Source organism: Macrosteles quadrilineatus, unplaced genomic scaffold, assembly GCF_028750875.1.
Source record: "Macrosteles quadrilineatus isolate MER2022 unplaced genomic scaffold, UCM_ALF_1.0 Scaffold_1__1_contigs__length_201487025, whole genome shotgun sequence".
Classification (NCBI taxonomy): Eukaryota; Metazoa; Arthropoda; class Insecta; order Hemiptera; family Cicadellidae; genus Macrosteles; species Macrosteles quadrilineatus.
Window position 1 is genome coordinate 117,738,908 of NW_026542594.1, and position 288,358 is coordinate 118,027,265.

A 288,358-nucleotide genomic window follows, 5' to 3' on the forward strand; every position below is an offset into this window, starting at 1 on the left:
TCCTATGACTTTATCCAGCACGTCACATGTACTAAGAACATAGCAATTTCAGTTTGTTTTATTGACCTCTTTCTATTGATGTACCATTTATTCAGACGACCTATCCACTGGGATGGGTTTATCACCTTTAAACACTTTACAGTAAAAAACATGAAAGTAAAGCATTTGGTTAAAAACTCCTTTACATCTTTTATCTTAGAGATAATTGTACTACGGTCAAGCCTAACAGCATGATGGACGAATATGTTTTATGAGCAAATTGCTAGACTTGTTTAGTGTAGTAAAACAGAAATGACACAAACACTGTTAATATGAGACTCACGAGATAGTGAAAATACACCCAACTGAATACAAACAATTAAACACAGCTTATTATAATATTAATCTTGCATATATTTATAAAAGACAAATGCCACTCACTCACTGATTACTATATCTCAAAAACTACAATCCATAGGAATTGGAATGAAGGTTTCAATTAAGCTCTAGGTTTGCAATAAGAATAGTTTTAAAGAAATTCTACCAGGGCTCTGCCCTAGTGGTCTTTAAAATTCCCATATATTACTACCCTTATGGAAAAAAAAATATTTGTTTGAATTTGAACTGATGAATATTCTTAATGTACAATTTTAATTAAGAGAACAGCTGGTTCGCTGGTTGTATTTAATTAGTTAAAATTATAATATTTACATAATTTATTTTGTTTGAAATATTATAGTCTTACTGCATAACACCATGGATAAAACACACTCCTTAAGTATACTAATATAATATAAATACACTAACACTCTTATCCTTATAGATGAAGCAAATTTTATTGTTAGTTATGTCCGGTGCACTGTAGGGGTCGTGTTTTGTTTAGAGTTTGTTTCTAATTCTTCCAGTCATTTAAAACCTTCTTTAACTAAATAAATGGATCTAATCATAATTAACAAGTTGCTTCTTAGTTTTAAAAACAAACGGTAAGTAACATATTATGAAATTGAACCTAAAATAAAAGAAACAAATTTCGTCGACACTAGCGAACAGTATTATCGGACAAGAACTAGACACGAAAAACGAGCTTCAAAATTTACAATACGAATAGGATGAAAAGTCTACTTGTGTGGATTAGTCTATGATAACCCTTTCTGTAATGGTTCAGTTATTTTATTTTATTTAAAAAATAAAGACAAGTACTCTATTTCTTGTGGTTTTTAAGATATGCGTTCCTCTGCAACTAAATTACGGTATACTATTTAATGTGTTCAGAATATCAATGTCAAAAGAATAATTATTTGTTATCTAATTTTGTCTATTATTAATACTCTTTAATACTCGTGTAACATTATTGTGTAACGTAACCTTTATAAAGTAATACCTTAATGGTTTTGTAACATTTGACACACAATTGAAATGTATCACCACTATTTACGTATGTTGTGGTTAAGGTAAGTGAAGGAAGATATCGTAACATAATGGATGTAGGTAAAATGTGCTATATACAAAAGGAAGTAGCCTATGAAAGGCATCAATGACCCTCGTTTGTCCAAACTAAGCTAACAAACCACCACTTCTGTATGCAATTTTACGTCATTGGCTCAACGTTATATTTTTGGAAAAATATTTGTACCACATAATAAAAACATGCATTGTGATTATGCCATCAACGATATGCCCTAGTGGCCATCTAATAAAATGATTTGGGAATCTAATAGTCGTTTTGTCAAATATGTTTTTAATAATTGACAGGAGACTTGCCATAAATCTAAACCTGTTTATGTTTTACAAATTTCCATCTCATGTAAACTTCCCCATTTGCCAAGCAAAGTCAGTAAGTAAACTGGGCTTGGTGGTCCCTTGGGGAACATTGTGACTTGGTGCTAAATTAATAACTTTGCACTCAGGCTATTCGACTAAAACTTTCAGTTACCCCTACTTTTCATGATTCTTTAACTTTTAAATACATTCATAAAAAAAATTGTACATGGTTGAAATAGCGATAAACTTCAAGTTTTGACAATTAAAATTAGTTATTTAAAGAAAACCCTTAGATAAACCCACTTACCCAATTTCATTAAATCCGACCTCTGGTGTAATCTGTAGCTCTGTAAACATCCTGACACTTATTCAGACATACATAGAAACATCACTTCGAAAACCACTTTTTATTATTAGTGACTTAATCGATCATTATTTTAATTTTTATAGTTTTCCTGTCGTAACGAATTAAGAGAAAAGATATTTTAAAAGGAAGAAAAGTAATAGAACAGTGTGTCGAAAATGTATTGCATTAAAGGTGTCTTCTCGACGAATTGCTGTTTTTCAATGACAGGCACTTTCTATTATTGACTAAGAATACAAATGGCTGACAATGTGTTTTACTTGGAATTAATAGAAATGTATAATAGGCAAAATTCATAATTTGCGTTATAGGGATTGTATATAAGTTACACTGAGTAACTAATGTGTCATTTTCAGCACTTTCTGACCTAATTACTATGTAGAATGACCCACAAAAATAAGACATTAATCATTAGGTCTACAAGCAGTTTTTACTTTTTCCCGTTATATGCCTACGTAGCAGCCTATATGGAGAATGTACAGTTTTCATAAAAACTTTCAAGTTTGAGTTTTGGGCGGAGATATTTCTGGTCCTTCTTAATCCAAAAAAGTGTTTTTCGAGGTCATGTCCCTGTGTATAACTGAATAAGTGTCAGAGTTAAAGATTACACCAGGGGTTGGGTTTATTTAAATTATGTTTGTAGGTTTATCTAGGGCTTTTTTATCAATGGTGATTTCCTTTAAAACCTCATAAAAAAACAAAAAAAGTAGATTTAAAAAACTATACGGACTATTTTGATTAAACAAGTAGTATGTCAGAGGTTAAGTGGTAGAGAGGACTTACAAGTCCTAACTTCACCTCTTAAATAAAGAAATTTTTCATTTTTTTTTTCATTTCATTTCATTTCGTTGCATTTTGTTTCATTTCATTTTTATTTCATAATGTCATTTTTCTGTAAACCCTTAACAAAATTGTACGTACAGCCCCTAATGCCGTAAACATTTTAGTCCAAAAGTTATTGCAATTTTTGTGTTTTTCACCTTGAAATATCAAAGCTCCTCCCAACCCTTACCTTATAAGTGTTGTTGACAAGCTAATGGGAGAAATTATGTTCCATTTTGTTAATTCCGTTTATCTTCAATGGTTGAACGATCGATTATTTAACTAAAGATAGTTAAATGTAAATATTCTAAAGTAATTAAAACTATGAAACCATTATCTTTTTATGTTTGTGACATATAACGTATCCGTTAATTAATTAGAGCATTGTACCGCAACAGCCTTTGGCAACAGATATTTTTAAGGTTTTTGTAAAATATCAAAAAGGTGCTTAATAAATTGTATCAAGTTGAGTAGTAAGTAATAATATTAGTTTTCACATGAAGCAAACATAATCGGTTATATTGTTTTGCTTCTTAAATTAACTAAACATTGTGCACTCGTTAACTATTTTTTGGAATATTTTTTTATCGCAACTTAAATATTTCTGTTTACATTGATAGGTAATCTAAAATTACCTTTTATTTAAGTGATGCGTAAATTGATTGAGTCGAAAACAGTTCAACATTTAAGTACAACATGTAGTAAATACAGTATGTATCTATTTTTCTTTTTAAGAGAATATGACTAGAATAGTTAATATAATTTGAAAAATAATGTTTCTATACTTATCTCAACCAGGATATCGTTAGACATTTATTATTATAATTTTTATTAGGTTTGAAAAATTTTTTATCAGCTGAGATTACATAAATGTATGGATTTGTATATCAGCGTTTTACTTGGAAGGGGTTTTTGAATTGAAAACAATAATAACATTTAAACAAATCTTCAAAAAAATATATAAAAATATTTACAACCGTTTTAATAAGTTTGTCGTCTTGGTAAGGAAATACTTATGTTTATTCGTATAATAAGGCTTTAGAAACAAATAAAATACATGTTCAACAATCATGTTACGCATTCATAGATATACCACATTTCAAAAATAGTTTATAAAGTTAGAAATAAAATAAATATGTTTGAAATTGTACTTTAACGGCTACAAGTAATTGGACGAGATATGCAATTTTGTAATAACTGTTGAATGTTTAACATCGTCTACCCTGAGTGACTGTCTAACACTAAATTAACGAAACAAACTTTGATCCTCTGCCGTGTCAAGAACACATCTCAGCCTCGAGTCTTCTATAACTTTTCGTGTTATGGACGTTAATCTCGAGATTTTACCGGTTTAATATCTAGTTATGTAATTAGTAAAGATTGTCTTTGCCAAATTAAAAGTTACTAGTTTTGTATGAGTAGGTATAAAAATGTGATGTTATAATTACACGTAGGCTAATACAAATCCTTGATAACAAATTGATTACATACGTATAATTAATAAATTATAAAAAAATATCCTCTTCTATAGGTATATACGATCAATTATTATTTTCATTACAAATGTATAAATATGTCCGAAGATGAATGTTTTTGGATCCACAACAGGAGGGGAATAATAGCGCTGATTAAAGTGTGTCATAATAGTTGTTAACAAAGTAGGCATAGTAAAATAGTAACATAGTAACATACTATGGTATAATATTACGTACATTTGTGTAATATACAGCATAATACAGCGGTTAGCGATATAAATGTTTCTGTAAATTAGTTTCTGGGTTATCAGGAACATCCCTTTTTTCATACAATTTTTCACATACGTCCAGTAATCTTACCGATGTACTGTATATTTAATTTACAATTAAACAATATAAACATAATGCCAAACGCGTTAAAAATCACCGACGGTTTTTTGTTTCTATTTAAATTCGAATAGGTTACAGGTTACACTTATGTCAAACTATAACAAATTTAAGTTGTTTCATCATAATAATCGCGTACATTTATTTATTTATTGTAAACATAATTTATAAGTGTTTTGTTTTTACTCGGGGCAAAATCAACAGCTTACTTTACCGTGGTAGCAATTTCCGTATACAGTGGCCGTGTCACAAGGGATCGTACTATTAGTCTGGCGTCATGCGAGTGTGCATGATGTCATGAGCAGGACAGTTCCCGAACACGAACATGCCATTCATGTGAACGTTGTAAAAACTGCCTTGCTTCCGTACATCACGAATACTGAGTGATACGTCTCCAATGCAAATGAACAGAACAAACAATGAAAGTATGAGAAGTACAGCTTATGTAAACATGTTTGCATGCATCAACATCTTAATTAGAACGAGTATTAGTTAGTTATTAGGTAAATTATATAGGTAAAAAAAATACTTAAAAGAGTTTAAATGAAGAATTGTGGGTTTAACGGTTTAACGTAGGACGTTAAAAAAACGTATAACCTAAACCAGTAATAATTAATTTTTATGGCGTTAAATAATAGAGTAGAACATTTTAACTATCAGAAAAGACATTCATGTAAAGAGATGTTATTTATATTACCTAGTGCAGTGTAATATTCATTTTAATTAGCTTAGGCTATTACCAAAATTAAATGATTAACGGTGACAAAATACGCATGTTAAATATCACAATGAACAGTAATAACAAATGTTTCCCTGTGTTTGAAGCCCTGAAGAGAACGCGGTAAGTCCTCAGATTATCCTCCTGAAATACAATTTGTGTAATTGTTTGAAGTGCTAAGGTCATTAATTAACTTTCTCGTTCCGTTGTTTTAAGAATTCATTACATCAAGTTAAATTACAATTATTTCAACATTTCTTGCTAGCGCTCTGCATTGTTATAAATAACGGAGCACATTTAACCAGTTCCTATAATTCTCTTAAATTATATTGAAATTAATATTATTCACAAAAAAATATGTTTTGTTTACAAATATAAATTCAGTCTGAAACTAAATAACTAAAAGATATCGCTTAGAGAGCAATAAGGTTGGGTCACAGTTAAAGAAGATAAAACTAAGGTTGTTAAAATAAAAAAAAAAAAACAGAAAATTTGCCCATCCCAATCTAATTACAATTTTTTTTCCTCCAAGCCTTATAAGAATTATTACTTCTCAACCAGTTTCAAGAAAACATTAAACATACTGGATATATTTTAAAATATACATAATAGATATTTGGCTCTTAATCAATATTTATGAAGTACAATGTATAGTTTGAGGTAAAGGTAACCATGAAGTTGACGTGGAAACATTAATTAACATTTTACTTAATTATTTTGACTCTATTGAGCAAAAATATGTTAGAAAAAAAATTATTTTTTTTAGAAGAATGAATAGATTTGTATTCACACGAGATATAAAGGTTTTAACAGCAAGGTTGAAAGGGGTGGTAACACCCGACTGAATATTTCATGGATTGGGGAGGACAACTAAATCATGTACAACTCGCCAGGCCAAGTTTACCAAATACGGACAGTACTCATGTCAAAGTTATGAACGCGGTCAAAACACAGGTTTTTACGAATAGCATTCAGTTATTTCAACACAATCTTTGGTAATTTACAAAAAAACTACTACTCTTATAACTAGCTCAAAAACTTTTCAATGTTCATGTTTACTCGTCTAAATATGCAGTTAAAAATATATTATTAATTCTAATCACTTGTAGAAGTACAATCTTAATAAGAACAAAACCTGCGTCATTTTCTTGAAGAACTCTTTTTAAGATCAATGCTGCGCAGTTATTATTTTGTAAATATCTATTGTTCTAAAGCATAACAAACATTTTTTGTTTGTGATATGTTGCAACATTTTTTCAAAAATATGTGTTACTTCCTCGTTGAAAAGAGATGTCAAGCATCTCATAACGTGCATTGAATGTGAATTTTGGGATCATCAGGAACTTGTAAGGTGGATTTATTATAATCCGGCTGATTTGGCACACAAGTCAAATTCTTTATACAATCCCCGCCCTTGTAATAAGACGTTATATGTTACTATAGCCAATTTGTTATTTTTAAATTTACAAAGCTCTTTTAAATCTAATCTGTATATTTACAACTAAATCAATAAGGAACTTATCTTTATTAGTATAATGAAAACCTAATGTTGCAAACACAAACCGCCTTAGTTTGGTAGCGCATGCCTAGCATATCAATCGATATTCTGTAAAATATATACAAATATGGTACAACGTAAAATATTTAATTAAACTTGGTATGATCGTGGTAAAAAGCGTCATATATTTTTTTAGTTTATCTTTTACACGCTATAAATATGATATGGGTTTAATGATTTATTACTTTTTTTATATTTTGTTGACAGTAATTTGGAAATGGCCGGATTTGTATAGTTACAGTTACCTTGGTAAATGCATTAGTTTGAGCCGAAATGCTGAGTCCAACTTCTGGATGTTAGCATTATTAAGCCAATTTCGTCCAAGTTAGATGGGGCTGGCGGCAAGCCGGAGCCTGAACATTAATAACAGGAAACCCATCGGCAACACGTCACCTCTGTTATTATGACTTTGTTACAAAGTTTAAGCAAATTAGTTTTTTTTTTTTTTTTATATCCATGGATTAACAAAAATAACTTATAAATCAAAACTTTCCAATGGAAATATCATAGTGTAAGCTACATATTCAGGCTGTCTACGTGACATGTTTATTAATTATTTATATACGGGTAATGTTTTAATCGAATAACTCGTATTGTCGTCTGCGTTAGTAAAGTGCTTATGGATATCAATGTCAATAAGAGTACGTTTTATAGTATAGCCTATGCTCATATGCGGATATATCTATTTGGCTTTATTGCCAATTAAATTATCTTTTGTTGAACCCGTTTTAAGTTGAATAAAAGTTGTCCTCTACAATTAGGTTATCACTATACATGTATTATATTAATTAATATATCGTTGAAATATACGCTTCAAATACGCAGTCCAAATGGTTGTGTTTTATTATATCTGACTCATTATCTAATAAAAATTCATAACATGTCGAATATTATTTGACACACTAGAATAATTATTTAAGTTAGGCAAAAACTAGGCTATGTTGTTTATCCTTTTTGTCTTTAATAAATATTTAATTTTGTAGCTTATTATAGTGTTAATTAGAATATTATTAGATTACTATATCAACTGCTTAAGGAATACATTTTGTGCTTAGCACTCACACCCGTCTGAAACCTTTGTTATAAAAAGATAACTGTTACATTTGGTGGATTGGGCTCTTAAAATGTCAAAGTCTTTGTAGCCCATTATTCCATCAGTTAAGCACTGTATTTTTAATAGCAAATTTATTAAAACCTATACTATCCTACCTTACCTTATATCCTCTTAGTACGAAATCACTTTTAAGTATAGTATGTGCTTTCTTTTGGTACTATTTAAGATTAATTCCGTAAGAATAGTTTTAAAGAAATTCTACCAGGGCTCTGCCCTAGTGGTCTTTAAAATTCCCATATAATACTACCCTTATGGAAAAAAATATTTGTTTGAATTTGAACTGATGAATATTCTTAATGTACAATTTTAATTAAGAGAACAGCTGGTTCGCTGGTTGTATTTAATTAGTTAAAATGATAATATTTACATAATTTATTTTGTTTGAAATATTATAGTCTTACTGCATAACACCATGGATAAAACACACTCCTTAAGTATACTAATATAATATAAATACACTAACACTCTTATCCTTATAGATGAAGCAAATTTTATTGTTAGTTATGTCCGGTGCACTGTAGGGGTCGTGTTTTGTTTAGAGTTTGTTTCTAATTCTTCCAGTCATTTAAAACCTTCTTTAACTAAATAAATGGATCTAATCATAATTAACAAGTTGCTTCTTAGTTTTAAAAACAAACGGTAAGTAACATATTATGAAATTAAACCTAAAATAAAAGAAACAAATTTCGTCGACACTAGCGAACAGTATTATCGGACAAGAACTAGACACGAAAAACGAGCTTTAAAATTTACAATAGGAATAGGATGAGAAGTCTACTTGTGTGGATTAGTCTATGATAACACTTTCTGTAATGGTTCAATTATTTTTTTTATTTTAAATATAAAGACAAGTACTCTATTTCTTGTGGTTTTTAAGATATGCGTTCCTCTGCAACTAAATTACGGTATACTATTTAATGTGTTCAGAATATCAATGTCAAAAGAATAATTATTTGTTATCTAATTTCGTCTATTATTAATACTCTTTAATACTCGTGTAACATTATTGTGTAACTTAACCTTTATAAAGTAATACCTTAATGGTTTTGTAATATTTGACAAACAATTGAAATGTATCACCACTATTAATATTTATGTAACGTTAAGGTAAGTGAAGGAAGATATAGTAACATAATGGATGTAGGTAAAATGTGTTTTATACAAAAGAAAGTAGCCTATGAAAGACATCAATGACCCTCGTTTGTCCAAACTAAGCTAACAAACCACCACTTCTGTATGCTATTTTACGTCATTGGCTCAACGTTATATTTTGGGAACAATATTTGAAACACATAAAAAACATGCATTGTGAATCTGCCATCATTGATATGCTGTAGTGGCCATCTAATAAAATGATTAGGGAATCTAATAATCGTTTTGTGAAATATTTTTTTATTAATTGACAGGAGACTTGCCGTAAATCAAAACATGTTTATATTTTACAAATTTCCATCTCATGTAAACTTTCCCATTTGCCAAGCAAAGTCAGTAAGTAAACTGGGCTCGGTGGTCCCTTGGGGAACATTGTGACTTGGTGCTAAATTAATAACTTTGCACTCAGGCTATTCGACTAAAACTTTCAGTTACCCCTACTTTTCATGATTCTTTAACTTTTAAATACAATCATAAAAAAAAATTACATGGTTGAAATAGCGATAAACTTAAAGTTTTGACAATTAAAATTAGTTATTTAAAGAAAACCCTTTGATAAACCCACTTACCTAATTTCATTAAATCCGACCTCTGGTGTAATCTGTAGCTCTGTAAACATCCTGACACTTATTCAGACATACATAGAGACATCACTTCGAAAACCACTTTTTATTAATAGTGACTTAATCGATAATTTTTATTTTAATTTTTATAGTTTTCTTGTTGTAATGAATTAAGAGAAAAGATATTTTAAAAGGAAAAAAAGTTATAGAATAGTGTGTCGAAAATGTATTGCTTTAAAGGTGTCTTCTCGACGAATTGCTGTTTTTCAATGACAGGCACTTTCTATTATTGACTAAGAATACGAATGGCTGACAATGTGTTTTACCTGGAATTGATATAAATGTATAATAGGCAACATTCAAAATTTGCATTATAGGGATTGTATATAAATTACACTTAGTAACTAATGTGTTATTTTCAACACTTTCTGACTTAATTACTATGTAGAACGGCCCAAAAAATAAGACATTAATCATTAAGTCTAAAAGCAGTTTTTACTTTTCCCCGTTATATGCCTACGTAACAGCCTATATGGAGAATGTACAGTTTTCATAAAAGTTTTCGAGTTTGAGTTTTGGGTGGAGATATTTCTGGTCCTCCTTAATCCAAAAAGTGTTTTTCGAGGTCATGCCCCTGTGTATAACTGAATAAGTGTCAGGATATTTACAGAGTTAAAGATTACACCAGGGGTTGGGTTTATTTAATTTATGTATGTAGGTTTATCTAGGGCTTTTTTATTAATGGTGATTTCCCTTAAAACCTCATAAAAACGAAAATTAGATTTAAAAAACTACACGGACTATTTTGATTAAACAAGTAGTATGTCAGAGGTGAAGTGGTAGAGAGGACTTACAAGTCCTAACTTCGCCTCTTAAATAAAGACATTTTTTATTTATTTATTTTTTCATTTCATTTCATTTCGTTGCATTTCGTTTCATTTAATTTTCATTTCATTATGTCATTTTCCTGTAAACCCTTAACAAAATTGTAGGTACAGCCCCTAATGCCGTAAACATTTTACTCGAAAAGTTATTGCAATTTTTGTGTTTTTCACCTTGAAATATCAAAGCTGCTCCCAACCCTTACCTTATAAGTGGTGTTGACAAGCTAATGGGAGAAAGTATGTTCCATTTTGTTAATTCCGTTTATCTTCAATGGTTGAACGATTGTTTATTTAACTAAAGATAGTTAAATGTAAATATTCTAAAGTGATTAAAACTATGAAACCATTATCAGTGGCTTTTTATGTTTATGACATATAACGTATCCGTTAATTAATTAGAGAATTGTACCGGAACAGCCTTTGGCAACAGATATTTCAGGTTTTTGAAAAACATCAAAAATGTGCTTCATAAATTGTATCAAGTTGAGTAATAATATTAGTCTTCGCATAAAGCAAACATAATCGGTTATATTGTTTTGCTTCTTAAATTAACTAAACATTGTGCACTCGTTAACTACTTTTTGGAATATTATTTTATCGCAACTTAAATATTTCTGTTTACATTGATAGGTAATCTAAAATTACCTTTGACGTAAATTGATTGAGTCGAAAACAGTTCAACATTTAAGTACAATATGTAGTAAATACAGTATATATCTATTTTTCTTTTTAAGAGAATATGACTAGAATAGTTAGTATAATTTGAAAACTAATGTTTCTATACTTTGATACTTATCTCAACCAGGATATCGTTAGACATTTATTATTATAATTTTTTTTAGGTTTGAACATTTTTTTCAGCTGAGATTACATAAATGTATGGATTTGTATATGAGAGTTTTACATCAAAGGGGTTTTTGAATTGAAAACAATAATAACATTAAAACAAATCTTTACAAAATATATATAAATATTTACAATCGTTTTAAAAAGTTTGTCTTCTTGGTCAGGAAATGCTTCTGTTTTTTCGTATAATAGGCTTTAGAAACAAAGAAAATACATGTTCAACAATCATGCTACACATTCATAGATATAAAACATTTCAAAAATAGTTTATAAAATTAGAAATATAATAAATAAGTTTGAAATTGTACTTTAACGGCTACAAGTAATTGGACGAGATATGCAATTTTGTAATAACCGTTGAATGTTTAACATCGTCTACCCTGAGTGACTGTCTAACACTAAATTAACGAAACAAACTTTGATCCTCTCCGTGTCAAGAACACATCTCAGCCTCGAGTCTTCTATAACTTTTCGTGTTATGGACGTAAATCTAGAGATTTTACCGGTTTAATATCTAGTAATGTAATTAGTACAGATTGTCGTTGCCAAATTAAAAGTTACTAGTTTTGTATGAGTAGGTATAAAAATGTGTTGTTATAACTACACGTAGGCTAATACAAATCCATGATAACAAATTGATTAAATAGGTATAATTGATAAATGATACAAAAATATCTTCTACTATAGGTATATACGATCAATTCTTATTTTTATTACAGAATGTATAAATATGTCCGAAGATGAATTTTTTTTGGATCCAAATCTGGAGGGGAATAATAGCACTAATTAAAGAGATAGTAGTTGTTAACAAAGTAGGCATTGTAAAATAGTAACATAATAACATACTATGGTATAATAATACGTACATTTGTGTAATATACAGCATAATACAGCGTTTAGTGGTACAGTATAAATGTTTCTGTAAATTAGTTTCTAGGTTATCAGGAACATCCCTTTTTTCATAACATTTTTCACACACGTCCAGTAATATTACCAATGTACTGTATAGTTGATTTACAAATTAACAATATAAACATAACTCCAAACACGTTTAAATTCACCGAAGGTTTTTTGTTAGGGTACTATTATTTAAATTCGATTAGGTTACACTTATGTCAAACTATAACAAATTTAAATCGCATACATTTTTTTTTATTTACTGTAAACATAATTTATAAGTGTTATGTTTTTCACTCGAGGCAAAATCAACAGCTTACTTTACCGTGGTAGCAATTTCCGTATACAGTGGCCGTGTCACAAGGGATCGTACTATTAGTCTGGCGTCATGCGAGTGTGCATGATGTCATGAGCAGGACAGTTCCCGGACACGAACATGCCATTCATGTGAACGTTGTAAAAACTGCCTTGCTTCCGTACATCACGAATACTGAGTGAAACATCTCCATGCAAATGAACAGAACAAACAATGAAAGTATGAGAAGTACAGCTTATGTAAACAGTTAGAGATGTTTGCATGCATCTACATCTTAATTAGAACGAGTATTAGTTATTAGGTAAATTATATAAGTCAAAAAAATACTTAAAAGAGTTTAAATGAAGAATTGTGGATTTAACGTTTTCACGTAGGACGTAAAAAAAAACGTATAACCTAAACCAGTAATAATTACTTTTAACTATCAGAAAACACTTTCATGTAAAGAGATATATGTTATTTATATTACCTAGTGCAGTGTAATATTCATTTTAATTGGCTTAGGCTATTACCAAAATTAAATGTTTAATGGTGACAAAATCCGCATGTTAAATATCACAATGAACAGTAATAACAAATGTTTCCCTGTGTTTGAAGCCCTGAAGAGAACGCGGTAAGTCCTCAGATTATCCTCCTGAAATACAATTTGTGTAATTGTTTGAAGTGCTAAGGTCATTAATTAACTTTCTCGTTCCGTTGTTTTAAGAATTCATTACATCAAGTTAAATTACAATTATTTTAACATTTCTCGCTAGCGCTCTGCATTGTTATAAATAACGGAGCACATTTGACCAGTTCCTATAATCCTCTTAAATTATATTCAAATTAATATTATTCACCAAAAAATATGTTTTGTTTACTGTTTTGTTTATTTAGCCTGAAACTAAATAACTAAACGATATCGCTTAGAGAGCAATAAGGTTGGGTCATGGTTAAGGAAGATAAAACTAATGTTGTAAAAATAAAAAATAAACAGAAAATTGGCCCACCCCAATCCAAAAACTAAACTTATTCCTCCAAACCTTGTAAGAATTATTACTTCTCAACCACTTTCAACAAAACATAAAACACACTGAATATATTTTAATATATGCATAATAGATATTTGCCTCTTAATCAATATTTATGAAGTACAATGTATAGTTTGAGGTAAAAGTAGCCACGAAGTTGACGTGGAACCATTAATTAACATTTTACTTAATTATTTTGACTCTATTGAGCAAAAATATGTTAGGAAAGAAATATGTTTTTAGAAGAATGAATAGATTTGTATTCACACGAGATATAAAGGTTTTAACAGCAAGGTTGAAAGGGGTGGTAACACCCGACTGAATATTTCATGGATTGGGGAGGACAACTAAATCATGTACAACTCGCCAGGCCAAGTTTACCAAATACGGACAGTACTCATGTCAAAGTTATGAACGCGGTCAAAACACAGTTTTTTTATGAATAGCATTCAGTTATTTCAACACCATCTTTGGTAATTTACCAAAAAACTACTACTCTTATAACTAGCTCAATAACTTTTAAATATTGATGTTTACTCGTCTAAATATGCAGTTACAAATATATTATTCATTCTAATCACTTGTAGAAGTACAGTCTAAAGAAGAACAAAAAACATGACGTAATTTTCTTGAAGAAATGTTTTTTAAGATCAATGCTGCGCAGTTATTATTTTGTAAATATCTATTGTTCTAAAGCATAACAAACATTTTTGTTTGTGATATGTTTAACATTTTGTCAAACATATGTGTTACTTCCTCGTTGAAAAGAGATGTCAAGCATCTCATAACGTGCATTGAATGTGAATGTTGGGATCAGCAGGAACTTGTAAGGTGTTGAGTTTATTATAATCCGGCTGATTTGGCACACAAGTCAAATTCTTTATACAAACCCCGCCCTTGTAATAAGACGTTACTCCAGCCACTTTGTTATTTTTAAATTTACAAAGCTCTTTTAAATCTAATCTGTATTTACAACTAATTCAATAAGGAACTTATTTTTATTAGTATAATTAACACCTCATGTTGCAAACACAAACCGCCATAGCTTGGTAGCGCATGCCTAGCATGTCAATCGATATTCTGTAAAATATATACAAATATGGTACAACGTGAAATTTTAATTAAACTTGGTATGATCGTGGTAAGAAGCGTCATCTCTTTTTTTAGTTTATCTTTTACACGCTATAAATATGATATGGTAACAACCATATCTGTTGTAAACATAATGGAAAAATAATGCCACTTTACCTGAAACTACAAATAACTACAAGATATACTATCAGGATATACATAGTATTACTGCGATTGATGTTTCAGGTTTTTAGCATTAATGATTTAATACTTTTTTTTATATTTTGTTGACAGTAATTTGGAAATGGCCGGATTTGTATAGTTACAGTTACCTTGGTAAATGCATTAGTTTGAGCCGAAATGCTGAGTCCAACTTCTGGATGTTAGCATTATTAAGCCAATTTCGTCCAAGTTAGATGGGGCTGGCGGCAAGCCGGAGCCTGAACATTAATAACAGGAAACCCATCGGCAACACGTCACCTCTGTTATTATGACTTTGTTGCAAAGTTTAAGCAAATCAGTTTTTTAATAAATATCTATGGCTTAAAAAAACGGATTAATCAAAACTTCCAAATGAAAATATTATAGTGTAAGTTACATATTCAGGCTGTCTATGTGACATGTTTATTAATTATTAAGTTACAGGCCATTTTTCAATCAAATAACTAGAATTTTCGTCGGCGTTAGTAAATCGCACTGTCAATAAAATTACATTTTATATTATAGCCTTTGCTCATATGTAGATACATCTGTTTGGATTTATTGTCAATTGAATTAGCTTTTGTGAAACCCGTTTTAAGTCGAAGCAAAGTTTCCCTCTACAATTAGGTTAGCACTATAAATGTATCGATGAAATGTACGCTTCAAATACGCAGTTCAAATAGGTCCGTGAAGTTGGCGTACCCATATTAGCGTATCCACTTTTGATCATACCAATCGTTAGTTCATCGTTAGTTCTTGATAGTTCCCAAAGTTTGTCGTTAGTTCTCAAAAAATAAAAAAGTTATAGCCGATAATAAGTGGGTACGCTAACTTCACACTTCCGGGTTCTAGCGCACGCCGTTTCCTGATGAGAAATGTTTAAATCTATATATCAATCGTTAGTTCTTCGTTAGTTCTCGATAGTTCTCCAATATTAACGTTAGTTCTCAAAAAATAAAAAAGTTACGAGGCATACAAAGTGGGTACGCCAACTTCACAATTATAGAATTTCCAGCGGGCACACTTTTTTGAATAAAAATGCTTACATCTATATACCAATCGTTAGTTCTTCGTTAGTTCTCGATAGTTCTCCAATATTAACGTTAGTTCTCAAAAAATAAAAAAGTTACGAGGCATACAAAGTGGGTACGCCAACTTCACAATTATAGAATTTCCAGCGGGCACACTTTTTTGAATAAAAATGCTTACATCTATATACCAATCGTTAGTTCTTCGTTAGTTCTCTATAGTTCTCCAATATTAACGTTAGTTCTCAAAAAATAAAAAAGTTACGAGGCATACAAAGTGGGTACGCCAACTTCACAATTATAGAATTTCCAGCGGACACACTTTTTTGAATAAAAATGCTTACATCTATATACCAATCGTTAGTTCTTCGTTAGTTCTCGATTGTTCTCCAATATTAACGTTAGTTCTCAAAAAATAAAAAAGTTACGAGGCATACAAAGTGGGTACGCCAACTTCACAATTATAGAATTTCCAGCGGGCACACTTTTTTGAATAAAAATGCTTACATCTATATACCAATCGTTAGTTCTTCGTTAGTTCTCGATAGTTCTCCAATATTAACGTTAGTTCTCAAAAAATAAAAAAGTTACGAGGCATACAAAGTGGGTACGCTAACTTCACAATTATAGAATTTCCAGCGGACACACTTTTTTGAATAAAAATGCTTATATCTATATACCAATCGTTAGCTCTTCGTTAGTTCTCGATAGTTCTCCAATATTAACGTTCGTTCTAAAAAAATAAAAAAGTTACGAGGCATACAAAGTGGGTACGCAAACTTTACAATCATACAATTTCCAGCGGGCACAGTTTTCTGACTATAAATGCTTATATCTATATCTACATGTGTCTACACACATGTGTTGTTTTCCCACCAACTGTTCGTTTCGAGAATGGCAAAAATATTCCTTCACTTTGATGTGTGCAAAAATACCGGCAATGAACGGAAAACACGAGCACGAGCATTTGCTGTCATACTACTCGCGATTCGGCGAGTTGCTGTTCTGTACTTTGCGTGGGTACAGTCTGGAGCCGGCTAAAGGCATGGAACTTGAATAAAATCCCTTTTTTTCAAATCATTAAACTAAATTTCAATTAATATTTTATTATAACTAATTTATCATAAGATAACAATATTTATTCTCGGTATATATTAATAACCTAACACTTTTAATTTTGAACGTATTTTGAAACTGTTTAAGAACGATGCTGTGAATGTTTGAAAGAATAGTTGAGGGTACGTTTTTGAGAAAAATCGAGAACTAACGAAGAACTAACGATTGGTATATAGATATAAGCATTTATAGTCAGAAAACTGTGTCCGCTGGAAATTGTATGATTGTAAAGTTTGCGTACCCACTTTGTATGACTCGTAACTTTTTTTTTATTTTTGAGAACTAACGTAAATATTGAAAAACTATCGAGAACTAACAAAGAACTAACGATTGGTATATAGATATAAGCATTTTTATTCAAAAAACTGTGCCCGTTGGAAATTGTATAATTGTGAAGTTAGCGTACACTTTGTATGCCTCGTAACTTTTTTATTTTTTGAGAACTAACGTTAATATTGGAGAACTATCGAGAACTAACGAAGAACTAACGATTGGTATATAGATGTTAGCATTTTTATTCAAAAAAGTGTGCCCGCTGGAAATTCTATAATTGTGAAGTTGGCGTACCCACTTTGTATGCCTCGTAACTTTTTTATTTTTTGAGAACTAACGTTAATATTGGAGAACTATTGAGAACTAACGAAGAACTAACGATTGGTATATAGATATAAGCATTTTTATTCAAAAAAGTGTGCCCGCTGGAAATTCTATAATTGTGAAGTTGGCGTACCCACCTTGTATGCCTCGTAACTTTTTTATTTTTTGAGAACTAACGTTAATATTGGAGAACTATCGAGAACTAACGAAGAACTAACGATTGGTATATAGATGTTAGCATTTTTATTCAAAAAAGTGTGCCCGCTGGAAATTCTATAATTGTGAAGTTGGCGTACCCACTTTGTATGCCTCGTAACTTTTTTATTTTTTGAGAACTAACGTTAATATTGGAGAACTATCGAGAACTAACGAAGAACTAACGATTGGTATATAGATATAAGCATTTTTATTCAAAAAAGTGTGCCCGCTGGAAATTCTATAATTGTGAAGTTGGCGTACCCACTTTGTATGCCTCGTAACTTTTTTATTTTTTGAGAACTAACGTTAATATTGGAGAACTATCGAGAACTAACGAAGAACTAACGATTGGTATATAGATATAAGCATTTTTATTCAAAAAAGTGTGCCCGCTGGAAATTCTATAATTGTGAAGTTGGCGTACCCACTTTGTATGCCTCGTAACTTTTTTATTTTTTGAGAACTAACGTTAATATTGGAGAACTATCGAGAACTAACGAAGAACTAACGATTGATATATAGATGTAAACATTTCTCATCAGGAAACGGCGTGCGCTAGAACCCGGAAGTGTGAAGTTAGCGTACCCACTTATAATTGGCTATAACTTTTTTATTTTTTGAGAACTAACGACAAAACTTGGGAACTATCGAGAACTAACGATGAACTAACGATTGGAATGATCAAAAGTGGATACGCTAATATGGGTACGCCAACTTCACGGACCTATGGTTGTTTTTTTATTATATCTGACTCATTATCTATTAAAAATGCATAACACGTCCAATATTATTTGACACACTAGAATAATTATTCAGATTAAGCAAAAATTAGACTATGTTGTTTATCCTTTTTGTCTTTAATAAATATTTAATTCTGTAGCTTATTACAATGTTAATTAGAATATTATTAGATTACTATATCAACTGCTTAAGGAATACATTTTATGCTTAGCACTCACACCCGTCTGCAACCTTTGTAATAAAAAGATAACTAATACAAAATTTTTGGATTGGGCTCTTAAAATGCCAAAGTCTTGTAGCCCATTATTCCATCAGTTAAGCACTGTATTTTTAATCGCAAATTTATTAAAATCTATACTATCCTACCTTATAGAACCTTACCTTATATCCTCTTAGTAAGAAATAGTTTTTAAGTATAGTATGTGCTTCCTTTTGGTAATTTTTATGATTAATTCCGTCATCTTACAAAATTATCTCCGACTCTCAGTAACAAAATATATGAAAAATGTCTTGTCACCATATCCCAAAGAATATTATGATTACCAATGCATATTATACAGAATATTATTTAAGAGGTTAAGGGGGTTCTAGTTACTCTAGCCTATGGTCTCGGAATATTGATCATGTGTAGCAACAGCTCAATCTACATAAAACTTACCCTAGATGCATAACCCAGGTAAGATTATACCACCTTTATCGGATTTTTTTAAATTAAAAAAGTGACTATTAGGATAACAATCTTATATACATATTATGTAATTCCACAAGGAAATCCATTATGTATTATGTATTGTGTGAAGGCCTTCTGAGACATGAGTAAGACTAGCAAAGAACACGGATGTAAATGACCCAGTGTCTGGAGTCCTTAAATCTAAATTAAGGAAAACAAATCAATGAAAATATCAAACAGTTGTCACCACTTTTGGGTCGTAACAACATTTTAAAGTACGGTTTAGCATCTTAAATAGCTCTACTCAAACTTTAAAATTATTAGGATTAAATTACCATAGTCTCGATGGCTAATTGCAACGTAAACATTGACAATGTTGAATAATTATTCAAATAAGTTTGATTTAAAGCGGTAGTGAATTATAATTTACAAAATCTAAATCAAAGATATTCCGTTTAAAAGCAAACAATATGACACACTTGTTTTTATATCCAATTATCCACAGCCCAATTATGGATGTTACTTTAAAGTAGCCTTTATCTAGCCTTTAAAGTAGCCTTTTAAGTAGCCTTTAGCTGTTAGGGGTTCAATACAACAAGTTATTTCATAAAGAAAAAAGTAGCTTATGCAGAATGTCAGATCTACTAATGTATACAATAAAATAGAACCTTAAAAGTTATATTATAGGTTTAAAATGAACCAATTTAAAACCTTAAAACCACACTGATAGTATTGGTAAATCAAACTCTATTATGACAAACATATTGCACAGTCTACAATCAAGAATTAATACTAACGTGTTCGTATCCAGTGATTTAAATGAAACAAAACATCTATGAAAGAATATTTATTATTTATTATACTTTCAATTACGATATTCAGTCAAAAGTCTTTAAGAGGAAATGGCACTTAAATATAAAGTAAAACAATGTGAAATATCAAACAAGTTGTATTTTTGTAACAAACAGTCTGCAGTCCCAATTAAGACAATTGTAGTTAACAGATAAAGAGAAAACACTTTGAACCACACAGATATCGAATTGTGAGGAAATATGGAGAGCGATTCACTAGATCTTCGCGAGTATTGGTCTTTGGATACACGATTCAAAATATTTATATCTAATTATAATAGAAATTTTACAAATATTATTTTATTTTACAACTGTACGAAACTTATCCATCAACATTGTGTGTTCTATTTAAATAGCTTATCAATAGTATTACTTAGTTACAAAACTGTATACGATTACTTTAAATATATACAGAGTTTTCTACATAATGCTTCTTACAAGTTATCTATATGTACAATAATAACAAAGTCATGTTGAAGTAAATAACTGCATAACAGGTGTTACAACGGTCTAAAATAATTTAACTTTTCACCTGTGTTGACGTAAATGGCAAAGTTTAATACAATTTAATTAGTTAAAATAGTATAATTAATAAAAAAATGACAATAAAATGCATATAATCTTTGCTTGATTATGATTTTCCTTCCGCATCACATTGTAGGAGGGTTTTTTTAAAAAGGGAATGTTATAATAAGTATAGTATGTTATAATGATAGTATCAACTATCGAATGGATTTTGAAAACATAGACAGACTAAATTTCTGTTCAAAGAAATCTTATAAATTATAAACTTGTAGCCCTGACATTAAAACTATTTGTAGATCAAACACTTTCGAGCGTGTAAAGTGTTTTTATATATTTTTTTTATGTATAGCATCCTTAGGACCTTTGGGTCCTTAGGGCCTAGAAATTAAAACATTACATGATTGCATATGTAATATGTGTGCACATTCAAAAAGTACCTATACTAAATTAATATATTTTGCATTGACTGCCTCGAGACTAGCCTTGTTCAATATTCTGCTTATTCAGAATGCATAAATTGAAATTATTTAATTAAACAGGGTATGCTATTCAAACAAATATCGCAATATGAGTTTTTGTTTCGTATCATGTATTCATTTTCACACAACTGAGTCATGAAAAGATGTATGCCCTCGTTAATGTTGCCACAAGAATAGCTCTGTGAGATTATGTCAATCATGTACTTTCATACTTCTTATTACCTTCATGTGAAGTTATTCACTGAAGAATATGAATGAAGATTGATATTTTATCAATCAATGTATAAATATAAATACTTGTCATTTAATGTAGTTTAATATTTGTGATCTTTGGTTCATTGGTTTCAAAATACAATTTATACACCCAAACGTCAGCTTGTAAATCAACCCACTACAATATTTTATAATAACATATTTTATAACATATTTTCCGTTCTCCTCTGAGTTATGACAATAGTGATGAGAGTCTCAGTAATTACTAAGTTTATTTTCAATACCGATATGATTTTCAGGTACAATTTAATATATGTTTTGTTCAGAGCAAAACTACAATAATTATTCAAACTTAACTTTAGGTTTGATCTATTTCAGGTATGTAATACGATATGCAGCATTTCAAAAGATATGACTATGGTAGGCCTATGAAAATTTAAAAGATATGAATTATTTAGTTATAAAAAAAATATATATTCACAGGTCATTTAAATAAATAGTATTAGGATAAAAACATTTCAATAGTACCCTATTTGAACAATTTACAAATATGTACACATAATTAAATTTCCTAGATTCTAGTGATAGAGTAGTAACTTTAGGTTAATGCGTGTCACTTTCTTTCAATTATTACTTCCAAATTTATCACTCGTATTTATAAAACAAAGTATCAAAATCAGAAAGGCATTGCACGCTTTATTTCGTTTTAAAAGATGCAATTTTATATGTATTTTTCTTTGACAAACTTAACCGAATTGGTATTTGTTAATTGGAATTCATAATCTCGTCGGGTTGTATTAAATGCAAATAATCTTCAACTACATTAGGAATAATAAAGATAACATTACAGTAATCAACGTATATACCCTTAAAAAAAAGTAAATATTTTACTTTTCCTAATTGGTAATAGTAGTATTTTGTTATTAACAAGAACAATGACCATATCAACATTCACGCCCAATCAATTAACTAGCTTTGTTTCATTGTTTGATGGGTTTTGTTACTTGACTTGAATTAAAAATAAACTATCATCTATGGCTTTGCATGGATGATGAGTAGTTTGATTAAAAACATTGAGTATAGAGCTTTTAAAATTTAGTTGCACGCAAACATTCTGAATTTAATACTTTGCTCGATATTAGTTAACAATATAAAATAATATTTAAGCAGCCAAAACAAGCTATACACAGCTCTCTTGCTGGCTTCCCATGAGAGGAGTCCTCACGGTCACAATTTCACGGTGCGTGGCAGGAGACACCAACGAATGAGGGAGGTTGGCACGACGGTTGTGATCAATCTCAGCATATATCGTAGGATCTCTCCCTCGGTCCACGAGACTGGTAGGTCTACTGAGACAGAGCTCTGCATATGTCACGTCATCACTAGGCTGTAACAGACGTATAGTGGAGGTGTATTAGTCATATAAAACATAAATACATGAGTTACTATAGTTAATAATAATAATCGATAGCTATTCTTTATACATTCAGTTATTTTCAATAAAATTTACTCAAGTCTTAAAATATAGTTGACTTTCAAACAATCAGATTTGAGCTTATTACTCTTAAGGTATTAAACAAATAACTATCGCTCTACGACGAATTGATATACACAACTATTTACAATGGTGCCTTTTGAAAAGTATTCTTAGAAATTAATTAACAGTGAAACGTGTAAAGCGTGGTGGAAATTCGCCTGCCCTAGGGATACAAAATTATGTTATAACTAATGTACGTTCGGTTAAAGCTCGGTGGCCAGTGAACTAAACTTTAGGTGGTTGGTTACAAACTATGCTAAACCACCCACCATAGACGAATACCCTTCGGTGTAGACGGGATTGATGGCAACAATAAACTTTCCTTTACCTGCCGCTGGGTTACCACATGCTAAATTTGTCTTCAGAAACTTTGAATGTTTAACTTAGATTTCAAACAGTATCGTTTGAAACACTAGTAGTGTCTTATAGTACAATTAAGTTTAAACGTTGATATTATTAAAAATAAATTAAAGTATAATATTATTTTACTGTAGTTCTATTAATATTTTTAATGTGTATTCAGTTATTGGAATTACTAAAAAAGTCATCAAATACAGTAATGCAAATTAAGTAACATTAATAAAGTCTAAATATACTTAATAAAATATTATGCAAATTGTAACGTAAATTTTGTTACGTAATAACTCTTTTTGGACAAGAGTTATATTAACATACAAAAAGAATTAGGTGAAATACTATTTAAAAGAAATATTTGCAGAAACGAAAAAGATAGCTCACCCGCTGAGATAAGTAGTTATTCTTATAATTATCGTAGAGGTCGCCATTCCTGGAGATGACGTTGTTGCGAGGTGTATTGTCGTCGTACAGCGGCGCTGTTGGCGGCGTGGGTGTGGTGACGTCACCAGCAGCTGGTGTCCCGACGTTCGACACGAGCTGGTAGTCTGAACCTGCAACATATAAACACTGAACCTTTCTATCCCTAAACTTAACCGATGATCAATCCAATGATCCTTAAGTTTAGAATCTAAGTATATCAAACAGACACTCGTTTTTTTTTGTTTTTTTTTACTTTACGTTGACATTTTGTTTGTTGAAATCATAAACTTCCAGTAGAAAAGCCTGTCCAACATACCGTATGGATATGACCGGAGTTTAATTCTAACCACCCGGTTAGTTACCTTTAGTTATAGTATCTATTCCAATTTCCAACAATAATATGTGTTCACAAGTAGCGAAATATTGTGAGTATAAATAATTGAATTCTGCTCATTTTAAAATAGCTACCAATCCTTAGAAACGATACATTTTTAATTGTTAATATTATTCAGTTTTAAAACAAAATGTAAATATTTTCTAAGTGGAGTTGATCGAATAAGTAAATATTTAACACAGAAGTAGTAAATTTAAGCATGAATATCTTTATGATGGAACCCATAAATTTCGATCAACTAAACACCGAAGAAGACATAAACAGTATAATATCACTAAGCCAGTGCCCACCTTTATTGCACGGTATGAGGTCAGGGTTCTTGTCGTCCATGTCGTAGAGGTCTTGCACGTCGGAGCGAAGAGGCAGCGTGGCTTTGTCCTTGATGGCAAGCACCTGAGGTCTCTGTGCCGCGCCCCCGCCAGTCCTCAGTCGTATCGCCCCCAGGACGATCACGAGGCACACCAGCAGCACTGTCGTTGCCAAGAGACCCACCCCTACCAGTGGCATCACGTCAAGCCCCACGGGTGGACCTGCATCATACTCACCGTAAACATATACCATAACTGGCACATACATTTTATATCTATCCACAATTGCCTGTGAATTGACTTATGACAAACAATCTTAACATAAAAACAATTAAGAATGCTCTATACTTAAGTATTGTAAGGTAAAAAGGAGCTTTAATATCGTTTAAAGTTTTCAACCGAGCTGTTTTCGGGTAAAGAACTACTCAATTGAAGTATTAATCAAATATGGTAAGTTGTGTTTTAAGGTTTTTGTGCGTTTATAAAGCAATATTGAACATATAACACATTTAAACAGTTTTACATGGTTTTTTTCTGTATTTATTGCATCACTTCAAACCAATGTTAGCTGATTTAACATTACAATTTTAATGTAACACCTTGAGATTATTTATCAAATAATTTAATTTGTATCAGCAATATATGATTGTTATTTTTATCACTGTGTCGTCTAAGCCAGTACTGTATAATGACTCGAAGCTACCAACAAAGGAGGTGCACTAAACCACTTAGTCTGCACCACACACAGGCGGGGACGTGATGACGCGCTAATAGGACTCTGCCATTATCTGTCTAGCAGGGAGGGGCTCTGTTATTACTATAATAATACCCCCAAAATGTCTCGTTAAAACACTTAGCTCACAAAATAAGTATCAGCCAACAAGTAATTTAATAAACTCTTGCCCTAAGTGTTAGTTGTTAAAAGTAAGTACTGTTTTCGGTTATTCATTAATTAACCATCTATAATTTCTCTGTATATAAGTATTTATCATTATTTGTCGTAACTAAATTAAAAATATGTTTGGAAATGAAAAATACACATTAAATATTTGAATAATGCTTTCATCATCAAGAAAAATTTAAATTAATGTCTTTGCAAAACTCAAATGGAATTCATCACTCCACATACTAAAAGCTTAATTTTGGATTTACATAAGTATTATGCACATATTAGAAAAACGTTAACCATTCCTTAAGATATCGAATTAATATAATATTGTAACATTAGTATGTGACTGTAGAATAGAAAGAACTTAGATAAAAAAAAATCGCCTAACATTCATATTAATGGGCCTTATCTCCAACTGGGTTTGGCTAAGAATCTTACGACAACCCCAACTTGATCCACACATAAAATATTCACAACTTTTTGATACAGTAGGCTACATCAACTGCATACCTGTTTGTTTCTCGGCCGCCTTGAGTGTGAACCCCTCAACGATGAGCGCGTCACTCTTGCCCTTGGCGTTACTGGAGTACAACAACATTCGCATGACTCTGCCTGGGCCCAGACCGTCCACAAGGAAGCTTGGCCTGAGTGAGGTCTTGTTGGCTACTAGCCTCTCTGTGACCACGTCTCGCACCTCTAGGTGGAACTTCTGCTGCTGGCCACCATCGAACCCCTCTAGACACTCTACTTCCAGCGACTCCGACGTCTGGTTGGTCACCGTACAGTTCAGTGGTGGATCAGGGTGTCCTGCAATATAGATGATGATATACACTTTGTAAGTGAACAAAACTTCTGGAATATGTTTCCTGTTGTAACTGGTTTATAAGGATCACGCCTACCTATTGTTTGTGTCAAATGCACGCATTTATTTGCCTTTGTAAGCATTTAAGTGACAGTATACACCTACGACAGTATTAATTTCATACCTACAAGTGTTTTTGCGTGAACTTTTATATTATCTTTTCTCCAAATTCTTTTATTAATACACCCCAATAAATAGATTCAGGAATCTGCTGAGAGTTTAAAATAACAATCAACATCAGTCATCTTATGATTAATTTGTTAATAAATAAAGGTAATAAGTTAATAGTATGTTTACATACCAGCGGCGATTATGTGAAACACACACGGCTCTAACTGAGCTCCCGCCGCGTTCTTGGCCCAACACATGACAGTGCCAAAGTCGAGCTCGTTCTGTGGTATGTAGGTAAGAGTCGACATCCTGAGCAGGAGTGCGGAGGTGTATCTCTCAGGGGCGACCTCCTGGGTCATCGCGCTGTTGTTGAACTTCCACACGAACTCTTCAGGCTGAGGATACGAGTCGACCTCGCACAGCACGTTGGCACGCTCCTCCTTGGCCACCCCGTACACACGCTTCTGGTCTGGCTTACACATCGGTGCATCTACACAGTAGAGAGTTTGATTAATTACATGAAATGGTAATTGATATTTTGATGTAGTGCAAACAGAGTGCAAATATATTTGGCAATAGGCTAAAACGCCATATTTTAACCAAAAAATATTGAAACTACATTGAACTTAGGAAAAGAAAAAAAATAGACGTGCAAGAGAAAAGTGAATTCCTTTTCACAATGGTTTCAAACTCTCGGAATTAATGTTTTTAAAATGTTTCTCAACTTAATATCCTCTTTGGATTCATAACCATTTTGCACGTTTTGATTAATGCATGTCATACAACGGTATAAATGACTTGGTCACCAACAAATCTGATTGAGAACGACAATACTATTTTCAAAATTACCTAGAATGTATTATAAAGTAATCAATGATCCAATTATACTAAAGGATAACGTTACATTTACCATCTGAGCGTGGTAAGTATTTATTGTGTGTCTCTGTTTAAAGTTTTAGAGGCCAATGAGCTATACAATAATATTGTAAAGTTCACAACTTGTTAAACCATTCCATTGATATGCATAACACGTTTATTTCCAGACTGTCACAATAAACAGTTTATTAGAATGATAATGAGTGGATAGAATCTACGTACACATGACTTTGAGTTGCACCATGTTACTCTCGCCGTCACCCTCCACGTTAGAAGCTGTGCAAGTGTAGTTCCCTGCTTGGTTCCTCTTGACCGACTGCAGGGCCAGGTCCTGATTGCTGACTATGACACCAAGCTTCTGGTTGTGCTGCACAACTTGGTTCTAAAACACATTCATGAAAACATATTACACATATAAAAACATATTCATGATGTACAGTATTATAAAAATTGTGTACAAAATAAAATATCCCCCCCTTACTTCAATATTTCTAAGTTTTTTAGTTATTACTATTATAATTATCTACAAAATCCTGTTGAGGATTAAGTTATTTCAGGTTGTGTTGGCGTGGATTACGAAAGTACTATAAGATGACATAACACTATAATATTGCCAACAGAAACATCCGGGAACTCCATAAAAAGCTATGGTTACACAAATATACTTTTTTATGCAATTATTAGTCAGTGTTGTTATTATCAATCGGGAAGCAAGCTAGTCTAGCGTGAGACTTCAGACCCTGAGGTATCGGGTTCAAATCCTGAGAAATCACCAATGGATTTTATCCAAATGATAATTTCAGAACCCTTAGGTAGGTTAGGTAGGTAGGCATGAAGTAATGTGACATAAATCCTGGGATAGATCCTAGCGACCTAGAACAAAAAAGTGTGTGTGTGTTAATGGCAGATGTTTACAAAGTTACTAAGGTTATACAAGTCGGGTGGACATTCTAGTAGACAAATTGTCCACCCGACTTGTATAACCTTAGTAACTTTGTAAACATCTGCCATTAAAAATAGTAAATATCAAATGGAAAATTGTATTTATTTATATTACTTTATTTACGCTAACAACGATATCCTGATATTTTATAGCATTGATGTAAAAACGCAACAGCTAATGGATATAATATTTTATGTATAATATGTGTGGAATTATAAGTAAACTACACGGTATTTAAACCAAAGTTGTCACAATGTTAGGTAAAAACTTACGTTATGTCTCCAAACGACTTTATATGCTGCTGGGTTTGCGTGGATCTTGCATTCAAAGTAAACATCATCACCTTCTTCAATGTCATTTGGATTCATCTTTGACCCAAGCTCCAGTTGAAGTACTGGAATGACTGTAAATTTAAAACAGTTTAGTTGGAAGGAAAACAGTACCAGTTTTTACAATATATAAGCTAGAGATTCATAATAATAATAGGTTAAATACCTTGTAAAAAGTATAATTTTTCAATGTTACGTGTAAATATGAATGTTTCGTGTGTCAGTGTATGTGTATACTCGTATATGTACTTCAACGGTGACCAATGCTATAAACAGTAATTAACAAGACAGAAAATTTGACAATGGGGCTGTTGGCCCCGAAACTATTGTCATTTTAAAAGACGACTTGGATTGAGGACGTATACAAGGTATTTAACCTATTATTATTATTATTATTCAATCCAGGAGGCAAACATGGATAAACTAGAGATTCAGTTAACCTGGTACATGATTAGCCAGTTCAGGATTTGTTTCAAGCACTAACGTTAATTTAGTATAGGCATGTAACTAATCACGTGTATATTTACTCATATGAGCTAAATAAAACTCAATTATGTTTGAGAAATAGGAAAAAAGAGTTTTGTTGTTCTGTTAATAGGAGGCATTCGTAACTGATGTCCATAGTTATGTGTTAAAGCCATGAAACATAAATGGTAGTATGCAATATATAAGGTATATACTTTGCATGAGATGTATAACCAGGAAAGTATAAAGTGTTAATTTTATCTCAACCCTTGCCAGATTAAACTCCTTTGAAGTAATGTGTATTTTTTATTATTCCATTGCCTAATATAATAAATCAGTGTACTGTGTTTGTGACTCACAGTATATGTTGAGTTTCCAGGAGTCCTCCTCAGCACCTGCCTTGACATGTTGATTGTCAGCTCTGCAGGTCAGAGTCTTCTCATGGTCCAGCAACGTTGGTTTGAACATCAATGTGGATATTGTCACGTTTCCGTCAGTCGATACCTGAGCGCAATTTCATTAAATGTTTGTAGACAAAAGTATACTAATAAGATAGTGATCATGTTTTCAGCATTAAACATAAAATATATATATATATATATATATATATATATATATATATATATATATATATATATATATATATATATGGAGAGAGAGAAATGCACTTTATAAATAACAATACCCGTTAGATTACTACGAAGGTTTAGCTTACTATAAGGTAAGTATCACAGGCGTGATTCGCAATGACAAACTAAAGATATTTATTTTCCTTATTTTTATTTTATATGTTCCTGTGCTTTTACGACAGTGAGAAAGGAAGATCAACATTTACAATCCTACTAGTTTAGGGTACCCTTGTTAGTTGAATGAACGAAGTGAATTCTCATACTGGTGTGAAATGCATCTTTATGTTGATCGAAATCTCGAGAATGACTAAAGTTATAAACTTGATGTGTTGCACAAAGATTCTATACCACTTTATCTTGCGACCATTAGTTGTTCAAAAATATTTGTTCCGTAATTATTATAAAATCTTAAAAAAACATTTTTAATTTTGTCCCATAAGATTAACATTATGAGCTACCTTCTTCTTCTTTTTATTTGTTTACATTTTACGACCTACAATTTTGTCGTTTACTTGAGACAAAGAGAACGACTATTCTTTCATCCATAGAGTAACAGTCATGCCGTATTCATATTATAACTCTACAATTTCTAGGATAATAATGTATTTACGAAAATACTGGCAGGAGTTAACAAATTATCTACTAAAATGTATCGCAATTGATTGAAAAATAAATATTTACATGTTTATTCTACAGGCTACGTTTCTTCAGTAGGCTGTGCTATATAATAAGTACGACGCGACGGTAAACGATGCCGTGGGTGAAAGTCTACTATATTGTTGCCTAACTTGCTAAAAGCTGTTTTATCTATGCTAAAAGTTAAGTGTTATCTTTGACTAATTAATATTATATTAGATAAGATTTTACTATCTAATAATCAATGGTTTTAGTTATTTTCGTTCTGGTTGTTCTAAATTAAATTTCATTAAGGCCTCGCGTCGGTGACTTTATCTATTCAGTCAGTCATTCAAATGTTGCCCCAAAATATTTATATAAGTTACTGTACTTTCATATTACTATATAATGATATAACATAAGTACTAAGATTTTTTTTATCAAATAAGGTTTTTTTCATTTAATATATCTTTTTTCATCGGTCGTCTGCAGTTCACTCTCTAACTAAGACAGAATCAGAAATGAAATGCTGCCTTAAGTTAAGTTTAGTCATAGAACATACTCCTCAAGGTTTGTTTAGTGCATTCTGCTATTGATGATAAGACGGCAACCTAAGTAGGTTTTAAAAGTTTGTGAATAAAATCCTATCCATTTAAATTACGTAGGTAAGTAATGCAATTAAACTGCATTTTAGATTCAACTCAAACCTCATCCATTAAGTTAAGGTTAACCTAGAAACAAGTAGACTCAGTTTGATGAAGAGCGGATGAAACCATATGAAACTCAGCCAATGGACAAAAGAATAGGCAATAGGAAGGAGCTTTCCCGAATTTGGTCTGAATAAGTGGCAAATTTTAGTGAGTTTAATATTGTACTCTCAGTCGACTATGTGCCAACTGAGCTTATGGACCCTTCATCAAGTATTGAACACTAAATACTGTAGGTCAATCAGTGGGGACCTACTGCTTCAAAGAGCTAGCCCACTTATAATAATGCTGCTAAGGGCCCATAACAAAAGGACTACGCTTAGATAACCAAGAAGAAGTGAAGACATACGGTACGAGCAGACATAACATTGGGCTCACAGGTCTTTATCGATTGTACCAAGACCAAGGCAGTGGAAGAATGGTGAGACAGACAATCAGAATGCTGAGGTAGATAATCTTAACTTCAAAGTATAGCCTAAACAGTATAAACTTTTGAAGGAAGGCGGTGAAGCGAGGAAGTGCTGTGTCATGTTTAAAGTTGTTTTGTGTAAAGTGTGTCTGTTGACAATAATTGCCTAGACGGCCGTGTTGCCTAGCCTAGGTATGACCTGTCAAGTGTTTTGTTAAAATCTGTGTCTAATGATGTCACAGTACTATGCTTATTTGTTCATACAACAATCTATGTTTAAGTTAATGTGTTTTTCACCGTCAAAGAATGTAGGCCTACGGTAGAAAGTTTAAACTAAGAAAGGTAGGCCTTAATATAACCCTAACTTACCTAAATAGACCTAAAAAAGTAGTACCCTATAACTTTCTTTTAGCTACTAGATCTGTGTCCTTATAGTAAACTAGGTCCACTTAGATTAAGTTACCCATCTTCAGGGGAACAGTTTCGCAGAGAACCTAGCCTACGATAATTTACCAGATGAAATATTTTTGTTTAACTTAATATACCCTATATGCGATAACTTATCGTAATCGGTTCACTTTTAGGCGATACAGCTTACCGTACCTATTTATCATGTAGGCCAAGGCCTATTTCAATATTGAACAATTTATGCCTAAGATCTTTTTTTAAGGAGACTCTTTACACTGTATAGCTTACTTTTTAGTTTATAATAGGCCTAATAACAAAGGTAACATTTCTAAAAATCAACATGAATGTTTTGTGTATGATTTGTTAAAAAGATAAATTTTTAAATACATAAGTTAGCCTACGGTAAGTTAACTTTGATCTTTTTCATGAGTTTATAAAAATGTAGGCTAACTATCTTACCTACTGGGTAAGTTACAGTTCCGCAGAGAACCAACAATAACTTACTTCTTTTATCAGATGAATAACTACTTAACGGTTTGAATTTAACTTAACTTAATATCGTAGGCCTAGGCCTATTGAATTTAAGCTCATCATACATTTACCATGTGATATAAATAAAAAAATAACGTTTAAAAAATCCCACTCCCCAGAGCCATAGGTAAGACCTACCGAGGTAACCAAACATTAAAGAAGCATTTTATTGTTTTATCCTTGGTTGTTTAATGTTTTGTTATTAGGTAGGCCTAGGCCTATTTGTTTTGTTTCTTTTGGGTACACTTCCATATCTGTTGGCACAAACAACCGAATGAGTAATATCGATCGATATATCGAATTAAACAATCGAATAATCAATATTACTCATTCGGTTGTTTGTGCCAAAGATATGAAGGTACCCTTTTTTTTAATAGGCCTAACTTATAATTTATTTTTGGTCAATTGTAAGTTATTCCTAGACAGTAGTCTAATTTCTTAAATATGAACAAAAACCGTACCAACCATAAATCAATTTGATGTTTAGCGACATACATTGGAAAAAAAGAATTGTTTGTAATCGAAAAATTGAATCGGATAAATATTGATATCCATTGTTAAGATTAAATGTATTTAACTTACTCATCCGATAAAATATTTGGCAATTATTTAGTATGTCTACATTGAGAAATTGTGTAATTTTTAGATGTTTACTTACAGTATTTTTCACGCTGATTCCAAAAATGCAATTCGTTTTTGTCGGAAAGATTCCTAAATGTATGTAAAACGAAGGCTAAAATTACGAATCTAAGGTTCATTTCGCGGTTCGGATGGTAATATGGCGTGGTCTGGACGGGTCCGAATGTGGGCTGAGGACTGTATGAGCAAAGCAAACAGCTGTTTATACTTAACTCAATGCGGAATTAAATCAATTTGTTTTGAAACTAAATAATCAGCTCTTAGTTAGGCATGTGGGGAAGGTAGGTTGGGTTTTATGCGAATTTGTGACTGTATTAGCCTAAGTGTTTTAGGTTCGATTAGGAAGGTAAAGTTTAGGTTATAATGAACCGGCTCATTAATTTATGCTACCTGCAGACTGTCTTTGCACAATTAAAATAGTGGTTGAAACACAATTAAATAAAAATATAAAAAATGCTTGCAAATAAAACAAATTGAAATATTTATCTTGTTATTTTTACCTTAAATTCAATTTCCATAGGTAGGCCTACAGTACTTTATTTGTTTCTATATACAGGCTTCTATTCTTCTGGTAAAATGGTCCTACAGGTTAAAATACTTAAATAATAACATTGTTATGCATTTTAAATAGTAACATTGTTTTGCATCATTCCCTTAAGAAGGAGTTCCAGATTACTTATAAAGAAAATGATTTTTATAAAATAAAAGAGAATAGCCTAAGATGTTTTAACATTAAAACCTAATGAACGATGCATGAAAAAATCAATAAAAATTAAAAAGTGAAAAAATTGTTAGTAAAAGTTTTGAATATGCCCGACCGGGATTTGAACCAGGGACTCTAGCGTTGAACTCCGATCACTTAGCGACTACACCACGACCACTTCTAATCACGTATTGTAACGAAAGCCATTACCAATACGAGAATCTAGGTCTCGTAATTAAGATAACATTTCCCAAAAATTGTCTTGCTCGGTAGAACTTTTACCAAACGAAATTCGACTGACTACAACAGTTCCTACAGATTTAATAATTTATTGATCTCATAGGCCTATCTATCAATGAAGTGAAAAATTGGAATATTTTAAAGAAAATGTCAAGAGGGGTTCACCAGTTAATTAATAATTAAAAAGGTAAGCCATAGATAAGTTTGGCCTACACCCAATGTTATCGTAGGCTAACTTAAGTACTTTTACTTTTTTTAATGGTCCTTTACTTATGCTAAAACAAATAGTTTGCAACCATATGACACAAAAACAACATTGATTGTGAAAGGCCTACAATAAACAACACTCTACAAACTAAACAAATCAAAACATTTTTTTTTACTCATGCGTTAATTTATTTAAAGTTTTTTTCATTTTTTCTGTCAATGGTTACTATCTTTTTTAGGCTTGGATTTTATAAGAATAAAGTGTGGATAACATAAAATGTTAGTTTGTCTCTTAAAACACAAATTTTACCAATTTCATATTCCATATCTGGTCAGATCTGGATGCCAGATACGACGATCAGATCTGGATGCCAGATACGATCAGATCTGTGATGCCAGATCTGAACTAATTCCATATCTGGTTAGATATGGGTGCCAGATCTGGAATATGTCCAGATATGTCATCCCAGATCTGGCCAGATATAGAATCCAGATCTGGGACCAGTCCACTTTTCCATAAGGGTTACTAACACCATTTTATGGCATCAAACTATTGAATATTATTAATAAGAATTCCGAATTAACCACAGTACTCAAATTGTCATTCGCGATAGACCTAGGGTACTCTTGCATTACTTGCTCTAGCTTTTATAATTAACATTATTTATTCAATTTATGATAGGGCCAGGGGCCATCACATAAAGTTTAAAATCTTGTAAATTTTATGTTTTTTTAAATTGGTATGGTTGATATAGGGGATAGAGTCTTACTGTTATTCAGTGCTCGATTTGGGGGGAATGCAGTGGAACGGAGTTCCGGTACCTCTCTTTCAGAAAGATAAAAATATTTGCATAAATAGGTAACTACATAAATTGATATTTCATTTGACTTCAGTTAAAAAAGGTAGCCTTAAAAAAGAATTGACAGAATGATAAACGGTTTGCTGAATATAAGAAAGAATGGTATAAATATTAATAATTCTCTCAATGCACCGTAACAACGTGGTTACAACGAGGTTTTTACCAAAAAGTTTGCCGAAATCTTTAAAATTTGAATTCAGGGGATTTTGCGGGTAATCAAGACTTGATTCCGGCTAATTCCGGGGATTACCACCGGATTTTGCGGGTAAAATGAGCAAGTTGTGTTGGCAACGCTGGTCATCACTGCCACTGTCGCCACACAAACTTGCGGCGGGCCGCAGAGGCATTGGAGTCTAAACCTTCGCTAAATCATCACGATGCTGTCCCCTGGCACTGCGGAGTGGGGGAAGCACAATTTTGGAGAAGAGAGTTCTATTGGCTGAGGGAACAACCATTACCGAAACGATACGATTTGGAGCCATCGGCCTCCATGGACTAATGGATAACGTGCCGGGCTGAGAAACTGAAGATACTAGGTTGAAAACCTCTCGGTGGCCATTACTTTTTGTCTAAGATTTTTGCACTATCAGCAAGTTTGGTTAGGTTATGACAGTTTAATTTGATAGTTAAAACATAGATAACATTAAAATTCAATTTGAGCTATTATAGTTTTAGAACTATTTTTTTCCTATCATTCTATTTTTATTTTTATTTTTTTTATTTTATTCTATTTTTTTTTCCTTCGTTAGCTTTTTCATTATTAGCAAGTTTGGTTAGTTTGGTTACGTTAGGACTGTTTAATTTTATAATTAATAAATTATAAAATTGAATTTGAGGCATTTATAATTGCATTTTATGAACAGAACTATTTTTTTCGATTAGTAAACCTACATTCGATTTTTATTTTATTTCTTTTTTATATATAATCAGCAAGTTTGGTTGGTTAGGTTAGTTTATGACAGTTTGATTTTATAAATATTCATTTTTTAAATTATTGAAAAACTGCAGCATAGGTTATGCATGTAAAACAACGCAGGCTTGTTTGGACGCCGTCTAGAGGGGAGGTGGGGGGAGAATCATTTCCCCCCACTCCGCAGCACCAGGGGACAACATCGCGATGATACAGCGAAGGTTTAGACTCCAGTCGCAGAGACAGGGTTAAGGGGAACCAAAGATTAAAGACAGATTATATGGTAGCCTACATGGAATTGTCTTCGTTCATTCTTATACGCGACATCGGAGCGTACTCCTAGTAATATAATTTGTATGAGTAATATTTAATTGCTTTGTACCATAACCAAAGGTATTTACCGTTTCAGTGTAATCATCAAGGTGTTTGTTGTCCTTCCACCAGCTGATTTTGGCGGGAGGTCGTGATCCTATGGCCTGACAAACGATCTCAACCTTCCTTTCAGCAGACAGAGGCACGTAGCTCGTCAGTATCTGCGCGCTCAGTGGTTTGACTGGAACAGATCACAAGAGTGAAAACCCCATTACGTGACTTTGAATTTATTATATTACTTTAACCATTAAGCTATCAAATATTGAATGAACACTTTTGTTAAAGGATATTAACAACTGACATAGGTGGGTGGATACTCACAATGCATCTCTACGCGGACGGCAGCAGACACAGGGGTAGTGACGTTGTTGTTGCTTGCTGTGCAGGTGTAGGTGGCGTGGAGATCACTGCGGTCCAAACGTCGCACCAACAACCTACTCTCCCTCACACTGAGGTCGCGTGAACTGTTGGTCTCTCGGGCCTCCAGCAGTGTGGGTCCTCGCCACCACTTAACTACCGGCGGCGGTTGGCCTGAGGAGCGTGATACAAACGTTATGTACAACGATTATTAATAAATATTGTTGTCATTAAGAACAATCTGAATTATTTACATATTAAATAGTTTGCCAAACAATTTACATTCTACATAATACAACATGGAATAATCGTTATTTAACTTAATTAAGTGCACCCTTTAAAAAGTGTATTTTTTATTTTTTTAATAGCAACAACATGTAAAATTATGATTAAGAAGTTTCCGAAAATATGTAACTAACCTCCTTTTACAATACAACGTAGATTCATTTCAGACCCTTCTTCGTACGGGCCTGCAAGCTCCTGAATTTCCTTCCCTCTGTCATCAATTATGTAAGGCTTCTCTGGAGGAACTGCAACACATAAAAGTGGTAAAATATTATAAGAGTAATGAATTAGGTTGGATAAAACTGTATAAATTGCAAAAAAAAAAACAGCAAATTTGTTATTTTCCTTAACATTCATGTCATAGGTTCAAATGCATGATAATTTAAAACATGCATTTATTTAAATATATATTATAGTATGATCTTTTTAAAACACAAGCGCATTTTTAATACTTATTCCCATCATAATTAAAAATAGATTATAGATGGTGCAACGGTTTTTAGTTATCCGTCTCTCTGTGTGTATGTTATTAAAAAAAATTAACAACGGAATATAGTTTAGATATACACCTAAATATTTTCATTATTATTGATTTGGTTGGAGATGTGGAGCTCACATAGGTTTTATTGTTTCAAAAGGCGGATATTTAATAAATAAAAAAAAATATCAACGTCTGCAGGTATCAATAAAAGTAAAAAACATGATAACACTTTGTAACGTTCCTTTGGATAACGCGGTCGGATTATAAGTCACTATAATTTGATTAATTGATAGTTTTGATGTGATCATATATTATGACTGCATCATTAGTTATATGGAATTCCAATGGTGGGCTTATGAAATTAGTACAAACAACTGTGCAATTGTTATATTGAAATTTCCGGAAACAGCTGAATAATTGTGCAAAAGCTAATTTTATTAACATACGATGTAATTAAAATAAGGATAAGAATTGATTTGTAGTAGCACACTGACCTGTGACGATAAGTTTGACCTTGTAGTTCCTGGTCGGAGACTTCCTGAAGTCTACTCTGCAGCGGTAGTCCGCCTCGTCTGTCAGCTCTACTGTGTCGATCACCAGACCAGCAGGCTCGGACATGGTCCTGAAGTAGGCCCGACCACCCAGTGTGTCTCTGTCGTGCCAGTGGTTGTCTTTCAGGTCCTTCTTGCGGAGGTCATAACTGCAACAAAGTGCCTTACTTCCTCTGAGACTAACTGTTATATCCGTAAAATACACTGTTAACATCTGACTGTCAAGTGGGTATATGGACCTCAATAAAGTTGTACTGTATTTCCATGTATCTAGAATAAAAGATACGTTTTAATTTCGGATTAAACTAGTTGCGTAGTAGCATAATTAAAACATACTTTCCGGCGATTCAAAATATTATCCCTAAAAATAAATATTGGAACCAAACTTTGAAGCAAGATGTGATACGTGTGCTAGGAAACGATTTAGTATGCGTTCATGAGTCTGGACACAACGTTAAAGAGTAAATCCTTTGGGATGGCCGAACATTGGAAGTAAATTCTAAAGCTTCGAGGCTTGTGAATAATTACAACAGTATGTCCCAGCGCTAGCCTTACTGTCCTCTAACTTTGTAACTGACATAAACTTGTGGACCATGTGGATTCCTTTCCTTTGAAACTTCTTACAAAGAGTTAATTTAAATGTCAAATTGCATTTCTTTTATGTTAAATGTATTAACCGTAGTAAAGAATTTGTATTTTTGAGTCACTACTTCATACATACATTACACACAGGTATCTATTTACAATTTGCAGTTTTTGAAAGTACCTGTATATCGGCCGCATATCACTCTTGTACCAGACGACCAGAAGGACGCTGTCGTTGGCCACGGGAGCTGTCATGTCACAGGGAAGAACTGCTGATCCCTTCACTACCGCCTGTACTACCTGCGGCGGTCCTGCAAACATCATGAATTGATATAACAAGTGGTTAAGACATCAATTGTATGGTTCTTACTTGACAAAGCATTGTTTCAAATCATCTCAAATAGTCCTGGAGTTATTTTCCTACTGCTGAATGCAGATTTTTGAAAAAAAAAATACATATTAGCCTACCTTAGAACAGTATTGAATATATATTCAACTTGATATCGTAAGGTATTACTTATCATATAGTGATACTATTCTACGGAAATGTTTACGTTTAGGCTTCCATGTGTGTAAAAAATAGGCGGGTACATATAGATCGCCACGAAAAAATATAAACCCTAACTAAGATGTCAATTAATTTAGTAAAAAACCAAACTAAGGGAGAGAATATATTTGTTTACACGCACGTATACATTTATTTGCATATTTACTGCACTACTTGTAAAGAGAGTAAATGACACTTCTCATTAAACTGTCTCAATTTAGATTACGTCATATCCATTAAACCAACCCTAGTATAAACATAACAAATTGATGTTGGATTAAACTTCAAAAATAGATACAATAATATTCATGAATGATTTAGACATTTTTATTATCAATACAAGCTAATAAATCCGTTTTGCAAGTGTTAGGATATAGCCAGAAATATTTAAAATCCAGTCTCTCTTAACATTAAATGAGAGAGTGAGCAGATATTGAATTATTCCGATCAAGAGTAACGAGAAGTAGTAATTTCCAGAGCGAGCAATATACTAATGAACGGGAAATATCAATCTGATGGAACGGCTGTTAATTCATGAAATATGCCTTCTATCGGAGTGACTGATACTGTTTTGCTTAAAATATTCGATTTTCCTGAGATAACACGGTCAGAACTAGACTGTAATTGCTGTATTACGTTGCACGACAGTGAAACTAGTTTAATGCCCATAGTTTGAAATAAAAGGTGAATTTGCAGGCTTAAAAACAAAAGCTTTGCAAAAGGGTAACCTAGTATACCTAAATGGAGATGACAAGTAAAACATCTATAAGAACATCATTAGTTGTAATTAAAGTCAAACCCGAGATATAAATAAAACTACTTGAATGGAAAATCATTATAAAACAAGCTAGGATTCAAATTTCGCAAGTGGAGGTGGATAAATTAAGCAATGCATAATTTCAGTTATTTCTATTAGTTTTATGTGACTGATTTGTTAATATTTTAGCGATAAGATAAGGTTATTCATTTAAATAAAGAAACAATCAACAACAACAAAATCATGATTTGTTTATTACCCACTTACAAGCATATTTTCTGTTAACGGTGTTTGTTTTTAAGAAATAACAAATTACTCCAAGGTATACTAAGTTATTCGAAGACAAATGCATTGGCATCCCGTACTCGTAATATGATTAGTGTGATCAAAATCTTGTTATGATTGAAAAAGTAAATCAATAGACTATCAGTATTTTTAGACTTATGCTAATTAATAATTTAAAATGAAGACGTTAAATCAATTGCTATACAATCAATATAATCTTTAAGTGCCACACAACATAGAGGTATACAATTAACATTAAACTGTAGTACAAAGTATAATTAATGAATGAACAATATTATGGAGACCCTTTTAACTATCACAGTCGTAAATGGGTAATATAATATTTTACAATATGGCAGTGATATTTTATGATAATAATAAGTAGTTATGGTATCCCTACATTTGTTATTTAAAGAAAATTACAATTTATCAGATGTGTTATGTGAATTGAAATATGAAGTGGGATGCAAAAACGTGAAAATATATGATGCTAACGAGGACGTAGGATTAATAACACTGAAGATTTATTGTGATGAAAGTCCCCAGAGGCTCCAGAGCTGCCGAAGTTGATTACTTTATACTACAGAGATGATTTACACTCTCCGAGATAGTTCCTTAGACGAGTTTACTCTCGAAACGTGTTATACTAAATCCAAAGTGGTACATACACGGAAAGGGAACTTTTGAATATATATATATATAGCTTAATGGTTGTTATGTTTTTGTTTTGCATTAAATAAATTACCTGGACGTTTTGGGGTAATAACATATATTGAAATGTTGTGATATTTTTACGACGCTGAGTACATTCATTGCACTTACGAACCAGGTAATAGCTGAATATAAATATGTATACATTAAGTTGACAAATGTTTCTTACTATGCAGTTTTAATTAACATAGTAAACTGCAAAAAAAATATATATAAATCAATCGTAAAATCATTATAATCGAGCCTTTCGTACCACATATGATTGACATTTTTTAAGAAACAATTCAATACAAAATGTTGGTTTGAATTTAAATATTTTTTTCGTCTTGAAAACGCTCGTAATATTCAGACACTTATTAATTACAAACATATCCCATAGCTCTTAGCGATATTAAATCATGATTGATATTTTATCAAGAAACAACACACATGTTAAAACCTATTTCCTGCATTACCAGATCAAACTCTACAGTAATTGCTTTAAAATTCGACCATGCTATGAGGTCAAATCTGGATTCAAATGCCATTTATTAAACATTGGGTCATAAATAATGATGCTTTCTGACAAAATATCGACGTTACATAGTTACAAGAACAGGATAACTTACATATAATGGCAATGGCGGTAAAATATTAAAATATGAATTATAAAACACCACATTAAAGATATGAAATGTGTAAAAACAAGTATTCAACGAGGGAACAACATTATATCCGTCCGGTTCTGCATAAAAGGGTAATTTACAGAGGTGTGATACTTTTTCAAAACATACGTTTTATAACTCGGTCATCTCTTTTAATTCTAAGATCTCGCTAATGCCCGTTTATTCAGATCATGAATAAACTATTCTTTAGTAATTTTAAACAAAATAAAAAAATACTCTTTACTTTAATGAGGTTGGCGGCTCATTTTAGCCCTGCATTTGCCCGTCCACATTGACCTGAGGTCTGTTCTTCATCGTATCATCCAGCTAAGCAAGAGGTGAGCAGGTACAGTAGAAGGGTGTAATGTACCGATAGCAAGTAGTATCAGGTACGAGGATCTGAACCCTCGACGTCGCTGCTGACTTACCTCCTACTTACTTATGGTATAAGTAAATGTCTCACCTATTTACCCTATAAATAGCAATTCTAATCTTTTAAAGTTAATGTCTTTTAATGTGTCTAAGATTTAGACCCTATAACAATTAGTGTGTTGAGCTTAATGATTATTATTAACTTTTCAACTTTATTAACATGCAGCCCATCAACATAAGACTTACTTAATGATGATTACGTTCGTTATTACAATTTAAGCAACAAACAAAAATATGGATTTCAGTACCAATTATTTCCACAAACCAACCGTTTTTGGTAAATAATCTAGGTTTTAGTCCGAAGTACACTTTAAAAAGAATACAAACGAAACGTAAATATGCTGCCAAAAACATGTGCTTGCCGAGTAAATAAGGGCTTGTGTCCCGTAGCTGAGGGCTATACTGGGACGCGATCAATACAAACTGCCCTTACACTAGCCTTGCTGGCATCTTTAAAAAGTTGAACAGTGCATTTTAGTTCATTTCTTTTTTAAATAACATGATTATATTCCAATATAGTCACATAATGTAATGCCACGTAAAATATTAACTGAATATCAGAAAAAAAATTTTAATAGCATATATTAAATCACAAAACATTATTTCAGTGTCACTTAAGAGAAAACCATATAAATTATTACTTAAACATTTTATGGCAATGCATGTCCCTTATCAGTATTCTCAGTTTTATACCTGAGATATATGCATATATAAATGTATATTAAAAATATACATAATACGTGCAGGTGAACTTAAGAAAAATGGCTAAACTGTGAGTGTGATGTAAAATTACTTTTCAAATTTAGTTAATACGAATTATACAGCAAAAACCTTAGCAGTAAAAAATAACGAAATTTGTCATCATTCAGTTTCAAAAGAAACTTCATGATTACAAGTAAAGTAAACAACACCACTAATGAGATATCTTGGTCTCACATTATTTATTCTGCCCCAAAATAATTTATAACACTGTTTAACATGTTCGTAATAGTATTTTAATACTACATAAATAAATCAAAATACAATTATTTTGTACAGTATGCAGTATAGAGCTAATTCATACTTTTAAGGAACATTTAATTTCCACATGCATGTTCAACAGTAAATAAGTCGTTATAACAAAAATAAATTATATTTAACCACGAGTTGAGCTTAGAGGGTAATTAATTATGCTAAATGTCGAGTGTAGTGAAACACATTCACCTAACTTTGTCGTTTTATTATGTGTTACGTTTAGTGTCTAGTTTAACGTTTTACACTCAATAAAATACACGTTTGAATCGTTAAATCCATATAATTTAATTCGTTAACTATCTATCGGTAAGTTGTACATAAATAAGTTGATTGCAGAGCAAATACCTTACAATATTAACGAGAAGCAAGTCAACCCAGTGTTACATAGTTAACATTCCGACAATGACTGCTGAACCAAGTCAGCAAGTTTCTGTTAAGTTAACAGAATTAGCCTCGAGTCGCGTACGAGCCAAGAGTGTATGAATATTCAGGTCCAGACGTGTTCAGCGTACAGATTTAAATATTTCTTATTCGCGAACCCAACCTAGGCAATATTTAGACATTCCAATCTGATTGATTGTCGATACAGATTTTTGAATTTCTGTTACTGGAATCTTTGTCAATATATAATAAATATAAAGTTAATATAGTACAGAGAATATTAATTAAAAAATTAAAGTTTACTGTAAGATGTATCATCAACATTTATTTTGTCATCCTTTTGCTATTTAAGTTTCGAAAAACAAATTTACTCAATATATATTTAAAAAATTAAACCATCAATTAATTAGTGTTACATTGTGAATTCATACTCATAATCACTATTCTTAAAACGTTTTAATGTATTTTTTTATTCATTTTCTGACAGTTTGTATTTAGTCAGAAAAAACAAAACATATTGATTGTTCATTTAGAAGCAATAAAACAACGCTATAGTTTCAGCACATGTGGTATGTGCTGGTAGAAATTACACAGAGCCAATAAATTGAAAACCTCTTAAATCGATTTTAAAAGTTTTACTCAAGAAAGATGATTTAAATTTACAAATTCACAACTATATCATAGTTTTCAACATATGAAGATTAGTTTTACAAGCACCATCCAGCACGAGCAAAATGTTCCCTCGAATCACGGAGCCTGTGACTGCAACGTTTCATTTACCTTATTTTAAATCCACATTATATTGATTAAAAGGAATGCATGGAAGGATTCCACATTATATTGACTATAAGGGATGCATAGAAGGATCTTAACACATTGTAATTCTCTAAAATACATCAAACTGTTGTCCAATTATAAAGGTATTCTATTATCCTTCTAAGTTGAAAAATTTGATCCCACCGTGAGAAATGATACTTATGTTTTGCGTAGTCTCCAAGTTTGTTCATAAGGTTTTGAATTATGTTCGATGAAGCTAAATCACGTATCTGACAGTAGCTTCAATCTCCAGATTTTACAGTTTCTTTGGCTTGTATAAAAAATCTACAAAGTATTACCATTACAAGTATTTGTCATGGTCAATATTTGCCTGTAAATTAGATATAATAATATTTAAATTTGTATATACTTGTAGATTAGCTGGTTTGTTACGATAAAACATTTAGGAAAGGTTAGCATTATCTTCGCTGTAGGAAGCAAGCGTACGTGTTGCGTTTTCAATCTTGCTGATTCACACGTTGTAAATTACCTGAATCTCTACACGATCCTTGCATGAGGTTGGGCTTTATGTAGCGGGTTTGATCATAATCAACAATTTGTTAACCATTAGCTAAAACACCGTAAGTAAAAACACAATTCGTATGCCTAATCAAGATTAACTCAATAAGCTATCAAAGATTTTATATTGCCTATTTCTATGTATACTGTTAATTCATTGAATAATATGAAAATTCAAGAAAGATTATTGACAAAACAACCAAAAATACTTTACACATTTATTGAGGAATTACCCTATTATTGATGAATCAATGCAACATTTTCGTGTGGTCCAATAATTGTAATGAACCTCACTCCATTAAAGGATCAAATATACTAATTAATTTATGCATGAACTCTACAACAGGCAATGAATATGGCCTAGCAGAGGAATAATTAAATATTTAAAGACATCATTGAAGTAAAGTTTTAGTCAAATAGAAACGGAGAGAGATTATTAATTTAGCTCCAAGACACAATGCGTCCCCGGGGATTCTTAGAGCTTGATACACTAACAGGGTTTGCCTTGAAAATGCTACATAATGCATAGTTCATTTACATTATAAGCGTACACATTATCTCAGTTATAAAGTAGCATATTGAAAACACAAAAAAGTTGTGTTAACTATATTTTAGGTACATTTTTAGTTTATACATATTTACCTCCAGGATTGATCAATTTGCATAAAATAAGGCTACTAACCTGACGTCATTCAATCCTATATTTTTTGTGACTTTACCCCGAAACTTATAGTCATCACGACAAGTATATGATTGATTGAGAACAGTTGATTGAGGCTATTTTTTAGTAACCAAAATTTATGTTCATTGTTAAGTTTTAATTTTACTCACATTTTACAAATCGGGTTCTGTGTAGGTACCGTAGTAAGATAATGACAAGACTTTATCTATGCCGATACATAGCCTGTACTACAGTCTTCAGCTAAATTACAAGTTGTATATGTTGTAGTGATTTGGTCTTATTTTATAAATAATCTTCGAAATAATTTTGATACCTTTGTGGGGCTAAAACGATGACAAGAAACACAAAGCAACATCGTAAAAAATGCAGTCGTTCTTACAAAATGTATTATAATACCCTTAAGAGTGGGCAGTAGCAGTCGGCCATATTGGATTGATGCCCCATAAGAACAATGTAATCTTTTGAACCATATAGCGCCGTTATTTTTTAACATAGAACTACGTTTGATGTGTCATTGGAAAGAGAATACTATTCTACAGGGGGTTTGCTTTTTATTTTTTTGATTAAAGAAATATTAAAATAATTATAGCAAAAATACGCTTGTTTAAGTTTACAAATTTGTGGAGGATTTTCTAAAGGAATATTTGAAATTCGAAAAAGCAAACCCCCTACAAAATTTAATTATCTATCGAATAAAGTTTGTTTCAAGAAGATCCTACGTAAACTGTGCCCGTGATATGGTTTAAGAAAATGCATGTTTTTGCTGCCCATCGCGGCGGTAATTCGGCGTAGTAGTCTGGCAGTTCTCCGTGAGATAGCAGCACGCTCGCGCATTTGGCGGGAGTTCAAATCAGGTTATTATGGTTCTACATTCATCATGCGCTGCTAATTTTATAGCTTTTTTTTATTTAATGTGGAACAAATATTGTTACGAAATTATTGTTATGATTATTGTTGTCATGGTTATAGTTATTGAAAGAAAGGAAATGAACTGGGGACAGTAAGAAATGGTGTGGTGTTGAATACATTTTAAATTTGAATACAAGTATAAAATATGTTGTAAATTTATCAAATACTATTTCTTAGTTATATACTGATATAAGTACAAAACCAACATGTGTACAATCAATATAAATGATATGCCAGAGCCTTCCTGTCCCACGCAATGATTGGAAACGAGATACAGTTTAGTAGAAATATCAAATCTTTTAATACAATATATACATTTAAGGCATTAAATTATATTCGTTTCATGTGATAACGGGCAAATTTCATAATTTAACTAATATTTACAGATGTATTTTTGAACGAATTAGTCTGCTGGTATAAAAAAAAAATTGTTCTGTTTATAAAATAAAATTTTAAATGCCTAAAATTCAATTACATAATTTATAATTATAAAATCAAACTGTCATAACCTATCCAAACTATAAACTATAACGATAATGAAGAAATCGAATCAAAAAGTTTGTGCCTCCGGAGGTTTCGAACCGGTAACCTTTTGAACGTTTCTCCGGTGCGCTAACCACTACACCACCGAGACAATATGTTATTAGTAGGAAAGGAAATCTCCTAAACCTCTAGGTCGATCACAGCATAGATAGCTACCCCCTCCCACCTTGGCCGACGTCTCGGCCGTACACACTGTAACCACGAGACACATTGCACTCGCCCCACCCCTACACCTTGTATTTCTTATTTTCGCAAGTCACGTGATAATGTTGAAAAAACGCGCCAATTCCATCCCAGACATTATTGTGAACTGTGAGGTTAGGCTAGCAACCTATTTGGTCTGCTGTGTCCACAAGTCCAGTGACGTTTAAAGTTCCCTAGTAATAATTCGTATGGAAATTTGTTACCTCTAAAGGCCCGGCGCATATTGAGACGCAGTCGGAGCAGCGCAGCGTAGTGCCGCGCAGGGCAGTGTTTTGTAAACCACATGTTCGCTGGGAAACGCGCATATTATGGCGCAGCGCAGGCGCAGGGCAGGGCAGTGCAGTCCCGCACGTGGACTGCACGCACTTGTGGTCGAGTCACAAGTGTCTGTGCCGCATTGCTCACCTGCGCTGGGTTTACGCTTTACTAGTGTTTTGTGACGGATCTAGAGGATAATTAATAGAAATTATGCATTTTTATCCAGTTTTTACGTTACCAGTCATAAATACGTAAGTGTATAAATAGTAATTACAAGAATGAAATCTGGGAGAAAATACGAAAAACACTAAACATTGCACATTTTTCGCCCTTTCTTTCTTGTTCTCTTGTGAAGAAGTAACAATAAATCTAGATCAGCACCTGAATCTGACTCAAAACTCAAATCCTAATATTTAACAACATACAACAATACACAATAAACTGTATCACTCCTATACGAGAACTGCACGACACTGCTTCCCAATTTGCGATGTCAACTGTGCAACACAGACTTTTTGCCCAATTCCGCCCTGTGCTGTGCTGCACTGCCAGTATCGTGCCACACAGCTCAATACAATATGCGCCTGGGCTTTGTAGACAATTCCACGCTATCATCTGATCCTACTGACTGTTTGGGCAACTGTGATATTACCGGTCGTAGAATAGTTGACATTTGTTATTTAGTTGATCAATTTGTCCAACTAAACATGCGCCTCAATTCGGCTGTTCCCTCAGAAACCTGAAATTAGTTAGTGAAATAAAAAGAGGGCTTAGGAGTGGGTTTGTGTTTGATTGCAACATGTGCCACATCAAACAGACAATATGGAATGAGCCTGAACCTCGGGGAAATGCAATGTCAATGGACATAAACAGTGCAGCAGTAGCCGGTTCTATTACCAATGGTGGAGGATTTGTCGCCTTAGAACGGCTGCTGTCTGCAATGAATGTTCGTGCCATGAACCGGAAAACGTATGACAAATATGAAGAACTAATTTCGAAAGGTTGGGAGGAAGCTTGCCATTTGGACACCAAAAGGTCTAAAAACTGTAAAAATTGATCGGGACGATGACTTTTGGGAAGTAAGCATGAAAGAAAAACTTGAAACCTTTTATATGAAATGTTTACTTCCCGAACTTGTAAACTCACCTCACAATATTCATTTAGGCTAGGCCTATTCTATAAATGTTTAAAGTTAATAAGTTAACAAAGTTAAATAAAAATAACTAATAAGTTTAAAAAAAATACATACGAATTACAAAAGGTGTTTTATTGAAACAAATGAACAAACATGCAATGAAATTTAAAAGGCTTAACGTTATAATGAAAGGACTGACAATGGAGTGTGGGGGTTGAAATTAAAATGAAATAGAAGATAAGTTTTATAAGAAATTTTAAGTATTATAAGAAATGTTTATGTCCCTAGTAGCAGAAAAACGAGAAAAAAATGTTTTAATATTAATTTTAAACTTATATTAAAACTGTTATTAAAATGAGTATAGTTGACAACCGGCAAAATTTTTAATATTTCAAAAATTGTTTTACAACTATATTGCAACAGTTTTACAACAATTTAAAAACTGTTTTGACAACAATTTTAAAATTGACTTTGCAACAAGTTGAAAATTGTTTTCACATAGGACCAGCCATCCCATGGGCATATCCTAAACACGAAATGATAAAGATTTTGTGTGAAATGCATAAATATATCAGTTGAGCATTTTGATTAAATAGTTCATAAAAACAAATTTTGAGTAGAATCAAAATTATCTTCCCCAGCGGGTCTTGAACCCGGGACCTCCAGACTGTGAGTTCCTTACCTTAGCACTGAACTATCTGTGGTTGTTGAAAATTATATGTTTTCAATCGGTCAAAGAGGAGCGGACAGTTGTAATAGTTGCAATAAATACTTTTGATACTATGATTATGTTTAGGCCTCAAGTTGTTGAATTGATTTTCTGGGAGTTGAGGAGGATACCGGTATTTGAATGTAGATGAATTAATTGCTAATGTTATTATAATTATTAAGATTAATTCATCTTCCCCCTTTAAATTGTTCAACTACAAAAAATTTGCTCAAATAACTGAAAAAAAATATTTGCATTATTATTATATGTTAAGCAGGTGTTCCATCACTGTATCTTGTATCACAACTATCACAATTAACGTCATCGGTAACTTATCACAAAAATCTGTAACTTATGCATTAAACAGATTGCAAATAGCTTCATTTTGTGATGTTCTACAAGCCTAGTGTAAGTGTTTCACAAATTGTATGTTTGTCAAGTGTTGTTTTGGTTAGGCCTATGCCATCCACCATGATTGTAAAGTTGAACAGTATTTACGTTGGTAAGTTATTTAGAAAACTTGATCTTCAACTAAGCCTTCTTTCACACCAGCGCGGTGCGGGACCGTCCCGCACCGGACGAGGCTGTTTAGACTATTGAATCAAATGGGAGCATTCACACCAGTGCGGGTTCACCCGGACAGACCTAAACCTCCGTCCGGGTTAAAAAATCACCCGCACGAACCTAAACTTCCAATGCGGGACGATACCGCATGAAAAGTTTTTAGATCATGGGCTCTTATGTACGCTTTCACACTAGCGCGGGACGGGCTGGTTTCGCCCGCACATAAATCAGTAGTTTTAACAGTCTGCGTCTATTAATGATTGAGTGTGGTTAGTTTTCAAGCACTCAAAAGCAAGTGTTAAATTTAATAGGGAAGTTTGTTGTTTTTGGGATGGAGGTTGAAATTTATATGGAGCTGATTAGTTTGGTCAACCTTTATATTTTAGTTTAGTTCAAAGACCAGTGTGTAGGACGCTCCAATGCAGCAAACCATCTTTCATTTGCATGAATAAATTATTACAAACCATTTTATTAAACATGCCTGATTTATTTCCTACAAAAACATTTGGTTTAAAGCGCATTTACATTTTCTTCTAAATATATGGAAAGTAATGAAGTGCTGTGTTTTAGCTAAAACCGCCTACAAATAAGCGCATAAAAATACACCTATCAAAATTTGAACTACCAAATTACTTTATTTATTTCAATTAAATGTATCAAAAAATCACAAAGTTTCAGCCTGGAAACGCCCGGATCCGGGTAGCTAGTGTGAAAGGGCCTTGCGGGTCGTCCCGCATCGACGCTGGTGTGAAAGAATGTTTCCAACATGTGTTGGATCCGATTTACCATTCATTAATGTAATTACTTAACTTGTTTCATTTTTGAGTAATCTCAGAATTGATAATGTTACACCATGTATATATAACAGATCAATTTAATTAAATATTATTCACCCTGTTTTTGCTTATTTTTCATGAGCATTGTTGTAAACTTTCTCGTTTAGGAGCTGCATGATACAAAAAGTAGACCGGAAGTCATTTTTTCATAGGCTGTATCTCCTAAACTAGTGGGTTTATGGAATAAATATCACGAATAAACAAGTTTTTAAATTGCATGTTCTATCCGAAAACATGATAAACTATAGGGTTTTAATAAGTAATTTCAATTATTGCTTTAGACAATTTTGTATGATCCTTTGTTCCACTTCAAAACTTTTGTTTCAAAACTGATTATTTTCCCATAGCATTCTCTATGATATAAAATTGTAACAGGCTAAATAACCACCCTAGATAAACCCACTAACAACGAAGAGCAGTGAGCAAAATCGAGTGTTCTAAGTAAATAAGCGATGGAAGTGACTTTAGTGCACTCCGTCACTCCGAGCAGGAGCAGGGTGGAATCGCCGTCGAATCCAATGACACAGTTCGTTCATCACCAGTGCTAATGCGGCTGCGGCGTTGCCTTACATTGCTTAGCGCCTGGCGAGGGTTCGGCAACACCGCGCCCGCGCCGTGAGTCACTTATCGATCGATACATGCCTGTGACGTCGAGGAGACTGCCACGCACGTAGTTCAACAAATGTCCGCTCCACTCCACGCGCGCTAGTGTGCCAATTTCGGCCATTTCGGGATTTTGTTTTACTGGGACCCACTCTTAATTAGTAGAACCTAATCACATAATTGGGGGGCCTGCACCTCGTTCCCCCTTTTCACTTAGTCTTCGTAAATCATGGTGTGGTGAGGTGGTAGTTTAGCGCCATTACGTTGGTTCCCGCCGTGCCGCGACGTCGTGACAGACAGCTGTAGCCATGTGGCTGTGCTGTTACTATGTAGCTGCGGAGTCACCTGCGGCCAGGTAGCATTATCATACATTACCGCTCCCCCTGACGTCACCCGTAGCTTCTTGTTATTACTGGGCTCGCCGCAGCGCTGTAGGACACGACAACGTCTGTGTTTATTGTTATGAACATCGTTTATTGTGTTGCGTTTAATGTTGATTAAAACCATAGGCCAAGACCAAGATAGTAGAGACAGCAGAGGAAACATCTCAAATGATGTTTAATTGAAAACACACATACAACATAAAATAATCTACCTGATATACCGTAAACATATGGAATAGTACATAATTATACACTAATTACAAACATCATTAAATTGTAGACTAAAGCTATGATTTTACACGTTGTTAAAATGCTATATATATTGCAGAATACAACCATTTTTCAAATAACGACACTTAAACTCTATCTTTAACACGATGAAACAGAACATACTATGTGTAGCTGTAATTGACGCTTGCATTTTATAACGAGAAATTATTATCGGTCTTATTAGTTTAAATGAATACGGATTCTTTTCCAAACGCATAGCTATGCTATATATTGTGATATGTTGCTTTTATATTGCAATACTTTGGGGGTAACAAAATTTACCAGGGATGATTTATTCAGATGCAGGGCTTTTATCGTTTAAAAGGTTTAATACCTCAGGGAAGCTGATATAGAGAAGCAATTCAGGGGTGTAATTCCTTTAATTAATCCACTTATGGCTACCCTCGCCACCGTAAGTTTATTACCCACCAGATAAACAACTTTAAAACTCTTTCAACCGTCCTAAATGTAAATTTAGTTTTCCCTTCGACCTTTTCAAAAGTAATTATTTCGTATAAACACAGTATAGAAAGGTGCACTGCAATTTACTGTTGATCAATAACATTATAGATTATTATAGATGATTTAAAAATTAATAAGGTTGAAGACATGTTATACCTTTTTAGAAATATTTTCATGTAAACATTATGATAGTGCAATCCCGATGTATTTTTCTTATCTCCAATACTGTATAATTTTGAGAAAATTCTTCTTACACGATTACGGAAATGAGTTACATGTTTCTAGAGTGACTGACACTTATCAACTATATTAAGATATTTAAAATTTATATTAATTGCACTTGTAGTACAGACCTTTCATAACGTGTTTCATAGTGATACCAGATAGCTTGGCCACAATTTTCCCTTTTCAGTATTATAAGCGTCATATTTCTGGAAGTTAATATTGCAAAGACAATGTAAATGATATTTAAACAGTTAAATGATTTACTAGTATGCTTTATTCATATAATACCCCCGCAGCAGAAAACCTGCAGACGTAGCGAATTCCCGTTCACCCAATTTGTTTTCAATTATCCTAAATCTATTTAAATAACCTTTTAATGAGTACCTAGGTATGCTGTTTCAGGAAGGGTAATAATGTGTGGTTTTCAGTAAAATATATAAGTTTGCCAAGTCTATCAAGATATATCAATAAACAAGCAAACCACAATAGTTTACTTATCCTACGTAAGAATTACATGAGAAAGTTAAATGTTTAACCTTTTAGAATTTTCTCGGAACAAATTACCGTACAAAAATACTCTATTATATGAAATTGTTAGATTTTTTACCTCATTAAAATGGTTTAGAGAGAAATCGGGTCAAGTTATTTTATGAACACATAGGAGTATTTACCCCTTTACATGGATGGTATTTGTATATGGTGGTATATGGTATATGATGTGGTTTTATGTATGGCCTCTAGGGACATCAAAACAAAAAAGGAAATTTGTCCTGGGTTCAGGGGTTAACATTAGACCTACGTTATACCTTATTCCATTCGTGGGACATTCGCTAAAATATGTAATTGAATACACACGAGTATCTTAACGACTATCTCTAATTACTAAAATGTTTAAGAGTGTTTTTACGAGCGGTGTCAAGATTCATCCAATGTCACCGCTGCTGGAAGGATTTAACTAATTACTGGAGAAAACCCGTCAGCAATGTGGTCGTGAGTATTCTAATTGGTTTGTTAAAAACACTTTTTGCAGATCTCAGATTTCCTTTATTTTCCGTATCGATGGGTCAAAAATCATACAAAAGTGTAAAAAAATTACCGCGAATTGACCACGATATTCTTTCATATTAATTTTTACAGAGACAAAAATTTAATTTACTTGGTATATTCCTTTGCATGTACAACTGCACATTGTGTATGTATACGTATAATATTTTTTTTATGTAATAAAAACCAGACATTATACAGGCTTACTAAAATACGAAACTCAATGTTTACGTTCAAACTAATAATATCTTTAATTTTGATCAGGCTGAGAACATATTTTGAATTGGATTCAAAACAATTGACACGAATATCATGAATAATAACTATCTAACTAATTTATCATCTTTTTCCTTGTTCGTCTTTAGAAGTTTTGTTATTATTTAATATTTTCTGATGTCAATAATGGCTGCTTTCCATCTTAAGGCAATGTTTACTGGCACTGCGTAATGATTTGCCTTGGAAAAGGTAAGATATATAAAGGAAACTTTGCCGCCAGGTTTAAGTCGCAGGCATTGCAACTACGTAAGTAGGCGGCGGCAAACTTGGTCGGGAACGTTGGAATTCTAAACATTCTTGTCAAGTGGAATCTTGGACAAGTTTAATGTTGTGAAGTTTCGCAGTCTACCTATAAATACCAAACCTTAGTTAATAATCACTTGTTTAATTAGTCCATGAATAAATAAGCTGCTTTAGGATTTATTATTTTGTTACTGTTGTTAAAATAATCTATACTGCAACTGGAACCTGTAGACCTATATTTATAAGTTAGACCTTTACCTAAGATAGTTTGAGTTCTTAAATCGTAGCCATGAAGACCTATACATTCTCTCTAAACCTATTATATCCATGAGGAATAATAGGTTTCAATTAGCACCTTTAAATCCAATTGCATTGAAAAATTGCGGAATAAGAATCTAGTCTCGTGTCCATACGGTGCATTTTCCTGAGGCGGAATCTGGATTGGTATGATACGCACTCAATAATACACCATTACGTATCCTCCCACCTCGTTTGAACGACTAACTGCACCTCAGTGCCGCACGGTAGGAAACCCCGCAGGGCAATCACGGTGTTCCTTCCTTACCAGGAGAAAATATATTATTCCCTTGTTGGCTTATACATGAGGAACACAGTCGTAAGGACATAGTTAAACATTAGTCGCACAATTATTTACAGCGTAGTCAGTGGCATAGTATGCACTGTTTAGGTTACTAAACTCAGCTATCGTGTATAAAAGCAGTGTCTTGTCTATTTTGGAATTCCATATAGTTACAAAAATTTTCCCCGGTCAGCTTAGTTGTCTAATGTTTCATAAATTTGTATGTAAGGTATAACACAAGTTGTATTAAGTAAGACAGATTCCAACAAAACAAATTATGATAAGTGTTCCTGAATTTTTTTGTTTTTTATTAGAGTCTTGGGTAATATATATAGGGTAATATATATATATATATATATATTTATTTATTTATTTATGAACATGAGTAAACAAACCAAAAATATAAAATAAAATTGAGATGGATGGTAGATGCGATGATCTGCAGGTGGGTGTTTAGACGAGAGAGGGTGAAGGGGTGTGGAGTGTAACTCGAGAGGCGCACGATGAGCGGGTAACGACCTGCTTTATTTCTAATTGCCTACTTTAAACTGGCCCATTTACAACTTTAATTGTTGAAGCCATTACTAAAACTGAGCTTTGCTTGAAAGTTCGTACGTAAAAACATTTCCCTATAGGGTCAATGGAATATAGGTTTATATGAATGGTGAAATTTACTTAAAGCATAACTTTTGTGTTTGCATTATACTAAAAGTAGGGTTCAAAAGCTTAAAAATTAAACTATCAAAGATTTGTGTGAGCATTTAAAGCACGGTATAACTGGTTTTTGGTTTACATGTGATAATAAGAATGTAGCCTTCTTATCTAATTATAAAGAACCGAACACTCTAACAGCCTTCACATTTTGCGTACACATGCGCATTAGTCTTCGTTTAGACGTGTATGGATGGATTAAAATTAGTCTAAAGGGTGTCAATTACATGAATGATTTTGAAGGATGATGGCTATTATTTTAAATCAATACTGAGCAAATATTAACGATTAAAATCCACCAATTGATTCGGTACTTATCACGAACTAAACACGTGGGGCCTATATTACATCAATTTTTAGTTATGATATTGAAACAACATTATTGTACGAAGTAAAACCACTATATAACACTATTATTGCTATAACTTTGCTTGAATACATTTATTGAAATATTGACATTTTGAATTTAAATTTGAAACCTATTTGAACAGTTAATATAAACGTATTTATGTTTTTTAATCAACAAGGGGTACCTTCGATTTAAATTCCAATCTACTATTAAAAAGGGTACAATGTCGTTTGTAGTTTAAAGCTTTAATTAGGTAGGATAAGTTTTAAAAACATAGGTATAAGTAAAAGTCAACAACGTTTATTTTACTTATATACGTTAAAATTATTTTAAAAATTGTTTCTTCATAATGATTATATAATCATCCACCTTTAAGTACAACCCGTTATACACCAAGGAATACTCCTTATAAATTCACGCCGTCTGAGCAAGAGGACGACAAAAATGATGAAATATTCAAAGACTCTGTTCTTCTTTGCTTCCACCCTTGCCTTCGGGGGTTTTCAACGACTTGTAAAATTTTAAACTTTATTACTTGGACTAATGTATCTGATAATAAGATCTGTTTAAAGAAATGAAAAAGCAAAATCAATTTTTAGCTGTGTTAACATTTAAACATTTCATTAAAAAACAAAATTGAATAAAAATGTCCTCGTTTTAATAAGCATAATTAATATTGTTATTTATACTTAAGTGGTTTATACATGTTTTTTTAGATACAAATGAACGGTTGTGTTAAGATATATATTTTGATTCCCATGAAACATTTATTCTATTTACAATTTCAACCAAATCAAGTTTAAAATCACACATTTGGTTATACAGTAAATTTAAACTATAATTAATCTAACTATGAGGCAAACGAATATTTTTTTGTTAGATATTTTGAGATCCTATTGATTATCTTCGACAAATTATGTACATTAATGCAGATGGTACAACTAAAACGCTAATTCATTTAATTTCCAAGGCCTAGTATGTATTTATGTTTTAAGGTGTAGCTAAACAATTAGTCCATAAGTAATACAATAATGTGGTCTTAAATCTGGCGTAGACCTATCTTAACTAAGGTCCACCCTTCCGATAAAACATATTGTAATAACATTACATTGTCAAATTTTACAAAACGATTGCCTCAAACAATACATAACACAAATACAACACTTAACAAAGTTTAAAGTTTACATATTAGAACATATAAATACGAAAAAAGATTTTTTCAGTTTTTAGTGTCCAGTTCAAGTCTTTTCCTCTATGTGTTTTGGCTTGAAGAGTTTATACGTTTTGTTGTTTATTTTTGTCTTTTATTAACTTAGTGGAAGCTCCATCATATCCCAAATTTTACAATTGTTTCAACCTATACCAAGTATTTACTAGAAGAGAAAAGGTAAAGCTAGATGAGTAAAGGGATGCAATCGCTGATGTCACTCAACCTTTAATGACTGTAATCATTCCTCGTTTAAAGGACGAGCTTAAACAAAGGACTGAATAATATCGCCTGTAATGATTTCCATCAATCCCAGAGAACTTTAAACGCTTTTCACTTTCAAAAGATAAAAGCCTAATATTTTTACTTTGGTTTATCAACCAAGTAGAAAACAATCTGTAGATTTTTATGAAATCATTTAAATTAAAATCTTGATAATACATTAAATACATTATGAACCGTATAGATTACTTTCTTTAAATGTTAAATATGTTCAGTAAACGATAAATGTGATAAGATTTATTTAATGTATGAAATTACAAGAAGTAGTTAGTAATTTAAGCTGTTAAAAACAGTATCGAGGTTTACTCATACATGATGACAATTAAGTCTTAGGACGACTTTATAACTTTAATACGAAAAGAGATATCACAACCAAATTTGGCATATCATTAATGGTAATAGTAAACTACTGTTCTGTTTATATGGTGATCAGATGTAACCTATGGGGGACGGCCCTTAAGGAGTAAGTTTAAAATCTTAAAGGTAAGCATGGGTTGATATGTACTTCAAATTAAAGGTCTTATAGGTTACATCCGATCTTCATGTACACAACAAAGTAGTTGACTATTACCAGTAATGATATGCCAAATTTGGTTGTGATATCTCTTTTCGTTTTAAAGTTATAAAGTTGTCCTAAGACTTAATTGTCACCCTGTATGTCTTCTCCAGCGTTAGCATTTAAATTGGAAATAGGATTTAAGTAAATGAAATGCACTTCTTAAGGAAACAGGGAAAGTCTACATTATAGTAACTGACAGTAAGTCATATCGATAGCTGCATATTTTCCAGAACTTTTATGAGCTGTTATTATAACATTTTGCGATTACCAAATCAGTTTTTTCCACGTGATTGAATACTTTTGTTCGCAAGTAACTGATGTATTATGCAGAAACAAACTTAACTATTAGCACTTGACCCTTATTACAAATAAAAAGACTGACAGTGTTTCATTTCAGGGAACACGAAATAATTTATCATACGGCGTATATGTGTCATTCACAACAACATAGTAGGTTTATTACTAAAAAAGTCGAAACTGTTTTATTAGCTACGAAGATATACTTTTATTAGTAAGAAAATATAAAAAGTATATAAAAAACCATTATCTCGAAATAAAAAATATACAGATAGTGTTTTACTTCAACTAAAAACCCATGTTTATGTTTACCACCACAAATTATATTAATAAAATCATTGTAAAAGCATATGATAAAATTTATATTTAAGTTTTTTTTTATATACAAAAAACTACAAGGATTTTAGAATGCGATGAACTTATGCATATATTATATTTATTATACAACGAATCTTTACCGTAATATGCTGAATATCTATAAACTCGTTTCTAAAATTTTTCTCCTATTTAAAACAAAACCAGGCACTATAATCAATGTAAAACACATGGAGTATAGAATGACAAGTGAAGTTATAAATAGATCACGAGGTAGTTTTAAAGAAGAATTCCAAGTTTTTGTAGACGAGCTCGAGGCGTTTCAATTATTACTGGCCTGAAGCTTACAAAATGGCAGATATCAATCTAATCCAGAAAGAAGAAAAGGAGATGTAACTGTTTCTCGCTAACATTTTAACACTCTCCATTTAATATAAATCCTTTGCGCATAGTTTATCTCTGACACTGCACTTAGTTTTAACAGCTTCTTATTCATATTACAAACGTTTTATAATATGAATTATGGCAAGTAAAGCGTTAAAAGAGAGCATTTTTTACAACATTTATGAACACGTATTTTTATTTAATTGAAAAAGTAGTTTTAGTTAATAAGCACTAACACAAGATAAAAACACATTTTATAAACACATTTTGATAGATTTTGAGTTCATGTAAACCATTGGATTTGTTGATTTTTTTAAGACTGCTTTAACCATGGTTCTTATAATATAAAAAGTTGACCACATGATAGTTGGTACCACCATGGAATGTGACATCTTGATCCTAATTTGATCTTGCTTAGACGACTCCAAACAAGATCGATTATTGACAAAGATGCTATATCCTTATATTTTCGAAACAGCGACACTCGGATTAGACAGAGAGTTCTGCAGCCATTACGTAGCCCAGACTTTTTAAACATTATACTAATTATGAATTTGAAACTTTGAGAACAAGGGAACAAGCTAAAGTAAGGTGCATAGTCAACAAAGGGAGTGAAGTTAGCAGCGTTCCAAGATACTGTCGTGGTAATTTACATAGAGAAAATAAACTGACCTTAATTGTATGTTTACCGCATTCAGCTTTGTTTCACCACCAGTCCCAAGGCTGGGTAAGTACGGAATGAGCAACTATTGTGTCATTAATATTAATGGCTTAGAGTTTGAAAGCGTAGTGTCTCATCTCACTTTGATTCATTAATAAGATGATTACAAAACATATAATTATGGTGTTTCCTATTCTACAATCAAGTATTTGCAGAATAAAATAGTTTTACACAATAAAAAATATATGTTTATATCCAAACTTGTCATTTTTTTATTGGGAATTATTAGTTATAACATAGAAACATGGTTGTAAGCTCTTTTAATGATTCGTATTTTTTACCAAGAATGATAATTACACAACTTAGTTGTGAGAAACGGTACTTTTTTGCTATAGACATTCTTTAGAAAAAAAAATTCTTATAATTACTGAAAGGTAATATTTTGTGTTTCATAAAAAAACAGTGCCGTTATATAAAAACCACACTTAAAGTACAATATTTCACTCGTATGCCCACTGTAATCAATCTAATTTGTTTTGTGTTATTTTAGACATGTAATTAACAAAGGCATCACAAAGAACTACCTTTACTGTATGCACAAAACTCTGGATTGAAGTTTTCAAAATGGTTATTTCAAGAGTTCTAAATATCGAAAACATTAAAAACTTATGTCATTAGCAAATATTATTAAATATTAATTTTTATATTCATATGGCATACCACGTAGGTACACAAATAGCATATATTTTGTTCAAGTATTTCCTGCACGTGTGAATACTGGAAAGATGATACAAACGTATTGTGGTTTGGAATCGTATAATCTAAGATGTATGACACATAAGCAAACCAATCCGTGATCTTTGTCTAAAGTGAGTCCAATTGATGGTCCTCCGTTGTTAAATTACATGATAGTAGCAACACATTTAATTGCTAAGCAGAGAATGTGTGGTGTTGATATGCAAATATGCTTTGGCCAAAATATGCCCACAAAGTATTCCATTAGCTTTTGTTGATAAACATCGATTACATTCTAAAAATAAGAGATCCAGTTTTATAAAATATATTATTTGCTATATTACTCGTTTATATGATCGCAAAAATGTACTTTATAATAGTTCACTGGAAAGTCTTAAAATTGCAAATGCAGGATATCTTTAAGCAAAGTACAAATACTAACAGCCTTCTCTATAGTGAGTTTTAAAACGTGTAACGATTCTTCTCCTCTTAGTCGTCAAGAAAAGAAACACGTTTAAATATTCAGAACTAGCATTACCTTAACCATTTCTGCCCTGTGCTCTAAAGCCTAAACAACTCACGTTATTTCTCCTGTTGTAAATGTGGGTTTCTTCTTGAAAACTGAATTATTTACATTTTCAATGTAAGACGATAATATTAATTGAATGTCGGAAATCGTATTTTACATTTAAACTGAACAGTTGAAAAAAGGTAAATACATGGAGGCAAAACTGCTTTAAGTATTTTTATTTTACAAAATCTTGTCACTTGTAGTAAAAATCTATGTATACATTATTGTATTTTGTAAAAACTTTATTATAAACAAGTTTGATTAAGGATACTTCCGTCAATTATTCTTATGCTGAGAAAAGGTGTAATTGTATAAGTCTGATTAACATTTCTTTACAGTTCTAAGTATTTAAGATGGTGCAGCTTTTTTATATTGATGCTACGAAAATGTTTTACCTTCTATTTTTTACTACGATAGATGGCTAACCTAAGGTTGTAAAAATTGAATTTGAAAGCAAATTCAAATGAATAATTTACTGTAGAAAAGTAGTTTAGATTTCGATTATTATTTAGGGCATGCTTTCTTTGTTAAAAGGTGAGAAAAAATTAAAATTTATTTTCAAGTTTTTTCATTGGTGTAGGGATTTAATATAATTTATGAATTCGTGATTTTCATTGGATTGAAATAATGGCGCGTAATTGTTCCAAACGAGCCAAATAAACCCCTCAGTGCCTCAAAGTAATTACTTTGCGAAACAAATATCGTTCGTTACTGTTTAATGGAATGTCTAGGTAAATATTTAACGCGAATGAGCTGAAAGCTTCCTCATTTTGTACAAAATATATTAGCGTTATTTAATTGTGATTACGAGCCATGGTTTGAGTGGATGAAATATAATGTGTTGGGTATTAATTATCATGAATAAAAACCATTATGTTTTCGACAAAATGCTCAATAATTGATTATAACAAATTCGTAGTCCTCTAGTCTCTAGCCCAGAATCACGTTTTACATTACTTTAGGCTGGGCTTTACAAGACAGGGCACGGATATGGATGAGTACAAAATAATCAGTTTTTTATTATGCTATAAAGGTAACATTTTGCTCTTATAATGTTATAATTCATATAATGTATTATGTAAAATATGTTATAATTTATATTGAGTATTATTTACTTGTTATAATCCTACAAATACTTTTGAATGACACTATAAATTTAATTTAATAAAATATTTTATATCAAAATACAGACATGTAGTAAAACAGTTGTTTTTCTGTCATCATTATACAAATTCGAAAAACACAATATAAAAATTGTGTAGTAGCCGTTTATGAAAGGCCTGCTTCATCATAGCTAACGACCATCAATAGATTCATAGCCAGGCGTGGTAGAGCATATTAATTCCAATTGATTAGAAAAATGGAGTACACAATCCAGGACTACTTAACGGATTACGTATTTTGAGAACACATATATCCATGTTATACTACAGTAGTAGTGATATTACAGTACTTATCTCACATTATGTTTGAGTAAACGAGTGTTTAGCATCCGATTTTATGTTATCTATGTATTAAAACAAATATAGCAATCAATCAAATTTTAGCGAAGGGAGAAATGTGTGTCAATAGAAAAAAACAATATCGTACAATGCATTTATTTTCTATACTTATTCAGATTCATATTTAACAATTGATTTTGGGTACATTTTACCATAGTTTTAAATGTTTGGTATATTTTCAAAATTATTCAGTCTATAATCTCTAATCATCGAGAAAATATGTTTGTCTTATATATTTTCACGCTATTTAATGCTCATAAATTATCAAACTTAAATGTTTTATATTTATGTAATTGGTCAAATGAAAAATTACTTGATCTAAAAATGTGTTTTAAAAGATCTGATAAACAATAATTAATTGGTATTATAAGTACTTGTACTCGTATTTTACACTACAAGGAAGACTAGTTTCTCGTATTACATAATAAAGTTGTCAAATAAAACTTGAATACACAAATGTATTTATGCTAAAGTTGGAAACAACAATTAGGCTACACGTAGATGCTGATTTATCATAGCCTACCGTCCCGCGCACATCAGTCACTGGAATTGATGATTCGCGGAAAATTGCTTCCTTTACTCTGATTAATGATATTTTCTCGTGTGTTGGCTTAACAATTTGCTAAAGGGAAATACTGTCTATTTGGAACTTCTGAGACTTTCCAAAAGCCATATTGGCATAGTGTTTAAGCCTCAATTTTTATTTTCGGTTGGAACTAAGAAGAATAAAAATAACCATGCGCAAAACCATGTGGCACTGAATAGAGTATAAATGATTAAATAGTGTATTTCGATTATGAACTACATATTGATAAAATTTTATTTTACTATGAATATACAGATATGTAATTCAATATGTTCTGAAGACACAGTTATAACAATAGTTTATTTATCCGTAAGTACGAGATGCTTTGTAACATAGAAAATCTCAGACAAATGAAGTGTTTATGCGTATATTTTACCATAATGGTGCACTTTTGGTTCCTCCAAAAACTGCCACATTTACTGACATAAAGTACTAATAATTAGTACTTTATGTCAGTAAATGTGGCAGTTTTTGGAGGAAACTCTCTACACATCCTCTAATAATTGTCTGTTATGAATATTGCATCGTTAAGAGCTTATTATTTTACAGCTGAATTACGTAATAATATGTTTTCAGAAAATTTAAAACTTTAGGCGAAGTAGAATCATTAGCTTCACTTTAAATGACGTATTCCGTTATAGATTTCTGAGAGACAAAAGAGAAATGTTGAGTTTACCAGAGCGATAAAAGGATGATGAACGATCTCCAAGTTTGTGTTATTTGATGCTCGCTCTGTCACCTACATGCAAACACGTATCCAACATGCATTTTCAATTTTTTGAATACCTATACAATAGTCCTCATGCAGGTTTATTAAATTTATTCCGTACATTACATTTTAAAGTTTCCGTTGAACATTTAAGGAATTTGGTATCCTCGAAAATGAGCGGTTCAACTATAAAATTAATAATTCGTAAAAATACACAGATAAATTTATTTATATACTAGCCAATAACACCTACCACGCTTAACCGTTAACGTAATGGAAATAGTTCTCATCTGCTACATTGTGCTAAGTGACGTAGTTTAATATGAACCACCTCATTAACTTTCAGGTATTTATCAAAAATGTAATTATGGTAGGAACCAGGTACTTTGTTGAACAGATGTGGAAAGTTCGATTTTGGTTTAGAGGGTTAAGTGTTGCACATACTTGCCAAGATTCCACATGAACAAGTTTAATGTCTGCGAACTTGTGCTGTTACCTTGAAGTTGCCTTGTGACATAGTTTAGCTCACTAATAATTAACGTTTTAGACCTCATGCTAAATACCAAGCCAACAGCATTCTATATAGCAAGGAAACCAAAGTATGTTATTACTCTATATTAGGGCTGTCGACTTTAAAGGTCTTTATTTACTATACACCCATTCACAGCATTAAGTTAAACAGCATATTTAGAAAAAAAAATTGGGGACCTCTTTAAAAAACCTTTCTAAGCAATAGTCACAATTAAGAAATATAATTCAAATTAAGTAGTTTTACACTAGAATATAACGTTTGACCATAAATCAAAGAGAATATATGAATTGTAAAAGAGCCGTGAGCGATCCAAACTCTATATTCTGCCGATTCAATCTTAAATGATAAATCGTTTCCTCACCCACAAAAATTGCATGGGCTTTTACATTGAAAAGACTTATTTTATTAGTAAAAGTAAACGCCATAACAAGCTCACATTTTAAGCTATTTACTTTTTTAAAGTGGTCTGTGATACAACTAGTTTATGATTTTTTAATGATTAATTTATTTTAGATTATGAATTTTTATTTTCTCATCTAAAAATTCATAAATATAGCTTAATTTTATTGGATCTAAAATATTTATAGAATATACTTGTCTTTAATAAATGAAATTTAGTAATTAAATGTTAAAGGGAAATCCATATTAACTTTACATACAATATTGAGGTGTTTTGTAAAGAGTTTCAACAATTTCTTTACTATCTTTATGTCAGTCATCATACCTGTTAATATTTGGGGTAATCTATTTTAACATCTTTTTGTACCTTAGTTCATTAGCATGAATAAAGCTTTTCAAGCATATTACATTGTATGAAATTATCTTGCTTGCTTATAAAAAAACAACATTATTTACATTCAAACACAACCGTATTTGCTGCTTCATAATATAATATGTTGCTTATGCTTTCGCGTGAATGGCTAGGAATACCTTGGAATTATATCTCAGTGTCGTGTCCTTGAGCAGCCAATTGAAATATTTGATACGTCCTATGCATTTACACAGCCCCAATGACTAACTACATGTATGGGCTCATTTCCGTTTGGAAGAGCCCTCTAGACTTTTATACAGACATTATTCCGTTGATTGTTGAACTTATATAACTGAAAAAGTACCTAATCCAATTCCGAAATGGGTTTAATAGTAAAATACAAGACTATCATTATTGCACTTTAATTTAAAAATTCTAAAAAAAAACAATTTCGGTTTTGATGGACATTACCATCACAGCCATAGGAGACCTGCAGACTAAGCAAATGTTAATTTACCTGATTAAATGTTTACTAGAAGATTACCATGAATAAGTCAAAACTATTCCTCATTAATTAAAAATATTATTTATCGTGAACTTAGTTTTTGGATACGGAGAAGGAAATAGGTGTATTTTTATGTTATTAACATCCTAAACAATTAGCATTTTGTCAATAATAATAACTAGTATATAAATTTGCAAATTAGATCAAGGTTTAACCATAGACATGCATATTCAAAATTTCGTGTTTTTACCCATAGTAAATTTGATTTTAATTAGATGTATATAGTTCTCATAAATTTGTTATTAACTTTAAGTCTTAAGTATTAACATCTCGTCCTTTTAATCCAATATCGCTGGTTCGCAATATTATATGTATAGAGAATATCTAAATAATTCATGGTCATGTAAATAATTTTATAAAGATCCACAACTACCAACCCAAAGATAATCGAGTAAGATGAATTTAAGTAAATTTATAAATGACGGAGCACAATAGTAGTTTACACAATATTGTTGCCACAGTAAAGTATCGGCATGTTAATTATTTTATCATTTATTTATATTATTTCTTTCAGAGACTTCTTAAATGTATATGCGTTTTAACAAAAAGTGAATTCGACATCACTACACACACACATCCACACACTCACGCCCTCAAAGTAAACATTATATACTACGGTGTGCTGTAATTGAAGGAACAGTCTTCGGAAGTGGTTATGTAACGAGTGTTGTCAAGTGCCCCGACATACCCTTTTGTGTGTCTACTCGCCTAATGGAACCATTAGTATCATGTGTCCTTATACAGCACGCATGTTCCATACTAACACAACGTATGACACGGTGTCACAGGTGCATTTGTGTGTCCGCTCACCTAATAGAACTGGTAATATGTGTCCTTATACGGTACACATAGCCTATACTAACACAACGTACTCAGTCCGTATGGTACTCTGTGTAACAGGTTCATTTGTGTGTCTGTTCGCCTTATGAAACAATTGGTAATAGGCCTATGTGTCATTATACAGTACACATAGTCCATTTTAACACATTGTAGTCAGTCCGTATGGTACTCTGTGTAACAGGTCCATTTGTGTGTCTGTTCGCCTGATGAAACAATTGGTAATAGGCCTATGTGTCATTATACAGTACACATAGTCCATTCTAACACATTGTAGTCAGTCCGTATGGTACTCTGTGTAACAGGTCCATTTGTGTGTCTGTTCGCCTGATGAAACAATTGGTAATAGGCCTATGTGTCATTATACAGTACACATAGTCCATTCTAACACATTGTAGTCAGTCCGTATGGTACTCTGTGTAACAGGTCCATTTGTGTGTCTGTTCGCCTGATGAAACAATTGGTAATAGGCCTATGTGTCATTATACAGTACACATAGTCCATTCTAACACATTGTAGTCAGTCCGTATGGTACTCTGTGTAACAGGTCCATTTATGTGTCTGCTCACCCAATGGAAAAACTAGTAATATGTTTCCTAATACGGTAGGCTACGCATAGTCCATACCAACACAACGTACTCAGTCCGTATGGTACACTGTGTGATAGGTGCCTTTGTGTTTATGCTCACCTAATGGGAACGTTAGTATAATGTATCCATATACAGTACACATACTCCATACGGCAGAGAAGTAGAGCCCAGAGGATTTATTCAATGGTATACTTAAGTCGTGTCTAGCACCAGCTGGTGTCTAGAGCAAATTCTATTCGTCGTTCCCTCCTGCTCTTTTCCCCCTTACCATCACGTGCTAAAGTGTGATCACTAGAGGAAGACCCTGTGCACTAAACTGCTGTACGACAATTTATTTGGCCATCGCCGTTCGGGATCGGCGTTTGTTACATGTAAAATTCTGACCCAACATACCAGAGCTAAAACCGTACGGTTGTCCCATAAGCGTGAATCCTCTGTTTCTTACTACTCTTCTCTGTGTCCATACTAAAACATCATACTCAGTCTGTTTGGTACATTGGGTCACAGGTTCCTTTATATGTATACCTAAATATAACAAATTCATGGCCTATACTTATTTGTACATATTGCACCCAGATACATGTTATTAGTTTGTATGACGTATATATAACTGTTACGTCACATGAATTTGAATTTTCTTCACAAAATATTTGGTGTATTGTCACTTGATTAAACAAATTTAAACCTTGTCTTCATTAAAATCCAACGTACCGTACTTCATGCTGTTAATACGCAGCACCTTATGTTATATGTTCATTTTCTCTTTTACGCATAAAATGCAACATTTCGTGCGAAGTCTTTTCATCTAACACACAATATATAAAACATACAACATAAATCTCATTGTAAACAATGTAGTGCACGTATAAATGAGAATGAAATTGCTAAACGTAAATTCAAGATTGTGTTATGATATAGAACGGCGTCTCACCTAAAGTGAACCAATAGCTAACTTTTTTAATTATGATATACAGAGTTAACTTCTTATGGGGCACTCCCTTTTAACGAATTTCCCATATAGAGAATAAGCTATTACCGTAGTACTCATTGTAAGACCTGGACCCGGGACCGATTTACTTTTTTTTTGAGGTCCCCAGAGGCCAAAAACGCCCTCCGATCAAATTCCTATAGTTATATATGCGTACAATACATACATATACATATATATATATATATATATATATATATATATATATATATATATATATATATATATGTCTGTTAGCATGATAACTCGAGAAAAAATGATCCGTTTTAATGACATTTGGTGGAAATGTGTAATCCTACATTTATTCGAACGATTTCAATAACCAGCATGATCTGACTATGGGAACAGTGGTTTATGGGGGGGGTTTTATGGAGTAAAAATTGGGTTTTCCAATTTTTACTCTAAAAACAAAACATTTAACGATTCCTTTCCAGACCATTTTGTAGAACTTAAAAACTAAACAATTTTGTAAATTGAAGCGTTATTGTATGCATAACAGTTACGGAGATTATAAAAAAAACGTTACATTTAAAATTCCCATGTTATTCTTATGAAGAATAGATGTTGTAGTTTGCTTGTTTATGGATATATTTTAATACAATTTGGCAATTTTGTTTATTTCATACTAAGCAATCAACACTTCAATAAAAACACACTACAATACCATCCCTATAGCAGAAAACCTAGGTACTCATTAAAATTAATATTTTTAAAATAGGAAATACATCTGACAATTTTCAGGGAATATTTTATTACAAATCCAGTCAGGTAGATGGAAATTTGCTTAGTCTGCAGTACCAAATAAACTGACTACACTTTGTAAATTCAGTTATTTCAAAATACAATGTCTTACATGTAACTTATTTTTAAGAACATGAAAAAGTATAATTAAAAAAGTACATATTGTAAACAAATCTTGCAATCATGAATTATTGTAAAAAATCATAAAAAAAACACAAAACTCTTACTTATTTAAATTTGCCTATTTTAGTGAATATTTTCAAAAGCCTATATTTATAATGATCTTTTTGATCTTACAAAATATACTTCAATCCTTTCTTTCTTCTATTTCTATCCTTATATTGCTGAACCCATTTTACATTTACTATGTCGTTTGTCTTTTGTGTTTTAAATATCGTAATATATTAGGTGATACTCATACATATAGTATATAGTCATATATAAGGTAATACTCTTTTTTAATAATAATGACTGGAGTAATTTGCTGATTTTTGCCGTACATGTATCATATCTTCATATCTTTTTGTATCATACTGTACTTACTACTGTACTCATACATCGAGTTTCCCATATTATAGTTTTATAAGATGTGTAGTGCTAAAAATAAACAAAACCCTTTTCTTTTAACATACTGAACTGAAATAGCTTACAATTTCGCTCTCCTTAACTACATATTTTGTATACACTGCCAAACCTCTTCCTTATTTAGACTCACCAATATGAACCGTGTAGATAGGATCATATGTGTACAGGGATGTAGTATATACATCGCCCAGAGGTCTATAATTGTATTAATGTAACTCAACCTGCTTTGACAATATAATGGGGCTTGACATGCTTCTACTCTAAACTAATAACAGAACTTTATTGCTTTATAAAGCTTGTAAATTACTAGTAATAACATTACCATTGTCCACTTGTTTAAATAAAGTTGTGTGATTAAAGCTGCATATTTCCTACACGTAAAATGGTAAACATAATTAAAAAGAAAACACGAACACCATATCTAGGCTTTTTATTTTGGTGATATGCATTTCCAATTAAACATATTCATTAAGCATTTGAATATGTTAAACCATTGCGATGTTTTATGGTAAATAGTTAATTATTGCTTTGGTTAAATTCCTAAACGGTTGGGGTGAGATGGGGAATATATAATTGTTATAGTAAAATATAGTTTTTTTTTTAATATTTATAATGAAACAGGTAAAAGATAGGCTATGTTTGCATATGGCATATCTAATTCATCTTATAATAAAACATCCGGTTAAGATTTGTTTCTTTTGTATTTTCCATCTTCTCGTCTAACAAATAAATTTATTAGTCTCTTTATTTTTTAATTTAAAATACTGACTAGGGACGATTTCTTTCATACACATACTATATATTTACCAACGAGAACCTTCTTAGAAATATCATCGTCTACACCGTAACTAACAAATCATGATTGGTGTGACCTCTGAAAAACTAGTCTAAGCCTGGAATAAGAAATTACTTACATGTTACCTCATAACGTATACAGGGATGATAAAATCAAAAAACATCATGCAAGAGTTTCAGAAAATCTTATTTTATTGTTTGAAAATGTGGAGGTGTTTCTTGCAATAAAAAAAATATCCTATTATAAAATTATTGTATCATTCAATTCACTTTTTTTAAGGCAAGGTGCGTTGTAATAAGTAAAATGGAATTATCTAAGTATCAGTTTAGCTATCGTTATAAGCGCGTATTTAAAACCATAAAGTAGTTTTTTTTTTGTTTGTTTAGTCATCCCAATTTTTTTCCGCTAAGGCTTAAATCAACCTACAATTACCAAATGTCTTGGAATAAGCTCGCATTAAAAATAGCATAGAGACTGAGTAATGCTATATATACACTTAAAAATTTATCACTAGATAATTAATTTATGTTTTGGGCTTAACAATCCCCTTTAAAAAGTATAGATTTGAATCTTTCTACATGTTGGTAATGGTAGTTAGGGTCTTTATTAAGCTTCCTTTATTATTTCCCCAAAAGTACATCATTGTTTCACAACGGATAGAAAATGAAGGTTGAAAACGTAAAACCTTTTGTTGGTCTTACAATATTTGTATTTACACGCCTATCTGCAGAAGAAAAATAAACAATTATTCAACTAGTAAGATAGTGTTGCAATGAATAAAAAAAACAAGTTTTTCAGTTTCCCCTCTTTTTGGGAACATTTCTTGAAAATTATATTTCATAAATGTTAGTTTCTAGCATCACTACTAGCATTATAGCATTAGATAATTGGCTTATAGCATTAATACTAGCATGTCAAAGTAATAATCCTTTGTGAAAATAGTACAAATAACTAATTATTTATTTTCAATACTGCCTGAGTGACCAAGAAACAAAAGAAATAGCTTTAAAAGTAATGCATTAGCAGTTCTTTCTCTCAACTGACAGTTATACATTGACAGGCTCTTTCAATTATTGACGCTGGGATACAAATGGCTGACGTTGCGCCTTCTCTGGAATTGAGTGGTAAATATGCCAACGTCGCTTTACACATTATCTTTAAAGATAATACTGTTTCTTTTAAGTAAAATCAATTACAAAAAAAAATACTTGATAAGGAATAATAAAACTAATTAACACTGTATTACTGATAATGATAAATTCCAATCCTTTAACATTTTGATTAGTTATACAAAGATATTTCATATTCGTTCTAGCAAATGTGGTAAAAGCTGAAAAATTTGGCACATTGCTTTTTTAATTGTCGAATGAATGTAAAATATTTCAATATATAATAAATCATCAATTTTTTTTATAAAACCTTCATGGGCAGTGATGAGTCTAATCTTAAATATACATTGTAATTCAAACTAAGATACTTAACGTATTTTATTTTTTTATTTTTTACCTGATTTAGAAGAAAAAAATACAAACTATATAAAAGGTTTCTTTGGATCAGAGAGAAATCGTATCTTATGAAGGAGCTCAATAAAGCACGAAGCGCGAGAAATATCTCGCTTTATCTCTAATTGGCTACTTAAAACGGCCCATTTGCAACTTTAATTAGGCTCCATTATTATTCAAGTTACAAATAGTGTAAAGAGAGAGGTACGACGTAGAATTTACCTTTTATAGTGAGTTTAAATAGGTATGATTTTTGCGTAACTTTCATGACGAAAATAATAGTAAAAATTTATATTTTATATAAAAAAGGAATTTAGCATATCAAAGTTGAGTTGTTGGAAGTACTATTCAACTTTGATTTTTAGTATTGTAAATTAATTTGAAATTAATTCAAGTTAAAAACATTGACGCTTACTTGGGTGTGAAAATTTTATCAAAATATAAATAAACAGTTAAATTTAGAATGGAGTAAGATGAATATGGTAGCTTTATTACCGAACGAAAAAAAATTGTTTTTTTACCCGAATCTTAAATAAAATCTTAAACATTTCATTACCCGAAAAAAATACAAATGGCCAATGACCTGCTTGTTTTAAGTGATCAGTTAAGCCAGTTTTAACCATCAAATTCTACTTACTTTTCCAAGAATAGAACATGTGACCATTTGATTGCAGGACGAGCACTATAAACACTCAAATATTAAGTTATGAGTTTATGTTGTTTTTATTTTTATTTTTACGCTGATGAGATTTTTTTTTTGAAAGGGAACCGTCCAAACCCTGGTCTTGTCCCTATTTCTGATGTAGACATGTTTTTTTTATAAAGTATCTGAAAACCCGGAAACCTAGAACGTGGAATTTCAATTGGAATTGGCCAGCGACCTTCAGATTTGAAGGCACCACGGCCTCAAGGCCACACAGACAGTTTTATGTTTCACGACTACTGCGTTGATTAAATGATATTGGTGGATTGTCAAATCTTGTAATTACATGGGCATCGCCCGAAGACCAAGGTTTGACAATCTGCCGTGTCCGTGTGGAAGCCTGTCATCTAGGTATTGGTGGAGTTACCTCGTAGGGATATTAATTAAATAATCATTTGATAAAACATTATTGTGACATAGTTGGTAAGTATCTTAGTTTGAAAACTCTGACACTACTTATTAATTTTAATAGTTATCGGAAATCCTCCTGGAGTTTTTTTTTTTTTTTTTTTCTAAGTGAAGGGTATAAATAACAATAAGAAAAACCTGAAGTAATGTTTTACAGGAAAATCATAAAATTCTATCGTAGCATACATTATAATTAAAAATATTAATTAAACCTTACTACTCGTGAACAAAATAAACTCTTGGTAAATATATATTATTTACTTTGAATGCAATGCATTGATAACTTTAATTAAATAGATGACTAGAATGGGAATAATGCGGAAGTGTGTCACTTTAAGCTCTTAGACATAAAAAAGTGTGAAAAAGATTTAAGTATGAATACATTTTTGCTCTTTTCAGAACAAATAGGAGATCCGTCGGACTGATAAGTTCCACTTTATAGGACCACTTCCATTATCACTGCGAACATTTCTGGGGCAGTAACGAGACGTTTTATCTTAAATTACAAGCTTTATCCCCTGAAATACCCTCTGCGATTGCAACGGATTAAATTCACATTAGCTTTACATTTTCCGTTCTCTGTCAATATTCTTCATGTTTTCATTATTCTATGAACTATTGTAAAATTCAACGGTAACATTACCACCAATTTTATTCTTATAAATGTAAATTGTAGAATGACATCGTTCAAACCTCTGAAAAATAATATTTTGCGTTATGTTAATAAATACGAATACACAATTAAATAGCATCTACTAGCAGAGTACCCGTCCTTCGTACGGGGCTGGCATATAAGTGTAAAATACTTATTGCAGTTATACTCCAACTTAGCGTTTGCAATGGGGGAGAATACAGTTTGATAAAATTTGCTTCTTTAAATTTTTCATGCAATTAAAAACATGAACTTAACTGTAAACAATCCTACTTTGATAGTTCTCCATTGCCTATCACAGTTTTTTGTTGCTGCTTGGTTCAAATTAGGTGATTTCATAAACGCAAAAAATAATAGTGTTGAACCCTGTTGGTAAATCTTATAACTTTTTAATACTTTTGCATATCATAGAACCAACTTTTTAGTTGAAACAGCTGACTATTCCTAATTCTTTAATTCCCTTTAAATATGAATACTCATAAAGTTAAAATGGGAAACTAAAGAGCCACTGGGGCGGAGCCCCAAAGGACTTTTGAGATAAGAATATGCCTATATGTTAATCGGGAATATGAGCTATCATCATGCTAAACAAACTTTCACATTTATAATATTAGTAAGATCTGTGTTATGAACTTAATTGGGTTATTGAAAATTATAATGTATTTCGGTATATTTTCCTACAGATTACTAAAATTCTTCTTAGCTCTCTTAAAAGCTCAATCCTATTTAGCGTGAGTCCTTGAGGCTTATTAGTGTATAAAAAGACAGTTTTAAATCCTTATAGGAGAAAATACAATTATGAAGTCAATTTACAAAAACAATACCTTTCGATGATAACTGTATTCGCCTAAAATCCCAATTAATTGAAGTGCACACGGTATAATTAGTGTCGTGTAGTGAAAGCAGGGGTTGGTTGAAGTAAAGATACATATACTATATAGATAGAGTTTGTATATAAGGAAAATGTCAATGTGTGATAATATTTTTATTAATTTTGTACATAAAGTAAATAAGTATTTATATACGTGTGGCATTTTACATGTATAAAGGACCACTTTGAACACTATGTTAGAAGTGCTGATATGGCGATCGGTGATTGTTTATTATTGAGCTTATTTTACACAGACATAGAAGTCATAGAAAGAACGCACCCTGGTGGAAAACGCTATATACAACTGAAAGTGTGATAAACAGGGTCAGGCAAGTGCAATCCTTCATTTGTTAGCATCCATCCCTTTTGTCTTATTTATAGTCACGGCAAAGGCAAATTTATTGGAAATTCCTAGTCAGTTTAAAAAGATCAGAAGTGGTGCGGTCAATACGTGTTATAAAGACATTTTGATTGGTGTCAAACAATTATAATGTAGTTTCCCAAGTGATCTGCGTACAACTAACCTTTTACTATTAATTAAGCCCTGCATGTTTCTTATTAACGTTATTTTAGCATTCTTGTTTAGTAGTATGAGCTTATGCGATGACAAACTTGAAAGGCTGAATGATTACACAATTCGTATGGATAAAACCTAGAGTCTTCTCTTTGTCGAAAACTGAATAAGTTGACAAAAAGATTAAAAACCATACTACACATTTTGTAAATATTGCTTTTTTAGAGTAATTATTTTGGCCTGTGAGTAGTTTTAGTCTGTTTATTAATTTTAAATATACATGCAGACAAAATATGTTTTTTGGTGTACGTTAATATTCTTGTAATTCAAAAAACAAAAGTGTTAACAATGTTCTAGCGTTACACAATGATTATTTTATCATCACCAAGAGGAACCTTTCCAAAACAATCGTTATGGGGTCACAAGCTCTTACCGATTTGTTGGTAGAATAGATGGTTATATGACTTCAGTCCATAGTATTGCATAAGTAAAACAAGAAGGAAGGTTGAGGCGACTGTAACGCTTATGTGAATCTAACATGAGGGCGAGGACAACTTATAAATTTATACTTCCCACCCGTGCAGGTACTTCACTACTTCACGCCGAGCTTGCCAAACAGACGGTACACGCAATTCTAAATATACTAACTTTTAAACTAATAAAGATATACATTTTCACATCACCTCCTTCCTTTTATATCTTTTAAAACAAATGAGCAGCACTTTTGAAAGATTTGTATGCAAAGATGTTTTGAATTCTATGGGCCATTTACTCGTGCATCGAAATGTGTGGTAAGCAATGTGCGGTAAACAAAAATTGAAAACAAAAAACTCAACCAATAAACTGCCATAGCAAAAAAAACCATACTAAAGAAATAATTTGTCTAAGTATATTTTTTTCCAACATAATTCCATAAACAAGATAATATTTATTTTCCATTGAAAACATTGAATTAGACAAGTATTTTGGGTTGCCACTACGATCAAAAGTAAATAGTATAGGATGAACAAAATACATTTGTAAAACTTGATTATAATGTAAACAAGCAAACAACAACTTTTTTTATTTTTCTTCTTAGGGCTATAAAAATCGCCGAAACATATATAGCAAGTTTCTAAACACGTCAGTAAATTGTTCGAACCTCAAAAAATAAAGAATTTTACTGGTATTTCTCATATAACGGGAATACTTTAAATGTTGAAAGAAATGAAAGGTACGTCCAAATTGCATTGATAAAACTTATATGAAAGCATTTTTCTAGTAACTACAGTTAGGTCACAATTATCTGTGCAATACAGTAATTTATTGCACAGCCAGCGAACAACGGAAGATGCATTACAGCTTAGGCATTAACTCATGCAGAGCACTACGACATTCATACTCTGCACTGCATCATTTAATATTTTACTTTCCGCCTACAATTTAATTACTTAATAAAATATTAGTAAAATCTTACAAATAGCCATGTGTATTGTGTATTCCTTGGCCACGTAGCTAACCTGAAACAAAAAAAAATAAAATTATAATTCTCAAAGAGGAAGATAATTGAAGCTGTTATTTGTCCTTTTCTATGTATTATAACAACTACATGATAGGTTATGTCTAAGTTACAATTATATGAAATACATTATTTAGAGGATTCAAACATTTTACCACGCTAAAGTTTGGAAGTCGAAAGATAAGCTAAAAAGGTATTGAGTGATATAATATATCACTCATTATTGTAAAAGTTTATTGCAGTGAAAAACAAATAGATAGTGGTCCGCTGCTAAGGGAAGTATGCTTTTGGAAAACGTATCTACGCAAAGATCCTTTCCTAACAATGGTTTGGCAAATAAGTTAAGCAACAAAAAAAAACAGTTTATTCTTCTATCATCGAAAGGTTTGGCAAAACCTGTAATATACTACTAATTGTACAATTACATGTTAAATACATCATATCCGTTTTACGTTATATACTTCTGGTGAAATTAAGATTAAACAAATTGAAAGACTGATTAGTTTGACAGATAAGTGCCGACCTACTGAAAATAACCATTGTTTATCCTTAAGCTTAACCAAAATATGTTTCAATAACATGTGCAACGCAGTGGTTTATACGTAAAAATGTCATGAATATTATTTTGACAGCCACGATACTCAAATAATCAGACTTATTTTTGTATAAATTTCTGGTAAATGTAACGCCTGGCAAACCTGCCTTGGATACTCGTTCATTCCAGAGGATTAGGAAATAAATCCTGCGGGGAAGATTAAAACCGAAGCCACTGAAATGAAGCACATGACACATCCCATTGCTAAACCAGTATCTCTATTGCTAAATTACTTCTCACTAACCTTCTTTTGATTAAAAACCGAATGAAGTGAACTATATAAACAACAATGTTTACCTTATACAACTTTATATGAGACCGAATAAATTTAATGAGTTATAATATCATCAAATCAAAAATTGCAAGTCTATATTTTATATTCATTAAATGTAAATTTATAAGCTTAATTACATAATTATTCTGCTATGATTACAATATGTAGACTTTTAATTTTTATATATTTGAAAACGTTTGAGTATAAAAAAAAAACTAATGAATAAATAATCAAATATTTTTATAAGGCACATATAAATGAATGGAGAATATATTTTTAGTGCAAGTTCAATACATTTTATACTACTGAGTTTTCGTGCTTTAAATAGGTCCGGGTTGACTGAACCATTGAATTATAGGTTAAGAACATTTACTCACTTTCCATAAACAAACTTTGTTTGAGTTTTAGTCATCTTTCTTGAACTTATGTCATCAAAATTCAGGATTGTTATTTATTATTAAAAATATATATTTACCATAGTTATATTATAAACTAAAATTAGCCGCGCTTAACTAACAGTTTTTTTTTTTTGTTTTTTTTTTAGGGAAAATGGCCTTTAATACCAACAGTTGTCTAAGCAACTGCATCTTCGTCTCGAAAAAAAGATTTCTAATGCAAACACCGTATGTGTTTTACATACTTTTAAAGTCCTTAATACATATCACCGAGGTGGAGTTAAAATGATTCTGTTCTTGATTCAATTTTGAAAAACAAATATTTTAAACTTTAGTTTGGTTTGATATGATTTACTGAATAGGCTATTAATTGAAGTCAATTTATAAAACTTAAATTACGCTTATTAGTTGTTTGAAACAAAATATGCGATCAACAAATGATCGGCTCTAATTTATAACGAGGCACTCCAGAAGATGAGTGTGTATGTCCTGTCAAATAGACCACTCTACTGAAACGCCAAGCGTTACTTTTTATGGGGCTCATTTATTCAACATTCCGGTGACAGATATTAGTCGTTAAACATGAAGTAGGCAGTTTACTGGTACGAGGCCATTTGTTCCTACTGAGCAATGATCCCTGTGTTATATGCAATTACTACTGTTCAGATACAAGTAGATGTACCATAAGCGTTGGTAACGAAGAATCCCACAGTGAGGTGAAAGCTTTGATTCAATAAAAATCATCGGTAATGGTTATGATCTTTTGCTTACGTAGGTTAGCATAGGTAGAGGAGCCTGTACCAGTGTTGTGTGCATTATGAGTCACCATCAGGCTTAATACACTAACCGTGACAACCATCATCCATTAGTACTGTTTAAGTTATCTATCCCATGACTATTATGGTCAATATGAGGTGACTCAACTCATCATGTTTTACGTGTAAGTAGATTCAAAGTTAGTAGTACAAATATACCGATAACAATGGACAGGCATTAGTGGAACTCGTTTATGTAATGCTTTAGTCGTCACTGTGAACCTTGCATAGTGTGTTTGTCTAAATGGGTCTTTGAGAGGAATATATCAAGATTATTCAGTAAAATATTTTAAATACTGATACATTTCAAACAGTGTTGTATAAAGTCTACGTAACATTATTTAAATTGTGTAAAACCACCTGCGTATTAACCTACTTTAAATATTATGTTATTTTTATTTATGGTAAGTTTACGTTTCTGTTTCATAAACTGGCATCATTCTTGTGCCACCAATCACACCTAGGTTAGTGATTTGTCGAAGCACAATTAATGTACGAAACTTTTAATCAAGCGTCCTTTTCCTAACTCAATAAACCATCTTTTGATAAATGCATTTTCTGATTCCGAACATGTGACAAATATATCAACAGTTAACGAATTTGGTTTGTATAATCACTAAAAAACCCCTCTCTGATACTTAAATGATTTTTTTCAAATTTTTGTTTTACGGGAAAATTGGTTTAAACGTTAAATTATTGATATTCAATAAAATAATAAATGCATATTATCATGACAAAACATCTAAACCACGGCCAAATCTTGATTAATTCAGTCGGGCTGATAGTGACCATATGTCATAATTTGTCAAATGCAGGATTACATGTTGAAAGGTATCGATTTATACGATTGTCTGACAGCCACATATTACCTTTAAAATAGTTATACAAATATGAAACATTTGACATAAAAATCACTATAAGCATATGCCTTTTGTTAAAACAATTAGGTTATTTGATAGTTAGTTTGTTTTTATTTTACTATTATTAGAAATAAAAAAATATACCAGCTGGCATGGATTAATTATAAAAAAATTACTTTATAAATGTAACTTAATAATTGATTACCGCATAAAATCAGCAACTTTTATAGCAATATAATTTTGGCTAGAAATGTTCTACAATTAAATGTTTTAAAACTTAACATTAAACTATTTCTACCTTTTAATATCCATGGTATAACAGATATATCACATAAAGCGAGCGAAACATCCTTACGTTATTTGTAGTAGTTTTTGATAAATATTCAATTACTTTAGAATTGAAAATAAGTTTTCAAAATATTTATACCTATAGGGTTATTTTAGTGGTTGTATTGTAGTTTTTTTTCTCATTTGGGAAATAATCAAGCCAAACAATGGACTGCAAACATGTGATAATGCCATAATCCACTGGTTAGAGCCAGCCTAATGCTGCTACATGGGTTTGCCCAATCAATAAAACTCCTTAGGTACAATAATGATACAATACATTGTTTTATTAATTAGCCATAAATATTGTGTTATGTTATCAGCAATAAAACTGAGACCACTGTTAGTTTACTTTATTTGCTAGCAACAGCGATAAATTATAAGACTAGGTATTGTTGAGGTTATGATTATAAGCAGCATGGTACAAAAATGTGACAACATGTTTGCACTGTTTGAATAGACAGGAAAGTAAAACATAAAGAGGACAAGAAATTCACAGTGAGATATAATAAAATGATGATCATAAAACACTCTACAAGAATGCAACATAACTTTTTAAAAACTATGTAAACACAAGAGATGAAGGAGAATGTGTCACTAAAATACGGCTGTTCAGGCGAAACCAAGTAACAACGCATAATAAATTTGTAAAATCCCTGTAAAATCATCAGATAAATGACGGAGAAGGCGTAAAAGCCTGCAACATAGCCTTGTGTTGTGGATCCAACAGGGTCCAGAGTTTGTGAGTATAGACACATACTTTGAAAAGCCTCTAAATTAATAGTTCTCACACACACAAACACACAATATTAATATGATGGGTTCCTTGGGATCACAGAATGTCACATAAACGTGAAAGAGCCTCTCTTTTAAACATACTAGCATGACCATTAAATTGTGAGTAGTATGTGCAGTGGATCTTGTACAAAAGTTCAACAAAATAATGCTAAAACACGTAGTGATTAAGTGATGCTCTGGTCAGACCGTGCAGCCCTAAGAGATAGTTTAGTAATAAAACTGAAAACGCATTAGATGAATGACAATGAAGGCGTAAAAGCGACTGAAACACGTGGTGATGTATAATCAAGTGATGCTTAGTGAGACAGAGCAACATTGTTGCATAACATTGTAACAACTGTGTAAACACAGCTGAATGACAGAGAGAGTGTGAAAGCCGCCGAAAAACGCAATGATATATCAGCGACGCGTTGCTCTGGCGACAATGTAAAACGTTTTTTTTTTCGTTTCAACAGCTAACCTAAGTACTTATCAAATCTATCTAAAGCTATTTTAAAACGTAAACAACATACATATTAAATGGAATATTATAGTAAATTTACATTGAGGTTAATAGGATTTACTTTGTATGCAGGCTTAACACGGCGGGGGTATTTCTTATAGTTTTTACCCCAGTGGGATTTTGCAGAGGTGTTATAGTAATTTATGAAAGTTTATTTAAACACTATATAGCATTGTCCTACACCAAAAAAGGCATTATTACGCTTTTAAGCTCCTCCTTATTAGGTCCTAACACCCACATTATTTTGTAAAGATGTCTGTAGAAACCTGATGTGCGCAGTAAAATTTTAGCGTATGGTCAGCAGAATTGAATGAAATCAAGGTATGCACACATGTCTATGACACCATGTGAGGTTTAAGGAAAGAACGTCATATGTCGCACTTATGCTGTAGTTAGAGCGGGTGGGCGCTCTTTCAACTTGAACGCAAAACTATATGCGTACCTCGGTTGATTTTACTCGGTTGGGCTGTAGTTTATTTACTCTTTGGTGTATTTATCTGTTGTTCATATGACAGATGTTTGACAGTAAAACTATTTCTCTCTGAGTTATTTGAACTTTTTAACAGTTTTCCGTGTGTTGGCAGGTAAAGTAAAAAGAGCACAGTGATCACGATAATAAATATTGTTAATTACGTGTTACCAAACAAATAAAAAAAAAACGGAATACTCTGTAAAAAACTATTTTAACCATCGTGAACGTCGAACTGCTTGCATTATCTTCAATTAAGCACTGAGCTTTTTAACAATTGAAATAGCAAACATTGTCCAAAGGAAACTCCCTTAATGTCGGCTCAAGAAAACTGAGAGTTGACCCTTGACAGGTTTAATCCTCGAAAAGTAAATTTCACTAAGCGTGTGAATTTGAGCCGTGACACGTCCAGACGCTCCAAGCGATGTCACGACTAAGTTTTTTTTATAGTATTTCTTTATAGGATTATTATAGGAAAATTAGCATTTTTTTATAGGAATTGGTTTGGTTTTGTGTCTTGCAGCAGACCATGGAGTTTCAATGTCCATAGCTTTGTCACATGTTTTGTCATAAGGCGTAAGACAGTAATCATGTTGGGACCGTACGTGAGTTAGCTTTAGAAAATATAATTGTTTGTCTTCGTTTTGGCCTATTTGTGTTGTAATTTAGTTCTTCCTCATCGGCATAGTTGAATAAGTGTGCCGACAGCGTCGGATGAGGTCCCAGATCGGAGGCTTCAACTTGCTGCTGTCCTCGGAGAGGGCGCCCGGGGAGTCACTCCACCAAGGGCCAGCTACCCTTGCTCCTTGGAGCATTAACAATCTACAATTCAAGTTGAGTTTAACATTAATTGGTTTAAGGCTAAAATATATGAAGTTTTTTGAAATAAAATAGCTAACTGAGGGTATCTGGCTAACGAAGCGTTTTGCACAATTGATCATACTTGATTTTCCTTTAATGTTGACCAGTAAACCGATTTTCCACAGTTTGGTTCTATAATAATGGGACAGCCTGTATAACAGAATGTAAAAACATGTTTGCGTGATAATTTGCCATGAAAATGTGATGCAACTATCGTACTTGCTCAACATGCAATGACTGGTTGTTATGCAATTAACTTCAATCTATCGTGTGTTTAATAATAGCAATCAATCGATGTGTGTCAAACAGCACAAACAAAGATAGTACTCCAGATCTATGTAATTGGTTTAGAGGTAAAAGGGACATTTTTAATGAATGCTTGTGCACAGTTCCCTGTAAATATTATAAATTGTCGCACCACGCTACTATTCTAGATTAGATACAACCCTAAATAAGTTATCAGTGCAATATAAAATTATTTATTTATATTTGCGAGGCAGGTGAAGTGTAGTATCGCAATTTTTTTCCTGTTAAACATGAATATGTTGCATAGCATTTTATTTATGCAAATTTATTTGATTCCTCCCAATGTCCCAGTCGCAATGGTATATATTTTTTGGGAATATCATACAGTTAAGTGATCATTTGCCCTGGAAATATATTGAGTGGTAAAACAACAGATATGTAGTGACGTAGGATTTATCTGCCGTCACCTCATCACTCATTGGAATAGATGATTCTGGAAAATTACTTTCGTTCCCCTGATTGATGACGTTTTCTCGTGCGTAGCCCAGGGAACGCGATCACCCTGTATAAACCAATCAATCGACTGACACCATGGAGCTTTAAGAAATTATGTATCAATACAGCTAAGATCATTTTGAGGTGTTTATAAAGCTTAGCTGTTAGTTATGGAGATTGGATATACAATTTATTACACAAAGAAACTATCGGATGGTTAAATTATTTTACTGGAATTAAATATTTCTTACGTTAAATATCTAACTATTTTAAATAAAACTGTCGAAACAACTATTAATATCAATAGGTTTTCAAATAAATATATTATAAATTACCTATACTAATCAGCCTTATATAAAATTTTTTTGCAATAATAGATCCTAAAAATAATTTTTAATAGTTGTGGATGACAAACCAGCCAATACCCATTACATTTAGGAAAGATAAATCTAAAAAAAAATTTCACTATACATAATTATTTTTACAATCAATACAATAATAAATGATTAAATCCACTTTTACTTTATTTACCCAACTTTACGACACCTTTCTTCCTGCGCTAATTCACTTATAGGATTGAACCAGGGTAGTTTCAAACTACTATAATCTACAACAATTAACTAGCAACACTCATCAACGATCCCCCGATAATGTACATAGATTAATTAGGATATCATCAGCATAATTGAAATGTATATCAGCAGTAACAGCATTAGGTTGCTATTACGGTCATTCCCATTTCTGGAATTGAAGTGATAGAGCAAATGGGCTCTCTTATATTAATAAATATACCTATCAGTCAACGCTATTATGGGTGCTCGTATATAATAATAACAGTTAATTTTATTCAGAAAACATCAATGCTATATACTCAGACACATTTTAATTTGTCTTAAACCATTTACTAATGCAAATTTGTCTTAGTAAGTTTGATTTGTTGCATACTACATTGACATTCGCGACGTTAATAGGCAAATAACCCATTTATTTAGTATATATTTAAATCCAGGAGGCATAAAATTGAAATGCAAATGGGTTAGTCAGTAAAAGTATAAAATTAGCAACGGATTTAAAATATGTAATACATTGATAGGGCTCCAATTTTTCGAAATATATTTCATTCCTGACTTATAGAACATATACTTACGAATATTACGGCTATTGGTATCTGCCTCACAGTAATTGACGTGCTCACAATTGCTGACGCACAAAAATCGGATCTTGATGGGGTTTTTGTACACGTCAACATTGTGTCACAGGAACATGTCAATTAGTGAAGTAGAATTTCATTGATGGTAACTAACGTTTACTCATACCTTTTTAGGTATTTTGACTAACTGGAATTATGTTTTGTAGTTTGAAACACAATTAGAGGAAATCCAACGTTCATTTTAGCATGCATTTCCTAAAATAAATGTACATAATTTTACAACGTATATGCCATATGCATCGTTTTGGATATATTTAAGCCTGATAAGTTACGTTCATTATGTTTTGAATTTTGTAACGTAAACTTCAAATAGATTTTTAAAACTTAATACCAACAGCTTAAATATTAAAAATATTACAAGGGTTAAACACTAATATCTAATCCCCTTGAACTTAGAACGCAAAGCTGATCATCTATAGGCAGCTACAATTTCAAACTAAATATAAAAAGGACGTTTAGACATGTTTTATTATTTGTCTAATCGTTATATCGTATATACTAATAAATTATTAGAAACGGCCTAAAACTAAATTTGTAATGGAACAATATTCACATTTTAAGGTACTAGATATTTTAAAGTTCAACTCAATAACGAACCATTTAATTTCGGTTTTAGTTATTGGTTTTAGTTATTGAGATGTGTTAAGGGGGCCTTATAGAGCTTTTGTTAACCTTAATCACAATATTAAAAATACACTAATGAAAAGTATATTTTATAAGGAGTACTGCAAAATAAGGTTTTTCATATAATTTAAAAACATTTATATTTTATTCGTTCTTTTTCCAAAGCCAAAGCAACATATACACACTTTGATTAAGGTAAAACTTGGTAACTGCAGTGGGGAATCAATATTGCACCATCAAATGTGGGCTTAGTCGTTATTGGATAGTAGAATCATTGGCTCAGAACGGACTATCAACCAATAACTGCGAGGTAGGATTTGCCACTACGATTAATGAAGGTAGTGAATTTGCTGAGCCACTTCGGTGTAATAATAGCAATAATGAGAACTATAAATGCATAGATTATAGATATTCCATGTATCACATAAAAAAATATTTTAACCTACTCAAGTTGAATAAATGAAGTTTAAAGTTGAAAATATAAACTTTTAACTGGGAAATAGGCTGTTGAAGGAAAATATCGTCCCATAAAAAAAGAATTGGAGTTAATACCATTTTAATCTACTGTCGTGTTTTAAACAGTATTTTAGGGTCAGATTGCATAGTATTATTTAAACACGATGCGTATAACATATTAAGTTATAGTTGTTTACACGACGATTGCGTAAATATAGTTTTAACGACACGAGTAGACAATTTTAGGTGCGAGCATTGGCGAGTTTTTTACGCCAGTTGTGTACACTACTTTACCAACGACAGTGTTTTTATTTTAAAAATCTCTACTCATAACTTCTAAGAGAGGTTATGTTTTTGTTGCCACTGACAGTGGTGCAACGAAACATTGTACCAAACATTAATTGCACCACTCAACAATTTGGCCTGAACAGCTGATTAGTTCAATTTTAAATGATTACAATGTTACTTCTTCTCTCTCACTCCTTGAACCTCATTGGCCTGTTACCCGTGTTGTTATTAGTAAATATGCTGTTATGAAAGTAAACAAAGCTATTACGTGTAACTTTACAATTATAAAAACTGATCTGAACGTTTAAAAACGGTCGTAGGTAAAAGGTCTTAATGTGAGCCTTACATTTGGCTTCTGGAACAAATTGACTAATTAATTAAACAGTATCATGCCAGGTGGTAGATAGTCATCACTGTAGTGACCGGGACCGGGCGCACATTATTGTTATCATGTACCCAGGTAATGGGCTATAAAGGGTCCACAACATCTGTGTGTCACCCCTCCTTCCCCGCCCACCCCCCCCCCAAACGAGGAGGGTTGTTGCAGCTTCAGCAACGGATCATCTTACATGTGTTTCCGTTTTATAATATAAATTAGAAAAAAAAAAACTGTTCAAAATTGAAATTCAAGCCACTTAATGTAAGCTCTTGCTGCTAATTACTACTGACTGTGTGAACGACGGATAACTTTGTAGATTTAATATTCACTTCGAGGTTTTAAAAACAAATATTCTACACACAAAGATTCTATTAAACATAGGAAAGCCTAAACTGATGTTACGTGTAAAACAAAGTCCACCGATCCCATTGAGGATTTCCGTGCTATGTAATATCAAAACGTAATTTGGTACAGTTAAATAAAAGAGTGAAGTGTGACAAACATAATATTACTTTTAATTTAACTTTTATGAAATCTCATTTAATGATTCAATAAATTAATACATCTTATTTAAACCGTGTTATCCAATGGATTGCAAGAATATAAACTTCAGTTTTTACAATAATAAGTTATACAGAAACTATGTATTTACAGATTCATTATATTTACAAATGTTACTACTACTATTTAACAGGCAGTTGTGTGGATATTATACAGTACATACATACATTATATAAATGCAGACACACAGTGGAAATAAAATAAATGTAGGTGCAATATTACACATTTATATATATTTTATTTTCATACGAATTGCAGACCTAACTACATTACATAAAGTATAAATGAATAAAATAAATAAATAAATATAAAGTTAAGTAGTAATAAAGTCTGTTTTTTGGTCCTTGATAAAACAGTTTGGTAAAGTTATGAACGTTACCAAACCCATTATTCTTTTAATAACTGTGTTATCTCAAACTCTGGATAGAGTTAGTGGTCGTTTCCAATCGGTCTATCAGCATGCAGCTCTGAGATTGTGTCCCATTCACTCCGTATCAGCCAATTAGTTATATGACAGATATGGGCTGCATGTATAATCGACACAGCCCATTTAATCATGTCTCAGTAAGGTTTGCAATATTCAATAGTAATCAATCAATTGATTCATTTTCCAATACTGCAACAATTACTTGATTTACACAGGCAGTTTGTCGTGATATTTGTAAAACTTAATCTTGGTTTGGATGTTAATTTTAAGTTATAAGGTATAATTAACGGTACAACGTATGTTATAAAGTCATGTTTTCAGCTCAAATAAAACTTTTAATGTATATTATACATTAATAGTTGGATTTGAGCTGAATAAATGATTATACAGTATTTTTTTGCAGTAAAGGGTTTAGAAAACCCCATGCATGGACATTTTAAGCTAAATTTAATTATGTATATTATTTACTATAGATAATACATTTCAAAGTGGATTAAATCATAGTTGCATGCCATTGTGGTTGACTAGAATTGAACGCCAAAACATTGGTATAAAATTAATAGTGAATTACAAAATTATGTGCCTCACGTCAAACACTAAGCACTTAAACCTATAATTAAACACTAAACTATCTCAATATTTACATATTTTAACAACTTTAATGTGTGTTATAACGTACTTTTAATCAGACCAACGTTGTGTTTGACCATTGTCTTGTATACATATTTGTAAAACAAATTGAGCTGAGTGATTTGAAAGGAATGTATTAAAAAGTATAAAACAAAAGTGCAATGTTCAAATGTAATATAAACATGTAAAAACCAATTTAAAACTAATAAATAGCGAATGTGATGGTTTGTCAAAACTAGAAACGCCGTAGTTTTCTACCTCCACAGCATTTGGATAAAAAAAAATACCTATAGGAAAGTTTTTTTTAAGCTTTGTTACTCTATTCATATTTTGTATTAGAAGACATTTGCTTTTGTCAAATATACTTTGGCTTTTCCCATGAATAATGGCAAATACAGCCACTGAATGAACTCGTTCGTTGACGTTTGAGTGAAAGGAATTTAATCAAACCCGGTAGTACATTGTCTGTTGACGCTTGGGTCTCCTCGGTTGCTACGTCGTCGCCCTTCTGTCTGTCTTCCACTCACGTCTTACGAGAACATTACACAACAGATGTTTCCAGTATTAAATAAACAGTAATATTGTACATTTAGGTAATAATTATCGCAACAATGCTGTGGGTGATGTAAAATGTTTAAAACATCTAAAACAACTATGCAATTTCTTGTATACTTATACTTTTATTTATTTATGATATTTAAAGATATTAAGGTTGAAAGATAGGTGAACAGAAATAAGATTGAATGTGAGATAAAAGTTATTAATTTTTTTTACACAGTGGAAATTTCAAGTAGTAATACTCTATTCGTAGTAATATAATTTTATTTTATTCCTAGTTTAAATACAATCTCAGTGACGCACAGGAGTTCTAAAACTCTCAATTTTAGTTTCAAATGTTTCTCTGTATAAGACCATAAACAAGGACATAGAAGTAAATTATTATATATTTTACGAAGGAAGAAATTTTTATTACATAAAATCCTAGCATTGGTACTATTATCATCCTAAAATAATATATTTTCAACAACTTAAAACAAAAAGTTGATTGAGTTGTTACAACAATTATTTAACTATCACTGACTAGTATCACATACAATCATTACTAGTATTGACAGTACTATCTCCTTTATATATTTACTATTTAACCCATTCCACCAGGAATATTAAATATTTCAAAGAAACAAACCATTACCTGTATAGCCATTGTAATAACTTAATGTGCTACTCAAATTAATCACATTTCGTTTATCTTGAAATCGGGTTTAATCAATTAAAAAATATAAACGAATATTTATTATTTATGAGAGTTGTTATGTGGTATTGAGATAATGATATAAGACAACTCTGTATAGCTTATGACTAGATAAAATATTTCCGAGGTAAATTTGTAAGCTAATACTGGTGATATTATTTAAATATATAAAGTAGTTAACCAACAGCTTAATTTTTTGTGATACCTGAAAGTTACGGCGATCAATTCATAGTTTTACACCCAAAAACTGGGGTTGAGAACTAGATTTCACGTTGTTAAATAGAGAGCTTCAGTCGAAGGGCGTTACGCGACACATAAACGTTTTTATACCGAAAGTCATAAATCATGAGTGTAAAAGCGAGGAAAACACATGAGATAGATGACAGAGAAGGCGTGAACCATGTTGAAATACGCGATCATACATCACTGGTACACGGCGGCGCGTAAACACCTACATTACACTAGTGTCACCCAAGAAGTGCTGACTGAGCCAGATTAATACGCTATTGGCATACGTACATTGGCTAAATTATCAATTAGAACTTATTCGTTTTTTAATTCGACAAAAATAGAAGGTAATTATAAACATTCCTACATTACATACATTCTTCAAGTACTAGACACAGAACAGACTGTAATGTAGAAATTTTAAGCTAAGAAGATGAAGTTCAGGACGATCTCACCAGAGAGTGCTAGAGTATTGGGTTAAATCCTTTACTCTAAAACAAGCGTGTGTACGGACAAACTTTCATTTTCGTCCACGGATTTTTAAATTTTTTTGCTTATTGTGGGATATTTAGCCAGGAGAAATCGATTGGCGTTGGTCACAAGGCTAGGAAAAATCCAGTTTCCGCCCTATAGCTCTTGGAATTGCCGATGCTATCGTCAATACCTTTTTGTATCTGCAGTTAATAAACAGCTAATACAAGTTATTTTATTCCAATCTATATAAAGGTGTAGTAAATCTTTTTTATCATCCGTATTTAATGTTTTTCACAATAATTACTGTATATAATAAATTTCTTACATTTAGCTAATCTACTAATATATTAAATTCAATGTTTAATTCAATCCTAGCTAAGCTCAGTCTCCTGGCAATGTTAAATAAAATCAATGCAGTATCATAGCAAACAGCTGAAGGTTTATAGCTTGACTCAGTATTGTCATTAGTTGGTAGGCCATCTTAACAGATTGCACCTAGTTTTTTTGGATTAGAAGTCTAATCTGTGTTTGGTCAATGACTTAAATATAAATTGTACTTGCTACATGTCCATGTAATCTAGAACAAATAGCTAACTTATTCGGTTTGATATGTATTCTAATTTAAAATGGCTTTCATAATCTGTTTGTACAGTGAAGAAAAAACATTAATTAAATTACATTATATTTCACTGTTAAATAGTGTCAACAAGTTTATAACAAACAGTGTAGTGGGATTTGCAACTTAGTGCAAAAAACAATGTATTGTTAAATTATTTTAGGAGTTATTTGTTATTTTATATTCTCGTTTAATAAAACAATGTTATTGATAAGTACAGTAAAAGCATATTTTATGTAATGTATGACTCTAACTATCGGGCCAATGTAATAGACAGTGTAAGAATTAGGTATTTAGAAAATTTTAAAATCTTTTATGTGAATCTAATTTACACTATCATTCCCCTTTAAACGATTTGGGGCCTAATAAAACATGGTATCAATATCAATGTCTATCTAAAATTGAGTTTAAATATTATTTTAATTCAATCGTTATTCATAAAGAAAAGTAAATTCATAGATGACAAATTACTCCAATAACAGTAAAACAGTAGTGCCTAGCTGGTTTAAAATAGGTAATCAACACTCTAATATATACAGATAAATACAGCGGCCTAAAAAACATAAAACTAAAAATATGTTATTAAATTTAGACCTTTAGCTTTATTTGCAGCTTAATGAGGTCCTCTTCGTGAGACTTTGCAATCAAAAGCCCGGCGAGACCTAGGGACAGACCTCGCTTGTGTCAGAAGTGTTAGCTTTAATTGAGGCTCGGATAATGAAACTGAGGCTTAAAAGGGGAGATGTGTTTACCGAACGCGCACCTTACTGTGAGAAGGGTGATTATATCTTACACTGCTCTACGTAACAATCCAGTTAACGGGGAACGTTGAAACTCTGGGTGACAAGAACAATTACGCTATGCATTTTACTTGATTACATTATAATTACTTTAATTTACACATCACAACTTGTATATTTCCAATGCGCTTTACTTAATGACCATCCCATTAAGATTTTTTTTTTCTGAGAGAAAATGTTGTATTATTGTTTACAGATTTTTTTGTAAATTTATTAAGTTAAGATTTTTCTGTTTGTCCCACTATTATCGCAAAGTATGGGGCAACCTAATTTGTATCACATTCTGACAAAGGGGGCGTACTTGGCGTTTTGTTATTCTTTCTACATGTGGGTTCGAATCCTCTACTTGTGAGATCCATATAAAGCTTACTAATGTATGGTTTAGCGGGGTGGAAAGGCACAAATAAACGGTTTCCGGCTAAATATAAGTTGACGGCATCAGAGAGTTAGAGTGATTGTAAACAACACCTGTTGTGTTTCTTTTCACAAATAAAAACAGAAGGAGGAATAGGGATTTTTTTTAGTTTTTAGCTTTTATTGTCAAATGTGGACATCTCATGGTAAACCACATAACTATAAAATACTTGAAATGGCATAACCTAAAAAAAATTAAGAGTAACTATAAAAAATATTCCACCGTCAATGGGCTAACAATCAACACTCTAAGCTTACAGTTATCTCCAATAGAACTGAGCAGCCATTTTTTTTTTTTTTTTTGCTGGTTGTTGTACATTCATTGAGCTAAGATACTTTGAATTGGACTCTTTATCTCCAATTGTATGTGAATAAAAGAGTTTCAATCTGAAAATGGTGGCTTACTGGGTGAATTAATAATGTTAATTGGTTTTGTAGAGCATCGTTATTTTAACTTGTGCAATATCATATTAATAAGTAAGTACAACTGAGCACCCTGAATATTATATAAAAAAATATATATAAAAATACCCCCGCCGCAGCAAACCTGCAGACTAAGCGAATTTCCATTTGCCTGCATGGATTTACACTACAATGTCTCCTTTAAAATCTCACATTTATTCCCTATTTAAATAGAATCAGTTTAACACATACTTAGGTTTGCTGCAACAGGGAGGGCAAAAGTGTTTTTTATGTAAAATGTTAATAGTTAGTAAGAAATAAAAACATTTTCCAAATTTGGGCAAAAAATGTTAATAAACAAGCAAACTACAACAGTTTACTTATTCTCCATAAGAACAACATGGGAATTTTAAATTTACAATGTTTTGAAATTTTCTCCGTAACCATTAGGTGCATTATAACGCTTCAATATACTAAATTATTTGTTTTTTTAAGCTCTACAAAATGGTTTGGAAAGAAATTGCAAAAATTTATGTTTTTTGAGTCAAAAGTGGGAAAAACCCATTTTTACCCCATAAAACCCCCCATAAACCCCCGTTCCCATGGTCCGATCATGCTGGTTCGCGAACTCGTTCGAATAAACGTAGGTTTATACGTTTGTACCAAATTTCATCAAAATCGGATCGTTTTTGCTCGAGTTATCGCGCTAACGGACACATATATAAATATATATATATATATATATATATATATATATATATATATATATGAATTTGAACGGATGGTGTTTTTGGCCTCTAGGGACCTCAAAACGAAAAAAAAATCGGTCCCGGGTCCAGGTCTTACCATGAGTACTACGGTAATAGCTTATTCCCCATATGGGAAATTCGCTAAAATTAAAAAAAATAATATTCAGGGTGCTCAGTTGTACTTATTTACTACAACAATTTAATATATCAGCCACCCTATTACGTGAACACCTAAATTGAAACATATTAATAAGATAATATTTTTCAATGATGTGTACATTCTGTAAGATAATCAACCTGTACAGGTTGATTATCTTACATTAATTACATTAATTACATTAGTTCTTTTTCGCGCAATGAGCTTGTAAGACTACTCACCTTTTCAATGTTTGGTCCTAGAATAAACTATCTCTACCATTCTAATAAACACCGCTCACTGACGACACATGTTTTACAACACATTACTAACGAATTGCAGATCAACAATGTTAATAATATAATGTTATGAAACGTTTGTGCCCTTTTATAAAAAAACTAAAATCTTTTAATTTTTGAAGATACATTCGTAACATGATTATGTAAACATGTTTAAGAGCATTTAAAAAAAAGTTTAACAATTAAGCTTATTTGTTAATCTTAAGTTATGGTCAGTAAAAGTACAAGGTCTAGAGTATAAATTTTAAATATTATACTCTTATACGACCTTCTCGTCCTCCATACATTATATTAGGATACAATCTTGGTTCATGTTAACGATAATAATTTACTGAAACATGTTTTATGGCATAGCTGATAACACCTTCAAATGCGAATGAGTTCTTATTAGATTCGAGGTTTCAAATTAACTTCATTGTCTAGGAAATGCCATGTCTTAGAAGCTAATAACATACTTTTACCGATGCCGTGCAGTGAAACTTGATAACGACTTGTGAAGTCAACATACCCTTGCAGACAAACTTAGGTAATTTAATGCAGTGTGACAGCTTCACTTCAAGCCCATGTCTTGCCACCTAACATGCTGACATTGTTCCATCGCTATTTCCCGTTTTACGCCAAGATAACAACTTTGTTTTTAAATATGGCATTACCATTCTTGTATAAATATATATGTTTCAGAATTTATATAATGACAAAAATAACTTTTCCTTGGAGTAAGCATAGTACTGTGCAAACTTGTATGTTTGTATACTTTTACAAAAGATTAATTTGGATTTTTTTTTTAATCAACCAAATTTCAAAAATAGAAAAAAACATAAATTTTGGCCGATATTAATAGCCTATTCAAAAAGTTAAACCATCAGGATATAATATTATGGATTGGCTACATAAATTACTTACCATTATAGCTACATCAACATAGAAGTTTAATATTTTAGTTGTAAATATCTACTTTTATCGAGGGTACAATTTTTATTAGAATCATCATTGGCCGGCTGAATAGTTACTATTCATGCGTACGTTTACCGTAACTGTTTTTTCGTTAAAACTAAATATTTTATAACGATTACTTTGTGAAGGTTTCTAGCCTGACTTGTATACGATAGATCATCTTGAATATCATAATCTACTCACCCAGGTCTCGACCGGCAAAACTGTTTGCAAAGAATGTTTGCTCATCCAATCCCTGCCGCTTAACATCCTCTTTATGGAATTTATATCTCTATTTACATTATATGTATAAGTGAATAGTAAATAGTAATAGGGTTGACTAGTATTGCATAAACTTAGATACTTTTTTATATTAGACTCGATTACATCATAATAATAATCTAAAACGTCCTGAGCTAAAGTTACAATAAAAATACTGTTGATGGATATTTTTCCACATTGTAATTTAATTACACGATCTCATTAATGTCTGACGTGACATAACACTCTTATGTACCTTTCGTGGATTCAATAAAGTCTACCAAAAGGTGTTACAAATACCATTAAAGGATCCAGCTTTAACTTAAAACGAACAATTAAGAACCTCATACCGGGATTTGATTTTTTTTTGCTAATTCTAACCTGTTTTACTCTAAATTAGCACAAAGCATAATCTTATCTTACGTTTATGTATTTATTTATTTATTTATTATTATGTATTTATTTATGTATTATCACCGGTGTTCCATTTCCATATCTTGGTGACTCATCACCGTAGGATATTAATATACACAGTCCTGGGATGAGGACTGGATAATCGTGTGCCTGGGTAATGGGCAATTATAAGACCACTAACTGTCGAGTGTCTACTCTCACGTGAAAGAAATCACTGGTGTTAACTGTCCATATCTTGGTGATTCATCACCGTAGGATTTTCCTATACACAATCTTGGGATGATGACAGTGTACTCGTGTACCTGGGTAATGGGCAATAATGGGGCCATAGTGTCTACTCTCTCGTGATTTCACCGTTGATAAATACTGATCATGCATTAAGTTTGGTAACCTATCCGTATATTTTTGAGTTTTTAGCCTATATGTATAACCTAAATTCTTTTGAACGTATGTATACTGTTAAATTGTATATTCCTAATATGTTTTGATATAGCTTTTTAATTGTAGATATTATTTATGTGATTCCTAGTGGTACTTACGCCTGCTGAAAATAATAATTTTCCTTTTTTACTATATTTAAAATTAATATGGATTCATTTAGCCTTTTAAATATATTGTTTTACCATCATACTAGATTATGATACACAGATGATGACTAACATCAACATTCCTAATGTAAGGAATTGTTTTTTTACTCCTATTTGAATTACAAATTATGAATCAGGAGACTGTTATAGTGGAATGTTCTTGTGTTGAAACTCAGTGAGTAATATTGTAGTTTCCCTTCAAACCCTCTTTGAGAGTGGTTGCTTTCTACTTGGCGGAACAACAGTTATTAAAGTGTAAGCGTTCCCTTCAAATGAGCCCTCGCTAATGAAACTTTTATTTAACACGAGGTCAACGGAAGGAAAATATGAAACATTAAACTTATAACATCATCCATATTAGCGTAGTATTCTAATACTTTTACCTCTGGAACTAAATAATTTATGGACTTAAAATAATATTTATTTTCAGCTATTTTTAATACGTCAATGGTAAGTATTTTTTACCATTCAATTCAATTAAATCTTACTAATATTATAAATGTGAAAGTTTGTGTTTTGTTTGTTTGCTTGTTTAAAGTGCAATAACGCATTAACTTCTGGACGAATTGGGCTGAAATTTGGCATATCGATAGCACACTTTCCCGATTAACATATAGGCATATTCTTTTCTCAAAAATCCTTTCGGGCTCCTCCCCAGTGAACTGAAGTTCTCCATGTTAACCTTATGAGTATTCATATTTAAGGGGAACTAACGAATTTTGTCAGCTTTTTCAACTCAAAAAGTTGGTTTTATGATATTAAAAAGCATTAAAGAGTTATAAGATTTAACAACACTAGCACTATTTTTTTTGCATTTATGAATAAAGATAATTTGAACCAAGCAGAAACAAAAGGATACGCAATGAGAAATGTCAAATTAGGATTTTTTACAGTTATGTTTATGTTTTTATTTTAATGAATAATTAATTTGTAATATTTTTTCCCTTTTTTCTAGCGAATTTCCCCTATAGGGATTAAGCTATTACCGTAGTACTCACGGTAAGACCTGGACCCGGGACCGATTTACTTTTTCGTTTTGAGGTCTCTAGAGACCAAAAACAACATCCGTTCAAATTCATATATATGCATACAGTATATGAATTGGGACGGAAGGTATTTTTGGCTACTGGGGACATCAAAACTAAAAAGTGAATCGGTTCCGGAATTCACTATTAAATTATACGTAGAAAGTGTATATTTTTTTATCAAAGAATATTACAATATCAGTTTCTATTACCTACATTACGTTTATAAAACTTAATTATAAACTAAAATGCTTGAAATACAACCGACTATTGCTGATATAACAATATTGTTGGTATACATCGATACATTTTGTGTTTTACTTAAATATTTGTTAGGCAACAACAAAATTACGTTTGTTCACGACACCAACTTTGCTTTCTTTCTCCGCTGCCATTTTGATAGCGTGTTTAAAGATTCGCGTGTAACATTATTGGCTGACCGATCAACCCTTTAATCCAGGTAAAACAGTTCAACTACCCCAGGGTAAAAGCATTCCGTAGCTTTTTAAAATATTGAAACAAAAACCTTGTGATGTCAGTAAGTAATAGTCCAATTGTAACTCTTTGACCTTATAAAACAATATTAAATTTGTAAAAATAGATTTTCCTAGTTTTCTGTATATAATATTTCCAGTTATTTCACAAAACCCTGCTTGTCGTATTTTCGTATACACAATGTCACAAATATAAAAAAATTCCTCCTAATTTAAACTGCTTATTTTGAATTGCTTTTGGCTTCTTATTGAGTTTGATATTTTATTTGAATTTCATGGTGTATCAGGGTATTATCATGATGTACCCAAAGGAAACATAATTTTTATAAGAATAAGCAACAGATTTAGAAGTAATATTTTAAGTACAATTTATATGAACTTTATATTTCATCTTAAACTCTACCTGTCGTTTTTAATTTTATTTACAATAACAAAAGGGGCAATGTTTCTTGAAAGCTTATCGTAAAGAATACTTAAACATGGTAAATGAGTTGAAATAAAATATTAGATGCATGCGTTATATCATTGGCTATTAATAGTCAAAGGTTATATTTCAAGATAGTGGACACACATTCAAAACTTAAAATACATTTTAGGTATTTTTGTTTGTTATTATACGTCTAAAAAATACGTAACTCTTTTCACTTTATTGCTTTGCTTACATTATTAATTCTTGATGCTAAGAGTGAACACTTCAAAGTTTGTCCTGTAAGGTCGAAGTTAACTATATTATCCTCTTATAAGTGTCGACTTTAGAATAGAAGTGTTTCCAAACCAGAAGAAATGTTGTATGAAGAAACAAAATAGAATAACACGATTGAATGTGGAAGGAATGGAACGCACAAAACAGTGTTACTCAATAAGATAATCCGGTTTGAAGAAGCATGTGAACGAGGCACTGTATAATCTTGAAGAAGAGTCTCTCTAAACAGCTAACCTAACCATGATGTTTGCAGATAATGTTTACACTCCTCACCCATCCTTCTCTAACATCTTTACTGAAATATTCTCAAACAGACGAACGTTGTGAACAAAACCGGCCACCATTTGACTTAAATTATTGCAACACAATTTATAGTTTGTAACAGGCATACTATTATTTTATTAAGATGTCTTTTTAGCTAAGTATTGTTACAATAATTTAAGGACAAAATTTGTTGATTCAGTTTATCTCTAAAAGTGGTGACATTGACACGATCGCTCAAATTTTAAGCGTCCAGGTTATAAAATTTGTCATGTCACATACGTTTTAATACGAAAACATAATAAACAATTAATTGAACTTCCGCTTCTAAAAATATCAATATGATAGGCAACATTCAAGATCATTTTGGGTTTAAATAGTGTCTTTATAATATATAGCACAATATATCATTGTCTATAATGGTATGTATTCATTTGTCTCAATTTTGGTAATCGTAACATGATAGTTATTTGTAAAAAACACAAATATCATAAGCAGGTCAAGACTAATAGGCAACTACTTTGTGCGATTCTAATACATAATTTGAACTGTAAATAGTCCAAGAAACCAAGGTCAATATTAAATAATTCTGCAATTGCCTGCAGTTTAATCATCACATTACACGGGTGGTAAATTCTGGCGAATAATAGTATATTACGTTACTAGTCCTGAAAATAAGCGTTTACCGGACGAGTGTGGTCGTTCCCGTGCGAGACGAAGTCGAGTACGGGATTACCATACGAGTCCGGTACACACATTTTGGACGAGTTACGTACGATAGTTTACGCCATACTACTTAATTCGTACAAATCCTTATATATTTCCACCAACTAAAGGACTAAACATCACCAGTCATAACCTCTAAGAGAGGTTATGTTTTTGTTTATAACCAATCATTGCCACGCAAATACAGTATAATCAGCTGATTGGTGTCCGGTAAAACTCATTGCAGAACAGTATTACGCAATGAAACCCCATTTGAATAAGCTGGCGGCAAACAGCTGTTTTCTGGACTAAATCCTTGCGTGGGAAGTTCGTCAAAATAATGTAGTGTGGCGTAAACGTTTATTTCGATGTTGACAAAAAAAGTAGTGTTCATTTATAAACAATGTGTTTTATCTTATTTTTGTATCTATAACCTGGTTATAGATATGGTTATGGTTATCTTGACAAAGCCCACTACGAATGTATGTGACCATGTAAATTGAGAAATGAGATATGTATACATGGTGTCCCGGAACTCCATACCAATATTTTAGGGCATTGATCCTGGGTAAGAAACGTACCTAAATATAATATTTAAATTGTCCGGAAGTCCTTAGTTACTCACACAGCCGCCATTTTGTTTTTTTTCAGTTATTAATTTTTTTATAAAGAATGGTTAAACATACGTAAAGGAAACTTTGCACGAACATTTATGACAACTGACAAAGCTACTATGAAGATTTTTCAAATTCATAAAACAAAATGGCGGCCATCTAAAGTTTTCTTTCTTAAATGACTCAAAAACCATTGATTTTACAAAAATTTTTAATGGCCGCCATTTTGATTTATGAATTTGAAAAATCGTGATAATTTTTTGGTAGCTTTGTCTAGTTGTCATAAATGTTTGTGCAAAGTTTCCATTTCGTATGTTTAACCATTCTTAAAAAAAAAACTATAACTAAAAAACAAAATGGCGGCTGTGTGAGTAACTAAGGACTTCCGGACAGTTTAAATATGATATTTAGTTATGTTTCTTACCCAGGAGCAATGCCCTAAAATATTGGTAGAGAGTTCCGGGACACTCTGTATATTTTTAATCTTATCTACTTATCTTTATTAAAACTTAAAACACAACCATTATTACAATTATGGCTTAATATACATTAATCATAAATTTGTGTATATATAGAATAATATAAATATAAATTGTTACTGAGAGTTGTTAATAAACACTAACAGGTAGTTTAAAACAAGGGGGAAAAATTTACAGTAGTTGTTAAGCTCTGTACATGTCCTTATATCGCTCTCCACACATAATAATCTATAAATAAAAAAACTATAAGAAAACACTGTAGAGTGTCGTTTTTAAATTAACTTAACCTCCTTTTTGTTTAAATAAAAGGAAGTTAATTTGCCAAAAGCATGATGAGGCTTTATTAAAATATCGTCCTGCCCAACTTGATCCTTTCAACAAACTTCGTAAATTGGTTCTTTTTAAGGCTTATTGTTTTATCACCTTTGTGCTTATACTTTACACAATATTGTTAGTAACTCTTTTTACATTTTAGTATCTACATTTTAGCGGTAAAATATCCTGATATAATGAGTTAATTGGAAAAATAAAATAAAATAAAATATTAAGTATCATCGTGAACTGCAAAGTGTATAGCGTTGAGAGCATGGAAAAGTTATAATAAAGCTAATATCATTAGCTTACAACTCTCGGCTGCAGTTCTTTATAACCATTGGCTTACTGGCATCGTTTGAACTAAAATAAATAAGGAATTTGTAAAAAGAATTACTAACCAATTAATTTATGAATTCACAATGAAAACTATTTACTGAAAGCTGAAACACTAATTTGATATAAGTGGACCGTATTATGATTCGATAGTAAGTAAACGTGATTACTAATTCAAATTTATACTTTGATGTAATTCGTGGAGGGGTCTGCCTCACACGTCCTCAGAAACGAATGCTAAGCGGAACAATGTGCTTGGCCGCCTTGACAATGTGTACTGTATTTCCGAAACTAACTAAAACTAATTAAACATGTGGAGGTGTCTGCGTCATTCCTGTAAAAGTGAATGCTATGCGAAAGACTAGTACAATACAATGACAATACAATGAGTACTGATCGTTCCCAAAGACCACCCTTACCCACGGTCCAAGATAAAAATTCTAGATAGGAAGGGTTGGTTTACGACCGTATTTGTCCCTTACGCAGAAGGAAGGTCTCAACTGATTTGTTAGAAGCCGACTTATGGCCCTAGCTGAACGAATGTGTTGTTTATGTGATACTTAACAACTCTCAATGTTTTGAAATATATGAAATGTGACATACGTTACTATTTTCTAACCACATAAATACTCCGGTACACAATATATGACAAATATACAATCACTCTCTTCAACAGTATGGATGCCTCATAAAGGCAAAACTATGTACATACATTTATAAGAATAAATTGATTATATTAGTATCAGTGTTGGTTGCGAGCAAACAATACTTCAATTGTTTAAATAAACGATTTAAAGTGCAAATGTTCGTTTTGAATTCAAGTTTTAGAGGAATTGAAAAAAAAAAACATTCATTACATTTAACCTCAAAACTCTACTGCAAACATGTTTTACAGAGATAAGTTCAATGAAAAAAATGCCTTATGTGGTAATAGCTTGTATAAATATTCACATAAAATTGTGTGTAAAGATTTTAACAGTTATTACTTCATAAATAATTATAAGAATATACAAACTAAATACTCAGCCAAGGTAGAGTGTATTGAACTTGAAATAAAATGGCTTCCCTTTAAACTATTAACTGTAACTAAGCTATTATTTAGTTTTTTTTTAAATTCTTGGAAAATGTCTTATGTCGGTTCTAGGTATTTATTATGTCAATTCAATCTCAACCATACAGAAGTTTGATTACATTCTGATAGAATATATTCGGCAACTCGTTTGAAGGATAACAAGGAACTCCTTGCAGACTAAAGTTCATTCATAACTCATGTCTCTTCTTGTGAGCTGCATTGTAGCGGCCTCATTACACACACAACCCCTCGCCATGCCCCCCCCCCCCACCATTCGAACTGTGAGAGGTACAATAGCTTCAGTTAAATATGAACAATCGTCATATTACGTATACGTTATGTCATCTTCTCCGGAACTAGTTATGTTATAATAAAGAGATGTTATAATAAAGAAGTAAAAATATACCTTTACGTAAACAAAATGCACTATAGCTATCTAAAGATAAAATCTACAAAAAGAAAAGAAATCCACTGTAGAGTTTAGCAAGTTTCCAATTAGACCTAGCTTGTTTAGATTTTTACCAACATATTACCTAACACGTTAAAGGGTTCTTTCCTATTTAAATAACATAAATATATACTTACTGATACAGGGGCTGTAATGACATTTAATGGATTGCTAAATGTCTTAGAATGAAATCAATTAGTTTGTAAAATAAACGTGCTTTAAATATTTCCATAACCAACATTTTCATCCAAAGAATCGAAGTAGAATATTATTCACTGTCGTATTTGTCCGATGAACATCCCAAGTAACCGATTTTCATAGAACATGCATGTAAATATACTGCACTTAACCATTTGTTCAAGCTGTATATGATGATTATGATTCAAATTGGTTACACTCATGTTCTAAGGTAAAAAATGTCATGCCAACCTTCGTCAAAAACTGAATACAAATGCTCAACTGATGCATTTGCACTTTAAAACTATACAGTGTACGACTTGTACAAGAATGTTATTACGAATTATACGTTTCATTTATTATAACAAAATATAATATAAAATAGAATTATAATTATAATTATATAATAAAATTTTTAGCTTTTATATATAGATATTTAATATTTTATATTGTAATAGGTTTCAAACAATAATAATTTTACATATCTTTTACGCTTTTGTCATTTATGTTCCTGAAATAACTAAATTTAAAATTTGTATTAAAAATTTAAATATTATTATAAGCAAACTTCTGATTTTTAATGATATATTTTAAGTCTCTTACCCCAACAGAGTAATAAAATTGGAAGATGGCGAAGGAGTTATTAATAACATTGCCTAAACTATGCGTCCATAAAACATAATGTTGATATTGCAAAAGGCAGAATATTGCGGGGGCATCAGGTGTAGGCTCAGTCGTTATTGGATCCCGGTATTATTGGCTCATAATGGACTATTAAACAATGACAGAGTCTGTATTGGCCCTATATTTGCATCTACCATTTAATATTGTTTTTAATGTACTCATTAACTCTTCACCGTAAAAATTATATTCATAATTATGCAATGCATTATATATTTATTTCTTAACAACAATATATTCGAAAACAATTTATAAATAATATTTTTATTTGTTAGAGAAAAAAGTTATGTTTTAGTTAATACTACCCTGTATCATTGACTATGTGGTTATATAGTCAATGCTTGTATGTAATAATAAGGCTTTTTCGTAAGATATTTGATTCTTATGAGAACCTTGAAACGTAAAAGACAAGTGGGCTGGCACGCAAATTGATTGATCCTAAGCATAAGGTTGAGCATAAGGAAAACTGTTAATTGTCGTTGGAAATAATACCATTATAAAATAAAAATAATAAAACGTATTTTATTTAAAGCGGTTTTTAGTAACAATACTGTTTTTTAAATCTACTCAAGTCAATATACAAAAGAAATATTACAATAGGTATTTGACTTATAAAAAACCTATCACTTAACTTATAAATACAATTTTTTTTTATTCAGTCAAACAGCTATATAGCATTTTTTTCAGACATTTTAGGTTTTTCTGAGGAGCAAAAAAAGGAAACCCCTATTTCAAAGTATTAACTTGACATGAGGCAAGTGCAACTAGCCGTCCAGTCTTGTATTCCTCTCTCTAATCTTTCTTCTAATTATTAACTTATCTTTTATATGATTGGGTCTGCTATTGCTGGGTACTCTCTGAACAATAGCCACAGTCTCTAACAAACACTCTGTTGCCCCGTCGTCCTGGCGCCCGTCTCAGAAGTCGGAGCTGTCACAGTTGATCTCCATGTCGAGAAGCATGTTGGCCGTCATAGAGCGACTTGTGGACTCACTCGCCCAACATCATGCGTAGAGTCCACGTCCTCTGGTGGAATGCCGACGGGCTCACTGACAAGCGCAACTAACTAACGCAGTTGTTCATTTAAAATTGACGTTTATGTGGCCCTCATCCAGGAGACGCGCGGGCACAATAAAAGTTCGAAACTACTTCACCCCCCGCACAGACAGGCCTCTGATGCCATGGAACCCCAGCAGTGGCTTGGCGATACTGGCTTATCGCAGGGTCCCCGACAGATTGATTCCCAGGAACCTTCCACCTGGCGCAAAAGTAACCTCCATCGCCCTCCAGCACGACGGAGCAGAGCTGGAAACCTCCTCCTCCTACATCCCGGCAGCGAAACGCCTCGACCCCGGACGACTAGACGAGCTGCTGCGCCGTGGTACACCCGCGCTTCTGGCAGGCGACCTGAATGCCAAGGACCTGGACTAGAAATGCAGGAACGGCAACGTCACTGACTGCCCTCAAGAGGCATCTCTCTGCCCACCATCACGTCAATGTAGTAGCCCTGGCAACCCCACTCACTACCCTCGTGCTGGACATCCGCCCGATCTCCTGGACATCGGAATGACTGGCTCATTCAATAACCCATTCGAAGTGTTTGTCGTCTCCAACCTCTCTTTGGACAACGTCATGGCGATCTTCTATCTGCCGCAGGCAGGAGTCCCTGACCGCCTTCCAGCCCGCAGGAAGAGAGTGAACTGTTCGAAGGTTGCCAACACCCCTCAAACACCGCCACCACCATCAGAGAATGCGGAACAGCTCGACCAGAAAGTCCTTGACCTGACAACCCTACTGCAAGACACGGTGGTGGCTTCGAGATCCGAGGTGAACCCGAAGGCCCTTGCGCCACTGCCTCGAGAACTCTGGGACGAGATTATCCTGCGACGTCACCTGAGGCGGGCGTATCAACAGTCCCACTACCCACCGTACGAAGTTGGACTTTAACCGACAGGCCAGGAGGTGCTCCCGAGGTGCTGGCTGCTCATTGGTCACAGGAGTGGGACGAATGCATCGAGGGCCAAGCTGACACCAACGAGAAGAGCTGGGCAACTGGAGAATAGCCAAGGCTCTGCGTGAGATGAAGACCCACAACAGACATCTTCATGGAGGGCGCGTGTTCGCCTACCCACTCGGACTGGGTGACAACACTAGTTGCAACACTCAACAGTTTGCCTGGACGAATAATTAGTTAAAGTTGGAATCATTACAATTTTCCTTTATCTATCTCTCCTTGAACCTCATTGGTCCGTGACCTGTGTTTTTATGAGTAAAACTATGCTGTTATGAAAGTAAACAATGATGTTATGTGATACTTTTCAATTCTAAGAACTGGGCTGAAACGGCTACTTAAGAAAAATGGTCCTTGGTTAAAGGTATTTTCACATCGCTGGCGGGAATAACTAAAGTAACTACTGTTTATTCTACGTTAATATTTTACGTTAATATTCATTTAGCTTGAAATATGAACCTAAGACCTTTGATAAAGTCTATAAATTGATATAAGTGCCACTCCGTTGTATGCAATCCACGGGGTCTACTATAAGTGTTATATGACGCCATGTATTGTTTGCGATACAAATCTACAACGTGTGCGTGTAAACGGATAGTTAATCACACGGTTTCGGATAATTAGTCGAAACAACGCACCTTTGTTATAAAACCTTCCAGACAATGTAGGAAAAATTAGGAAAATCGTTTATTTATCAGACTAATACTTCATACTATCGTCTAATCGCATAATAGTAGCTTGTTGATACTTGTAATTACAAACTGTAACCTCACCTCACCTAAATGTTTGATCTCAGTTCATTTTATTTCTATAATTACCCGAAAAGTATTAAACTCCATAAAATGAAATACAGTAGTTTGTTATAAAAAACCCATTTTTTCACTTAAATAAGTTCGTTTTACACTGCTCACCTGTATGGATAAAATTAAAACAAAAATTCAATGCGCCAGAAGATCAAGCAAATCAAAATCGTGTTTATTTCAGGAAAGTATGATACAGAGTTACAATTATTTGTCGTTAAAATTCCACGGTTATATAATAACAAAAATAAGAATAAGTAACAATATACTGACATAAAAATATGAAATGCCTCCCATATGGGCCCCTGCCCGTGCCAGAGGTTTCTACAATCAGGAAATACAAGTTGAAAAAATATGATATTTATGAAACATGACTGAGAGATGATTGGTAATAATTTGGTTGGAAAATAAAGATATAATGAAATAAAAAATAGTAAGTAATAAATAAATTCGTTTATTGGGTTTGTTGATGGTTGGAGTGTCCAATCAAAACGATCACCAAACACCATGTTTATATGTATTTATTGTTTTGTGAGTCAACAGTATAAGTGAAAATGTATGTTTAAAGTGTTGTTAGAAGTGGTTTTATCTTATTACAAAATATTAATAGTACTTACGTAATAACTGAATATCTGAATATGTCATAAAAACATTTGAAGTTAATTGTGAATAAAATACCTCAGCTGATCAATCGTAAACATTGCATATTTAATTACATGTTTTTTCCCGGTGGAAGCTACTTTCGCAAGAAAACTATAAAATATTACGTAGCTGTATGGCATTATGGACTCTTATATTTGTAAGTCATTAATGTAATACACTTGTTGTGTCATGTTAAACTACTGATGCATAATACTCAATTCTTCTTACAGATATTCCCTTAAACATGCCTAATGAAATACTAATAAAGTTATTTGTGAATATACATTATCCTATATTAATATTTGTTCATTGAGAACCAAATATTTTTTTGTTATTTTTACTATTTATACTACACGGATAGTTATACTATTTACATTCTAATAACATATGACATACACTAAATAGGATGCGTACAACTTTATTTAAAATATTTTACATCAGCCTTTACTAAATGCATTAATCCAGGAAAGTAGATTTTATAAAATCTATCCATCTGTGTTCAAACAAATCCAACAAGCCCTTGTGGAATGAAAAACCGAAGGTTACAACAAAAAGCAGCAGAATGAGTGGAGTTGGTTTGATTGCTTTCGTGTCATGCAGCCGTTTGAGAATCAAAGTTTCAACACGTTGGTAAAAACGTTGCCCCGTAATACCTCTTTACTTTCATGATGCCTATTACGACAAGTACCTATCTAGTGATTTCAGTAAACTACAAAAAGGTTGTGTAATCAACCAATTATTTGACTTTTTATCGGTAAAAAAGTTGCAACTGAAAGCTGATATATTTAAAATTGGTAATTTGCTAGTGTCCACATACAAATAAATCGATAAACAACTATATTTTCTTTTGGTTAATAGCAACGCTCACGAAAAATACGTTTCACATTTTACAACTTCATTTAAACTAAAATTCAAACAAGTTTTAGTTGGTCAAAAACCTCATTATTTACGTGTCATGTTTTGGTGTTGTTTTATAATCAAAAAGGTATTTTAAGTTCCATGCAAGTCATAAGCCTTGAACAATTTTGCACTGCATTGTAAACAACAACTTCCGTCGCAGTTTTGGATGGAGCTCGACGAATCCCTTACAGACTGAAGCTCATTTATAACTCATATTTCTTTCTCGAGAGAAGCATTGTAGCCTGCTCATTAGACAACGTTTCTTATCCTTCTCTGCTCTTGGGGAAACACAATACATCTTGCTTAAATATTCATAAGCGTTATATCTCAGTTCCTCCAAAAACTTGGCTCATTAAAATAACTGCAAAATAATTCAAGAAGGTTTATTAGTTAGTAATTTAAATTATGCTTACTTAGGTTACTGTCTGTATTAAACGGGGGAGTAATAAAAACAGAGAAGTTTCTCACCAACAAAAATAGCGTTAAACTTTTGTTTTGTGGATAATGTGACATACATGCTTTGCTCCAAACCAAAAAGGCTATATCATTATCATATTCAGTAGTGCATGGAATTTAGCGGTTAATGAAAAACAGGACTTTCCTACGGTGTGACCACAGTAATAATGATCATTTGTCATGAAATCAATAAAAATAAATGCACTGTATTAAAGCTACACAACATTTGTTGAAAAATTGAGTATACAAACTACATCACGGGAAAACAGAAATGCAAAGCATATAATAAAAATTGTCATAACTTGCTACTGATCTTTTTTTTATGGATTTAAAATAGTCTTATACCCAATGGAGGGCTCCAAGCCTCTGTATCATAGCTGTGCGCAATGTGTGATTGGCTGGATTTGTCCACGAGGACATCTAGGATATAAAGCCATATACAAGCCACCAAGACATGTTCTATAGTATATCTATTGATAAAAGTGTTTGTTACTGGATCCAACTGTGAAACAATAGTTATTTGTGTAACTAGTGGGCAAAGTGGCACTTTGCTGCACACGAGAGAAACGTACACGCACGAGCCGTGGGTGAGTGTGGAAAGTTATCGAGTGTAGCAAAGGCAGTTTGCACTCGTGTTACACATTATATTTTTACTTCAGTTACTATAGACATCCCAAGAACAAAACAACCTGCGCAGAAACGAAAAGATCACGTGGTTCACGCCGGTAGGTGAAGCCTACCCTTCAAACCTGCGCGGCTCGAAATGGCCCAGGGTTCTTTTGTTTCTGGCATGTCTATATAAATCAAAACCAATAATTAGTCTTTTAAGGGTAGGTTAAATCCAAACATTGGGTGAAATGGGAAACACTGCACGAGCTGGTCGTAGTCATAATATCTTTAATTGTTGCCAAATTATTTTTGAGCGTACACTGATTACGTGTATGATAAAAGCACGCTGTTTTTTTGTTGCTTGGTTGGAATACTGGTGTGCTCCAAAGTAAGGTTTTCTGTACTATATAATCTGTGCAAGGGAGCCCACTTTGTCGGGTGACTGTGGAACAATAAAATTGTAAGCTTATATCTTCAGAAATTATAATATATTTGATTTGAAACATACATGTGACTTTATATAAAGATATCGTATTCATTTAACATATTATCTTTAAAACCATGTTAAATTCTAGTGAGGAGGAACTACATGAACACTGTTTAGGCTGTAAGCTGGGTTGTTATAGTAACCAGTATTATTGTATCGTAACGTAGTGTGGAACAATAACAAAGGCTTGAGCAAATGAGCATACCTCTGCTAACTGATACGGTATAAACCGAACAGTCACTACTTGCTTTGTCCCCAAGTGTAATTAATTTGACAGTCATACTCAGTATCATGCTTTATCGGTTATTCGGTTATAAGCTATAAATAATAATAGAATTTAAAATTATCACAAAACTGTTACAATTTATATTTGACTTTGATTATAAACCCGATTAATTCAACTAGTAACTACAATAATGTTATCATATCGTTGCACAGAACTATTATACAATAACTATTAAATATGAAAGAAAATTTAAAGATATTTGTATTTATAGTCAAATGGAATTCAAATAAATTATTGAAGTACTAATAACAAAAGCACTAATACAAAACTTATGTGGAGTAAATATTAAAATAAATTTAGTATATTTAAATGCTATTAAGTAAGTCAAAACTTTTTTATTGCCATCCAAGAAAATTAATGATCCTAGAAATCAGTTGTAATTGTATTATTTTACATCACCTTATCATTACTGACATAATTATTATTACTGATAATTTTATATTTCATGTAAAATAATTAGGTAGTATTTATATTTTATGCTTGGTATAAACAGGATAATAGTTCATGATGATCAAATAATGGTACGAATTCAGTATCTGCATGAAGGGGAACCCCTTTAAAACTTTGTGTAATACCTTTGTTACGAAATGAAACAATTGTTTCACGCAACGAGATTGTGAACAAACATAATGAGCTTTACGAAAGTCAGCCAATATACAAAGTTAGTTAAGAAGTTTGTTTGAAAAGTTTTGTTAAGTCACTAAGTCAATTAAACGGTCTGTACAAGACTACTAGTCATATAAACTCTACAAAACTTTTACAAACTTTACAGATGGGCTCTCTCATATTCTTTGGTATTAATACTATGTAGTTTAATGTAAATATTAAACTAAACAAATAATAAGGCATTGGCATAACTCTTAGATTAGGAATATTTTTAATATCAATCTATTAAACTTATAACGAAGAAAGCTATCCTTTTGGCACTTTGCTGACTTCAAGGTATTGAATGACTACATACTTCATAGATATGTTAAGAAAAAATATTCGAACCTATTTTAATATAAATGTAGCTCATTAAACTGTCAAACTTGATTTTGATTTAATTTTTTTTAATTATCAACTTTTAATAGATGAAGCTATTTGCTTGTAAAAGCTACACCAAAGTGGGTGATTCGGGTTTATATTGGGTTAAATGAAACATGGTTCAAACAATGAGAACCTCTTTAGTTGTATGTTTATGTACTTGAACTGATCGAAAGAAACAAGTGATTGGGAACTAAGGGCTAGGGTGATAACCATCTTGCTGAGTACGACCCGGATAATTGTTTTCGTGCTGAGTAGCAGTTTTGGCAGCTAAGTTCAACACCTTCACCCCTGCATATTCTGTTTGGAATTTACATTAAACAGTTCACAAACCAGTCATTGCACTATTCGAAAATACATTTACCATAGGTATATATTTAGATCTTTTCATTAAAACACTTGAGTTAGTCTTTTGATTATGCAAAACTTCATGTAAAATATCTTTTACAAAGTGCATAAGAAGGAAAATCTAAATATAATGTATTAAATACAGTTAATGAAATACATTATATGTAGATTGAAAACTACTAAGGATCATACAAAATTCCATAATTCAAAACCAGTAAGCCATTGTTATGAATGAAACCTCATCTGTGACAATAACACGGTGGTCTATAATATTGGGATTAAACGTAGGTACTTCAATTCTGTAAAAAAATCCATTCACGCATTCGTCACGTTTATACGGACTCAATATTGTAACAGCACGTTTGACCTTTACCAAAATGCATTACATAATTAAATGTTGTATCCTTATAACCTGAAAAAAAAATCAATTTTCAAATGTTGGCGTTTTAAGTTATACATTTCATTCTGGATCCTTAGATACCAAACATTCAAAAGGCAAAAAAATGTATAAATAATATTTAATTCAAAGATTACCAAACTCATTCGAGGATATTTTTACGAAAAACAACAAGAAAAAGTCAACACCTCAACTTTTTAGAACTAGCCCAGTTGTATGCGATTTACCGAAAATAGGTGTTATTACAATTAGGTACAATTTTCAATTATAATTTTCAACAGATTGCCTCCAAATTTGGTATACATTCCCCAGGTATGTTGCTTAGCAATAAAAGGAATCCGAATTTTAATACCTCTCCTAGTTTATTTAGTTTTTTTGTATATTTTTCCGAACAAAAAACCCTTAAAAGTCATTACTTTTTTTTATGACAAACTTTTTGATTTGTTTAGTTTAAAATATTGAATTCTTTAATTTTTTGTTTAAAGGCCATATTAAAAACCTGTAAAAATGTCAAACTGTTAACTCAGTAATTTCAAAAAATATATTTTGTACCTAAAAATTTTTAATTCAAAATAGGGAAGATAGGGAGTGCCGGGTAACCTTTGATGTACACGAATGGTTTGTATTCTTCCTATTTGATCAAATATATTATCATAAGTTTATGATTATTCATTTGATTTGGTCGTTTGATTTACCGTTAAATAATGTCAAAACTTTTGCAAAATTAATAACACAGTTTAATTTTATATACAGAAAACAGCTGAAATGAAAAAAATTGATTTGACCAACAAGGCAGTTTTTTGTTTTGTAATTGATTGAAAATAAACACAGGAGACCAGCAGGAGTGTGTAACTACTGTAGGGCAGTGGCCAGCGTAGCTGGGTGTTTTAACTATCCAGGGTCACGCGCGGTGTGTAACGATTGCTATCATGCAAATTGTCGGGCATAACATTACCCCCGATATACCACTATTGCCTTATTGACAAAATTAAATGCCCTTAAATGATTTTAAACTGCACTCATTCCTTTCGGTAAAGGATACATTTGATGTTTGAAAAAAATTTGTTAAAAAGGAGCATACCGGTATTTAATACTAATAAAAATGCAATTAGAACTTGTCTATGTATGTCTTCCTACTTTTATTAGTTTTATAACTAGTATTTAAAATCAATACATTCAGATTTACAAATTGTATCATCTCCTACTTTTCTTATATGAATGTGTTAAAAATAAACTGCTAAGAGGAAATTAAATACTTTGGTTATGCTCAACTGTTTTCGTGGTAGTGGTTATAGTTTTCTTGGCTTCCAGTTATGTGCCATCCTGATTCTTCAGTGACAAGACAATTAACACCTGCTTACATAAACTATTTACAAACATTATCCTAATCTATCGTCCGTTCATACGCTTAAAATACTGACTAACTAAACTATTAAAAATAATGCAATATCGATATTTTTGCCAATAATAAGTTATCTCGTATATACAAATAAATATTAATTTTTGCTAGTAAGAAAAGTAGTCGGTAAGTTTAGTGAGTCGGTGGCTCAGTCGGTAGCGTCGCGGACTTCGGGCCCAAGTGTCGTGGGTTCGGATCCTGGTCACTGCCGATAACATTTTATCAGTACAGTTCACCTTTGTACTGTACCGGCTCACTCCTTGCTTGCTGTAAACTATCCACGCACGGGCGCTTAGTCTATGTGGACGGGCAAATGCAAGGTTAAGAGAGGCCGCCGACCTCTTTATAAAAAAAAGAAGATTTGTGACGCTTATACATCTTGAGATAGTCTACTGATTTCGAGGCAACATATTTTCACTTCGTTACCGACCATCCTTAAGGCCTATGTTTAGATGCTTTTTTTCCCTCTGCGCCATAGCATTCGGTACATCTAAGGACTTTTAGACCCGTACCAGCGTAAGGTTCATATAATTATTAAAAATATATTCATGATGGCACAAAATCAGTTTTATAAATTGTAGGCTGGGTACTTCTTAATTTCTTAAAAACGTCTGTATGTGTTATTTGTTCCATAATGTTGCTATAGAGGGTATACTAAACAAGGAGCTTGACTTAGTAAAATATGTATTGAAGAAAATATATTTATCAAGCATTAATAATGCAGTACAGTATTTGACGACAATTTTATCAGGGACAAAATGTATCTTAAATCTATTTAAATATAAATCCTATACCGTATACTGGTATACTGGCTGATTTACACGTTAAACCTTGAATATTGGTATATATTCCTCATGCGAATATTTTCAGCATTAATTACTTTAGATATAGTTAAATAAGAGCAAACATAAACCCAGAGTTTATACAATATCAAACAAGAGTTCCGACTATCAAGAAAGTTCTACTAGCAGTAATCACGTTCTCGATTCCGTGATTCTAGTAACGTAACAAGTTTCTACTAAATAGGGAAGGGGAGGCTACGACAATATCCATTAAACAGAATAGAACCCGTATAATTGTTTCCGTGCCAAATGGGCGTTCTGGCGGCAAGTTTCAACACGGTGCTAAAATATCTCGACCTTTGTACCTCACTTTAACCTCCTCAAGAGTAATTCAATGCAAATCACCTCACTCGTTTATAAAAAGTACTTTGCATATTTATTGCTTTCCTTTGTCTTAAATTAAACATAAAACTAAAGTGCAACGCTGAAGGCGCGCTATCTTTTATAAAATTCAAAAGCCTAATGGAAGTAAAACGTGGTCAAATTAATCATAGCATCCAAAGAATTGATGCATTGTAAATAACGTTTTAGAAAAAAAAAACTATGAGCACAATCAAATTAAGTAGTAGTTTTTTTCTTCTTTTTTACACGCACAATACTTGATTTTAAAATAGGTTTGTGGATAAAAATAAATATATATATGTTTTGTATATAACTTTTTAGCTGTTTACATATTCTATTAAACTTAAATAGTATTAAAGGATTGCAAATCTAGCTTCATACTCATTCTTTTGTGTTAAAGTAATCGTGTTTTTCCCGCGTAAAAATTTAATTGAAATATAGTTTTATGTTTAAATTCCATTTGATAAATGAATATAACTTGATTCTATAAACATCTCCAACTACTTTATTGTCTATACTACCGATGTATAAATCACAGTACAGAACATAGGACAGGGATGTCCTGGAGGCTTGGGCCTCTTGATGACAAGTAAGTATTAGAAAATGCCTAAATTGTGTTTTGGAGCCCCCGTTATGCTTTGAACCCACACACTGAGAGAAGCAGGTGTTAACCAAATAAGAGGTCAATCTATTTTGTAACATTTCTTTCGCTAAAAGTGGGGTATCCTTATTTTTATGGATTAACTATGATTACTATTATGTCAATAGAATTCAAATAAGTGGGAATACATTTTAAATTCCACAGAATGGACATAGCAAATAGCTATATCATAAAAACTCCCTAAATAGAAACTATTAAAAAATTAAGTCAAAACTCTTGATTGTTTATTACAGAGCTTATCCCAGAACGATGGGAACATTCAATCTAAATACAGAAATGTTAAAAGTTCGTGTATTATTTTACCAAACACCCTTTTAAAACATCAAGCTTGACTTGCCACTAATTCTAGTGTTGACTCTGTAATGGTTAACAAAAACTGTATCTATATTTACATTTGCTACATCACACAGGATCAGCTCGTTAAGTAGAACCAACCAGGCGGAATCTCTCTTGTCGAGCCTCGTTATCTCGCCTACCTACAAACATTGAGTCAAATGGTAAATGTATGAATATCAACGTTTCCGTTGTTGATTTGGATATATATATATATATATAAACTTTAAACCATCATAATAAAGATTTGTTATGAGGTAATGAATGTGAAATAATTTTGCTTTTAATTTCCAGACTGCTGTGTTTACACTATTTTTAGTAAACTTTGCAAACACTAATTTTGATGAAAAACGTATTGTTAACATTTAAATGCGAAGTTTAAGTTTTACTTTTGGTAGTAATAAAACTGAGTTGTTGTAAAATTTCGTAGAGGTTTTAGTGGTCGCTTTAAAACTGGATTCGAGAATAAATGCAATTGATCATATTTCGGGCTCCTTATGATATAGTTATTTTTAATTTCAAACGTATTAAAAAATTATCAGGGTAGTAATTTTATACAGCCGTTGGATGTGCTACGCAATTTGTTCTTACATTTGAAGGGAATAAGAGGAAGTTTAAAGACGGAAATGAAGAGTTATAATCTTATCGGTTTCAGACCCTTTGCTTTAAATTTTACAAATCAAGTCGTAGATATATATTTTCGTAAAAATTGTATAGTGACACACATCCGGCAGTTGGTTAAGATTTCGTTTTTAGCGAATTTTACCGTGTAGGAAAGAAGATAAGACAGTGGGTATTATGGTAAGACCAATACACTTTTCAGTTTTGGTTACCCTAAAGTCTAAAAAGTTAATTAATTCTGTTATGTGTTTTTAGTACGACGAATCGAGTAAAATGATATGATTTTAGGAAGTTTCAAACTAACCTGTAAACGTAGGTTTTTGTACCAGTTTACGATCGCACTATGGGAACGGATATCTAGGGTTTTATGGAGAAGTAACAACATTATTATAATATTTGTTAACCTAATGTTAGGGTAATGAACGTGTCGTGTTTAAGGAACTATTTCAGTAAACTTCCACTTACGCCTTACGAAAATGGAAAACTATGCAGGTATATTAGAATAGGGGTATTCATATTTATAAATTTATTTCTATCGCATCTTAAAAAATATTATAATTTATTACTACTATACCATTTTGTTTTCTTCTGTCAATGATTTACTTTAAAAACTGCTGATAGCATATTTGCTGCAGTCCTGATATTTACAAAATTTCTTTAAGAAAAACTTGTTTTACATTAATCAAGTTTGGATGGTGGGTGATTAATTTCAGTGTGTACTGCATGGTCATATTCCCGGAAATTCGCTTACAGCGAAATTATAAGCAAGGATTTATAGTTGAACCCGGCTAATGTATCAGACGATTAATGTTTCCCAATATCTTGATGGTAAATTTCCTATCATTTGCAAAATGTTTTAGAGACCAAACGTAATTATAAACGAGATCTCTGTTTAAATAAAGATTAGTAATATTTACCGTATATGCAGGGAGTCTAGTCAACACGAACAAGAAGCTTATTAGGATATATACATATACTGTATATACGAGCATATAAATAACCTACAACCGACTTCTTTGAAATAAATTTATATATAAAGATTTCCTTTTATATAGCCTCCTTAAATTATGAAAACCATTATATTGAAAAAGGAACAAATTGTATACAAAAAATGTACAACGACTTTGAAAGTTGTCGTATAGTTGGTAAACTAACTGGTTATTTTAGAATACGATTTTGCATATAAAGAGTAGATGAAGAATGGTAAAATGTAAACAAAAACTTACTAATGCTACGTATAAATGTTGGTGGTGTTCATTTAATTAAGCTTGCCGTACATTAAATTAATTTAATAGGCCTAGTGTCATTATTAGACTCTCAAGATTAACAAAATTAAACACGGATATGACTTGTATGGTTCCGTGACCGCAATAATGAGAGTAATTTTGGTAATTTTTAAAGGAATTCAGCTCACATGTAATATATAGGGATGGATTGCCTGAATTCAGTTCGCGAACCAGCAAGATTGGATAAAAAGAAAGAGGTTTTATGAGGTTTTGAAATTTTTTTTTGAAAATTGGTTTTTATTAACAATTTTGACCACAAAACTAATAAAATTCCCTATTATTACAAAAACCACGTGGTAAGCTTTTAAAAAACGTCATTTATTAAAGAGTAGTTATTCAATGCATATGATGATCTTATGGAGAAAAATTCAACTATTGCAGTTTGCTTATTTATATATTTATTTTAATCAAACTTAGAAAATTTACTTTTCCATACTTTATTATTAACGTTACAACAAAACACTCTTTTCTTTCCCTGTAGCAGCTATCTCTAGGTTCTGTTTAGACCTATTTTAAAGGGGACAATTAGTGTTACTGTATTTTGGAGTATATCTGCTATAATATATGACAATTTATTAAAGGATTTTGTTCGTAACTTGTCCTAAAATGCTTTTAGGTGACTTAATCAAATTTCTGTCGAGTTAATCACGATATCGTCCCAAAAAAGCCCACTTTAGGGACTAGTAACAAAAGCTACTATTTTAAATGTTTTATTTTCAATTTTTGTTTAGTTTTTGTTTTTATCTTATTTTATTTGTCATTTATACTAATTTACAAAATGTAATTAAATAAACACAAAAGTCGTTATTTAGCAATTGGTGACAATTAAATAAATATTGAAACAATCTTACACACATAAATACACGGTGTTAAAAGTGTAATCAATGTATTACCAGTATCAGCATTTGTTCCATAAAACCGAGTTCCCTAAATTGTATACGTTGTTGGCAGAATTCCGTTGATTCAATATAACAAGTCATAAATAAAAATGACTGCGCTCCCGAGAGCACCGGCTAGCGATACTGTCAAACTTTTTTTACACTGAATAAATTTACAACGAAGCACTTTAACAGCCTGCCAGAAACCGGAAAGTTTGGTGGGTTGTTTGTTTTGACAAATAATTATGAACAAATCCTTGCTTTTGCTTCATCAGACGAATATAATAAAGTATTTTTTTATTACTTATAAGGTTGCAACTTTAGTGACCATCCAAGGATTCCAAAAACTGAATTGTCAAGTATTATTATTTGCTGCGTTACCATAAATAGTATTTAAAACTTAAAAAAAAAGCGATTTTAATGTAAAATATTATTTTTTCGTTTGACTTTGGTCGAGATGAGTAAAGTATCACAAAGTTAGGAGTACAGAATATCTCTCATGATAATATCAACTTAGCCATCCTTAAACCTCTCTACAATTACAATGAAACGTCCCTTTCTAGAATGTCAAGTTTAAATGACACATATACATTTTCAGGTTGGATTCAGAACCATAGGTCTCCCCTCCTTGAAGGCCTCCCCCATAGGTAGGGGCCCTCCATGTGTGATCGTAATGCCCCCACCGCAGTAAACCTGCTTAACAAGTGAATTTCCACTTAAGTATTTCATTAAAAATATGTTAGATTTTTTTTCACTTAAATAACTTGGTTTTAGTGGGTTTTTTGCTACATGAAATGTCAAAATATGTGTTTTCAGCGAAACTTTATATGGCTTGGTATGCTATAAGGAATATAAAAAAAAAATTATAAAACTTATCTTCAAGAAGAACTGGTAATATTGGAATAAATACAAATTTCAAATAAAAACTTCACCAATATTTTAAGAATTTTTAATTTTATTACAAAATAAAATAAAAATTCTTAAAATGTTGGTGACGCCTTTATTTAAAATTTTTAATAAAACTTACAATGATAATAAATTAAACAATAACAATTTACTTATTTTCTAAAAGAATAATATTGGCGTTTAAAATAGTTTTCTTATTTCCTCTGTAACCGTTATACGTACAATAACGCCTTATACACCACATCTTTTGTTTTGTTTAGCTCAAAAAATAGATAGGCAACGAACTGAGAAATAAAAAAAATTGGAAACCCAATTTTTGCACCAATAAGCCCCGTTCCCATAGTCCAATCATACTGGTCCACAACATAGTTCGAATAAAAGTTGGTGGATGTATTTTTAACTGCATTTTACTCAATTGTCCTGTTACCGGACACACTTATACACAAACACACACAAATATAATATCCATATTTTTTTTCTCTGACATAAAAAAAACTCAATGAAATAAAATTGTTTAGAAAATTACCCAGATTCAAAACGTACAAATCTAAAAACATATTGAAGAAAATTTAACAATCTTGGAAATGGATACAAAAGAGAAAATATTATTTGAAAGAAGAAGTATAATAATGAAATATCGTATAAACATTCCAATATTTTACAAATTTGCAAATTTAAGAAATAAAAAATGAAAAAAGATTAATATTTATTTCATCCTATAGATTTTAAATAAATTTATTTATTTTTTCATATAATATTCACCTAATCTCAATGTATTTTTTTATATAACTATCCGAGCAGAGCACCCGTCCTTTGTACAGGTTTGGCATTTAAGTATAAAATGCTTATTGCTTATTGCTTTGCTTATTATACTCAAGCTTTCCGTTTGCAATGGGGGGAGGACACAGTTTGATAAAATTTGGTTCATAAATTTACGGTATGATATAGTATAACACATCTACCATTGCCATAATGTTCTACCACTGCACCTAAACAAAAGACAAAAATAAAATATCAAACATTCGCACAATATCACAAATTTTTCATTAAATTAAAAACTCAAACCTAACTGTAAACAATCCTACTTTGACAGTTCTCTTGTGTATCAGAGCTTTTTGTTGCTGCTTAGTTCAAATCAGCTGTTGTCAAATAAGCAAAAAATAATAATATTGCTGCACCCTGTTGGGAAACCTTATAACCTTTTAATGCTATTGTATATTATAGAACCAACTTGTAAAGTTAAATTAGTTGACTACATTCTTCAATTCCCTTTAAATTTGAATACTCAAAAGGTTAACATGGGGAACTACAGAGCCAATGGGGCGGAGACCGAAAGGATTTTTGAGATAAGAATATGCCTAAATGTTAATTAGGAATGTAAGATGTCATCATGCCAAATTTCAGCCCAATCCGTCCAGTAGTTTATGCGTGATTGAGCAACACACGCACAAACTCACAAATTTTCAGATTTATAATATTAGTAAGATTTATGTTAATTTTACAAATCACCAAAAGTTTCGAAACCTGGTCAGTATTTATTAAACGATTGTTATACTAAAGGAGGATACTTAGTTACTTCTTATATGTATAATAGTTCTCGAATATATATAAATAACTACAATATATATTAAATAACTACTATATAATATATATATATATATTTTTTTTTTTTTTGCAGCATAAACGTAAAAGCTAAGCGATTGCCCAATGCAATAGCTTATTCCTTATGGTAAATTCGCAAAAGAAATATTAAATTACCATGTAGTCGAACGTAAGTCCTACCTACAATATAAAACATCACAGACAAATTAAATAAATGTTATGTATTAAACAAGATTCCCCCGAGTTTCTCTTTATTCCTGATAATCAGAAAAATGGAGCATCATAAAATTAAAGGCACATTTTCGGTTAAGTTATTTTTTTACAAAACCATTTTTGATTGAATTATTATTGAATTATTCGAATTTATTATTTTTAACAATACTTTGGTAGCCTATATAAAATTTAAGAAATTTAATATATATGAAAATAAGAATTCACAAAGGTAATTAATTTGATCTGTAAGCCTTCATTTGAACTCGTGTCCAACAATCTTGATGCAAAAATGGCAAACAAAATAAATGAGCCTTTTATAAAAACCACCTAGATATTAAACTGAAGTTCGTCTTCAATCAATTTCATTAATTTATCGTGGGGACCAAGTGCCACCTTGGGAAACATTCGTTATCGCCCAGGAGCAAAATTTTACATTTTTCTACAATTTTTACTGAACAAATGGATACAACTTTATATAAAAGGCGAATGTTTATCAATAATTGTTTTATTTTTTGACTTTACAAAATTACCTGATAAATTAATGTTGAATTGAAAATAGCTGTTAATATATTTTATGTTGTTTATTTAATCGAAAAGAGATATTAGCGTTATTATTTGTTGGATGTTTGGTACCACGTGTTCGCTAAAGTTTTTATGGCGTTGTTATGTTTGAGGTAGAAATTCTATAAATTATTATTAAGTCATGGTCATACTATCCTAAGCTAGTAAATACCAAATGGTAAAAAAGGTATAAATTAATTATAGAAGAATAACGTTATATGTATTATTATTAAAATAATTTTAAAATTTGATAGATAACTATCATTACCGAAACAAATCATTAAAAGAAAAACATTTGTAGCGGGAAGCATTTATACATTTCTTAAATCTAGTTGCAAATTTGGGAAAAACGATACAAAATGCGGAATATTGAAGTATACATGAATCAAAGTGTAGACCGTGTTTCATTGTATTTAAAAGGCAGTAACCAGTAACAATATCGCAGAATATATGGCCATTATATCGCAGTACACGAGGATATAACCACCATCACCACCAGCTGTGAAGCGCCGCTGCCTGCTACTACCATCAAACCCCTATAAGCACGGTGTTTTATATACATTACTCGTTATTTCATTTTTCGGAAGTTTCCTCATTTATTTATTGCTATAAAATAACATATTTTTATACTGGATTTACCCAACTCATTCTTAAAACATGTCTTACTGGTATAGGTAATATTTGTCGTATCAGACTAATATTTGTCTTAACACACTTGAAACATATATTTACACTCATACTGGTTATCTCAGGACAAGCTCAGTATATACAAAATTGTCAATTAAGCACCTCTTATCACATTGTGAGTTAACATTATGACAGTTTTGACGGATTTAAACATTCGGAAAAGGAGAAGCAGTTTGGCTCTTTTGAAGATACATAACGTAAGTGAGTATAGGTATAACGTGCATCTCAACAAAGTTTAAAACTTTGAAAAACACATAGGATGCTACAATAATTATAACGTGATGTCATCAAACACAAATGATTATATTTTTTCCAACTGTTAACGTGATTCTCTCTCTGCGAATGTGAGGTAACAAGCGTGTGAAAATCAACATAAATGTACCGTACGAATTCCGATTAAGATAGTAGATGGATGATTGTATTAATATTCATAAGAGAAAAGGACCAGCAAATATATATGTCAAATACAACTTTGATATACTAAGATTATATCATTTGTTAAAATGAAAAAAAGTATTTTCTTACACTTCATACAGAATTTATTGCATGTTTTCATAAGAGATAGAATTATTATCATCACTCGTGCAATATTTCACAGCTATTTATATATTCCCATATACCACTATCAGGGCTTAATTTCCTCAGGTCACGCTAGGATAACAAACTGTTGGGTTGATTACATGTTGCGTTCGTTATATAAAGTCCGCTTGAACCTTTCCTAGTCAAATTAAGGTTCAAAACATCAGAAAACAATAAATCTAATTGTTTTACAATTCGGAAATTTTGAAAATCTGTATTAATTTAATCTTGACGTCTTATGATTAGGTAATTATTTAGATAAAACAATGGGTAAATACTAAGATACTTTTCAAAAACATTTCGATTGCCATTAAATATGTACAAAGAATATGTATACAATATATCATAATGATATGTAGTTAATAAAGTTTTAAAGGTAAAAGTTTATATGTGGGATTTAACACATTGCTTATACATAATGGTCTTATACATTACCTATACATAGTATAGGTTTTTAATGAAATAAAAGTTTATTTTTTTAAATGAAATGTTGTTACAAGCCCATATCTTATATTTTATAAATTTATTCGGAAATGTACCCTATGATAAAAATATTTCTAATTCCAGTTGCTACAATCATTATTCAATAATTTCATTTTTTTTTTGTTGTTTTTTAGGCGCACTTGATATTATCGTGAATGTAAAAAAATACATCAATAGGTTTCTACTTCATTCAATGATGTTCTTGTTGTCGAAATTCCTAATCTGTAATTTACCAAGGGTGTGAATATGTCTCTTTTGGGACTCGAAATATCCAACGTTCAAAGAATTCAATCAGGAATTATGAAGTTTGGCTACGTAGGTAGACTATATATATTCATAGCCTTCCACATGTCTCCAAGGGTTTTGTAAGCTGAAAACTTGTCCAAGCTCAAACTTACTATGCTTATTATACATGATTCAATCTTATAGATCTTTGTTACATCAATTATTGACACAGGAGAGTATAAGATGAATTGTACTGAGTATACAAATGAAATTTAAGTTTTTCAATTTAATTCGAAATCCATCCCATTTATTTTTATATGAATGAATTAATTGTAAGTATATATTCTTGACTGGGTATAAAACGAACTGAAATATGTATGATGCAAATTTCAAGTTTTCATGTTTCATAATGTTTTTGATATTTCTATTTAATTTATCGAAAATATTAAACACTAAAATTAATAGGTTTTTTTTACTATAAATTAACTTACTATGGTTTTGGACACTAACAATAAATAGTCATATAATCCAGAGTATATTTTATAAACCAATTAGTTTGTTAAACATAGTGGTATAGTTTAATCATATTTTACATTAAAGCCCGGGGTACAATGCGTTATTTGCCAAACAAAGGCAGCGCAACGCGCTAAATACATAGCCTAAAGCTACAGTCGGTGGCGTGCCAGCTTATGACCCATAACCTACGTTTTATATACATCAAATTTATAGTCCACTTTTATCCTGTTTTGGAAAGAAACGTGTTCTACTGTACATTATGCTTCATTTGTTATCTATGTAAAAAACGAAGTAACAGTAGATTTTGTATCGATGAGTTCAACCAATTGGAGAAAATTCTAATACAAGAACAGTTTTTAACAAACAAAAACACATCCTACAAAATATTTCTTTAGTCCCTATCAATGCAACATAAAGATCTAATCATGATTTTGGACTACCTCTCTTGAAATTTTAAATATACATCATACTAGTTTTACACGATATATGAAAATGGTGCATTAAATTACAATTTCTCATACCTCCTAATATTTCATTATAAAGTTAGGGTGGTTAAGAGCTCATAGTATATTTTATATTTAGTCACTAAAGCATTGTTTTTTCAATATGTATAATGATTTTGATATAGATATTAGTTATGTAGTTTAATTACACGAGTGACGCTGGCCAGAAATTTACTTCTAGATCAAATCACTACTATGATAAATATTTGTAATCTGCATTTACATAACCTTTGTTTTCATATAATTTATGACTACTCTCCTAACGTGGTTTCCAATATAAAGTCACTGTACAGATTTATTTCAATTAATTTGTTTTAGCCAGGTATCACATAATTTTGGAATAAAATAATAAAACAGGAACAAGAACAACACAATAAGCTTCTTTGTAAAACGTTCCTAGCTTTATATGTGAACATGAAACAATCATAAGACGATGATTGATCAGTAAGTTCCCTAAAAATCCTTAAAGCTTGTCTGGGACAATAGTTTAAACTACTTTGACCGGCTTGCTTTTTATTTAGGCCATTTGAGCTAGGTGGGTAGTACCATAGACAAACAGAATAGTACATAGATAGGACCCTGTATAAACGTCCGAAAGTAAAAACAAACAATCGTTAGACCAAGTATCAGAGGAAACCAGGCAATGAGTTATCTGATATCATACTGAGCTCAGTGAAATTCTAACAATCACTCACCTACCTTGTTATAATGTCATTAAATTTGCCTTTATAAGGTTATTATTTTAAACATTTGTATCATGTTGTTAAACACGTTTCCAGTCTTGCTTTACGGACTTGTGGTTTTCAAGTTAATCTTTCGTTCATTCATTGGTTCTTAAATAGGCACAACACATGAATAAAAACTGTTTAGCTTATCTCTCATTTTTATTGATGTAACTGTAAATTTTTTTCTGTTGTATCAATTAAAGTCAGACGTTAAAATATATTTAACGTATATATTAAACCACAGTTTTCTTCTTAATTTTTATGATAAGACCATAAGCAATGGTTTTATTCCATAAACTTATTTATATCTAGTTTTAATTAGTAAATGTAACAGCGTACCAATGTGTTTTGTAAATAATTAATTATTAAAGCTCATGTTCTAATGAATAATGTGGCTACGTTTTTGTTTTAAAGTTCACCTTATTAAAGTTTTGTTCCAAAATAAAATGCATAAAATTTAATATAATTGATGAAGTTAATACATTTCATTGGAACTTGTATAAGTTCTAACTGTATAAATATTTATTTACTTAGTAAATTCAATGGATAGTTAGAAAGTAAAATAGTTAAAAGAATTAATAATTAAGAAATAATAATTAAGAAATATTAAAATATTTCTCTCATTGTCAATTTCTTTTTGTAAAAAAATAAAAGTTAAACCAAAGTAAAACACACGGTATTAAGACGATAAAAATAAATATTTTTAAATATACATGATTAAGATTCAAATTTTGCAGCCGTTAATAAATTATATGATTCAAAGCAGGTTGAAAGTAAATATAAACTAACTAAGACATCAAAGAGTAATAAATTGTAATTACATAATGCACATACCACCTCCGGCAGCTCCACACTAATGAGTTGTACGGCGACACGGGCTTGACGTGATAATAAATGCCCGGAGCTGCTGAGCACATTTTACTAATCTCTAAATGTTTAAAACTCAAATTTAATTTACAGAATTTTTCAAATCCGGGGTTATAAGTATTGAAATTTTTATTAAACGTGACTCTCAATGAAAAATATATTTGATTGGTAGTTTCGTTGTACACATTTAAGAGTAAAGTTAAATTTAAATTAATATTTTATGAAAAATCTAAACACGATTTTTATCATTTTTAAATTACAATTTTGCTACAATATGTTATAACGAGTAATATCACTTTTATGACATCTAACCGTCGTATATTATTGTGTGGACAAAAAAATCTCATTCTCATTCAATTATAAACTTACTGAGCCGCTCAAAGTTGAGTTTGGAACAGTACCTGGAACAAACATATAATTTTAATTAATTTAGTTAGTAACTATGGTGAATTCAACAACAAATTTCAACACTATGGTATAGGGCATGGCTAGTAAACTAATAAAACATTATGCGTTATAGCCGAATTATTATATATATTTATCAACCTTAATATCTACGTAAGTAGATATAATAGGAGAATATGACCCCACTTTCGGCGTTTTAGAGGCACTTTTAGGGCACTTTTTATAGGGGAAAAATGAGAAAAAAATGGAAGAGCTTTTTTTGGCCACTTTTTTTAAAGACCCAGCTCTCGACCTATACACCCCTATATAAATTTTCTACTTTTGTTAATACTAAAAATTACGTCTGGAATATGGCTCATTTTTTGGCCACTTTTTAAAAGACCTGGATCTCGTCCAATACAAGCCTATATAAATGTTCAAACTCTATTAAAATTTCAAATCCACATCCATTCCCATGTATATTTTCAAAATCATGTGAGGTGCGTGAACTCGGGCACGCTTATGGCTATGCGTAAACTATGCCTGACTCAAATGAATGACTGTGAGTGTAACCTAATGACCCCAATCAAAACCAATTGTCAACATTCTCTGCCTGTCTGGCGCCAGTCTGTCTGGGGCAGGTTTAGACAATTGCCAAATATGTTTGATTGATTGACCTCAATTATTCAATTGTTCAATTTCAGTTTGTTCAATTTCCATTGTTAAGTTCTAAATTAATTTAGACAATTTTGTGGTATATAAGGGGGGCATTCTACGGAATCATCACTAACTCTTCCACCTGGATCTTCTTGTTATGGTAAGTCTTTGACATCTAAGCTAGACTAATGTAATATGTTGTCGCGTGTCGGGTCATGGGATCAATTGGTGACGTAATTGATGCTCTTACTCATACTCTGTATTTCTTTTAACTTAGGAGTGTAGCTAATTTCCCGAGTCCATTTTTAAAAACTTAGCCGAATTGAGTCACTAAGGAACTTGTAAAAATGTATATAAGTCTATTTTTAAACACTTAGAGTATTTTGAACAGTCACCAAGGAACTTAAAATGTATATAAATCTATTTTTAAACACTTAGAGTATTTTGAACAGTCACTAAGGAACTTAAAATGTATATAAGGGTATTTTAAAAAACTTAGCCAAATTCACTCATGAGGGGGACTTTGAGTCAAAAGTTTGCACAAGTTATTATTTAAAAACTTAGCCAAACTTCACGCACTGGGGAACTTTGAGTCAAAATGTGTACAAGTTATTATTAAAAAACTTAGCCGAATTATACTCACTATATAATTTTGTCAAGTCCCTTTTAACATAGGTAACATAGTCTTCTCTATAACTAACACTCACTCTGTATATATGTAGACTCAGCAATCTGAATTGCTAAAAAGTATTTTTATTTAAGATTTTGGATTTAGTTTTGATTTAGAAAATTACAATTGCCAAATCTTATTGTATGAAATTGTTTTGAATATTAAAATTTAAAATTCTGATTTAAATTATTATTTCCCATTAATTGAAATTGTCTAAAATGTAATTTCCACCATATAGAAGATGCTAACTTTGTTTTTTAGTTACATGTCAACTGTGTGCTGCTTCTCTATCCAAAAAAGTAACTTATTTTGTTATTACAATTTTTAAGTGAGTCAAAAATATATACAAGTTATTTTTTTTAAAACTTAGCCAAATTCACTCATGGGGGGGACTTTGAGTCAAAAGTGTGTACAAGTTATTATTTAAAAACTTAGCCAAACTTTACGCACCGGGGGACTTTGAGTCAAAAGTGTACAAGTTATTTTTTTTAAACTTAGCCGAATCTCAATCACTGGGGACTTTGAGTCAAAAGTGTACAAGTTATTTTTTTTAAACTTAGCCGAATCTCAATCACTGGGGACTTTGAGTCAAAAGTGTACAAGTTATTTTTTTAAAACTTAGCCGAATCTCAATCACTGGGGACTTTGAGTCAAAAGTGTACAAGTTATTTTTTTAAAACTTAGCCGAATCTCAATCACTGGGGACTTTGAGTCAAAAGTGTACAAGTTATTTTTTTAAAACTTAGCCGAATCTCAATCACTGGGGACTTTGAGTCAAAAGTGTACAAGTTATTTTTTAAAACTTAGCCGAATCTCAATCACTGGGGACTTTGAGTCAAAAGTGTGCACAAGTTATTATTTAAAAACTTAGCCGAATTATATTCACTATATAATTTTGTCAAGTCTCCTTTAAAATAACTAACACTTACTCTGTATAAATGTAGACTCAGCATTCTGCTAAAAAGAGTTTTTATTTAAGATTTAGGATTTAGTTTTGATTTAGAAAATTACAATTGCCAAATCTTATTGTATGAAATTGTTTTGAATATTAAAATATAAAATTATGATTTGAATTATTACTTCTCATTAATTTAAATTGTAAAAATGTAATTTCTACTATATAGAAGATGCCAACCTATTTTTTAATTTCATATATAAAAATGAAGACCACATGTCAACATTGTTTTGCATCGCTCTCCAAAAAAAGCAACCTTATTCGCCACTACAAGGTAATACATAAAATGAAGGTGAAACTGTGCAAAGTTTGTGATTTAATCTGTGATAGTAATATAGCTCTAAAATCTCATATATTACAAACTCATAAGACTTGTAATTTCTGTAAAAGAAATGTTGTTGGTCATTTTAAAAGACACGTAAATTCTTGTAACAAATGTCCATATACAATGATTAAATTTGTTGGTGAATCGATTAAAACTGAACTTAAAAGTACTCTTCAATCTTGTCCTCTACCAATAAAATGGACTTTAGTAAGGAGAATCAAATTTATAAAATATACAATAGATCAAAATGGAAAATTAGTTAATGAGAAAGAATGTATTGCAGATTTCAGAAGCCTTACTATACTAACCATTGAGAAGAGAGATTTAAAGCCTCAAATTGAAAATGCTCTTTTAAAGATTGACACTTCCATACACAAATATCAAGCCGAAGGTAGTGGATGGATATATGACCACACTAAATATTGGCAGTTGCACGTTTACAAGTATAAGCCCCTAACTCCAAAGTCATACATTCCTACACCAGAAAGCATTAAATTGACAAAAGCAGTTTTAAATATAAAGAATGTTGATAATAAATGCTTCCTTTGGTCAATTTTAGCAGCTTTATATCCAAGGAATGCTAAACATGCTAATAGAGTCTCTAACTATGCACCCTATGTAGGTAAGTTGAACATGACAAATATAAAATATCCCGTAAAAATATCTGACATAGATCAATTTGAAAGAAAGAATAATATAAGTGTTAATGTATTTGGAGTTGAAGACCAAAAATTTATATATCCATTAAGAAGAACCAAACTAAATAGTAATACTCATATAGATCTATTATTATTACAACAAGGTCGTAAATCGCATTACTGTTTAATTCGTAATTTTAATATGTTAATGCTGCGGTCTACAAAACATAACAATAAGAAGTATTTTTGCAAGTTTTGTTTACAACATTTTTACACCAAAGATAAATTAGAACATCATATAACATATTGTAAGAACTTTGATGCTCAAAGAGTGGAAATGTCTAAACAAGATACATTACAATTTAAAAATTATAAATATCAACTTAAAGCCCCATTTGTGATTTATGCTGATTTTGAGTGCTTTATAAACTCCAATATACATATTCCATCGGGATTTGCATTTGTCGTAGTAAAAGATTCTAAGATTATTTCTGAAGAGTTATATAGTGGCGAAAATGTTATGGATGTGTTTTTCGAAAGATTATTTGAGACTTATGACTTTATTAAAAGTCAAATGGTGATATATATTCCCCTTGTAATGACTCCTGAGCAAGAGGCATCTTTCCAAAACTCAACACATTGTCACATTTGTGAAAAGCCTCTATATTTTGATAGGGTACGAGAACATTGTCATTCAAATGGCCAATACCGTGGAGCTGCCCATAATGATTGTAATTTAAACTATAAAGTAACAAAGAAAATACCAGTATTCTTCCATAACTTGAAAAATTACGATGGACATTTAATAATGCAACACTTGGGAAAATATAATCGTAAATTAAATTGCATAGCCAAAGATATGGAAAAGTACATTTCATTCTCTGTTGATGATTTAGTATTTTTAGATTCCTATAACTTTCTGTCCCTTCCATTATACAAATTAGCTTCCAATTTAAATACATTTAGATTCATAGACAATCCACTACTACAACGCAAAGGCGTATTTCCCTATGAATATATGACAGGACCAGATAAGTTTGCAGAGTCTCTACCTCCAATTGAAAAATTTTACAGTACTTTAACTAAAGAACATATCTCTCCCATCGAATATGAACATGCTAAAAATGTCTGGACCCATTTCAATATAAATAATTTACAAGAATATCATGATTTATATCTTAAAACAGATGTATTGCTACTGGCTGATGTGTTTGAGACATTTAGAGACCTGTGTTTAAAGGATTACAAACTTGACCCCGTACATATGTATTCACTCCCTGGATTAACATGGGAAGCTTGTCTTAGAATGACTGGTATAAAATTACAATTATTTCAAGATATTGACATGCATTTGTTCATAGAAAGTGCAATCAGAGGAGGAGTCAGTATGATTTCCACACGTTATGCTAAAGCCAATAATAGATATATGGGCGAACATTATGATCCCAATCAAGAAAGTGTGTATTTAATATATTTAGATTGTAACTCGCTATACTCTACAGCTATGTGTGAGACACTACCCGTGGATGGATTTCGTTGGACGAATGAGATAGACTACAAATACAATCAAAATGATGAGTTTGGATACATTTTAGAAGTTGATTTAAAATATGATAAAAACTTACATGATTTACATAATGACTATCCATTAGCACCTGAGAAAATGAATGGCAAATTAATACCTAATTTAAATGACAAAACTAAATATATTTTACATTATAAAGCATTACAAAAATATGAGGAATTGGGTTTGGTTGCTACAAAATACCATAGAATTTTAAAATTTAGACAATTAAAATGGCTTGCACCCTATATTAATTTTAATATTGAAAAACGCAAATGTGCTAAAAATGATTTTGAAAAAGACTTTTACAAATTGTTAAATAATAGTCTCTTTGGTCGAACAATTATGAACCAACGCAAGTTTCGTGATATATATCTTAAGGATGAGTCACTATTAACAAAATATGTCACTAATCCAAGGTTTGACTGTAGCAAACAGTTCGATAACAATTTACATGCTATACATTTAAATAAATTAGTTGTAAAGTTTAATAAACCTATATATTTGGGAATGACCATTTTGGATATTAGTAAAGTAATAATGTATGATTTCCACTATAATTATATGTCAAAATTTAAGAACAAAAGATTTCTTATGACAGATACAGATTCTTTAATGTATTCTATAGTTACAGAGGACTTTTACAAGGAAATAGAATGTGACTTGCACTATTTTGATACCTCTGGATATAGTAAAGACCATTTCTTATACTCTGATAAAAATAAAAAAGTCACTGGCAAGTTTAAAGACGAATTAGATGGTCATATTATGTATGAATATTGTGGTTTAAGACCAAAGTTATATTCTTATATTCCTCTAAAATGGTTATATGAAGAAGACAAGCAAGCTTTAGAGGTAAAGAAAGCTAAAGGAGCTGATGGTGCTACAGTTAAACATCTTCTCAGACATCAACATTATTTAAACTGTCTTGCAACTGGGCAAGATTACTATGAGAATGTGACAAGAATTAAATCTACAAATCATCATCTTCAAACCTTGACCATGAACAAGAAAGTACTATCCTTTGACGATGACAAGAGGTTTATTCTGGAAGATGGTATCAATACTCTTGCTCTTGGTCATTATAAAATTGATCAAACATAAATCTATATTTGCCATTATTTTTTGACCTTTCTTTGTCTATTACAAAAAAGCCATATTTAGTTTTATCCCAACATTGATGACAGAGATTTCTAAATTGGTTAAATGAAAAATCATTACCAACATGATTGTTATATACATGTTTTAAATTCAAATCATCTTGTTTAAATAATATTAGGAAATTTACATTATCACGTAAATGTTTGTGTACTTTGCTGTAAGATTGACACAGGTAAAAACAGTTAATATTTTTATGTCGACCCATTGAGAAAAATTGTGTAATATTTGGACCATTTATGTCATCAAATACAACAACTGACTGTGATTCGACATCATTTGGTGTGATTACACAGTCAGTAAACGTGTGTAATTTCACTTCGTCACACAAACGAAATATTTCAATTATTTTTTTATATTTTTCTTGTTCTAAAGATTTTGATATTAAATATAGGTTTGTAAATTTTAATCCTTCCTTTTTTACAATTAAATTATAAATTACAACCGTCTTCCCACTTCCACTCGGACCACAAATAACACATCGAATATTGGTAGGAAATAGACCCAACTTCTTTGGTATATTTTCCTTAGTATGTACTATTTTAAATTTATGTTTTTGTTGAATAAAAGACATTTTTTATATAATAAAAATGGTGAAAAATAATAAGAAAACATGTAAAAAGGGCAAAGGTTTATTCTTAAAGCCTTACAGGGGTCGAGGGTTATTGAATACTCTTATAAATAACCTTCCATTTAATTTGAAAATACCAACATATCAATACTGTGGACCTGGAACGAATATACGTCAAAATTTAGCCAAAAATGTACCTCCAAAAAATAAGCTAGACTCTTATTGTAAAGAGCATGACATATTCTACATGAATAATCCCGATACCGCTGCTCGGAACAAAGCAGACATGAGATTAGCAGACTTAGCTTGGACTAGAGTAACGGCCAAGGATGCAAATCTTGCTGAAAGAGCTGCAGCTTATGCGGTGACAAATTTGATGAAGGCAAAAGCAAAAATGGGAATGGGATTAAAATTTAATAAAAAAGATGGACAACTACCAGCTGTTAGAGGCCGCAAAAGACGTGCCTCACTTCCGGGGGGTGTACCTAAAAAACGAGCTAAAAAATCTAACACCAAAAGTAAAAGAGTGCGGAATAGTTAATTTAGACAGTTCATCTGGCACACATTGGACAGCATATCGTAAAAATAAAGATATTGTAATTTATTTTGACCCATTTGGAATCCAACCTCCAAAAGAAGTAATTAAATATTTTGAGGGACATAAAATCTTCTATACTACTGATCAAATACAAGATTTAAATAGTTCTATTTGTGGAATTTTATGTTTATCATTCATAAAAAATTTTTGTTTATAAAAATGGATTCATTTACTATAACATTTTCGGGTACAGAGCCAGAGCTAAAGTCAGTGTTCTTTCCTCCCATAGAATTAAATGATGATTATGTAATTGGATTAGTAGATTTTCAAAGTTATAATTCTATATTTAATGTAAAAAAACCACTTAATACTTTAACATATTACAAAGTAGAGAAAAAAACATTACCAAAGGGAGAGATCTTAGTTGATGATTTAAACCAGTTATTAGATGGTAAACTTAAAGTTATAATACATAAGAATGGAGAAGCATTAATTAATACTAAAGTCAAACTTTTATTCAAAGGGCTTATTCCAAAATTAAATCAACTTAAAGGCAACAAATTAACCATTGAAGAAGGTGATGATGTTTTCTATTATGACCACAAAGCTCCAGTTACAATAGAAATTTCTGAAGGGACATATGAGGTGGTTGAGCTTGCAAAGGAAATTCAAAAGCAAATCCCAGACTTTTTCCTTACAGCTAATAATAAAACTATGAAAGCGACATTACTTTCTAGCCACGTGTTTGATTTTACAAAACCATGTTTAGGGTCTGTTTTATTGGGATTTAAAGGTGTTTCTACTCCTGGTGTTCAGTTTGAATCTACAAATAAAATAAACATTAATAATGTAAATGTGATTAGAGTAAAATGTAATATTGCAAACGGGTCCTATTTAAATGGAAACAAATCACACACCATACATAGCTTTTATCCAGAAGCTCCTCCTGGCTACAAAATTATTGAAGTTCCAAGAAATATTATATATTTTCCTGTAAATAAGAGAAGTTTAGATGTTGTCAGTATTACATTTGCCGATCAGCATGACAAGGCAATTGACTTTAATGGAGAAGAAACTACAATTACTTGTCATATAAAAAAGATATGAGAATTTATAAGAATTTATCTATAAGTGTACAAAATGCTAGGTTCCTACGATCAATAGGACTAAAGTTAAAATTTTCTATTAATAAAAATGGAAGATTTTCTAGACGTTACAGGGAAATCCCAATTCGACGATAGTGTGGTTAAAATTACAAATCACTCCTATGTTCCCCACAACACTTTGGCAATAAATAATTCCGATGAAATTCGAATATGTATTAATAATCAAGATTTGCTAACTCTCCCGTGTAGGAGTTATCTGTATATTAAGGGAGAAATTGAAAATCATGATAAAGGTCATTTTATAAATAATGCATTTGCATTCTTATTTGATGAAATTAGATATGAAGTCGCAGGTAAAGAAATAGACATTGTAAGAAACCCAGGAATTTCTAGTCTTATGAAAATATTGAGCTCTTACAATAAAACAACTAAATTGTCAAATGTGGCATTTGATTCTGACACGAATTTAAAAGAGTTCCATAAAAGTGGCAAGTTTAGTACTTGTTTGCCATTAGAACTGTTAATGGGTGTATTTGAGGATTTTAATAAGGTATTAGTAAATGTCAAACAAGAATTGGTGTTGAAAAGATCCAAAAATGATTTGAATTGTATATTAACAACCACTAGTGCTCCAGCCAGTGGTACTGCTGATGCAATTCCCAAAATTACACTTAACTCAATTCAATGGGTGATGCCACATGTAATACCATCAGATGGGGAGAAGTTACAATTACAAAAGATGTTACTGCAAAATAAAAATTTGCAAATTGCATTTAGAAGCTTAGAGTTGCATGAACTTCCATCATATCCCAATACTACAAGACATACATGGTCAGTAAAGACATCTTCAAGTTTGGAGAAGCCTAGGTATATTATATTTGGTTTCCAAACAGCTAGGGATAATAGTGCACGAAAAAGAACTGATGAATTTGATCACTGTAAGTTAAAAAATCTCAAAGTATTTCTAAACTCTGAATATTATCCTTATAGTGATTTAAATCTCGACTTTGAAAATGGAGATGTCTCTAAAGCTTATGAGATGTTTATGAGGTTTAGAGAGACTTACTATAATACTATCCCAGATCCTATGATTAGTAGGGTTGAGTTTATGAAGAAATATCCACTAATTGTAATAGACTGTTCGAGACAGAACGAAACAGTGAAGGAAGGAATTGTTGATATTAAATTAGAGATTGAAACTGCAGAAAATGTGCCAGCAAATACATCTGCATATTGTTTGATAATACATGATAAAGTGTTTGAGTACAATCCTTTGTCAAATGAGATAAATAAAATGTAAATAAAAGATGAAAAACATTCAACAAGAATTGGTTGACTCTGCAAATCAAATACGAGAGAAATATAGAGCTTTAAAACGTGGCAAGTTTCTAGAGGCTGAAGAGAGGTTTCAAACATTCCAACCTTTAATAGAGCCATTACAAGAATTAAAAAAAATCGCCAAAACAGAGAGGCCTCGAATGGAGATTCTCCCAATGACTCCATCTAGAATACCAATAATACCAAGATTACAACCATTACAACAATCTACTCCACAGAAATTAGATTTTGGTCTTTTAGCATCAGACTATTTAGGAAATTACCTCAGTAAAAGTAGTATGACAGACACTACATATGGTATTAGACGAGAAGCAAATAAATTTTTTATTGGAAATAAGGAAGTTGATATTGCCAATGATGATGTTACAATTGCAAATAAAACCTACAAGGGGACAAAAGGTTTGTGGCAATTGTTAACTTTAAAAGAACCTGAGGATTATACTCCGGCTGATTTGCAAAATTATAAAGAAATTTTGGAAGCTACAAATGGACATTTAAAGAGTTACAAAGATGGTGCACCAATTTCAAGTAATAGACATACTAAATATCTTAATATAATTAAACCTCTTTTTAAATCTGTTGGTGAAGGTTTGAGACAAGTGACTGGTAATAAAATAGACTATATTTATTGGGATGATCCTAATGAGCTTGTAGATAGGTTAAGACTTCTTTGGCTAAGTCGCCAAGCCGGTAACTCAGGAGTGGATAATGAAATAGATTCCATTATTGAGGAATTGAGAGAAAGTGGAATTATTTATTAAATAAAAATATGTTTATAGATAAATTTTATCGTTTATATAATCCATATAATAAGCCTGCAGAACCCAGGGCTAGTAGTGAACCTACTTTAAATTTACAAGACGATAGTTGGAATGGTTTAAACCGTAAACTTGGTAATGTTAAAGATGGGGAGTTTGTAGATGATGTATCAACTTTGGGACAGACATTAACTAGAAAAGGTGATGTCTTCTTACAAGGTAAAACTAAATATGAGTTTTTAGAATCCAAGAATAAAAATTGGAATGCTAAAAAACGGAAAATTACTAATGTGGAAAAGGGTGAAAGTTTAGATGATGTGCCCACTTTACAACAGACTTTAATACGAACAGCTGGTGGTACATTTGTACAAGACAATAATAATTATGAATTTTTAGAATCAGAGAATGGTGTTTGGAATGCGAAGAAACAGAAAATTAGTAATTTGATGGAAGGTACAGATAGTAAAGATGCTGTGAATGTTTCACAAGTTCCAAAAATGGAAGCAGGCTATTGGAGTTTTAATAGTAAAAGGTTAGTACGTGTTAAACCTGCCATTGATGACACTGACTGTGTTATAAAAGAACAGACTATAACTTTTGATAAAAAAGAAAAATGTTGGGATGCCAAAAAACAATTTATAAGAAATCTACCAGAGGGGGAACATTTGGATGATATTTGTCTAATGTCACAATCTATGCATTATGATGGATCAAAATTTGTATATGGAGAAAAAAATTTTAATTTGATGGAATATAATCCTGATTTATTAGTTGCTGACCCCACATCTTTGAGTGGATTTAAGTATATAGATAATAGACCATATATACCAGAAAACTATGTATTTAAAAGAATGGAAGATAATCTATTGATTGGGGCTAATGGTGATGTATTTAGAGTTACAGGAAAGGATGATGTTATAAAAAATGAATGAAATTGCATACGAGCTTCATAAGCCTGCAAGAAAGAATTTCATTAGAAGGTCTTTTAAAGTATTGGGTATAAATGAAACCGTACAAATAGATTTAGTTGATATGCAAAACTATGCTAGAGAAAATTCTGGCAATAAATATATTTTAACTTTAATAGATACATTTTCTAAAAAAGCTTATGCTGCTCCACTAAAGAATAAGACAGGGCTGGTGGTTACAGAAGCCATTAAAACCATTCTACCAAAGGGGGTTAAAAACATTCAATCTGACAATGGAAAAGAATTTTTTAATCAATATTTTAGCAAACTAATGAAAAAATTAAATATTAATCACTATCACACATTTTCTACAACTAAGGCTGCAATTGTGGAGAGGTTTCAGAGAACTTTAAAGAATTGGTTATATAGGGAATTTAGTGCTCAGGGGAGTTATAAATGGTTGGATTTACTTCCAAAGTTAATTCGAAAATATAATAATAAAGTGCATAGATCTATAGGAATGAAGCCTAACCAAGTGAATGTTAAGAATAGTAAATATGTGCATGAGAGGTTGACTTCTAAAGTAGTGCAAGTTAAAAAGCCAAGATATAAGGTAGGTGATAGCGTAAGGATTTCCAAGTATAAACATGTTTTTAGTAAAGGTTATACTCCAAATTGGACAGGGGAACTATTTACAATAGCAGAAGTTAAGAATACAAAGCCTGTGACTTATATCTTGAAAGATGAAAATGGCAATATAATCAGGGGAGGCTTCTATACAGAGGAGTTGTTAAAGACCAAGTATAAGGACATGTATTTGGTAGAGAAGGTAATTAGGAGAAAGGGTGATTCGTTGTATGTCAAATGGCTTGGGTTCCCAAGTAGCCAGAACTCATGGATTTCCACTAAGGATGTCCAAGGGAGCACATCATGAGCCGGGAGCATGCCCGAGTTCGCGTACAAACCTCGCATGATTTTGAGAATATACTTGTGAATGGATGTGGATTTAAAATTTTAATGGAGTTTGAACATTTGTATGGGCTTGTATTGGACGAGATCTAAATATAGCCAGTCTTTAAAAAAGTGGCAAAAAAAAATGAGCCATATTCCAGACGTGATTTTTAGTATTAACAAAAGTAGAAAATTTATATAGGGGTGTATAGGTCGAGAGCTGGGTCTTTGAAAAAAGTGGCCAAAAAAAGCTCTTCCATTTTTTTCTCATTTTTCCCCTATAAAAAGTGCCCTAAAAGTGCCTCTAAAACGCCGAAAGTGGGGTCATATTCTCCTATTATATCTACTTACGTACAGTTGTTTAAAAATGAAATTAACATCGTTATTGTTAAATACATTTAACTAAAGGATCCATTTCAGAGCCTATAAATCTGATCCTTAAGGTAGACGTGTTTATATTTGTTAGATTATCATTTACTTCTTAAAATATAGTTAAACCAGTTGTTATGAAAGGCTTGTTCTTCCCAACACATTTTAACCCAAATATGAGTGAACGATGAGTGTAGGATGAGTGGTGTGATTTTGTAGTCTTGTTAGTGACTAAGGCCGACATGTTCTTTAGACACAGCTGTTAATAGCCCATACAGCCAATGGCAACTAAGGATTTCAATAAGGCACATAAGGAACCAATGGACCTACAGTTAACAGTGGAATCCAAACTACATTTTCCTTGAAATTAACGTCAGGATGGTACTGCGTATAATCGTAGTACTCACTAGTGCGGACGTTAATCCACACGAGGGAGCATCGCGTCCACAGTGAATGCGTAATATCCACAATTCGTGACCTCTTAGCAGCTGGATTACAGGATGATGCCACTGTCTCAGTCATAATAGCTACAGCTAATTATCTCATACGAGTACGTTAAAACTTAAGACATGAACACGAAAAAATAATTCAAACAAGAATGGAAAAATAGAGAATCAATATTTATGAATATTATTTTTTATCAACTATTAGACTTGTATTAAAGATTTTTACAAAGCTTTTGGTTCTTGTAATATATAACTGGTACATTTGTTCAAGTCGAGTAATTGTCATGTACTGGTTAAAAGGAGTCTTTTTAAACCAAAAACAGTGATGATTTTTGACAAGTTTAAAAGGCTCAACTAAAATCTTATGTAACTAATGGAAATGCCCACGCTTTTACGCTTTTTATATCAGTCTGTTCGTTAACCTTATTTTAGTTTTATCTACAAATGTTTCGCAACCAGTCCGTAGCTACATAAGATTATCCACGTGTATATTCACCATTGATAATGAAGGTGACCTAATACCATCATTGTCAACATCATAATTACAAATGTCAATCATTAATCATTTTTTGCGGTACAAATGGTTCATTCTACTCAATACTACTACCGAATATTCTTAATTATTTGTCTGTTACAGTTTTGCGTTGATAAGTGTAATTCATAGACTTTCTTTTTGTTGGGTGCTGTAATAACAACAATACATTTCCCTGCAAAATTGGAGGGTTTAAATTACTGATGTTGTTTAGGATTTTTGTTTCTCGTATTTGTGAAAAAAATGAATCCTTCAATGAAATTTTGAATAAAGGTTTCTTGGGTGTAGTACTATTCTCCTAAAACACTTGACCTTTATAGAAAAAAGTCTAAACACTCTTGATGTATCAGTTTTACTTAGCCTCAGAGGGGTTTCCTCTATGACCATAAAGTAAGTCCATGATTTCTCTACTACAAATTTTAGAGCTTCGGCGAACTTCCTCGTTCATCATTTGTAGGAACCAACGTTGTGATCTTATATAGGCTAATAACAGTTGTAAATTATTAAAAAAAAACATCATCGGCATCTCTATTTCTTCTATTTGGAGGAGTTCTATAACTTTTATATTTTCCCTCAATTTGTAAATAAGGTTCCTGATGAGGTTCTAAGGTTTGTAATGATACCTTAAAATTACACTGCGTTGACTTATTTTTTTTTAATTATAATTATTTTTGTAAAATATACCAATCTAACCAGTCTTTCTCGCCTTTTTTTATTATAATATGTTAACAAACCCGAATTTGAAGTTTATATCGTATAGCTGATCATTCTTTCTCTTTAACCTACTAGTTCAACGTTTTGAGAGTACCAGTGGCCCCTACTTAATTAATGTAAACCAAATTAAGCACGGTGAAAATGTCTTAAGATTATCCTGGCCATACATTGAGTATCCTGAATGCGAAGCCCTTCACATATATATTGAGCTAATTATACGAGATTACACGCAACTTTTAATTAATATTAAAATTACAACTATGTATTTGGATGAATTGACTGCTCTTTTATGAGATTTGATCCTAACCTATTTTATAATAATAATAAAATAATAATAATAACAATATATATTTTAGAAACAATATAAATACTGTTAATCCCTTGAATACCCAATCATTACAAATCATATTATTCAAAGAAAAATAGCTTCAAAAGCACAAAATAATGTAAATATTTAATTTTAAGAAACTCAGTAAATGTTTGTAGCATGTGTTTCCTTGAATTTGAACCTTAATGTTAAAAGTTATTATGATCATCTTGCAATAATGTAAAAAAAGGATAACATGGAACCATGGAAATCTACTGATGCAGAGCCCAAGGGACTTTTTGAAAATGTCAGACCTTATGTGACATCTAATCAATGAGATCTTTCAAATAAACTAACAACATCAGTTGAGAATCCACGTATGAGTTCTGACGACAAAATTCGAGCTTGCCTTTTTATTTATAGACACACTGATGTATGGTATTTATGTTACTAAACACTGCGTCCGATTAATTTACTTATAAAATCCATGCACCACATGGTATAGGTAAATTAAACTTTTGGCTAAGGTCAACTACTTACTTTAGGGGAGACTTCATAGTATTTAGGACCACCAGCAAAAGTATAAGTAGGATATATTTATTTTTTGGCTTGTTAGTTAGTTTATTATGATCTGTAGAAAGAAAATTTGCTTGAGAAAACTTAAGTATACAATACCCATTGCCCATGGAAGAAATTTGGGTAAAACTGAAATTTAAACCTAACACAAATATACCACATAATATCAATCACTGGGTTAAAACCTTAAGATACGTCATTCTAGATTCGAAATTGGAAACAAAAATTAATATTACAATACGTAGGCTATTAGGTTTGAAGATAAGTATTAAATTACTGTAGTTAAATACATGTAAAACATAATCTAATTACAGGTTTCAATAATGTAAGCCTATTAAGGTATTTCGTTTGTGTTTTCTAAAATGCTTTAGAACAAAGGCCAATAACAAACACCGTTAAACAATGGGGATTTATCAAAAGAACTTTTCGCATGTGGTGGTTTGGCGGTGTGTATATTTCAACGGTCAATAAGTTATAGCCACAGGTCTTTCTTTGAACCTGAAACCGTAAATGAGAGCACGAGAATTTATTGATTTATATTTAGGTATCAATGGGCCCAGTTTTAAGCTTATTCCATTTGAATGGTGTAACTAAAGGGCAACTAACATGCCGAAAGGCAGTGTATGGGATACACACATATTTTGTCTAAACGTAACGTCTAAACACAAACAAAACGAAGTAAATAAGTGATAAAGATCGTGTTCAAACAAAAATTTGGCTTTGATTTGGTTTCTTAAGAGTAGAAGGAGACACATTTTTAAAACACACAAGAAACAATTAAGCATAACATCTTTTGGTATGAGTCACCAGTTCTTCAAAGTACACAATCTGTAGTAATGTTATTTACTTCTTTGAGTTTTCATGCAAACATAAATAACCTTGCAGTTATAATTTAATACTTGTAGTTTGAATTTAGTTTTATATTGATAATTTGTTTCCTCCTTTATCTTCCCATTCAATGCAAAAGTTAATGTAAGAGTGCCTTTAAAAACATTGCATACACTAGGCAAAACTTATTAATCGTGATAACCAATATACAGACGAACACAATATTTTCTCCCAGAAAATAGCTAAAAATAAACAGAGAAAAATAATCTATAAAGAATATGGCAATCAGAAAAATTAAATGTTGAAAGAATATTTCATTGAGGCGGTCGACCGGAAGAGATTAAGTCTGGAAAGCGACAACTTAGTCAAGAAGAGTGTCACGATTTCTTTTATCTCCATCCTTCATCCAGTCTTTGGAAAAGGCTATTCGACTTATGTTGAAGAGGAAACGAACTTTGGATTTTTTTTACGTGAGAATCACTAATATTCTGTAAGATTTATCCCAATATGATTATGTTATTTGAGTAACTTTTGAATTAGGTTTATTTTAATTTATGGAGAGTTCATTTAAAAATAAAATAATGATTTTCAAGTAAAGGTCAGACGTTTAGAAATTGATTTGTAGCCTTGATAAAAAAACAAAAAGTAAATGTCCAACAGCTATGAAGATATACATTAGTCAGAAATCAACAAGAATGCCTACAAAACACTGTTTTCGTTGAACAAGTCTTCGTTAAAGAAGTCCGTCGTTGTTAAATAGTACCATTGTAATAAAAGGAAAATTAAGACAATTTACTTCATAACCAAAATACAATGGATACGCACTGTAAAAAGAGAAAACCCTCTGTTAGTAAAACCTTTGTCTGGTCTATAAAATCACTGCAATTTTTTTAATCCATTATAATAAAATTGTAATATTATTATTAAATTAAGTTGCTTGTTGACTTATGATTATTTTTAACCATACAACTATTGAGGAAAGAAAACATACAAAATGTTTGGTAAGGGAAATATTAACGTTTACAAGTTTCATAAAATTCCTCCTTTATAGCATTCCCAATTTTATACGGACATTGATATAATTTCCTCCTACTAACACTGAATGCATACCTTCTAATTAAACTAAGCTAAAAGGTTTAAACAAATCGTAAACATTGTTGTTATGAATAAAAGAGGACATGAAATTAAATTAGGACGTTGAATAACCAACAAAAGTGAATATTCATCAACCACTTCATCACAGCCGCACCGGGCCTCTACCCTCACAGATATTACCATAGGAATATACTTACACTAATTTGAACTAGAAATCACATATAAGACTGACAACGCCAATTGTTTTATCTGTATTTTATAGGCATGAGATAATATCAATATGGCAGGGGAAAGTGTTGAACCAGTAAATTAAGGCAAGACAAAATCAGCTCATCAAATCGTATGGAGTATTCATAAAATAATAATTTAGAATAAAATATTAACGTTATTTTAAAATAGGTAATATCACAAATAGCGATTTAAAATAGTAAAACATCCTTACATGGTACTAAAACATAGTATTAATGCCATATGACGGAAACCTTTTTTTTCAAGATAGATAAAAATGGACGAAAATAAAACGTACCTCGTCTTGCAGTTAGAAGACGAGGTATGTTTTATTTTAGTCTATACTAAGCAGTTCAGGGGTTAAAAATGGAATTTAGATAAAAATGTATGAATGTAGATCCGTATTCAGATTCAATATAAACCATATTCCTTTACAGTGTGATACCAACTAATTTATTTTAAGATCTTCATTCACTGAGACTGTCTAAAAGATCATTTAAATATCAATATCTTATCATGCAACAGTCATATTTTGATTACTGAAATATTGTATATAGGGTATAGAAAAACTGAAAATAGTTAATCATATGATTTAGTATTTTAATTCTAGTTTTACTTTTTTAGTTTAAGTTAGTCTATAAAAGCAGTTCGTAATATTATTTTTTTTCTTTGGATTGAGATAATGATTTCTTGGAAACTAACTGCTTAACAGTGTTTTTTTTTGTGTTTTCTACCAAAGATGGCCCTGCTATTAATTGACGTAAAACCTTTTGTATGGGTCTAACCTTGTAATATTGGAAAGATTCGATGTTTTAGTTTCATGGATTCTTAGCTGAATTTCGTAAGGGAACAATTAATTGAGGCTTGTAAGTTAACAGGTGTGAAAGTATTGTAACTCTGTCTTCATATAAATAAATATAGTAGTCATATAAATAGTATAGTATAAATATAGTACATTTTCGTAACAAAACTATTCGATGTATTTAAATGCTGTAATGTATATTCATGGACAACTAAAACAAAATTTGCCCTTTTTTGAAAGCCAGTATTTTAAAGGACATTAATTTTATTTAAAAATAGTAAATTTTTGCAAACATGTAACAAAAAAACCTTTATTTGAAATAAAATTGAACAGGTCATTCGGGAAATGTACAATTAAATTAAAAGTGACGTTATTGGCTACTGCTTTGTCTTGTGTAAACATTTCAAGTTTGGTTTAAAGATTCTGGGTTGATGTTTTAAGAGGAATAACCTAGTTATCTGCAGTGTTTACTTAGAATGAGGCCGCGTCGTCGTTCCGCTGGAACTTGTTTAACTTTTGTGCTTCTTTACTTAAAAAGGATTACCATTATTTGAGACCTTAATTATACTTTCAAATATTCCTCTGAGTAGTTTTCAAAGTTACGTTTTATACGATATACGATATCGTCCTAGTATAAGTTATGGTTTCTTGTAAAGTAAAATCGTAATAGTGAAGCGTACATATTCAATATTAAACAACATGTTGGGTATAAATAAATACAGTATATCATATTAAGGTTTTAAGAGGAGATATACTTTGGTAGGGGTGAAATAATTATGTATTGATATAGACTAGATTTAATTCATGAGGCAAAAAAACATCATGCGTATTTTAATGCAAAATTAATTGCAGGATTGGTTATTTATTGGGTATTTTTTTATTTAGGTTATTTAGGTATTTAGTGTATGATATAGGAGCAATCTATTTAAGCTACAGTACCTTGTTTGATAGCCTTTGTTCTTGCAGATATTGTTGCAGAAATAAAACAAGATAATAGGTTTGTTTCTGACAAAGATCGGCCGGCTCTTTAGACTACGATACAAGAGTCACGTAGTTGAGTTTGGTGTAGTCTCATATAAATACATCATGGACGCGATCTTTTGTTTTATCGTTTGATAAAATTATAAATATCCTACATCATCGTTGATGATATAAACACACTGCAATGCAGGTAAAACAATGTGATGTGTTACGTACTGTTGTATAAAGATCAGTTTAGTCATACATTTGACTTCATAATACATGATGACATTAATGCATATTTTGCTGCCGAACTAAAGGCAGCTGTGGAAGGTCAGGGCACCGTTCGTGCTCTCGAACCCAAGACGTCCGTCGAGGTTCGGGATATGGATTGTGTGTCAACGGAGGATGACGTCATTGATGCCCTAAAAAAAGCTGTCCCCGAGCTTGCCGGACAAACGGCTAGTCTGAGGGTGTGGCTCACGAAACCAAACCGGAGTCAACAGCGGATGGCGGTCGCCGAAATGGCAGACGCAAACGCCAGTAAGGTTTTGGCACTCCAGCATTTGAGGGTTGGATGGGTTAATTGCAGGTTGAGACGGAGGGTGGAAGTAACGAGGTGTTTTAAATGCCTTGATTTCGGCCATTCCTCCCGAAACTGCGAAGGGCCCGACCGAGGCAAGAACTGCCTTCGATGCGGGGAGGTGGGTCACACTCGTAGGGACTGTAAAGTTGAGACCTGTTTCCTCTGTAAGGAGAAAGGCCTCAATGATAAAAACGCTAAACATATAGCTGGGTCTGGGCAGTGCAGTGCATTTAAAGGCGCACTACAACAAGCGAAAGCCCAACCACGAAGATAAGGATCCTCCAGTGCAATGTAGATCGATCCAGGACGGCTGACGCGCTTCTCAGTCAGCTTGCCCTCGAACACGGTGTTGACGCGCTCTTGGTCAGCGAACAGTACCAGTACCGGGACAGGGACCCATCTCTTTGGTTTCCCGATACACTTGGTACTGCTGCGTTCTGGGTTCGTAATACAGCTAAAGTGCAGGTAAGGAGTCACGCGAAGGGCCGAGGATTCGTTTGGGTCCGGTGCGGGGATGTCACTTACTTTAGTGTATACCTCACCCCCAACGAGGCTATCCGTGACTTTCGTGGAAAGATAGACCGCCTGGAAGAGAGCGTGCGCGATACCGCCGGGCACGTTGTCGTGGCGGGGGATTTCAATGCTAGGGCTGTCGAGTGGGGAATGACTCTCACTAATTCCCGGGGGAAGTACATCCTGGACTTTGCTGCCAGGGCTGGACTTGTTGTCATAAACGAGGGCAACACGCCAACTTTCCAGCGTCCCGGAATGAGGGGAACGATCCCAGACATCACGCTTGCATCTGAGTCCCTCTTGCCGAGGATACGAGCCTGGAGAGTCCTAGAGGATTATACGGCCAGTGACCACCAGTACATCATTTTTGATGTCATGGATAGTCATCAGAGACAAGCTACCGTGTCTCGGCAGGTGCCCGTTCGGTGGAACACCAAAAAGCTGGACGTGGCCAAATTCACCGAAGTCATACTACGGGGAGAGCCAGTGGTACCTGCTGCATCCGGCGTGGCTCACGCAGAGACATCAGTTACATCATTGATGAGGCTGATAGTCTCGGCCTGCGAAGAGTCAATGCCTCGCAGGATATCCCGGTGCGATAAGCGACCTGTGTACTGGTGGACAACCGAGATCGCAGAACTACGACGGGCAGCATTGAGAGCCAGACGTCTTGCTACCAGGGCTAGAGAACCTGAAGATAGACGTCTTAAGTCTGACGCTTACAAGGTGGCAAGGAAGTCTCTTCGCCGGGCCATTAACCGGAGCAAACGCAGTTGCTGGGAGAAATTAAGGGACGATGTCGATTCCGATCCGTGGGGCCTTGGTTACAAGATAGTAACCAAGAAGCTTGGCACCCGCTCTCCACCTTCCGTTATGGACGGGGCCTCTATGGAGAGGATCGTAAAGTCCCTTTTCCCGACTCACACACTGCGTCCATTGCGGGAGTTCGGAAGGGTGGACGACGTACCGCTTTTCAGTCTCGAGGAGTTGGAGGCGGCCGTTCTGTCCCTGAAGAACAACAAGGCTCCTGGACCGGATGGGGTACCTGGTGAGGCCCTGAAGAAAGTCTTTTCAATAAACCCACAAATCCTTTTGAGCACGTACAATGCCTGTCTGGCCGAGGGGAAGTTTCCCTTCTGCTGGAAAACAGCTAGGCTTGTGCTCGTGGGGAAGGGAAAAGGAAACCCAGACCTACCCTCCTCTTACAGACCTCTCTGTATGTTGGACACTGCTGGGAAAGTCTTGGAAAAGTTGATCCGTTCCCGACTGAATTCAGCCGTGGTTGCTGCAGGGAATCTATCCCCTCGTCAGTACGGTTTCAGGAAGGGACGGTCAACGGTTGACGCTATTGAGGAGGTAAAGCGAGCCGTAATGAGAGCTGAGGAGTTTAACAACTATTCTCGTCGGGTTGTGCTGCTTGTAACACTTGATGTGCGAAACGCATTTAATTCCGCGAGGTGGTGCGATATGCTCGACGCACTGGAGAACACTTTCCACGTCCCGGCATACCTCATGCGCATGATAGAGGACTACCTCCGGTACCGCCTCATCATTTACGACACTACAGAAGGCTCCAGGACGATGGATGTAACTTCTGGTGCTGCTCAAGGATCCATACTGGGCCCGGACCTCTGGAACGTCGCCTACGACAGCCTCTTGAGATCCGAGATGCCTGAGGAAACCGTCCTAGTTGGGTATGCAGATGACGTTGCGGCTTTAATAGCTGCACGTAGCATTGAGCTTGCCCAGCTGAAACTAAATCGAGTCATGCGAACCATTAACGCATGGATGGCAGAACATGGTCTCTCGCTCGCTCTGAGCAAAACTGAGATTGTCATTCTGACTAAAAAGAGGATTGACACCATCGTGCCTTTGATGGTGGGGAACGTTGAAGTCCAAACCACTCGTGCCGCAAAGTACCTTGGGGTCATGGTGGACAGCAAGCTCAGCTGGCGAGACCAGATCACCCGTACGGCGGACAAGGCCGCTAAAATGGTTTCTTCCCTTAGTCGGTTAATGGCCAATGTCGGAGGTCCACGGTCCAGCCGCAGAAGGCTGTTGATGTCTGCGGTCCAGTCAGTGCTCCTGTACGGTGCGGAGGTCTGGGCAGACGCTCTCAATAAGGAGGTATATAGGATGCGGCTCGCCCGAGTGCAGCGTCAGGCAGCACTAAGGGTAGCATCTGCCTATCGAACAGTGTCCGAACCCGCCGTCCTGGTGGTTGCTGGAGTCATCCCCGTCAAACTTTTGGCGGCGGAGAGGAAGGCAATTTATCAGCGCCGTGGGGAGGACCAGGCAAGTATTGAGGAACGCACCCGGACCTTCCAGCTGTGGCAGGAGAGCTGGGAACAGGAGACAAGGGGGCTCTGGACCAGGCGACTGATACAACAGGTCCAACCTTGGGTTAATCGGCGGTGCGGAGAGGTGAACTTCTACCTCACCCAATTTCTGACGGGTCACGGCTTTTTCCGGTCGTACTTGTTCAGGATGGGCAAAGCCGTGTCACCCGATTGCATATACTGCCCAGGCATTCCCGATGACGTGGAACACACTTTCTTCCACTGCCAGCATTGGGAAAGGCCCCGCCTAGAGGCTCAACAGTTCGTAGGACTGCTGTCGGTGGACACGGTCATACCGATGATGATGGAGGGTGAGGACAATTGGACCTGTGTGTCACTTTACATCCAGGGTGTTCTCCGCGCCAAGAAGCTTGACCTCGACCGGGATGCGGTGTAGGTCAAAAAATAAATAATGCCAGAAACGGTGCGAGCCCTGTGGGCTTAGGTCACATGTTGGCCTGACTTGAAGTAATGTGACAAACAATTCCAGGTCTGTGTCCAACAGAGTAGAGGGGGTTTTTTAGTGAGTAGTCTGTGATAAACTCAGGAGTCTCACACTACAGGCTGGCTACCTGTGTGCGTAAAAGCATTTTCCCTCCTCACCCTAAAAAAAAAAAAAAAAAAAAAAAAAAAAAAAATGCATATTTACTTCACACAACCATTCAGTCTATATATAGTGTTATATTAACATTTCTGTCAAAAATGTTAACTAATCCATCAAATAATACATTATATAACTCTACAATGCTTCTCTAAACTCTTTTATAAATAGTATTATTCTTATTTCAATACGGATTAAGTCAAGGAGATTTTAGTTTTGATTGACTTACAATGTACTATTATATTTTATGCATAAATGAATTGGATATATTTATTTAGATATGAAAAAGGAGAACTGGTCAGTTTGGCACTCTGTACTTTACACAAATTTACATGCAACTCATAAAAACGCTTCAGATGTTGGCAGTGCTGGTCGTCGGAAGCACAATCCGTATTATTTACGATCAGTTTTATGCTGCCGTGTATCAGGGCTCTCCTGGCAACGGTTGTTTCGCTGTATTGCACTAGTGTGAAAACATCACAGTGTTGTAAACGAACAACTTCCTAGTTGAATGGTCTGTTTAAAATATATAATTAATGTGATGTTTCGTATAATATATTAAATATTCCATAACCAACTAATAGAATGTTATCAAGACCTTGTAATATAAAACATATCATATTTAATACTTCATTCTGAAATGGCAACCATACTGATGTAGATATTTTAAGCCTAGTATGAATGGAGACGAGTGTGGGATGAATGGAGCAATCTGCTAATATATATCTGGGTAGCTGAGTGGTGGTAGAGATTGCTTTCATATCTGGGTAGCTGAGTGGTGGTAGAGATTGCTTATATATCTGGGTAGCTGAGTGGTGGTAGAGATTATATATATATATCTGGGTAGCTATCAATGGTTGATGTTTTCAAACACGTCTCCTTACAATTAACGTTAATAAATGCTACGAGCATAGCTAGGCACAATATAAAATAAACATACAGCTTTCATTATTTGACGGTGATAGGCTACTTTATATTGGTAGCTCTATTTTTATTTAAATTACTATAAGTTTCATAGTTAGATATTTTCCTGGTAAAAACGTAATGTTCTGTGATCACCCTTGTTAAAATCAACTAATATTTACCCTTAAAAATTCATTAGCATCGCTTTTGCGTTAGGCTGTAATAATAAATAAATGATTTTACAACTGAAAAAGAAATTTGGTTGACCATAGTTATTATGAGACCTAACGTGTATACAATTGAAATATTTCTAACAAAAATTATAGTATATAAGTAATGTTGAGTTTTTAGGACAGTTATCCCTAGTAAAAGGGATTAATAATGTTTAAGATACTAAACAATATAGTTCAGTTTGCAATACGACAAGGCATTAAAACACAGCCCTCATTTAAAATGTGAAATTTTTCGTAAATAAACATTTTGTTTTTATGGAATTTAGTTAGATATTCAGATAAGGACATATTATAACGTTATGTATGGAACAAGTGTTGTGTATTTCAACAAACAATTATTCGACTCTAAAACATCTGACAAAACTGAGTTTTTCATAAATATATATTACTGTAAAGGATCGTCAGATGAAACCAGATACACAAAAGCAACAGGGAGACTCTTGATTACGGTGGGGATAAAGGGGGTTTAGGCTGAAGGGGTTGCGAGGGGGGTTGTATGAGAGGGGGAGGGTAGAGAGAAGCTAGGTAAGTGCAACAGGCTCAGACACAGCTGAAATCGTCACATTAGGGGAAATTAAGATGAATTATCAGTTTTGAAACATTATAAGAATACTAAAAGTAAAAGATTCGGATAGGTAATAACTACCGGTTGACGAGTATATTTAAAATGTTAAAGTATATTTACAAAATGTTAACAAACACGTTTTAGCCTAGGCAAGTCAGTTGTTAGATAATCTGTTTTGGCAAATTATGTTTTGTGTCGAACAATATTTGAGTTTTCTACACATACTATCCTTTAAATGACAAAATAAGACCTTAAAACACATATGCACCGTCATGAATTAGAAATGTACATTTAAGATGGTAAATACTATCACATATTCCTGTTATATTTCAGATTTAAATCAATAGGGTGGATAATTTATGACACCATACAATGTGCTAGTATGAGATAGAATAGCAGTTTTCATTTTAAAGAACTCTCATTTATCAGGGGATACAATATTAAAACTTCCTATAGCGTGCTCGGCCTGATTACTAAAACGGAAGGTGGAGTCCTGTGAGATGATAACACCTTCTAACTAACCTTGGCCTCGCAAATATTTACTGTTTATTATAGAAGTACGTTTTCTATACATTTTAATTTGCATGTTTATTAATTTAAAACACAATACTAACTAATGGAAGACCGTCAGTAAGGGATACAAATTAAATTAGAAAAAATCCTAAGCTGCTTGAATACACAAATGATTTATTTTGTATGAGGTGATTTGTAAGGCAAAAAAGAACACTGAGGGACGGAAGGAGAAGGAAAGTAGGCTAGGATAATTTGCACATCTTCGGGATCTAAAGGAATCTAAAAGTTTCTGGTTTCTTAAGTAACTAGCATATCCCTAAATTATATTGATTTATATATGTTATGAGTAATTGTTGTAGACCTTTAAAATGCAGGTACAAGAAAACAGTGTTCAAAACGTAAACTAACTACAAGTTAACTAAAAACGATTAGTTAAGTACAAACAACCTAAATATATTACATTTAAATTTCAGTTCAAAACACTATTTCGAATCTGCATTTGTTCTAGAATTTAAATTATTCTTGTACTAACTTAATTAATTGCCATTAACTTCGTTTCTCAAAATGCCACTTCTATAGGTACGTTTTCTATAATTATTATTTTTAACACGAGGAATAGACTTTATATACAAATATAAAGTCTATGTTTGTACGTTAAATTATTTTGCTTTTCGATGACTTTGTACATTTCATCCAAATGGGCTACTATCCAAATACATAAGAGTAAAACGACAGTGTAACTCTTGTGTAACATTTTATAAGGAACATAATGCATTAGAACTTATATATATATTGGAATATATTATATTAGAACACATATAATTCAGAATATCAATCGAAGTTATCTGTATAATCATTTATCTCCATTTGAAAACAATGAAATATTAATAAATTAATTGCCAACAGGTACTTATAACACTATTTTATCAAATATGCAACAACGTTGGTGAAACATATTATTGGTTGGTAATTAAATTGCGGTAATTGTAATGGGTTTTCACATTTTAGCAATCATTAAATAATTGCCAGGCAATTCAGAAGAAGGTGGCGTGACTGGGGTGTCGTGACTTGGTCTCGTTATGTGTTATACGACACATGTGTGGCCTTGAAGGGACAGAGTTGTTCGACCAGCATGACATGACCGACAGTTGCACTCCAATACACTTTGTCTCCAATACAACTTAACAATAAGTGCTTCTAGCTAGTTCTACTGTATATTCATTACTTTATTAGTAAATAATATAATTTTTGAAAATAATATACCCACGGGCATTGGTACTTGGCTTATTTCATACTGTTTATAAATAGTTTTTAAGAGTCCTTGAGTGATAGCGGCCATCATGCTAAATTTGAAACAGCTGCTGAAGAGCCATTTATCGTTCTTAGATATTGTTTCAAATAAACACCAAATTGATTGTAATTTAAACTAGCAGCCAGCGTCACTTCGTGACTTAAAAGTCGGAATTTTTTTGAATAAATTTACAATTTTTGAAAACACAAAATATAACTAATTAAGTCATTTTCTTCTTTACATTTTTAACAAATAACATTACAATATTTATCTTTAATTCACTAAAACATGAAAACACTAAATCCTATCAAAGGACAAAATCTAACAAAAGTCATTTTATTCTTTACATTTCATACAAATACAATTGCAATATTTTACTCGAATTCACTACAATGTCACCAACTGTAACGATAACCCCTCTTTCGTGAATGTAAACTAAATTGAATCGTGGTAATTTGTTTTGATGTAAAAAAATTAACTTGAAAAAAATCAGATAATTGACAACAGAATTCAGAACAAGCTTTACAATTTGTAAAGCCTATAGGACTGAAGGGCTTTCACGGGATATAATCCAAACCCGCAAAAGGCACGTGTAGAGGATAAGAGCTTTAAATTTATACCAAATATACCTAAAAATAAATATTTAGGGGTCGATTTCCTATACAAAAACCAAACAAATTCTTTTAATACTATAGATATTTAGTAAACTGTGAAATACGTAACGTTCTATGTAGTTTTGATTACTCTCCAAGGGAGTCCATGGAAGCTAACGGCCATCCTGGATTTGCCCGCCTTAAGAGGAATGTTAATTTCGTTAATTTCAAACAGCCGCTGAAAAGTTATTTACAATCTCAAAATGTTTTTTTTTTCAAACGCCAGAGTGATTGTAATTAAAATATCTAGTAAGCAATGTGATTATAAATTGTCTTTCTAGTTTTTTTAATTATTCAACGAGTTAGAACGTCTAGGCTCCAAGGACTGTTAAATCGGTATTACTTCCTAATGTGTTGATGCAGTACGAAATTCAAAATGTGTTTGAGGAGTATCTAACAAAACGGAGGCCATCCTTTACAAGAGGCAAATATTTGTTTAAACAATCGCAGTTCCACATATCTATATTGGATTTGAACCACCATTTCACAGTATAATTTAATACCACATTCCCTTAGGTAGTTAGTGGGATTTTAAATCTGGATAAAATCATCCAAATTGTGTTCTCTAATTAATATACCACTCTAGCTTCCTCGTTAAATTGCCTGTTACTAAATCCATGAACCATAAGCTTGATAGTTGATGCGTGCTCTTTTTTAATATTTATTAAAAAAAATTTCTATCAAAGATTTACATTGAATTTTATTTTAAATAATGATAAAATCAACACCATTGTCACCGTAAGTAAAATTACATCCCAGACAAGTATTTTATAAGTCAGAAATATTATACGATACAGCATTAGTGGCTTAGGATGTATATGAGGTTATGTAGCTATGTATTTTTTCTAATCCGAGTACAAACTATGGTTATAACCGCATTATGAATAATATAATGGAAACTCCTTTTCAAGCGGACTGTGTTGCATAATAGTAATTCTCCGCATACAAACAAATATTTTAATCCCTCTCTTTTCACAAAATACGTGCGGCTTAATGTTATCACCTACTAGATAACACATTGTGCATCAGCTAATGATGACAACAAACAATAGATAATCAGCGTCGGTGTACAGTATTTGTATGCTAATGTTCTGCGGGCTCAGGCAGGAGGGACGAGTCCCACTGCGGTGCTATGAATATTCACCCACAATTGTTATTCACTGTTCAAAATTTAATTTAATCTGCATGTGTCTCATTTACTTATTGACATTAGCTAAATGTAAAATAAACAAGTACGGTTTAAGGACTAAATACTAAAATGTAATGGTGTTTGTATACTGCTTATATATTTAGATACTTTTGTTGTTTAGTAAAGATTATACATAGTTCAATATAAACAGTTATCCTAATCTTTTTCAACTTTCATATTTTGTTTTCAGATAAATATTACTATAAAATTAATATTATTAATTAACATACAGAATGATGTACAAGCAAGCCAATGAACATTGTTAACCATGAACCAGTGTTCTATCTTAAAGAGTTTATAAAATAACAATCCATTGCGTTTGCTTATTACCTATGAGGAACATATTTCGAAGGTAACATCTAGTGGCTGGTAAAGCAAAAGACCACGGTATTGTGGCAGCTGGATCTTACCGTAAACTGAGGGTTTTCTCAAAACCTCAACCTCACATGGGATGCTTATACAGTTCAAGGGTCACATTTTAGTTCAATAATGCATCATTTGACTGTACAGGTTACTTCATTGTAAATGTATTAAATCGTATTAGATAATACAGTTATGTTGATGGTTTCTTCTTCTTATTATTATTATTATGCTTATTATACTGAAATTGACAGTCAATATGTTTAACTACTGATCCATACGGTTAATTAAAGTAAGAGAAGTAACGCTACGACTGACCAACATAGCAAGTGGTCGCCGCAGCCTAGCGGTAGCAGTGATAACTGAACTACAGTTTTTGGCTATCATCTGTATCACTATGTTAATTTTCAAAGCAATATCCTAATTCGAATATTATTATATTGTTTATTTTACGCTATCAGTATAAAAAGATGTTGTTGACAAATTAAACCTATAGCAGATTCAAAGAGTTTGTAACCTAGTGCAAAAAAGTACACTCTAAATGTTGTTGAATTATTTACTCTCCCCCTTTAGATTACCAATTCTATAATCACAATACATACCCGTTTTACTATTCTGTAATACAATTATATATTTTTACGATGCTTTGTTAAATATTATATAAAAAAAAAAACACCTGAGTTAAAAAAAAGGAAATTGCCCAAAGCAATAGGTTAATCAATTCTCGGTTTAGTGGTACTCTCCATATGATTCTTCACTCAAATTCATCAAAGATACAATTTCAACGGTAATTTATTTTAAGTTAAACGTCACTTTAAGGGGAAAAGTATACATCTTCCCATAAAGTGCATTATAAGATATTAAAATTAAAGGTTTTAAGGCTTCATACGAAATGTCTTTGTATTACAGATTTTGATATAGGCCTATTTCCTGCACACTCTATAAGGCAGTTGGAGAAGGAAATAGGAGGAAATAGGCCTATAAAACCTTATTACCTATTACAAACTTTATACAAAGAACTTTCGTATTAAGTTACGCCCTTAAACCTTTATTTTTATAATAATAATGTGGAAGGTACTTTATGGGAAGATGTATACGTATTCTCCTTAAAGGGACTTTTAACTGAAAAGAAAGTACCATAGAAATTGTCTCTTTGATGAATTGGAGAGCAGGAGTGTTGATTATATTCTACATTAATAATCCTGGGGGTTAATGGTTAGGTGAAGTAGGAGTCAGTACATAAAAACCAAAATTGTATTTGATTTAGCATGCATAACCGTTGGGTGCAAGCCGTTACATAATGATATTGGCTTATGTCTTATTGGATATGGCTTAGAACGGAGTGAAATAATATACAAGTTAGTAAATAAGCCCTAGGTTTTATAAGAAAACACATCCTGCATTATTTTGTTGTTGTTGTTATAATTAATTGGTTACTTTCTCTTTATAATTATAAATCACTATCCATTAAGGAAAAAAATAGTATTATTTAAGCAGCACTATTGATTTAAATGGGGCCAGTAAAACAAAAACCCATGGGTATTGTTTATTTATACGTTCAAAGCATGGAATAGTTAAGTTCGTTTGAAACGAACTCCATTCTGCTCTTTGTGCATTGTAGAGTATTGTGTTCATAGATAATGCATTGGTTGTGTTTATTCATGTATACAAATTAAATAATTCACACCTATTTTTATTACATATTCTATTTTAAAAATGAAACTAGTATACATTAAAAAAACTAAAACATTATTTCCTAATATACTATCATTGAACATTGATACACTGTCCCTGGTATCATTTAATAATAATTGTGAATATAATGGTAGACCAGAAATAGTGGTTTATATAGGTATTTTATAGTGACTGTAGGGAAAATATAATGTGTAACACGAGTGCAAAAGGCCTTTGCTCACAAGCTACACAAATTACTATTTAACACTCTTTCTCTTATTTCAACACACATGCGTGTTTTACCTATTTTTTCACTTTTATAATAAATTGTTATACACGTTAGATGATGTTCCAATGTTGTCAAACCGAACAAGATTAATCTATATTGTAACAATGTTTTGCAGAAGCTGGAAACATAAATTTAAACCATGATTGAATAGCTGTTCACAAAAGGATATAGGCGCTACAACAATATGAAATGATTCAATTAATATGTGCAGCAATGAAAGCCATAAATTAGTTATTATACGTTTTTAGTCGAATCCCATTGCTGTATGACAAAAACAAATTCACATGTTGTTGTTTAAATGAATGCATTACAAAGGTTTGTGACTTAATTACGTAGATTGCGTTAATCTTAAAAAGCAAATTTTTGTTGTAGTCAAACAAATCTATTTATTGCACTGTATGATCGTTAAGGCCATTGATCAAATTAAAACCCTTTAAATACCTTTATAATGTATCTGCGAAATGAGAAAGGGGTTTTAACTCAAGCAACTTGACTCTGTCTCAAGTAGAATTTCATCGGCGTAGAATAGCAAGTTCTCTTTAATTAACTTATTTTAACTTGATTACATCTTACGCTTCGTTGTTATTTAAAATTCATTGATTCAGAGACTTTTTTATTGAAAATCTATAATAAGACCAGGTTATATTTAATAATCCTAAACCAAATCAATGTATAAACATGTTACATTAAAACGATATTTTATTCAAATACTGTTTTCGCATAGTACTGCATAATGTATCAGTATTAAATATATGTAGACGATAAATTCAAATAATCATGCTTTGGAAGGCATTTTAAGTTGGTGAGCCAAAACTGTATGAAACTACACAGAACTTTCGTCTACCCATTGTACTTTTTTTAAAGTAAAAAATAAACAGAACTTATGTGGTGAACAGTCAATATATGGGCCTTTGGAACTAAATTGTCTAACTATGAACTGCTAAACGAACATATTACTGAATGAATACGAATATTTAATCTGTGTTACTAGGCCTTTCTTAAATCGCAAGATTTTCATAACATTATTATTTTCAAACTACTGCAAAATTGAATACATTGTATTTATTATACTGCATACTATATATTAGCATTTAATACTGTGCAGGCAATATAGTGTATGATATTCAAATTATAAATGAAATAAAATATGTTTAAACATCTCTTCCAGCTTGTCGTTTTGATCAGCAACTAGACAGAAGATTTAGTTAATGTTAAATGAATCGAAAGCGTTAATGTAGTGTTACGGCTCAACAGAGTCACAAATAATCAAGCGGCAGCCAGTCAGACTTTATCTGTCAATGATCTGTCAGTGAGAGGAGATTCCGCACTATTGTTCTTATATTAACAAAAACAGTTTAAAATAACGAAATAATATGGCAATAATAACATGATTAAATACTTAAAACCTTTGGCGTGTAATTCTTTGGCAGTAATTTAAGATTAAATAAAAATTCTGTTGGAAACACAGTTTAAGCTCATTAATAGTCCAAAGTTGAATCCCTATGCATGTTTTCGGACCCATTAGTATAATCGAAAAAGGTATGTAGGACGAGTACTTATTAGGCAGGTTAGAGTGTAATACATTCATTATTTTATTTTTCGTTAACACGTTTTACGCTATAGGGGTTAGATATATGAATAAACTATTTAACCTAGGGTAGCCGTTGTTATTAACAGTTATTGTACTTTAAAAATTTAACCATAATCTTTTATTATCCAAGCGATGTTATAGTAAGAATTAAAACCATATGAGAACCGCGTGCTGTATTTAATCGCCATTATAATAAAAAACAACAACACAACGAGATTATGAGATTATGATCAGGTAATGCCATTAATTATCTTTTGTTTGGAGTGCAGTTTTAATACTCTTTATCATCAACATGTTAACGTCATAACACTGTTTTATTTACTATACATGTTAGGTTATAGTTTGATAAAAAATGTTGTTTGGTTATAATTTTGTGTTTATTGTCTTTTAAATACTATTTAGAAAAAACTGCATTTCACTTGCTTTATACAATAATTGTGAATACGTTAACAATGGTTAAATGTAATATCAAATCAAAAGTATAGAACAATACGATTTAAATAAAAAAATGGAAATGTTGAAGTTTCGAGACTGTTGGCAGCCAACATGTCAACTACCAACTGTCTCGAAACTTCAAAATATTTATACAAACGTTATATTATAAAAATGCAATACAAGTATACTGACACATCCTCAAATAAACAATAGTAATTCATTTCCATTGGAAAAATTGAAAACATGAAATTACATTGTTGACAGGTAGGGCAACGAAAACCGCACAGCTTTATTACAATGAACAAATTTGCAGTTTCGTATTAACTACTAATGCGACTGCAAGAATGGAGTAGGCTGAGTGCATGGCTCAACATGACTGTCTCTAGGACAGCGTACAGAGGGAGGGACCTTGGCAGCGGTGACTATGAGAATCTTCCCAGGTCATTAACACTAAATGCTAAATAAGCATTCCAATTTATCGTATTCTCAACAAACTTTAGAAGTTAAAATCATCCAGCAGTTCTTAATATGGGTCACATGTAAATATCACATTAATTATAATAAAATACGCAAAAGATTAGATCTGTAGCAGCTCTTTTAGACAATGTTGATGTTAAACGACCTATCATCATTATCAATTCGTCATACAAATAATTTTTATTTTTTATTTTAAGAGGTTGGCAGCCTCTTTTAACCTTGCAATTCCTGTCAACATAGACTCACCGCCCGTGCGTGAAATATCCAGCAAAGCAAGGGGTGAGCCGGTACAGTACAAAGGTGAGCTGTACTGATAAAATGTTTTCGGCAGTGGCCAGGATCCGAACCCACGACATCGCTGCTTTGGCCACCGACTCACTAATGATTATGTAGATCTATGTAACACAATTGTTAGTTCATGTATGTTAGAAACAAACCCTTAAGTTGTCTGTATTTATTACTACATTATTATGTGATAGGAAAACCAAATTAGTTAATTCTAAATTATACAAACTAAACTCACAATAGGTAAACAGTTGGTAGTGTTAAATAATACCAGACTTTACCAGAAAAAAGTTTTCACCATTTACTTTACAGGATTTTTTATTTAAGTTATTTTCATCTAATATTTCAATATTCTGTCTTAACCTGATACAGCAATACTTGTTATAAACTTTGATTTATGAATTATTAAATCAAGAAATATGTTGATTTACAGTATAGAGTTCTCATTTGTTTTGAGTGATATTTGTTTTTTTTTAGAGCTTAATGTGGGTAATTTCTATATTTAGACATTAGATCGGTACTGTAGCCTAATAACAATAAACTTTTGTTTTGTTCATTGACATCAACCATATGAAAAAAGAGCCTACACTAACGATTCAACATAAGCCTTATATTACTTTCTGTTTTAATTTTTTTATTTAATTTATCATTGAAATGTATATATTTGTACTGTATGATGAAGTTTTTTTTACACAATTTACGGTTGTTTTAAGGTGGTGTACGGCTACGTGTTTACACGGTACAGACAGTAGACATTGGATTAGATTGTCAGTCGGGTTGAAGGAGATGAAAGGAATCTCAAGACACTTCTCAACAAAGTTGTCACTTCCCTTCCAGCTGACCGCCTCGACTGACGACATCGTCTTCCTTTAACAACTTCTCATCTTATTTTCCTTGTATACATTTGCACTCTTTTAAATTTACTGAGACCTTAAGAACTTTAAACGTCAACTTATGATTGTAAATATACTTCCGATTTTTATTAAATCTGTTATATGCCTATAGTTTCTTTTTACTTTGGTTTTTTTATACACAAACATACTTTAACGGCTTAGTTATACCTACAGTGAAAGTAAATTTATTACAATGTAATAAAAAACATTTGAAAGTCTTATAAACAAACAGGAGAATTAGATTTCTAATTTATACACAAATATTTTTTAAATATTTTTTAAAATGTAAGCCAAATATGTAATGGCATAGCTGTATAGTTTTATTTTTCCATATAGGATACTTCGTTCCTTAAAAAATCGTTCACTGATGATCTAATAAGCTAATCGATGAGTAAAGTAAATGTGCTGGGACTACGTGTTATGTTGTATTTCATATAAGGGTACAATAAATAATATTCACACACTTCTGTTTAGTAAAACAACGTCAACAACTTGCCTCTTTCATGAAATATACTTGGTGGGTTATTTAATGCCTAATATTGTAATTTATTAATTTTTTTACGAATAAAAATTAAGTATTAGGTAACTAGTGTGGGATCCAATAAAAATTCTAATTTGTTTACCTTAGCAATAGAATGAACGTGTTTCAACCCACGAGATAAAAATGATGATAGGGAATACGACTGGTGGACAATGAAACGACAGGGCGGTAGATGTCACGCATGTTCTCTGTATTGACCTGTGCTGTGTACATCAGGGTCCACTCTCTCCAGTCCACTACTACACCACAACCCCTGGCCACTAGGGCACGGACGTCAATCAATGTGTCAATAATAGTCGGTTATAGGTATCGCGTAAACGCTCTTATTGCCCAGTCTTTGTCACTAAAATAATAGAAAGAATACTTGGGATGTAATTTATTACACGTATGGTAGTTATCCAATTTCAATGTTGAGTCAATTGATAATGTATTTTATTATTAATTAGATAAAAATGGGTAGTATATTAATGTTTATAACACCGTTTCGTATGCATTTTAGAGCATGTAAATTAGCCTAAGGTGTACATTACAAAGATTATCAATTTACTTCCAATAATGCTGAGTTTTTATTTAGCGAAATGCCAAGTAAAGTGTGGCTCAATTTTTTGTACTATGTTTGTCCAATGTAGATTTTAACTAATTATTTGTTTATTATGTCTCTTTAGGCTTTTTCGTTCTTGTTACATACTGCATAAGTATGCAACGAAAAACTGAATTATTCTAATATTACTAAGACACATTTACGCGTGTAATCACCCTGAAATCGACCAATAACCATTAACTCGCTATGTATACAGATATAATAGAACAAATTGATTTGTTTAGCATTGTTGCATCTCAGTAACTGATTGATAAAATATATACTTACTAGCACATATACAAACTTGATATACTTTATATACATTTAACTGGTAACCTCTTTCCAATTAACAATTATTGTTTCCAAGTATTACTTATTTTATTAAAAGGTTTTTGGAGAAGGCTAAAAGGTCTCATTCAATTGTATTGCGTTTGTCAAGTTATTATTAATTTCTTAGTATTTGATCACCGAAATCTAAGGCTTTAATTAATTATTTAAATGAAACTTTGCTGATTTGTTTACACTTACAATTGTGTTAATCGTTATTATAAAGGCTACCTATTGGTGCCAAAATGTGTCAAGTAAACACTTGTTATGTTTTTTGGAGCACAGCTTTAAAATGTATAAGGAAAGAATGATCCTAGCGAACGGGCTCGGCAGAATGCGATATATCACCAGAGACAATCCCGGTATTTCCGGTGGCGTGTTAGCTCTGATTACTAAACCGGAAGCGCAAGGTTGGCTCCAGGTGATAACTACCCCCATCAGCCTGAGTTATCCCTTAAGACGGTGACACACTATCGATCTTTTCCCCGAACAAGACCCCGAACCGAGCAGGGAGAAGGGAGAAGGGAGGTCGAAGGGAGGATGTTCGATAGTGTGTCACGGGTCCGTACACCGATCAAGACGCCGAACAAGACATCAGGCCGAGCAGGGAGACGAGCGCTCTGGAGGCGGTTTTTTGGCGAAAGATCAAAGAAAAGATCGGTCCGATGTACGGTCCGATGTACGATAGTGTGTCACGGTACATTTTTGCCCCGTACATCGCCGCGAGCGCCGCACCGAGCGGCCGCCTGCGCTAGCATTGATAGTTCTGATTTAATATGGCAAAACTCTTTAATTGGTAAAATAAATAAATGTTGGGTAATATGTTGCCGTTATATATTATAATCATTTAAGATGTAATGTTTGTGGTTTGTTTGGTCAAGGTTGAAAGTGTAGAAACCGTTAAATCAATTATATCAATAATATTAAGGTTGAATTAAGTAATTGATGTTGACTTAAATTCTTTCAAAAATAATATAAACATTAATATTATTAAAGGCAATTAAAATGATCATTCTGTAACGTTATTTCAATGAATAAAACCAATAGAAATCAATAGATATATAACCCCCCTCCCTCTTCCACGGCACTGCCTCCGCGCTCTCACTCGCACACACTCTCTATCTCTCTCCAAACTTCCTTTTGCCGCGCTCGGTAGAATTCGTCTGGTCTTGGTCATGTTCGGGGAAATGTTCGGAGTAAAATTTTGCTGATATTTATCTCCCTTCTCCCTTCTCCCTGCTCGGTTCGGGGTCTTGATCGGGGAAAAGATCGATAGTGTGTCACCGCCTATAAACAATGCTCTGCTTTGTAATTATAACACCCCTGCTGTAGGCTTGTGGCGATATCTACAAAATGTTCAGACACAAAATACACAACCGAGTATTGTAGCATACGTTTCGTTATTAGATTAGATTTCTTGCACAGAATAAATATTCGACCTTTAAAAAATATGTAATTTCATCAATTAACCTAAAGTAACTCTTGAACACTCGAGCTCAAGTTGAATGCCAAATCCACTCAAAGATCGGAAAATTAATCAAGGACAAGAATACTCCGTCTGTTTATGTGATGAACGAAATTTCTCGTCATACTGAACTATTTTAAGCTTAGTAGTGAACGCAATGTAAATACCCCACATTGGTTACCTTAACAAATAAACTCTAAATATTATTTCGTCTGTTTAGCACTGTACATGTGCATATGTTAAGATTTTTAGTATACAAATTTATTACCCAACCAACATGATAGCGTTGATACCCAAATTCATAAAAAGTTTAACACACATTTTGATAACAATGCTATATTTGTATAAATCAAGAAATTTTCTTCAACAAAATCAGCAAATATACCAATATACTTAATCCTTATAAACAACTACGATTTATTTAAATGTAAAAGGTCGTCCGTCGTCCAACAAATGTACTTGTTTTCACGATAGATAAGTATAATACCATCCTGCGTAAACTATTTTTTTATGTATAAAGTGTTATAACAGAGGTACATACTTAGTTTTATATAAACGCATAAAAAGGTATTCAGTATAGAAACAAATATATATATTTGAATAAAACATGCGTTGTTTGATAGCAAATTATACAATTTTATTATAAATAGTATTCACCATTTACTCGTACAAGGGAATCTAAACTCTCCTGACTTTGGAATAAACAAGTTCATATAACAAGCTTATTAGGATAGTTTAAGCACACAATCTAGCAACCAAAGTTACACAAGACCACTCCTCGCAGGTTGCACAGATGATGTCCTAATTCTCACATGGGTGTATTGTATTTGTTTATTGTGTTATTGTTTATTGCAAATCCTTATTTTCTGCTCATGGTCAACTTGATGTTCAGAGAAAGAACCTTTAATTGATTTGAATATAGAAAAGAAAAATTATAATGTATGTATTGAAACCCCCAGAGTTATTTCCCCGTTACTGATAGCTGTATCAAAACGTAAATGTATATTAACCCAGACCTATGGAGAGCTTCTAGTTTATCCCATACCATCTATATAACTTAAATATATTCCTACTCGGTTGAACAGGCACCAAATGAGTCTCATGGAGTAGAAGAGGGGAGCTGTTCCCTCTAGCAGACAACGATCAGACAAATCGACTCTAACTGCCTCTGTTCACGGCAAGGAAGTGGTTAAACAACTCAGATAACACAACCGTGGAAATTTTATGATATCTGAAAGAAAAATCTTAAACCTTGTTACCCATCCTTTCTCTAAAATATTAACTGGTGGTAATTCTCACTCAATTTTCATACAATTGAAAATTGTATAAATTGTTTGCTGACTATTACACTGTTTTAGTATTTAACTGAAGTAATATGAAAGCTAATTTTAAAATTATTAAGTATTATAATTATTTCTGTCAAAGTATCTGTGTTTTAATATTTTCTCTTAAATCAAGTTAAAAATCCATTTGTACACTTTTCATTTTATATAACATTTTTCATGGTTTTACATGCTGCATCTCCTATACAAGTCAGTGAAGGAACATAATGTATACCCCCCACATAACTTTTTAACGTGTTGCAGTAGGAAAACAAAACTTGGCACATATTTACAACATAAGAAATTGCACTTTTTTTATCAAAGTTACAACTTTGCCCCAGCCTACAAAATGGGGTATTTTGGGGGCTGCCCCAAATTTTCAAATGTAAACACCTATCATATGACCCGTAATTTTTAAGGGTTTCTCAAAATGGCAGTCATTTTGAAATATTCCTGATAAACTTTTTAACAGGTTATAGCAGGAAAACTAAACTCACCATACCTTTATAAAAAATGTCCAGACTTTATCTTGCTTGCTCATCTGAAATAATTAAATTGGCTGTCATATTGATTAGGGGTGCGCTATTGACCTCTGGTTTGCACCATTTATTTCCTCTTGATAAACCATTTAAAATGAGGGGTCACATGATAGGTGTTTACATTTGAAAATTTGGGGCTGCCCCTAAAATACCCCATTTGGGGGGCTGGGTCAAAGTTTGTTACTTTGATGAAAAAGTACAATTATTTATGTTGTAAATATGTGCCGAGATTGGTTTTCCTAATGCAACGCGTGAAAAGTTAACAGGGGGGTTCCAGACTTTTGCCTAACTCTGTATACTAAAGGTAACATAGTTATTTTAAAAATAGTTTATTACGTGAAACTTAAACGTAGTGTGTGGGTTGACTTTCTTTTACAAAAAATAAACAAATTTTAAATTAAATATAAGTGTTTGTCAGTGAGTAAATCAGCACGCGTTCTCCCTACGTTAACTATCGGCTTTGACTGCCTCAGAACACGACATGAATAAGGATAAATAACACTGATAACGTCACAGTCGCTGGGGTGATGTTATGAGAAGTTTCAGTAAAGGCACGTGTCAAATGAGATTAGTCTTCTTGTTTCCATCAGACTTTAAATTAAATTTAAACGAAGCATTGGATTAAGCTTGCTACTTCTTTACGAGAAAAGAACCAGAGCATGTTATGAATATTATATCATTTCATGTCTCGCAAAGTAATAAGTCAGGTATGTTTACGTGACATTTACATAGTGTATTAAAAATAATAAAGTGAAATAAAATATTAATTAATTAATGAAAATGTAACATCTAGTGAGATTTTTGTTTTGTTAGAATATGAATAGCGCAAGGAATATATTGAATGAACTACACCCATTAAAAACACTTTACTGGCTCATTTAAGAAGTGGTTCTAAATCATAACACATTGATCAAAATTAAAGCAGCACCTTTTATTATATAATTTAGTAAATTTTAACTGCGGTACTTTTAATTAATAATAATAAATAACTTTTAATAAACAAACCGTTTTGGAAAATTGCTCAACAGCTTATGCCATAAACCAATTCATTAATTTTTCGGAAACAGCTAAAAACATGATATTTGAAAAGGCTTACTACAATGTTTATGATTTATCAGCCAACATGTAGTCAGTTGATCCTGTTACATATACATGTACATGTATATATTTCTCACACCATTAATATAACTAACAATAAAAAATTTAAGCATAGGCAATGCTACGTATTACAAGTATTTAATGAATAATTTTGCTTCTAAACTAATAATAGGTTAACGTAGACAATTTTTCAAGCAAAGATCCTTCTGTCCAATACCATCAACGACCCCACCGTAACAACCCACGGTCACGGCATAGGAAGTGGTTTAGATGTAACTGACAACACTGCGTGATACGAATAGGGGAAAAATACCGATGCTAAGGAAAAGAGTGCACACTTACATATATAATAAATAGTATTAATACTTTGTGACTTTAAAGACAATTAATTTCTATATTCTATATTTTTTTACATACAATATTAGTTATTTGTGCAACTAGTGAGAAAAGTGAGCAATTGACTCACTCGAGAGAAATCCTTACTCACGAGCCGTAGGCGAGTGAGGAATTGTTTCTCGAGTGAGGCAATTGTACTTTGAACTCGAGTTGCACATTATACTTTTCCTACAGTTACCATAAAACCATAATTTGTTACCATAATTTATGAAGAAACATAACCTATTTTTGCACAGAAGTGAACTTTTAATATAACATTTATTGTGAAGTGACAAATACAACAGTACAACAGCTGACCAGCTGATTTACAGCCAGTGCTGCCAACGTATTTCGCGCGCATACGACGTTGACTGCATGTTACGCGCTCACTATTTCGTGCCTTCACGTTGCAAATCTGGAGTGAGACAAAGTAATTAGAGTGAGACAATGTTTCACTGATGAGTGAATTGGCCACTTTGCTTTCTCAAATCAGTGAGAGAAATGTACATTGTTAGGTAACTGTAGGAAAAATAATAAACATAATATATAATAATGACTTGCGTCTGATTTAATAGAATATTCCCAATATTTTTTACTTATCGCATACAACCATGTTCCCATATAATACTTAAATACCAAATTTTATGACAAACCTACACGAAACCTAGAAAAAGTAATAATTTCCAAATTTCACTATTTGTAATTTAGTTTATTTTAAAAAAGTTTAAAAAATAGAGTGGTACAGATAGATCAGCATTTTGCAAGCCACGGCGTAGTAACTATGCTAAATTAACAGAATATAAATGTACGTGTTTACAGTAATAATATAAATTAAATGCTGGTGGCTAGTATTAAGGCATTTGGTTAGCTGCTAGTACATATTTGGTTTAAATTTTAATTAAACTCTATATTTTAATATCAATTCCAAAAATGTACGAGCACTCATTTAAGAGGCTTTAATTTTACCAAACATTTAAATAATGTAAACAAAACCAAGTCGAAATTGTTTTATATATACATTTGAGTATATATGTTTGGTAAACAAAAGTATAAGCCACCATTTCGATTATTGTTTTAGTAAATTATTGAATGACACATCTGAAACATAACCTGTAAAAGTTGAGAAATAACGTTTTCGTACGTAAATTGCAAAAGTCAAACCTGAGTTTCACCTTGTTTACCTGAGTGTTCAGCATGAATTAGGAATGTAACTACATTATTAATGAACATGTAAGGCATTACGGATTCTCTTATCAATACCGTGTATCATAGGAAATTAATATATTTTCCATACGCTTTACTTTATCTACACAGTATGAGTAGATATTCCACACAACAGGCTATACCAACAGAACATCAAGGTGGTATTTGTTAATTACAAATCAAAATCAATGCTTTCAATACATTTTACTGAAAGCTTCGTGATGATTTTCCCCATTACACATGCCTACAATGAAAGCGATTGGGCGATAAAACTAATAAAACCAATAATGGGTTCTGTGATATCGACGAATTATCAGCACTTCCATCCCTGATTGTTCAAAACAACAAACTTATTGGTGGTAATAAATGTTGCCAACTGTTTAATGCGCAGTGGTTATTAGTTTTTATTATTTATGAATAGATGCAAAACTTAATTCGATAAAATGTTACCAATGTAAAAATATTAAGATCTTTTCATTATTTTTATAATAATTTAGTGACGTATTTTCCAAATTGGAGGGCAGATGAGTAGTAACTTGCTAATATTTTGTTAAAATTGCTATCAACATTACAGTTTGCTAGAATTTCAAAGACAAAAAATGTGTTCACTAAACATAAAAATATATGAGTGTATGTGTAAATATAAATACAAAAATATAAAAGTATATGCGTACTAGTGGCTTGTAGGGACATAAGTCCCTAAAAAGCTTAATAATATAAAACAAATTATTCTAATATTTAAACAAACTAAGAAATACATCTAAGTGTCAGAATAGATGTCCCTGTACACCATATCTTTTGTGTAAAAAACAGTTTGTTGTTTGTCTTTGTTTGCCTTTGTTGATGTTATTTTCAACAAATCATTCAAATCACTTAAAAGGTTTAACTCTGCTAAAGGCAGCAAACATATAATTATTTGTGAATAAATACTGGTTTATTAAGGTAGCTTTGGTCTTGTGGTTAATGGTGATAAAAAAAATACTTCCCTGATTGGAATTTTGTAAATTGTCTTAGTCAAATATGAAAAGCAAATAAAGGTGTGTTGAGGTAAGCTTAGTTCTTGGCCAAAACCGCTAAATTACATCCCTAAACAGTTAATATTTCTAAGTTTATACTCTTTTTGTTGAGGTTTAACAAAATTAGTGTAAAGTAAAGGCATCCTATTGACTAAACTTAACCTTAGATTTTTCTGATCAACAAAAAAAAAACTACAATAAGTGTAAGTTTATGTGGTGGTATTCCTCTTAAAGGTGCGATTGACGTTACATATTCTATCAAATTAGGCCTAATCAGCGGCTGATTCTTAAGTTTTTTGTGAGCAACAGACAGTACCTGTTTAAAATCTCCAAACAATATTGTTTTTCCTGCCATTGGAACTTGTCATAGTACTTACTTAATTAACAAATATATATTTCCTGTATGAACCTATTCCACCTTTATTCCCAGGTTATCTTCTAAAAGTAGCCGTTGAGGTTATTCCACTTCATACTAAATATTGATTAAACACTACAATAAATCTCAAATTTAAAATAAAGAAAGTGTAGAATAAATCTAGAACATACGTTTTAAAATAAAAACAAAGCAGAAGTTTTTCATTTAATCTTGAATCGTTAATAATTATTTATTCAATGTGGTTATTTCATGTTAGTACATTGCAGAATTGACTGGAAAATAAGTAATCCAAATGTTAATATTGCATACTGGCTTAATGATAAATCACGGATCAGCTGTATTGAAGTAAACAAAAATCTGCAGTAAATGGCTTCTAATGCTATTCTTATGGAGAACATTTTACTTTATATCTCGTTTTCTGGTAACTATACGGGAATTCTGCTATTTTTCCCGAGTCCCTGGGGTCAAGACCTTTAATGTAAGACCCCTCCCACGTTTCTGCGACTTACCAGACGTCCACAATTTTCTGGTAAAAATTTGGTCTTACAGAATTATATAAAAGGATACCTGGATTGCCTGGAAATCCCCTCCTACACCAAGTAAAAATTTCAACAGATATGCAATTAAATATAGTGTTATCGTTTTTATTTTTATTTTAAAAGACCAGCAAGCTACAAATTCAGGAAGAGGAAATAATTAATGAAGAGAAAATACGCTGTATATTTAGAACGTGTGTACGTGCAATGTATGGGTATGTGCATTTGTTGTTTGTTTTTTATTTTATTTGTATTGAAACTATTCTCATTCTAAAAATACTAGGAGAACTACAAGTTAAATAAATTTATGAAATTTTGAAATCAATTATTGTATTATTAGCAGTTTTGTATTCATTGCCCACAATCGTTGGTTGGTTACTTGTCTTTACGAAATGTACATAAACGACGAAGGTCCAACAGCGAATGGTCATAGGCTATTGGGGGCTAATAATTAATAAATAATGTAGAGTAGATTTTCCTACTCTACGCAATATTCCTACTAGTTCATGAGCTATTGCTTGGTTTTCAAAAACGTATGCATACACTTCCTGATTTCCCAGGTTTTTATTTTGGCAGGGCACTCTGGAGTAATAAAATATAATGTACAGGCAATGTCGACGAAAAGTGTTTATATATTACAACAACGTTCGAGAGTTGATTATAAATAAAGGTTCCAATTATAGGTCTGCACCACTCAAATAAGCTATCAATTCATCTGAAGCAACCAGTAGCTCGATTACTGGGTCCTTGTTGTCAGGTTGCATTAGGTTTACACATTTAATCCCAGATAAAATCCTAAGAAGATTCATAAAGAGACATAATATATTTCTTAATCCTAAAGATTTATGTTGTATAGTATTGCTTAAGTTTACATTATGTTACTACAGGCTCTTACACCCCAGTTCCCGAAATATTTATGATTTTTGTTCACCTGAAAAAAGACTACTTTAAGCTAGTTCAGCTACCAAAATGAGATTTTTTAGATCCACATGCAAGCCAATCCAATTTACAACGCAAGTTTATTTCTCGCATTCAACAAGAACACCAATCCATAGATGAATTCTCAATAGCGCTTAAGAAATTGACTGTGATTCCAATTGTGATTTTGGAAAGTTTGTTGCATAAATGTTCGGTAATTTGTGGGGGCAGGTCATAAAAATGAAAGCCTTGATGTGTAGAAAGTTTGTATGTAGCGTATGAAATATAAAGATAGATGGATGGATAGGCTTACAAGTCGATACATAAGTACTATTTATCAATGTGATAAATTTACTCAAAAATTTATTAATTAACATAACCAATTATGATTTAAGTGAATTTGACACAATAAGAACTCTATACTATTTTAGTTTTCTTTGGAAATCTTAAACGAAGTATTTATAAAAAGTTGCATTATTAAGATTAGGTTCAATAGCATCTCTTGCTGCGAGCTTGGCCCTCAAAAATGGGTAAACCGATGAATAATGGGGATTAAACCGTTTCACCTCACACATAATCATAATTTGATTGTTGAAAAGTGAAGCAAATTCTCTGTTATTCGGTTTGTGTCAAAGTTAAAGCCAAAGTAATGGCAAGTCGTGTGAAGAAAATGGCATTATCTGTGAGAACGACACCGCAGGGGAAATCTTACAGCACTTGAGAAACTAACTTTTGGCTCAGGTCAAAGTTAGGCTCTTAACAACGCTTGATTCTCCCAAATGTGTAACTGAATCTATCTGTCAACAAATGTTCTGATTTTAGACCTTTGTGAAACAGCATATCGTAACAATACTTTTAAATTTAGACGTATCAAAGTTGAGAATGAGTTATGCTATAGAACGAATCATCCGTGATATAATTTGTATAAGTATTGACACAACTTTAAGTTGAAAATTTAATGTATGTCGTTAGCTGATTTATATTTAAGAATATTCAGTGCAATAAGAAAGCGTGTGTAAATTCTTATCTGTGTTCAGTATAGGCTCTCCTATTATTATTACTTAAACTAAATTATTTAGAGAAATAAGGTTTCATAATCATCAAAAGGTAGTCAATGTGTTTTATACTTATTTAAATATTGACTTACAATTATTCATCACACAATCTATATATTTATTTCAGTAACCGAATCGGTCCGCACGAAATATCTCGAACTAGGAAAAAGGTAGCATGGCTGTTGAGGATTCATTTTAAAGCTTAAGGTCCAAGTGCAGTGGGAAAAGTGTAAAGAGGAGTCAAAAATTATTCCTGCTCTGCCCCACAGGAGGTTAAAGATCCAGTTACCGTCAAATATAAGAACTACTACAGTGTTTCTATAAGCTGTTATAAATACTGTATACAAGAGATATGTATGTGTAGATGCTATACTGTAAACATTGCGCATTTGTTTCTTTTGATTTTAGTGTTCTGTCTTTAGGTTAGAATAGTAATACAGTGTTAAAATGTATCATGTTAGGGGAAGATTACAACTACGAAGGAGACCAAATAGAAATTGTGCACAACATAGGGAATGGTAAGGACCAATTACAACGAGAAGGAAGTCCCATCCTAAACGAAGCCGCTTGCCTTGAGGTCGAACTGAACGTGTAAAGTACTAAGAAGTAGTAAGACAAGAAGTACTAAGAAGAACACATAGCATTGAGATAGAATTTGAAGGTTCAAAAAGGGGCATTTACAACCCAATAGTAGCCACGATATGAGTAAATAAACTTTCAATTTCATCCAGGTCTTTAGAAAATGTCTCGTCAGGGAGAGGGTCCTCTTCTAAAGCTAAAACCCGTTGCATATTGTTGCCAAATTCTTATTTTATTTTACGAATTTCATTTAAGTGAGCATTAAGTTGTTTAATTTGAATACGGGTGAGTTGTTCCTTTGAGGAAGAGTATTCATCAACAGTATCTTTAAGTTTATTAAAACGAGTTTTCATTAGAGATGTTGAGTGAGTATAGATTGAGGACTTAACATTTTAAGTATTAGGAGCCATTGTATTTATTGTTGAACACAACATTTACTATCAGCATACACAATATAAAATGGTTTTGAGTACACACTAAATCTTAGCGTTGAGTCAAAAAGATGAATTGTGCATCAGAGATATAGAAATAGTTAGTATCTTTCAATATAGTCCTTAACGAGAATGAGGAATAGGCTATTAAGAGCACACAAAGTTAATAATGAATTTAACTTGAGTTTGTTTTGATTGACACCAAAAGTAATCGTATTTTAAGTAAGCAAAGAGTTCATTTCATGCCATAATCTGAGGTCCAGTAGGGCAAGAGAATCCCAAGAAATAAAGGTACAGATTAAAAATCGAAGCACACAATAAACAATAATGGAAGAATTACAAGAAACATATTTTTTACAAAGGAACTACGTTTGAGATTTTAGCGTAAAATGTTTCTCTATTCAAATACCATACTTGATATTATTACTAATGTGTAAAAAGGTGTGTATTTGATTTCAATTTGTAAACATAACTAAAAATCTGAAATTGCTGCTATGGGCCCATAGTTTTAGCATTGTTTTAGCTTTAAAATAAATAAAGAACCATAAAAATACAAATATAGTATACATATTTTTTACATAAGGTTGTCTACTAGTTGTCTGAGATTTATGATAATGATTAAATCTCAATCATAAAATCACAGTTCTTTAGTTTTATTAGACGATTTCAACTCATACCCCTATGAGCCCCTCCCCACCACACCTTCATCATAGCTGTAACGAGTGGTAGTCACGGCAAAGGAAGTTGTTAAGATCAGCTGATATAGCATATCTCAGTAGAGGAACATTACTATAGGAATGATTAGCATTCACCTTTCAACTTCATCGAAAGTAAGAATAAATAATTCATGTACTTTGTTTTCGATACAATGGTAGGTAAACAAAGTTTTATTAGACAAGAGACACACGATATTTCTCAAAGTAAATTCAATTTAAAAAGTTTCTAAACAATGTCATAAAACCTAAGTGTTGTTTCAATATTGTATTTGTATTATCAACGCAAATTTATAGTAGTAAAGTCATAAACTAATGTACAATAACAACAGTTGCTGCTTCAAAACAAAATCTTTGTCCACAAAAATGTAATCTTTGCGTCCCTGTAAAACAAAAACTTAAGATCCGAAACCCTGCTAAACTACAAAGGCGTTCTGGAGATCTGCACAAAATAAAGGTATTTCTTGAGTAGCGGAGCGCTTTTACACTCCAACAAACTTCTTCGCCGTTAAGATTTACTGCGATTTAGCGTAGAATCACCATTTGACTAAGGCGTAAGTTTAATCTGTTCCTCATGTAGTTTTCAACTGTATTGAAAATTTAGATTTATTTACAGTATAATATTATTTTTTTGACCTATGTAAAATATTTTTATTTTTGCTAATACACGTTAAGCCTCTAACACTATAAATAGTTTTTCAAGTTATTGGCTAAATATAAAAAAAATACTGCAGTTTAATTGGCATTAATTTAAAAGAAGTAGAAATAGTAAAACCTCAATTTTTAACTAAGGTAACAAAATTAACCAAAATATATCAGAATTACCTTTAAAAATAGCTAATACAAAAGTACGAAATTATGATAACAAATATTTATTCTTAGTGATTTTTTTTATGTACTACCAAATTAAACCTCTCATCAATAGTACTCAGAGCTTCTACAAGTAAATTAATAATATATAAGTCCAAACTGGAATTTGTGTTTTTCTGCAAGAATATTTAATTAAGTCGACTGAATTAGAGAAGGTCAAAGAGGTTTCAGTTAGTAGTTTTGTGTAGTTATGAAAAGTGTCTAATTAACTTATTCTGACTGCATAAGTTGTTTTAAGATATTTCATATTGAGATATTTGAAAGATATGTTTTTAAATTTATTAACTTAGTGAAGGTGAACAGACACGCCTGCTTCAAACATGCTCAGCTTAATTAATCTAGATTAAGGGCTTAAGGACTAATTAAATTACTTGTATTTCAAGGGTGTTATATTTTAGATTATTATTGAATTTAAACTCTAATAAAGTAAGTACCTGGTATTTTAAGGATCTAGACACATCTCGCATAAATGCATATTTGTATTCGTATTAAAAATAAATGTTGTGCTTACAACTTGAATTGATTCTAATAAAGTAGACAAAAGTTATCTGTAAAATAATCCTGATTTTAGCAAATTTCCCATATTAGCAGAATAAGTTATTACCGTAGAACTCAAGACCTGGACCCGCGACGGATTAATTTCCGTTCAAATTCTATCGTAAGCAAATTCCAAAGTATAGCTGCTAGGCCAAAAACAAACTAGATTCTTTTACATCGTCATAATGCAGACGTGTTTCATAAAAACTAACATTTATAAATTAACGAATAATAAAACTAATTAATATGACCTTAATACCTTACCTTAGCTTAACTATATGACCCTACTACCTTCGCTTAACTTTACTATACGATCTTACAGGCAATACTTGCTTTAGAAATAAAAGCTTTATACAAACTTGTGTTAGAAGCTGTAAGTCAGTCACGCGAAATGGAAGTCCGTTATGAATGAAATCACTATGGTTAGATTGTGCAAACATAAGGCGTTCGACATAAGCAGAAACACGTGTATTATTATTTAATACCTAATGCCTATGAACGCACGTAAAACCTCAATGTTTACTACTTCGATGCAAAATTCTTAGAACATGTTCGTTGTTTTGATGTTCAAGGATCGCTAATCCACAATTATGTAGAGGTAAAACAAGTTATTGCTGAATTCTACCAGCAGCGGAATACTGCTGAGTGCTGGCCAGTAAAAACTATCAGTTTTGTACGTAAACGTCCTTTACCCCCCCCCCCCCCTATAATCCTCTGAAAACAACGCAAGCATGGATCATTTTACTATGAGAAAACCAATGTGAATATAAACAATTTTGGATCAGATAAAAAAAAATAAACACCCATTCTGTAATTCTGTATAAATATTAAGTGATAATGTATAGTCAGTGGCTAAGCGTTAAAAGGGAAACAAAATTATTTTTTTGTTACTTATTAGATATTGTGTGTTCGAATACTTATTTTATTTTTGACATTATGAAACATGGGCGGATCACATAACGCCACGTATACAATGAGACGGGCAATGCGTGAAACATTCATTGTCGTGTCACCACAACAACGTGTCGCACGACACCTTGCCATTGGCACGGTCAAGGCTCGTGGTTTGACAGAAATGTCATAACTTACTCTCTTACTGTTGTAAAGCTGTAAAAACCTAACAAACTGTGCATATTGTGCAAGTATTCAATTTGTTACTATGATAATGTTAAGCAGAAGTAATGAACAATGAACGCTTAAAAAGTAAAAGTAAAATTGAAAAGTAAAGTAAAGTTTAATTAGTAACGTTAATTTGAATGTACTAATAACTGCATCTGTAATATATTATCATGTCATAAAATTAACACCAACAAATATACTCTTGCACTTTATATTAACTCACTTTATATTGACTTTGCATTGATTTAGAAATATGACGATATAAATATTATATTATGGTGCATTAATGAAACTGAATTTATGACACCTATTATATCAATAATAGTAATTTATAAAAAGGTTTTAGTAACGTAGTAGTTAGTAAACTTTAGCAAAATAAAGGTACGTGTAGAGCTGCAAAGCAATTTTACATCTCAGAAACTGCCTCACTTTGAGCATTCATCGCTAAGCCGTATTGGAACTCGGAACTTTGGTTTCCGATTGGGCTTTAATCAAATACAGTTTTGAAATTAACTTAAGGATTACACCAAGGAAATTTCGTTTTACTGAAATTGGTTGTTAGCATTTATCCTTATAAAGCGTATAAGGTTCGCGCATTTTCGAGCAAGCCTTAATCCTCCCACACCTCTTTATCACTTACTTGAATGGAAGATAATGATGTGAAACTTTCCTGAAAATAGCAGTTTTTCAAAAAACCCTCTCCAAGGGCACGAACCTTAATTAAAAGGCTATCACATTTAAATCATTGAAAACTCATCACCTGTAAGATTTGGGTTTGTTCATAGTTTGTTCGATAACTTTTTTTCTTAGTTAGGTTAATCTTTTAAATCTCATAATAGATATTTTAATAGTAATAGTAAAGTACTAATATCAATAACTTTATCGTATTAAAATACGATAAAGTTATTGATTTAATTCTACCAAAGGGTAAAATGCAAATACGGAAGATAATTTAGTTGTATTAGTTTATTATAACTAAGCAAAAGGTATGATTGACGTTTGCCTGTATGATTAGCGTGGTAAGTGCGTGTCACTTGAAAAAAATCATATTACAGTAGAATGAAACACCCACATTGTTCTCTTAAAGATTGTTGCGAAGAAATAGCAGAACAAGTTGTTTATATAAAAGTATTACAATTTAGCCTCGAAATGTTGCATTTTATAAATACTCTAATACTCCTTAAAGCATAGTAAACCATACTAAAGGCAAGAGTAATGAAAAGGCTATTTAGCATATAAGGCGAATAATAAACCACACTAAATATATAGATGGAAAACACAATCATAGTTAACACAGAAAGGTTCAATTCGATTGCCAAACCATATGCTGAAATAGGGGCTGGTGGTATTGGTCAGATCCCGATGTCACTAACATACATGCGAACCGTTCTCGGTTAACTGACAACTGATCCAGTGATTATGTCATCCCTGTATAGCCAAAATACGCTATAAATATCAGAACTTTTGAGTTACAATAATTATACAAACTAAGTTACAAATATTCAAGATTTGTTTACAAACAAACTAAGACGTTATGGCAATGAGTTTAAGACATTGAGATATATGCATCTTGGGACAGCTGCTAACGAAGCGTCAAAGCTTATTAAGAAGGTGCAGTTGAACAAATACTAAGTACATAGAATTTGTTATTCCAATAGTTTCAACAAAGGAACTTACGAACTATACAGGGTGTCCCACGTTACGTGTCTCAAATTGATAACGGGATAACGGCTTAACGTACAAGGATGAAATAAAATTATTTCCGCTAAGTCGACCGCAAGGAATAATGTAAAAATATTTTTAACCTTTTCCAATACAGGGTGTGCCAAAAACAGAGGGGCACTAGTTCAAATCTCGGAATTTTCAAACGTAAACATATGTCGTATTATGCATTATTTTAAAGTTATTTTTTATATTTATTAGACAGACATTTTGGCGAAAACAGAAATCTATAATATTTTTCTGTTTCAAAATGGCGGCAGCTTTTGGGAAAAATCAATATGTTTTTACTACTCCATGTTTCCTATACCAATGCACTTAGTCCTTCTCTAATTGAATTTTATTACTCGTTTTAAAATTAGGTTTACTGTGATATGCTACATGTAACGGTTTGTTTTAATAATACAAATAAAAATAAATTATTTTAAAAATATGCAAAATAATGCCCATTGTTCATAAATTTCAAATAGCAACATATGTCAAGTGGCACATAATTTTAAAGGTTTTGTAATTTTTAACATCTTTGTAATTTACGTTTACTTCGTATCTCTTTTAGTTTTGGTGTAAATAACAAAAAACCTATTTATCCTATGTCAAAAACATGTTATTTGGGTATAACACTCAATGCAATGGGGCCATTAGTGTTAAACCTACGTGGGACACCCTGTACATTTATATGTTGCAATTACTATTATCTTGGCTCAAATTTCGAAATAAGGTCACCTGCTCCCTGAAATTAACTTGTGAACTTCGTATCATTAATCCTACACCTCATACTCACAACTACCTAACTGCTAGTTTAGCAAGGAGTTTACATCTACTAATTACGACGTCTTATACTGTTTGGTAGATTAATGTAGAGAATAAAAAAGTACTTCGTGCATGACTCGCATGTTATGATTATTTTGGTAACTTTAACCTAAGGAACAGTTTTAAATGAAATGTTCCAGAATGTCCTGGGACATCCTGTATACCATATCGATACCTACTATTTTATCATCAACCTACTATTTTATAAATGTTGGAATCAGTATCACCCCAAACTGCAGGTGAAATAAATGAGTTAAATAAAGTCTCAATTGTGTATCTAACATTTGTCTCGTACTGATTTTTTTCATATTGAGGCACATGTGATGACATTTGACTTGTTTGTCAAATTGCATCTGGGGTTTCCCCCAAGAAACAAAAACAAATATGGACTTTTATGTCCTTGCATGCCGATATCACTTCAACTGATATTACTAAATGACCCTTAAATGTCACTAACATATACCACGTCAAATAGTTCATGCCAACTTTAAAAGACTCTTAAATATACAAAAAATAGATTTACCTCGTGTATGTATTAGCAAACTTACAAAAATGCAGATTGTAGATACTCTTAGAAAGTCGCCTTTACCTGAAAAAAAAGATTTTATTAATTAACTGCACATAAAAAAACTTAGTTTAATTGAATTCTTGTAATTGAAAACATAACGTCAGAGAGTCATTTTTTATTTTGGAAATGATAGTATTAGGTAAACTTAAATGGATACACCCTCCAGAAAATTACATGTTAAATAAATGATTAAAATAACTTTGTATATAAACCTAGAAACGACTGTTTTCGGAGTATAACAATACAAAAACTGCAAAACTTGCGATGCGTCACCTGGTATTCTTATGGAACTTCACTAATATTTACTCTAAAAGGAAATCAGCAAAATGTAGGTATCTCTCTTATCCAGGTAAAATACTGCTGCTATTTAATAGTAATTTACGCAATGATTGCGTAAAGATAGTGTTTACGTCACAAAAACTTCTACGAGTGTCGTCAAAACCATTGACGCGAGTTGCGTACACTAATTTACCATTGAAAGTGTTTTAATTACTAAATATCAGTATTCATAACTTAAGAGAGGTTATGTTTTCGTTTTTAACCTCCCATTGCCACTGACAGAGATGCAACGAAACAGTGTACTAAACACTAATTGCACTAACAGCTGATTAGTTAAAGTTCGAATCATTACACTTTTACTTCTTCTCTCTCAGTCCTTGAACCTTATTAGTCCGTTAATAACCATTTGTTGTTATGAGTAAAAATATACTGTTATGGAAGTAAACAATGCTGTTATGTGAATCTTCACAATTCTAAGAACTGAACTGAAACGGCTACTTTAAATAACGGTCGAAGGTAAATTATTATAACAAATAGTAGAATTGTGCCTATTAGATTTGTTAAAACAATGCAGGTTTACATTTGTATTTACGTGATGGAATAATTATCGCTAGCAAAACAAAAGAATTTTGTACTAATGTCATAGATCTTAAATATTTTATTTTAATCTAATTGACAGATTTTTAAAAACAAAAAAACATAACTAACGCGTTTACATACCAATATTTTAATTCATTAATATGTAAATAGTTAAACGATTTATTACAAGGCTTTACTACCCTTCCACTTGACAATTTAGAGAATTTTGAAACACGTTTTATTTGGTAGGAAAAGGTAAATTTCACTCTTTAGGCTAAAATTCCACTTGTGAGAGAAACAAAGTTTGTGCTAAGCTTAAAGTTTGGTCCTTTTCAACGCTTGATTTACTCAGCATTCAGTCTGTCAAACTGGGTTTATCAGCAAACATGATGTTCTCCAATACGGCCAATTCTGTTGTAATAATTCTGATTTGCTTCGCATGTTGTCTATTTTCGTAAGAATTTGTTACAACTGGTTATATTTAGTTTATATTTATTTTTAATTTAGTACTACATTTAACATTCAGGCAGTAATAGTTTAATACTGGAATATTTATATAACTCTTTTGTATATATATCATTATTTCTCATATTTATTGATATTTCTCTTGTATATAAGTTAATTTTAACAATGCTGCAGTTATAGCCTAAAAGCATAAACATGTTTTGATCTTCTTTTTCGAAAGATGTATCATCGATTGGGCAATATCACTGTGTTCATCTAAATTGTCAGGTAATTAATTTAGAAATCTACCTGTTTCGAATGAAGCATAATATACATTCGTGCACACGTGGCTTTTGCTTCCTTCCTTTCGAAAAGCTTTCTCATTATTTTCTGTCAAAAGAAATCAAATAATTTCCGCCCTTAGAGTGATTTACACATCAAATCCTTATTTTATTACGTAAAGCACGCGACTCCTTCCACTTCTGTTTATTGAAATAGATTTCAAATTTCCGTTTTTATATTGCTACAGTTGAACTACTTCGACGAGCCAAGTAGTTCTAATAGCTGGCAATTGTCAATTGACCTTTTATTGACAAATATATTGGCAAATATAGGCTATAGTCTCTTCATTGAACATCCAGAACTAAAATAGAATTATTTCAATAGATGTTCCTATAAAACGTGATTGGCAGTGATTTTAATCCTGTAAAAATGGTGTTACATTATTAGTGTTAAATGTATTTTTCAGGGTTTGATTCATTTGCAAATATGTATTACAGGTATACAAAATGTTTCCAATAACCGATAACTAAAGTACTGTACATATATTTAATGAAAATATTATTATAGGTTGTATACAATAAGCAAATAAGGAGAGTGGTTAGTTTTATTTTATTGTTAGTATATATATTAACAACATGTGTAATAAATATAACTACATTAGTATATGTATCCATCAACAACGGAAAGTGAGGTTAAAAAGAGGTGTATGAAGTGTAATAAAACAAAAAAGTATTGCATATCATAATATAAAATGAATTAGTATAATTTTATTACTATGCCTGATTTTGGAATTGTTTTATAACTGAATATGAAATGGCCCATAGACGTTTCCTTTCTGTATCCTAACATAAATGGTATAGGCAAAGAACATACCAAAATTAAAACTGAAGAAAGGATAAGAGCAACACCAACAATGTAATGTATTCATAAGCAAATAGATTCTGTAGTTTCTGTTTGCTCTGTTTAAGCAAACATGATATGCATAGCTGTGGATGGTGCTGTTTATTTGCATTTTGATTGCATTCTCTACAGCCCCATTTGTAAAAGTAGGCATTTTCCCTTTGTTAAGGGCTAAATAAATAAATATTTTACTTCAGAGTGATTTTGGAACATTAAGAAACACGTATAGAACAATCTTCCATCTTGTGTACATGTGTTTTGAGTTTGAATTGCTTTTGCTATGGAGAAATGTTTCCCCCTCTACACAATTAGGCGTGAATTATAGATAGGTTGGCATTCAACATTTTCGTAAGATAAAAGCCATTAGTATGTGGCAGAACTTGTAATTATTCCAAAACACTATAACTGTTAATCCTGGTTAAATGTACGAACATGTATGCTGTTTTATATTATGATATATAAAAGATCTAATAAATTTTCATGATAACACCTAACTATCGATAGAACAATAATTTTTCTGAAATCGAAATTAAAATAGACTTGTTGGTGCGCTATATTACATATCATTTTAGTGTTGACACAAAAGTTGATTTATACGATGCTTATTACAATATTTTATTTATCATTACTCCGTACCGAAAGTAGCTATTTTCGATAACAACTAATATCAAAGATTGTAATTGTTTCCCAAAGAGTTAATTTATCCCAAGGAAAGATTATCAGCAGATTTTCAATGCACACCCGTGTATTATTAGGCCTATCAGTAACCTGTTTTTTTTTGTTTTTGTGTTACCTGTCAAATGTTAATAGCTTATTCCGACGACACCTCCAGAAATGGATCCTTTTGTTTCGCCTGACCATGGCGGAGTTGAGGAACCACAGAAACAGTTGTAGCAAGTTTTTGAACACCACACTAACAGTAACACTAAGGATTGTTCAACAAGGTACGTTTTGCCATTATTAGTCATAAAACTCAATCCTTGGGCTATCAAAATGAATCATAAGAGTATACGCCCGTGGCTAGACTTCCTTGGCCCAAACCTGTTAATTACTACGCTATGTTTCTTAATTGTAATGTCTCACGATAACAAGTGCTTGGAAAATATCATATAGGGAATAACATTTAATAAGTGAAATATGGTATATTTTTTATGTTCAAGCGTGAAAAGTAGTGGGCCTAAAATAAATAGCATAGTGTTACAGTAATAATTACTACTTTAATTTATAATATCTCACATCGCAATTATAGCTATATTTCCATCTCGGGATTTAATAATTAGTAAAGATAAATGTATTTAATACATTATAAACATTTTTCTTGTGTATTTATTTAACACTACAACTTTTTAAAACCTAATTAAGTATAACTTTTTATCATTTATTATAAAATTTTGTTTTTATAATAGGTTTAGCCTAAGCATATTTAGCATTGTGGTAATGATTATTTTTAAAAACAGTAATCGAATAGTTATATAATTGTTTAGCAATATCGACTGCTAATAAGGTGGAATAATATGAGTTTCACTTTTTCAAAATTTGTCACCTTTTTCTGTTATGGTGGCTAACGTTAAAGTCTCTTATAACCTATTTTGTGATTGTTTTATTGTACGTACATGTAAAAAAAATATTCTTTTCTCTAAAGCTACTCGTTTAGAAGCTACAGTGTATCTACCTTTATGTTCTATTCGGTTTATCGGTAATGTGCAAAATTGGTTTCGCTTATTTGATCTAATATGATTAATTTGTCTAACAAGTTGACAGCAAAAACTAGGGACTATTAGTTCTAAAATGTTAAGGAAGTAAATTATTTTTCTCCACTATTATACTCCGTTCACAAACTTTACGCGGATTGAGGGAAAGTTCCCCCACTACTACGTTTTTTTAATGTGCTTTAATCATATGACAGTTAAGCGATGTTTTGGTAACTTCAGCTGTTGGGCATTTTAAAGGTAGTTTTGATTTACCCCGCTAAAACCACATTTATTTTGTGAACGGAGTATAATCAAATGCATGATATATGACTTTTAAAGTTTCCCTGTAATAATAATAATTCTTAAAATCATTGAATGATTTTTGTGTTCTTTTTATGTGTACGTAGTGGTATGATCTGAATTGTTCAACAGGATCTTTGTGTGTTGTTGAAAATCACAACAGCTTGTTCAGGCTTCAAACATATCACCAAGAGGGTGGGAGGGGGGAATATGCAACATGTTATGACTGTATCCTGCCAATTTCCTGACCCGTCTCATATGTTATTTGGAGTGTTGATTCAACATCAATATGTCTCTTTTTTCTGTCGATTTAAATATATATAAATATATAACGACGATCATATATTTGTATATAAACTTTGAATCTTGATACTAAACATTTCAACCTATTTTTACTTGCATCTTACATTGTGTAACCACACGTTCTACAGTGTAAATAATGGTAGAATTAAATATAAAGGAAAAAAAAAAAAAAAAACATAAGCTGTTGACGAAAAACGTAGAAAAATTTTTTCAATTGTATTTAAATTCTAAAACGATCGTAAAATACAAGGTGTTCCAAAAGGGCTTTTTAATTTAGCCGCAAACAATATTGGTATTTTTAAACTGTGGAACTCGTGCTTTTTTTACATTTTAAGAAAATATTTTCAGTTATCCGTTAAAGTTTTCTCTAATAAGTCTACGATGTCTAATAGTGTCTACGATGCAAAAGAAGACACGGTTCGTTTCTTTACTCAGGTTTTTAGTCTCGTAACTAATTTGTTCATGTTTTTAAAATGTGATGTAAAATATGCCAAGCTTGTATGCACTCGACGCAAAAGGCAAATGTAATAAAGTCTGGCTGTGCTTCGTGACAAATTAGGTTTACATTACAATTCTGCAACACTCGTAACGCAACTACTGCTCAATGCCTAACAACGCCAAAAGCGGGGAGGATTTTAAGGTATAACATTTATAAAGTATAACTGTAATTCTATTTTAAATGGCATGTGAGAGTCGCAAATTAATTCACTAACAGCAACATTGCATACATGTTTTATCATGTTCTTTTATTTCCAAAAATACTTATAGACATACTGACAGCATATTTCATCTGAACGATACTTAATCCTTTGCATAAACATGTTAACATTTTACGGTGGTCAAACGAAGCTAATTTGATGATAATACTGATTTAGAAAGCAATCATGGATTTATGATGTCCATAAAAACAATTTTCAATATCACAAAACAAATGAGACACTCAAACACCAACATTCTAAAGGACCACAAAATAATAGATGAATATAATATTAAAAATGCTTAAGCTTTTAAACATGCAATGATATTGTGTGCATTAACTTTGAAAACACAAAGTATATTTTTTCCGAAATTCAGTGAAGCACAAGTAGATCAACTTAGGGATGCAATCAACTAACATAGCTCTGCTAGTGGCTGATTCCAGCGCAGTTGATACTCGATCATGTGTGCTGATTGATACTTAATTATGAACACGTCATAATGAGTTTTAGTTGAAACTGAATATTGCCATTTAACGTGACCTGCATACACGATTATCACTCTACTGTTCAAATAATGTGTTGGCTTTAAATAGTGTTTATATCATTCACTGTATAAGTGGTTTATAAGTTTTTAGCGAATTTCCCATATAGGGAATAAGCTATTTTTAATAAGATAAAACACGGATATGCGTTCAATTTTTGCTGTAACTTATGCAAACACAAAGGTTTTTCTTGGAATGTTTGCATGCGTCCCTCCAACTTTTTATATTTTTAAATTTAAAACACATTGTAAATTTATATTTATACTTGCATATATATATATATATATACTGTTAATTTAATACGATTTAACAAAACTATTTATTTCAAATGCAATGGGAAAGGATTGTTATACAAATTAAATCAGAAATTTCAATCTTACTGGATGAATACACATTAAAAATGATTTCAAGAATTTAAAAATACAGTATCTGAACACATAATACAGGTTTGTCACATAAAGGAATCATTTTTACTCAAGCTTTTGTTTTCTTTTTAAAATCGCATTTTTAGTAGAATGGATTAAAAACCATTGGACATTTGATGTGAAACTGAAGAAGTATACAATTAATTGCAAGTTTTAATATGCATCACACATATACTCATTGGTTTTCAAAATTAGAAGAACTAAAATATGATATATACGATATTCTTAAGTAAAAAAATTCTTATTAAAGTTTCTTTTAATAACTTTTTTTTAAGTAACTTTTATTAAAAGTTGATTTTTTAGTAAAAGTCTATTCAAATTTTACCATTGTACAGAATATAAAAAAGACAAACAAACAGTTAGTATTATATCATTTCATTTACTATGAATTTTTGTCAACAAAACCTGATTTCTTTGTAAATAATGTTAGGTAGATTGTCTTCTGTCACTGATTTAGCGAGTCTGACTAGAGGGGGAGTATAGCTCGGACCAACTGTTCTAACTTTGAAACTTCGGATTGTCACGTTTGCCCACTTCCCAAACGACAACTTCCAAACTTGGTGGGGGGGCCGTAAAAGTTGTGTATCGTTACAATAAACCTCAAGTAGAAAAAAAATTTGTTCAATGGAATAAATAGACATTAATAGGTTTATTTTTAATTGACTTGAAAATGTCTTTATTGCTCAATATACATATAGTTGTTGTAAACAATCACAATAGTAGTTTGAAACACAATTCTGGATAGAGTATTTCTAAAAATATGCCTATATACCTAAACAGATTTTACAAAACATGAAAATAGCATATGACGAAACTTAGAGCAATAACGTCCTGAGGTTATGAACCTGTGTGGGATCTATATTTAAAACGTACACAAACTCGGTGTAGTAGGTAAGAGAGTGCCTGGCCGGAATCAGTACCATAGTTATACTACACATAAATTTCAAAATAACATAAACGTGGCTTCTTCACAAAGCTTTTCCACATAGCTTCCTTTATATGTGCTTAGGTTTATATGTGAAATTGGGTCCTGTTTGATTATATACAATTGAATACACTGGTTTTATAAATGCAATGTCTTCATCAGGCCCTTTGGCTGGCGTGACTGGCCTAATAACTATTGCCACTTTTTTCATACTGCAGCCAATACAGCAGTTTTTAATTCAAAATTCAAAATTCTTTATTGATACATGCATTCCGGATCTAAAGTAGCTCTTTTCTTTCGTACAGAGTGAAATTCAAAATAAAAAAGTCACAGTTGAAGTCAAAATACTGAACAGTGTTGGAATGTGTGCGGTTTATAACTATATGAATCAAATATTAAGTGTTGCGTGTAAAAACAAACATTTGAATGGGGTTTTATTGCCAAGGCACTCATTTTAAAACATAAAACATCTGTCTGTTGGAATATGGATATTGCAATCCTCGCCTAAACTCTGCGGTTATGAGTACCCCGATCTCTCACTTACAAAATTACATTTTCCACTGGTTTATGTTGGTGTTGGTGTTAATATTCTACAAACTGGAATGTCACGAGCTTAGAATTAAATAAAATGTTAAAAATTAAATAGCTTATTCGAATATTGAAGAGAATTTTCTTACGGCATAGTATAATAACCTTACGAATAGTAGTTTTGATTTATAGAACGATATTTATAACAGGGTTACAATATGATTTCACTAACATTCATTATTATTATTTTAAATATTAGCCTTAACTACCGAGTATATACTTTATATACATATATGTGCGTTTACCTATGAAATATAATGTAATATTAATGAGCTCATGAAATGCTACACAGCAAGTGTTTGTCGTGTTATAAACAAGTTATGATATTGTGTAACTATCATTATCAATAAAATCTATATTGTAGCACAAATTTCAAATACAATTAATTATAATATATAAAACAAGATATAAAATTATATACTTATACAAATCAACACGAACCCATTTTTTTCTAAACTCGAGCTTGTTTTCCAACCATTCTAATTCTTCTATTGTAACCAATAAAATAATACTAACTGTTATACATATCTGTAAAAAAATACTGTTGCACTTATTAAAAATTATTTATTTTTTCGTATGTATTAATACAAAATGTACATTCTTAGAGAATATTTCAACATTGTATTTACAATATGTCACAAATTCAACTAATTCAACAAATTCAAAGGCAGCGACGTTGTGGGTTCGGATCCTGGTCAGTTCGCCTTTGTACTGTACCAGCTCACTCCGCTTTGCTGTAAACGATCCACGCACGGGCGCTTAGTGCCCTATGTGGACGGGCAAATGCAAGGTTAAAAGAGGCCACCAACCTCTAAAAAAAAAAAAAAAACTTCACGACAAGGTATATTCGATACAATATTACCAACAACATTCAAAACTACGTAGGTTTTAGTACAACTCCCTATCATGAAGAAGTTTGATAATTACATATTTATAGTGGTTATTTTCCCTTTGCAGCTAACTTCCAAAAACTGTTTGTTTCCTTTACAGTATCAATCAGTTTTTGTGGGTTATAAAATTATTGGCCTACAAGGCGTTGTAATAAATGCATGCTAACTGATATTCCATAAGAGTTTTAAGAATGGCCAAGGTACCCACAATTGGCACTTCAGTGCGAGTGTCAAAATCAATGTGCAAACCACTGTGCCTCTAGTAAAGTAATATATTATTTCTTGGAAAGCTTTTATTTCCACATCTTATGCAAATCAAGCATAACGTGATAAAACAAGCATAATGGATGTTTCTTATATTATATTTTTAATATATTAACTATTAACTGGAAATAAAAATGTTACCATAAAACCAAAACTTTAAACAGGATGTAATTCATCATATAAAGTAAATCTATTTTAATGCAAATCTAGAGTCCTCTCTCTAGGTATAAAGTGCTAGTTCATGTTATTGTAGTTGGCATGTGGTCGTGCAGTATTTTTATTGCTTAGAAACATCTTCGATGTTATTCTATATTAGGCTTTGTCTAAAACTATAAAGTAGGTATATTTTCAACAACTCAAATGGACATTACCTAAACATAAAAAGATGTATCACTATTGACGTAGTGGGTTACCACATGTTTAACATTGACTTTGTATAGACGGATTTGAACACCGTTACCCAATACCCATTCATGTGCTTGTTAACAAGAATTTTGGCCGAATAAATAATCTTATTAAGTTGGCCGAAATATATGTGTATTATCAAGTAAGGTAATAATGCCTACTTATTACACAACTTTGAGTGTAGACCATGCGTAAAAACACAGTGAAAATAGAGATAAGTGTGGTCAAAACGAGAATTGTCTAAAGACTGATGTAGGACAGAACGTTTTTCATAATCCCTTATGTTAGCAAACGCTCAATCCAACTGCAACGCCGGTATCACATTCTAATCGGATTATTTTAAGTGACCGCATGTTCCATAAGCAGCTTACGTAGCGACAAACCACAGTCGCCTCTTGTTGTTCCTTCAAGAAACAGCTGTTTAGGCTAATTTTGCGTAGTTTATTGATCGCGTATTGTTTTCTTTATATGTTCCAGATAAAAGATCTAAAAAATTAATATAATCCAAATAACGTTTGAATTGATTCTACTCTTGATGTGGTTGATGGGTTTGTATATTTGAATAGAAGAGCTGAAAACCAACATACAATTCTGCGTAATCACTAGTAAGTGTGTGTTTGAACAACTCCTTCAAAGCTAATGGCTATTAAATTTTCAACGAATACTGTGAGTCAAGATGATTCTCAGAAGACTTTTGGTTGTCAACGTATTTTACAATGTGGGTGTGCGCTTCAATACCATCGAGTACATTCGTGTTCGGCTTCTCTGGGTTTCCGAATCTGTTAAAATATAACAATTATATATATATTTTATGATTATATGTTACGTTTCATCCATTCTTATTATAGATTACTTATGATGTAATTTTTTTTTGGGGGGTTTGAATATTATTGCGGATTTTATGATATGTAATATTGTCTATGGGCTATTTCGGAGACGGGACAATTTATGAAAATGGATTTGAAATGCGATACTTTTTTAACTGTAATCTGATTGAAATAAGTAAATTACTTTTCATGTTGTAGATGTAAAAGCAACAGATTTAACTTGTTGTTAATTAGTTTTATTCAACTTGTATTATATATTTTATATTAACTTATATTTTATTAACTTATTGTCTTAAACAAACATAATGTTTGAAAACTTAAAGAATATTGCAACATCAGTTTTTTTTTTTTTTTTTTTTTTTTTTTTTTTTTTTTTTTTTTATCAAACTCTATTAAAATGCTTAGTTTGCACACGGACCCCCCTCGTTATTGTTATAGAAATTGAGATTATTAACAATGGGGAAAAATAAATCGAATTTTAGCTAAAGTTAATAAGTTGGTTTTATTTATTGATCCAAAAAATATCACCTACATTGCGTACACCTGTGTTTGATAAACCATATCAGTTTAGTATAGTGTGTAGCTATTCGTCTTAATCCTCACATGGTCTCAATTTCCGAGGAGCGACTTATGTCCAATAAGATCCATTTCAGTCTATGTAGGAGTTGATGTTGTTGGTTTATGGATTAGCTATTTGCTGTCTAGTATTAATGACAATAGTACATTGTCTCAATTATATGGACAGGTAGGTATTTAGGGGTTGCTTAACATATTAATGTTACGTAGTCTTCAAGCTGTAGCTAAACATTACTTACTCGTAAGCTCTGAAATTAATGTAAATGTTTTGCAGTTTTAACCTGTTAGGAAAATTACGTTTGTCATAGTTACAACAGCTAATGACTACATATTTAATGACAATAACTAACTATACGTACTCTTCAAGCTATTGATACCTAAATAAGCCAAAATATAAATATATTTTTGAAACTAATTGAAATAATGTTCTTTTTGGAGACACGTATGTAATAAACCTACCCACAACACAATGCAGAATTAATGTTGTGGTTAGGCTGAAACACCTCATGAGGTTTGTGTTTCATGTCAATATCACGTAGTATGATGTAGTTGGCCGCAGTCATGTTGGTTTAGGTTTGGAGTGCTATACCTATCACGTATTACACATACATTAATGTGCTCATTTGCCAAGAAGATTTGTGTTCATATAGTGAAAACGCATTTAAATTTCATGGTGTATACTCATATTTGAAATGGTTATATTTTATATATATATTTTGAAAGCTTAATGTGTAGGTACAAATCGTTAAGGTCAATAACATATTTCGTGTTAAATCCAGTTTTTTGGATGAAAACAAGACTGTATACCTTGTAAATAGTGTTTATTATATAATGTGTTTTACAATTATAACGAGTGGTTAAAATAAAGAAAAACCTTATCCACCACAAATATCGTTTACAAGAAATCTTATTACAAGTAATATTAAGTTTTACTATGTTTTTAAGAAATTTTACATTAACGCAATTGTTGATATGTGCTCTTGAACTTTATGTGAAATGTAAAGATAATATTTTAAAAGTTTATAGAATATTCTGGTAGCTGATAAAAAGATAAAACTGTGCTTGTTGCATCCTAGAAGACTATTTATATTTCTTTGACTATAAATTACATTCAATATAATTTATATTGAACTGTATTTTGCTATACCAAGTCTATCTGTGTATTGTTTTGTCTTATGAGCAAATATATAACAGAAAAATGTGGTATTTTATTGTATAGTTCAATTCCAAGTATTTTTATAATTTGTGCTGCAAAAGTGTAGTATTTTAGGGATAAGTTGATTTGGTTAAGTTTGATGTAACCAAGCTACTTATATATGGCTGTATATTTAGATTTCAAGTTTTTAAGGTCTAAGTGATGTGTACCTGTTAGTTAGGTTCCAAGTATTTAAGGTTTAAGTGACGTGAGACTGAAAAGTTACGTTTTAGGTAGGTAGGGTTTAAGTTAAATGTGACTGTATAGTTAGGTTTCATATATGTAAGGTCTGAGTGTCATGTAGCTGTATGGTTTAGTTCCAAATAGGTTGGTTGTATATGATATGTGTCTGATTACTTAGGTTCCAAGGATATAGGGTCTAAGGGGCACGTGACTGTAAATTTACCAATTTTTCAAGTTTGTAGAGTTAAAGTGGCATTTGACTTTATAGTTTGGTTCCAAGTATGCAAGGCTTGAATAACATATGACTATGGTTACAACTATAGTTAGGTTCCAAGGATGTAAGGTTTAAGTGACATGTGACAGTATAGTTCTGTTCCAAGTATGTAGGGTCTGAGTGAATTGAGACTGTATAGTTAGGCTACAATTATGTAGGGTCTAAGTGACATGTGACTGTATAGTTCGGTTCCAAGTATGTAGGATCTAAGTGGCATGTGACTGTATAGTTAGGTTCCAAGTATGTAGGATCTAAGTGACATGTGACTGTATAGTTAGGTTCCAAGTATGTAGGATCTAAGTGGCATGTGACTGTATAGTTCAGTTCCAAGTATGTAGAGTCTCAGTGACATGTGGCTGTTATAGTTAGGCTCCAAGTATGCGAGATTCGCGAGGCGTGTGAGGCATAGCGCGGACGTGATGAATCCCACTCGACGCGGCTCTACCAGAGCCTTAACTCACATTTTAGTTTAAGGCTCTCCAAACAGCATTAACACTTACTCTTCCCCATCTACATGTATTGTCACTCTCTCAAAACCACTCTTTTTGTTTAAAAAAAGCCTGCAAATTATTTGTTCGTTAATTATTTTGTTATTTGTTTTTAATTCGTATATAAATAGTTCAAGATTTTAAGCGTAGAGTTTTGTTAAATCAAACAAATACTACATATTTATTACAGTATTTATATAAAGCTAAAAGTTTCTTATGTATTTGTTAAAACTATGGTTTAAGAAATGCCTATAGGGTTGATTCAGAAAATGTGTTAAAATGGTACTTGCAATATTCTAAATAGTATTATTGTTTTGAAGTTTATACATTATTAAGTCAACAAGGCATTTAGAAAGTGCAAAAGACTTCAACCTAAAATGGTTTGGCTAGTTATTTACAATAATTCATTTGTCAGTACAACTGTATAACCTTGTATTCGCTATATATTAATCTTGTTGTTATGAATCAGAGGAAGTAGTTAATTTAATAACTAGAGCTAAATAGAACGCTTTGATTGAAAAAAAATATATAGTCGTAGTGTATGCGCTTCGCTTATACCTGTGTGAACCATTAGTGCCGTACTATGCCTAAAAACAGAGTTGTGACCGTTTCTTTCAAGCATTTGATTAAACTTATCGCAGGATTTGTCTGACGTGTTCAAAGATAATAATCAGCTAATGCTAAAAATGAGCATTCCGAAGGATACAAGGTTTATAGTGTATCTTAAAGAATGTTCACCTAAATTAATTACTAAGCTCCGAGATATGGTTTTCCACTCACAAATACAATAAAAGTACTGACGTGGCAGCCACAGTGACCAGTAGTGATAAATCCTATAATAGATGGAATAAGTACTCAAAGTAAAGGATTACATTGCATACATGATCTATGAACAACTTTGACACACTCACGCAATACACAATACAACTTAAGGCACTCTTTCTGTTAAGGAAAAATTGTGCAAAATATCTTTTTTTTAAGGGTCTTATACATAAATATGTTCAGGTCTGTTTATTTGATTGTTTGCATCAGTGAGACCCGACATAAAGTTGACGGTACCTGCTCCAAGAAAAATTAGCAATAATCAAGATAAACTATTTCATGGGTTAATCAATTATTTATACTATTTCCTGACTTATTTCATCTGTTATTCCTGAGTTATTGAACGTGTGAAACAAATTATCTTTGCTACGATTCTACAGTACACCCATATTCTGTTGTAATAGACAAATAAAGCTAATAGACCCTCATGTAAGTAGCAAATAAAGTAGCAAAGTAGCAAATATATAAACAATTTAATAGTGGATTGGTTGATTTGTAAAGGTAAAAAAATGTATTTATAGGTATTATTTTGGTTTTGAGTGAATGTATTATACAAGGTATAAGCTATTACCGTAGGTCTCATAGCAAGACCTAGACCCGTGGCCGATTTACTTTTTCGTTTTGAGGTCCCTAGAGGCAAAAGACAACCTCCATTCAGATTCATATATATCTTATGTTACAGACAAAGTATATAATCAGGCATTCTATGCAATACCTAAAATAAAGTATCAAATAGAGCTTATTATATACTTTGCGTAGTCATTCTAAAGAATACCTGTTGGCACTGTACAAATATCTTATCGTTCAAGTTACTTCATACTTACTCTCTAAAATCCTCGGACATTGTATGGAATGTCTGCATTATATACTTTGGATGTAAAATATATAATATAGTCCGTTAGCGAGATAGCTCAAGAAAAGAAATCTGATTTAGACGACATTTATAAAGGTTAGCCAAACCGTTTTCTACAGGAATGAATGAGCAGGTAAAACTAAACGTGTGGTCATCAGTGCTACACAGTTTGCCGGCCAATAACACTAATTGGAATCTGTGATCGGATTTTGAATAATTACCTATGTAAAATGGCTGGAATGAAAATTTGACTTATTCAATGTTCACGCATCATAGTTTTTGGTGGAAATTTGTTTACGTTGTTTAGTGATTGATGGAACATAAACAATTAATTATTTACCGTAACCAATTATTTATTTATATAACAATACCTTACCTAATAAAATCGTGGGTTAAAGAGAACAATAATTTTTTTTATTTATCTTTGAATGAAGACTGAAAATAACCATACGAATTACTTTTGGAGTGATTTTTCGTGTTTCAGTTTAAGAACGAAATTTTATCATGGTGACCTGCCAATTATTATTTAGAATAATACTTGATCGGTATATTGGTTGGATAACAAGACCTTAATAAAAAGTAAGAAAATTGCAAGACCTATAAACTCAGGCAAGAATTACAACTGTTTTAGAGGCCCGTGCCTATTTCAATAATTTTATAAAAAAATATATTTAATGTCCACTTCCACTTAGCAGTCAGCATATTAAAAAAAATGTTCTTAGTACATTAACAAAACATTTTTATTTCAAAAGTAAAATAGAACCAAGTTGATAAATTAGGTATAGAATATTAGTATTTAACAAATAATTACAATTGTGTGTTTGAATAATTTGATAAGGAGAGGTATGTAGTACAAAGATTCTAGGAACCGGAATATGATTAGTCTGTACGTGATCAGCTAAAATCATGAATCTGAAAAAATATACAATAAAAATTATATTTTAGCTCTGTAACGCAAACCTATCTATATACACTAAAAAGCAAGTTATTTTTGTTTTAATTGTTGTATCTTGTTCGGTAGAAACGGTTGAATGAATCTAATATATTCAAACGCAAGAGTTTTAGTTTTTTTTTTTAGATTATTAATTAACCACTTGATCGATTTTTATGTTTTTTGTTGGGAATAAATTATAATTTAATAAAAGGGGATGTTTAAGCCATAATTATAATTTGGAATTTAAGTTTTTTAGACATGAAATTGCCATAAAAAAAGTCTAACAGCCGCGTTGGTACATTTTAAGTTTGTTTTAAAGTAATTTGGTTTTACTATTAGCTGATTTCAAACTGATTACAAGTGGTTTAGACAAATATTAATCGGTATTACATTTTTTTACGATGTTCCTAAATGCACTTTTTCACCACACTATGATGTTTTTAACTGTCTTACATACGTTAATACGTGTAAGAAAGTTATGGTTTGCTGGCCATGCCAGCTGTCAACGTTTTTTGGGGAGCGGGCAGGTTTTTACATCCCAAGGGCCGCAAAATCAGCTGCCCGCTTACTTTCTTAAAACATGAATGCATATTAAACACACAATCAGTATCCATAGCATTGCAATAGAATTGTTTAATTATCACCGCTACCTAGGAACTATTTAATATTATGTTTGCTGATTCCTCAAATTATTTCTTCACATAACCTTAAAGTTGTAGTTGTAGTGACTATCAGTGTGCATTATTATTGTGGTAAATAGTGGTAATACAGTGTGGTGAAAAATTGCGTTCGTACCACGGACCCAAATGGTTTTGCAGCTATCGATCGTTTTAAGTTCTCGACTTCGTCTCTAACTTAAAAACTATCTCGCACCAGCAAAACCTCATTTTCGGCCCTAGGTACGAAACATACTATTTGCTTACAGGTACCATAAAGTATTTGCGTCTTCAGGAAATTAATATAAGTTTCCTCTTAAATATAATCTGTTTAAAAATAAGTGCATGCTGTAGAAATGTTAAGTCATGTTAAGGAAATATTTTCAGAAAACTATTGTTTAATCAATTTATTAAGTTATACGTGGTTTGCGTGTTGACATATGAGAAGTTCGAACGTCTGTCTGTCAACGTATCAAAATGCTGGTTAGTTACAGAAATGTCAACCGCTACAGCAGGTAGGTATTCAATATTGGTCTCTAGAAAACTGTTTGTCTATATGGCTGTCAGTAGAACTATTTCTGAGTTTTTTAGGGTGGTATAGAATATTCTAGGGTGTTTTATGACTTTCAAAATCAAAATATTATGAATATGAGTGATAAGTTAGTAGTTTGTCTATAATGTTCTACCATAGAAAAAGAATATTTCACATATTTGTATATTCAATGATACCCAGATTTATGTACATCTATAAAACATAAATAAACGTATTTTGTTCATGCATTTTATTGTACAACATTTATTGTATTTTATCTGGGCTGCTAGTATGTTTAAAAAGTATATATATATATATATAAATATATTTTAGCACTTGAAAAATGTTTGACAAATTGTGAGGAAATACTTACTTAAGCAAACTCTTATACTGTCATCAATATAGGTAATGTGGGAAACATTTCAAATAAAACAAAAAAGCAAAAAGATTACTTCCTCTCAGCATTGACATTAAGCTCTACCAGATTACCAGATAATATCGCTGATCCTTTAAGGATTACCACTCTATCGGCTTGTGTCATTTATTATCTTCCTGTTGGGATAAAACTGGAATAAATACACCAGTCTAAATTGAACCCGAATTTAATTTATTTTTGGAAATAACTACAAGACTGCACTTTATATCATCTTTTCGTTATTCTTAAGGAAGATTTACTAAAAAGCTTCATTAATCGACTGAAAAAATCATCCGTTTTGTAATTTTGCTTTCAGGCCAAAGCTTGTCGAGTCGTAAAAAGAAAACCGAAAGACAAATTTTAAATAAAAGTTTTAAAATACCGTTACCACTCCATTATAGACCTGAAGTTTAAAATATAAACTCTAAGCATATCCGTTCATATACTGTAGATATTGTTTATATGGCAGATCGGTATATTATTGATTTACTCTAATCAAAATAGGATACAAAACTTGAATAGTAAAAACTATCAGAAACAATTAAAACAATCTTTAAGCTAAGACTCTTTTAACAGCAAGTTAATACAGAAGTTAAACTCTAATAATAAATTACTACCATATTATAATCATTTAACAGTGGGTTTTTGAAAACTCTCTAAATTTAAAAGTGTTAATTTATTAGTAAGTAACAATTATCACATTATGGTAATTAGTCTAACCTTGCAGGCCAACTTTTTATTGCAAGAACATCCATTGCTTTTTAACAGTTAAAACTACCATTGCTATTGAACTACAAGAATGCTTTAAAAATATAGGACCTGATTATTTTTACTAGGGTACATGTATAAACAACAATACAAGGTTTCAACTGCTGTGACTACTATGACCGCATTTTTTGAAGGAAAATATAATGAAAATATATAAAGTGGTTCTTTTTTATTTCTTTGTTTTTTTTTACATAAGTGAAGCCAATTTGTAATTATTTAAACATTATAGAAGCCGATTAGACACACATTGATACACAGGACTTACATGTATACTTAGCAGGTATCGGATTGTTTAAAACAACTCATTGAATACGCTGATATGTAACATTTGTGAGGATGATACGAATGAAATGATGATTTACCTTGAGCGAACGTAGTATCCAAGAATGACACAGCGGCGACGAAGCAGGCCAGAAGCCCAAAGTTTGAAACGAAGGATTTCATGACTATGACACTTGACACGACACTCTGACACGGACCTGGCACAGACACATCCGTTGTGGGAGTCGGAACACTGTTAACACCATTTGACCTCCAACATTCCCCTCATTACGGCCAATTCCGTCTGTCGATGTATAATTGCGGTTAAGTACACTGCCAGTTCCGTGGGCGTGCTACTGCAACGGAGGAAGGCAGACGAAACTTGCTTAAAACGTCGTTCAAATCACTGCTCGTTAAATGAAAAATGAAACTGTCATAAAAACTTGTAAACAAATAGTTTTTATTTATTTATTTAATTGATTTTTCTATTTAAGAATTGTTTAGTTATAACTAATAAATAACCTATGGTTTTTAAATGTTATGATGTGTTTTTATGGGATACGTATTCATATTGTAAAGAAAGCATCGTACACAATATCATCTTCAATGATTAAATTACAGTTCCATACAATAATTTGTTTCTTCCCATAAAAATTACTTAATATTCACTAATTAACCTTCTTAAACGCCACTCGATGACTCAGTTAGTCTTAGGTAACAATAATCCTTCGTAAACTAGAAACTGTCACACGTATCAACTGATGTCACTGTATAATTTACACTGCAGACGTTACGTGATGTCACGTAAGGGCGGGCCGGTTAGTCACGTTCACGACGTGCGACGATGTGTACCGCTCCACGGTCGCTACTGCACTGACTGTTGGCGGCGCGCGCAGCGCTACGACGGCGGAGATACGAACTACCCCCGGCTGCTCACCACCGCCTTACAACATATTGATGGAATAATCATAATTAATAGTCGAAGATGGACGGTATTTACTCGCCGCCCACTGTACGTGCCATACGGGCGCTGCACGAGTGACCCGCAGATACAGAGGGCCACCCCAGCGCGACCCCCGCACCCGTCTCCGGGCCCACTCAACCACTCACAAACGCACACTCACGTAGCCCACGTGCACTGATGAATATGGTTGCGTTGTACAACAGCTAAGTTGCGAGTGTACCTGAACAAGTGCAGGTAAAACACAGCAAACGTAAATTAAAAATTGAACTACTTTTGAAAATAGACCCCGAAAACATGGGGTTTGAAGTAAGGGGTACATTTTTTTAGTTACAAGTGGACACACAGCTTAGAGTGGACGGTAAGCATTTCAGTCTAGGCCAAATCACAATGGGAAATGTCGATTATTGGGGTTCATGTACCTCCAGCATCCAAGTAAGAGGTACTATGTTCTAACTATGGTAAGCCGGCAGCCACATCGTCTCCGCAAATTTCTAATTAACTAGTACTTATAGTATGTGATAACAAATACGTGCTCTTCATTGTATTACACTGCAAAACCGTTAGATACTATTTAAATACTCCCTCCGCATCAAACCTGCAGATTAATCAAATGTTCATTTGCTGATTGGATTTTTTATCAAAAATTACCTTAACCTGTCAGATTTAATCCCTATATAGACCAATTTTAACGAACAGTGTTTTGGACCTCAGGTTACATAAAAAGTAAATCAGTCCTGGGTCTTCCCATGCCAACGAACTACGGCAATAATTTTCGTTGAGGAAAATGTGCTTAAGTATAGAATAGAAGGGATTTAACAAGTGAACAGATCAAACTTCCAATAGTATTCTCCAAGACGTTATTTCGTAACGCTAAAACTAGTTATTACAAGCTCATAGTAACATAAGCATTATGCTGTATAATATAAATTGCAAGCTTTTATCAAATTAAATATTACACATGTAAACAGTAACAGTTTATAGTGTTAAGTGGGTATAATACTATTACGAAAATATTCTAGAGAGTTTAATATCTATTCATTAATTCAGGACTATGAATAACGTATACCAGTACTGTAGTAAGTAGGAGTGAGTACGATGGCAGGATACGTTGACTGGTCTGTTTTATTGCGTATGTAGGGCAAATTATAATACCCCTGTCCTATTTTCCAACATTATCGTTTTATATTTCATTGGCATACATTTAAGGGTATATAAGAGAAAATATAAGAGATTAAAGTTGTAATTTATGTTTAAATTGAACTCAGCATTAGTACTCAATTAATAATTACTCAATGCTATTGGATGATTAAAAGGTAATGAGTATTCGTGTGGTTGACTCAGTACTTAACTATATTCTCAGCGCCGCTGTGCTGTTCTGCAGCAGCAGTGAAATTGTACACATGCCATTATTGCAGTGCTGTGGGTTTTGATGTAGGTGACGCTGTTTTGTATCGGATTGTGAATTATAGTGGCTGTAGTGCCACAGTAATGCACAATTAAAAGTAGTAATGCTTAGTTATATCAGTGTAAATGAAACAGTAACACACTGGAAAGAAGTTTGGTGAGGAAACTTTGTATTATTGTATTCAAAGGTATATTGTAACAGTTTCAAAGGAAGGAATCCTTACTGTAGCTGTATCCAGGTGCAGCGACATCAGCAGTGTAAGGGTGGAGACGACGGTGGAGGAGGTCGGCGGGGGTGTCATCTCCCCTGCGCCTGCGTCGGGTCCTCCCTGCACAGATTACACAGCCAATAATATACTAACTAAACGATGCCAGCACGTACAATAATCTGTAGTGTATTGTTTTTTATTCGTCTACAGTGCATACACAAAGTTTGGAGTAGCACTTGAGCTGAACCCATAGTAATTCGTACATTGTTGTTTTTAAAACTTCAAACTAAAGTGAGTATAGTAGGCATTTCTTTTATATTTTAAACCCCCTTTTTAAAATCGAACTCCGTTAAACTTTTTGTATTGAAACAGCTATGATAAATAAAGTATGTTATTTTATATGTAATGTTTTTCAGATTTATTTTTTCATAATAACACTTTTTTGCAAACTTATCCAAATTACTCTATATTTTGTAAACTGAAATAATTTACATTGAGAAAACCATAAAACACACTTGTAATAGTGAAATTTACCTACGTAACTGATTTTAACTCAAATCCTAAATTGTTATAAGAATCAATTACTCGATACAAATGAGTAAAAGTCATTATACAGTCATTGAAGAATGTATGTAAAACATTTGATGGGCACGGCACGGAAGGTTGGCCGAAGTAAATGTGAAAGAATTTCCTCTCAAAGTAGGAACTGAAGTAGCCTGTAATTCCTCGAAAATCGTAGCCTGAGGAGCACTTCGGCCAGATTTGACCTTTACCTTGCTGTATTCCTGCTCATTATGCTCTTGTTGGGCTCAAAGCACTGCCAGACAAGTATAATCAGCTGCATGGTAATCGCGTAAGACGCACGAGAATCAACTGCATGTAAGCTAACAATAAACCTGCTTTCTCAGTTAATTATTTATTTGAATACCAGTTAAACTTTTTTTAAAGTTTAAGTGTAACTATCTTATTTTTACTATATTATATTTGTACTCATTATAATACACAACATTAATGGAAAATATTCATGTAGAATAACCACTGAACCGAGATTCCTGAAGAAAATTGATACATCAAATAAACATTTACCCAAAAGTTTTGACAGTAAAAAAACTGTGAAACAAAAAATATTATTTTGAATAATATTCTATTCATTATTACAAAATTTTGCTATTATTGCACAACAGTTTCTACCCAACCTAAATATTTAGCTTTAGTGTTAATGTTAAAGTAAGCTGTATGATTTAAAGTAATAAATACCCCCGCCGCAGAAAACCTGCCGTCTAAGCGAATTTCCAATTGGCCGAATTGATTTTCAATTGATCTATTTAAATAACATTATTAGGTTTAACGAGTACCTAGGTTTGCTGCTACAAGGAAACTAATAAAGTTTGGTAGTGTGTTTTTAGTAAAATATTGTTAGCTTACCTTAAAATAAATAAATTTGCCAAGTTTGATCAAAATATATCCATAAACAAGCAAACTACAACATTTTACAATATTCTCCATAAGAATAACATGGGAATTTTAAATTTACCATTTTTTTTAGTTTTCTCCGTAACCAATAACCGTACAAAAACACTTTGGTATACTGAATTGTTTGTTTTTTTAAGCTCTTTAAGAAGGTTTATTGGGAAATTTTGTGTTTTGAGGGTAAAAAGTGAGAAAAACCAATTTTTACCCCATAAAACCCCCCATAAAACCCTGTTCCCATGGTCCGATCATGCTGTATCGCGAACTCATTCAAGTTTATCCCGCCTTACACCTTCAAACCAAATTTCATCAAAATCGGATAAAAATTACTCAAGTTATCGTGTTCACGGACACATATATATATATAAATCTATATATATATATACATATATAAAAATTTGAACGAATGGTGTTTTTGGCTTCTGGGGACATTAAAATGAAAAAGTAAATCGGTCCCGGGCCTAAGTCTTACCATGAGACCTACGGTAATAGCTACTTCCCTATAGGGAAATTCGCTAAAATGCAAGGAATATAAGGATCTGCTTCCATATTATCCTCAAGTCTTTGTATTATGTAACAGTAAATTACCCCAGCAGTGATCAATATTATTGACATATATGTAAAAATAAAGAAAGCAATTACAAGGCTTCGATCAGAAGGACATAATTTGTATTACAATGATTTGCAAAGTTGTACACTATCCTCACTACTCAATCACTAAGTACTTGGAACAGTGCTCAGGAGGAGTTATAGGGGGGAGGGGTGAATCCATACTGTAATACATATGTTTACCATGCATTAAAACATTGCTCCGTCTTAGTATGGTATATACTTAGGATAGTATACCAACTATCCTCGGCTATATGGTGTGTTTGTTAATTTCGATCAAATTAAAAACATTGGTTTTTATTTAGGACCTATTAAAACCACTTTGTGTTTGGTGATTTGCTAATTTGAATAAACATCTGTTTATTCCGTTTATAAAACTTGCCAATTAATGTTTTAAAACCTTTTTTGTAATATCTGGGGAAACTGCCTTAAACAAAGAATTGGATGCCAGGTGCGTTTATGAGCCGTAATTTTGCGTGCTTTGTTGAACAAACTTGCATTTGAGAAAATGTAATTGGAATTGCTAAAGTCAAATTTGAAATATTAAGCTTTTTAAAACTTACTTAAAAGAATCTAAAAAGCCTGAGGTTCTTTAAACTGGGTTTTTCAAACATAGTTTACTACTAAGGTCAAACACTACCTTATTTGTACAATAGTATTCGTATACACAATATCCAATTCAATAAATGTGTAAAGACTATAACAAGCTCTTTACCATTTAGCTAGATTTCAAAGAAATATACACTTAATTACTGTATAGTTAGGTATCAGTTGATTCATTATAAAACTGCCTCTGCCACGTGTTTCCATATATAGAAGTACCAGCCGTCCACTGGCTCCAATTGACTTCATTGTTGGAGAAAGAAAAACCAAACAAACAGCTTCTGACTTGCACTTAATTGAGCTTCACATCAGAAGGCGGATGCTTCAGTTGTAATGAACCATTAGCTTCATTACCGGTGTTTTTACCCTGTAACTCCATTTTGACGCAAAAGTTCCTTGACAGTTTCACATAATCGTATATAATATTAACGCTATACTTATTTTAGTAGTTCCTTCAAATGATTTAAAAACAAATGATTGTAATTTTACTCAACCGATGTTTTATATAATTAAAAAATAATAATGAAAATGCATATTTTTCACATGATTATTAAATGTGTACACTTTTCCTGTATAAACTATTTAATACCGATCAGTCAGCAAATGAATAGAATAATATTTAAGCGTTTCAACTTATTTCGATACAAAGTATACCCATTTAAACCTCTCATCAAATCTAAGTGATGAGGGCAACACTGGAAGTGCATCCTTTTTACCTCACCCCCTCCATTCAATAGGGCCAGACAATTGTTGGTTTCCGAAAAGATAAGGGACAAGTGTATAACCTGTAAATTATTCGTAGTTTGTTGAAATTCAGTTTATACGTATGATCAAAATGGCCCACAAATAAAATTAACTTTGAACTAAATAAGTGTACTTGAGACTTCAATTCTTAACAGCCCTTAGTATGTTATCAATAAACGCTCCAAAAAGTTTTTTAACAAATTTGAATCAGATTTATGACTTAAAATAATGCATAAAGTTTAAGTTTGGAATGCCAATTTAAGAAATTAAAATACAATCTCTGTGAGACGTGTCCTTTACGAATCTTATAAATAAATCCACTTAAAGCAACTAACCTTTTATCATGATTATTTGTGATTCTTGCTGCAAAATGTATTAGTTAGCCTGTACCTTCAGTTAATGATACGGCTGTTTAAGAAGCGTAAACCTGTCTAAATCCACCTTGATGAAGATTCTTAAAAGCATGTCCGTTGTAACATTCCGCTATGATGTACATGGAAGCTGCAGCGTTGTTGAAAGCCTCTGTTAAAAGCATCCTGTACTTACTATTCAACCGAGACTTGTAAATCGTTTTACCTTGAAATCTCTTTAGTTTATTAGTTTACTGTCCACTATAACGTTACGAAAAGGTTGACGGTCAAAAACCTTTGATCAAATAACTAATCCATAATAATAATAATATAAACAATTAACGTATTTTATACTATTGAGGATATTAACCTTAGTAAAACATTTAATAACAAAATATTTACGTTACATTAATAACTCTGCGTGTTTGAAATAGAATGATTATTGTACATAAATGCCCCATGATATAATATACATATTTACATTGGAATGCCGGCGGCAAGCGATAAATGTATCGGAGATGTTAGATTAATGTGACGTGTAAACGGAACCGGTAATAGAAGAGGCGAGATAATGACAGACATGGAGCATCATGGAGCTAGTGGCGTGTAGGCCGACACAATCAGAGATCTGATGAGAGACTGATAGACAGGCCAAGTGGCTGTCATGGCTTCCTACAGAGGACAAGAAACAAATCCGGATCTGACGTATCTCAATGGTCTTTTGATATGAGTTATACTGTGATATTATTGTGGTTATAGATTGTGTATATTGCAAATAATGATGTTTTTATGCTTAATGGATGGACGAATGAAAGGAATTAATTGATAACTTATAGTCATTTAGGCTTCCCTGGGCCTATCTTTGGAACGTATCAAACAATGTAAGATTTGAGTGTATGATAATACGATAATATCACAGTTTAGTGAATACATCATAGATTACTTTGATTGTACTTTAGGTTATACAAGGGGACCGAAAGAAATACTACGGAGGGGGGGGGGGGCTTAAAGACGACGAGGGGTATTATTGACTCACCAAGCTACTATGAAATATATTTATTTTTTTCCATGTTATTAAATGTTTTTAGTTAAACAAATTATATTTTATCATACAATTTTCTGTAATACAAAAAATAATGCAATGTCAATACTCTCTTATTGATGTGTATACGTAGTTAATTAGTTAAATTTATAAAGGACGTTATTTACAAAAGAAAAATAAAATTGGGTAGTTTAAAGTCGTTAAAGCAATTTAAATCTGTTTAGTAAAAAAAACTGTATAATTTTTACTAGGCTCATTTAAATATTGTAAATATTAGAATTTATTAGAAAATATTATATACAATGGGCAACTAGCACTATCTTGAGTCATTTCTCAATTTAAAATGCACTTTTATAGTTTAATCATTTGTGTTGGTCAATAATCGAAGCAAAAGGTTGGAGGAATATGAAGTTACTTCTAAGAGTTAAATTGCCAGTGTGTATCAAAGTGTGTAGTTTAGTATGTGTCTAAGTATGTATTTTATCATCTAAAGGCCAGTTTGTATTTTTAAGATACACACTAAGAAATGGTTTTATATTTCACTCAAATTTGTAATACATTTTTTTGGAAATAAAAATACTTCGACTTTGACTTCTTACCTTACTTTTACGTCGAGATTTTCATGTATAATGGAACACGCACAGCTACAACTTTCATTTTGATTGCGCAGTAGTAAAAATCCCTTAGGTGTGTATAGGGACAAGGGACAGAGGAGATTCCTTATCGCAGGGATTAGAAGGTTTGCAGTGTAAGGAAGAGCCACATGTGTGATTAGGAACCCGCGAATTTATCAAAAATACCTTTCTTTAAATATACATCCAAAGAAAGACATTTTATAAAATTTATTTTATGCGTAAATTGTATGTTTATGTTACAAGATAGGAACTCCCCTTGAAAAAAAATGAACGATTAAAATATGTATGCAAATAATAAATTTTGTGTTTTAAGGATATAGCATAAACATAGCCTACAAAATAATACAATTACCCATTTTCTGTTCTGTGTTTTTAAATAAGAATTTTCGTGTACATAAACAGTATACGAAAATTCTTATTTAAAACACAGAACATAAAGTGTTTGATTGACAATTTCCTGTTTATGTAACTTAAAAATTCCTTTCACCTTATTGTCTTGTTAATCACTCAAATGAATCTATGCTTCTTCGAATGCAGTAAACGTGCCATTCGTCCGTACAAAGAACAGGTCCGGTGCTCTGTGCGTGAGGTCTGGCTCTCATCGGCTCAATTATGATTAGCCGATTAGACAAGCCTATTGCGTCTAGAGTTGCTGGGGTGACTGAGCTGGTCAAATATTTGACTATGGCCGAGAGATAGCCCGAGTACAATGAGCTGATTGATCGCAAAGCGTGGGAAACTACAGATTTGAAAACTGCGAAATATTTACATCCATTAAGATGATTCAACTGATTTCAAACAAGAAACAAATTACTTGTCTTACTATCATAGTTCGTTATCAGATTTAGTGCTTAGCAGCTTTCAAAACATTGTGAAAAATATTTTTTCAATCGTTAATATTATCACAATTGATGTACAGTTTTTAACATCGTATGAGAAATAGCTGAATTGTATCTACATCAGTCACAATCTCCTTCCAATAATAACAGACACGTCACAATGATGTGTTTGTGTGTGTTTGTCTTTGACATCTAGCTAATTTATTCATGATTGTCACCAATATAAGAGGTAACGTCGGAATTAACTTATTGACGTCTAAGAGCTAGTTCTGTATTCATTGGCAACCAATATATAATAGGCAACGGCAGAGCGTATGTGTGGTTATTGACGTCTTAGAACTAGTTATGTATTTAAAGGCACCCACGAATGTGTCTAAAGCTAGTTGATAGTAGCTATTGACGTCTAAGAGCTAGTTCTGTATTGATTGGCAGCCAATATATAATAGGCAACGGCAGAGCGTATGTGTGGTTATTGACGTCTTAGAACTAGTTATGTATTTAAAGGCACCCACGAATGTGTCTAAAGCTAGTTGATAGTAGCTATTGACGTCTAAGAGCTAGTTCTGTATTGATTGGCAGCCAATATATAATAGGCATCGGCAGAGCGTATGTGTGGTTATTGACGTCTTAGAACTAGTTATGTATTTAAAGGCACCCACGAATGTGTCTAAAGCTAGTTGATAGTAGCTATTGACGTCTAAGAGCTAGTTCTGTATTGATTGGCAGTCAATATATAATAGGCAACGGCAGAGCGTATGTGTGGTTATTGACGTCTTAGAACTAGTTATGTATTTAAAGGCACCCACGAATGTGTCTAAAGCTAGTTGATAGTAGCTATTGACGTCTAAGAGCTAGTTCTCTGTCTTTATTAGCACCAACAAATGTGTGGTTATTGGCGTCTACCTAATACTGTTGTGATTGGCACCAATAACTAACAGATATAACATCAGAAAGTGTGTGTGATCATTGACGTGTAACTAAATCAGTCATAATTCGAACCTTCAATAGAGTTACGTTACACCGTCTTTGTGACAAGTGGTGTAACTAAATCAGTCATGATTGGCAGCAATAATTGATATTGAGTTGGTAATTACTGTATAATGATAATCCAATATAGTAACGGGCCTCACAGCATGAATTACAGTATGTATGTAATACAATGTAATGTGTTTTGTAATCAATTAATTAACTTCAAACTGTCCTACTCACATATTTTGAGGAAAATGTATTATATTCCGCTTGTATACATGATTTAAAACGTAATATACTTTTGTCATAAATATAATTATGTATAAATTCTTATCATAGTGGAAAGAATAACCACAAAATACACTAGAATTTGTGCTAGTATTGATTTTCTTATCTTTCATATGTTTTCTAAAGATTGTAAATAGTAAGACTACACTCTTTTTTTTGATTAGGCCACAAGAGTCTAAAAGGATATGAGAAAAGTTTTTTGTTTGACTTTATACGTTTAGATTCCTACCATCGAATTATAGGCTATAACACACAACTTCGATGGTTCCTACATGGTGCTCGTGCACCTTTTGCTTGGTGCATATCGACTATACGCCCTTAACATCCTTTCTTGACATCAAACAGTACAAAGAGTGCCGTTTATTGAGATTAATGGTTCTTTTCCCTTCCCTTCGCATTTAAAATGATGACAATTGTTCATAGGTTCCTTTAAGAATAAAATGTCGGTCAGGACAGGTAAATTCCATGTACAGGGTTTTAACTTTTCAGACTATCATACATGTATGAGATTTTTACAACACCTTAATTTGACTAAAAATAATAGTGATTATTATGTATTAACTATTAGTTTATGTGTATAACATATGGATAATGGTTTAATAATTGGTATTACCAATCATCATGGGCTATATACAGGGTTAGTAAAAAGTGTGGAGACCCCCTGTTATTTTTTTAACGGCCAATACTAGAAAAAATAAACTCGGCACACCTTTATGGCATGTTATGAAGTACTTTTTGGGTATAACCACCACTTGGTATTAGTTTATTAGTGGTATTAGTTAGTCTTCTTTTACAAGGACCTTCAAAATGATGGGTCACTCGATGGGGCTTATCGTTTAAAATGTTTGAGTTTCCCCCAAAATCCCCCATTTTGGGTTTGGGAACCAAGTGGCTATTAGGCCTAAAATTTACTTCATAACACGCCAAAAAGGTCTGTAGAGTTTAGTTTTCCTAGTGTGAGCCAAGTTACAAAATTTACAGTGGGTCTCCAGACTTGGAAAGCTGCAAGTTAAATTTAACTTCTGATAATTTCAATTGGCTTCCATTTTTTACTGGATTGAGATATAGACCTCTAATTTACGTTGTTGGTTTTCTTTTACCTGGACCTTTAAAATGCAGGGTCACTCGATGGGTCTTTGTTTTTGAAACTTTTGAGTTTCCCCCAAAATCCCCCATTTTGGGGATGTACACCAAGTGGCGATTAGGCTCAAGAAGTACTTTATAACATCCCATAATGGTGTGCAGAGTTTAGTTTTTCTAGTGTGAGCCGTTACAAAATTTAAAGGGGTTCTCCAGACTTGGAAAGCTGTAGGTTAAATTTCACTTCTGAGAAGTTCAATTGACTGCCGTTTTTACTGGATTGAGATAGATACCTCTAGTTAGCGTTGTTGGTTTTCTTTTACCAGGGCCATCAAAATGAGGGGTCACTCAATGGGTCTTTGTATTTAAAATTTTTGGGTTTCCCCCAAAATCTCCCATTTTGGGGATGTACACCAAGTGGCAGTTATGCCCAAAAAGTACTTCATAACATGCCATAAAGGTATGCCGAGTTTAGTTTTTCTAGTATTGGCCGTTAACAAAAAAAAAAAAAAAACAGGGGGTCTCCACACTTTTTACTAACCCTGTATATGATGCAAATTATTAAGAGATGACCTGCTATCAATATACTGCTCTATAAATAACTAGATTTCAAAAATTACTCTATTTTACAGTTTTCCTGTTTGCAAACTAATTCCTGTAATTAAATTCACGAAACAATTTAAAACTGTCTAGCTGTTGTAAGGTCTTCATTAATAAAGATTGACTCATCAACGGTGTCCTAGTTTCTTTTTGAAATGCAATATATTTTTAATTTCATTTGGTGTTTATCCTTACGGTTGCAACTTAAATAACATGAATTACAAAAAGATTTGGACAACATAATCTTTCACGTTATCTATTCCCCGTCAAATGACAAGCCTCTTATTTTGAACGGTGAAATTTAATTATATTTATAATCACCATATTATTACTTTTATATATTTTCTAAGTAAACAAAATAACTTAGTATAATGGCATATTCAGTATATTGGCATTGTGCAAATTCAGTATATGGTTTCTAAATTTTTTAAATCTAACCTCAATGCATAAAAGGTACTGAGAATAGCATTTAGTATCACGAACAACGTAACCTAATATCTCCAAGTATAAAATTATTTTATTCATTGTTGGAGTTCCCGTAATTGCTGAATTATAAGTAATCAAGTCTATGCACGGTATTCAGTCCAAGCGAATTATTTCTCCACACATATGACTACGTATACATTACGGAGTCTATAACCTGCTAGTTTATATAACAAACCGTTATAAGTGTTTTAATGTTCCATTTTATATTTTAACCAATTTTGTGTTTAAAAGTGTGTTACGAATGTGTGGCAATTCAATAGTGACGAAATCGCGAAGAGGATGATTCACGTTTCTGTACATCAAATGACTTTCCTTACCCAAACCGAAATGTATACTTAGGCAAATATTGATTTATTTAAACTTAATTAGGGTAAGTAGATTATTGTATTACATATGTAACCTTGTGTAATTCAGATTTGGACCATTGGAGTGCAGACTAGGAGTATGAATTGCTGTCAACCTAAGCAATTGAAAGCTATTTTAGAAAACCAACCGCTAATAAAACGTAGCTACAATAAAAAAAGGGCAAGACATTTGTCTGGCTCACCTTACATTACTTTTGGTTACAGGAGGGGGGGGGGGTGTTAGGCATAAATCCAGACGAAATAAAACAGTATAACATCTTGCTAATTAAAAAGCTAAGATGGCTTTCTTCTTAGCCAAAGCATTCACTTCAGTACTCATTCTTACTTTCTCCCTCTATACCATAGTATGGAGAAAGTAAAAATGAGTGTCGAAAACAATACTTTCTCCATATACTATAAAATTTAGTATGTAGGTACTAATTCATGGTATCTCCAGGTGTTTTTTTCATTTTTTTATAGATTTCAATGGTTATTTTCCCATAAAAAAATCGAAAAATCAAATTTTCTTGAAAATTGCACAAACGGTTTTGATAGAACTTTAGTATGTTATAGCCCATTAAATTATAAACAAAATGGTACACCTCCATTGCTGTAAAAATTAAGTTTGAAAAGTAATTGTATTTTTTTTATTTTACCATAAATACCCCATAAAATAACAATTATATAGTGCAACCCACCATTGCTGTAAAAATTACTATTCAAAAGTTTGTGATTTTTCCTATACAGTTTTTGAGTCCCATGATTACAGGTTAACTCCCACCGCTTACTTACAGGTTGTTGACAAGCTAAAGGGAGAAAGTATGTGTCAGACTGCTGATACCGTTTATAAGCTGTAGATCTATCTATAAATCTCTCAACGTAAAATAATGTTTTACTTCTTTGGTTGATGGAACCATCTTCGTTATCGAGAAATCCCTCCTTAACAGCTAAAAAAAGCTATAAACTTGCTCTTCTTTTTGCACACTCTATATACGAGCTTAAACAGTGAATGTCTTGTTTCCATAAATAGCTTATACTTCCACGCTCTAGAAATACATGATAATTTGCTTGTATAATGATATCCCAACCTACTCAAGCCCTGAGTGAGCGCAGCCATTATCCCTCCTACTCAAGTAACACCTTGTTTCAAAACTAATAACATATTTATCAGAAGCGGGCCTGAGCATCGATCATTTTTAATGCTATGCGATCTTTATAAATATTGATATTTCACAAAGACCTTTTGGAAACAACTTAATATCTGATTTGTCACGTCCACTACACAAGTTAAAATATGTATTGCAATTGTAGAACACACATTTTACCAATATATTTAGTTCCTCATACATGGCATTAGAAACCATCGATTAAGATCACGAAATATGATCCAATCTAAATCACAAATGTATAACTTAAAATATAAAACAGGGACAATTACCTACCAACTACATTATATGTATCTTATATTCGTTATAAATATAATGCTGCTGATTAAAAAAAGAGAAGTGACGTTGCATTTCGATAGAAGGCGTGGCTTTTTACATAATATGTAATCGTACAGCTACGTAAATAATTGTTAACCTTTTCCATCTTATATAAATCAATCCAATCAACAGACAGCAAGTATTTGATTGATGCATCCAGTGTTGAAACTAAACCAATTATGTATTTATTTACGATAGCTTCATATTTATCTTAATCAATCATTATAATTCACTAAAAACCACAATTTCGTAGTATGCCCTACTCTATTCAATTGTATTGTTTGTTTTGCTGGTATTATATGGTTCGTTTAAAACTATTACAAGAAATTATGACCAAATAGATAATGATAGAACGGACGTCCATCTAATACATGTTCTATCATAATTAATTTAGTTTGTTAGTGTTTCAGGTTATCTCAACGTTTATAGACTATATATATATATATATATATATATATATATATATATATTTAGTAAGTGTATTACTTCTAAGGATTGGGAAAGTATGGCTTGAATAAAACACTTACAATAAGGAAGAGACGGATCGAAGACGACATTTGTGGTTCTCTAAGAAGCTTACTGTAGCTTTGTTGGCCACCAAAATATAATCGGCTTCCTATACTTAGCATTGTTAACTTAGCAATTAATACCTAGATAAATAAAGTTCTGTAAATATAATATATTCAGGAGCTATGAAAGTGTTATGGATGATCAGAGTAATCATAATTATATTTATATTATAATTTACATAATTTTTTTTTGTCTGGTTATATCACACATGTACTCGTATTAAAAATGTATAAAAAACGTAATATGACGTTGTATTGACGTTAAAACGTTATATTATTACAGTAGTTGAATTCTTAGTTTTAAACTAAATGAAAAAAAAATTTGTATTCTTATGTTTTCATAGGAGAGATTTGCATATTTTAGTAAGTAAAAAACTGTAAGCAGCATGAATGACATCAATTACTTTTATCTGCATTGATTATATTTACACTCTTATATCAATGTATGTGTATTCACTAGATTGTTTACTTTTCGACATAAAACCACAAAATAAACGTTGTTGTAAATATAATTTTTATGATATCTAAGAAAGGTACACATATTGTGTTGTGTAATTGAAAGATAATCGTGTTATTTTATCAGAAATTTACAATGCAATACTTGTACAATTTTGAACATTTTTAAGTTTTAACCATGGCACTTTACTCATTAATGTTAAAACTAATGAGCCAAGTGTGCAGTGTAACTAACCACAATTAATTTACATAGTTCCAACAATAGCCTGGCTTCGGCAAATTGGTAATCAACTTTTTTAGCCTTCGCAACCGATGTAATTACGTTTGATTGGTTTCAAATTGATGACTGGCTACATGACCTAATAAGTGACGGTGTATCGATTAGTTGTTACAAGTCTGAATATGCGACAGTTAAAAATATGACTAAATGTTCATAGTCTGTTTGACTAACAGTGTTCGGTAAAACTATTTTCTTGAATGGATTTCTCTTGGAGGGTATTAATTACGTTTACCCGTTTTATCATTGCAATGTTGTCTCACATCAACTTTAAAACCGATTGTTTTTTTTATTACGATGTGTAGTGGATTATTGTATCATTTAAGATTTTTTTACCTATACCAAGCTGTTCCAAAGTTTTACTATCGAGAAAAACCATCATTATAATTAATTACGTGTGACAGATTCAAATGTGAACTTATGATTCCGTCCAAGTAACTTAAATACTTAAGTATGGATAGGTAGCGTAAGACCTTTGTAGAAGATCAAACAACGTGTGATTTTAAATCATTTTAGTGTGCTACTTTCTAGTTACAAGACCCGCGTAGTCAGGATTATTACAGTGTTGATTGTAAACAAATACGTTCGAGGTGTGCCATGCGCATTTAAATAAATTACACACAATTTACCCTATGATGAAAGCTCCGAATGACTTTGCATCTTAGGCAATCCACATGCTATAAGCTGGATATTTTGAGTTCTGGTCCTGGGATGACATGGATGTCTTAGCGAGGTGGCTCTGCTGGTCATTGTTTAGCTCATTAAAACACTCTTCAGCCTTGTCATTGATGACTCGCCAGATCCAGCCACAAAAACAGAAGCAGCAGCAAGATCCTTACAAGGAGAGGCTACAATCAACTTTATAAAACATCTCTAATGAAGATAAATAGCTCGTGACAATCGACAAAGTAACTCTTTCCTTCTACAGCTCATCATTTCTTATGATTAAACCTTGAATTTTGGTATTAAATGTCTTAACAGGTATGTTCCAACGCAAAACACAAGGTCCACACAAAATATTATTTTTACATACGAAACAATACTCACAATAATAGGAAATCAGACAGGTTAAAATGAGTGTAAATTAACATCTTCATGTTTACGATGGGTTAAAGATATCTCTTGATAGAGAAGGTGTTGTTATCACCGTGTAGAAGATATGGGGGATTCTGCTGTCAGAACTCCTGTTTGGGAGATTCAGTTATAGATGGAGCTCGGTATTGTGTCTACAACGCTCAGAAGAAGAAAAAAAACTTTAATTGGATAGTGCCTCGGGAGAAAACAAGTATGTAGCAGATCTAAAGGTAGACACGCCTTGGCTGATATTTCTTGAACACTTAGCATTACCGTCTAGACTCTAGAGGGATGGTTAAGAAATGGCTCAATCATGTTATGATGTCTAGTTTAGGGTTTGTATGCAGTAAAATCACGGGTAAAATACCATGATTATAATTGTTAAGTAACAAATCTTTTTAACAAATAGTTTTTTTTTATATATTTTCTTTATAATCATAGGTATATCAAATGTAAAATTTAAAATTATTTCTAATGATAGGGCGTAGACCAGATCCTAGATGATAATAATATGAATAATTATTCTTAACTTTGTAACAATAAAGAATTATAATTTTCTTTATGTCCAACTAAAAACCTTAGGACGCTAGACCCTAGCTCATTATCACATTACTTCAGGCTGGGTCTAAAAAGTCGTGGCATAATAAATAAATATAATATAAATTGAAGAGATTCCAACCCAGGTGCTCAGGCACTGAAGCACCACGCTCTACCACTAGATCAGATCGCTTCCAATGGAACAGTGATGATTAGTTTGCATACATAATAGTTTGTATCTTGCATTTTAATGTAACATTTTTGTTATGAGTATATTTTTGTCTATAGATATAATATGTATGTATTGGTTGTTAGTATATCAACATATTTTAATACTAGGATTTTGTTTATTTTTATATACCTACTTGGATCGTATTTACGAATTGATATCTAGACTTTATTTATATCATCTATTATATCTATTGTTATATAATATATATTCTATTTAAAAGCTATACATTAATGTTTCCTAGTTGCTGACACTAACGAGTTGTAACCACAATAAGAGCATATTATGATATACACTTCATACCCATCGACGTATATGGTTTAGGTGGGGTTGGGTAATTCTAATGAAAGCAGATTTTTAGCTAAGATTTTTCCCTTGGAATATACATAAATACAGTGAAAAATATGTAACATTTGTATATAATTTTTGAGTTATTATTAAAATAAGCAAAGGCCGTGTCCTGTTTTCCCTAAAATAATTTGTAGCAAACTCATTGTTGTTTCATTTTTGTAGTCTAATATCGTAGAAACATCTATTCCTAAAGAGATTATTTAGCTTGTCTTTTACTGCGGTAAGAAGATCAGGGGATCGTCATTGTTGGTCGCAGCGTGTAAGCAGCTTTGTAAACATGTTGCTGTCAGTTTGATCCCTTGTAGTCTAATTCAATTTCCAACATATTTCCTTTAATATATCAAATGTTTTAGGGTTAATACAGAGTTTCGGCCTTTTGCATACATCTAGTTAAAAATGTTAGTTATATTTATATGTTACAGGTAAGGGAGGAATATTTTTTTATGTAAAGACATAGCAACATATTTATTTGTACGTTATCAATCTACATATTTATTAAACGTCAGTTAATTTTTTTTTTATATTAATATATTGCATTCCATTATATTATGTAAAGTGGTATAAAGTTTATAATGCTACCCATCATCACTTAATTACTGTATGTGTCAACTTAACTGAAATAAAGAGGGAAGGTATTTAATTTAATATATTAGTTTACTCTTGTGTAATTGTTTGAAGCACTATACTGGTCTGGCCAGCTGTGTTTTTTACTAAGCCAATCATTTTCCAACGTGATAACGTCAATTCATTTAACATCGGGGTACAAAGCATTACTTTAACCATACACGTAGTGATGGGTACCCGCCCAGCCACGCCGAGCCTCGCCTAGCGCTACTGATTGAGGTCCGGCACCGTCTGACCTTGACCGAGGAATTTGATTAAAGATAGATTATTGATTTCATTACAGGCATTAGACCCTCGGAGTGTGGATGGTATGGATGTTTCAAGATAAATATCGGAGTTTTATCACTACATATACTCCAGCACATATTACATTTAATCTGCTATAGGATTTATACCTTTCCCTAAAAAAGCCAAGGATCCCAAAGGCAAAGAATAATAAAAAAAAACGTCACTTTAAACGAAATAAATTAATAAATATTCAATAAGCAATATATTTGTTTGCTAAGCGAATTAAAAGACGTGCGTTATCAAGTCGCTTAGAGTGAATATTTACGGAGGTTTCCGTTTAGATTTATGGTAGTCTGATGTCAGAAATTATTAAATTCAAAATATACCAGATTCTTTTTGAAAACCTCAAGGTGTGTAAGCGATCAAGATCACCTGAAACCGATCCTGAGAAAAGTTAAGGGTTTTTATAGTCCGAAAATGAACCAAGCTGTCATTTTACTAAGTGGCCTTAATTATAATACAGCTGGTCTTCGTCAGTAACAATTCTACATACAAGGGATGTCGTTTAATTTTTACACCCATCCTTTACTCCTATTTGTGTTAAAAAAAAGGCAAATAGTTTGAGTACCTATTGATAATCATGATGTCAAATAATATAATAGAGTTAACGCTAAAAGGATACAGGTGTGGTTTGTGGATGTAAATGTTAAAGAGTTGTATGAACAGGACACGTTATGACAAGAGATGAGCATAGTAATCTGAAAATATTCTCATGATAAATCCCGAAAGAAGACGACCAAGAGGAAGACAAAGCATAGGTGGAGAAGACAAGTGAAAAGACACCTAAAGCGACCGAGGGCGACGCAGACGATAGAGGAAGATGGAGAGGGCGTTGTTGGTACGGCCAATTATCTCCTTAGATATGCTTGGCCATGGGAGTAAGTAAGTAGGTAATTTACGGACAGTAAATAAAAGAGACGTCTTATAACACTTAAAACATATATTTATGCTTATACTGTTACTCACAAGACGGTAAATATACAATACCCCCGCCGCAGCAAACCTGCAGACTAAGCGAATTTCCATATACACAGCTGGAATTCCACTAAATTGTTCCCTTAAAATTGTCTGATTTATTTCCTATTTAAACATAATTAATATTAATGAGTACTTAGGTTTGCTGCTACAGGGAAGAAAATAGGGGGTTTTTATTGAGATATTAATAGTTCAGTATGAAGTAAACAAAATTTCAAAATTTCATTAATATATGTCCATACACAAGCAAGCTACAAACACTGTATTTATTCTCTATAAGAATAACATGGTAATTTTAAATTTACATTATTTTGCAATTTTTCCGTAACCGTTAGGCATGCAACAATGCTTCAATATACTAAATTATTTGTTTTTTTGAGCTCTACAAAATGATTTAGAAAGAAATTGCAAAATGTTATGTTTTCAGGGTGAAAAATTAGAAAAACCCACTTTTACCCCATAAAACCCCCCATAAACCCCTGTTCCCATAGTCCGATCATGCTGGTTCGCGAACTCGTTCAAATAAATGTAGGTTTACACGTTTATATTAAATTTCATCAAAATCGGACCATTTTTGCTCGAGTTATCGCGCTAACGGACACATATATATATATATATATATATGAACTTGAACGGATGGTGTTTTTGGCCTCTGGGGACCTCAAAACGAAAAACTAAATCGGTCCCGGGTGCAGATCTTACCATGAGACCTACGGTAATAGCTTATTCCCTATATGGGAAATTCGCTAAAAACATATGGTAAGTGGTAATCGATTTCGATTGGACACTCATTATCCAATTATCATCAGGCCCAATATGCGAAAGTGTGACAAACTATTTATTTCGATCTAATATTTAGGAGTTACCACAATATATTCGTCAAATCTGAGAATTTAAGAATTTAGTTAATACCATTTTTTCTTGGCTCGCACTTATCAAATGCGGACTACTTAATTGGTTTATTGGTGGTCTTTATATTTCTTTTCAAAGTGTTCAAAACCTCTGGCACATAGCCTACATTAAATATAATGGTCGCTATAATGAATCAGTTATATTAATTATTGTCCTTGTACTTATGTTTGTTTTAAAAACTCTTTTTTTTCAAAAGAAAAAAATCTGCAATGAAATTAGATTGTATTCTCTTTATTTTTCTTTACAAATATACGATCTATAAATGCTATACGTCCTACATAGTCGCACTTGTAACTCCCGTAGTTACTGTGGTTCGATTGTTTAAAAAGTGATTTAATTGTTCCCTTGATAAAACTTGACAGATAAAGAGTTTTTTGCAGTGTAAATTTATAACGTTAATGGCTGACTGATAAAACCTTTGATGTATATATAATTAGACTATACTGTATACATCGATGGATTGAACACAGATGTATAGTTATTAGGACCGATATTATAATTAGTAACGGTTCATTTCGATAGCGCATTTGTAGACCACGTTTTTATTTTATATTTTTACTTTTTTTTCTCTATTTATAACCAAACAAAATGCATAACATTCTCAGTTGAAATCAATCCTCCGTTATACATATCCTCAAGCCTTTGATCAAAGACATGTGCCTTTTGTGAGACTCTTTGATTCGTTCTTTATTTTGAAATAGGAATTCTTCAAATACACACTCAATCTAAAGATAACCCAGCCAAATAAGAGAATCAATATGCATAAGTATTCACTTGCATTGTTCTGTAATAAAATAGCATGTAACATAGGGAGAGTTTAAATTCGTTATGCATTATTCTTTTAGTTTTGAGCCATTGATATTTTATTTATTATGAACACGTAATATCGCTAACTGAAATGTACAGTACTTGTATGATTTAGTTTAACGGAGGTATAAATAGTTTATGGGATTCGGAAAATTAAAGGTAAATTAAAAATCACTTTAACTTATATCCTTACATTGGAATACGGAACAGGTCATGAGCTATAATAATGATTTGTTTATAAAAATGCCACTGCGTTTTCTGTCAGTTTAAACGTAGGATTTTAAAAGTTTAAGTCGTCGTGTAATAGTTTACAATCATATTTTTCTTAAATTTATGTATAATTTAATCACAAGGAGCAAAAATAATCAATCAGTTGACAACTCTGTGTCACTAAAAGCTGACGAAATGTTCATGATGTTCTATATCAATCTAATAGAATAAAATATAGGCCTCTTAGACCTACCATTCTTAATAACAGTGTAATGGATATTAATTGATATTTGCAAACTTGTCAATGGTTAAAAATAAAATATTTTGGATTTTCATATTAGCAGACATATCTTTTACATTAAGATGTAAAAATTACAAACGTGAGTTCCAGCATTTTGGATTTACTAAATTTAAAATAAAAACACATATATCCACAATTTGATCGATAAATAAAAGAGTAAGTAATATTTGAGTAAGAATATAAATATGACACATGGTGTGTTTAAATAACGGAATAAAAATTTTAAATTATTAATAATCCACGTTATGTGGTTATTATTACGAAAACCATTTGCAAAGATAGTGTCTGTCACACAGTCCCTAAATGTCAAATACTGCCAAATCTGAATATGACAACGACTTTATGATAATCATTACAGTATTTTAACCATGTGATAAGCTCTAATTACGTCATCACAATATTACTAAGTGAGCTAGTGACTGGATAGGTAAATTACATTCCAAAATTACCTGCATTAATGGTTTAAATAGCTGTTAACATTCTGAAGATTACCTACAATGTAGCATGTTTGATTATATTTAAACTAATTTAAACAACAATATAGGAACAACCAAATTGTTTTAGTTTTAAAACCAAAATTAATTAATTATAAATGTTGAACAAATTGAATTGGATCTGACCTATTCATAAAGATATTGGTGAAGGTAAATAATGTTTCTTATTAGGAAAAACCTAAAATCTGTTGATCAATGTATGGTTTATTCATGTGCTCAAAATTTCTTAATTAATAGTACATTTGTGTAGAACATTCTGGAACATTAAATATAAATGATTTTATGAAGTTTTTAAGAGTGAATGAAAGATCTTGTAATTAAAAAACGTTTTCACCTAGCTTTATCAGCAAAACACAAAACTATCACATGTCAAAGAACACGATAAACCACGACCTTATAAAAACTAAGATGTTTATATGAATGAATGGTGTTTTATACAATATTTTTGTAACTGATTATTAATCATACCAGAAGAGATCGGTGTGGGGTGTGGTGACCTTGGTGCCGTAGTGCCAGGAACCGTGAGACGAGGTGTCGGCAACACCAAAGAGTTTCTTGTGAGCCGCGTGTTGTATTGCGTGTGACACGTCAACCGTCAGGATATCAGTTTGGTGAATTTAATGTTGTGCAACTTTAACGCTCAATTTTGCAACTTTCTTTTCATCTTATTAGTGGCATTAATAGCTCAGCAACTAATTAATAGAGTCAGTCCGGTTTTCACAATTCATGAAATTATGAGCACTTTTTAATCTATATATAAAGCCAAAGGTACTCATGAACTTTTGAGAAAACTACAAGTCACACCCCCATAAACCATATACTTAAAATGTTCGTCATGACGAGAAACCTTGTGCAAAACTATCCATTATTTCATAAATTGCCCTTTAAGGTCGTAATTCCTTTCTAAGGGAAACTTTCCATATACCTAATGTTAAAAATACCTCAGCTGTACTTATTTGTTTGTTATTATTTCAATTTATTACCTTATTAAAATCAGGTGTGATTATTTGTTTGTTTTACTGTATTTTGTTTATTTCAGGTTAACTTAACCAAACAATAGTTTTATCAATACTTATGAAGTCAAACGGGGTGAAGTCAGTGTGTAACAGCTAGTATAAATAAATAGAATCACCAAAGTTATATTCAAAGGTTTTTTTTTTACTCAGGATTGAAAAGACTTATTATTGTTACAAGTCAGGAGCCCCGCGCAACAATAGCCAGGTGCCGTATCAAAAGGGTTGTTTGTTTACACGGGTTTCTCCGTACGTGCCAGTGAAAGACAATAGACCCATGTCAACGGACTACCTCAATAGGGGCCCTAGAACCTTCTACACTTCTACGGCGTAAACACCTTTGTCTAGGCTACCAGGGGTCTCCAGAATGTTCCACGGCAAACTTATATAAGGGACCGTCTTCCGGCACACGGCAGTTGAGTTGAGTTGAGCCTTCCGAGAATCGTCGCAGCAAGCGCGTGTCGGTGACCAGTGCTAGTACTAGTGGCAGTGACAGTTTAGTGACAGTAAGAGTAACAGTAACAGTGTAGTGTCTCTAGTGACAGTGTAGTGACAGTGTTGTAACAGAGAAGTGATAAATCCTGTAGAGGCTAGCTGTAAGTAGAAACATTGTAAATTTAGAATAGGCTTTAGCTAGGTTTAGATAGGGTTAGTTAGGTGTTAGGTAATTCTAAAATCTGTAAATATATAATAATTAGTGTAAATAAATAGTTATTATAAAATCGCCAAGTTTTATTTGTAAAGAACCTGCTAAGCCCGCAACAATTGGTGTCAGAAGTGGGATTATTTTGGCGATTTTAATTGTAAAATCTTGAGTTTAAATTTAGTTGTATTAGATATTAGTAAGATTCGAGGTCTTTGTTACATATTAGTAATTTGTGTCGTAAATTTGTTAACAAAGGAAAAAATCATTTATTGTAAAATTATTTTATTTGTTTGGCATAAAAATGGCTTTCAAAGGTGTGAAACTTGATGAGTTAAAAGTAGCTGATCTTAGGAGAGAATTAGAAGAACGATATCTTGATACTAGTGGAACTAAATCAGCCCTTCAGGCACGCCTTAAACAAGCTTTAATTGATGCAGGTGAAGACCCAGATAACTTTTTATTTGAAACATCTAATATCAATAAAATGCTAAAAAACCTAGAGTCAAAGATGTCAGAAAATAACAAAACATTAGAGTCAAAAATGTCAGAAAATAGTAAAACATTAGAGTCAAAAATGTCAGAAACTAGTAAAGCTTGCTATTCCCAGGCTGGGATGTGGTTTTGACGGACTGGAATGGAGGATTGTGAGAAATATGGTGCAGGAACTTTTTAAGGACACTGGAATCGAAATTGTGGTCTGCGTATACAACCCATGGGGAACCGGAGACATTATTGGTCCAGAAGATCCCAAACTTCGAGAGAAATCTGTTCTGGGGCAGAACAGTCTTAAGGAGGGGGCAGTGTTACAAGTCAGGAGCCCCGCGCAACAATAGCCAGGCGCCGTATCAAAAGGGTTGTTTGTTTACACGGGTTTCTCCGTACGTGCCAGTGAAAGACAATAGACCCATGTCAACGGACTACCTCAATAGGGGCCCTAGAACCTTCTACACTTCTACGGCGTAAACACCTTTGTCTAGGCTACCAGGGGTCTCCAGAATGTTCCACGGCAAACTTATATAAGGGACCGTCTTCCGGCACACGGCAGTTAAGTTGAGTTGAGCCTTCCGAGAATCGTCGCAGCAAGCGCGTGTCGGTGACCAGTGCTAGTACTAGTGGCAGTGACAGTTTAGTGACAGTAAGAGTAACAGTAACAGTGTAGTGTCTCTAGTGACAGTGTAGTGACAGTGTTGTAACAGAAGTGATAAATCCTGTAGAGGCTAGCTGTAAGTAGAAACATTGTAAATTTAGAATAGGCTTTAGCTAGGTTTAGATAGGGTTAGTTAGGTGTTAGGTAATTCTAAAATCTGTAAATATATAATAATTAGTGTAAATAAATAGTTATTATAAAATCGCCAAGTTTTATTTGTAAAGAACCTGCTAAGCCCGCAACATTATGATAGAATCGATATTTAATACGTCTTAGCCAAAGAAAATACAAGTCAGCCCACATCTACCTACAAAACCAGTTTATCACAACAGTCCTTTAATGGCACTGGTTATGAATGGCTTTCTATTACAACACTTTCAAAACTAGTCAACAAAACGTTTATGGAGGTTTAATTTTAGGAAACCAACAAAAATGTGTCACCAAACATATATGACTTGAAAAAGGTAATTGGAGTCAATGTGTTTTAGCTGTTGTTGTTGTAAGTTGTTTTACATAAAACAACAGATAAAAAGCTACACATGTTAAATTGTTGTCAAGCAAAAGGTTGTTAGAAACTATTATTTCTACTGTACGTACAGTTCTCGCAGCTAGTATGGGCGCGTGGACCCTTGTGTACTAACCGTCCCCCACGCCAAAACCATGAAGACAGCAGTGAGGCGCTGAACAACCCCAGTGTGCCGTGTGGGCCGAATGTTTTTGGAAATGTGCAATAAACACTCCCCTCTACACCCCCTGCCCTAGCGCGGCCGCGCGCCCAGACTAGCTGCGAGAACTGTAACATACTTCAAATTAGTGTTACAATAAATGAGTTATGTATAAGTAAAATAACCATCTCGATTTGTAGATGAAACAGCATAGTACTAGAATCTACAGTATAGTCCTACATAATACAAATAAAAAATTAATTTAAAACCAAAAGTAATTGTTGAAATCCCAAAGAGGTTCGTAAGAGTCCTTACACTTATGCATGATCACAGCATTTTCAAAATATAAAATTCAATGTTATCTTGATATTCAAATGCCTAACATGTTAAAATGTACAGTCACATAGATAGTGTCTGCCACACAGTCCTCGACTGTCAGACACAATCACGTCTGTATGTGACAAGGTCTTTACAATGTAGCCTTGTACATTTTTATTTTTATAACCTGTTATTGCTCTGTAAAAATTATCTATCATTGGGGTTTAATGTTTTTTTTAGGATATTTCTGCAACAAACTACACGGTTTGACTCTCACAGTTTTAACTTACTAGCTACGAAATACGTAGAATTTCATTTATATCTGATCCCTAAATTTTTGTTTTTTCTCTTTAACAAAAAAAAGGAAAAAAGTACGTTTCTTTATATCTTCAATCAACGTTAATTTCCAAGTAAAACATTATTTGAAATATAGATAGCGGTTTTCCAATAATGTTGTGGGCAATTTAATTCGTTATGCAAACCAAAATTTTTAGAAACATCATTCATAGGCAGAATTATAAAAAAAAGATCTGCATTACTAAAGGTGAATTGATCGTGTATTTCTACTTCAAATATATTCAACAAACACTTACACCGACAAAACACAGAGATACAAATTACTTGTCTACTGTCACTAGGGTTTAAGGCTAATTCTACTGAGGACGAATACGAATTTATCGATGTAGATTCAGACAACATTACGATTTACATTGCATACAAGTTAAGTACGTTTATTATTTTACTAATATAGAATTTATAATTTATCTATTTTGTCCTTACACTTATGCATGATCACAGTATTTTCAAAATATAAAATTAAAATGTTATCTTGATATTCAAATGCCTAACATGTTAAAATGTACAGTCACATAGATAGTGTCTGCCACACAGTCCTCGACTGTCAGACACAATCACGTGTGTATGTGACAAGGTCTTTACAATGTAGCCTTGTACTGTACATGTTTATTTTTATAACCTGTTATTGCTCTGTAAAAATTATCTATCATTGGGGTTTAATGTTTTTTTTAGGATATTTCTGTAACAAACTACACGGTTTGACTCTCACAGTTTTAACTTACGAGCTACGAAATACGTAGAATTTAATTTATATCTGATCCCTAAATTTTTGTTTTTTCTCTTTAACAAAAAAAGGAAAAAAGTACGTTTCTTTATATCTTCAATCAACGTTAATTTCCAAGTAAAACATTATTTGAAATATAGATAGCGGTTTTCCAATAATGTTGTGGGCAATTTAATTCGTTATGCAAACCAAAATTTTTAGAAACATCATTCATAGGCAGAATTAAAAAAAAAAATCTGCATTACTAAAGGTGAATTGAGCGTGTATTTCAACTTCAAATATATTCAACAAACACTTACACCGACAAAACACAGAGATACAAATTACTTGTCTACTGTCACTAGGGTTTAAGGCTAATTCTACTGAGGACGAATACGAATTTATCGATGTAGATTCAGACAACATTACGATTTACATTGCATACAAGTTAAGTACGTTTATTATTTTACTAATATAGAATTTAGAATTTATCTATTTTTTATCAACCTTAAACTAATTTGTATGTCTTGCATTACTGGACACATCATTGACACTGTTATTTAAACGATGTTTTGATATCGATACGTACAATTAGTTAATTAATGGATTACTTCATATTATACCCCCACCAAGATTGCCAATTAGGTGGTATACTTTAATTTAGAATAAATAATATTTAGCTGGTAGCAGGCGTGCGATAAATAAATAAACAAAATAGGCCAATATATATGTAGGCTAATCTTCAGATTTCCCAAAATTCGTACAAAACTCTATTTTATAGATAAATATAAATAAGACTTCTTATTTTTGCTGTAATATCATAAACTAATGAAATTGGTTAGATCTTACTTTAATTTTCCTGAACTAGAATAAATGGTCCCAAAATGACAAGTAAAATACTGGACAATATTTCTTATTCTGTCTTACCAATGATTCAATATATGATTTTGTTTCGGTAATATCAATAAAAAAATGAATATTTAGTTTACCTCGGTACAATATACTGTTAAATTAAATTGTGTATATGTTTGGCACGCCAAAAGTTAATATAAGTCAAAGTAGAGTTTTGAATGAATCAATCAATGCTTATTATATGAAGTAGTAGGCCATTGGCAAGACTACAATTGAATAACCAAACAAGTGAAAGATCATAACAATTCATGTTATGATTTGTATGGCTTGGTTATTTTAAGTATCTTACTCTCAATTTAGGCAAGTGGTAACAACTGATTAGATTCTTAGTAAGATATTAAAGTGGCACAGATTCACAATAAATAGACACTACCCAACTACAAGGTTTATCTTTTAATGCAGATAAAATAATAATAACAATAATGTGTTTTACGAATATCACATTCCAGTGCATACAAGCTATGTACCCCAATAACAATTCTTCCTTAAAGGATTATGCATTTTTTTTAGTACCCGCCCTTCGTAAACCTTATAACCGTTAATGCTATTGCATATCACAGAACCAACTTAGTTGAAACAGCTGACTAAATTCTTTAATTCTTTTTAAATATGTAATACTTATAAGGTTAACATGGGAAACTACAGATGCAGTGGGGCTGAGCCCGAAAGGACTTTTGAGATAAAAATAGGCCTACATGTACATGTCAATCGGGAATGGAGCTATCATCATACCAAATTTCAGAAGAATTCGCCCTTTTGGTTAACCTTCCGTTTTTTTATTGAACTTTAAACAATCAAACAAACATACAATGACAGAAACAAACAAACACACAAACTTTCACATTTATAATATTAGTATGATATGATGATTAACTCACGTGTCCTACATCAGTGAACAGTGAATACAGCATTGACCCTTATATTTAAACGATGTTTTGATCAGGATACATAAAATTAATGTAAATGAAATTACATGAAATGAAAAATTATTTATTTAGACAGGCAAAAGTTAGGGCCACATGGCCCTTTCTTACACTTAACCTGTAACGTACAGTTGTAAATTAATTTAATACAATATATATATACTGTAAAATACAATTATATATATATATATATGTTTGACATTTCCTGACTCATTTTCATAGTCAATGTCCAAAATATAATAATCAAAATAACCTGCATCATGGTTGTGCAGAAATAACATTATTTATTGTACTATCAGTAGAGTTGCGTTGTGAAACGGCTTGCAACTAAAATGTGCATTTGGCATATATTTTGGCATTGAAATGTCAAAGCAAATGTAAACATTATGAGTTTCTTTATAGTTTCCATAGAGTCCATCCCATAATAACTCTCGCCTCAGAACTGTGAGAGCTAAAGGGGCAAGCATTTAGCCAGTTCAAAGCGGGAACAGTCTTAAAATACTAGTAGTTATTAGCGAATTTCCCTATAGGGAAGTAGCTATTACCGTAGGTCTCATGGTAAGACTTAGGCCCGGGACCGATTTACTTTTTCATTTTAATGTCCCCAGAGGCCAAAAACACCATTTGTTCAAATTTTTATATATGTATATATAAAACATATATATATATATATATATATATATATATATTTATATATATATATATATATATATATGTGTGTCCGTGAACACGATAACTTGAGTAATTTTTATCCGATTTTGATGAAATTTGGTTTGAAGGTGTAAGGCGGGATAAACTTGAATGAGTTCGCGATCCAGCATGATCGGACCATGGGAACAGGGTTTTATGGGGTAAAAATTGGTTTTTCTCACTTTTTACCCTCAAAACACAAAATTTCTTAATTTTTCTCTAAACCTTCTTAAAGAGCTTAAAAAAACAAACAATTCAGTATATCAAAGTGTTTTTGTACGGTTATTGGTTACGGAGAAAACTAAAAAAATGGTAAATTTAAAACTCCCATGTTATTCTTATGGAGAATATTGTAAAATGTTGTAGTTTGCTTGTTTATGGATATATTTTGATCAAACTTGGCAAATTTATTTATTTTATAGTAAGCTATCAATATTTTACTAAAAACACACTACTTTATTAGTTTCCTTGTAGCAGCAAACCTAGGTACTCGTTAAACCTAATGTTATTTAAATAGATCAATTGAAAATCAATTCGGCCAAATGGAAATTCGCTTAGACGGCAGGTTTGCTGCGGCGGGGGTATTTTTTATTACATTAAAGCCCAGTCGGTTCGGTACACAAAAAAAACACACACACACGCACAGGTAGATATTATTTTAAATTGTTATATTAATAGATGGTTATATATGGATATATTACAATTTTAAAAACTAAGCTCCTTCATTCACAAAAACAGTTAAAAAACGATTGCATTGAAAACTGTTGCCGAATTGTTTGGAAGGAGCAAACATCAAACAAAAGACGGTAAACTGGCCTGATATCAACTGATCAACCAGTCAGAGAACATCAAAGTCTGAAAGATCAAAGAATCTTCTATTTGCGACTGTGTTTGTCTTGTTTTGTGTAATGACTTAGTTGGCACAAAGGAATACCTGTCGTATGTTGATACGTCATAGCTTTCCATGAGATTTGACATTTTTAAATCTTTGTACGTTTCAAAGCATATAAACTCTTATTTCGTCTAAGTTAGGACTTAATATTTGGGAATGTTTCCTTTCTATAATCTTATATCAAACTTTTAGACATATATATAATATGTTTTAATTGAAATAGATTATTTTCATCTCAAACTCAAACTGACTTACCTAAGGCATAGTTATGAACCGATCATACCTTACTAAATCGATGCTGAATGTATGCATAAATAATTGATTATTTACTTCTTGAAACTATCATTATCGTAGAAACAGGATATCTGAAAAAGGTATTTTTTATCATTAGTTAAAACAACATCCCTCGTTTACCAGTCTTTAAAAACACAAAAAATAAATTAATAAAATTATATTTATTCCAAAAAAGACTGCATTTAACAAATGATTGCTTTTATTTAAATTCAATAACGAGATGAACTGTTAAACTTAACATTATAAATTTATTAATTGTATTACTACAACTTTTACCATATACTTGTGATTTGTGTGTTTGTTATAAACTAAATAAGATATTACTAATCGTAACATGATATCTAATATATACATAGTACAGTAAAAATATGTTTTGGCCCAAAAAAAAATAGCACAACCGGGGAATTTGGTACAGATGTTGGGTGTACCTTCCTTTTGAACATACTAAAAGTCCCCTAAAATTGAAGCTGTGCTACGGCCGCCATATTGTAAAATGGCGGCATATTTCTGTATTTTTCGCTATAGTGACTTTATTATTAGAGATACAGGAAAAAACTTAACATACAAAATGTAGGTCATCTAAAAATACACATTTTTTGTATTTACCATCTTTCTCTAAACCCAACGGTTTTTGAGTTATTTGTTATTAAGTATATTTAGTTTTTTCTAATTATCAAAAATAGGCGAAACACATGGAAATTGACCGTTACTTTCAAGGATTATGATAATTTATCCTATTTAGTTAAATAGTGTGATACTATAAAATCTAAAAATTTAAGCTTATTTTATGAGTAAAACAACTCCGCTACAGCAAACCTGCAGACTCAGCAAATTTCCATTTGATTGGATGTTTTATTAAAAAATGTATATAAATAAAATTAGGTTCAACAGGTACCTAGGTTTGCTGCTACAGGAAGGTTATTATAGTGTGTGTTTTTTTAAATATCAATACCTTACTATAAAATAACTAATTTTCCAAGTTTGATCAAAATATATCTATAAACAAGCAAACTGCAACAGTTAACTAATTCATAAGAATAGCATGGGAGTTTTAAATTTACAATAAACAAATTTGAATATACAAATTTTGGTTGTGTTTACTAAAAAGATGGCGATTATTCGTCACGATTAGAATATTAACCAAATGGGTTTTCAAAAGGAGATGGAGCCTGTTATTTAAGTAATATTAATTCGTACCAAGCACCGAAAATATTGTATGCAGTAAGGTAATCTACCATATTTTGTAAAGTACGCAATAGTCATATTAATATTTTATCTTAATTTTTTATCCATTTAATAGTTAACATTTTAGTATTTAGATGGCACCACCACACTAACTAACTATACTTGACATCCCATTGTAAATTTGGAAGGGTGTTTTTCGTGTCTAGTTCATGTTGGTGACTAATTAAGCATGGTATAGTTAGTTGTATTTATCAAAAATCGGTGAAACCCATCGCAATCGACGGTTACTTTCAAGGTTTACGACAATTATTCATCCCACTTAGTTGATATCAGAGTGATAGTGGTAGTGTCATCAAAATATTAAAATGTTAATTTATTAAATGGGTGCAAATGAGTATAAAATATTAATATGACTATTGCGTAGTTTACAAAATATGGTTGATTTCCTCACTCCATACAATATTTCCGATACTTGGTACGAGTTAATATTACAGTACTTAAATTACTTGCTTCATCTCCTTTTGAAAACCCCTTCGGTTAGTATTCGAATCGTGACGAATAATCGCCATATTTTTAGTAAACACAACCAAAATTTGCATATTTAAATTTGTAAATTGTAAATCTTAAGCTACCATGCTATTATTATGAATTAGTTAACTGTTGCAGTTTGTTTGTTTATAGATTTATTATGATCAAACTTGGAAAATTAATTATTTTATACTAAGTTATTGATATTTTACAAACAAAAAAAACACACTATAATAACCTACCTGTAGCAGCAAACCTAGGTACCTGTTGAATCTGATTTTATTTAAATACAATTAATAAAACATCCAATCAAAAGGAAATTTGCTGAGTCTGCAGGTTTGCTGTGGCAGAGTTGTTTTACTCATAAAATAAGCTTAAATTTTAAGATTTTATAGTATCACACTATTTAACTAAATAGGATAAATTATCATAATCCTTGAAAGTAACGGTCAATATCAATGTGTTTCACCTATTTTTGATAAATAGAAAAAACTATCTATACTTAATAACAAATAACTCAAAAACCGTTGGGTTTAGAGAAAGACGGTAAATACAAAAAATGTGTATTTTTAGATGACCTACATTTTGTATTTTTAGCTTTTTCATGTATCTCTAATAATAAAGTCACTATAGCGAAAAATACAGAAATATGCCGCCATTTTACAATATGGCGGCCGTAGCACAGCTTCAATTTTAGGGGACTTTTAGTATGTTCAAAAGGAAGGTACACCCAACATCTGTACCAAGTTCCCCGGTTGTGCTAATTTTTTTTTAGGTTTATGGAATTTTTCTCTTATTTTTACTGCACTAACAATGGAAAGGAGTTTTGTAATACATTGTTTAAAAGAAGTGTTATTTTATTGCTTTAATATATATGGAACTTTTATTTTAAATTTCTCTTACTTATGGATAGAAAGTAAAACATAAACAACAATGAACGCTCAATTTTAAGCATTTTTTGAAAATTCCATCCCCACATACAATACTCTGCATCTTAGTTTAACATATCTTGAACCGCGTGTTTAAGACAATCTAACTAAGAATTACAGAGATGACAACTTAAGTATGCAAATAGACTGGGACAGCTGAAACAATGTCCATGTTTGGCCCTTTATAAGTAATTTGAAGGTCCTAACTTATGTTCAAAAATGATTCAAAACCCTAATTGAACAGTTATGAGTTATTTTGAATAGTATGGTTTTAAATGAGTATTAAAACCGTTTTAAATTGTAGTGGAATGGGACGTTAAGCTTTAGTAGTATTTAACCATCAATTAGTACGTTGTTATAGTCCATTTAAGGATGGAATTTTTCGCATGATGGCTATAAAGTGTCAAAACAAAACATTTAACTACAACAGTATTAGAATTAGTGGTTGTGGGAAGAAACGCAGTGACAGCAGACAAGCTATTAGTCTCTCCTGTTTTGTTGCAAGGACATAAATCTCAGTGGAATCCATCACACAGCACACCACCTCTCCGCGGTATCAGCCGCTTCATGTAAAATGTGTAATTCACCCTACTGATTATTTTGACAGATTTATTTGCTATTACTTTCAATTCGAGAAGGTTGAACAAAACTAGTGGCTGGTAAGGACGTAGTTCCCTGCAAAGTGCATATGTAAAACAGTTTATTGTAATATCCAAACAAATTTAGAATCAAACCATCTATGTGTCGAGATAGATATCGCTATACTGTGTACACCATATATTTTGTAAAAAAAACAGTAGCTTTTTTTGTTAATGTAAATTTCCATAAATTAATACTTTGTATCATTCAGTGGTATTCCTCGTAAAGGAACGATTAACTTTCTTTACATAAAATGAACAAAAATTAAATAAAACAAAACAACTATTTTTATAAATATTATTCAGTACATTGCAGAATTGGCTGGCAAATAAGTAACATAAATGTTAATATTGCGTAAAGGCTTGATAAAATATCACGATCAGTTCTATTCAATAAAAAAAAATCATCAGTGTTTAATTTCTAATGTATTCTTATGGACAATATTTTACATAATATCTCGTTTTCTGTAGAAATTTTAAGAATTTCACTATATTTCCCGTCGTTCTACCACTTCCCAGTCGTTCACAATATTGACGCAAAGAATCGCCTTACGTAATTAAATATTAGTGATTAAATTATAGATTTCTGTAAATATGTACCGAAAGGTAGTTTTGTTATTAAGCTTGTTTTGGTCCCTAACTGACAAATTGTATGGTTTTTTTTTAAGTGAGCTACAAAACTTTCGCATTAGTAACAAAGTTTAGTGTGCAATAATGATGAGTCCTATTTGTTAAACTTAACTGAACAACATGAATATTTATTTTTAAGATAACAACTAAATAATTTGAACTGTTATGTGAATACTGAAATAAAAGGGACAGAGTAGTCGTGTTATTAATTGTAATTATAATTTCAAAACTGCAAAGGAAAGGTGTCAGGACTTAGTTAATGAGGAAAAATGTTTTTTAGTTTATATGAAAGTAGTGTTTTCTTTCATTAGGCGAAGATATTAATTGGTTTCTTTCACACAAATGTAAATTTATATAATATAATGAATATGTTTTTACTAAGACTACTGTAGTTGGATTGGTAGGTTTAACAGTTGTACGATTCTCTAAATATAAATATTATTTTTAATATCTAGTTATATTGTGGTATAAACACTCATTAACTGAATTAAATTTGAGAGGTAAAAGTATATTACGTTACTAGTCCTGAAAATAGATGTTTACCGGACGACAGTGGTCGTGCCCTTGCGAGACGAAGTGGAGTACGGGATTACCATGATACGAGTCTGGTAAACAGATTTTGGACGAGTGACGTACGATATTTTACGCCATACTACTAAGTCCGTAAAAGTCCTTATATATTACCACCGACTAAAGGACCAAAAATCACTAGTCATAGCCTCTAAAAGAGGTTATGTTTTTGTTTCAAAACTAACCACTCCCACTCATTTGCCAAATACAATTTATAATCAGCTGGTTGGTGTCCAGTAAAACTCATTACAGTACAGTAGTACGTAATGAAACCCAGTTTGATTAAGCTGGCGGCAAAAGGCTGTTTTCTGGACTAAATCCTTGCGTGGGAAGTTCGTCAAAACAGTGTAGTGTGGCGTAAAAGTTGTATTTGTTATGTTTGCTCCTTAAGGCTTATGCCTAAATATAGAACTTTTTTTGTTAAAAGTATGTAAATATTTTATTTTAACAATTAACTGAATTAGAAATACTTTTAGGATCAAACGAAAAGTAATTATATACCTCACTGTATTAATTCTTTAAAATAAGTAAGTTATAAAAACAAAGATAAATATTGTCGTTTTATTAATAAACCATTTTTTTACATGGGCACTTCAATTTGAATCAATTGGTTTTTTAATTCAATTTAATTACTAATTTAGCTTGACTTTTTACCATGTAAACAATCTTTCAACAAGCTTTTTGTGGCATATTTTGATTAATATAAAATGTAACTGGTTTAAAGTGGCTGATACATCTCTAAATGACTTACATAGATACAGCTATAATAATTTAGATTAACAATTTAAACATGAAATTATTTAATCTTTTCGTAAATTTAGACAGAAAGTAATTTTTAAGTGTTTTCAATATTAATATAAATATATCGGTTTATATTTTTAATCATATGAGTCCCTCACTTGTCATTTCCAAGTAATTATCTATATAAATCTTTGTTACTCTTGTTTGTTTTCCAAGATGTTAGTGGTTGAGGTATGTTATTGACATCTTGTTTATAAAGTTTGCAACTATGGTGAACTCTCAGTTTCTCTTGGGGGCTGTTCCTAATAACGTGTCAGGATCAGGCAAAGGTTTGTTTTATTTTTTAAGTGTAAGTCCTGAGTTTTGGCATCTAATGCAAATATATGAATATTGGCGACTTTTACAAATACAAGTTTTCATTTAATAAAATCGATACAGCCCTACAAATGAATGGGGATGAAATTATTTTAAAACAACATTTAGTTTTAGAGAAGTATCGTGGTTAGATCGTACGTTTGTTTGGTGGAAGATGTATTACAATTATTTAGAATATACAAAACCAATAAAAATGCAAAAATTTTATATATAATATATAATGTAAACTTGATCTATTCGTTATTATAAACCGTTCTCAAAATAAAATACATGTACAGTATAAATACTCAGAATTTTACATTATATGCATTACATACTATTTGTTTTTGTATTGCAGAGGACATCGCAAAACCTGGATCTAAATTAGAATATAGAATTTAAACTTCAAAGTATTTATTCTACAGAGTTCTCAGTAAATACAAAAGTTAAATCCGATCTTATATTTTAACAGAGCAACGTCGCACTGGTAGAGTCGTGAAACAGTATTAACCATAGAGACAAATAGTCTTGATATTTGGCGCGGTCTCCAATCTCGGCATCGTGATTTACACTCCACACCCGCGAATGTGCGGTAAGTACTGTAACTGGTGCAGATATGTTCTCATGTTGTATTGATATATAATGTGATAGTGACTTTGCGTTTTGTGTAACAACGCTGTACTTCAAACAACGTATTTTGAAAGTATAATGGTTTTGTTTAATTTCTTACTACGTCGTTATTATCAATAATAAGTATAATACCCTCGCCTCAGCAAACCTGCCGACTAAGCAAATATCCATTTGTCTGAATTCATTTTAAATTTAATCTATTTAAATAACATTTGCTTTAGCGAGTACAAATACACTAATAGCAGATTATGTTGTTTAGCCTTGTACAATTCGGCTCAGGTTATGTTATTGTCGTAGCTCTATTTAAAAAAAAACATCGTGAGTTTTTTTCCATTAAATTAAAATATACAATATATTTTTGTTTTATTATAAATATTTGTACGAGTGTAAAAGCTATGGTTAAAATGTGTTAATCATTTTAATATACTAGTGCATCAGAAAATACTTACCGCAAGCCTACACTACACCTATACTCTCCCGAAACCAAGAATTCAGGAAAGAAACAGGGGATAAGCACATTTATTGTGTCATAAATAAGACCAAAAAAATTATATACGCATAGTCCTGATTCACACCAAAAACCTAGTTGATATGCATGGTAATTGGTAAGTTTGGATATTTATTTTATTATTTGTGTCATTCAACGCCAATTACATACGTTTTATTGATTAAGTAATATCAAATTATTGGAATTATGATTTAATCTAATTATATCTTTACATGTATAAAAGTGAAAATTAAGTTCCGGGCCACTTAAATTTCAAAATAATAATATAGAGCAAAAAACTTTCACGAACTTGGCATATCACGTTTCCTGGTGACATTGTCCAAGCTTACATCCTACAAGCTTAACACATTATAAATATATGGATTGTAAGTAAATAACTTTCATTATAATTTCTAACGGGTTGAGTCAACTGTTGTATTAAACCATTTATCTAAAGGTGTTATAAACTTGATCAATCCATTCATTGCCAAAACCATTTTTAAAACTTAAACTTTAACACCCTATTGATAAAAATCAATAGAACTCCATGAACAACATAGTGAATGAACCAAATATATTTAAAGAAATATTCTAAAGATATCACTCCTTTGCTTATCGCCCTTATTTCTATGCTTTGTAGAAAGTGTCAGGATTTATTGGTACAAACAATCAGGTATAAAAACCTCTTAGCAGAGACGTAAGGATCAATCAGTGCTAAGAGGATTAACAGCGTCTTGTCTATTACTGCCGTTGAGACCTTCGTCTGTTTCTTCGTCTTTGTAGAGATCACTTTATTACCCAATAAAATTAAAGCTTGAGATATCCTGATAAGGGGTATAATTCGAACACTCAGAAAGCAAACTATTCGTATTGAATATTGAACATTACACAACTTAATACTTATACCTGTAAAGGTTAAGGCATATGTTAAAATTAAATTGGTATTTGTAAAACAAAATGTTGGCTTTATTTATTTAACATTAAACTTTTTTATCATTAAAATATTACTTAATTTACTTAAACATTAATATTATAATTATGAAATACATAAAGGTTTTAGATGATTATCGAAAGTATAATAACTTCTGTTGTACACAATTATTGTTTAATTGGTAGTTGAAATGTTCGCCTCTTTAAAATGTTATTTTCTAATCATCTTTGTTTACCCTTCTTAACCCTTTTAACAAACACCATTCCCTATTAAAACTTCTTTTAAATAGTTTTATCAATAGATTTTAAACTTAGATTTAAAATCTTCGTCCTGCTTTTGTAAAAGTATGAAAACAGCTTTGCTGTGTCGACATCACACAAGGTTGCGTATTTTAACGGAACTTATGAGGAAACGATGTGTATTGAATAAGATGATGGATTGGTTATTGGTTATGCTCATTAGAGAGGACTATTTTCCCAATCATCATTTTCACTATAATTTTCCCAATAAATGGACAGCTAGTTCCAATTTCGAACTATTTAAGAGGGATAGACTTTTCCTCAGGATAGAACCTGAATCCTCTAGATTACTAAGCGAACTTTATGCTCACTAGGCTGTCCAGCTATGTGAAAAACGTAAATAACTCCTAAAAATAAAAATAATATATTTGTTTATTTATAATTATTGAGCAATACTAGTAAAATTCGTTCGGACAAATGTAAACTCTTTTATTTTATTTTAATTAGCAATAATTAATTGTTATCAAAATCACTATATGACTTTCTTTAATCTTAGGAAGTTTAAAAATACGCAGCTTATTTGCATGATATTATTGATGGACAGTCCCAATATGAAGAGTCGCATGTGGCCGTCTCTAAACGATGTGAGCAGCAGCGCTATAGATACAATTTCCAGCACAAGCCATGGTACAAGCATCTGTGCGTTCTCTAACAACAATCCCAGCATCAGCACCAAGTACACCAGGGTCGAGATCGTTCCAAGCATTAGCTGTGAAAAATAAAACTATCGCTTAATTTATCATTTTAATTTGTTGTATTTGTTTGGCAAAGTCAAAATATACACTTTATGACATATATGACTTTACTAATGGTTAGTATATCTATATTAAAAAATAGAGTTGGAAAGCTTACTGTTAAAAAAGTATGTTCCACTAATTGCGCAATGTTACCTATTACTTATAATATTTACCTATTACTAATCCCATCTCCCCTTAGAATAACCAGGATTGTTCCCAATCGCATCTAATTGGGTTGAAGATACGAATTTTCTGAAGCTATTAATTTCATATTTTTATACTAAAAAAAACTAATACACCTCCTTGATGGAAAACTTTTTTTATGTTAGCTTAGACATTCCATCCCCATGTTAAAGTTGTAGCTAAGTTTTTAATACATGTTTTCTTAGTTGATGTGAGCCACTACAGATTGCGCTGATCTAAATAACTGCTTTCTGCCGATTACATGATGGTTTTTACCAAGTCAAACTGATGGAATTACTTATTATGAGCCATAGCAACTGTTGTGACCCAGCAACTATGTCAGTAACAAAAAAAGGTACAAAATAGAGTTTTAGAGACTAGCGAAAACTGTGACTGTTTCACATAACTACATTCTTTTTTAGTAAAAAGTTAGCGACAGCTGATCCATATACTGTAGATGGGATGTCTTCTTCTGGACAATTCTTCTGGATGTGAATTCTGTCGAATACACAATGTCGTTTACCAAGTCAAACTAATGGAAAGATTTATATCCATTATATAAATATATTGGGTTTTTGTAGAAACTTAACAATAAACTTACTTGCAGATCGCGGTAAAGTCGCGGTGCTTTCACCTGGTCAGTGTAGTACGGAGCTATAAGGTAGTAGATGTCGTAGAGCGATGCAACAAATCCAAGAAACGCAAGACACTCACCATACAGAATGCTGCCAAAAGTGTGCAAATTGCATTGTTCACATGCAGCTCCAGATGCAAGCTTGACCAAGGCGAAGTAATCAACTTGAAACGGGATACGCCAAAACTCAAACAAAAGTGACGTACAATATTGATAATATCCCATGGCACTTAAATATGATAAGAATGTTATGACAGATAATTTTAATACAAACAATGCAAATTTTGGTTGCTATGTAAACGTAAAAAACCTCTACCTAAAATAAAAGTAATGAAATCGTATTAAAACTATTTATTTCCCTACCTTGTTCATATAAACACAGGGGGGGGGGGGCAGTAATAAAGATAGAGCTACTGAACATAAAAAACAACTGGCTATAAAACCATATGAAACAATTTATTTAGGGATTTCCACAAGGACTACTTGCAATTTGAATAAAAATTTAATTACAACAAATAACTAATTGAAATAAGAAATAATTACAATAGACATAAGGATACCAATGAAAAAAATAAAGATAAAATTAATAGCCTGAAAATATCCTGAAATACATAATCGTATTTATATAAAGTAAAAAAAGCAATAACGTTTTTATTATAAATTTGTTCAAAGCTTATATTTGAGTGAAAACGTTGATGGAAAATAAAAATAAAAATGTATGATGGACGTACTAAAAGGGAGGTATAAAGTAGAAAAGTTGTCTTTTTCATGTAAACAATTGAAACAGTATACTGTACACAGAAAACTGCAAATATAAAATGGTAATTAGTATAATTTACCTTTTTAGGTAGCCTAAGGTGTCAACAGTTGTATTCTTCAGTAATTATGGAAAATCTCCAGCTGCGTCATACAGCTAAGGCTAAATCAGCTCACATTGAGAGTGTTTGTCACATATTCAAATAAATCAAAGGACACGAATATGAATACGGACACGACAACAGACACATACTATTTACGCAGTTAACCGACATTGATGGACTCAGCCGAATCACACGAAATTAATTGAATGAACAACAGCAATACGCACAAAGGTTGAGGCCTACTCGATTACTTCTTTATTTTATTTTAATATGTGACAATCACTCTCAATGTGATCTGTTCCCTAAGAAGCTAATCCCTTCAGTTATAAAACCATCTAATATTAGCAGTATAAAAGACCTTACATTTACGCATAATTTCCTGACAGAGAATAGGATTGAAGATTTTGAATGCAGTTTTAAATATTCTAAAACTCATCCTAAAGATTTAAATGGGTCAGGCCCATAGCTTTATGTAATTGTGATATCAATTTAGATCATCATGTCAGTGAAAAACCTCTATTATAAAACTGTCATGCCGCTTCATTTGTACACAAAAATATGGGTTATTGATTGGACTCTGAAATTGATCCAAAAACTTTGTTCCTATTGACTTAATTTCAATATAGCGACTTATATATAAACATAAAAATATGTAGAATTCAGATGATTACTAATGAACTAAATTTTATATTATTACACATTGTATTTATGTAAATCTAAAAAAAAAAAATGCATTGAGGCAAACTTAAGTAAACGAAGAACAATCACATTTAACAGAGTGTTACGAAACAAAACCATGTATAAAATATTTTAGTGTTTCCATGTTAAAATGACCCAATTTTCGCTTTGACATGACTCTGCACTCAGACAGAATTAACAATAATTACTCCACCAGGAAAGGGTGAGATCCATGTACGCTTATTAGGGTTTATATACTCGAGGGTGGTTTTCACTGTAAGCAATGCTTACTGTGATGAAGTTTACTTCAGAACAGGAAAGTCATTATGAAACTTTATTACTAGAACGGTTAAGTAGTATCTTAAACTATTGATTACAAATTAATTACAAGTTATGTGCGTTCTAAGTAAAATTAATTTTAATACATTTTATAGATGCATATATTATATTGAACTTTCTCGTATAATATAATTGTATTATTGTTTATTTAAATCGTTTACGGGTTAATAAATGGTACTGACAGAATCACCGGTAATCTGGTATTGAATTGTGTTACTAATTTCAGTTTCAAGCTTTTAAATGGAATGGTCTACACTTTGCAGAGAAATTTGCAAATTCACGGAGTTAATTTCAATTTTTAACTGAGTTACCCACCAAAAAAACATTTGCTTAGTAACTGGGGGCTACAGATTATTTAATATTTCATAAGATATTAAAAATCACGTGACTTAAATAGTACATAACCAAAGCTGAATATTTTTTTAATAGTTTGAATGTTAAAGGTGCCAAGAACTAGAGAAAAGACGATTTACAAATTGAGTTCGTAAATTTAAAACTTTGTTAATGAGGTGAGTTTATGATACAGTCTTGTGCAAACAATGTAGTATTGATTTGACCAAAAACAAAGGACCATGTTTTGACAGCCTAATTAGTTGTTGGCCCACAATCAATGCCAACAATGTTAGTGTTAGATCGCCTTTTAATAGGTTTTTACGTGATTGTACATCTAGTAACACTATCAAAAGAGTTCAGATACCAGGCAAATTTTAACCAGGCTGCTAATATTCAACGTTGAATAATAATTTGTGTTTAGTCAAAACTACATTAAATTAAAAAAATTTAAAAAATACTCATATATGGCAAAGTATAAAGCAGCTTGCACTAAAATCTTAAATAATTAAAACTACACTTATTTTATAAACTTTAAGAATTTAGTATTGATTTTAACCAACATTTTCCTTTCAACAGTTTGTTTTGATTATTTCTTTATGTACTCACAAAGCAATTGCACATTATAATCATAAAACATTGAACTTTTAAAGCGTTTACCTAAATCATAGGCAAAGAATATAAAATACTAGTACTGTATTTGTATTTTAAAAGCTCATTATAGCAACTCATCTTTTACATTGTTTTATGTTTTATCATACCTTATTGCTTTGTTGAATGTTACCCCAAAGGTTTAAACTGTGAATAACAGTATAAACTGTAAATCATTGATGAAAAAGTCGGACTGCCAAAGGGTTTTTTATCAAGAGAGCCAATACTTCATTGAATAATCTGTTTACGGACATGTTTGCAGAGAGAGACAATGCCCGGCATAGCTCTTTGACCGTACCTAATTATTCGCAAGCCTTTTTAATCCATAAGCTATGGTTTACTTCTTAGAAAATTATGGCACTTTGGTTTTAAGTACCCTTACTGTTGCAGTAAACCTAAGTACTCGTTAAACTAATTCTATATAAATAGATAATAAATGTGATATTTTTAAGGAGACTTTTTCGTGTAATTCCAATCAGGCAAATGGGAATTTGATTAGTCTGCAGGTTTGCTGTGGTAGGGGAATTTACTTTATGCCCTTTTACATAGTATATGGAGGGAATAATGTGTTCGTACAAATGTTGAAATTAAAAACTGTTTACGAAGTGGATGGATGTGTACTGAGCTTAATATCACAAATATGTGATCAGTAATGATGAAATTTGGTATATTTGTATTAATTATTAGTATATCCATGTTTATTTATTTATCTTAAATTTGATATTCATGGGACGTTTTCTTATAAACTTTCATACAATAATTGACGGTTTTATTTCCATCTGTAACCTATATTTATGTTAGCCTATATTTTATTACTTATTCGTTAATGAGTTTAATCAGCAGTTTAATCCCAATCCATATTGATTGTAAGTGAGTATCATAAACTACTATGTGCTTATATTGCACAATCGTGCAACGGCTATATTTAGCACACAAGTTGAGAGCAATTACTAGAGAGCAACTCATGCAATAGATACAGTACTTTAAAGTTGCTAATCAAAATAGATTTTGGTATGATAATAATACTACAATTCTTAAATCAATTTAGAAATATTTCAAATAAACCTTACTAAAAAGAGGAGCTTTTCGCTCCCTTTATCAATAGTATAATAGTAAATATAATTTCTATTACACTTTTTGGTCATGCTTTAGGTTGTACTATTCCTATAACTGTTAACAAATGGTTTCCAAATAAATGTTTTCCAAAATGAAAAAGCTAATTCCACAAAATGGTGGTTAGTTATAACAGTACAATACCCTATAAGTGGTCAAGGATGTAGGCTTCTGTATAAGAGGAATATAAGCTGAAAATTTTTTAAGACTAGCTAAAATATTTGTCCAAAACGATAAAAATTTAAGTAAATCAAGAGATCGATGTTACAGAGATCAGTGTATAAACAGTTCTCAACTTGTATGGGCCCAGAAATATAATTGACTGATCTCATGTTCATTGTTCAAATAATTGATATTATAATATTTAATATGCTGGTTGATTAAGTATAAGGAATAGTTTATCTTTTTGAAAACCACTGGTATGCCACCGATTTAAATCAATAACAAAATAACTACAATAAACAAACTATACTTTCATGGTACTGTGTTTTTAAACATATTTAATATTCTATAATCTACGAGTATTCCAAGGGTAAGAATAGTTTTAACTAAGTTGTCAGTTAGGATGAATAAGGTATCAATTAAAAGTTATGGTATAAATATGTTTTAACCGCATAAAACACTTATTTATACTTTATTAGGATATAATTTTTAAGCAACAAGTAGGATATTAAAGACCAAATAAATCTGTCCGCAAAACACACAAGACTGATAGAAGTCATTAAAGAATCAATGTAGTAGATTTATCTGGAATGTATGACTTGGTAACCAAACCAGCGCGACTAATGGCTATTCTTCTGTTAATGTGTAAACACATTAACAAAACTACAAATATAACATGTTCAAAATTTACCATCTTAAACTATTTGTTAATAGGATGAATAACTATGTAAAATTAATTATCTTTATAAAATATTGTCCTTAAAATAAATATGCAGTAAAAATATATAGCAAAACTACAACAAAGCCAAATGTATGCCAACTTATAGAGTAGTAAAATCATCTATTATACAGGGTGTCCTACGTACGGTGTCTCATTTAATTGCGGAAAACGGCTCAACGTAAAAGGATTAAATACAAATATTTCCCGCTAAATTGACCCCAGAAAATAACGATAAAATGATCAGGGTGTGCCAAAAACTGAGGGTCACTAGTTCCAATCTCGGAGTTTTCAAATGTAAACATATGTCGTGTTTACATCATTTCGTATTTAGTAGACAACAATTTTGGAGAAAACAGAAATTAATAATTATATTTTTCCGTTCCAAAATTGCGGCAGTTTTTTGGGAAAAATCTGTATGTTTTTAATACTCTGTGTTTCATATATCAATGCACTTCGCCCTTCTCTGGTTGGGTATACTTACTCGTTATGAACTTAGCTTAACTGTGATTTGCTGCAAGTTAGCGGTTTGATGAATATAATAATAATTCCAAAATATATTATTTTTGAAAATTTGCACATTTCCATCATTCAAAATTTTCTAATAGCAACATATGTCAAGTGGCACATCATTTTATAGGTTTTTTGTGTTCTTAACAATTTTGAAATTTACACTTACTTCGTATCTCTAGTATAGTTTTTGTGTAAATTACAACTAATTTTCTTATATCAAAAGCATGTTATTTGGGTTTAACACTGAATGAAATTAGTGAAGATGCATTTTTGATAAAGGGAAATAAGTGTTTTTATTTAAGCAAAATCTAAAAGAGATACGAAGCGAGTATAAAATACAAAGATGTTAAGAATTTAAATAAATGTAAAATGAAGTGTCACTTGATACATGTTGTTATTTGGAAATTTTCGTCGATGGGCATTTTCAAATTTTGAAAAAAAATTTGTATTAATTGTTATTTAATCAACAAACCGGGGATTTGTAGCATATCACCACAGTTAAGCTTATTTCATAACGGGTAAGAAAACCCAACCGGAGGACTATAGGGTATAAGAAACACAGAGTTTTGAAACATATTGATTTTTCCCCAAAAAAGCCGCCATTTTAAAACGAAAAAAGAATCAATTTCTGTTTTCACCAAAATGTTTGTCTTATAAACACCTTTAAAATTATGTATAACATGACATATGTTTACATTTGAAAACTCCGAGATTCAAACTAGTTACCCTCTATTTTTGGCACACTCTGTATCGGAAAAACATTAAGAACATTTAACATTATTCCTTGGGGTTGATTTAGCGGGAATAATATTATTTAATTATTTTACGTTAAGCCGTTTTTCCGCAATCAATTCGATACACCATACGTAGGACACCCTGTATGGATTTATATACGTGTCCGTAAACGCGATAGGCTGAGTATTTTTTGTACGATTTTGATACAATTTGGTTTGATTGTGTTTAAGGCGGGAGAAATTTGAGAGAGTTCGCGTATCAGCATGATCAAACCAAACATGTCGCATGTCGTATGATCATGGGAACGCGGCTTTACGGGGGGGGGGGGGGTTTATGAGGTGAAAATGGGGGTTTCTCATATTTCAACCTCAAAACACGAACATTTCCCAGTTTGCCAGAGCTTAAATAACAAATAATTTAAATGCATTTATTTTTTTACCAATTCAGGGGAATGGAAATTTTCATAGTTTGCAGGTTTGCTGTGGCGGAGGTATTTTAAATTATGTTTATTAACACCAACACATTCATTAAACATTATGGAATCAACACCAAAGGAGTTTTAACTATAAACATATTATAATTAGTTGTTGCGGTAAGAAACGTAGTGACAGCGGACAAGCTATTAGTCTCCCCTGTTTTGTTGCAAAGACATAAATCTCAGTTGAATTCATCACTTACACGTTCTCTCTCCTAGGGATGCTAGCAGGCTGATGTAAAACGTGTAACTGAATATTCACTTTTACTGTGATGATACAGTCTTCATGTCCTATCCAGTAAAAAAGTTACTTTTTTCCGGAGAATTAGGGTAGTGGGGTTTTCCTTAGTCCTGTCTAAAGATTTTACCTCATCTTTAAATTAAATTTATACTTATTTTTCAATACTGTAGTGGTTAAAGTATGTTATTGACAAGTTGTTTACAAAGTTTGCAGTTGCTGTTAACTCTGGTTTCTACCAGGAACTGTTGCTAATAATCTGACAAGAGCAGGTTGGTTTATTTATTTATCATTATGTTAGGTCTCCCTGTTACGTTAGATATAAACTTGTAGCAAACTGTTTATAACAATAAATTCAATAAACATATTGCCTCACTTATTCATCCTCTTTTCATTACATAGAAAGTGTCCGTGGTATTGCTGTTTACTTGTTTGCAATACAATACCATTGACTATACACTGTGTATAGTAAATGATAATACCTAGATAAATGTGTGGTTGGACGGACGATAACTTATTTCCCTCCAGGCTGACACAAATACTTAACAACAAGCACGCGAACACATTTATGACGGGATAAAACACCCACCCTTAAAGTAAGAACAGACAGACATCGTAAGCACAGAACAGCGTATGTTTTTAAAATCAAGAGACACTAGTAGCGTACCCTAGTGCAGTACAAAAGAATTCTTAAATCCAGGAGTTTGTTATTTACAAACATTATTTTTTTCATAATATATTCTCTTGAACATACTTCATAAAATGCCTCATCTGAAAAAGCTTTTAAAATTTACATTTTTTTTTATCGTAAAAGTGCAATCAATTAACATTGTAAATCAGACACCGAATGAACAAACTATTTAGTTTTTCTCTGAACGCAGTGGTAGTGGAGCATATTTTTTGTGCAGACTTACCGGCCTACACCTGACCGTATCCTGACTACTACTCTGCGAGGTGTTTATCAGTACTCGGCCTGACAAAAAAAAAACAAACACCTTCACAACTGTGGCGTGATGGAAAAGATTTAAGACGAGACACCCAATAGTACTAACCTGGCGTGTTTCTATTAGGAATATTTTGAAATATCCGAAACAAGTACGCAAATGCCAAACTAAATTTATATCGTCGACATCCTAGTGCAATCCATAACGCAAGACTCGTGTTTCTTAAAGTTGTGTTTCGGCTAAAGCAATACTGTAAAAGTAAACGGCTTTTTAAAATTATAAATAAAATATTATATTATAAAATACAAATATATAAAATGAAGGAAACGTTTACCAAAGGCATCAAACTGTTTATTCTCGTAGATGTATTTTTTATTGATGTATCTGAAATGTATCTTGAGATTGGATAGTACGATGATTATTTCAAGTAAAATTTGAATCAATTTAGAATCATGTAATGTAATGTAATGGCAATAGTGTAAGAAGCCTTGCACGAGACATTTACAAAAATGTTTACTATGAGTTTGTTGATCAAGTACATTTGGGTTTAGTTCTAAACGTCAAAAGCTGCTGACTATTTTACGAGAATCAATCAGGCTTAAAATAACTAGGATGACGTTCAAACCTCTCTCACACCCCACTATAGGTTTGCTATGTCAGAAAATCCCTACAAATACGTTTTTAAATGGGGGTTGAATCTTAGTTTTCGAAGAACTACTGCTTAGATGAAGATAACTCTTACGAGGGTGGCGATTTCAACAAGATGCATCAGTGCATTCTTGATCCTCAACCAAAATTACAATGAAAGAGCCACGAGAAAGGAATGTTGTGCCGCGTCCGAAACGTAATAAAACACATAATCTTTGTTTCCTCATAGGTGGTCGTGAGTATTTACCTCCGTTTAGAAACGATAGTGGAGACATATAAGAAATAAACGAGTTTTTAGTAATAAAGAACATGCAATCTACTTTATTTTTAGTTTTAAGTAAATATCAAGCATTTAGGTTAGAAATTACGTCAAAAACACCCCCTAGATATCAAAATGATTCTATAACAAATATATAATAGTACATTTTCCTGAGGATTTTCATACAAATCACGAAATGGACAGGAAGAAACAAAAACCTAAGTCAATTTCCAGTTATTACAAAATCAATAAATAAAAATCTCAATTTCCTCAAAATGTAAAGATAAAACATTTTTCAAGAGAGAGGGATATTCACTAAACAGTGTCGTTTTTCTTAAAATCAAAGAGTGGGAATAAGTTTCTAGTTGAATGAAGCAACGTCGCACTGGTAGAGTCGTGAAACAGTATTAACCGTAGAGACAAATAGTCTTGATATTTGGCGCGGTCTCCAATCTCGGCATCGTGATTTACACTCCACACCCGCGAATGTGCGGTAACTACTGTAACTGGTGCAGATAATACGTCCTCCTATTTTTTTTCTTTTTTAGGCTATATACAGTATATGGTGGCGAGTTTTTCAAATAATGCTATCATAAAGAACACTGTAGTGCTTTTGCAATTTCAGTAGATGTAATTACTAATTAATTACTAATATTTCCGTTTGCGTGTTGTAACTCTGCAACCGTTCACTTTAACAAGGTTATGAATAGACCATTATTTATTGTATTTACTCTAAATAAATCTTGTATGTACAGCAAATGGCTTATTTTGCGCTAAGTCTGTAGAAATGTATTTGAAAAGCTATTGAACTGTAAAATAAAATTACGGTTAATTTCATTGAACGTCTCTTATACTATACAAACTGTATTTTATAAATCGCTGAACTGTAAGATAAAATTACGATTAATTTTATCTGACGTCTCTAATAATATACGAAACTGTATTTTAAAAACCATTAAACTATAAAATGAAACTACAATTATTTAGATTAAACACCTCTCATACTATACGATGTAAAACTAATCGGAACCATGATTATTAGAAATATTAAATTAATTTGAAACACCTAAAATAAAATTGATAGTTGTTGATGTTTTAGATTGATATCAAAACTAACTGCATATAAGTTTTCGTGTTGGACTAAAATGTATTTTGATTAAATACATTAATCATTAAAATGTAATATTACCAACAGTGAAACATGTACCATAACTGTCAAAAAATATTTTTTTAATAATATCGTCTGTAAGTATAACGAAAATGAGTTGGATTTTATTAATACAAAATTTAATAATGATCTGTAAAATTACAATGCAATGATATTGACATTACAATCATTACAAAAAAACTACTATACGTAATGATAAATTACCTGAACGGTGTGTTTCACTAATCATCGTTCGAGAAGTTAATGACCAATAAAGGTCAATAGTAATGTTAGTAATTTAATTTGATTAGATCCATTCCCTGGATTAAATTTACTCGACATTGACAATCTGTGTATTAGTGTTGTGTTCAAACAGTAAAAATATTCGTTCTACTGAATATTGGTAAGCCATGTTGACCAAAACGTATTATGTATCATCTAGTTTAATATAGAGAACAATATAACAAAATTGCATACATTTTAATTGTTCGTAACTAGTATATTCATGTATTTTGACTGAAAAAAATGTTTTCAACCGCCAAAGAGAAAAAAATACTTAGTCTATAAATTACTTTATGGTTCTACACAAACCTTTATAATATTACACACTAAGCTGTTAAGTCCAGTTGGATCAGCTTAAGAATACTTACCATTATTTTACCATCAAATAAATTTTTTTCCTACAGTTACCTGGAAAAAGGGCTTCCTTTCACTTATTATAGCACGCCAAGTAGCTAATCGATGAATTTACTTACTTTTGCCGCACTTATTTTTTTGTCACCCTCATTTTTTTCTGCACTTCAGTATTCCAACCATACAACAAAAAACAGAGTGCTTTTATCAGCCACGTAATACGTGTATCCTACCCTTAAAAATAGGTTTTGCAACACTTGAAGATACTATGACTACGATCAGTTGGTGCGGCGTTTCCCGTTTCGTTCAAGGCTCTTGGATGTAACCTAAAAATGCGTTGTATTGTGTTTGAAAGACTAGTTATTTACATACTTAATCGTAACTGTAAATCACCTGTGACACGTGCTCTTTATTTGCAGAAAAGTGCCACTTTACACACTAGTTACAAGTAGTTCCACTGCCTTAAATGTTTTTAAAAAGCAATTAGAGTGTTAGTTAAAAATATTCACATTAAAGGTATTTCAGAATGTCATCTCTTAATTGAAATCGAATGCTGCTTAATAATCAGTACTTAACTAAAACAGTATAAATATCCCGTTCTGTTAGAACAGCATACTAAAGATGAAAATAACACTTTGCAAAGTTGCTTTAGTAAAACATGATGTTAGAAAATCACCATATGGACTAACACATTTCAATAAGTGTTATAATGTAAATTATATTATAGGCTATAGATTATATTAAGAACTTTTCATCAAACCTGGCCCTTTGGTTAGATTAATTAGTATAATGTGGGCGAGTTGACAATACATGGAGACCTAATTACTTGGTCAATTGTATACACTGTAGACATGATTATAAGCAAGACAAGATTTAGACTTGGTCAAATGGTCTTTACTGCGTATTTGGTATAGGCTTTAAAAACATAACTGGACTTGGAATAGGAAAAAAGTAAACAAATTGATAGATCTTTAAACTGATATTTTCATGGCTAATATCATTGAAGTTCCTTCTAATGGACGGTAAAATACCTAATGTTTTGGTTTAAGTAGGCGATTGTCGTCATCAATGCAATTTAAGTGATAGGCCACTAGTGCCTCAGAAGAAAAAGTCCATGGAAGAAAATAAATATATTGCTTTATTTCTAAAATAAAATGTATTACCAACTTTTTTTACGTTGATGTTTAACCAATTGTAGATATAGGTCATTCAGCCTTACAGGTTTTTTAAACAATGGAAAAACGCTTTGGTAACTAACGATGTAATAAAGTTTCGTACAACTATTTAAATAAGTCATTGAACAAGAGTTATGGAGAAAAATCTGGAAATGTTTTAATGGTGGTACTATAAGCTGTATCTCCATGTTGGTACCATGTTGTAATTCGAATACTTTGATCGAAATTTACTGACGTGCTGGATTTGTTGTGCATCTGACATGAAACAGCTGATGGCATAAACTAGCCCAGATTCAACGTTTTAGGAAAAACTATTGTGCAATCATGTGAAAGACAATGTATTTTTCAACACACTATGATATTTTTGGTTGTATTACATACGTTAATTGGTGGCTGAAAGTTACGTTTTGCTGGCCATGCCAGCTGTCATCGTAATTTGGGGACCGAGCAGGTTTTTACAGGCCGGGGCCGCAAAATCAGCTGTCCGCTTACTTACTTAAAACATGAATGCATTTTAAATACACAATCAAAATCCATAGCATTGCAATAGAATAATTGTGTTATTGTCACCGTTGCCTAGCAACTATTTATTTTTATTTTTGCTGATTCCTCAAAATATTTCTTCACATAACTTTAAAGTTGTAGTTGTGTTGACTATCAGTGTGCATTATTATAGTGGGGAATAGTAGTAATAGGGTATAGTGTGGTGAAAAATAGTGTTCGTACCACAGACCGAAATGGTTTCGCAGCTCTCGATCGATTTAAGTTCTCGACTTCGTCTCGAACTTAAAAACTATCTCAAGCCGGCAAAACCTCATTTTCGGCCCTAGATACGAAATATACTATATAATACCTCTCCAAAGTGCAGCAGAGTGAACGGATTTTTTCAGGGTGTATTTATAAGTTTGCTTTTCAAAGACTTTTAGTCAGAGTTGAAAAATAAGAGTTCCGTATGTTACTAGATTCGAGATGCACATATTGTAACCGTTGTGATACACGGAAATAAATTAAAATATATACTTTGTGAAAATGTAAATTGCATTATCTCAGTGATTAAAAAAACAAAGCTGTATATTTCACCAATTAGTATATTTCATCAATGGGGCCTAAATTGACTCTTTTCGAAATGAGATAAAGTTTTACAATAAAGGCGAAGCCGAGCTCACAAAATGGGCTAGGGCTTAAAATACACTTTTTGTCCATGTGATAAACTATATTGTTCGTCATATTACACCATTATTTTAACAAAGTATGTTAGAAAACCAAAATAATTTTAATTTAAATATAACCTCTTAAAACTACTTCTTTTCAATTTAATTTGCTAATGGAAACAAGCAGCTGTTAAGTTCAATTGTTCCGACTATTCACGATTGCGTTAGTAAACATTTTACTATCGATATGTTGAGCGATTTACAATAAGGCAACAATTAATTACAGTACAATCGATACATACCAGTACTTTAGATATATTAAATTCTTTACAATTGAAATCTACAATTAAATTGACGATAGCTGATTTTTACTCCCTATGTGCTAAAATCGCTTTTCCTCCCTAGAGTAAAAATTCTACTTTAGACCAGCGTAGCATTAATTAAAAACGGCTGTTTTTGCTGCAGTAAATGAAAAGTCGTTTATATATTTGTATCACTCTGTATTGTTTACATAAGCATGAACGTCAATTTAACGCTCATGCCGGATGGTGAATCTTTTTTAATTTAAGTGTTTTTGAAGAGAAAATAATATAAATATATAGTTACATTTTTGTTATCGCAATAGAATTTTTGCATGATGTATTCGTTAAAAGTCGAAAAAATTAAACTTGATTTTTTTCACGGTTATGTCTAAACCTTGTGTGCTGTAAAGTAGAAAAAAATTTACAATAGGGCAACAATTGATTACAGTACAATTGATACAAACCAGTACTTTCGGCGAATAAGTAACACATAATAATAAAAAAGAAACAATCGTACGTTTACATTGCTTAAGCCAAAGTGCAATTTGCTAACATACTTACTTGTGTGTATACACGTTCATTTAAGAAAACCAACCAGAGTAACACTCCTAGCCCATGTAACGCAGATATTTAGGTCGCATACGTTTTATGTGATGCAAGTACTCAACGCTATGTAAGCCAAGCTAATGTTTTAAAATTATTTTTAAAGTTCAATTTCAATGTTAGTTTAGGAACTGTTAGGATTTAATCAGTTTACACATTTGGGCTGAAAATTAAAATAATAATCATGTTAAGAAATACATTTCAAAAATGTTTATAAGAATGTTCAGATTTACTCATGCTATAAGTTATATCACAATTAAAAGACGTTTTTCGGAAAGATTAGAAATTTAAATAAAACAATACAAGTTTATGGTTAAATTAATCGTTTTATATCAATATCTCTAAATACCGGTTGCTATGCTTAAGTATACTAATTATTGACCTGTCAGTCATCAATAGAAACCATGTTATCCTCCAAAGTAATATCGGAAACTGATATTTAGTCTAAAATAAATCACGAATTCATGAAAAAGATTTAAAATGTTGTCGACTTTGTAAAAGTTTTCCATATTTATTAAAAAAATGTTATGGCTTTCTTCAAATTGGATGTGTAAATTATCACTTATAAATATTACCTTATTGATTTTTAAACCTGCAATAAATGGATATAGACTCTCAAGACGAATAAACTGCAAGGTCAATAAACTTTAGTAGTTGATAAATATATGTCAAGATAAATAATAATCTTTTTCTAGCCCAACACGCCGAGCTTTTTTGTACTTGCCGTTTAGATTTTTAGTTTATTACTTAATACACCAGTAATATTAGTTTTTCCCTAAATAGAATAACGAGATGACTTACATGGAAAAGGGTAAAAACTATAGGTTGATATGGAAACGAAACTCTATTTGAGGTAAACAAAGCTACAGAGAGTAGGATAACGCGACAAGACTCGCCATTTACATTACAGAAGCACACACTCTCAGCGTGTGTATAACAATGCCATAGAGAGTAGGATAACGCGACAAGACTCACCATTTACATTACAGAAGCACACACTCTCAGCGTGTGTATAACAATGCCACAGAGAGTGGGATAACGCGACAAGACTCGCCATTTACATTACAGAAGCACACACTCTCAGCGTGTGTATAACAATGCCACAGAGAGTAGGATAACGCGACAAGACTCACCATTTACATTACAGAAGCACACACTCTCAGCGTGTGTATAACAATGCCACAGAGAGTAGGATAACGCGACAAGACTCGCCATTTACATTACAGAAGCACACACTCTCAGCGTGTGTATAACAATGCCACAGAGAGTAGGATAACGCGACAAGACTCGCCATTTACATTACAGAAGCACACACTCTCAGCGTGTGTATAACAATGCCATAGAGAGTAGGATAACGCGACAAGACTCACCATTTACATTACAGAAGCACACACTCTCAGCTTGTGTATAACAATGCCACAGAGAGTGGGATAACGCGACAAGACTCACCATTTACATTACAGAAGCACACACTCTCAGCGTGTGTATAACAATGCCACAGAGAGTGGGATAACGCGACAAGACTCACCATTTACATTACAGAAGCACACACTCTCAGCGTGTGTATAACAATGCCACAGAGAGTAGGATAACGCGACAAGACTCACCATTTACATTACAGAAGCACACACTCTCAGCGTGTGTATAACAATGCCACAGAGAGTAGGATAACGCGACAAGACTCGCCATTTACATTACAGAAGCACACACTCTCAGCGTGTGTATAACAATGTCATAGAGAGTAGGATAACGCGACAAGACTCGCCATTTACATTACAGAAGCACACACTCTCAGCGTGTGTATAACAATGCCACAGAGAGTAGGAAAACGCGACAAGACTCACCATTTACATTACAGAAGCACACACTCTCAGCGTGTGTATAACAATGCCACAGAGAGTAGGATAACGCGACAAGACTCGCCATTTACATTACAGAAGCACACACTCTCAGCGTGTGTATAACAATGCCATAGAGAGTAGGATAACGCGACAAGACTCGCCATTTACATTACAGAAACACACTCTCAGCGTGTGTATAACAATGCCACAGAGAGTAGGATAACGCGGCAAGACACGCCATTTACATTACAGAAGCACACACTCTCAGCGTGTGTATAACAATGCCACAGAGAGTAGGATAACGCGACAAGACTCGCCATTTACATTACAGAACCACACACTCTCAGCGTGTGTATAACAATGCCACAGAGAGTAGGATAACGCGACAAGACTTGCCATTTACATTACAGAACCACACACTCTCAGCGTGTGTATAACAATGCCACAGAGAGTAGGATAACGCGACAAGACTCGCCATTTACATTACAGAAGCACACACTCTCAGCGTGTGTATAACAATGCCACAGAGAGTAGGATAACGCGACAAGACTTGCCATTTACATTACAGAAGCACACACTCTCATCGTGTGTATAACAATGCCACAGAGAGTAGGATAACGCGACAAGACTCGCCATTTACATTACAGAACCACACACTCTCAGCTTGTGTATAACAATGTTTCATTGTTACAACACCAACATGTTGTTCATTTGAATGCATTTAAATGATGTTCCCTTCAAACACCCAAGTTTATATGTATATACAAATATTTCTCTATCAATACTAGAAATCACATAACACTGTTTGTATTTTTACCGTCTTATTATAGAGCGTAAACATGAACGTTCTTGTTCTTCGAAGTTTTGATTAATTGCTGTGCTTATTTTGAGTCTATTTTTAATTTTAAATGGATTCTGCACATCTACAAGAAAATATCTTTCTAACAGAATGCGGAGATTTTCCCTACGATGCACACGAGCTGAGAACAAAGGTTTTAAAGAAACATTAATATATAGATTATCGAGCCATAGACTTGCAATATCGAACTATTGTACCCGAAACAATAGAACCATCATGTTTGACAGCCTAATTAGTTGTTAGCCTACAATCAGAGGCAACAATACTTCTGATGAAGCCTCATACAACAACTCGTTATGTGTTTTTAAATCCAGTTTCAGTATAGGTACTGTAACGTACTTTCTCAGGTTTTTACCTTTGTACAGCATTCAGACCTTTTCGGGGATTTTAGGACTCAGATTGACTGAACACTTGCATGGATTACAACACATTTATTATTTCAGGACTATTTACACAAAAACTATATACTATATTACAAATCTCTTCTGTTCGTGAAGCCCAACCTGTGGCTTCTCCCACTTGCTCCACGGCTCTCAGGAGTCCTAACAGCACGGCTCTACCCTTCTCCTCTCGGCTCAGGCAGACCTTTTCTCACGGCTCCTGCAGTCCTCTCCTTGGCTCCTGTAGTCCTCTCCTCGGCTCCTGCAGTTCTCTCCTTTCGGCTCCTGCAGTCCTCTCCTCTCGGCTCCTGCAGTCCTCTCCTCTCGGCTCCTGCAGTCCTCTTCTCTCAGCTCCTGCAGTCCTCTAACTGGCTCCGTCTCGGGAAGTGCTGGGCGGCTCACCAACCAGAGCCCAAATGCAGCAGCTCCACACGATGCCACCAGTCTCGCTGTCGGACGTCGGCTCCTCTGTCTCGAGAAGTGCTGGGCGGCTCACCAACCAGAGCCCAAACGCAGCAGCTCCTTACAAGGTCGCCTGTCCCACTGTCGGATGCGGACTGCCCGAGAAGTGCTGGGCGGATCGCTGTCCCAAGCGCAGCAGCTCCTCGCGATGTCGCCAGCAACGCTGACGGATGTCGACTGCCATCTCTCCTAGACGGCACTGCTCTTACATAGTGGAGGTGGGCCTCTTAATCCCCCTCCAGACGGATTCATGGTCCCGGGAGGCAGCTCCATTGGCCACCGGGGACTTAAACGGAAATAAAACGGATGCTGGGGCTCAACACGCCAACCAGCTGCACCGGGCTCAACACGCCTCTAGTGCCGGAACGGAATGTACCGGGCTCAACACGCCTCTAGTACAGGAACGGAATGTACCGGGCTCAACACGCCTCTAGTACGGGAACGGAATTCACCGAGCTCAACACGCCTCTAGTGCGGGGACGGGAAGCACCGAGCTCAACACGCCTCTAGTGCTGGGGGACGGGATCCACCGAGCTCAACACGCCTCTAGTGCGGGGGAACGGGAAGCACCGAGCTCAACACGCCTCTAGTGCTGGGGAACGGGAAGCACCGAGCTCAACACGCCTCTAGTGCGGGGGAACGGGAAGCACCGAGCTCAACACGCCTCCAGTGCTGGGGAACGGGATGCACCGAGCTCAACACGCCTCTAGTGCTGGGGGACGGGATGCACCGAGCTCAACACGCCTCTAGTGCTGGGGACGGGATGCACCGAGCTCAACACGCCTCTAGTGCAGGGGAACGGGATGCACCGAGCTCAACACGCCTCTAGTGCGGGGGAACGGGAAGCACCGAGCTCAACACGCCTCCAGTGCTGGGGAACGGGATGCACCGAGCTCAACACGCCTCTAGTGCTGGGGGACGGGATGCACCGAGCTCAACACGCCTCTAGTGCTGGGGAACGGGAAGCACCGAGCTCAACACGCCTCCAGTGCTGGGGAACGGGATGCACCGAGCTCAACACGCCTCTAGTGCTGGGAACGGGATGCACCGAGCTCAACACGCCTCTAGTGCTGGGGGACGGGATGCACCGAGCTCAACACGCCTCTAGTGCGGGGAAGGGACCCACCGGTGGCGCCTACCGGCGGGGGCGGGCCCGGAGGCCCAACTCACGAAGTCCCCCAAGGATGCTCCTTATATAGGGCCAGGAAGTGCTTCGAGAGTGGGGGAAGGTACCCAGTACCCAGCGAAAGTCCTGCGCACTTTTCCCTCAGCACTTTCCCTCAGAAATTTTCCCTCGGGTCACTGAGCACCTTTTCCTGGTACTTTCCCTCAGGTCTTTCCCTCAGTACTTTTCCCTCATGTCACCGAGTACCTTTCCTGGTGTTTACCTCAGGTCTTTTGAAACACTTCATTACACTCCCCCCTTTCTTTATGAAAACAAAAGAAAAGAAAAAATTTTCTTTTTTAAAACCAATATCCCATTCTAGGTCAAAATAAATAATGAGCTCCTTTCAACTAACTACAACTCTTCAAATATGAAAAAAATCTTCTTCACAAAATGCAAATCATAACAGAAACTTCTCAAACGACATTTAAAATTAAACCAATTTATACAGTTTCCCTTAGTGTCTATAATACTTTACTTTCATTGTCCTATCTCTGAATTTGCGCTCTCTCCTTTGAGGCTTCTGATCCTCCTTTTGCCATTTCTTAAGCGAAAACGACTTTTCTTTCTCAAATGTAGCATTTACAATATGAGGTTTCCCCAGAATTGTCCCTTTAAAATCTCTGGTATTGGGAACAAAATTTGATCCTCTATCTGGCAGAAATGTTTCATCTCTTTCTACGTAAAAATTTAGATTTAATTTAGGTTCGGAAAAACAGAATATAGGACAACTGTCAGTGGTACTCACGGTTTCCTTCCCTGCCTCTGGCACCTGTTGTATTGTGGTCATCGATTCTTCTTTACCAACTATTGCTGAAGATACAGTTGTCTCACATGGGGGATCCAGATAACTCTTAGTGCAACTACTGATAGTGTGCTTGTCATCTATGGTCGCAGAAGTCGGTGGACGCACAATTTTCTTCAGCACCTCCTGTAACTCATTAACTTTTCGTTTATAAATCCATGATGATTGAAAATTCACGTTATCTTTTTGTGTATGTGGACTTTGGGATTTAAAGTCGTCACCAGACATTATGTTGATAATTTGCCTAACCTTTTTCTAGTTTCAATGAGTCCACCCCTGGTCTGTTGTACAAGTGTCAGTCAATCAGGTCCCTGTTCGGGCGCCAAAATATGTAACGTACTTTCTCAGGTTTTTACCTTTGTACAGCATTCAGACCTTTTCGGGGATTTTAGGACTCAGATTGACTGAACACTTGCATGGATTACAACACATTTATTATTTCAGGACTATTTACACAAAAACTATATACTATATTACAAATCTCTTCTGTTCGTGAAGCCCAACCTGTGGCTTCTCCCACTTGCTCCACGGCTCTCAGGAGTCCTAACAGCACGGCTCTACCCTTCTCCTCTCGGCTCAGGCAGACCTTTTCTCACGGCTCCTGCAGTCCTCTCCTTGGCTCCTGTAGTCCTCTCCTCGGCTCCTGCAGTTCTCTCCTTTCGGCTCCTGCAGTCCTCTCCTCTCGGCTCCTGCAGTCCTCTCCTCTCGGCTCCTGCAGTCCTCTTCTCTCAGCTCCTGCAGTCCTCTAACTGGCTCCGTCTCGGGAAGTGCTGGGCGGCTCACCAACCAGAGCCCAAATGCAGCAGCTCCACACGATGCCACCAGTCTCGCTGTCGGACGTCGGCTCCTCTGTCTCGAGAAGTGCTGGGCGGCTCACCAACCAGAGCCCAAACGCAGCAGCTCCTTACAAGGTCGCCTGTCCCACTGTCGGATGCGGACTGCCCGAGAAGTGCTGGGCGGATCGCTGTCCCAAGCGCAGCAGCTCCTCGCGATGTCACCAGCAACGCTGACGGATGTCGACTGCCATCTCTCCTAGACGGCACTGCTCTTACATAGTGGAGGTGGGCCTCTTAATCCCCCTCCAGACGGATTCATGGTCCCGGGAGGCAGCTCCATTGGCCACCGGGGACTTAAACGGAAATAAAACGGATGCTGGGGCTCAACACGCCAACCAGCTGCACCGGGCTCAACACGCCTCTAGTGCCGGAACGGAATGTACCGGGCTCAACACGCCTCTAGTACAGGAACGGAATGTACCGGGCTCAACACGCCTCTAGTACGGGAACGGAATTCACCGAGCTCAACACGCCTCTAGTGCGGGGACGGGAAGCACCGAGCTCAACACGCCTCTAGTGCTGGGGGACGGGATCCACCGAGCTCAACACGCCTCTAGTGCGGGGGAACGGGAAGCACCGAGCTCAACACGCCTCTAGTGCTGGGGAACGGGAAGCACCGAGCTCAACACGCCTCTAGTGCGGGGGAACGGGAAGCACCGAGCTCAACACGCCTCCAGTGCTGGGGAACGGGATGCACCGAGCTCAACACGCCTCTAGTGCTGGGGGACGGGATGCACCGAGCTCAACACGCCTCTAGTGCTGGGGACGGGATGCACCGAGCTCAACACGCCTCTAGTGCTGGGGAACGGGATGCACCGAGCTCAACACGCCTCTAGTGCGGGGGAACGGGAAGCACCGAGCTCAACACGCCTCCAGTGCTGGGGAACGGGATGCACCGAGCTCAACACGCCTCTAGTGCTGGGGGACGGGATGCACCGAGCTCAACACGCCTCTAGTGCTGGGGAACGGGAAGCACCGAGCTCAACACGCCTCCAGTGCTGGGGAACGGGATGCACCGAGCTCAACACGCCTCTAGTGCTGGGAACGGGATGCACCGAGCTCAACACGCCTCTAGTGCTGGGGGACGGGATGCACCGAGCTCAACACGCCTCTAGTGCGGGGAAGGGACCCACCGGTGGCGCCTACCGGCGGGGGCGGGCCCGGAGGCCCAACTCACGAAGTCCCCCAAGGATGCTCCTTATATAGGGCCAGGAAGTGCTTCGAGAGTGGGGGAAGGTACCCAGTACCCAGCGAAAGTCCTGCGCACTTTTCCCTCAGCACTTTCCCTCAGAAATTTTCCCTCGGGTCACTGAGCACCTTTTCCTGGTACTTTCCCTCAGGTCTTTCCCTCAGTACTTTTCCCTCATGTCACCGAGTACCTTTCCTGGTGTTTACCTCAGGTCTTTTGAAACACTTCATTACAGTACAATAAAACAATACCACCCCCGCCGCAGCAAACCTGCAGACTAAGTGAATTTCAACTTGTCTGATTACATTTTTACTAAAATATTTCCATTAATAAAACATAATTATATATTTCCAATTTAAATAACATTAGATTTAACGAGTGCTGCTACGACGAGTGCTTTAGAGTGGGTTTGCTGCTACGGGGAAGGTAAAATGTGTTTTTAAGGGTTTTTTGACATGTCAATAGTATAGGATGAAATAAATAAATTTGTCAAATTTTATCAACATTCTATCCATAAACAAGTAAATTACAACTGTTTTCATTTTGTCCATAAGAATAACATGGGAATTTTAAATTACTTTTTTTTTAATTTTCTCCGTGACCGTTAGGCATACAACAGCGCTTCAATATACTAAATTATTTCTTTTTTTAAGCTCTACAAAATGGTTGAGAAAAAAATACAAAATTTTTTGTTTTTAGGTTTAAAAATGGGAAAACCCCATTTTTACCCCATAAAACCCCCCATAAACCCCTGTTCCCATGGTCCGATTATGCTGGTTCGCGAACTCGTTTGAATAAACGTAGGTTTACACGTTTGTACCAAATTTCATCAAAATCGGATAATTTTTGCTCGAGTTATCGCGCTAACGGACACATATATATATATATATGAATTTGAACGGATGGTGTTTTTGGCCTCTAGGGACCTCAAAACGAAAAAGTAAATCGGTCCCGGGTCTAGGTCTTACTATGAGACCTACGGTAATAGCTTATTCCCTCCCTATATGGGAAATTCGCTAAAACGTATGTTTGATCAAAATACCAATATTTTCATTGAACATACGGTTGTTTTTTTGTAAAAGAAAACGGAAAGGCCAACTAATGCATGAAAACTTACGATAACTTAAATTAACGATGAACATTTTTTAGAGTTTTGAAAGGCTTATCTTTAATGGATACCATTCACAAAACTAGTACTAAGGAAAATTTCATTTGGATAAAAATATCTTTCGATTTCTAGTCTTTAGTTTGTAAATCCCGCAACAGTATTAAGGGGAAGCTGATGATTTTTTCGTGTTACGATACTTCTTTAAACGTTTCATCTTTGAGGCAAATGAAATATAGCATAGCCTATATACTATAAAAATAATAAATTAATGTTCATAATTAGATATATTGTTAAAATACTTTAAAATATGATTTCGAAAGATTTTCAAAGCAAATGCAGAATGTCCACGACTTTGCAGAATAAGGAATCCGATCCTGTCCTGAAGTATAAAAAATCAAGATACCATTGCCAAAAATGAATGTTGCCGTTAAACTAGTAACAGTTGATGAAATTTTGCTTGAATAGTTTAAGTTATTGCTATCTAATCTATTATTATTATTGCACAATTCTTATCCATGCACATATAAGCTTCATACTATAACATAATATACATTGAGAAATAGTGTTTAAAAAAAAAAACTATACACAGACTACAGTTTCACAGTTTAATTTAAAGCTGTGTAAAGTCCAATCAAAAATATCTACGATAGTTATGTATCAGACTATTAAAAGTGTTATTGTTTTGTTTTAAAATGTGTCATATGCATAATAACTACAGCTTTCGTAAATTCCACTGAATAAATTTACATTTTCAGCAAGATAGAATAAACAAGCTATAAAAGATTGAAACTTGAGCCCATCCATGATAACTAATGTTTTATGACGTTTTAGCACATAATTGATTTTTAAATTATCTACAGAGGCCCTCCTAAGGATATTCGGTGCCGTAGTGCCAGGAACCATGAGACGAGGTGTCGGCAACACCAAAGTGTTTCTTGTGAGCCGCGTGTTGTATTGCGTGTGACACGTGAACTGTCAGGATATCAGTTTGGTTAATTTAATGTTGTATAACCTTAGTCAATGATAGTATCACAGTCATTGATAATTAAAAGTCGACGTTTGCTAAACTATAGCTTAGCAAATTAAAGGTATTCATTAAGCAAAACACATTCATTTCAACATTATCAAAATGCCTAACATGTTAAAATGTACAGTCACATAGATAGTGTCTGCCACACAGTCCTCGACTGTCAGACACAATCACGTCTGTATGTGACAAAGTCTTTACAAAGTATCCTTGTTACACTTTTTTTCCATTTTGTTCATCTGTCATCGTTCTGTGGCATTGATATAATATATTTCTACGGGTGCTTTGTAAAATGAAATCCAATATAAATTAATATTAAGGAAGTCTCATTGTTATTTTCTTGAGAGTCTAATTTGATGTCCATATTATATATCCTGCAATTGCACAAAAGGTCGCAAATAAATAATAACTACGCGCGTTAACCACATTTGTGGTTTAATCTATATTAAACTATACTCTAACTATAACTCTATAACTTGCAGGTTGCCGGACTATATGTCAAGCCAAAGGTTATTTCCCATAAAAGAAACAATGGCAAAGTCAAAGATGTCGTATTTCAATTAGCCTCAGTTATTATCTTAAATTATTATATTATTATATTAAAGACAAGTTATTATCGTCCAATTATGTTGTAAATCTTAGTACAATCATAGTGGTAAAGCACTCCGTACAGAAATTATATATTTTACATGACAACTGATATCAACAAAGTAATTAATTGTTTCCTAAGCTCTAATCTAGAGCAAGGAAAACTATCAGCTAATTTCCATTGCTCAAAATTCTCCTTATCTACCACTGCATGGAAATTATCACATTGTCACACCTGTAAAGAGTAAGCAAAATGGCTAAAAACTGTTTTCATTCTCATTTTCGTTTGATTATTGGTGTTTTATTGAACTGCTAACAGCAAAGTCACCTGACTTTGTCAGTGGGAACAATAAGTTTCCGCTCGCAAACTTGAGTATTATTAAATAAAGTGGGAATACGATATGTTTTGCGGGCTGTTTACAGGTTTAACAATAAGTTTAATTATCATTTACACGCAGTGGTAAAAAAATAACATAGCCTAAAAAAAAGCAAAAGTAACCTTAATGACATTTTATATACAACTAAAAGGTTATTAATCTGTGTGTTATAATAAGTTAATTATACGTTACTCTTACCCCTTGGCACTACAGCCCGATGTGGACCTTGACCTCTTTTAAAATGTGCCTCCAATAATTTATATCCTTTGCGTTTTCCTTCCATCGCCTTATATTAAATTTTATCAAATCCTTCTACATGCGCCATCTTTTTCTAGGCCTTCCTTTCTTACTAACCCCATAATATTGATATATAATACCCATATTTGGAGACAATTTATTTCATCCTCTCGACGTGGCCAATCAATCTTAATCTCGAGGTTTTTACGAACCTAACAAAATAATCCTCTTCTAATATCTTCTCTCCTGATTATTAAACTAATTTCATTATCATAGTGGTAGAAAAAGTCATGCGCGTATTACGAGCACAGCCATAGCTACACTCGAAATGTATGGCCGGACTCATGTCAGGTAAAGCTTTGCGGTCATCCACAGATCGAGAGCGGCAATGACACACTATTTAAACCAACTTAAATTATGAAACATAACTTACGAAGAAAGTAATTTTCCAGCACTTTCTCCAATTGTCAAAGTCTTCAGATTTGCCCCTCTGTACGTACAATTTGGTTTACCTGTCCTCGGCTTTGCCTCACACTTCATGAAACTTGAGCATGAAACGCGCCAGAAAATGCCACCTACCTATAGTGTCAATGAAAATGTACTTTTACTTTTCCTTTACTTAAACTACATAAAATAGTTTTTTTAATTTTTATTTTGATATATTTTCCAACCAATATTATGCAATATTTCTTCACTAAGTACAATATAATCCGAACACTTTTAAACATTCTAAAATACAAGTGATCTACTGTTATAGCGTTTTACCTTTAATTATACTAAATATATTTAGAAATAATTTTAATTTATAATGTCAACGTTTACAATGTATCTGAACGTGATAATGATGCACTACTCCAAGTATTAAGATCTACCCCCCACTGTTCAAATACAAAATCCCACGTTTAGTTTTTGTTATATGCTACTGTACTACGCAAGTCATGAAAATATTAGCCTTAATTTTTTAAGTTTACTATTTCAAAGTATGACGAAATTTCGGGTTGAGAGACAAAATTATATTTTAAAGCACGTGTTTGTCGTCTCACCTGAAATCCTGTCACACCTTAAATTTGTCCAGATAGCTTAGCCTACTATGAGATAGTCCAGGACTCTAACGTGTTCGTTAATTAATTAGCGTTTCGAGTTTATTGGCTCAGAATATTAATTACAACAATAATGCTTACAATGTTAAGCTTACCTTCAAAAAGTGCTCATCATAGCCACTCGAAAAATATGTGAAATTAAATTTAGAATTTTGAATAACCTATGATGAATGCGAATAACCTAATTAATTAGAAACTGAACTAAAACGTGATTCGGTCGTTATACTTGGTAATCACCAAAGTAAACTTGTCGGGAAAATTAGACTCGGTCGATCACCAGAGTCGATACGGGGTTTTAAAACCAAATTTACGTAGGACGGTCCGGGGTAACGGGGTAAGTCGTACGTAAACCGTTCCGGCAACTTAACTAATTTCCGAAGCTGGTTTAAGACAAAAGGTAGTGTGCTCGTACGTGAAAAAGCGTGCGGGGTGCGCGCGACTGCGGCACAGTAAAATAAAAATAATAAAACTTCTCTAAAAATGAGATTAAAAAAAATAAATTCGGTAGCACACTAACCTGATGACTTATGATTCTACCAGGAACGGGGGAAATCTTTAATTGACCAGAATTTAGGAGGTTATAGACTGTTGGATTGTCTCCAAACAGCAAGCGTACTGACGGTTCGGTAGCGGGTGGACGACTGACCATGAGATCCGCTCTTCTCGTCCTTCTTCGCCATCGCCCCTGGCGGCGGGGTAGGTAACTAGCGTCATCCCCTCTACGATGACGTAGGACCCTTGCCCCTACGATGCCGCTGACAACGCGGGCGCGGCTTACCCCGAACGTAGACAATTATAATATTTAATATGAAACTTTTAAAAATCGGGTTTTTACCCCTTGACGGGTTTTGGGTCGTTACACCCCCTTCTTACTTCGCAGAGAAAAAAAGAAAAACGGAAAAAAAGAAAAAAAAGAATACCCAAACCTAGGGTATTGTCGGCATCTGCCGCGAAGCTCACTCGAGCGTAAACAAAACAAAATTGAAACTACTTAAAACGGGCACATCGTCTCAATATATTTCCTTCATCGTCCGCAGCTTCTTCGTGCGGACCCGGAAAAACGTTCCATCTCCCCTGAACACCTTCATCCTCTGATTTTTCCTTCGCCGCCTCGTGTCTTCCAACGGCAAATTGGACAGGAGGTCGCGCACCTCCTGTGGCACTGGCCGGTTAGACGATGCGGTGGTGAACGGGGTGTGAGGCGTATCTGCGGGAGCATTGCGACGGTTGGCTGGGGATATCTCCACCAGCGCGACCGTTGTAACCGCGGGTCGATGGGGTGGCTCTTCTTCCTCCTCGCCTTCCAGGTCGGACGTGACCTTCTCGAGAAGCCCGAGTTCGTTGGCTAGGCACGTCTCCAGTCGCTTGCCCTGGTCATTCGACAGCCTACTCACTGCAGCTACGTCGTTGGCGGGTCCGGAACATTCTCCAGGACCGCGTTCTACAGTGAGTTCAAATCGCACCAAGCCGAGGTCTTTAACTTGCGTTATTCCTAAAACTAAATCGCAAGCCAATCCCTTCACATGCAACGCGTCCCATTCGTGTTCGAGTCCACCGAATAATCCGCGAACTCGGTATCCAGTCGTGATGTGAGACAGCATGCCATTCGCCATTCTTATATCGACATCGCTGTCTATAGGAGGGACCCCTCGGGATTGCAATAACGTTGCGAGACGGTCACCAACGAGGCTGACCACGGCGCCGGTATCCACGAGGGCCCTAAACGGTCGACTGAATATTTCTACGGTTACGAAGGGTCTTGTGTCGAGGGAAACAACATCGTGATTGGTAGAGACGGGGAAATCCTTTATTCGTTGGAGCCATGCGCTCCATTGTTGGGGGAGTTGTGTTTCGGATCGGGGATTTGGGCTCAGCCGCCACCTCCTTAGCTGAATCCTGTGTGCGTTTCCCGCCTTACAATTGCATTTTGCGGTCGAGACGCCTTTGGTTTTGCAATAAAAACACTTCCATGTTCTTGGTTCGGGGCAGTCGCGGAACAAGTGTCCCATACGGTCACAATTCCAGCAAACGTACTGGTTGTTGACGTGGACGGTTTTCTCCAGTGCCACCCCTCTCACACTCGTGTGGGAGTTGGGCACGGATAGGGTTTGTGCCTTGGGTCGCGAACTCGGTCCTTGCCACGCGCGGTCGTACCTCTGGTGCTGCGGGTAGGTCCGGGAGCTCGGTTCGCGTGGTGGCTCAGCAGTGACTGCGGCGTTATCGACCGGACGTTCAGAACGCCTTCGCCCGTGATACGCGGTTTCAGAGATGAGAGAGATAGCCGGAGGGGGTGGAGGACGAAACGTGGTCTTATCCCTAACGTAGGACTCGTACTCCTCGGCACGCTTAATCAGTTCGGTCAGAGTCAAGCAGTCCTGGCGTCGAACCATAAGTTTGTATTCGGGTCGCATATTCGTATAAATCAAGTCAATCTTATCGTGGGACGAAATGGATCCTCTCCTTCGAATTAGCGTGCTTAACGCCACTACAAAATCTCTGAACGGCTCCTGGTCACCCTGTGTCCGCTTACGAATCTCTTCGTCCAAGTTACGGCGATAACCGAGAGGTAGATATTGGATTTCGAAATGGCTACGAAAATCCTGGAAATCGGCCCACGCTTACCGGTTATTGCGGTACCATAACAAGGCGTTACTAGTCAATAGTTCCGGCAGAGCCCTGAAGACCTGGTCTGGGGCTAAGGAATACGCCTCCATTAGCTCCTCCAAGCGTTCCAGGAACGATACCGGGTCTTTGCGACCGTCAAAACGAAGGTTCCACTTACGAACGACGTTGTAAATGGAGGCTCCGTCTAGCGATTGGCGGCCTGAGGGGCCAGCGTGGCTCGATGGATCGGCATCTCGCAACTCGCGAGTTGCCGAGGCGTTAGGACGTGGTACCGCACCGTAGCACAGATCGGCATAATTCGTGGTAGGGGGTGCGGCGTGAGCGGGAACCGTGTCGGTCGCGTAGTGTCCCGTGGGAGTCGCGTCGTTTGACCTCAAGGTATTCACCATTGAGGCTAGGACCCGTCTCACTAGCGTAGAGTCCGCATTCGGTGACAACCCAAGTATCTCCCGTACACTGTCACGTTCGTCGAGGGCGGTATGAACGCCTAACTTGTCCTTAGACGCGTATTCCAACCCGCAATTCGCCGGCGGGATATTAAGAGTGCGTGGAGGATCAACGGTCCGGTAGGGTTCGGTACGGGTAATTGCGGAGAATGGCGATCGCCAAAAATCCACAAAACTCTTCCTAAGTTCCTCAGCCGTACCTGCCGTAGAAAGGCCGTATTTACTCATCTCATTCTGCAGCTCCTCTTTGTTCAGTCTATAAATCCACCCGACGCGCGGATCGTCAAACGGCGTGCGCGGCATGATCGATTCCGTAGACCCACGAGTGGTAACGGCAGTGGCAGCGGTGGTTGCTGTAGCGACATACGTTGAAGTGGTGACGGCAGTTGTAGTGGCAACGGTGGGAGCGGTGGTAACGGCGGGTGTGATGGTAACGGCGGGAGAGGTAGTAACAGCGGGAGCGGTTGTGACGGCGGGAGCGGTTGTGACGGCGGGAGTGGTTGTGACGGCGGGAGCGGTAGCGGTTGGCGGTGGGTCATTGTTTTTGCGCGAGGGCCTTTTAACTGATTCATCTGGAGTCAGCACATACATAATTGGGAAAAGATAAGTCCAAAGGCGCAAAAATAATTCCCAAGGTGTCATTTTTAAATTATTATTAGGAAATACAACAGTCGACGATAATGGTTGTTGTCGAAAAAATACGTAAAAGACTGTGTAACTGTCGTAAGGCTCGTCGCTAATCGCAAATGTTCAGTATAATATTTAAACCATTGATACAATACCCCAACAATCAATGTTTACAATCACAATAAGTAACAGAGTTACGATAATACGTTAGCCTAATGATCGTTGTGAACTAATTGTTACTGAGCAATACAATAATATGTTAACCAACAATATTATTATATCACTAACGTGTATGTAGACCGTCGTAATTAGGCTCAATCCAAAATATAATAATCCTGTATTATATTAAACAATGCTATTTCCTGTGTGTAACAATATTGTATTACAATACAATAAAACTGGGGTATTCTAATTGCTGTTAAATATTAAGACAACCATAAGTATAACAATATGTTAATCAACAATATTATTATAAAACAGTTCTGATCCCAAATATTTAAAGCGCGTCAGTTTCGTTATAAATATTACGCAATGCAATGGATGTAAATATTGTCAGAAATAAGCCGACTAGAATTGAAAGAACTACGGGGAAACTCCAATAACAAACCGTTATCAAACAGCTGATCGGGCCGCTCTTATCTCTTACCCATTCATACAGAGAACAATAGGCAAGCGCAACACTAGTGAACTGACAGGTCGACTAGCCTTCTTAAAGCAGAACAATTCTTACAGAATATTATGAATTAAATCGGAAGGCAGTGTTAACTATTTCCTACTTAGATAATTATAATCGAATAACAATAAATTATCAGAGGAAATCTAAACACTGGTATAAATAAGTGCGAAGTATAAACGGTTATGTTCGAATTCAATTAAATTCCAATAAATATCATGTAATTCTATTAAACAAACGTAGTACGTTAAACAACAGTACTGACGTTTAATCGTATCTAGTTCTACGGTATAAAACCAATATTCCACTGTAACGTCTCGTACACAACACTGATTATGGTAATGTTCGTATGTGTAATATTTATTAAATTCTGAGCCAAAACAATTAATTATCGACTATGCCTTCGGGCGCCATAAAATATATTTAACATTCAATAGTCCCTGTTCGGGCGCCATTTGATATGACGAAATTTCGGGTTGAGAGACAAAATTATATTTTAAAGCACGTGTTTGTCGTCTCACCTGAAATCCTGTCACACCTTAAATTTGTCCAGATAGCTTAGCCTACTATGAGATAGTCCAGGACTCTAACGTGTTCGTTAATTAATTAGCGTTTCGAGTTTATTGGCTCAGAATATTAATTACAACAATAATGCTTACAATGTTAAGCTTACCTTCAAAAAGTGCTCATCATAGCCACTCGAAAAATATGTGAAATTAAATTTAGAATTTTGAATAACCTATGATGAATGCGAATAACCTAATTAATTAGAAACTGAACTAAAACGTGATTCGGTCGTTATACTTGGTAATCACCAAAGTAAACTTGTCGGGAAAATTAGACTCGGTCGATCACCAGAGTCGATACGGGGTTTTAAAACCAAATTTACGTAGGACGGTCCGGGGTAACGGGGTAAGTCGTACGTAAACCGTTCCGGCAACTTAACTAATTTCCGAAGCTGGTTTAAGACAAAAGGTAGTGTGCTCGTACGTGAAAAAGCGTGCGGGGTGCGCGCGACTGCGGCACAGTAAAATAAAAATAATAAAACTTCTCTAAAAATGAGATTAAAAAAAATAAATTCGGTAGCACACTAACCTGATGACTTATGATTCTACCAGGAACGGGGGAAATCTTTAATTGACCAGAATTTAGGAGGTTATAGACTGTTGGATTGTCTCCAAACAGCAAGCGTACTGACGGTTCGGTAGCGGGTGGACGACTGACCATGAGATCCGCTCTTCTCGTCCTTCTTCGCCATCGCCCCTGGCGGCGGGGTAGGTAACTAGCGTCATCCCCTCTACGATGACGTAGGACCCTTGCCCCTACGATGCCGCTGACAACGCGGGCGCGGCTTACCCCGAACGTAGACAATTATAATATTTAATATGAAACTTTTAAAAATCGGGTTTTTACCCCTTGACGGGTTTTGGGTCGTTACACCAGCACCAATCCAATACTGAGCATTTATTTATCAATATCCTATTAATACATTAAATTGCACATGTTTTAAATTTGAAATGTTTCTATAGATATTTTTTATATATTAATTAATAAATGATTGCAGTTTTTACTGGAAAGTTTATGTTTGAACTGTAGCGTCACTTAATTCTTGGACGTTTTATTCATAAAATGACATGAAAAACTTCGTAAAAATTGTTTGGTAATCAAGCTGTTTATTTTATTCAATTCAAATCTATAACAAAACGCATATTTTACATTCTTAAAATGTTTTTATGAAAAGTGCTTATAGTTAATTAGTTATATGCATGTTGCTATTAGTTATGCATGTGATGGGCTGTGTAACGGTAAAAACTAAATGCTATTAATTTCAAAAATTTGGTTCAATTTAATTTTTAAAACAAACGTGTCGATGATGCAACAGGTATAACACTATATAAATCTTCCCTGGATTGAAAGACTGAGAGATATCATTACAGAATCAATGTAATAGATTCGTCTGGGATTTATGTTATGGCAACAAAACCAGCGCGACAAATGGCTTCCCTGCTGTCACTGAGCAGTTTTCAACAAATGATTCAATCCAAGTATTTTGTTTCAACTTGTAAAGTTTTTACATTATCAAAAAATTTTTCTTCGCATATTTATACTAGTAATGTTTTTTTTTTATGATATGCCTTCTTTGCATATCATTAATAACTCACATACCTATTCGACATTATACTGGGAATTCCTTGTGCCTAGTATGTATATTCTTAATAAATGGCTGGTGATTAAGAAGTACTAGATCTCAATTTACTGACTACTTAAGTCATATCGTATATTAATATTTTTGTTCACGATGTTGGATTTTGTTCTATCCAATTCCGATTGTTACCCCGCATTCAACTGTAGGCCTACAGTAAACATATAAACAACGGCCAGGCAATCAACCATGTTTCTGCTACCAGTCTTTTGCTATAAACTATCATTGTGTGGATTGTATTATCAACGCCGAATATACAAACAAACTGTTCAACTACAGTTACGTAAAGTAAATGTAATAATGAACTGTCTTGAATCAACATTCAGTATATCGATTTACTTGGTTCTGAAACCCTATAATTGAAATCATAGGCATGGAATATTTTAAGATTTAATAAAATGAGACTAGGTATATTATTCGCACGCCATAGAAAGTATTTTATTATAGTTTTGTTGTACTTGTTCGTTTTCCGTAACTTCCTTGGCAAAAACTGTATTATTAACTGGTTGGTGAGTTTTTAAAAGATTGTAAAATTTGCGTTTCTCTCCAAGGCTGTTTGTAATGTATGATGTGACAAAACCAGCAAAGGAGTTTGTTTCTACACAATTTTAATTAATTTTATTCAAAGTCCTAAACAATCATATATCTATCTTTAATAATTATGTGTGTGCTACAAAAACCAAAGAGCTTTTCTGGACGATTCTTAGTTAATGGCACCTCTGGATAGATATTTTGTTTATATATTTATGAGTATAAAGTTTACATGGTTGAATTGTACGTCAAAGAATTCACTGTTATACAAATTAATAACAATGGATAAGAAAATACAATCATAGTTATTTGTGAACGTAAAATTATTTACTCATCGCATAAACCCGATCTCTTACAAGTAATATCAAAATCAATAGGTTAGGCATAAAATTATCTAAAAGATGAACGGTCATATGAAGAATTAGATAAGATAAAAAATACAATGTAATATAACATTTTTCTTGTTGTGACCTCATAGCAGTACAGTACAATACTGTACAGATATGTATTAATTATATAACATCAATTACCGGTAGCAAAAATTAAATTTGTATCCATTTTTAATACAAATAACATTAGAATAAACCAGTGTACAAAAGTGTAAGCTATGTAATAAGAACCTCTTGAAAGTAATTTGTGTATATTACGTAAATGAAAATGACTGAATATTGTTTTTGGGATATTTATCAAGAACATGGATCTTTTAAGGAAGTTTAAATACCCCACCTTATCAAACCTGCAGACTAAGCGAATTTCCATTAGCCTGATTTGATTTTCAATTAATTATATTTAAATAACATAACATAACATAAGGTATAACGAGTACCTAGGTTTTCTGATACAGGGAGGCTAAAAATGTTTCTTAGGAGAATATTGGAAGCATAGTATAAAATAAATAAATGTATTAAGATTGATAAAAAATATCCATAAACAATAAAACTAAAACATTTAACAATATTCTCCATGATAATAATAACATAGAAATTCAAATCTATAATTTTTTTTACTTTCTTTGTGACCAATAAGCGTACAAAAAACGTCAAAATACAAAATTATTTATTTTTTAAGCTCTTCAAAGTAGTCTTGAGATAAACTGGGAAGTTTTGTGTCTTTAGGGCCAAAAATGAGAAAAACCAATTTTTTCCCATAAATCTCCAGTCCCAAGGCTAGTTCGCGAACGTCTTTAAGTTTATGCCACCCAACATCTTGAAGCCAAATTGAATCAAAATCGGACAAGGATTACTCTAGTTATCGTGTTCACGGACAAATATATAAATATAATATATGTGTGTTGTGTACAATTTTTACTGATGGTGTTTTTGCCTCTGGAGATATCAAAATTAAAAATAAGTCGGACCCGGGCCTAGATCTTACCATGAGACCTATGGTAATGGCTTCTTCCCTATAGGGATATTCGCTAAACAGTGTCGTTTTTCTTTTATCTATAAATCAAACAGTGGAAATAAGTTTCTAGTTGGTCGCACTGATAAGAGTCGTGAAACAGTATTAACCATAGAGACAAATAGTCTTGATATTTGGCGCGGTCTCCAATCTCGGCATCGTGATTTACACTCCACACCCGCGAATGTGCGGTAACTACTGTAACTGGTGCAGATAAGTTCTCATGTTGTATTGATATGTAATGTGATAGTGACTTTACGTTTTGTGTAACAACGCTGTACTTCAAACAACGTATCTTAAAAGTAAAATGGTTTTGTTTAATTTCGTCAATCTTATCAATAATAAGTAGCCTATAATACCATCGCTGCAGCAAACCTGCCGACTAAGCAAATATCCATTTGTCTGAATTAATTTTAAATTAAATCTATTTAAATAACATTTGCCTTAGCGAGTACAAATACACTGATTATGTTGTTTAGCCTAGTACAATTCGGCTCAGGTTATGTTATTGTCGTAGCTCTACTTGAAATAAACATCGTGAGTTTTTTCCTTTAAATTAAAAAATACAATATAATATTGTATTGTATATTATTTTTTATACAAAAATATTAGCGAATTTCCCTATAGGGAAGTAGCTATTACCGTAGGTCTCATGGTAAGACCTAAGCCCGGGACCGATTTACTTTTTCATTTTGATGTCCCCAGAGGCCAAAAACACCATTCGTTCAAATTTATATATATATATATATATATATATATATATATATATATATATGTGTGTGTGTGTGTGTCCATCCGCACGATAACTTGAGTAATTTTTGTCCGATTTTGATAAAATTTGGTTTAAAGGTGTAAGGCGGGATAAACTTGAATGAGTTCGTGAACCAGCATGATCGGACTATGGGAAAGGGGGTTTATGGGGGGTTTTATGGGGTAAAAATAGGTTTTTCCCATTTTTTACCCTAAAAACATAAAATTTCACAATTTATTTTTAAACCATTTTGTAGAGCTTAAAAAAAAACAAATAATTTAGTATATTGAAGCGTTATTATGCGCCTAATTGTTACGGAGAAAATTCAAAAAAATTGTAATTTTAAAATTCCCATGTTATTCTTATGGAGAATAAGTCAACTGTTGTAGTTCAGTGCTTGTTTATGAACATATTTTGATCAAATTTGGAAAATACATTAATTTCTTACTAAACCACAGTACCTTTTAATATTTTACATTAAAAAACATTTTTTTACCCTCCCTGTTGCAGCAAACCTAAGTACTCATTAAACTAATTCTGTTTAAATAGGGAATAAATGTGATATTTTTTAGGGGACATTTTAGTTTAAATCCAATCAGGCAGATGGAAATTCGCTAAGTCTGCAGGTTTGCTGCGACGGGGGTATTATTTTTGTTTTATTAGAAATATTTGTACGAGTGTTAAAGCTATGGTTTTAAAATAATGTATTATTAATTTTTATATACTAGTGCATCAGAAAATACTTAGCGCAAGCTACACTACACCTATACTCTCCCGAAACCAAGAATTCAGGAAAGAAACAGGGGATAAGCACATTTATTGTGTTATAAATAAGACCAAATAAATTATATACTGATAGTCCTATTCCCACCAAAAACCTAGTTGAAATGCATGGTAATTGGTAAGTTTGGATATTTAATTTATTATGTTCCAATTTGAAATATATTTCAGAAAGATTTTTTATATAATCCGTATCGTAAAAAATGATATCTTACTATATAAAAAAATATTAAACGAATACACGTGTAATTGGATTCGAGTTTTCAGTTTTTATCAGATTAGGCCTATGTTGGGATGATTTCCGAATGGATCAATGTTTTTCATCACTCTGTAAAGAAACTATACCTAATATGCAGGTGGAACCATATGCCTAGCTAATTTAGATTTTCCATGAATGAAGCAATGCAAATTAGTATTTAATTAATCTCAAAATAAAAGTAAATAAATATTATAGAAAAATGTTATGAAACATTATTTATTACTCTGTAAGGAAATTATATTTTCATGTTGTTAGCCTCCGGATCACTATTATGTTAATAAATAATAGTTTAAACACCTTATACTGTCAAAGTGATCCTACTGACCGGGCTACTGCAATTCCATTCCCGAGGGTATATTAGGCTGTGAAGGACGTCAAATTTCATTCCAGTGGAAATCGTAATTTTGTAGAAATCCATTGAAGTCACATTTACATAAATCACGGATGAACACACGAACATTACAATAATAAACTTTAAAAAAACTCCCGGTACCGGGAATCAAGATACGCACGGAGGGCAGACTGACGCGTTATCGTTATCTCGTAGTGTAATTCTTCCCGTCCACCTTCCTTGTCAAAAGTTGACCATTATTTTGGTAGCGGCTCACCAATTGCTATTGCCAATTTGTAAATTAAATTGGACTTAGAACCTCTTTGTTCACTGAAAACATTGTGGGGTTATTTTTAACAGCCTTGATAATCTCATCTTCCATCATGTCCATGAAACGGTCGCTTTTACATTTGTGCAAAATGTCAAGTTTGACATATATTTTTAAATAATTATTTGTTTATATTATTAATTATAAAACTTATAATATTCCTACACACAATAACATTTCTCCAAATATAAACCGTTTGATAAATTATGAATTTCATGTATATAAACATAATACTGTACAATAAAAACTTTATCATATTGAAACAGCTATCAACTATATATAATATATCTTATATTATATCATCGTGCTAGAATGTGCTAAATCATGTCATCTGGAGTTATTAATGTCCAATAGCAGGCACAGTAATGGTAATGTTAGTAATTAAATGTGATTAGATCGCTCACATAAATCCATTTATGTCCCCGCTGATATGATGCGTATGTGTTAAGAATTCAAAATGCCTTTTTTGTGTATATAACTTAATTATAATTAAAAGGATATAGTTATAATATTAATATAGATATGGAAATTCCATTTAATAAAGGGATTTTTTTACATTTTTATCATAGCGTCAGAAATAAACATATTTAAAGACGTATTTTGGTGTAAAACAATTTAGATATAGATGTAGCCAAATCTCAATTAACAGTTTTGTTAAATTATAGAAAACGGAACTGATAAATTTACATTTCTGCTAGTTGGACTTAGATAAACGTTAGGTTGCAATAGAGTTAAAACTCCATTTGAGAACACAGTCAACAAAGCCACTGAGAGCAGGATAACGGGACAAGACCCGCTTAAAGCGCTATTTACATTACAAAAGCCCACACTCTCAGTGTGTGTTTAACAATGTTTCATTGTTACGCCAAGATTAAATGAATGTGCACTAAATTAAATAGTTTAGGGGTTAATAAAAGATACACCTTCAGGTTATTTATTTTATAACTGGGCCACGGTCCTTGGAGTGGCATGTAACCACCCTCCCCCACACGAAAAAGATAAAAGAATACAAAGATTTCAATTATGTTTGGAAATTTAATCTATTTATTCAATATTTTTTCATGAAAGGATCTTTGAAATGATTCATGTGTTTCAAAATTTCTATTTAGGAAACATATGGTGGTATGAGTTTTGAGACAACGATTTAAAATTATGAAATGGAAGTCAATTGCTGAAAAAAACTCACGTGTGTCTGTAAAATGTCTGTTGGAAACAGTTAATTGTCTACTCAGTAAGTACAATAAATGTTAACTTTTAGAATAATGAAAAATTACTCTTTAAGAATAAGCTTAAGACAAGTTATATATGAAGTTAGCTGTTTCCTCGTTATTCATATTTATTTCAGTCGTCCAGTCGATTAGTATATCTTATGATTCAAAGTTTAACTTGGCAACATTTAGATTTTGGACAAACTTCACCTTTTTATTGTGAAATGTAATTAACAATTTACCTAAAGTCTTTGTCCTTTTATTTTAATAACATTGAGTTCAGAGAAATAGTTTGAATAATGACTCTAATTTCTTAAACTAATCTATTCTCTAAATGTGTATACAATATAATAAGCATCATAATGCGACTACGTTGCACAAAACGGTTCAGGCATTTTTAATCAATGAACTCGTTTACGGATACCTTTTCAGGACGGAAGGTATGTACTAATTTAGGCTTAACTTTGAATCTGACAATCAAAGTTTGGCTATTGTCTGAGTCTGATGATCCAATCTTTGCTGAGTGAGAAGCCATGAGACAAGTTTGACGTCAAGGCATTGTTACACTCAGCTGCTGCTGCTGATGGCTTTGTGTCACAGATTACTGGTGATTGGTGGAGTTTGTCTATTGTCTGAGTCTGATGATGCAATCTTTGCTGAGTGAGAAGCCATGAGACAAGTTTGACGTCAAGGCATTGTTACACTCAGCTGCTGCTACTGATGGCTTTGTGTCACAGATTACTGTGGATTGGTGGAGTTTGGCTATTGTCTGAGTCTGATGATGCAATCTTTGCTGAGTGAGAAGCCATGAGACAAGTTTGACGGCAAGGCATTGTTACACTCAGCTGCTGCTACTGATGGCTTTGTGTCACAGATTACTGTGGATTGGTGGAGTTTGGCTATTGTCTGAGTCTGATGATGCAATCTTTGCTGAGTGAGAAGCCATGAGACAAGTTTGACGTCAAGGCATTGTTACACTCAGCTGCTGCTACTGATGGCTTTGTGTCACAGATTACTGTTGATCAATGTTTAACTATTGTCTGAGTCTGATGATGCAATCTTTGCTGAGTGAGAAGCCATGAGACAAGTTTGATGTCAAGGCATTGTTACACTCAGCTGCTGCTACTGATGGCTTTGTGTCACAGATTACTGTGGATCAATGTTTAACTATTGTCTGAGTCTGATGATGCAATCTTTGCTGAGTGAGAAGCCATGAGACAAGTTTGACGGCAAGGCATTGTTACACTCAGCTGCTGCTACTGATGGCTTTGTGTCACAGATTACTGTGGATTGGTGGAGTTTGGCTATTGTCTGAGTCTGATGATGCAATCTTTGCTGAGTGAGAAGTCATGAGACAAGTTTGACGTCAAGGCATTGTTACACTCAGCTGCTGCTACTGATGGATTTGTGTCACAGATTACTGTGGATTGGTGGAATTTGTCACTTACTCATTTCCTTAGTGCTACTACTCCCAACCTGCATTACATTGCTTGGCCTAGTTATAAGAATGCTGCATGTGATCATGACCATCTTTTTACTTGCTGAAAAAAATTGTTTTTAATCTCGTAAACATGATTTTTTTAGAAAAACATAAAAACTCTTATAATAAGTAGAATGAAATAAATATTTTTGATTACGAATAATAGAAATGATTAAAGACTTTGTAATGACGAGAAGGAAATGAATATCTTGTGTTTCGAGTAGGCCTACATAATATTGTCCATGCTAATAATTATATTTAATAGATGATAATATTGGAGGGTTTTTCAACGCTTAAAACATGCTTTGAAACCATGCTTCCACTTTTTGGCTACCTACTTATACCAAACCGTAGGGGGGAGGTGCTCAAAAGGATGCAGTTAGGTAACATATAATAAACTGCTGCTTATTCTTAACTACATTAATTAGACAAATCCTATTGGCAATTGGATTCGGTTGCTAAATGCTTAAAAGGTTACATTTCTTAACTAAAAAATAAATGTAATGTTTTTATTACCCAATATTTGGTACTTTTATTACTTATTTGTGGCTCGTATCTTCAAAAATCTATCCATAAAATTAAGAAATAACAATAAACATAAATAGGATCAAATTATAATTAGGACATTTAATTTGACTACAATAATTATTACATATTTTTAAAAACTATTCTGTTTGATATTTGTAAACAACAATTTTAAATATTATTTAACGTCAAATTATTCCTGATAGTTAGCTATGATGGTTTAAGTTAGCAACGACGGACATATATTAGAATATCACCAGAAAAAAACACACTTATTTTCAGAAACGGTTAAGGGTCAATTAAGATGATTAAGAACTACTCTAGCAGTTTTTAAAATGTTGATTTCAATAGAAAATCAAACGTTGATGATAGGTTTTACACCTATAAAATAATGGCTAAAACACTAGTTAGATTCTTTTATTTTACTGACTTATTACTGTAAATGTAAAACTATCTTAAAATATACTTTTTATTTTAGCGGTTGAAAAAATCTCTATAGAGATCTTAATTTAGGACAATCCTTGTACCACTTGCTAATGCGTTGTGAACAAACATCTTTACTATCTTATTAATAATAATTTAAGTTTATATAGAAGAAAATGCCATATACCTTATTGGTGAAACATTTCCTTAAAATATTATTCCAGGAAATAATTAAAACACTATTAATAAGGGCATTTATACAAGGGGGTGACTTCCCCAGTTCCACTAGGGTGAGCCTTGTCAAACGTATGAGTATATTAAAATGTTATAATATGTATTTTTGTAAACAATTGCCTCGTAATGCTATGACTCATGGAGGGTAAATAAAATAAAGAACATTATACATAATGTTAGTGGAATAATACATATGATAACGACATGAACTACTTCACTTCTAAAACTGTTGTTCTAAGAAGACATTTTACTATCACGTTTCACGAAAACGAGCAAAACCTTCTTGTCAGTACCATCAATCATATTTAGACGGTTCTGCTCAGCGGTGACAAGTATTGAGATGGATCAATTTACAAATAGCTTTATGTAACTTGATCCTATCAGAATTCGACATTCATGAACCTGAAAGATGTCGTTTCTTTATAACCTATCAAAAGGTGACATACCTCAGAGTTATCCTCTTTTCAAAGTATTTCAACGCATATTTGGTAACGAAGGAAATAATACAGGTAATAAGGTAATAAGGAAAATAATACAAACTCATATCGACATCTTTACAGATTACTACGTAAATCGATTTGAATATTACTATTTTTTTTAAGGTTCAGTGATAGCTAGTCTCATAAACTAATTATATTAAGAATTATATGGTTCCATTACGAATAGCATCAGACTTATAATTTTTAGAAAACAAATATCCAATAATGTTCGTGGTTTTATGTTTAGTTTGTGGTATTTTATTCTATACAATGTAGTTTTAAAAACTATCTTGTAATATATTAAACAACATACGTAAATCATAGAACAAATATTTATGCTAGGCATCATTTACCTTAACCCACTTTATTTTGGTTTGAGAAAAACATATTTAAGTAGATTAAATCAAAAACAACACAGATGGTTATATTAATATCCGCCATTAATGCTAATCCTATCCTATACATCCTTTGCGTATACATTTCGGGCATAATGTATATACAATCTTATTTATTGTGGCTCTGATAAAAATAGATCTACACAATCTTTAAATACACTATACAAAAACTGTATGAAAAGAAAGGGGTAAAAGAATTAATTAAATAAGTATATTTATATCAAACATAAATTTTAAATTGTATCATTGTTATATCCATTTTAACATTTTAGTTGCTGCTTTACATAACTGATTAATATTATTTCCATACAAAACTACGCTTATGTAACCACGCTGGGGTTTTGTAGCTAAGGTTGTTGTTGTACCTTAGTAGTACAACTGTACCTAAACAGTATGTTATGTTCAATAACTCGATATTTTGTGGAGTAACGCACTATCAACTGTCCAGTGTCCTCCGCCCTGTGTTAAGGAATTGTGTGACAGCTGGTTAGGAACGAGTCAAAATGTGTTTGTGCACTGAGAATTTAAAAATTAATTCCTTTTATAAGTGATATCTTGCAAATATATTAGTATCGAAAAAAGTTTATGAACCTCAATTCGTAAAATTTGACGTAATTTTTCCGTCGCAATTTTTAATATTGTATATAACGTTGTTACGGGTATTTACAGTGTTTGTATTTAAATTTTACGTTTAGAATATTTTTACTTACGTTTTCATATTTCAATTAATATTTTAGTTAAAAAAAATACTCTTTGGTAAGGCTAAATTATATACAGTTTTTTTACAAAATTGTTCAAGATTACATACAGTACTTATAAGCTTTGACTATTAATAAGCTAAATGGGTGAATTAGATGTTGAAAACAAAATCGTTGTTACGCATCAACACATAGCTGCGTGCTCTTTATTACATTCATACGCAAGTTTCCCAGAGGGAAGGTAAGCTTACCATTAGAAATATTTAACAACTCGGTTAACAAAGACAGATAAATTACAGCATGACAAAGAATTAGTTACCAAATATGTGTAGGTACCTCTACAAATAAAATCAACTTTTCGTATTAATCTCGATTAAAATTATAAAGCTTAATTTTTCAAAACAGATTGATTTAAACGGGGCGTACAGTAAGTTTTGTCATATATTTTGTCAAATTAAAGCGTTTATAAGTCGTATTTTATTCCTAAACAAAGCCTTTAACATATTTTTTGTCTCTTCCAATCGATATGGTTTACTCAAGTTTCAAAGTAGAATGATGTTTTGGCGGCGGTTTTTAACTTGGAAAACAGATTTTTAGGCCAAGATTTATTTCCAAACATTTTAATACTGGGTTTATAAATTATTAAAGCAAATTAATCATCTATTATTTACACTGTGCCACAAACCAGTAAATCTGTAGTGTCCTTCAAAAACTAAAACCTATTGGTTTCTACTTTTTATGCTAACTGCCTAAAAATATTCATATGGCTTAAACATTACGTGAAAACTAATAAGGTAATATTATAAACGAAAAAAAAATTAAAAAGTAGATTTTATTCTATACATACAAATATTCTAATAAAAATTTTAATACAAAAGCAAATAATCACAACAAAAACATAAACACATTGTTTCTACAAGGCACTAAACAAATTATTATTAAACGTGGGATATGTATTGAATACTACTACATGCACTACTCCCCTATCAGATAACGCCCCGCTTCTCTGGCGGTAATCGGTCTGCATGATTTCACTTTAAAAAGTCCATCAACCATAATGCAGTAGGATAGTTCTGAAGTTCTTAGTTTTATCACTCCAAGAGTTTAGCTGGCACCTACTTCCTACCCTGCACCTGCTATGCACCCAGTCTTCTTTCCCATATGAAAATTCTTTAAGTCTACATTTTTGGCATCGTGATCCTCATTTGCTTTGAATCCGGCTCTATCATAATATCTTTAACCGTAAGTTTTAAATTGTCCAAAGAGGAGCGAAGTATTTTTCATAAGAACAGTTCCGATGGAGTTTTACCCGTTGATTTTCGGGGCACCCCTATTATAATATTCTGTTCGTCAACTGTTGTGTTTCATCTTCCCTATTGCTTTAGTAGGCAAATATCAAGATATAATGATTTTCATGAACTGTTTAACCTGGTCATTCGTCTTTGGATAATAAGGTGTGATGCAGATGACATTTTATAACGTTATTCTTGCAAAAAACCTTAAAATTCTCTGTTTACCTGCGTTCCCGACAGTGACAATGGCCCTGGCAACTCCTTAGTGAAAGAAATATTTCTGTAACTTGTTCACTGTACTCGCTGCATATCTCTATCATTTAAACCTGGTATATATCTCTGGCCATTTAAAAAAGGCATCTACAAAAACTAACCAATAACAAATGTAAACCATACATCATAATGTAAAAATCAGATATCAGCGCAATTCAAGTGATAAACGATTCCATCAACACTATCTTGGGCTCTAATTTTTTTTCCAGTATGATTTCTTAAAAATTATAAACCGTCTGCAATTTTCATCTCAAAGCTGTCAAAGCTTACCTTTCGTCTATCTTCTCTTGAACGAGTAATCTTTTCTAACAACTCTTCTCTTGATGGTTTGTCAGGTCGCAAGTCTCACCATGTAGTCTGGAGAGTGTAAACGCCAACAGTCTGCTTATACCTAATATAAAATGTTTTTTTTTCGAAGTGATAGTTGTTAAACAAACCCATCTAACCTAAATGCAAATATTTCCACCTTATTGATAACAGTAAAAAGTTCTATTTTTCTGTTAAATCAGCCAAGTTAGCCATCCGACAAACTTTAGGCACTATCGCCTTTTTCACGGTAACCCAAAATTCTCCACAAATTCTATCCCTTCCAACTCCTTTATTAACATTCACAGTATGGTTTGACCAGACTATTGCTATTTTTGGATCATCCTTCTCTTTGACTCCGCGTTCAACAATTCGCTTTATTCTCCACTGGATTTCTTAAACGAAACTCATGTCGTTTTTATTGAAATCGGTTCAAAATCCTACTTTACTTGTATTCCAGACCTTATGAGTTCAGTTTTAGTCAACCCAGCATTAAAACTTACACTAAAAATACACTTTTAGTCCATTACAGTAATATTTACTTATTCACTTGCAAAATCGATTGAATTTACCATTACTTCATGTCGATGCTTCATACTAAATTATTATGCTATCCTCAGAAGTCTATACAAAAAAATGTCATTTTTCAACATTTTCCTCTTTTGTTAGACTCTTCACCTACTTCCCTGTCACTTATTTGTTTCCTTGTAGGCATACCTTGCCACTGAAAACTATTCGCAAACTTAACACAATACTAGTTACATTCCTAAGTATAAAAATACGACATTTCTAAATATTGAGCCATTCGTATTTAATGTTTTACAAACTACAATTATTTAAAATTCCAAAGTAAACACAAAAGACAGCCTTAGTACAGCCATATAAAATATTGTAATATATAAAGTTATGAGTTTACGTAATGATAGATGTTTAAAGTCACTAAGGGATGAGGGAGTTTTGTGCAAAAACGCTTTACAATAATTCATATTTGACTGATAGTCAAGTATCCTTGTGCCGAGCTACTCTGTTCAACCTATTTATTTTTTATGATATTATAATGAAACGCATTTGAAAGATTTCAATTTTCATTAATCCACCAAACTCATTTAACTCATTACATTATTTGATGAGTGACACGCAGTATAATATAGATAGCATTTAATTTAAAATATGATTTAACTTATAACACTCACTAAAGATTGATGTGATACATACAAACACATTTTGTCTCTTCATAGTTTTGAGTAAAGGTAAAATATTACTTCGAGATGAATCAGAAAACTTCGGAGGAAATTGGAAATGTTAGAGCTGAGCGTTGAAAGTTCAATTCAGATCTAATCTTGCAAGATCTCTCTTCTGCAAAACTACCTGAGATATTTACTTCTTGTCAAACTTTCATCAACTGTCTACTTATATTTGCATTTATCCATACATTTAACACATAGAGAGCTAAAAACAAGTTTTAATGTATTTTACTATACAGTACTCTCTTTTATTGGTAATGGTCACTTTCCGTATTCTAAAAAATGAGCTTCGTCCTTAATTAAAGCTAAGAAACAGCCACGTCATTGGGCCACTTTAAGCTTTTTATTTCTCTGCCTGACAACGCGATGCTAGCTTTAGCACAGTATGAAGGTCACAAGAGTACAACGCATATACGTAAAAGATGTAAACATCATAGGCATAGACTATTAAAATATCAAAAGAATAATAACCATACTACATTCACAACATTATTCTGAATGTGTTTTGTTTGAATTCTCAGAATTGAGGTATTGGGTTTAGTAGCGTAAGGTATTAGGTTTTGTAAAAACCTCTTAGACGAGACGTAAGAATCAATCAGTCCTAAGAAGATTAACATCGTCTTGTCTGTTAGTGCCATTCAGGCGCTCGTCTGTCACTTCGTTTTCTAATAAGCAATTACTCTAACAATCGTGGACGAATCACAATAAATTACTGACACAGCAAATCAACTTAATATTAGGTTGTATAACAGGCGCGTTTGGCAATTTAATGAAATATGATATAAAGCGTTATTCATCGGAAGTTCCTACTGGATTTAATTTAAAACGAGGGAAAGTTTTGTTGTTTTCAGTAGTGATACGTTATTTTTTATATTGAACTCTCAAAATTTTTATTATTTATTTTAAATATTATATTTTAAAACCTCAAACTTATTACTTATATATTATATAGGTATATTTAAGTGTAGGTGATTTTTCTATCGAACCGTTATTTCGTTCAAAATATTTTATCTGGATGTATAATCGTATACCATTACTGCAGAATAAAATTAAATAAAGATTTATTCGTTAATTATTACATTATGTATACAAGTAAAATTACGAAATTGTATGTGAATTGAATCATTCGTGAAGTTAATTTTTTTTATGATTTATAGCTGTAGAACAAGTCTCATCTCAATGTGTCACTATTATATCTCTGCCTATCTGTCTAACTGTCTGACATTATGTATGTGAAGGAAGCATGGAATTTTCACGCTTTTTTTACCTACTCCAGGTAAACTAAACATCCGATAAACAATAATTTAAAATTTTCCTTTTTATGATTAAATTGGTGAGAATGTGGTTTAATATAACATGTTTAATACTTCAAGTTTTAGTATGGTTATTAAAAGTTGGTCTTACTAATTTGAAAATGAAACAGTGTAGTATAAAACTCAGTTCTTTGCGGTGCTAGACAAATGTTTACTCATGTTTACTACTGTTGGTAATGTCCATATGTTAAATAACATATGTTCTTTAATTGTATTGTTTTTGTTGTTTATTTATGTTTTGATTCTGTTTTATCTTGAATTGTAATGAAGCCAGTTTTATGATATTAAAGTACAATATTAAATTAGTTTTATGAAAACTGTGTTACTTTATATAAGTAAAGTTATCAACATGGTGTCAGGTATGCAGCTTTGAGAATATGAATAATATACAACCTCCTGAACCATTTGATTTTACTGAAAAACGTGATGCAACAGAAAACTGGAAGTTATTCAAATGCCAATGGAAGAATTATGTTACTTTGTCAGAAGCTTTCAGCTCAAAGTCAACAAACTTGTCGAATAAGAAGATTCGGCTTGCGCTATTCCTTTCTGTAATAGGAGGTAAGGCTGTAAGATTAATAAACAAGCTATGCAATAAACCATCTGATGTGGATGAAATTATCTCAAGACTTAATGAATATTTTCAGGAAGCAAAGAATGTTACTTACGAACTATACAATTTCAATAGTGCCAAACAAGATGCTCAAGAATCTTGCAAGGATTACATTAACCGACTTCATGAACTTGTTGGTAAATGTGATTTTGAAGCCTTGGCTAATCTTTCAAAAAAGGAGATTGAGGAGCAGCTGATATGCGATCGTTTGGTCGCTGGGATTGCTAATGTTCGGTTACGGAAACGGTTATTGACTAAATTAGATTTGAGCTTAAACAAAGCCACACAGTTGTGTATTGCCGATGAGCACTCGGAGAGCTTTGCATTGAAAATTAATTCTAGGAACACAGAAGAATATTTAGAGGAGAATAAAGACAATAGTTTTAGAGTTGAAAAAGACACTAACATGCGGACTTGCAAATTTTGTGGCAAGAATCATATTTGGGGTGCCAAGAACTGTGCTGCATATGGAAAAGTCTGTAGTAAGTGTAAACAAAAGAATCATTTTGCAAATGTGTGCAAGCAAAATATACGCAAGGTTTGTCATGTGGAAGCGGCTAGTAGACCCAAGGATGACACATCCGCATATGAAGATCGTTCGAACTCGGATGATGACATATAGGCCTACCATGTCAAAGAAGAAATACCGAAGAAACGCTTATACATTGATCTCCCACTCTGCATGAAAGACAGTGAACCTTTTATCAAATGCCATCTAGACAGTGGATCATCATGCAACGTCATTGATTACATTTGATGAATTGGTCTATCAAATCCAAAGTTGTAAAGTCTCAGAGAAAATGCTATCTTCTTTTCCAGATATTGGAAATGGTTTAGGGTGTTTTGAAGGACACTGTGAATTTAAGCTAGATACATCAGTACGTCCGATTGTCGTTCCTCCACGGCGATATCCTGTGGCTCTAAAGAAAGAGATACAAGATGAAATAAAACGTTTGGAAGATCTGCAAGTGATAAAAAAGTGACAGAGCCCACCGATTGGGTTAGTGCCATGGTAGTTGTGAAGAAACCAAACAAATTACGAATATGCATTGATCCTCATCAACTCAATAAAGCAATAAAACGCCCGAACTACCAAGCACTGACTATCAAAGAGATTGCTCCCCAGTTGAGTAAAGCCAAAATATTCAGCAAACTAGATCTCAAAGACGGATTTTGGCATGTCAAATTGACAAAAGATTCTAGTAAATTAACAACATTTTGGACACCGTATGGAAGATACCGATGGTTAAGGCTACCTTTTGGTATATGTTCCGCTCCAGAAGAATTCCAGCGGCGTGTGAATGAACAGTTTGAAGATCTGGAAGGGGTCATAGTAATAGCAGATGATGTTGTTGTGTTTGGCAGTGGAGATACTGAAGAAGAAGCTCGCATTGACCATAACAATAATTTAAAATCACTACTTCAAAGGGCTCATGAGAAAAATGTTAAGTTTAACTTATCAAAATGTATGATTGGTATGAAGGAAATTAAATATATGGGTCATGTAGTCAGTGCAGATGGATTGAAGCCTGACCCCGAAAAGATTTCAACAATAAGAAATATGAAAGCACCACAAAACAAAGAAGAACTGCAAAGATTTATAGGATTCGTGAATTATTTGGGAAAATTTGTTCCTAAACTCTCAGAGGTATCAGCACCATTACGATCACTGTTGAAGGAAGGTAATTTGTGGATATGGGAAAAAACTCATGATGAAACATTTAAAAAGCTAGTCCATTTGGTAACATCATCTCCAACCTTAAAATACTTTGACATAGAAAAGCCAGCAACTGTGCAGTGTGATGCTAGCCAATTTGGATTGGGAGCTTCCCTGATGCAAGATGGTAAGCCAGTGGCATACATTTCCAGGACTCTTAGTAAGGCAGAATCGTCATATGCACAAATTGAAAAAGAATGCTTGGCAGTAGTTTATGCTCTTGAACGATTTGAACAGTACTTGTTTGGAAAACATGATATAACAGTTGAAACTGATCATAAACCATTAGAGACCATCTTCAAAAAACCATTAAATTCGGCCCCAAAGCGGTTGCAGCGAATGCTTCTCAGACTGCAAAGATTTAATTTCAATATAATATATAGACCAGGAAGAACAATGTTCATCGCAGACTTTTTGTCTCGAACACCAATTACAGGAGATAAAAATCACATGAAGATAAAATTATTCAAATCTTTTCAACAGACAGACTAAAGTGTTTTGAAAACTCCAGTTCAAGAATGTACTTAAACGTGACAGACGAAAGACTAGACCAGATTAAGAATATCAACAAATCAGATCCAACTTTGAAAAGACTAATTAACACGATTTACAATGGGTGGCCTATAAGTAGCAAGCAACTATCCGAGGATCTCAGACAATATTGGCCATTTCGTGATGAACTAAGTGTAGAGGATGGGATCGTTCTCAAAGGACAAAGAATTGTGATTATAGTTTCATTACGAAAATAATTAATTCAAATAATACATTCCTCTCATCAGGGATCAGATGCATGTATCAGACGTGCACGAGATGTGTTTTTCTGGCCCTGTTTGAGTAGAGACATAAAAAATGATATAAGTTCCTGCAAGATATGCAAAATGTATGCACCAGACCAACGAAGAGAACCTTTGATACTTGAGAAAACTCCGGAGAGACCCTGGCAAAAAGTAGCCATTGATTTTGCCCAGGAAGGTTCGATTCACTATTTGATTGTCTGTGACTATTTTTCGTCATTTTTTGAAGTGAAAAAGGTAACAAAATGCACAAGTGAAACCCTGATAACATTTTGCAAAGAACTGTTTGCAAGGTATGGAATACCAGAGGTGGTTGTTTCAGACAGTGGAACGCCCCTCATGGCTCAAAGTTTTCACGATTTTGCTAAAAATTGGAATTTTAAGATAGTTCTATCCTCACCGTACCATCACCAAGCAAACGGTAAAGCAGAGTCGGCAGTAAAAGTTTTCAAGAATCTTTTGAAGAAATCGCGTCAAGATGGAGTGGACTTCCAACAAGCGTTATTAGAACTTAGGAACACCCCATTGCAAGGAATTGGCTTTAGCCCCGCTCAACTCCTCATGAACCGAAGAACACAAAGCAAACTGCCAATAAATAAGAGCTTACTGAAGCCACAAGTTCCACAAAATGTTCAGAATCTATGGGAAAGTAAAAAGAGACAGTACAAAAGTCAGTATGACCATGGAACCACAGAGCTGCCTCCATTATCGATTGGCCAAAGCGTGTGGTTAAAGAAACAACCCCAACTGAAGAATGCGACATGGCTTGAGGGTAAAGTTGTTCAAAAGGAAGTGAGGAGAAAGTACATTGTGCGCGTGCAAGGAAAAGACTACATGCGAAATAGACAATTTTTAGGAACTTAAAAAAAACATTTTGGAAAAAGGAAGATGTTGGTAATGTCCATATGTTAAATAATATATGTTCTTTAATTGTATTGTTTTTGTTGTTTATTTATGTTTTGATTCTGTTTTGTCTTGAATTGTAATGAAGCCAGTTTTATGATATTAAAGTACAGTATTAAATTAGTTTTATGAGAACTGTGTTACTTTATATAAGTAAAGTTATCAACAACTACATACGTCGATATTGATCATATTCCAAAAATATTTTTTTTAGAATATGTCATATACAAAATTAAGTTAAAATGTCAAAATGAAGGATCTGCTATAAATTGTCTGTTTACATTTCCGCTTTAGGCCAAAATAAATCCAAGCAAGATTTTATTTATTTATTTCATTATTATTTTTATTTTTTTTTAGCTCGATTAATAATGTAAATATGTTTTTGCTAGTATTGTGTAGTCTATACTATTTAAGAATTAGATAAAACAAGTAGGTCCCATTCAAGATCTACAGGCTATAAGCGACCAGGAATTTTGATGTATTTGAGATTTGATGACTGGGAAACAAGTCCGTTAACATTACTTGAGATTTTTTTTATAGGACCAAAAAGACGAAGTTTCTCATCACCAATTACATAGAGTAAAGCGCACCTTCATAACAACGTTTCTTTGACTCTCTATATGGTACCGCGTCAAATAAAAACCACGGTTGTGGAGAGTGGTCACGGATGTCACTGCAATCACGGGAGATTTTACGAACGCAACAGGTACTCACGGATGCTGCTGAAATCGCGTTTCAAACGTTTATACCACTAATGTGCTATCATTTCTGGTACTGAATTAATCGTAATAGTATTCCTACATCGGCTAATGGTACCAATTCTTTTCACCAAATCTTTGCACCGAGTATTACTGTAAAATGAGGTTACTTGAAGTGGCAAATGAAGTCACCTGATTAGGTGTGAAAATAAAGAAATTTAATTGATTGTTGATATAAATGTAATTGATTGGTTGTCAAAATCCAACTCTCATTATTAAAATATACAATCACATCATGCTCTGCAAAAATAAAATGATTTTATTGCCACTAAGGACGCCCCTTCGCAGTAAGTGCGAAACGTCTTGTAATGGTGTATTAGTGATGATGCGGTTGACGCTGAATAACACCATGAACAGCCGCGAAAACAGAGGTCGAAAGCATCAAGAATAACCTGCAAAAGGGAGCCCACTGCAGTGAATGTTTACTTACCCTTGCGGAAGCCGCGCTGAGCACGGAAAGTATCCTATGAGTTTCAAAGTGCTAACTTCTGACTTGACATTGAGGCTTCAAATATCGTGCCTAAGACAGGTAACAGGTACAACAGCCTGTAGCTTGCAATAATACATTTCTAGGACCCTTTTTAAACACAGTTCTGCCTGTTTTCCGAACATCAGGAAGGATGCCTTCAAATTCAAATAGGCAGCAGCTAAACTAGTGGGCCTTAAAACAGTGATTACATATAACCCTTGTTGACATAGTGTAAGTATACTGCTAGAGAATTTAAATCTACTGACTACATTTATTGTACCTCTAATAAACTGAAAATTTTAAAACTCAAACTTAGCATGTACCCTTGTGATGTAATCAATAAAATTGTTATGCTTTACTGGGATAGAGTCAAAAATACCATC

General features: G+C 32.7%; 2 protein-coding genes across 2 annotated transcripts; both read right to left on the reverse strand.

The window, feature by feature from the left end:
• Window positions 1-20,352: 20,352 nt before the first annotated feature.
• LOC128983827 (synaptogenesis protein syg-2-like) lies at window positions 20,353-196,848 on the reverse strand. The gene is made up of 14 exons (XM_054403135.1): window positions 196,090-196,848; window positions 38,698-38,827; window positions 37,875-38,080; window positions 37,034-37,144; window positions 36,579-36,788; window positions 36,287-36,438; window positions 29,387-29,531; window positions 28,506-28,636; window positions 27,513-27,672; window positions 26,605-26,904; window positions 25,952-26,248; window positions 24,535-24,774; window positions 23,812-23,981; window positions 20,353-22,923 (listed from the first exon to the last, which is right to left on the reverse strand). The coding sequence occupies exons 1-14, from the start codon at window positions 196,169-196,171 to the stop codon at window positions 22,717-22,719; spliced, it is 2,541 nt and encodes an 846-aa protein (XP_054259110.1). The 5' UTR covers window positions 196,172-196,848; the 3' UTR covers window positions 20,353-22,716.
• A 38,316-nt stretch (window positions 196,849-235,164) lies between these two features.
• Window positions 235,165-236,515, reverse strand: LOC128999873 (uncharacterized). The gene is made up of 2 exons (XM_054426652.1): window positions 236,216-236,515; window positions 235,165-235,403 (listed from the first exon to the last, which is right to left on the reverse strand). The coding sequence occupies exons 1-2, from the start codon at window positions 236,471-236,473 to the stop codon at window positions 235,167-235,169; spliced, it is 495 nt and encodes a 164-aa protein (XP_054282627.1). The 5' UTR covers window positions 236,474-236,515; the 3' UTR covers window positions 235,165-235,166.
• Window positions 236,516-288,358: the final 51,843 nt, after the last annotated feature.

Excerpts from the sequence above, each read along its gene's own strand:
- LOC128983827 (XM_054403135.1), bottom strand. The coding sequence starts at position 196,171 with ATGAAATCCTTCGTTTCAAACTTTGGGCTTCTGGCCTGCTTCGTCGCC. Across the intron at positions 28,637-29,386 it reads CTGGAAACTCAACATATACT|TCATTCCAGTACTTCAACTG; the intron begins GTGAGTCACAAA and ends TTAAATTTACAG. Across the intron at positions 24,775-25,951 it reads GGCGGCCGAGAAACAAACAG|GTCCACCCGTGGGGCTTGAC; the intron begins GTATGCAGTTGA and ends AGTATGATGCAG.
- LOC128999873 (XM_054426652.1), bottom strand. The coding sequence starts at position 236,473 with ATGGGATATTATCAATATTGTACGTCACTTTTGTTTGAGTTTTGGCGT. Across the intron at positions 235,404-236,215 it reads GACTTTACCGCGATCTGCAA|CTAATGCTTGGAACGATCTC; the intron begins GTAAGTTTATTG and ends TATTTTTCACAG.